The sequence below is a fragment of the Salmo trutta genome, chromosome 17 (genome assembly GCF_901001165.1).
Source record: "Salmo trutta chromosome 17, fSalTru1.1, whole genome shotgun sequence".
Lineage (NCBI taxonomy): Eukaryota > Metazoa > Chordata > Actinopteri > Salmoniformes > Salmonidae > Salmo > Salmo trutta.
This window is the reverse complement of record NC_042973.1, coordinates 39451279-39668512: the sequence shown is the minus strand read 5'-3', so window position 1 is coordinate 39668512 and position 217234 is coordinate 39451279. Positions and strand designations below refer to the sequence as shown.

Below are 217234 nucleotides of genomic sequence, written 5' to 3'. Positions count from 1 at the left end.
AGAACGCAGTGTATATGTTTTTAACTAACGTTCTCAGAATGTTCTCTGAATATTGCAAAAATGTTCTTAACGTTTTTAGGAAACGTTCTGTCATAGTAATAAAATACCAAGAAAAAAACAATTTTTGGTCATGTTCCTTAAATGTGCTGAGAATGTTCGAAAGTCAAGAAACGATCCGACACCATTCCCAGAAAGTTGTGGGAAGGTTCTATTCAAAATAACCATAGGACAACCATGCTCTCACCAAACTCTAAGACAGGGTTCCCCAAACTCGGTCCTGGGTTAGGGTTCCCTCATTAAAATGCAAATCAATTTATAACATTTCTGACATGTGTTTTTCTGTATATTTTTGTTGTTATTCTGTCTCTCACTGTTCAAATAAACCTACCATTAAAATTATAAACGGATCATTTCTTTGTCAGTGGGCAAACGTACAAAAACAGCAGGGGATCAAATACTTTTTCCCCTCACTGTATATGTACATACACTATATATACAAAAGTATGTGGACACCCCTTCAAATGAGTGGATTTGGCTATTTGTGAAGTGGAAACTTCTAGGAGCAACAACGGCAGAGCCACGAAGTGGTGGGCCACACAAGCTCACAGAACGGGACCGTTGAGTGCTGAAGCCCGTAGCTGTAAAAATCGTCTGTCCTCGGTTGCAACACTCACTACCGAGTTCCAAACTGCCTCTGGAAGCAACGTTCGTCGGGAGCTTCATGAAATGTGTTTCCATGGCCGAGCAGCCGCCCACAAGCCATAGATCACCATATGCAATGCCGAGTGTCGGCTGGAGTGGTGTAAAGCTCGCCGCCATTGGACACTGGAGCAGTGGAAACGCGCTCTCTGGAGTGATGAATCACGCTTCACCATCTGGCAGTCCGACGGACAAATCTGGTTTGGCGGATGCCAGGAGAACGCTACCTGCCCGAATGCATGGTGCCAACTGTAAAGTTTGGTGGAGGAAGAATAATGGTCTGTAGCTGTTTTTCATGGTTCGGGCTAGGCCCCTTTAGTCCCAGTGTAGGGAAATCTTAATGATACAGCATACAATGACATTCTAGACAATTCTGTGCTTCCAACTTTGTGGCAACAGTTTGGGGAACGCCCTTTCCTGTTTCAGCATGACAATGCCCCAAGAGCACAAAGCGAGGTCCATAAAGAAATGGTTTGTCGAGATTGGTGTGGAAGAACTTGACTGGCCTGCACAACCCTGACCGCAACCCCATCGAAAACCTTTGGGATGAATTGGAACTAATCGCCCAACATCAGTGTCTGACTTCACTAATACTTTTTGTCTGAATGGAAGCAAGTCCCCGCAGCAATGTTCCAACATCTAGTAGAAAGCATTCCCAGAAGAGTGGAATCTGTTATAGCAGCAAAGGGGGGACCAACTCTATATTAATGCCCATGATTTTGGAATGAGATTTTCGATGAGCAGGTGTCCACATATTTTTGGTCATGTAGTATATCTACCTCAATTAGCTCGTAACCCTGCACATCGACTCGGTTTGGTGCCCCGTGTATATAGCCAAGTTATCGTTACTCATTGTGTATTTTTTCCTTTTTTTAAATTCTACTATAAAAAAGAATCTCACTGCATTGTTGGGAAGGGCCTAAGTAAGCATTTCAATGTTAGTCTACACATGTGACAAATAACACTTGATTTGATGTACTAACTGGGTGAGTGCAGGCAACTGTGTCATGAGCACTGAGCAGCAACCAAATGGAGCAGTTACTATGGCTACTCACATGCAGAGCGGGAGACAGGTAGATGAGCAGCTAACGGAGAAATTATATCTGATTTCTGCTTGTAAAAATGAGCAAGGGACAGGACGGGAGTCATTTATTTTTCAAAGTTTCGGGCTTATAGAATTGTTTGCGGGATCAGGACAGTACCGGGAACAAATTTGACAGGACAAAACAGGGCAGGAATACATTTTCACTCCTGTGTCAACCTCTACTGCTCTGTGTTGTGATGAGTGAGTGTGTTGTAGAAATGTTGACATTTTGGCTACAGAGGCAGTTGGTATGTTTTGAGTTTTTAGTTATGAAAGGGTGGGAGGCTGCCCTTTTTTATTTTGAGCACCTGACCACCCCCCCCCAAGTGTGTGTGTGTGTGTGTGTGTGTGTGTGTGTGTGTGAGTGAGCGAGAGAGTGTGAAAAAGACCGAAAAAAAGAAAGAGAATCAGAATCACTTTTACAAGTACATTTATTTACACATATCCAGAATTTGACTTAGTGAATAAGTGCTACCAACAATAGACAATGTACAGACAGAATACAGATACAAAGTCAACATAGTCAACATACAGGATATCCAATATAAATACAGTATACATAGAAAAAGAAAGAAAGAACCACACACCAGAATAGATTTCCCTGCTGTAGCTTCAAGATGATCTATCCTATGGACTATGGTGCATAGTCATTAATTCATTGATTCATTCATAACTGTAATCCAGGCCTGTATACTATACTGACCCTGCTTCACTAGCAGATGATTGTTATAACCTGCGAACACTAGATGGTAATGTAGGCTAGATTATATCACCATGTCACCGCTGGCTGTGTGGTTGTAAAATGATCAGTGATGCCCCCATGGCGTCCCCTGGTGTCAGTATTGGCATCCTCTGGTTTCAGTATTTGTCATGCACTCACCACTGTTCTGAAGAATAATCATCATCATCATTATAATTATCCGCAGCAGCATCATCATCTTTCTACATAGTTGTGAGAACAGAGTGGTGAAGAGAATTGTATTCAGTTACATGAGATAGACATTTAATGAACAGAGTGGGCACAATTCCTTCCTACACTTACCTCGGAAACCCATACTACAATTTTGCGTAATTGCATCAGATACTCGATACCATCCTATGTTACCTGCATCTGTCCACTTGAGATTAGTTCTACACAACTAATTTATATCTGGAGGTTCTGTAACATTGCACCCTCCTGAACATGCCTGCTGATTACTCTTTAATGAGAAAAGAGAGTTACACAACACATTCCATCTCCAAAATGTGCAAGCTGTCCAATAGACCGCAGACTCACTGGAGAATACCAGGGGTCACCAAGAGGTTAAAGGTTAAATAGTCAAGGGCAAATATCCTTCAGAGAATTTGACTTTTACGACATATACCTTTATCTTTATGGATCATGTGATGCAGTACACACACACACACACACACACACACACACACACACACACACACACACACACACACACACACCTTGAAGCAAAATCCATGGAAGCAGGATATCTTTAATTCTGTCAGGGATTTCATTTTTGATTTAGCTTTGCAGTCATTTACAGGCCTATTCAGAATGTAACTCTCCACTCATTAATGCATGACCATCCTCTCCCCATGAGTAGGGTATGTTGGGGGAAAACACCCCCTTAAGGAAAATGTATATTTTCTGACACAAAAAAAGCTACGTTTTCAAAGATTTAGATATGTGCATACTGGCTATCCTTAGGCAAACAAATTTAGAATGGAAATAAGTCGGCATAATGAATCGTTTTTTTGTTATTTGATAAAAACAGAAACTTTGAAACAGGGTGTTTTCGCCCCTTTACTGGGCAAAATTCTTCCTGAAGATTAATGTCTTAAAATCCAATTTATACCCTTTATTGACATTTTTTGTAATTGACTCTTAAAAGCTAAAGTCTAGGTATCTAATTTTTTATTAAATAAAGCAAATATTGAAACAAATGGCATTGCACATCTCACTATTAATACCCTCACTATGATGAGGTTTTGATGTAAAGGTCCCTCTTTTCATTTTTGCTCTTCCAGTCCAAATCATCCTAAAGTTTCTAAAAATGTATTGTGTTCTCAGTAAAGTTACTTATTGTGGCATTTTGCCCCAAACATGCATTTACATTTACATTTAATTCATTTAGCAGACACTCTTATCCAGAGCGACTTACAAATTTGTGCATTTACCTTATGATATCCAGTGGAACAACCACTTTACAATAGTGCATCTAAATCTTTTAAGGGGGGGGGGGTTAGAAGGATTACTTTATCCTATCCTAGGTATTCCTTAAAGAGGTGGGGTTTCAGGTGTCTCCGGAAGGTGGTGATTGACTCTGCTGTCCTGGCGTCGTGAGGGAGCTTGTTCCACCATTGGGGTGCCAGAGCAGCGAACAGTTTTGACTGGGCTGAGCGGGAACTGTGCTTCCTCAGAGGTAGGGAGGCGAGCAGGCCAGAGGGGGATGAACGCAGTGCCCTTGTTTGGGTGTAGGGCCTGATCAGAGCCTGAAGGTACGGAGGTGCCGTTCCCCTCACAGCTCCGTAGGCAAGCACCATGGTCTCTTAGCGGATGCGAGCTTCAATTGGAAGCCAGTGGAGAGAGCGGAGGAGCGGGGTGACGAGAGAACTTGGGAAGGTTGAACACCAGACGGGCTGCGGCGTTCTGGATGAGTTGTAAGGGTTTAATGGCACAGGCAGGGAGCCCAGCCAACAGCGAGTTGCAGTAATCCAGACGGGAGATGACAAATGCCTGGATTAGGACCTGCGCCGCTTCCTGTGTGAGGCAGGGTCGTACTCTGCGAATGTTGTAGAGCATGAACCTACAGGATCGGGTCACCGCCTTGATGTTAGTGGAGAACGACAGGGTGTTGTCCAGGGTCACGCCAAGGTTCTTAGCACTCTGGGAGGAGGACACAAGGGAGTTGTCAACCATGATGGCGAGATCATGGAACGGGCAGTCCTTCCCCGGGAGGAAGAGCAGCTCCGTCTTGCCGAGGTTCAGCTTGAGGTGGTGATCCGTCATCCACACTGATATGTCTGCCAGACATGCAGAGATGCGATTCGCCACCTGGTTATCAGAAGGGGGAAAGGAGAAGATTAATTGTGTGTCGTCTGCATAGCAATGATAGGAGAGACCATGTGAGGATATGACAGAGCCAAGTGACTTGGTGTATAGCGAGAATAGGAGATGGCCTAGAACAGAGCCCTGGGGGACACCAGTGGTGAGAGCACGTGGTGCGGAGACAGATTCTCGCCACGCCACCTGGTAGGAGCGACCTGTCAGGTAGGACGCAATCCAAGCGTGGGCCGCGCCGGAGATGCCCAACTCGGAGAGGGTGGAGAGGAGGATCTGATGGTTCACAGTATCAAAGGCAGCAGATAGGTCTAGGAGGATGAGAGCAGAGGAGAGAGAGTTAGCTTTAGCAGTGCGGAGAGCCTCCGTGACACAGAGAAGAGCAGTCTCAGTTGAATGACCAGTCTTGAAACCTGACTGATTTGGATCAAGATGGTCATTCTGAGAGAGATAGCAGGAGAGCTGGCCAAGGACGGCACGTTCAAGAGTTTTGGAGAGAAAAGAAAGAAGGGATACTGGTCTGTAGTTGCTCACCTTAAATAGTACTATTTCATTAAAGGTTCACGCCAGCTGTTTTAGAGCCACTTGATTTCGATAAAAAATGATCTCTAAGTATCATCAAGCTGTTACTTGTCAATTTCTTCAATCATACTGATCAATAGGTATTTTAAAAACAGCTTGTACTGAAGCCAGAATTTCTCCTGGAAAAACACTAGCCATGGGGATAACATTATAAATATGAATGCTTTTTAGTTATGATTGGCTGATGCAAACCAAAACAAACTCACCACATGGCTACTTAATCAGAAAAGCTACTGTAACATTAGCCCAGCAATGGTGCAAGGTAGTATACAGCCAGCCTTACATACATGAAAGCCACTTTTCGGCATTTGCTATATGATCGATGAGAATCTCCATATTGCAAATGTACGGTCCCTTACTAGACGTCTGAATGTTTCTAAAATTCGCCGATGGCTGCGGGACGTGCACCGAGGCCAGATCTTCCGGGAAGTCATCGAACGAAGTCTCTCTGACATTCGGTTTCCGTTTTATAAAATGTTCATATTTTGGTCATTTTTCCGCTGTCCCGGTAAATTCCACCAGATGTCGAATGGAATCTTATTGCAAATGTACAAAACATCCCCAATCACGACATGGCCATTTCTCCTAAACGGAAAAGACTTTGAAGACGGAACTTGGTGAGCATAGGTTTGGACTAATGGGCTGTTAGCCCAGAAACAAGATGGCATCGAGGCCTCACCGCTTTTTGAGTTAAGGCCATTTTTCTGGGATTAAAGGTCAAAAACGAAAATAGAGAGCTAATTTGAAAAATAACCAGCCATTTATCTATCGTAATTTACGAGAAATCGTACAATGTACAATTGGTGATGGTCAAAGAAATGTGTTTCTTTCTTCCAAAAAGTTACAGATCCAGTTGCAGCGTGTTCAGATGAAGCCGTTAAGGTGGGTATCGGAGCTCTGTGAGATTTCTGTGATTTTTCTGAAATCACACACATTCATTCAACCCTCTGTAAATCAGTCAGTTCTTACCGTAAAGACTTAACCTGTTGGGGGTAGGGGGCAGTATTTACACGGCCGGATGAAAAACGTACCCGATTTAATCTGGTTATTACTACTGCCCAGAAACTAGAATATGCATATAATTATTGGCTTTGGATAGAAAACACCCTAAAGTTTCTAAAACTGTTTGAATGGTGTCTGTGAGTATAACAGAACTCATATGGCAGGCAAAAACCTGAGCAGATTCCTTACAGGAAGGGACCTGTCTGACAAGTTCTTGTTCTTCTTGGCTCTCTTTAATGAAAACTGAGGATCTTTGCTGTAACGTGACACTTCCTACGGCTCCCATAGGCTCTCAGAAGGCGGGAAAAAGCTGAATGATGTCATTCCAGCCCCAGGCTGAAACACATTTGTGCTTTTGGCAAGTGGCCGATCAGAGGACAATGGGCTTAGGCGCGTACACGAGTCGACCCTGTGCTTTATTTTCTTTCGTCTTTTTACCTAAACGCAAATTCCCGGTCGGAATATTATCGCTTTTTTACGAGAAAAATGGCATAAAAATAGATTTTAAACAGCGGTTGACATGCTTCGAAGTACGGTAATGGAATATTTAGACATTTTTTGTCACGAAATGCGTCGTGCTTGTCACCCTTCTTTACCCTTTCGGATAGTATCTTGAACGCACGAACAAAACGCAGCTGTTTGGATATAACTATGGATTATTTGGGACCAAACCAACATTTGTTATTGAAGTAGAAGCCCTGGGAGTGCATTCTGACGAAGAACACCAAAGGTAATCAAACTTTTCTAATAGTAAATCGGAGTTTGGTGAAGGCTAAACTTGCTGGGTGTCTAAATAGCTAGCCCTGTGATGCCGGGCTATCTACTTAGAATATTGCAAAATGTGCTTTCACTGAAAAGCTATTTTAAAATCGGACATATCGAGTGCATAGAGGAGTTCTGTATCTATAATTCTTAAAATAATTGTTATGCTTTTTGTGAACGTTTATCGTGAGTAATTTAGTAAATTTTTTGTAAATTCACCGGAAGTTTGCGGGGGGGTATGCTAGTTCTGAACGTCACATGCTAATGTAAAAAGCTGGTTTTTGATATAAATATGAACTTGATTGAACAAAACATGCATGTATTGTATAACATAATGTCCTAGGGTTGTCATCTGATGAAGATCATCAAAGGTTAGTGCTGCATTTAGCTGTGGTTTGCGTCGATGTGACATTATATGCTAGCTTGAAAAATGGGTGTCTGATTATTTCTGGCTGGGTACTCTGCTGACATAATCTAATGTTTTGCTTTCGTTGTAAAGCCTTTTTGAAATAGGACAGTGTGGTTAGATTAACGAGAGTCTTGTCTTTAAAATGCTGTAAAATAGTCATATGTTTGAGAAATTGAAGTAATAGCATTTCTAAGGTATTTGAATAACGCGCCACAGGATTCCACTGGCTGTTACGTAGGTGGGACGAAATCGTCCCACTGGCCCTAGAGAAGTTAACTGAATATTCTGTAAAAGCCTACGCCAAGGAGGATATGTATTCACTTTCAGCTTCCTGTGTCAACCAGAAGTGCCTTAAATTGGGGTCATAGGGGCTGTTTCGAAGGGTTAAAAAGGTCAGATCTTTCCAAAACTTCATGTGTGAGATTAGGCAACCCTCATGAACTGTAAATCAGTAATTTCTCCCAACAGATGTCAAAGAAAAAAACTCTCTCACACACACACACACACACACACACACACACACACACACACACACACACACACACACACACACACACACACACACACACACACACACACACACACACACACACACACACACACACACACACAGCAAGGATGGAGTGACACAGTGCGAGGCTTAAAGACACACAGAGCCTGCAATGGCATTACCATAATCTCTAGGCTGTGCCGAGTTCAACGAGATGCCCCGCTTCACCGTAGCTTGCTCGGTCTGAGCGCAGCGACCGTGAAAAAGGTAGGCCCATAATGAAGCCTGGCCCTAAATTTCAGGTGCTTTGGGTGACAGCGGGAGAACCGTTAGGGTTAGAAGCACAATTCAACCTCAGGAACATTCCTGAGGTCCTCCCGATCTGTGCAAGCCGATCTGTGCAAGCCTGTGCAAGCCTTGACCGTGTGGCATTAACCCTTAACAGTGAAAAGAAGGTGTTTACATCAAACAGCTTGCAATGACTTCTCTCCCCATAGGAATACATTGCCTGCTCCGATTTCGTCCCACCGACCCTAGAGAGGTTAATCCAGCCGCAGTGTCAGATTTCAAAACGGCTTTACGGCGAAAGCAGACCATGCGATTATCTGAGGACAGCACCCCGCATACAAACACATGAAAATCATATTTCAACCAGCCAGGTGCGACACAAAAGTCAGAAATAACGATATAATTCATGCCTTACCTTTGAAGATCTTCTTCTGTTGGCACTCCAAAATGTCCCAGAAACATCACAAATGGTCCTTTTGTTTGATAAATTCCTTCTTTATATCCCCAAAATGTCCATTTATTTGCCGCGTTTGATACAGGAATACACCGGTTCCAACTCGCCCAACATGACTACAAAGTATCTAATAAGTTACCTGTAAACTTGGTCCAAACATTTCAAAGAACGTTCCAAATCCAAACTTAGGTATCCTAAAACGTAAATAATCAATAAAATTTAAGACAGGATATACTGTGCTCAATACCAGATGAAAACAAAGTGAAGTGCGTTCCAGGTCGCGCGCAACAAAAGACTTGAGTCAATCTGAGTGACACAAGGAAAGGAATACTTATTAATTTCTCAAAAGAAAAACATCAACCAATTTCTAAAGACTGTTGACATCTAGTGGAAGCCATAGGAACTGCAAGCATATTTCTATTAAAAAGGGCTTACCGTAGAAACCTAATGGAAAACACATTGAGCTCAAAAAAAAATTCCCTGGATGGATTGTGCACGGGGTTTTGCCTGCCAAATCAGTTCTGTTATACTCACAGACATTATTCAAACAGTTTTAGAAACTTCAGAGTGTTTTCTATCAAAATCTACTAATAATATACATATCCTAGCTTCTGGGCCTGAGTAGCAGGCAGTTTACTTTGGGCATGCTTTTTAACCCGGACGTGAAAATAGCCCAAATAGGTTTTTAAGGGGGTGATGAGTTTAGATTATTTTTTCAAATGTTCAAAATTTGACCCTTGGGTCTTGACTTGATGTGCATTTGCAATATGAAAATGTACTGTCGAGCGCACTTGCCATCTATTGGATTTTTGCTGTGTGACACTTGGCATTTGCCATATGACACTTGCCATATGACAGTTGCCATAAGCTTTGAATGAAATGCCATCCATTTGAGTGGTATTGTACATCGTGTATATGTTTCGTATGGTGCCAATATGTTCCCATTCATTTTTGTCCATTTCAGGGGGGTCTTCCCTTACATACATGAGTCAGAGTCTGACACTGAAATTAATGAGGAAGATGATGATGAGCCAGTGCAAATCCCAAGAGGTATGCAGTACGTAACACAGTGGTAAGTCTATTTGGAAATCGTTGCAACCTGTAACATTAATGTGGCTATAGCTAGCTAACTAGCTTTGCTTGATCCCAGTGCATGCTACATTTTACATCGCCTGAAAGTTCAAGTGGACAATAAAATATCCCAAATATCTCAAATCCTTTATGAAAATGTGTTGCTATGCTATAATTGTGAAAGCTGATACAGCATGCATGCCTATTAGCTTGTTAGATGACTAATTGTTAGATTTGGCATTATACTCAACAAATAAGCTATTCTAGATTTAACGTTATTGCAAGCTAACTAGCATCTTGGCTAGATATGATGTTGCCTGAATATGCTTTCCATAGCAAACTATATGTGATTAGAATTGAGCATTTGGTGGACAGCAGTGTTATAGGACGATATTGCGTGGAATGTTTGTGTCCTTACTGGAAATTGTGGACAGTGAGCAACAGACATGCTGTATTTTGTCTGATGTTAGTTTTCTTTATGTACGGTAGGTGTACCTGTGGGCATTGTCAGACAATGCCAACCGAGGTGAGGAACATCTGCTGCCAGGAGATTCCACAGTTTTGTGTAGTATACTTTGTAGTTCATTGTAAGAGATACTTTATCAGCGTTACCATTCAATATTACAGTAGAACTTATTTCAATAGTTTATCAGATGTCCGCAGGTCCCTCCAGAAGAACCATGCCATTGTATGGTAGATCACCCTGCTCTTGGTCACCCTGGTCCCTGGTGACATTCTGTGTCAATGGGTATGCATTACATCATGTCATGAACCTACAGAGTGTACAAAACATTAAGAAAACCTTCCTAATATTGAGTTGCACCCCCTTTTGCCCTCAGAACAGCCTCAATTCGTCAGGGCATGGACTCTACAAGGTGTCAAACGTTCCACAGGGATGCTGGCCCATGTTGACTCCAATGCTTCCCACAGTTGTCAAGTTAGCTGGATGTCCTTTGGGTGGTGGACCATTCTTGATACACACGAGAAACTGATGTGTGAAAAACCCAGCAGCGTTGCAGTTCTTGACACACTCAAACCAGTGCTCCTGACACCTACTACCATACCCCATTTAAATGCACTTAAATATTTTGTCTTGCCCATTCACCCTCTGAATGGCAGACATACACAATCCATGTCTCAAGGTGTAAAAATCCTTCTTTAACCTGTCTTCTCTTCATCTACACTGATTGAAGTGGATTTAACAGGTGACATCAATAAGGGATCAGAACTTTCACCTGGTTAGTCTATGTCATGGAAAGAGCAGGTGTTCCTAGTATTTTGTGTATACAGGTAAGATTATGGAGAACTGAGTCTGAGAGTGTCACGTCCTGACCAGCAGAGGGAATAATTGTATAATATTTGGTCAGGAGGTGGCAGAGGGGTATTTGTTTGATATGGTTCGGGTTGTGTGTGTTATTTAAGGGGTGTTTGGTTTATGTAGTCTGGGGTTTGAGTAATTGTTCTAGTGTTGGTTTTCTATGGTTTATCTAGTTGTTCTGTTTCTTTGTTAGTCTGTGTGGCTCCCGATCAGGAACAGCTGTATGTCGTTGTTCCTGATTGGGAGTCATATATTAGGAGTGTGTTTTTCACCTGGGTTTTGTGGGTTGTTGTCTTTAGCACTGCTGCTTTATGCTAGCCTGCTAAACTGTACCTGTCGTTTCTGATTTTTTCGTGTTCACATTGTTTAATAAATTAATGATGAGCACTCAACCCGCTGCGTATTGGTCCACCTTTTCCGACAGCGATTTCTCTATATCTTCAGACGAAGAGGAGCGTTACAGAGAGGACTGATTTCATAAGTATAATGAATGTATTGAATGGAATAAGATTATGGTAAAAAAAAAATTGCATCCATGATCCTCATGTAACTAAATTAACAACTTCTTCACAACTGCATCTGAGAGGACTGTATAAGCAAGTATAATGAATGTATTAAATCTCAAATAAACTATTGTTGTAAAAGTAATAATTTGTAGTGTCTGTTGCATCCTCATGTAACCAAACAGTAATGAACAGGTTATTCACATAATGAGTATCATGTTCATAGAAACACAGAAAACAAGGTACAATGGGTCTTTATTTTTCACAAGTTTGCATGTATGGACAGATGCTGGGGGATCAGGCTGTCCAAGTTGACCATGGAAGCTGCTGCCAGGTACAGGATATCGTTTGGTGTCTCACCAGTCCGAGTGCTGCGAGACTTGATGTGTTCAGTGGCTTGACTTCAGGACATGACAGGCTCATCATGGATAGAGGGTGTTGGAGAAGAGCTCAACTCTTCTGCTGAGGGCAGGAAAATATTTGTCTGGGAACACAAAAACAGTACACAACAGTTAGACAAAAGGGTTATGAATGACAGTCTAAGCAGGGTGTGAAGTTGAATTGAAGTGTAATAACGTGATTGTGTTAGTGAATTTAAGTAATAAAAAAATGCATAGGGATAATCATAGTGCTTGGAGAGGAAATATTAAATGCTCCAGTGGATGATGGGACATGGCATCAGTTCATATCAGGAGAGAGTTGACACTGGTAGTGGAGTGGTCATCACCTCATATTTGGGGAACATGAGGGGTCTTAGCCGTAAACACAAATAGCAAATACATGGAGTTACAAAGCTTTGCACACTTGGCATTCTCTCCACCAGCTTCATAAGGAATGCTTTTCCAACAGTCTTGAAGGAGTTCCCACATATGCTGAGTGCTTGTTGGCTGCTTTTCCATCACTGCGGTCCAACTCATCCCAAACCATCTCAATTGGGTTGAGGTCGGGTGATTGTGGAGGCCAGGTAATCTTATGCAGCACTCTATCACTCTCCTTCTTGGTCAAATAGCCCTTACACAGCCTGGAGGTGTGTTTTGGGTCATTGTCCTGTTGAAAAACAAATGATAGTCCCACTAAGCCCAAACCAGACCAGATGGGATGGCGTATTGCTGCAGAATGCTATGGTAGCCATACTGGTTTCCCTTGAATTCTAAATAAATCACAGACAGTGTCACCAGCAAAGCATCCCCACGAAACCACCTCCTCCATGCTTCATGGAGGGAACCACACATGCAGAGATTATCCGCGTCTCAAAGACATGGCTGTTGGAACCAAAAATCTCATTTGGACTCATCAGACCAAGGGACAGATTTCCACCAGGACTGTTTTGCTGTCTTTGGTTTATTTTTGTATAGTGTTCTCCTTTTTTCATTAAATATCAAGATGAACACACATCCTCCGCTGCACCTTGGTTTTATTACTACGACAGCCGTTACAGAATCACCCACCAAAAAAACGGACCAAGCAGCGGAGGAAGGAGAAGCACCAGGAGAGGGGCAGTATGGACTCGTGGAGATGGGAGGAATTGCTGGACGGTAAAGGACCATGGGCTCAAGCTGGGGAGTATCGCCACCCGCAGTGGGAGATCGAGGCAGCGATAGCTGAGAGGCGCTGGTATGAGGCAAGGGAGCGCAACAGGCACGAGAGGCAGCCCCCAATTTTTTTGGGGGGGGGCACACGGGGAGTGTGGCAGAGTCAGGTTGGAGACCTGAGCCAACCCTCCGTGCTTACAGGAGGCAGCGCAGTACTAGTCAGGCACCGTGTTATGCGGTAAAGCGCATGGTGTCCCCAGTACGCGTTGATAGCCCGGAGCGCTACATGCCAGCCCCCCGCAAGTGCCATGCGAGAGTGGGCATCGAGCCAGGTCGGAGTGTTCCAGCTCAGCGCATCTGGTCTCCAGTGCGCTGTCTCGGTCCAGGCTATCCTGCACCGGCACTGCGCACTGTGTCTCCGGGGCGCTGGGAGGGCTCAGTTCGGGCTATGCCAGGCAAAAGTGGGCATTCAGCCTGGAGTTTGGGTGGCAAGCCTACGCACCAGAACTCCAGTGCTCCCCCACAGCCCGGTTTATCCTGTGCCTCCTCCTCGGACCAGGCCTCCAGTGGGTCGCTCCAGCCTGGTTTATCCTGTGCCTCCTCCCAGGACCAGGCCTCCAGTGGGTCGCTCCAGCCTGGTTTATCCTGTGCCTCCTACCAGGACCAGGCCTCCTGTGGGTCTGCCCAGCCTGGTCTATCCTGTGCCTCCTCCCAGGACCAGGCCTCCTGTGGGTCTCCCCAGCCTGGTGAGTCCTGTGCCTGCGCCCAGAGCCAGGCCTCCTTCATGTCTCCCCAGCCTGGTGAATCCTGGGCCAGAGCCGCCAGAGCCGCCCGCCAGTCCGGAGCCGCCAGAGCCGCCCGCCTGTCCGGAGCCGTCAGAGCCGCCCGCCAGTCCGGAGCCGCCAGAGCCGCCCGCCTGTCCGGAGCCGCCAGAGCCGCCCGCCTGTCCGGAGCCGCCAGAGCCGCCCGCCGGCCAGGAGCAGCCAGAGCCGCCCGCCGGCCTGGTGAGTCCTGTGCCTGCGCCCAGGGCCAGGCCTCCTTCATGTCTCCCCAGCCTGGTGAGTCCTGTGACTGCGCCCAGGGCCAGGCCTCCTTCATGTCTCCCCAGCCTGGTGAGTCCTGTGCCTGCGCCCAGGGCCAGGCCTCCTTCATGTCTCCCCAGCCTGGTGAATCCTGGGCCAGAGGCGCCAGAGCCGCCCGCATGCCCGGAGCCGCCGGGGCCGCCCGCCAGCCCGGAGCCGCCGGGGCCGCCCGCCAGCCCAGGGCCGCCGGGGATGCCCGCCAGCCGGGCGCAGCCGGGGTCGCCCCCCAGCCGGGCGCAGCCGGGGTCGCCCGCCAGTCCTCCGGCGCAGCCAGGGGCGCCGCCTAAGTGGGCGAAGCCGAGGGTGGAGTGGAGTCCACGTCCCGCACCTGAGCCGCCACCGTAGGAAGGCCCACCCGGACCCTCCCCTTCAAAGTCAGGTTTTGCGGCCAGAGTCCGCACCTTTGGGGGGGTACTGTTACATTGGGTGGGCGTTCTATGTTCTATGCAAACGGGTTTTCTTGTCACAGGTTCCAACGAGAGTGGCGCCCCTCCTCGGTCGGGCGGCGCTCGGCGGTCGTCGTCGCCGGCCTATTAGCTGCCACCGATCGTTGTTTCTGTGTCGTTTAGTTTTGTCTGTCTGTTCCGCACCTGTTTTGTGTATGTCATTAGTGGGGACTTATTTAATGTGTGTTTTCAGTTGGGATTTTGTGCGGGATTGTTTATTGTCCACGTCGTGTTAGCGTCAATTATACGGGAAGGATTTACCGGGCTGCGCTCCTTGCCTTTGAATTATATTTTGTGTTTTATGGGAAGGTGTTTCTCCCAGGCGCACTTTGTATAGCGCCCTGTGCTTTTCGGCGTTTGTGTGTGTCCGTTTTTATTAAAAGACACTCACCTCCAGCACCTCTGTCTCCTGCATTTGATTCCGCCTATCCGCCAGTCCAAATCAGACGTGACATTTCTAATGCTCAATTAGCCTTTTAAAATGATAAAGTTAGATTAGCTAACACAACGTGCCTTTGGAACACAGGAGTGATGGTTGCTGATAATGGGCCTCTGTACGCCTATATAGATATTCCATAAAAGTGTCTGCCGTTTCCAGCTACAATAGTCATTTACAACATTAACAATGTCTACACTGTATTTCTGATCAACTAGATGTTATTTTAATGGACAAAAAAAATGCCTTTCTTTCAAAAACAAGGACATTTCTAAGTGACCCAAAACTTTTGAACGGTTATGTGTATGTACGGTGGTAGGCCTGATCACTGACGGTGATGAGACTGCCTACAGGGAGAAGGCCAGAGATTTGGCCCATGTGGTGCCGGGACAACAATCTCTCCCTCAATGTCAGAAAGACCAAGGAGCTGATCGTGGACTACAGGAGAAAGAGGGGAGAGCACACCCCCATCCACATCAACGGGGCTGGTCGAGAGCTTCAAATTCCATGGTGTCCACATCACTAAGGACTTAACATAGTCCACTCACACCTGCAGAGTTGTGAAGAGGGGACGACATCCCCTCTTCCCTCTCAGGAGGTTATGGGCCCTCGGATCCTCAAAACGTTCTACAGATGCAACACTGAAAGCATCTTTACTGGCTTTATCACCACTTGGTATGGGCAAATGCACGATACTCAACCGCAAAGCACTACAGAGGGCAGTGTGGACAGCCCAGTACTTCACTGGGGCTGAGCTCCCTGCCATACAGGACCTCTTGCACTGACTATAAACACACTCACTACACCCTCACACAAAACCCACACACAGACAGTTGAAGTCAGAAGTTTACATACACTTAGGTTGGAGTCATTAAAACTCGTTTTTCAACCATTCCACAAATTTCTTGTTAACAAACTATAGTTTTGGCAAGTCAGTTAGGACATATACTTTGTGCATGACACAAGTAATTTTTACAACAATTGTTTACAGAGAGATTATTTCACATGTAATTCACTGTATCACAATTCCATTGGGTCAGAAGTTTACATACACTAAGTTGACTGTGCCTTTAATCAGCTTGGAAAATTCCAGAAAATTATGTCATGGCTTTAGAAGGTTCTGATAGGCTAATTGACATCATTTGAGTCAACTGGAGGTGTACCTGTGGATGTATTTCAAGGCCTACCTTCAAACTCAGTGCCTCTTTGCTTGACATCATGGGAATATCTAAAGAAATCAGCCAAGACCTCAGAAAAGAATTGTAGACCTCCACAAAGCTGATTCACCCTTGGGAGCAATTTTCAAACGCCTGAAGGTACCACGTTCATCTGGACACACAATAGTATGTAACCAATGTGAAATGGCTAGTTAGTTAGCGGTGGTGCGCGCTAATAGCGTTTCAATCAGGTGACGTCACTCGCTCTGAGACCTGAAGTAGTTGTTCCCCTTGCTCTGCAAAGGCCGTGGCTTTTGTGGCGCGATGGGTAACGATGCTTCATGGGTGTCAGTTCTTGATGTGTGCAGAGGGTCCCTGGTTCAAGCCCAGGTTGGGGCGAGGAGAGGGACGGAAGCTATACTGTTACAAGTACGCAAGTATAAACACCATGGGAAGACACAGCTGTCATACCGCTCAGGAAGGAGATGCGTTCTGTGTCCTAGAGATGAATGTGCTTTGGTGCGAAAAGTGCCAATCAATCCCAGAACAACAGCAAAGGACCCTGTGAAGATGCTGGAGGAAACAGGTACAGAAGTATCTATATCACAGTAAAACGAGTCCTATATCGACATAACTTGAAAGGCCGCTCAGCAAGGAAGAAGCCACTGCTCCAAAACTGCCATAAAAAAGCCAGACAACGGTTTGCAACTGCACATGGATCGTACTTTTTGGAGAAATGTCCTCTGGTCTGATGAAACAAAAATAGAACTGTTTGGCCACAATGACCATCGTTATGTTTGGAGGTAAAAGGGGGAGGCTTGCAAGCCAAAGAACACCATCCCAACTGTGAAGCACGGGGTTGGCAGCATCATGTTGTGGGGGTCCTTTGCTGCAGTAGGGTCTGGTGCACTTCGCAAAATAGATGGCATCATAAGGAAGGAAAATGATGTGGATATATTGAAGCCACATCTCAAGACATCAGTCAGGAAGATAAAGCTTGGTTGCAAATGGGTCTTCCAAATTGACAATGACCCCAAGCATACTTCCAAAGTTGTGGCAAAATGGCTTAAGGACAACAAAGGGTATTGGAGTGGCCATCACAAAGCCACAATCCTATAGAACATTTGTGGGCAGAACTGAAAAAGCATGTGCGAGCACGGAGGCCTTCAAACCTGACTCGGTTACACCAGCTCTGTCAGGAGGAATGGGCCAAAATTCACCCAACTTATTGTGAGAAGCTTGTGGAAGGCTACCTGAAACGTTTGACCCAAGTTAAACAATTTAAAGGCAATGCTACCAAATACAAATTGAGTGTATGTAAACTTCTGACACATTGGGAATGTGATGAAAGAAATAAAAGCTGAAATAAATAATGCTCTCTACTATTATTCTGACATTTCACATTCTTAAAATAAAGTGGTGATCCTAACTGACCTAAGACGGAATTTTTACTAGAATTAAATGTCAGGGATTGTGAAAAACTGAGTTTAAATGTATTTGGCTAAAGTGTATGTACACTTCCGACTTCAACTGTATATGTCTGTATGTGTGTATATATATATATATGGCGATTTTTGCATGTAAATCTTGGTAGGACAAAAAAACAAACAAAGTGGGATGCATGCTAGCAAAGCCACAACACTAAACAATACATTGATTGCACAGTAACGGTGACAAACAGTTATATATATTTAATAGACACACATACAACACTTTGTAAATAGCAAATATTACATCAATTTCCCTCAATCGTTTTGTTGGGGGGATTTGAAAATTAAAGATAAGACATATTAATAAATGTTTTGTTGAGTACAAAAAGAGTAGTGAAAATTACAGGCAGGGGGCGTTTCACCTCAAGACACCCTATCCAAAGCTACTTTAGACGGGTCGTCACTAGGTACCACAGCCACAAAGTCTTAAACACCATTTCTACAATTTATCTTGTTAAAATGTGCTTTTAAACCTAACCACAATACCAATCTTATACCCAACCGTACATTAAGACCAAAAGCACATTTTGTTTTCATAAATGTTTGAGATGTAGCCAATTTGACTTTGTGACTGTGGTAACCCTTTTGACGGGATAGGCAGGCTGCTCTCTATCTGCAGCTCTGACAGAACCAGTCTCCTCCCTCAAAGTTGATACGAAAAAAAGAACTTTATGCTGTCTGTCACACGGGAAGAAGTTGGATTCATGAACTAAAACGATTTTTTATATACTAACTCAAAAGTTTTTGCATTGTCGTCTTTTTCAAATTTGGACTGGAGAAAACATGTCTCGTTTTTGGGCGTTAGTCTTTTCAATTTGACGAGTGAAACGCAGGTTTGTCGCCAAGGTACACTGTAACGTGTCAGCAGACCACTTCATCAAAGCAAGACTACTGCATGTCCTGCTTACCTGGAAAGCCAACTTTTGGACAGAATTAAGCGAAAATGTCAGACAACAGATCTAGTTTTCTTCATATTGGAGACATTGTGTCGCTTTACGCGGAAGGCACTGTCAATGGCTTCATCAGTACATTGGGGTATGTTCCCTCTAATTAAATATTATGTAAATATAAACCATGTTTTATTCAAATGTGACAACCATGGCATGTAAGCGTACACGTTCGTTTGTTGGCCAATACATGAACTGAGTCAATGTCGGTAACACATGGCGATGTCAAAGGTTCAAACATCGGAAGTTGAAGAAAAGGCCTAACAAGCGATTCCATCAAGGAGGAAATGCCGCCTATGAACCTCACACATTTATGCAAATATAACAGGAATGCAAAGCATTATAATGAAGTAAACTGCATAAGGCCTGTGCCTCTCCAGTGTAGCCAATGCGTGTGCAATGTCCAGTCACACATGCTTTCAGACACATTATTACTCTTTGGACGCCAAATGGTTTCCTGGGAAAATATCGCGCTGTGAACCATTACGTACTCAAAATAGTATTCAGCTTTTTCACTGAAGGTCGTGGCTCTCTTGTCAGAGCAGCACGCACTGTGAGACAGCTGAGGAATTTCACTTTATTGCTCACACCTGTTTGATCAACATGTCTTCCTTGACCTGTAATGTAGTGCATTTGTATATGTTCACCAGGGTGTCCCCAATGCAACTTGAATAATGGTTAGGTCGTTGAATGTACTCTTGTGGCCAATGCTTTATTCTGCACAGTCATGGATAGGAAACGTTTTAAGAACTTTTCCTATTTGTTTTGCTCATCACATTTTTGACTTTGGGGTAATGAACACATTTCCAAATGTACAGAGAATTGAGAGGTACTTTAATGTGTTTTACCAAACAGTGAAGGGTCAAATAAGGTCTGCCTACAGGTGCACTCTAGTTTAGAGTAAATGTATGGCTTTCTGTTAGTACAGAAGATAATTGACTAGCCTACTCTGAGTGTGGGAGTACTGGTTGCTGAACCAGAGCAGGCCCAAAACTGACTTGGTGAAATGGTGTACTCTTGTACTTTTTTTTAAGCCATTGAAAGTTCACTATCAGTAATAACAGCTAATTCCAAGGACCATCAGAGATTTTCTACAAGTATTGACTCTCAGAAGATAATTGACTAATGGTTGTCAGCTTTGATATTATCCTGAACTTACAATGTACCACAAAGACATGAGTTTCTTGTAAACACTATAGTACTTAGTTGAAATGTGGCTCCAGTGCATTAGAGAATTTCTATGCTCTGCAGTCTAGGCCCCAGAACAGGCAGGTGTGAATACACTCGTTCTGTGGAAAGAGTATGCCCTACCCACCTCTCCCTCACATTCTCTCTCGCTCTCTCTCTGTGTCTGTGCTTATAAACAGCCACGCCAAAAGCATAGCAGGCATTTGCCTAACCATCACTGTTACCATAGTTACTCCATGGATAGCAGTCTGAAAGAAGTCTCTGTAAAAATGACACAATCGTCTCTACAAGGCAGAATGTTGAATAAAGTGATATTTAGACTTTACCGGTTGTACATGCTGTTGGTCCTTTTGGTGGTACGAGGTGGAGATGGGGTATCCACAGGAAAGTGTTTATCTGACTTTTTGCTGCGCCGGTAGTTTCTGTCGCTTGTATTTTCAATCTGTTGACACATTGCACGTGATGCACAATATGTAAACAATAGCCGAATGTAGTCGACCGACGCGTTTACTCACAATCAGCTGGAAGTGTGTGCGGTCCGGTTAGGCTTGGCCATGTTGTGCAAGTGTTGGCCAAGTGCGAATTGCATCAGTATTGAAAATTAAAAACCCGAAATACAGACCAGTGTACTGAGGGTCGGGTTGATAAAATATTCCTGTGGCTATTTTGTATCAGATTTCCTCTGACATAGGGACAAATTGGAGGACAACAGTTAAAGTAAGTTGAAATGAAGTTTGGGAATGCTGAGCCTACATGTTAGAGAGGTGTAAGTATTTACCTCTCGGATTCTAAAGCGGCTCAGCAGGCATGAGCCTGGAAACCCGATGTTGAATTGTACATCAGGCATAAATTAGCGTTTGGATCAGGAAAGTTTCATTTCATGAGCTCTACAAACCAGAAAGATGAATAAAATTATATTTGAACTAACTTGACCTGTTGTCTCACAAGGACCAACCACATGGACAATCTATCCTCAGGAATGTATAATTATGTTAACTTTTCAAAGAACTGGTTGTGCGTTCAGATTTCTATCAACTGGAGCATGCAAGATGAAAATGCATGCATGAGATGCATGCTTCAGGTGATAGAAATCTGTTATTTGGAAAGTAGCTGTAATAAGTGAAAACTAGCTGTTATTGGCAGAGGTTTGAAACTCTCTTATTGGACTATTAACTAACTTACCACCTGGTCATGTCGCCAGGCAGGCCAAAGCTCCATCCCACTAAAACAGGCTGAAATTTCAGGTGGTCTATTCAAAAAGCGTATACATTAAAAGGGCATTATCATAATTTTCACAGTATTATTCCAACTTCAATGTGGAAATGTATATAAAACACAGGAAAGTCACGTTTTTGACCTCACACGGCCTTTAAAATAGAATTTGATTCAACATTCTGGTTTGTAGAGGTCGTGAGAGGAACATTTCCTGATCCAAACGCTCATTTCTGCCTAACGTTGAATCCAATGCAATTCAACATGGGGTTTCCTGGCTAACGTGAGCAGGGGATCACTCCTGAACTCCTCTCTTGATGTCTACGATCATGTTGGTAACTCGGAACCCCATTGTGTTTATGAGACACAACAGCCTCCTTCCAGTAACTTCAAAATGCCTCCTTGTTTCCATGTGATAATCACTGATGTGTAAAGTGAGTGGATAAATCAATCTCATTGCTTTCACCAATCATACTATGCCAGATTAGCAATGCCAAGCAGGAAGGAATGGAAATGGAGCCAGTGTTTAGATGGGGACAGACTGACTTGTAACCTGGGTGGATGAAGCCTATAAAGGCCACATTTGGACTTGTGCCAACAATATGAATCATGACTGACATTGTGTTACTGAAAAGTTGATGCAGTCAGGTAACTTGTCAAGGCCCATCTCAATGCAAATGTCAGGGCCATAAAATGTCAATGCAAAGTGCGTAGTAGAGAGCTCTGCTGTTTTGAACGAAAGGCATAAAGTCAGTAATGAATCAGTGATTCATTAACTAATGCAGTCTGATGTAGCCAGGTCTGTATGGTGTGCTTTATCAACACTACACACACCTAAAAATAAGCCTCATTCATGGCCCAGACAGTCATTGGTAGAGTTCCTGCCCGACTACATTGCAGGTGCATGCTCGATCTTACAAAGCCTGGACAGGTATGCAACATATCAGCTAGCCACATACCATACGTAAGGCCATGCTTTTTGGTATGGAAATGGAGGCACTGTGCTTCGACTGTTTCAGTATTATCCACATGTGTTGCTGCAGGTAGGACATCCTAGGAAATGTTCTGTAATTGACACAACCTGAACCCAGGTTCGATACCCGATCATGAATTCACTAGAATATACTTCCATAGCTGGTTTCGTTGACTCTCTCCATTAACTGCCCCTATTTGACAAATTTTTAGCTACAACTTCAACAAGTCCATTGGAGAGTATCAGCTTGAGCAAAGTGAGGTGTAGAATCACTGATCTACAAATAGCATTCCCTGCCAAATAATAGATTTGTGCAATTTTAAGATTTCCAGAGCAATGCCTCCCCTGGCAAACACAGGCACAACCAGACAGTAATTGATTGATTGGAGACAGCTTGTGTCAATTACAGAACATTTCCTAGGATTTTCTACCAGCAGCAACACTAGTGGATAGGGCTGGAAATGCTGGCTTCTGCACTAAAATCATGGCCCTAATCATATGATTTAGGTTGTTCTCCTGTTTAGATGATGCAGATGCATTCCAGATCTTACATAACATACCTATCCAGGCATACTGTCAGCTAATCACATCATGGTCGCATCCCCTGCTCAGACATTGCATGCATCAACCAATGGTTGCGTGCCACATCGTTGACTGTGCAGTCGGGCACAAGATTGCTACAACGTGGTTAGCTGATACGTAAAATACCTATCCAGGTGCTGTAAGATCTGGCAGGTGTCAGCAACATCTGAGCAGATGAACGCGCCCCATATCTTATAGCAATCTGGTGCCCGCCTGCACAGTCTGACTTGGCATGCAACCATTAGTTGATGTATGCAGCGTCTGTGCATCTATTTGGGCAGAAACTCAATTGTCTGTCCCTAATGGCACCCCATATAGTGTACCCTCCCACTGCTCACCTCTCCCTCAAAGCACATTGCAGGACAGGATCCAAGATCCTTCCCCCGGACCTCCTCCTCCAATTAGATTTGAGAATTATGTAAGGCGAGGAATTGAGGAAACCAATGGTTTGACGGCTAGTAATGTTTTCAGACATGCATGGTATCATGAATGTTGGCTGGCATTGCCATTACTATATGCGTCACTTGCAACCTCAGCTCAACTGGCTTTGATAAGTCTATAAATCCATATTGACATATGATAGTAACGTATAACCTCTTACTTCAAATAAGTTCCTCAGCTCACACCTTCTTTTACAAACACTCAGAGTTCCCCTCAGGCTGATACTTTGCCTAAGTCCAATCCTCTTCTGCTGTGCGTATCTTGCTGACATAATCAAGCAAACAGACCAAACAAGTCCACACATTCTAGTTTAGTAGCACTAGATAATTTGGATGCATAAGGTAGCCTGAACTGTGCATAAACTGTTCATGGACCACTATTTCAGCTACATAGCCTAAATGACTGCGGTTAACTTCATCCATGCTCTAAATGTTATCTGGTTCGTAGTGTAAATGTAATGTCAGTCTTATATTGGCAGGTTACACATCATTAGGTTAAAGGAGAGCTGTGCATCACCAGCAAGTTGAAGCGTGTCCAGAGATCTGTTGATTTAACAAAACTCATTGACCAGTAATTTGGCCATTCTACAGCTTTTTACTATCAGATCTCAGTGTGGTCACACATTGTGTATTTTCTCAGCCTTGTCACGGTCTGGCGTCCTTTGTCTTGCCATAATGTGTAATGGAGCGATAATTTGCCTACCTTGTCCGTATCCTGTCAGCTGGATGTGCTGCTGGTTCTTTTTTAACTGAGTTCCAGGACCAGGGTCGCATTCATTAGGTCATGCAATGGAAAGTGTTTCTTATTGGAGTCCAAGTAGTCCTTCCCTGTTTACGTCAGTCTTCCATTTTGGTTCCTAATGAATATGACCCAGTTATTTGAAATGCGCTGGCTGTCATGGCACTGGTTAAAGCCTGACTGTTTCAACTGAGCAAAGTTATAGGCCTATTCATTAGGGCACACTGTAGCAAAACATTTTGCAATGTAAAATGTAAATGTGTTTCTTATATTCGACAAGGTTCAGGCAGTCCCTCCCTATTTCAGTCCGTTATTCTTCCGTTTGGTGCCTAATTGAATGCGACCTCAGGCTCTCGGCACTTGAGGTTACTCATTAATGCGCTAAACAGACTGAGGAGTCTTTAGTTTATCTCGAGTCTTCCTGTTTTGCTGTGTAGCACATGATTTGACATCCTATTGTTTCTCATTTAGATGAGACTTTGATATGGGAGCTGAGGAATAGGAAATATGCACAGCAACAGCCAGCCAGTTAGGATTGAATGATCAAGAGCCATGGCAGCAAGAGGAACTACCTGACTGACTCACTGCACAGGACTGCTAGCTTTGTCTGAACCAGAGGGCCGTGCGTTTTCCCCTTAGCCATTCATCTACTCGACTATGTCCTTGTAATCCAGTAAAGTGTCTAAGATAAATTAGGGATGTGACAAATGAAACAATTTCTTAATGTTTAAACATACATTTTTCTTTTAAATCTGTTTCCCGTTAAAATACGAAATTCCTAGAATTCCATGTGACTTCACAATGCAGCTGCACTGCTGCCAGCAAAGGTTTGGGTCTAAAGATGTGTCTCTTTAAGGTGGTTAAGCATTGCACCTGTTCTACCATTACTGTACCTCAATTCCACCTGGAAAAGTTTGCTTTTCACCACCTTCTCATTTAACAAACATTTCCAGAATTTTTCCATGGGAAGTTAAGCCCAGGGAATTTTGGGAATTTTGCTTATATTCATCAAAAAAGTTAGCTTGTAACAGTGAACCTTTTTTGTGGGATACGCATAAGGCAATTCTAGGTCCTGTGGCATATTTTGGTTAAACTATCCCCAATTCAATGGAATTGCAACCCTCTGGATGCACAGTTCATTCTTCCATCACACGTGCAGCTGATCTTGCACACTAATGAGATGCTATTGATCCCACACTACTACACTGTCTGAGCCAAGGCCTACATGATTTATGGTACGTTTTGATTGCAATACTGGGTGGGGTGAATATATTTTCTGACACATTCAACTGTCAATGTTTGTCTATGGAGATTGCATGGCAGCGTGCTCAATTTTATAGACCTGTCAGCAACAGGTGTGGCTGAAATAGCCGAATCTACTCATTTATAGGGTTGTCATGGCCGTGTGTGTGTGTGTGTGTGTGTATGTACTGTGCCTTCGGAAAGTATTCAGACCCCTTGACTTTTTCCATATTTTGTTACGTTACAGCCTTATTCTAAAATGGATTGAACAATTTTATGGGCTTTCCTCTGACACCGCTTATTATATACAGCTGAATTCGGAAGTTTACATACACTTAGGTTGGAGTCATTAAAACTCATTTTTCAACCATTCCACAAATTTGTTGTTAACAAACTAGTTTTGGCAAGTCAGTTAGGACATCTACTTTGTGCATGACACAAGTAATTTTTCCAACAATTGTTTACAGAGAGATTATTGAAATTATATTTCACTGTTTCACAATTCCATTGTGTCAGAAGTTTACATGCACTAAGTTGACTGTGCCTTTAATCAGCTTGGAAAATTCCAGAAAATGATGTCATGGCTTTAGAAGGTTCTGGTAGGCTAATTTACATAATTTGAATCACTTGGAGGTGTACCTGTGGATGTATTTCAAGGCCTACCTTCAAACTCAGTGCCTCTTTGCTTGACATCATGGGAAAATCAAAAGAAATCAGCCAAGACCTCAGAAAAAAAATTGTAGACCTCCACAAATCTGGTTCATCCTTGGGAGCAATTTCCAAACGCCTGAAGGTACCACGTTCATCTGGACACACAATAATACGCAAGTATAAACACCATGGGAAGACACAGCTGTCATACCGTTCAGGAAGGAGATGTGTTCTGTCTCCTAGAGATTAATGTACTTTGGTGCGAAAAGTGCCAATCAATCCCAGAACAACAGCAAAGGACCCTGTGAAGATGCTGGAGGAAACAGGTACAGAAGTATCTATATCCACATTAAAACGAGTCCTATATCGACATAACCTGAAAGGCCGTTCAGCAAGGAAGAAGCCACTGCTCCAAAACCGCCATAAAAAAAGCCAGACTACGGTTTGCGACTGCACATGGGGACAAAGATCGTACTTTTTGGAGAAATGTCCTCTGGTCTGATGAAACAAAAATAGAACTGTTTGACCATCGTTATGTTTGGAGGACACCATCCCAACTGTGAAGCACGGGGGTGGCAGCATCATGTTGTGGGGGTGCTTTGCTGCAGGAGGGCCTGGTGCACTTCACAAAATAGATGGCATCATAAGGAAGGAAAATATGTGGATATATTGAAGCAGCATCTCAAGACATCAGTCAGGAAGTTAAAGCTTGGTTGCAAATGGGCCTTCCAAATGGACAATGACCCCAAGCATACTTCCAAAGTTGTGGCAAAATGGCTTAAGGACAACAAAGTCTAGGTATTGGAGTGGCCATCACAAAGCCCTGACCTCAATCCTATAGAAAAATTGTGGGCAGAACTGAAAAAGCGTGTTCAAGCAAGGAGGCCTACAAACCTGACTCGGTTACACCAGCTCTGTCAGGAGGAATGGGCCAAAACTCAACCATCTTATTGTGGGAAGCTTGTGGAATTCTACCCAAAACGTTTGACCCAAGTTAAACAATTTAAAGGCAATGCTACCAAATACTAGTTGAGTGTATGTAAACTTCTGACCCACTGGGAATGTGATGAAAGAAATAAAAGCTGAAATAATTCATTCTCTCTACTATTATTCTGACATTTCACATTCTTAACATAAAGTGGTGATCCTAACTGACCTAAGACAGGGACTTTTTACTAGGATTAAATGTCAGGGATTGTGAAAAACAGTTTAAATGTATTTGGCTAAGGTGTATGTAAACTTCCGACTTAAACTGTAGGTCCTGGATTGAGGAAGCTTGGCCCCAGTGATGTGCTGGGCCATACGCACTACCCTCTGTAGCGCCTTATTGTCAGAGTCCGAGCAGTTCCCTTTCCAGGCGGTGATGCAACCGGTCAGGATGCTCTTGATGGTGCAGCTGTAGAACCTTTTGACGATCTGAGGACCCATGCCAAATCTTTTCAGTCTCCTGAGGGGGAAAAGGTGTCGTTGTGCCCTCTTCACGACTGTCTTGGGGTGTTTGGACCATGATAGCTCATTGATTTGGACACCAAGGAACTTGAAACTCTCGACCCTCTCCACTACAGCCCCGTTGATGTTAATGAGGCCTGTTCGGCCCGGCTTTTCCTGTAGTCCACAATCGGCTCCATTGTGTTGTTCACGTTGAGGGAGAGGTTGTTGTCCTAGTACCACACTGCAAGTTCTCTGACCACCTCCCTATAGGCTGTCTCATCGTTGTCGGTGACGAAGTACACACCCGACGGGCCCCAGTGTTGAGGATCAGCGTGGCAGACGTGTTGTTGCCTACCCTTACCACCTGGGGTCTGCCAGTCAGGAAGTCCAGGATCCAGTTGCAGAGGGATGTGTTTAGTCCCAGGGTCCTTAGTGCCCATCACTAAGCTATGGTGTTGAATGCTGAGATGTAGTCAATGAACAGAGTTCTCACATAGGGTTTCCTTTTATCCAGGTGGGAAAGGGCAGTGTGGAGTGCGATTGCATTAGCTGTGGATCTGTTGGGGCGGTATGCGAATTTGAGTGGGTCTAGGGTATCCGGGAGGATTCTGTTGATGTGATGGTGCCAGGTTTCCTCCACTGTAGTGGTAGTGGCCAGACGGAAGCCACTCCTCAGTAAAAGGCACATGACAGCCCATGTTGTGTTTGCCAAAAGGCACCTAAAGACTCTGACTATGACAAACAAGATTCTCTGTTCTGATGAAAGCAAGATTGAACTCTTTGGCCTGAATGCCACGCGTCATGTCTGGAGGAAACCTGGCACCATCCCTACGGTGAAGCATGGTGGTGGCAGCATCATGCTGTGGCATGTTTTTCACCGGCAGGGACTGGGAGACTAGTCAGGATCGAGGTAAAGATGAACAGAGCAAGGTACAGAGAGATCCTTGATGAAAACCTGCTCCAGAGCGCTCAGGACCTTAGACTGGGGTGATGGGGCACCTTCCAACAGGACAACGACCCTAAGCACACAGCCAAGCCAATGAGGAGTGGCTTCAGAACAAGTCTCTGAATGTCCTTGAGTGGTGCAGACAGATGATTCCATATGTGTTATTTCATAGTTTTGATGTCTTCACTATTATTTTACAATGTAGAAAATAGTAAAAATAAAGAAAAAACCTTGAATGAGTAGGTGTCCAAACTTTTGACTGTATATGTATGTGATGGATTTAAATTATAAAGATGGATTTAAAACGCACAAATGTTTGGTCTCCCTCCCTTCACATTTCTCACTGTCAATCGTGAATAATAATTTTGTTGGTGAAAATGTCCATGTAGTGTCTGCATAACAACCATTTGATCTCAGTTTCATGTGGATATGTATTTAGATCTTGTGTTGTACTTTGTTTTGAAGTAGACTACAGTGTTTTGAGTTATACGTTCAGTGGACAGTTTTTTTTCTTCTTTTAGGTACATCTAGTACCTGGTCGTACTCCCCTTTGCCTCAAGAAGGGGCATGGAAACCAGTATCAAGGGACCTAACGTGTGCTAGAAAAACATTCCCCACACCCTTACATCATCTCCACCAGCTTGTACAGTTGACACCAGGTAGGATGGGGCCATGGACTCATGCGGTTTACGCCAAATCCTGACTCTGCCATCAGCATGATGCAACATGATCCGGGTTTCGTTGGACCAGGCAATATTTTTCTATTCCTCAGTTGTCCTGTGTTGGTGATTGCGTGCCCACTGGAGCTGCTTCTTCTTGTTTTTAGCTGATAGGAGTGGAACCCCGTGTGGTCGTCTGCTGCAATAGCCCATCCGTGACGAGGACCGACGATGCCTTTCTGCACACCACTGTTTAATCCTTAGAGTCTAAGCCGGGGTTGAGGGTTCTACTAATCTAACGTGGAATTGTTTTAAGATGGTCATACTAAGGATTGTTTTGATTTAGAATTTTTTAACCCCTTAAGGCAGCGTTTCCCAAACCTCAGTCCTCGTGAACCAAAGGGGTGCATGTTTTGGTCTTTGCCTTAACACTACACAGCTGATTCAAATTATCAGATCTTGATGATTAGTTGATTCTTTGAATCTGCTGTGTCGTGCACCCTTGGAGTACCGAGAACCAAGTTTGGGAAACCCTGCCTTAAGGTATTATTTGATGGATCATTGAATTTGGCCTAGAGGGGTATAATAGTTTCTAGGCCAAAGTGTTACAGACTTTTTAAAGTGAGAAGACAGTTTTTCAGCCCACGGGACTGCCGCTGACTGGATGTTTTTTTCTTCTTTTTTTCGCACCATTCTCGGTAAACTCTAGGCACGGTCCTGCGTGAAAAGCACAGGAGGCCAGCCGTTTCCGAGATACTGGAACAGGTGCGCTTGGCACTGAATATCATACCATACTCAGTCGCTTGGGTCACTTTCTTTTGCCCATTCTAACGTAAAATCAAACAGGAACTGGATGCCTGTCTGCCTGCTTTATATAGCAAGCCACGGCCATGTGACTCACTTTGTAGGAGCGAACCATTTTCGTGAACGGGGTGGTGTACCTAATAAACTGGCCACTGAGTGTATACAGTGAGCACATTTTGGAGCAGAGGGTGTTAACTGTAGCATAGCCTACTTGTGTTTAGTTTCAATCAAAGCACATATTTTGCCTAGTGGCGCTCTGAGTTTTGGCCACGTGGCAGAAATATGCGACCAATCATCCTGAAATCTCATAAGAAATTAGGTGCTGTTTTTTGCCTTCCAGTAATGTTATACTATGCTGTTATATTCGGGTCTGTTATGTAGAATGCTGTAATGTGGTCTTGCAGACCATTGAATCAGCTTTGATCTAACTTTATTAAACAAGCCCATTCGCCAGAGTAGCCTGTTCTTTATGAGTAGAGTAGAGTGCGAAAAGTAGAGAATATTGCAGATGCGCAGAAGCTACGGGACCTTTAGCTGTCGGGAAGAGGGGTCCAGAAATTCTCCACAGCCACAGTTTTAACTTTAGTAGTGTATGTAAGAAGAATGCAGTTAGCTACCTAGCAATTTTCCCCTCCCATGTTAGCTAGTGATAGCTACTGTTGATGATGCATAAGCTAGGCCTATTTGCAACATCTCCATCTCCTGGCTGCATTTACCCGCCAGATTCAGTAGCATGAACATCTGAACATAATTCATTTTAGGTAAATTTAGAGTCAAATATAATAGTTTCAGTATAGTTTGTTTTTCAAACTTGTTTTTACATTTTCATTTTTTTTCTCATTTTAATATACCGTAATACCCTTGATGTCTTGTTTTGCACGTCTCGCAAATTTACCAAAGTAGCCTAAAGTTCGCCTCTTCTCTGGTTTTATTTAAATTACACAACTTTTCCCAGGCCTTTACAGCCTGATTGTTTAGTTACTATAACACAGCAAAGAATAGGTTTAGCGATAACTGCACTGTGATTTACATTTTATGGGGGGGACAGTTTTAAAAAACATATTTTTTTATTTTTTTAAACACCACTGCTATTTAAATCGGGCTGAGCTTAAATCTATGAATGTGTTCAAATCTGGAGTCAAATGAGGATATGGATATCACAAAGGAGGAGCGATACAAAAGTTACTGAATATGCTAGAAGTAACGTGCGGAAAATGAAAACACCCAAGACTAAGCTATTTGTAAATATTTTTCGATTGTAGGGCAAGGGCATGGAACTGCATTGGATAGTTTCGTTGGAGGGCTCTTCCCCCTCAGGAGGCTGAAAAGATTTGTCATGGGCCCTCACATCCTCAAAGTTCTAAAGCCGCACCATTGAGAGCATCTTGACTGGCTGCATCACCGCTTAGTATGGCAACTGCAAGGCACCCAACAGCAAGGTAGTACAGGGGGTGGTTAGTACGGCGGTACACAACTGGGGCCGAGCTCCCTGCAATCCAGGACCTCTATACCAGGCTGGTCGGACTCCAGCCACCCTACCGCATGGCAAGCGGTATCAGTGCACCAAGTCTGTAACCAACAGGACCCTGAACAGCTTCTACAACGCATACCATGACTGCTAAACAAGACTACTAAATAGCTAATCGAATGGCTACCTGGACTACCTGCATTGACCCTTCTTTGCACTAACTCTCTTGCACTAACTCTATGCACACACACTGGACTCAATCCATACATACTTACGCTGACACTCCAACACACACACACACACACACACACACACACACACACACACACACACACACACACACACACACATGCATACTGACGCCACACACACCTTCACCACATACGCTGCTGTTAGTGTCTTATCTATCCTGTTGCCTAGTCACTTTATCCCTACCTATACTGTATGTAAATAGCTAGTTCAATTACCTCGTAACCCCGCACATCGACTTGGTACTGGTACTCCCTGTATATAGCCATGTTATTTTTATTTTTAACTCTGAATTGTTGAAAAAGGACCCTTAAGTAAGCTTTTCACTGGTAGTCTACACCTGTTTATGAATCATGTGAGAAATGTGATTTGAGACAACAATCTGCTAGTGATTTTTGTAGCAGTGCAGACTCCCAGAGATGATTGATTGACACACACACACACACCAAGGATGAAACTTGGACCACGAGGAGAAGCTTGAGTCAACACAGTAAGAGGATGCCTCACTGGGCTTCCTTTCACATACTGGGCTTCCTTTTCACAACTTATCTTCAAGTTGCCAGATGGTTCTGTTTTTGTTTAAGGCTGGCAGAAGATTAGCCTGGTCCCAGATCTTTGTGCTGCCATGCCAACTACAGTGCCTTCAGAAAGCATTCATACTTGACTAGGCCACTCAGGAACATTCAATGTCGTCTTGGTAGGCAACTCCAGTCTGTATTTGGCCTTGTGCTTTAGGTTATTGTCTTGCTGAAAGGTGAATTAATCTCTGTTTGTTGGAAAGCAGACTATACCAGGTTTTCAGGTTTTAGCTTTATTCTGTTTATTTTTATCCTAAAAAAAACTGCCTATTGCTTGCCAAAGACAAGCATACCCATAACATGATGCAGCCACGACCATGCTTGAAAATATGAAGTGGTACTGTGATGTTGTGTTGGATTTGCCCCAAATGTTATTTGCCACATTTTTTGCAATTTTACTTTAGTGCCTTATTGCAAGCAGGATGCATGTTTTGGAATATTTACATTTTTTTTACAGGCTTTTTTTTTTCACATTTCGATTAGTATTGTGGAGTAACTACAATGTTGATCCATCCTCTGTTTTCTCCTATCATAGCCATTAAACTCTGTAACTGTTTTAAAGTCACCATTGGTATCATGGTGAAATCCCTGAGAGGTTTCCTTTCTCTCCAGCAACTGAGTTAGGAAGGACACCTGTAACTTTGTAGTGACTGGATGCCTTGTATCACTGTCCAAAGTGTAATTAATTACTTCACCATGCTCAAAGGGATAGTCAATCTCTGCTTTAAAAAAAAAATGTTTTGACCCATCTACCAATGTGTCCTTTGCAAGGCATTGGAAAACCTCCCCTGTAATTTGTGGTTTACTCGGTTTGAAATTCACTGCTCGACTGAGGGACCTTACAATTATCTGTATGTGTGGGGTACAGAGATTAGGTAGTCATTCAAAAATCATGTTTAAACTATTACTGCCATTATTAGTCCATGCAACTTATTATGTGACTTGTTAAGCACATTTTTACTCCTGAACTTATTTAGGCTTGTCATAACAAAGTGGTTGGATACTTATTGACTCAAGACATTTCAGCTTTTCATTTGTAAACATTTCTGAAAACAATTCCAAATGATGGGGTATTGTGTGGAGACCAGTGACACAATCTCAATTTAATCTATTATCAATTCAGTCTGTAATACAACACAATGTGGAAAAGGTCAAGGCGTGTGTATACTTTCTAAAGGCATTGTATATGGTCAATTGGGCATTACAATGACCACCAAAGGAGTTGGCAAGAGAGTACAAACAGATCTGTGACGAGGCTAGCATGACATGTGACACGTTTTAGAATAACACAGTGTCTTTCACAGGATGTAGCCAGGTCATATTTTAAAACCTTTTATTTAACTAGGCAAGTCAGTTAAGAACAAATTCTTATTTACATTAACGGCCTACCCCGGCCAAACCCTACCCTAATCCGGACGACACTGGGCCAATTGTGCGCCGCCCTATAAAAGCTAGAAGTGAAGAACAGCGGCACATTCTCTGCCAACAGAATCATGTTTAGTTGATCTTGTGGTTTCAAAGCCTGGGGAATTTAGTAAACACGGACACATAGCTGTGTTAAGTGTGGATGGAGAGTGTGTAGTTATACAGTCAAAGATAATTTTTCTGAAGATGTTTTTTTTGTAAATTGTCAGAAAAACAATTTCTGTGGCAGGCTGGTGGCCTAGTCGCATAGCAAATTCAGACATTGACTACAACAGCCAGGCATGCGGTGCGGAAACAAGGCGGTTAGCTGTTAACCCATCAACATCTAGGCCTTATCAGTCACACACAGAAGCCATGCGCTTTTCCTGTGGCCGCACCAGCCTGTGCCCCACCACAGCATTTACACAATCGACAGTTTCCTTTTCAACTTGACCAGGGCCTGTATTCACTAAGCATCTTAGAGTGTTAGTGCTGATCTAAGATCAGTTTTTGTATTTTAGATCTGAATTAATATGATTACATAGATAGGGGTCAACCTGATACTAGATCAGCACACATGCTCTAGCGCTTTTTGAATACTGGCCCAGTTATCATTGTAGAACACAGTAACCATCTGTTATAGTTAGTTACACAATAATGAAACCTGGAAATGCTCTGAATTCAACATGACATCCAATAAAGTTCATCACATGCGATGCGTGCCGATATCTTCCTTACATGCTACAGGTAACTGACAAAATAAAGGAAACCCCAACATAGTGTCCTAATCTAATTAAGGCGTTGGGCCACCACGAGCCACCAGAACAGTTTCAACAAGTGCCTGGAACTCTATTGGAGGGATGCAACACTATTTATCCACGAGAAATTAAATAATTTGGTGTTTTAACGCCGCTCCTGAATCTCCCATAAGTGTTCAATTGGGTTGAGATCTGGTGGCTGAAATAGCCATGGCATATCGTGAAACAGCAAGTTGAGCAGTCTTCGTCACTGATGCTCCCGTCAAATGTGCCCCAACAATTACCCCTCTTTCAAAGTCACGGAGATCTCTTCTAGCCATGGTAGCCAAAATAATGAGCAACTGGGCCTGCCCTGCACTTTTATACATGACCCTAAGCATGATGGGATGTTAATTGCTTAATTACCTCAGGAACCACACCTGTGCGGAGCGCCAGCTTTCAATATACTTTATCTCATTTACTCAACTGTTAACTTTATTTTGGCATTTCCCTGTATGCTGGTAGTGTGAAAATCCATTTGAAATCAATCAGTTCTTGACAGCATGTCTTTTGAATTAAACAAATTCCATACATGTTTGCCCATGGAAGAAGTGGCCAGAAAGGGACCTTTTGGACCTAGATATTACACAACATTCAGGAGATAATGGTGCTCAAAGTAGACCCCTTTTTACATATCTGGTACCCCATTGAAATTAAATTGTAACTTCTAATTACTACCACAAAGATGGCTGCCAGTCCACCCTCCGCGTTGAATGTCAACTTAAATGGTCATGTCTATTCTGTTATCTATATTTCTATGATTTCAATAGGCTTTCTGTGGAGGGTTGACATTATTATTTAGAACAGATCTTCCCATTCAAGTCAACATTCTCTGACGTCTGGACCTCCAACCATCTTTGTGATACCATTTGAAAGTTGACATTTCTATTTTATTCCAATGTTAGTATATTTATCAGCCAAAACATGACACAAAAATAATAAATGTCTCAACCGAGGGCGGGCACAACACGAAAACCTCAGAAGTAAAATAGGGTCTAAGCCTTACAGGTTTTCCCAAACTCTCCTGGGGCCCCCTGGGTGCATGTTTTTAGTTTTTTGCCCTAGCACAACACTACTGATGTTCAAATAATCAAAGCTTGATGAGTTGGTTATTTGAATCAGCTGTGTAATGCTAGGGCAAAATCCAAAACGTTGCACCTGGGGGGAGGCCCAAGGACCGAGTTTGGGAAAACCTGGTCGAAGCTACAACATGCGAATATGAAAAGAGTTTAAACATTTTTATGTAATTGACATAAAAGATTAAATGAAATTTGTATAAAAAAAACTAAAATGGTGTGTGATGTAGGATGTTTTTGTGTTCTTCCCAGGCTTGTTGATGACAGGTGTGTGGTGCAGCCGGACGCAGGAGACCTGGCCATTCCGCCCAAAAAGTTCAGAGGTGAGTGGGAGGAGTCAATGACTAGCTGGCCAACCACAGAGGACTGCGTTGTAACTCATATAGTTGTATTCTAATGAATTAACTCACCGCTTTTCTGCCAAGTTAGCAGTGATGGGCAGTTTAGTAGTGCAGCGTGCCAAGGTTACTGCAGTCCACACACACACACAGACACCCTCCCAAGGCTGAGCAGGCCACTATAGCCCCATGTTGTTTTAATAGTGTGGTTTATAGGATGAGGTTTAAGTGTTTAACTGACTTTACAGAATCCCATTGAGTAAACAGCCACTAACCACAAACATGCTATATACCCCCACCCAGTCACACACTCAAGTCAGTTAGTGACACACTGCCATGCAAATTTCACAGAAAAAATATATAAGTGCAACATGTAAAGTGTTGGTCCCATGTTTTATGAGCTGAAATAAAGATCCCAGAAATGTTCCATACGCACAAAAAGCTTATTTCAAAGAAATGTTTACATCCCTGTTAGTGAGCATTTATCTTTTGCCAAGATAATCCATCCATCTGACAGGTGTGGCATATCAAGAAGCTGATTAAACAGCATGATCATTTCACAGGTGCACCTTGTGATGGGGACAATAAAAGGCCACTCTAAAATGTACAGGATCTTCTGAGAACAGCCACCCGGACAGCTGATGAAACTGGGTTTGCACAACCGAAGAAGTTCTGCACAAACTGTCAGAAACCATCTCAGGGAAGCTCATCTGCGTGCTCGCCGTCCTCACCAGGGTCTTGACCTGACTGCAGTTCGGTGTCGTTAACCGACTTTGACTTTGATGGCCACTGGCACGCTGGAGAAGTGTTCTCTTCACCGATGAACCCCAGTTTCAGCTGTACTGGGCAGATGGCGTTGTGTGGGAGAGAGGTTTGGTGATGTCAATGTTGTGAACAGAGTGCCCCACGGTGGCAGTGGGGTTATGGTATGGGCTGGCATAAGCTACGGGCAACAAACACAATTTCATTTTATCAATGGCAGTTTGAATGCGCGGAGATACCGTGAAGAGATCCTGAGGGACATTATCATGCCATTCATCCGCAGCCATCACCTCATGTTTCAGCATAAAGCACGGCCACATGTCACAAGGATCTGTACACAATTCCTGGAACCTGAAAATGTCCAAGTTCGTCCATGGCCTGTATACTCACCAGACATGTCACCCATTGAGCATGTTTGGGATGCTCTGTATTGGCTTGTACGACAGCATGTTCCAGTTCCCGCCAATATCCAGCAACTTTGTACAGCCAATGAAGAGGAGTGGGACAACATTCCACAGTCCACAATAAACAGCCTGATCATCTCTATGCAAACGAGATGTTGCGTGAGGCAAATGGTGCCTACACCAGAAACTGACTGGTTTTTTGATCCACACCCCTACCTTTACATTTAAAAACAATAAAAAATCTGTGACCAAAAGATGCATATCTGTATCCCCAGTCATGTGAAATCTATAGATTATTTATTATTATATATTTTTTGACCTTTTAACTAAATTCTTTGTTTCAATGACGGCCTAGGAACAGTGGGTTAACTGCCTTGTTCAGGGGCAGAACGACAGATTTTTACCTTGTCAGCTCAGGGATTCGATCTTGCAACCTTTCGGTTACTAGTCCAATGCTCTAACCACAAGGCTACCTGCCGCCCCAACATATAATTCATAAACACTTAAAATACAATACGAATCTGTTTTTTACCTCATTAAGCCATGATTAGGGCCTAATGAATGTATTTCCTTATATGAACTGGAACTCATTAAAATCTTTGAAATTGTTTCGTGCCGCGTTTATATTTATATTCAGTGTACATTATGTGTAATATGTTTGTCTGTGTGATTCATGTATATGTATTCCTCACTCGCCTCCCTTTCTGTTTCTTTGTGTCTTTCTTCCTCTTTTTCTCCCAATTTCTTTCCCCCATCCATCTCTCTTTTTGTCTCTTTCTCCAGACTGCCTGTTCAAGGTATGTCCGATGAACAGGTACTCAGCTCAGAAGCAGTTCTGGAAGGCCAAACAGGGCAAACAAGGCAACAATGACACAGAAGCAGACCTATTCAAGAAGTTACAGGTATGACCTTTCTCCAAGTCCTAGTGTAATTCATTCATGGTCCTGGGCACGACACCCACAGGGTGTACAGGATTTAGATCCATCCCAGTACTAACACAACTGATTCACCTTATCAAGGGCCTGATCATTACTATCGTTGATTCGTCTAATCAAGTATGTTAGTAGTGGGCTAGAACAATAGTCTGCAAACCCTGTGGGTCCCCAGGACCTGGATGGACAAGCACTGCTTTAAGGCAACCAGGATCAGTTTGAGCAAGGCGAGGCACACATTCGCTGATGGTGACACATAAGAAGTAGTAATTTGGGATGCAACGTGATTTGTAGATCGGGGATTCTGCACAATCTGGCTACAGTGTAGTTAGCCTCAAGCATGTTTTTCTTAATTTCCCAGCATGCAGCAGAACTGGAACAGAAGCAAAACGACACCGAGAATAAGAAGCTGCTTGGAGAAGTGGTCAAGTACAGTAACGTCATCCAGGTAACGGCCAACTATAGCCAACTCCCCTTTCTTATCAGAGACGATATATTGGTTTGCTTTGTGCCCGTAACCTTGTGTATGTTTTCACTTTGTTACCAAGGCTGCCTTTCTGTCTGTAGTCTGGCTTCTAGTGCCTCACATTGCCAATGAGGTGATTTAACAGACAACATTTTGTATGGCACATAGCAAATTAAACTTGTATCATTTTCAATTTTCAGTCAACTGCGGGTTTGTTCCATGTGGTTTCACGAGGTTCGTGGCCTCCAACTTTGCTTAAAACTGTCGTATTAAAGCATTCCAAAGGAATTGGTTTGGTCAGGTCCAGTCTCTTGCCACATGATTTGGCTGTTAAAAGATGAGGCTTTTTCATTTAGTGCTCTGTGTGCTTTTTTAAAGCTAAAGCCAATTTGAATGATCTATTCAGAAAACAGAATATTTTATGTGATAAATAGAATTTGGGTAATGTTCTGATCCCGCATACCAAGCAGAAACTGAATTGAAAGGCTTTTGTGGTCAATTCCAAATAAAGTATTGACAAATTCTGAGCTCATAACAAATGGAAATGATTAATTAGCCCTACATCTCACTTTGATAAAGAGTACCAATTTCATACGGTAACTGTTTCCTAGCAATAAATGTGTTTGGTAAAGATTAGAGTTAGGTGTTGCGGTGGGATTCAAACCAGGGACCTTGTGTATGACCTTGTGTTGTGAATGATGTGTCCTAGTGAATTGGCCCCATTTTTCTTTTCCCCCTCAGCTTCTGCATATAAAAAGTAACAAGTACCTGACGGTGAACAAGCGTCTGCCGGCGCTGCTGGAGAAGAACGCCATGCGTGTGTCTCTGGACCCATCCGGCAATGAGGGCTCCTGGTTCTACATCCAGCCCTTCTGGAAGCTCCGCAGCGAGGGTGATAACGTAGGTACCTTTTAGTGCTGATCTTGGATCAAGTTCCCCTTACCTATACAATCGTAATAATTTGTGATCTGAAAAGCAAAACTGATCTTAGATCTGCACTCTTACTCTGAGACAATTTATGAAAAGGGGTCCTGACCTAACTGTAACTATAGGCCACTGCAATCCCGAACATGTGACCAAACGTGGAACAACTCCTAGCCCTACTTACCATAGATATGTTATGGCAAACCAAAGCTCAAGATGAACCTCAGTATTGTTGAGATGTTTAAGTTGTGAGACAATCTTTAAAAAAAAAATTTTTTAGGGGCTGTCTTAATATTGCAATTGTCCTGTTTTAATTAGATTGGTATTATGTCCATGTCAACGTAATGTCTTCATCCTGCTGAAATAACTAGACTGGTTGTCTCCTCTCCTTTTGCTTTAGCATCCTATGGTGGAAGGTATTCTTCTTGTTTGAAGTGCATGGTGGGCGTTTAGGCCATGAGACTTGCTGTGAAAGCATGGTAGCACTAGCTTTGCATGAGCATTGGAAAAACTTAAGTACGTGTTTGCATTTCCACGACTCTTCTACAATTTTTTTCCCCCCTTAACTGCTATTGACTAACAAGATCTGGGCAATTTAGATTACAGCAACGCTATAGATACTTAGTCTGTTTATTATGATATGTAAGTGGTTTGAATGTAGATGTTTGAGACTATGGTACACTGGTACTATGGTACACTATGGTACACTGCGTTCAGCGATTCCCGCTACCACACACATTACTGTATGAATGAATGTCAATGCGCTGTGTACACCCCACAGGGTACACTTCCTTCCTTTTACCATGGTTTGTGCTCATCTGCTATTGTTGTGGGGAATACTTATCTCTAGATAGATGGGTAACCCTTTGCATGGGACAGGGAGTGACTGTGGACCTTTGCTGTTTGATGTGTGTCAGGTCATCTCATTCCTCTGTCCTGTGATCTGCCTCATATGTGTATTATGTTTTATTCTACTTTGCTCTATTCGTTATAATGTGTATGCTAGTGTCTGACCTGTGTGCTTGGTCCCTAGGTGGTGGTGGGAGACAAGGTTGTCCTGATGCCTGTGAATGCAGGACAGCCTCTCCACGCCAGCAACATTGAGCTGCTAGACAACCCCGGCTGCAAGGAGGTAAGATCCATTGAACTGTTTTATTTAGAGCTATAGTACTGAGTGACTATGTAAAACATTTACTGGATACTATGCATGGCAAAAGGGTGCGGAAGGATGACAGCCATGTTATCTGTCCCAGCATGCAATCTCCCAACAATTCCTGTACTGTCGTGTTTTTGACTCCAAAAAAGCTGCTGGTCAGCAGGTTTGCCTTTGAAGCACATAGGATGAGCGAGTGGCATTGTTTCAAGTCCAGGCGGCAATTTGAATCTTGGCATGTTTTTGTTTAGGCGTGTCTTCGTTTTCTAACCTTATCCTAACCCTTACCTTAACTACTTGCTAGTATACCTAAACTTATGCTAACCCCAACCTTTACCCTAACCACTCGCGTCTAACCCTAACCATTCGCTAAATCAACTGTATCATAACATGCGTTTGGAAAGCTGCCTGGTTATAGGTATTAAGAACATTAAGTCTAGTGGTAGCACCGCAGACTCTAGTCCACACATAGGCGCTGGTAACAGGGTTACGAATGCCACCTCTGCCCCTACTCTGTCTTTCCCTCTACCTTCTAACTATCACTGTCCATAAAAAAATACTTTCTGGTTGCAGACCTGGCAAAGTTGCAGGTATGGCATACCTGCTGACCAGCAGCTACACTACATAACAAAGCGTTGCTGCTATAACAGCCTCCACTCTTCTGAGAAGGCTTTCCACTAGATGTTGGAACATTTCTGCAGGGACTTGCTTCCTTTCAACCACGATCATTAGTATGGTCAGGCGCTGATGTTAGGCCTGGCTCGCAGCCGACGTTCTAATTCATCACAAAGGTGTTCGATGGGGTTGAGGTCAGGGTTCTGTGCAGGCCGGTCAAGATCTTAACAAACCATTTCTGTATGGACCTTGCTTTGTGCACTGGGGCATTGTCATGCTGAAACAGCAACTCTGTTGCCACAAAGTTGGAAGCACAGAATCGTTTAGAATGTCATTGTGTGCTGAAGCGTTAACATTTCCCTTCACTGGAATTAAGGGGCCTAGCCCGACCCATGAAAAATAGCCGTAGACTATTTTCTCCTCCACCAAACTTTACAGTTGGCACTATGCATTCGAGCAGGTAGCGTTCTCCTGGCATCCGCCAAATCCAGATTCGTCCGTCAGACTGCCAGATGGTGAAGCGTGATTAATCAATCCAGAACGCGTTTCCACTGAGTCCAATGATGGCATTGCTCATGGTGATCTTAAGCTTGTGTGCGGCTGCTCGACCATGGAAACCCATTTCATGAAACTCCCGACTAACAGTTGTGCTGACGTTGCTTCCAGAAGCAGTTTGGAACTCGGTATTGAGTGTTGCAACCGAGGACAGGAGATTTTTACGCTCTATGCGCTTCAGGACTCGGCGGTCTCGTTCTGTGAGCTTGCGTGGCCTACCACTTTGCGGCTGAGCCGTTGTTGCTCCAAGACGTTTCCACTTCACAATAACAGCACTTACAGTTGACCGAAGGAGCTCTAGCAGGGCAGAAATTTGATGAACTGACTTGTTGGAAAGGTGGCATCCTATGACGGTGCCACATTGAAAGTCACTGAGCTCTTCGGTAAGGCCATTCCACTGCCAATGTTTGTCTATGGAGATTGCATGGCGGTGTGCTCTTTTATACACCTGTAGACAACGGGTGTGGCTGATACAGCGGAATCCACTAATTTGAAGGGATGTCCACATACTTTTGTATATATAGTGTGTCTGAGGCTCTGCAAAGATGTGTATAGTCATGACAGTCTGTTGGTCTTCCCTGCTCCTCTGCTTGGTTGAACTGTAGGTGAACGCTGTGAACTGCAACACCAGCTGGAAGGTCACTCTGTTCATGAAGTTCAGTGACTACAGAGAGGACGTCCTCAAAGGAGTGAGTACTATATCTTACCTAAATGCTTCCCATCTATGCCTACCTTTTTATGCAGAGGGTTGTATACACAGTGTGTTGATGGGGGCTCTCTGCTTGCACACTCACATTTAGGCTACAAATGTTTGATTTACAAATAAATAAAAACACTCAGCAATCTACACACAATAACCCATAATGACAAAGTGAAAACAGGTTTTTAGAATGTTTGCAAATGTATTAAAAATTTAAAACAGATACCTTATTTACATAAGTAATCAGACCCTTTGAGACTCGAAATTGAGCTCAGGTGCATCCTGTTTCCATTGATCATCCTTGAGATGTTTCTACAACTTGATTGGGGTCCACCTGTGGTAAATTCAATTGATTGGACATGATTTGGAAAGGCACACACCTGTCCTATATAAAGTCCCACAGTTGACAGTGTATGTCAGAGCAAAAACCAAGCCATAAGGTTGAAGGAATTGTCCGTAGAGCTCCGAGACAGTATTGTGTCAAGGCACAGATCTGGGGAAGAGTACCAAAAAATGTATCCAGCATTGAAGGTCTCCAAGAACACTGTGTCCATCATTCTTAAATGGAAGAAGTTTGGAACCACCAAAACTCTTCCTAGAGCTGGCCGCCCGGCCAAACTGAGCAATCGGGGGTAGAAGAGCCTTGGGTCAGGGAGGTGACCAAGAACCCAATGATCACTCTGACAGAGCTCAAGAGTTCCTCTGTGGAGATGGGAGAACCTTCCAGAAGGACAACCATCTCTGCAACACTCCACCAATCAGGCCTTTGTGGTAGAGTGGCCAGAGGGAAGCCACTCCTCAGTAAAAGGCACAAGACAGCCCTCTTGGAGTTTGCCAAAAGGCACCTAAAGGACTCTCATGCCATGAGAAACAAGATTCACTGGTCTGATAAAACCAAGATTGAACTCATTGGTCAGGATAGAAGCAAAGATGAACGGGGCAGAGTACACAGAGATCCTTGATGAAAACCTGCTCCAGAGCACTCAGGACCTTAGACTGGGGCAAACGTTCACCTTCCAACAGGACAACGACCCTAAGCACACAGCTAAGACAATGCAGTAGTGGCTTAAGGACAAGTCTCTGAATGTCCTTGAGTGGCCCAGCCAGAGCCCGGACTTGAACTCGATCTAACATATCTGGAGAGACCTGAAAATAGCTGTGCAGTGACACTCCCCATCCAACCTGACAGAGCTTGAGAGGATCTGCAGAGATGAATGAGAGAAACTCCCCAAATACAGGTGTGCCAAGCTTGTAGTGTCATACCCAAGAAGACTCGAGACTGAAATCGCTGCCAAATGTGATTTAACTGAGCAAAGGGTCTGAATACTTATGTAAATGTGATACATTTTTTGGGGGGGGATTAATTAGCAAAAATGTCTAAACCTGTTTTTGCTTTGTCATTATGGGGTATTGAGTGTAGATTGATGAGGAAAACGATACATTTAATACATTTTAGAATAAGGCTGTAACGTAACAATGTGGAAAATTCAAGTGGTCTGAATACTTTCCAAAGTATGTGCGGATGTATTGTGATGGAAGGTGGGTTTTTGTGTTTGGAAAAGTGTGGAGTTTAGTGAGTGAAAAAGGATAATGGTTGCAAATCCCGGAGCCCAGGTGTGTTTGTGAGCAGGGGTTGTGAGAGCTTTTAATTTTGTGCAGATATGGCATATACATTATAAAATAAACTATATTTATAATTGTATTTATTTATTGCCATATCATGATGGAACGGTCCCCAAACCTATACCCTAGGCACCCACCTGAGCGACCCATACACTGAGGAGTCCTTATATGTTTTATGGGCCTACTGTAAGTAGCCTGTATGCAGCCAAATCAGAAAGATGAATGTGGTCAGAGACTTTCTAAAGCAGCACCGCCCCCTCACTATTCTGAGCCTGCCTGGCAGGGTTGGTCCTACAAAGCCAAAGCCCCCTGATGAGAGAGCATAATATACAAGGACATTCTCAAAGCTGCTAATGAGAACCTTGACAACCTTGTATCTAGCCGGTGGGGATTCCCGGTGGGGTGCCCCCACCCACGTAGTGGCAATGCTGGCAACACTAGCTGCAGTAACGCATGGGGAGGGGGTCACGCTCTGACAATCAGAGAAGGGGCATATTATTGTGGCCCTGGTGGCACAAAATAATCAAAGGTCTGACTGCACAGAGATGCTTGGGAAAATGGTCACAGCGGGGGACCAGCATGTGTGTTTCAGGGGAAGGGGGTGTATCTGATCTCCTTCACCTAGTACTTGGCAATGGTTAATCAAATCTCCCTGTTTTTGCTCTATTTTGCATACCTTCTCAAACAGCTGCAACTGTATATGCCGTCGTAAATCAAGTCCTTTCTTGAGTTGGTCTCAGAGATGGGGAACTGATGATCTGAGTTTGTGGGGGAAAGGGATAGTGTGTATGTGTCCCACAACTGTTGCTATGGAGTAAGGAAATGCTATCAAATTCTAATTGAGTGTATGTAAACTTCTGATCCACTGGGAGTGTGATGAAAGACATTGAAGCTGAAATAAATCACTCTACTATTATTCTGACATTTCACATTCTTAAAATGAAAGGGGTGATCCTAACTGACGTAAGACTGTGAATTCTTACTAGGATTAAATGTCAGGAATTGTTAAACTGAGTTTAAATGTTTTTGGCTAAGGTATATGTAAACTTCCGACTTCAACTGTATGTATATAATTTATTTATTTACATATTTCGGGGATTGGAAATGATGCAGAAATGACATTGATGGAAGGTTCAATCTATCTGCAATATTAAATCTTATCTGCCCCCTAAAGAAAGAGAAGAAATGTTGTTATAGTATCATTTATAACAATTTTTTCTCAGTTTATAAGAACTCACTCAAATAAAGTGTTCATTTAATCGAAGTGTTTCTTTTCTGTTTCTTAGCCCAAACAGCTAAACCATGTTGTCGTCTCTCTATTGGTCAGGGTGATGTGGTGCGTCTGTTCCACGCCGAGCAGGAGAAGTTCCTGACATGTGACGAGTACAGGAATCAGCAGCACATCTTCCTCAGGACCACCCTGCGACAGTCTGCCACCTCCGCCACCAGTTCCAAAGCACTCTGGGAAATAGAGGTACCTACTGCACTGTGTGTTCGCATCACAATGATTGCGTTCCATTTCTCCAAAAGTGCCCTCCTCCCCACACGTGTGGGTTAGAGGGAGTTTCCACCATATTTCTTACACCATTTATTTTCTTTTTAAATCAACAAAGACAATTGAACAAGTGCATACTTAGGACATGGAATTGAGATGGAGGAAGAAGTACTTTGTCTGCTCTGAATGTAGCTCTTGATATGATTTGACGAGTAGAAACACCTATTTTGAATGGGGCGTTCCACAGAGGTAGATTTGAAATGAGTATCTACCTTGTGAACAAATACATTAAGTCCTACATCATAGTGTTATGAATTGGCTGACCAGTGAAGACCTTAAGGGCCATTGTGAGTGGCTTTGTGGGATCTTTCTGGTATGATTTGTGTGTTTTTTTAAAAATGTGTTTCTCCATTGTAGGTTGTGCACTACGACCCCTGCAGAGGGGGTGCCGGCCAGTGGAACAGCCTGTTTCGCTTCAAACACCTGGCCACTGGGAGCTACCTGGCTGCAGAGGTAGGCTGTTCATTTCTCTTTGCTCACTCACACACATGCACGCACAGGCTTAGGCGGTATCAAGGTTGTCACCTTCATGCCAACCTTGTGCCATCCTGAACACCAGGGTTGCTGTTTTTTTTCAAACCCCACTGAGCCTCTGTAATCCGAAGGTTAGCAGTACTAACAAGTACATCTCAAATCCCATAGAGAACGCATTGTGAAATTGTTTATACAGTCTGACCTGAACTATTTGCAGGACAGACATCCCAGCTCATAAAGTTATACAATTAACTCAAAAATGCTACTCACAGTTTGCTGCACGCTCAATACAAATATTAGACAGTAAGGCTAGATCCAGGAGGGGATTCTCTGCTGTTACCAAGCGAAGTTTGATTTTGGAAGAAGCTAACCACTTGGCTAACTAGCTACTAAGTTATCAAGCCAAATGTGCAACTGTAGAGCGTTTAGCACATTTTAGACATATAACTTAATAGTTATAAGATATCTAGCTGACAAACATTTAGTTGTGAATTCCGTACTGTAACTAGATCACCTGACGTGTGTTGCACAGCAGTGAGTGGCTCACAAGGATCCGGTCTCTCGTCGTTGTGTGCTTGTAAACAAACATCACTTGACTGCGGACTGACTACCTGTAAGCTTCAGAATGCAAAATTATGTGACAGGTGAAATTAACAAGGCAATATTTTTTATCTCATGTATTGCACAAGTTGACTGTAGGTATTTCATTTAAAAGTAGCTACAAATATTACAATTTTTTTTTTTTTTTAAACATGAAAGAAATTGTTTTGACGGTATTGACAAGTCATCCCGTGGCTATTTCCAAGTACCCCGGTATAAGGTATACTGCCCAAGCCCCCCCCCCCACACACACACACACACACACACACACAATTGACAGTCAGACGGTTATCGTTTTTGTTTAAATGTCTTGCGGTATCAGTTCAGCTGTGTTGTCTATTCAGTGTGTTTTGACTTTGCTGTTCGGTCAGTGGTTGAATACCGATCATTTAAAGACTATCCATGAATGACTCATCGGTATTACAGGGTGTTGTTCACGTACATTACTTTCCTTATCACATGTACATTGCTTTCCTTATCACATCACAAGACATTTGACTAAATACTTGGAATTATTCAAATGACCGACACTACCCAACCCTTATTGAATCATTTTTTCTGACGTGACTGATTGCCAGTGTATGAGTGTTTTCAACTCGGGTTAACATCCTGTCCCTACTGGTTTATAATGCCTACCTCACATCGAACTGAGAGATACTGACACACCACAATGCAGCTCTCTGTCTAGACTACTGTCTCTGTACTGTCTCTTATGTCAGTCCTCTCAGTGGTCAGGCTGTGAGGCTGCGGATCTAATTCGTTATGATCTGAAAGTCAACACTGATCCTATATCAGCACTTCTACTCTCCTATATCAGACTCTTTCTGAATACTGTGTGTACTTTGTGTGCTCTACTGATGTACTCATGTGTGGCATGAAAAATGTAGTCAGAGGAGTTGTGATTTGGCTAGGCCTCTAGCTACCGACTGTTTAGTCTCATTATACATCTGGGATAAGGCTAGTAGTGAGACGTGAGCAGATGTTGAGGTTCCAGATGTGCTGTTGATGGCAGTGTTCCCATTGTTATGGTCCTCTCTCTGCAATGTTCTGTGTTGTGTTGTACAGGTGCAGCACTGCAATAAGAATTTCCCCAAGGGGATAATAAAGTGGATCAAATCGGTCAACTTAATCAACAATATGTTCTTGTAGAATAGTTTGTCAGACAATGGTGTGCAGTGTGTGGGACTGAAATCCTTCTCTTCCTATAGACAAATCCTGATTTCCGGGATGAGAGTGTGGAATCTAAAGCAGAGGTGAGTCAGGTCAGTGATGCACTATTCATGTTTTCATAGTCCTGTCTGATGGACCTTAGTCTGGACATCAGGTCCACTGATTTTAACAAAATGGTGTACGATGCAATCAGAAAGTATTCAGACCCCTTGACTTTTTTCACATTTTGTTACGTTACAGCCTTGCTCTAAAATGTATTAAATTATTTTTTTTCTCATCAATCTACACACAATACCCCATAATGACAAACTAAAAACAGGTTTTAGGAAATGTTGCAAATGTATTACAAATATTTACGTAAGTATTCAGACCCTTTGATATCATACTTGAAATTGATCTCAGGTGCATCCTGTTTCCATTGATCATCCTTGAGATGTTTCTACAACTTGATTGGAGTCCACCTGTGGTAAATTCAATTGATTGGACATGATTTGGAATGACACCCCCCTGTCTATATAAGGTCCCACAGTTGACAGTGCATGTCAGAGCAAAAACCAAGCTATGAAGTCAAAGGAATTGTCTGTAGAGCTCCGAGACAGGATTGTGTTGAGGCACAGATCTGGTGAAGAGTACCAAAAAATGTCTGCAGCATTGAAGGTCCCCAAGAACACAGTGGCCTCCATCATTCTTTAAATGGAAGAAGTTTGGAACCACCAAGACTCTTCCTAGAGATGGCCGCCCGGCCAAACTGAGCAATCGGGGGAGAAGGTCCTTTGTCAAGGAGGTGACCAAGAACCCGATGGTCACTCTGACAGAGCTCCAGAAGGACAACCATCTCTGCAGCACTCCACCATTCAGGCCTTTATGGTAGAGTGCCCAGACAGAAGCCACTCCTCAGTAAAAGGCACATGACAGCCCGCTTGGAGTTTACCAAAAGGCACCTAAAGGACTCTCAGACAATGAGAAACAAAATTCTCTGGTCTGATAAAACCAAGATTGAACTCTTTGGCCTGAATGCCAAGCGTCACATCTGGAGGAAAACAGGCACCGCTCATCACATGGCCAATACCATCCCTACGGTGAAGCATGGTGGTTGCAGCATCATGCTGTGGGGATGTTTTTCAGTGGCAGGGACTGGGAGACTCGTCATGATTGAGGGAAAGATGAATGGAGCGAAGTACAGAAAGATCTTTGATGAAAACCTGCTCCATAGTGCTCTGGACCTCAGACTGGGGAGAAGGTTCACCTTCCAACAGGACAACAACCCTAAGCACACAGCCAAGACAACGCAGGAGTGGCTTCGGGACAAATCAAATTCAAATCAAATGTATTTATTTAGCCCTTCGTACATCAGCTGATATCTCAAAGCGCTGTACAGAAACCCAGCCTAAAATCCCAAACAGCAAGCAATGCATGTGAAAGAAGCACGGTGGCTAGGAAAAACTCCCTAGGAAAAACTCCCTAGAAAGGCCAAAACCTAGGAAGAAACCTAGAGAGGAACCAGGCTATGAGGGGTGGCTAGTCCTCTTCTGGCTGTGCTGGGTGGATATTATAACAGAACATGGTCAAGATGTTAAAATGTTCATAAATGACCAGCATGGTCAAATAATAATAATCATAGTAGTTGTCGAGGGTGCAACAAGTCAGCAACTCAAGAGTAAGTGTCAGTTGGCTTTTTCATAGCCGATCTTTGAGAGTATCTCTTCCGCTCCTGCTGTCTCTAGAGAGTTGAGAACAGCAGGTCGGGGACATGTAGCACGTCCGTTGAACAGGTCAGGGTTCCATAGCCGCAGGCAGAACAGTTGAAACTGGAGCAGCAGCACAGCCAGATGGACTGGGGCAGCAAGGAGTCATCATGCCAGGTAGTCCTGAGGCATGGTCCTAGGGCTCAGGTCCTCCGAGAGAAAGAAAGAGAGAAAGAGGGAATTAGAGAGAGCATATTTAAATTCACACAGGACACCGGATAAGACAAGAGAAATACTCCAGATGTAACAGACTGACCCTAGCCCACCGACACAAACTACTGCAGCATAAATACTGGAGGCTGAGACAGGAGGGATCAGAAGACACTGTGGCCCCATCCAATGATAGCCCCGGACAGGGCTAAACAGGCAGGATATAACCCCACCCACTTTGCCAAAGCACAGCCCCCACACCACAATTGGTGTGGGGGCTGGACTCAAGTCTCTGAATGTCCTTGAGTGACCCTGCCAGAGCCTGGACTTGAACCTGATCAAACATCTCTGTAGAGACCTGAAAATTGCTCTGCAGCAACACTCCCTGTCCAACCTGACAGAGCTTGAGAGGACCTGCAGAGAAGAATGGGAGAAACTCCCCAAATACAGGTGTGCCAAGCTTGTAGCGTCATACCCAAGAAGACTCGAGGCTCTAATCGCTGCCAAAGGTGCTTCAACATAGTACTGAGTAAATGGTCAGAATACCTGTTTTTGCTTTGTGATTATGGGCTATTGTGTGCAGATGTATATTTTTTTGTATCCAATTTTTAGAATGTAATGTAATAAAATGCAAAAAGTGAACGGTCTGAATACCTTCCGAATGCGCTGTATCTGAGTATTCTGCTATGTGTGATGTTTACTTAATGATAAATGAAGGTAATTCAATAGATATGTTTGAGCAGTTGAAGAACACATGACAATGGTCTCTCCTAGAAAATTGAATGCAAACCATGATAAGATAATACAAACAGTACTGCATAAAGGGTAGATCAAAAGCTTAGAGACCTGTGAATCCTCTACAAACAGTGTGTTACTGCTAAGAGAGCGACTTTTCGTGTGCGTTTCTCTCAAGTGGAAGAGGGATTTTGCCTGTCAAACACTGGGCCACCTTGTTCTCTCACATCACCTCCAAGTCCTATTACACAATCCTCTCTCACACTCACCAGCAAGAACAGATGCTTCTGCTTGCATCCAAACGCTCTCTCCTCCTCCTCCTCTCTCTCTAGACCTTTTCTCACTCACTCGGTCACTCACTTTCACATGCGTGCCCACACACAATGTACCACGTTTATTTCCAGACAGCTTTTTTTCTGCACTTTTTGTCTGCACCTTCTGCATTTGTATTCTGCCTCCGCAAGCAGCAGCACACACACCGTGTCGGCTCAGACACTCAGGGGGCTCCTTACATAACGTCGGTGTGGGGGTGCCCGGTGAGGGAGGGGAGAGACGTGCTGTCTGCTCTGCTCTGCTGTTATATGCTGCTGGATGGAGTGAGACACCAGAGGGAAGGAGAGGTGCGGAGGCACGGGGGGGCGGTTCAGAGGAGCTACTTCCCATTGACATGCGCAGCGCGCTGCAGCGGTTAACTCTCTCAGTGCTGTCCTATTATCTGTCTGCAGCATCCACACAGTGCAGTCCAAACCTCATGCACTGTCTCATTGTTATTACGTGAGCTGCCATTGTTTATGGATCTGTGGCACAGGCTTGTTGATATTAGCATTGAGAATGCTAGTTGTAAGAACTTTGGTATCCACCTCCTTGTGTGTGTCTGTGCTGTGCTATCTGTCTGTCTGTCTGCAGACGGAGACGGATACAGTGTACTCCCAGAGGAAGCGTCAGGCTGCAGAGAAGATCGCCTACACCCTGGTGTCTGTGCCCCATGGCAACGACATCGCCTCTCTGTTTGAGCTGGACGCCACCACGCTGCAGAGGGCTGACTGTCTGGTGCCCAGGTCAGACTGTCCCCTGAAACTCTTGAAACACTTTTAAAGGACTCTTGGAAGAGATTTCAGTTACAGCCTAATAAACTTTAAACGCTATTTTGCTTTCCCGACAGGAACTCGTACGTACGGCTGAGGCACCTGTGTACCAACACCTGGGTGACTAGCACCAACTTTCCCATCGACACTGAGGAGGAGCGTCCCGTCATGCTCAAGGTCCCACATTACCCCCCCCCTGCTGTTTCAGTTCTGCGATTGTTGCTTTTTTGTGCATCAAAGCTCACTTATCACAATGTAGTCACAAACCCCCCCCAACCTTTCCCCATTGTAAGTTACTATTAGAAATAGTGTTTGTTGTGGAGTTTGGAAGGATTGTGGTTGAGTCTATAGGCTGATAATGAATGCCCTCTACCCACAGATTGGCACGTGTCGTACGAAGGAGGACAAGGAGGCATTTGCAATTGTCTCTGTGCCCCTGTCTGAGGTCCGAGACCTTGACTTTGCTAACGATGCCAACAAGGTCCTGGAGTTGACCGTGAGACAGCTGCAGTGTGGCAACATTGCTCAGAACGATAGGAGGTACAGAACAGTCTAGCCCTATATAGGACTCTGCTCAGAACGATAGGAGGTACAGAACAGTCTAGCCCTATATAGGAGTCTGTTCAGAACGATAGGAGGTACAGAATAGTCTAGCCCTATATAGGAGTCTGCTCAGAACGATAGGAGGTACAGAACAGTCTAGCCCTATATAGGACTCTGTTCAGAACGATAGGAGGTACAGAACAGTCTAGCCTTATATAGGACTCTGTTCAGAACGATAGGAGGTACAGAACAGTCTAGCCCTATATAGGAGTCTGTTCAGAACGATAGGAGGTACAGAACAGTCTAGCCCTATATAGGACTCTGTTCAGAATGATAGGAGGTACAGAACAGTCTAGCCCTATATAGGAGTCTGCTCAGAACGATAGGAGGTACAGAACAGTCTAGCCTTATATAGGACTCTGTTCAGAACGATAGGAGGTACAGAACAGTCTAGCCCTATATAGGACTCTGTTCAGAACGATAGGAGGTACAGAACAGTCTAGCCCTATATAGGACTCTGTTCAGAACGATAGGAGGTACAGAACAGTCTAGCCCTATATAGGACTCTGTTCAGAACGATAGGAGGTACAGAACAGTCTAGCCTTATATAGGACTCTGTTCAGAACGATAGGAGGTACAGAACAGTCTAGCCCTATATAGGACTCTGTTCAGAACGATAGGAGGTACAGAACAGTCTAGCCCTATATAGGACTCTGTTCAGAACGATAGGAGGTACAGAACAGTCTAGCCCTATATAGGACTCTGTTCAGAACGATAGGAGGTACAGAACAGTCTAGCCCTATATAGGACTCTGTTCAGAACTATAGGAGGTACAGAACAGTCTAGCCTTATATAGGACTCTGTTCAGAACGATAGGAGGTACAGAACAGTCTAGCCCTATATAGGACTCTGTTCAGAACGATAGGAGGTACAGAACAGTCTAGCCCTATATAGGACTCTGTTCAGAACGATAGGAGGTACAGAACAGTCTAGCCCTATATAGGAGTCTGTTCAGAACGATAGGAGGTACAGAACAGTCTAGCCCTATATAGGAGTCTGTTCAGAACGATAGGAGGTACAGAACAGTCTAGCCCTATATAGGACTCTGCTCAGAACGATAGGAGGTACAGAACAGTCTAGCCCTATATAGGACTCTGTTCAGAACGATAGGAGGTACAGAACAGTCTAGCCCTATATAGGACTCTGTTCAGAACGATAGGAGGTACAGAACAGTCTAGCCCTATATAGGAGTCTGTTCAGAACGATAGGAGGTACAGAACAGTCTAGCCCTATATAGGAGTCTGTTCAGAACGATAGGAGGTACAGAACAGTCTAGCCCTATATAGGACGCTGTGCTTCCGCACATGGGTGTCATAGAAGGCTACAACGCGGAGCCTGGTAAATAACTGGCTACATTTTTTTTAGGGGCTACTTGTTTCCGAAAATCCTCTCACTGAAGGCATATCTATAATCCGTATCTCCTTGTCTGTCCATCCGGATTGTATAATGTGTGAATATCTGTAAAGAAACCTAACTTTTCTCCAAACCGGCACCTATAACTCAACTGTGGTAGACAGCTTGAAAAACGCTCTTCCGCGAAGCCTGCCACTGTCTTCCCCAGCCGAGTTATACTGCAGGTGCTGGTTCGGAGAAAAGTTAGGCTCCACATTGTAGCCTTCTGGGACACCCATGATTGAATGTGCGGCATCCTATATAGGGCTCAGTACAGTCCTGCTGACACAACCAAGACTGGCTGTGTCTGAAAAAGTTTCTAGCCGTCAAATCCTCGCTTCCTCTTTTATTGTTTCTGCCAATCGCCTTAAAGCGCATTGGAGGTCGGAGGGAAGGGACTTTGGATCGTCTCCTTTCTTTCTTTCAGACGGAGCAGAATCTGAGAGTGAAAGAATCTGAGAGTGAAGAAAATGCGGAAGGAGAAAGCAAGGATTTGACTGCTAGTAACGTTTTTAGACAGAGCAATGTAATTGAAAATAGCTCCTGAGGACAACACAACATGTGATAGGCCTACAGTCAGTTTAGGAGGGACAGTATGCCCCCTAGTGACACATCCAAAAGGGTTACTTACGCTGTGTCTTTGGATTACAAAGTATTCTTAACAAACCAATCAGGTTTATTCATTTCCTCATTCCCTGTGGCTGCTCTATGTCTGCAACAACCGTGGCTCTCTGACAGACAACGTGTTCTGTGTACTACTGTCAGATCCACCAATGTTCTTCTCCTACTACCATAAAACATACTTTCAGACTGCTGAAGCAAGTGTACCAATGCTCTTTTGCGGGCCCATGTTTCCCAGGTTTGTGACCAAGCTGTTGGAGGACCTGATCTTCTTTGTGTGCGAGGTCCCCAACAACGGACAGGACGTACTGTCTGTGGTCATCTCCAACCCGAACAGAGAGCGGCAGAAACTAATGAGGGAACAGAACATTCTAGCCCAGGTCAGCTCAGTTATACTCTCACTCACTCACTCACTCACTCACTCACTCACTCACTCACTCACTCACTCACTCACTCACTCACTCACTCACTCACAGAATATCACCTAAACATGTATCCTCTAGCTTTGGTCTTGCTTCTGCTTTGGCCAGTTCCTGTGTCGTGTGTCATTGTCTTAACAAATATATTGGGTAATGATGACAGCGATGCATGCAGACCTTTATCACTTTTTCTTCATCGACCGTTTCAGATTTACATCATCAGCAGCTGTTAAATTGAACAACAACTGCAGATTTCTTTTGACGTCACAGACATGTAGGCTAGCGCAGAAGCAGACTGGCACGCATAGCTAGAGGAAGGTGAATTTCACTGTCTCTTCCCTCATGGTCATTACACTGTGACTTATGGGGATTAGAGTGCAGGGAGTAGGCGGTCCATCTGATAGCAGTAATTCAAGGGAGCAATAACTCCAGTCCATTATGCCAAAGGCCACGCTAATAGCATTGTTAGCGCTAATGATGCTGGCAGTGGTCATTATCAGGATTCGGAAGGATGCGGACAACATCAACAACATCTCCTTTTGAAGTGTGTTTGCTTTGGCATTAGAAAGTTATCATGTCATAATCTTGTATCCTCTGAAATGTCTGTCTCCAGATTTTTGGTATTCTGAAGGCCCCGTTCACAGACCAGGGGGAGGGTCCCATGCTGAAGCTGGAGGACTTGGGGGACCAGCGCTACGCTCCCTTTAAGTACATGCTGCGGCTGTGCTACCGGGTGCTGCGCCACTCCCAACAGGACTACCGCAAGAACCAGGCTAGTAGTCCTCCCTACTGTAGTTGTCCTCAAAACCTACCTTACTTGGTCAATACGTTCAGTGACTATAGCACCATACTAGTATATGGATTTGTTTTAGCACATCTCACATCTCATCATTAGTTAATGCAGTCACATGAATGTGAGAGATGAAAATCCATTGTTGTGTTTTGGTTAATGTAGAAATAGAATACCATGTCTGTCATTTAGAGGATACCCATGAGAGTGAAGTCAAATTGTTGTGGTCTGAGGGGCTTTCCCATTCTAGCAGTTCCATTGCTATGTTCTTCACTCTGCTATCCCACTAGAACGTATGTTTTCCTCTGACGGTATCGATTGGGATTAACTGGTCTCATTCTGCCCTCCAGGAGTACATAGCCAAGAAGTTCTCCATCATGCAGTCTCAGATCGGTTATGAGATCCTGGCGGAGGACACCATCACTGCCCTGCTCCACAACAACCGCAAGCTGCTGGAGAAACACATCACAGCCAAGGAGATCGAGACCTTCGTCAATCTGCTGCGTCGCAACCGAGAGCCCAGGTCAGGGCAGAGGAGGGATGTACTATACATAACACACATTATAACGTGCATATGACACAAACCCACATTTGATCCACAATGATCCCAATGTTTGGGTTAGATATACAAACTGGGGCTATAACGCACAATGTGCAAAAAAATAAAAGCCTAATACTGTATGTTTGTGTTGCCTATGGTTGTGAGATTTTTTTAAAGCCACTACTGGGTTCATAGTGTTTCAGCAGATTAAGTTTAGTTGTCCTCTGTCTTCCTATCAGGTTTCTGGACTACCTGTCAGACCTGTGCGTGTCCAATAAGACGGCCATCCCAGTGACACAGGAGCTCATCTGTAAATTCATTCTGAACCCCGCCAACGCTGAAATCCTCATCCAGACCAAGTGAGTCACGCACACATCCTGTGCTCTCTACCTAACACTGTAGTGCAGGTAAAGTCCGTTCAGAATCAGCTTCTCAGATTGGGAACTGTTACCTGTCTTTTTACCGTGCAATGGGGCAGCGCTGATGTTGGGCATGACTCTGTTATACACTAATTCACATTCCATCATGCTGGTACATCTATATAAAAAATACAGCTTGGATGAATATCAGTTAGCTGGTGTATGAAGAATTGTACACAGTTCAAATATACTAAAGTATACTAGTAGGCACTATGTATCCGAATGCTCTTCTCCTCTGGCCATCTTCCACCCCTTTCCCCCCAGGCTCATCCCCAGCATGGAGACTACCCTGCAGTCGTCCATGCTGCAGGAGGACACCGAGGAGGACGAGGAGGTGTGGCTCTACTGGATTGACAGCCACAAGGAGCCACACGGCAAGTCCATCCGCCACCTGGCCCAGGACGCCAAGGGCAACCACAAGCTGGACAACGACGTCATCACCTACTACAGGTACTAGACAGCTACTGCAGCAGGGCGTTCTGGGAATCTATATTAGACACTGAGTGCCGAAACATTGGTTCTCCCCAATTTATTTATGTATCAAGTATTCATGGTCCTTTAATCTACACCTTGTCAACCATTTGGGTGTGTGTTTTCAGCTCCTACTTTGTGAATAAATAATGAATCCCACTTTTTTCTTTCCATTGATTGACACGTTTACTGTCAGGGTTCACCAACTGGCAGGCTGTATTTGTCCCGGGGTTCATTTATTCGGCCTCCCACGTTCTCTGAGCAAATAAAAATGTTTTCATTGTTGGACAAGCAAATCAGCTCCTAGTGATTTTATAATTTTGGAAATCTGTTCCAAAGTATTCCCACGCATAACAGAGTGATGTGATCGTAAACAAATGTAAGCAAGGTTTGAAAGGATTGTTTTAGTCAAATATTATATCTGTTTCGGCTTTTTGTGGTCAATTTGCAGTCTACAAATTATTTGTGATTTATGTTCCGGCCACCTGACAATCCGCTCCAGAAAAAATAGGCCCACTGCTGAATCTAGCTGATGATCCTTATACTACAGCATGGCATATTTCTCTGGGGCTTTGAGTGTGCAGGCGCTATTTCTTCTACATTTCTATGACACCTCTTCTCCATGTATTTCCTCTCCATCTTCCCCATCCACCTTCCAGATACCAGCTCAACCTGTTTGCCAAGATGTGTCTGGACCGCCAGTACCTGGCCATCAACCAGGTGTCCAGCCAGCTGCCCGTGGACCTGATCCTGCGCTGCATGTTTGACGACTGCCTGCCCTACAACCTGCGCGCCTCCTTCTGCCGCCTCATGCTGCACATGCACGTGGACCGCGAGCCCCAGGAGGCAGTGGTGGCCGTGCGCTACGCCCGCCTCTGGACCGAGATCCCCTCCAAGATCACCATCCACGAGTGAGTGTGTGTGTGTTGGGGGGGGGCGTTGATGTGTGGCTTTGGGATCTGTGGATCTGGCAATAACGGATCTGTAACTGGCACACCACCTGAAAGAAAATGACCTCTGGATGGAGAATCATTGCAGGTGGATTGCATCTTCGATTTGCTACATTTCTTTAATGCATCTAGGTAGCGACAGCACTTTATTTTCTCTACAGAATCATGTAAGTCAGATGTTCTAGGCTGAAGGTCTCTTTCACAGTTTTAAACAACTTCATTTCTCTGTTAATTCGTTTCTCATGTACAGACTGGAGTTTCTATACCGTAACTATACTCTATAACTGTCGCCCAAGGTATGAGTATGAGTTCACTGACACCTCCAGAGAGGAGATGAAGAGGAAGTTTGCCCCCACCATGGAGTTTGTAGAGGAATACCTCAAAGACGTGGTCAGCCAGCCCTTTCCCTTTGGAGACGAAGAGAAGAATGAACTGACTCTGGAGGTAAAATAAAGTACACAATGATTTGTGTGGAAGGCCAGCAGGGTGCGTGTGATTGGTTGTAATCCAAACTATGGATGTAGACATGCTCACTTTCTTTTTGTTGTATTTTCGCAAAGACACAATAATACAACTCTAAGAACAGTCGTTCTCCCACCCCACCCAGTGGTGACCAAAGATGGTAATAGACATGATTACTTTCTGATGTTCAAGTTGTGTCTAACTCTGGCCTCTGTGGGGGGAAATCCACGTCCCTCTCCTGTCTTGTAGGTGGTGCACCTGGCCCGTAACCTGGTTTATTTTGGCTTCTACAGCTTCAGTGAGCTGCTGCGTCTCACACGCACCCTGCTGGCCATCCTGGACTTTGTCCAGCACCCGCTTACCGACATGGCCGAGCTCAGCAAGAGCCCCGAGGCAGGTCAGTCACACAGAGAATTCATTCATTAAATAACGGGTTAAAACATTTCATTACAAAACGATTTATTTGTTTATTAAGCATGCACATTTCATATTGAATAATGCAATATAGATAGGTAGATGAAATGGAACATGAGTAGATATGTTATGAGTATACAAAACAAAAATATATATGCAACAATTTCAAAGATTTTACTGAGTTATAGTTCATAGAAGGACATCAGTCAATTTAAATAAATTCATTAGGTCCTAATCTATGGATTTCACATGACTGGGCAGGGGAGCAACCATGGGTGGGCCTTGGAGGGCATACGTCCACTCACTTGACAACCAGGCCCAGGCAATTATAATGAGTTTTCCTCCACAAAAGGGCTTTATCACAGAAAGAAATACTTCTCAGGACCCAGATGTTGAGCGACATAAGCTTTTTGTGAGTTTGGAAAATATCTGTGATTTTTTAAATTTAATTTAATGTATTTTTTTTCAGCTCATGAAACAGGGGACCAACACTGTTGCGTTAATATTTTTGTTCACTGTAGATGACAGTGTCCAGATCACAATCAGAAACAACTTTAAGAGACGTTTTCTGATCCCCATCTCATTGTTAAACCTACTGTTGTATGTCCTGGATCGTGTTCATTAGGACACACAACAGAAAATGTTGCCATGTAGAGTCCCTCTCTTTTTCAGTCTGTTTCCTTATGTTTGGTGCCCAATGAACACCTCCATGGTCTCTCTGCCTTCCAGGGAACAACGTGTTTCGTACCATCCACGGTGTGGGAGAGATGATGACTCAGATGGTGCTGAGTCGAGGGCACGTCCAGCCTCACCACCTCCCGAACACGCCCCCGTCCCTTCAGGACAGAAAACAACCACTCTGTCTGACAGACAACGAGGATGTCATGGTCATGGACACCAAGCTCAAAATCATCGAGATTTTACAGGTGAGTGGAGCTCCACCATGTGGTCTGGAGGGCCAGTTACCCGTAACTGTTGTAAAGTTGTAGCTTGAGGCTGACTGTGGTCAAATTCTCTATACCGGTCTCCAATGCGTTTTAAATTCTTGAGGGGAAGTGATTGATTGTATACTTTTGGTACAATATTGTACTATAAATTGTGCATTCCTTTATTAGAAAAAAGGTGCTAAAATGTTTTCTATTCTACCGGACCATTTACATTGTACTTGTGTTATTTCTTATTGTTGTTGCATTGTTGAGAAGGAACCTGCAAGTAAGCATTTGGTTGGACGGTGTGTACCTTGGGTCGGCAACAGGCGAACCTAAACCGTCCCACAAGTGATTTATTTTTATTTTGCCCACCAAAGTTTTTAGAAAAAAAAATATCCAGGAATTCAGCTGAAAATGAGTTTAATTTAAGAAGTCTGTTCCCAAGTATTCCCACGAATACAAAAAAGAGACGTGATTGTGACTCAATACAATCAAAGTATGAAATTATTTTCAAATGCAATTTGTTATTGGGCTTAGTTGTGGTCAATTTGCAGTGTACAAATGTATTATAATTTTGTTCCTGCTCCCGACCATCCGCTTCGACAAAAATCGTCCCGCGCCTGAATCTAGTTGCCTGAATCTAGTTGCCTATCTACCCCTGATGTATATCATGTTGGTAAACACTGTTTAAGGTCTCTGATTTCACTATTTTAACTTTGTGTACATTTAAGGTATTTAACATTGTGATCCTTTTATCTGCTTCCATTTTGTTCTCCCATCAGTTTATTCTGAGTGTGCGACTGGACTATAGGATCACCTACCTGCTGTCCATCTATAAGAAAGAGTTTGGGGACAGTAATCTACCGGACAGCTCTATGTCATTGTCTGAATTTCCCTCCATGTCAGGTAAAGCTCTACCATTACATAGGGACATCTTGGGCTGGTCCCAGATCTATTTGTACTGTCTTGCCAACTCCTATGCTCGAATGAGGACCAGGCTGAGGGAATCTTGAGTGTTTCAGTTAATATCTGAGGGGAATCCTGCTGGTTTGTTGATTGCTGTTGTAATCAATTGTTTGCGTTGTGCTGTCACAGCCACTAATTACTTTCTGTAATTGGGCTTTCTATTACTGGGTTCAGTGATTCACAATATTTTGCACAGTTTCAGATCCAGACATTGACGAGATTGCAGCCAAAGCAGAGACAATGTTTGCTGGAAGGTAAATCAACTGTGTATGCCTGTATCTGTCTGTTGGTCTACATACATGTGTTACGTTTGTGTGTGTGTGAGAAAAAGGATGCACTATGGTTTTAGCTCAGAGAAAAGTGGTGTGTGTGTGTGCCTATATGTCTGTGTGTCCCCGTGTCTGTCTAAAACCCTGTGTGTGCCTCCAGTTCAGAACATTGTGTTGTGTCTGTAACAAGAACTCCAAGGTAGCCTGCCTAAATGACTATTGCCTTGTTGCACTCACATCTGTAATTATGAAGTGCTTTGGAAGGCTTCTCATAACACACATCAGTAACATCATCTCAGGCACCCTGGACTCACTCCAATTCACATACCGTCCACAGATGACGCAATCTCAATTGCACTTCACACTGCCCTCTCCCACCTGGACAGGAGGGGAAATAACTAGTGAGAATGCTGTTCATAGACTTCAGGTCAGTGTTCAACACCATATTCCCCTCCAAGCTCATCACCAAACTGGAGACCCTGGGACTGAACCCTTCCCTCTGCAACTGGATCCTGGACTTCCTGACGGGACGGCCCACCGGTGGTGAGGGTAGGCAACAGCACCTCTGCCACGCTGACCCTCAACACGGGGGCCCCTCAGGGGTGTGTGTACTCCCTGTTCAACCATGACTGCATGGCCACGCACGACTCCAATAACATCAAGTTTACTGACAACATGGCGGTGGTAGGCCTGATCACTGACGGTGATGAGACTGCCTACAGGGAGAAGGCCAGAGATTTGGCCCGTGTGGTGCCGGGACAACAATCTCTCCCTCAATGTCAGAAAGACCAAGGAGCTGATCGTGCACTACAGGAGAAAGAGGGGAGAGCACACCCCCATCCACATCAACGGGGCTGTTCGAGAGCTTCAAATTCCATGGTGTCCACATCACTAAGGACTTAACATAGTCCACTCACACCTGCAGAGTCGTGAAGAGGGGACGACATCCCCTCTTCCCTCTCAGGAGGTTATGGGCCCTTGGATCCTCAAAAAGGTCTACAGATGCAACACTGAAAGCATCTTTACTGGCTTTATCACCACTTGGTATAAACAAATGCACGATCCTCAACCGCAAAGCGCTACAGAGGGCAGTGTGGACAGCCCAGTACTTCACTGGGGCTGAGCTCCCTGCCATACAGGACCTCTTGCACTGACTATAAACACACTCACTACACCCTCACACAAAACCCACACACAGACAGTTGAAGTCAGAAGTTTACATACACTTAGGTTGGAGTCATTAAAACTCGTTTTTCAACCACTCTACAAATTTCTTGTTAACAAACTATAGTTTTGGCAAGACGGTTAGGACATCTACTTTGTGCATGAAACAAGTAATTTTTCCAACAATTGTTTACAGACATATGTTTTCACTTATAGTTCACTATCACAATTCTAGTGGGTCAGAAGTTTACATACACTAAGTTGACTGTGCCTTTAAACAGCTTGGAAAATTCCAGAAAATTATGTCATGGCTTTAGAAGGTTCTGATAGGCTAATTGACATAATTTGAGTCAATTGGAGGTGTACCTGTGGATGTATTTCAAGGCCTACCTTCAAACTCAGTGCCTCTGCTTGACATGGGAAAATCAAAAGAAATCAGCCAAAACATTGTAGACCTCCACAAGTCTGATTCATCCTTGGGAGCAATTTCCAAATGCCTGAAGGTACCACGTTCATCTGTACAAACAATAGTACGCAAGTATAAACACCATGGAACCACGCAGCCGGCATACCGCTCAGGAAGGAGACGCGTTCTGTCTCTTAGAGATGAACGTACTTTGGTGCGAAAAGTGCAAATCAATCCCAGAACAACAGCAAAGGAGCTTATGAAGATGCTGGAGGAAACGGGTACAAAATTATCTATATCCACAGTAAAACAAGTCATATATTGACATAACCTGAAAGGCCGCTCAGCAAGGAAGAAGCCACTGCTCCAAAACCGGCATAAAAAAGCCAGACTACGGTTTGCGTCTGTACATGGGGACAAAGATCATACTTTTTGGAGAAATGTCCTCTGGTCTGATGAAACAAAAAAAGAACTGTTTGGCCATTATTACCATTGTTATGTTTGGAGGAAAAAGGGGGAGGCTTGCAAGCCGAAGAACACCATCCCAACCGTGAATCACGGGGGTGGCAGCATCATGTTGTGGGGGTGCTTTGCTGCAGGAGGGCCTGGTGTACTTCACCAAATAGATGGCACCATGAGGTAGGAGAATTATGTGGATATGTTGAAGCAACATCTCAAGACATCAGTCAGGAAGTTAAAGCTTGGTCGCAAATGGGTCTTCCAAATGGACCATGACCCCGAGCATACTTCCAAAGTTGTGGCAAAATGGCTTAAGGACAACAAAGTCAAGGTATTGGAATGGCTATCACAAAGCCCTGACCTGAATCCTATAGAAAATGTGTGGGAAGAACTGAAAAAGTGTGTGCGAGCAAGGAGGCCTACAAACCTGACTGTTACACCAGCTCTGTCAGGAGGAATGGGCCAAAATTCACCCAACGTATTGTGGGAAGCTTGTGGAAGGCTACCTGAAACGTTTGACCCAAGTTAAACAATTTAAAAGCAATGCTACCAAATACTAATTGAGTGTATGTAAACTTCTGACCCACTGGGAATGTGATGAAAGTAATTAAAGCTGAAATAAATCATTCTCTCTACTATTATTCTGACATTTCACATTCTTAAATGTGTCATGCACAAAGTAGATGTCCTAACCGACTTGCCAAAACTATAGTTTTTAACAAGAAATTTGTGGAGTAGTTGAAAAACGAGTTTTATTAATGACTCCAATCTAAGTGTAAATTTACCCTGCCTTCATGTAAATATATACCTAAATTACCTCATACCCCTGTTTCTATTCCAAATTTTATTATGACATTTTTTTTTTTTTTACTCTGCTTCATTGGGAGCCAACTCACTGTTGGCTGGGCTCCCTGCCTGTGCCATTAAACACCTACAACTCATCCAGAACGCCGCAGCCCGTCTGGTGTTCAACCTTCTCAAGTTCTCTCACGTCACCCCGCTCCTCCGCACACTCCACTGGCTTCCAGTTGAAGCTCGCATCCGCTACAAGACCATGGTGCTTGCCTACGGAGCTGTGAGGGGAACGGCACCTCCGTACCTTCAGGCTCTGATCAGTCCCTACACCCAAACAAGGGCACTGCGTTCATCCACCTCTGGCCTGCTGGCCCCCCTACCTCTGCGGAAGCACAGTTCCCGCTCAGCCCAGTCAAAACTGTTCGCTGCTCTGGCACCCCAATGGTGGAACAAGCTCCCTCACGACGCCAGGACAGCGGAGTCAATCACTACCTTCCGGAGACACCTGAAACCCCACCTCTTTAAGGAATACCTGGGATAGGATAAAGTAATCCTTCTACCCCCCCCCCCCCCACTATTGTAAAGTGGTTGTTCCACTGGATATCATAAGGTGAATGCACCAATTTGTATGTCGCTCTGATTAAGAACGTCTGCTAAATGACGTAAATGTAAGGGCTCGTAAGCAATCATTTCACGTTAAATCTACACCCGTTGTATTCGTCACGTGAAAAATACTATTTTATTTTAACCCTGTGTCTGGTGCTTCCAATTCAGTGCGTCGTGCCGTGCCTGTAACAATTTCTCTCTCTACCCCTGTGTCTGGTGCTTCTAGTTCAGAGTGTAGTGCTGTGGAGCTGGATGATGAGGGAGGCAGGACCTTCCTGAGGGTTCTGATCCATCTCATCATGCAGGACTACACCCCGCTGGTGTCCGGCTCACTGCAGCTCATGTTCAAACACTTCAGCCAGAGAGCCGAGGTCCTACAGGCCTTCAAACAGGTAAAGGCACAGTTGGTGGTTCGTGAGTGTGCTCCTGATCTGTTTTTATGTGTGAGTCTGATTTCACTGTGTGTTCCTGTGGTCTCCTGCAGGTGCAGTTGCTGGTGTCGGAGCAGGATGTGGAGAACTACAAGCAGATCAAGACCAACCTGGACCAGCTCAGGCTGGCGGTGGAGAAATCTGAACTGTGGGTGGAGAAGAGTGGAGGCTACGGCAATGAGGACATAGGAGACAGCCAGGTCAAGGAGCAGACCATGGAGGTACAACACTATACTTTACAGTATGCTACAGTATTCTTCAGTACACTATCGTATAGTATGCCCCCTATAGGCCACACAGCGTAGAGGATTAATGGCTAAGGGAGGGCTGAATCCTAACTTCCAAATATTTTTGTGTTGTGTGTGAATGACAGGAGGCGGGCATCCTGAGTCCAGTACAGGATGGGGATGTGAAGCCCCATATAGACAGCAACAAAGCCAACAACTACAACATCGTCAAAGAGGTGGCCTGCCATTCTGTCCCCTTATAGTGTGTGTGATATTGGCAGCGTAATCAATTAGTCAGTGAAAATACATCATGACGCTGGGGTTATTGATTGCACACTAACAATTTACAGACCTCACATCACTGGCCAATGTGTGGTCAACATGAGCTGGACTTGCCTGCCTTGTAACCTGCCTTGCCTTTCTTAAATGCTCCAGAGGGGATACAATAACATTGAATTGAATGCGCTTAAGTAACATTAAATTAAAGCCGCTGAAAAAGTGTTGTTTAGACTTATTTCTATGTAGCCATTAAATGCATGTACAATCCATTCAGAAAGTATTCAGACCCCTTGACTTTTTCCAACTTTTGTTACGTTACAGCCTTATTCTAAAATGCATCTACACACAATACCCCATAATGACAAGGGGAAAACTGTTTTGCAAATGTATTAAAAATAAAAAAACATTTACATAAGTATTCAGACCCTTTGCTATGAGACTCAATTGAGCTCAGGTGCATCCTGTTTCCATTGATTATCCTTGAGATGTTTCTACAACTTGATTGGAGTCCACCTGTGGTAAACTCAATTGATTGGACATGATTTGGAAAGGCACACACCTGTCTATATCAGGTCCCACAGTTGACAGTGCATGTTTGCGCAAAAACAAGCCATGAGGTCCAAGGGACTGTCCGCAGAGACAGGATTGTGTCGATGCACAGATCTGGGAAAGGGTACCAAAAATGTCTGCAGTATATGGTCCTTCCAGAACACAGTGGCCTCCATCATTCTTAAATGGAAGAAGTTTGGACCACCAAGACTCCGAGAACTGGCCGCCCAGCCAAACTGAGCAACCGGTTGAGAAGGGCCTTGGGTCAGGGAGGTGACTGAGAACCCGATGGTCACTCTGACAGAGCTCTAGAGTTCCTCTGTGGAGATGGGAGAACCTTCCAGAAGGACAATCATCTCTGCAGCACTCCACCAATCAGGCCTTTATGGTAGAGTGGCCAGAAAGAAGCCACTCCTCAGTAAAAGGCACCTAAAGGACTCTCAGACCATGAGAAACAAGATTCTCTGGTCTGATGAAACCAACATTGAACTCTTTGGCCTGAATGCCAAGCGTCACTTCTGGAGGAAACATGGTACCATCCCTACGGTGAAGCATGGTGGTGGCAGAATCATGCTGTGGGGATGTTTTTCAGCTGTAGGGACTGGGAGTCTAGTCAGGATCGAGGTAAAGATGAACAGAGAAAAGTACAGAGAGATCCTTGACGAAAACGTGCTCCAGAGCGTTCAGGACCTCAGACTGGGGAGAAGGTTCACCTTCCAACAGGACAACAACCCTAAGCACACGGCCAAGACAATGCAGGAGTGGCTTCGGGACAAGTCTCTGAATGTCCTTGAGTGGCCCAGCCAGAGCCCGGACTTGATCGAACATCTCCGGAGAGTCCTGAAAATAGCTGTGCAGCGACGCTCCCCATCCAACCTGACAGAGCTTGAGAGGATCTGCAGAGAAGAATGTGAGAAACTCCCCAAATACAGGTGTGCCAAGTTTGTAGCGTCATACCCAAGAAGACTCGAGGCTGTAATTGCTGCTAAAGGTGCTTCAACAAAGTATTGAGTACAAGGTCTGAATACTTATGCAAATGTGATATTTCATTTGTATTTTTTTTTCTTCTAAAAAACTGTTTTTGCTTTGTCATTATGGGGTATTGTTTGTAGATTGATGAGAGGGGGAAAAAAACAATTCCATCCATTTTAGAATAAGGCTGTAATGTGATTAAGTGGAAAAAGGGGTCTGAATACTTTCTGAATGTGCTGTATGTTTGTCTGATCTGTGTGTATGTGTGGTCTGTAGATCCTGCTGCGGCTCAGTAAGCTGTGTTACCCCAGTAAGAAGAGTTGTGTGCAGCAGCAGAGGCTGCTGAAGAACATGGGGGCTCACTCTGTGGTGCTGGACCTGCTCCAGATACCTTATGAGAAGGTGAGCACGTCATCACGTTTAGAGATTTCAGTAATTACAGTAAGTGTCAAACACACATAGGCACCCAGTCCATTTGGGTTTAAAATAAATGCTTCAGATGAGGCCCCTCAAAGCCTTACATGGATATTGTTATGCTCAATAACCAGACTTTACCTGAATAAAGCTTGACTAGATATATAAACGCCGCCCTGGTAGCTTTGTTGGACCATCTGTAGGGATTGATTTTGTGGTGATGCAATTGTGAAAATGTGTTGTGACTCCTGTCTGTCTGTGTCCCCAGAGTGATGCGAAGATGAATGAGATCATGACCCTGGCCCATGTTTTCCTGCAGTACTTCTGTAGAGGGAACAGTCAGAACCAGGCTCTGCTCCACAAATACCTCAACCTGTTCCTTACACCAGGGGTACGCTCACACAAACATGCATGCACGCATTCATTCACGCCCACTGTGCGTGCACACACACACACACACACACGCACACACTGTATGCATGCATGGACACACACTCACAAACACATACACGGGACATACAGTACCAGTCAAACGTTTGGACACACCTACTAATTCGAGGATTTTTCTTTATTTTGACTATTATCTACATTGTAGAATAATAGTGAAGACATCAAAACTATGAAATAACATATATGGAATCATGTTGTAACCAAAAATTGTTATGTTAAACAAATCAAAATATATTTTATATTTGAGATTCTTCAAAGGAGCCACCCTTTGCCTTGATGACAGCTTTGCACACTCTTGGTATTCTCTCAACCAGCTTCATGAGGTAGTCACCTGGAATGCATTTCAATTAAATGGTGTGCCTTGTTAAAACTTTCCTTCTGAATGCGTTTGAGCCAATCAGTTGTGTTGTGACAAGGTAGGGGGTATACAGAAGATAGCCCTATTTGATAAAAGACCAAGTCCATATTATGGCAAGAACAGCTCAAATAAGCAAAGAGAAATGACAGTCCATCATTACTTTAAGACATGAAGGTCAGTCAATCCGGAAAATTTCAAGAACTTTGAATGTTTCTTCAAGTGCAGTCGCAAAAACCATCAAGCGCTATGATGAAACTGTCTCTCATGAGGACCGCCACAGGAAAGGAAGACCCAGAGTTACCTCTGCTGCAGAGGATGAGTTCATTAGTGTCCAGCCTCAGAAATTGCAATCCAAATAAATGCTTCACAGAGGTGACACATCTCAACATCAACTGTTCAGAGGAGACTGCATGAATCAGGCCTTCATGGTTCAATTGCTGCAAAGAAACCACTACCAAAGGACACCAATAAGAAGAAGACACTTGCTTGGGCCAAGAAACACGAGCAATGGACATTAGACCGGTGGAAATCTGTCCGTTGGTCTGATGAGTCCAAATTTGAGATTTTTGGTTCCAACAGCTGTGTCTGTGAGACGCAAAGTAGGTGAACGGATGATCTCCACATGTGTGGTTCCCACCGTGAAGCATGGAGGAGGAGGTGTGATGGTGTGGGGGTGCTTTGCTGGTGACACTGTGTGTGATTTATTCAGAATTCAAGGAAAACTTAGCCAGAATGGCTACCACAGCATTCTGCAGTGACACGCCATCCCATCTGGTTTGGGCTTAGTGGGACGATCATTTGTTTTTCAAAAGGACAATGACACAACACACCTACAGGCTATTTGACCAAGAAGGAGAGTGATGGAGTGCTGCATCAGATGACCTGGCCTCCACAATCACCTCACCTCAACCAAATTGAGAAGGTTTGGGATGAGTTGGAACGCAGAGTGAAGGAAAAGTAGCCAACAAGTGCTCCGCATATGTGAAAACTCCTTCAAGACTGTTGGAAAAGCATTCCAGGTGAAGCTGATTGAGAGAATGCCAAGAGTGTGCAAAGCTATCAAGGCAAAGGGTGGCTTTTTGAAGGATCTCAAATATAAAATATATTTTCATTTGTTTAACACTTTTTGGTTACTACATGATTCCATATGTGTTATTTCATAGTTTAGATGTCTTCACTATTATTCTACAATGTAGAAAATAGTTAAAATAAAGAAAAACCCTTGAATGAGTAGGTGTGTCCAAACTTTTGACTGGTACTGTACATGTTCGTTCACTTCTTACTATTTTTCAACTCAATAAATGCGTTCCATTACTGGATATCCGTATGTCAATGAATGTGAATCACTGTGCACATCTTCTCCCTCTCTCCAGCTCCTGGAGGCTGAGACCATGCGCCACATCTTCATGAACAACTTCCACCTGTGCAATGAGATCAGCGACCGCGTGGTCCACCATTTTGTCCACTGCATTGAGACGCACGGCCGACACGTCCAGTACCTCAAGTTCCTCCTGACCATCGTCAAGGCCGACGGGAAGTACGTGAAAAAGTGCCAGGACAAGGTCATGACCGAGGTGGGCGAGGGATGATGATGATGCTCTCTTTGTAAGGCTGTGGAGACACCACAATATCATGGTTTCCAGTACCACTATCTCCAAACTTGCCAGGGCTTGCTAGAGATGTTTGAAACACGAGAGATGAATTTATTTATTTGCCCATAGACGTTGGTTGGAATCTTGGTTGAGGGTGTTACAGGAAGTCATTGCATGTTGAGTCTCAGTTTAGTTTAACTGGAAGAATTAACCACTATCACACTTTGTCTTGCTCATTTTAATATCATATTGAATTATCAATATTGGTTATCCCCACTAGTGATAAGGTATTCCCTGTCTAACCTCCACTCGTCTGTCTGCTTTTCTGTCCATCCCACCCCCAGCTGGTGAACGGTGGCGAAGACGTGCTGGTGTTCTACAATGACCGCTCCTCCTTCCCGGTGCTGTTCCAGATGATGTGCTGCGAGCTGGAGCGTAGGGACGAGGACGGCGCCCTGGCCTACCACAACACCCTGGTAGAGCTCCTCGCCGTCTGCACCGAGGGCAAGAACGTCTACACCGAGCTGAAATGTAACTCCCTGCTGCCCCTCGACGACATCGTCAAAGTGGTCACCCACGAAGACTGCATCCCTGAGGTACAGGGGAAGGGATGGGGTCATATTGAGAGGCTTTGTCATTTGGTGCTGGGGTGTGATTCAGTAGTCTAATGTGATTTTCTACCCTTGTATTCAACTTCATCTGCACTAATCTGAGGGTACAGAGGATAGGTAAGGGTGTCATGACGCTTGGTAAATGCGTACTGGAATTAATCTGTTCAGCTGTTTTGCATCAGTGCAGATGAGGGAAAGTAAAGCAAGATAGTATTCCATTATAGACAATTGGCATGCACCCATTGTTTGCATACAGATGCATAACATTTGATACCAGAACAGCCAGCCTTGATATAGCCTAGCATTCATTCACCTCAGTGTAATCTTTCACACCTGTCAATCATCTGAATGCATGGTTTCTATTGGCCCTCTCTCCCCAGGTGAAGACGGCCTACGTGAACTTTGTGAACCACTGCTACGTGGACACGGAGGTGGAGATGAAGGAGATCTACACCAGCCACCACATCTGGAAGCTCTTTGAGAACTTCCTGGTGGACATGGCACGGGTAACGTCCTCACTAAGGTCTTCCTCATAGCACTACCCCTCTCAGAATAGCCTCAGGGCATGGACTTTATAAGGTGGCGAAAGCGTTTGCCTGGCACCTACTACTGCTACCACCACCACCATACCCCATTAAAAGGCACTTAAATCTTTTGTTTTATCCATTTATCCTCTGAGTGGCACAACATACTGTTGACAATCCATGTCTCAGTTGTCTCGAGGCTTAAAAATCCATCTTTAACTTGTCTTCATCTACACTGATTTGAAGTAGATTTAACAAGTGACATCACTAAGGGGTTTTAGCTTTCACCTGTATTCACCTGGTTAGTCTGTGTCATGGAAACAGCAGTTGTCCTTAATGTTTTGTAGTGTCGGTGTAAGTGAAAGCAACATGGTGGGTCCCTTCAGGGCCTTTCCCCAGTTCAGTGTAGATGAGGGAAAGGAAAAGAGAAGTTCTTTAGACTGTTATTGAGATATACACCAGGCTAAAAATGGAAATCACCCAAAAAGAAATGTTACACTTTTAAAAATCTTCACCCAGAGAAAAGCACCAGGGATCGATGGCTTTCTTATATAATTTTATTTGATATTCTGGGACAAAGTACCGCCCTTATTTACTCAAATGACAACACGCGTCACTCAATTTAGGAATTCCAAGTTCCATGTATCGAACTGTTATTTCAATTATATTAAAACCAGAAAAATTTGTAGAGTCCTCTGCAGATATTACAAACCCATAAATGTAATGTATTACGACAATAAAATAGCAAAACTCATAAGCAGCAGAATGGCAAAAGTCTTACCAGACTTGATAAATATTAATCAAACGGGGTTTATTTAACATGGACACTTACAAACAAATACAAGAACATGTTTCAGTATAATACAATATGTTAAAAACAAGATGTCAATTTATCCTTATACCATGGCATTGTTGAATAGTTGTTTCTGATTGGCTTGAAGGGCATTCTAGAGTGTGCGTTATTTATCTTTATAATCTGGGTGGTTTGAGCCCTGAATGCTGATTGGCTGACAGCCATGGTATATCAGACCATATACCACAGGTATGACAAAATATAATTTTTTACTGCTCTGAGGACATTGGTAACCAGTTTATAATAGCAATAAGGCCCCCTCAGGCCTTATTGCTTAAATAACGCATGGTATATTTGCAAGGTAGAATTTAATGGCTATAGTTCATTCTTACATGTTCTATGTTTGTGCTGCTTTTGAAAGCAAAAGTCAAATTGAAAACATTATTGGCATTGTTGAATTCGATTTTCATAATGGCAAGCTAGTACTGATGGTTTGGTTAGGTAAAACTAGCAAGTCTGTTTGTTTGGTTACCATGGCACCTACTGTAGCTGGCTAGTAAACTTGCTAGCTACTTCAGAGGATGTTGAACACATTTCTACCGGGGCTCTCGCTAGCGTGTCGTGGAATACACCTTCCACCTAGTTCATTATTTTCCATAGAACGCATGGCCCCTCGTTGATTATCCCATAATGGCTGTTGATGCCTTTATTGACCTTCAAGAATGGCCTTTGCTATTCAAAACTTTGAACGCGTTCAACTTTCCAGCTGAAATAATACATTTCATAAAAATATTATATAAATGTCCTAAATCAAAAATATACACAAATACATTATCAGCGATGTCCTCTCCCCCCTCCTGAACCGCTTGCAGAACTAATTAGACAGGACCCAAACGTAACAGGTATTGGTCAACTAAACTTATTTGCAGACGATCTCCTTTTACCTGACCTAGATGGAAAACTTAACCCTTGTTAAAAATATTTTCGGAGTACTCTAAAATCTCAGGATATTAAAATAACGTGGAAAAAAACTGAAATTATGGCAATATGAAACAGAATTACTCATGATCTACAGCAATCCTTTAAGTCAGGGTTCACCAACTGGCGGCCAGCGGGCCAATCTTGCCAACCAGCAATATTATTTGGCCCCCCAAATTAATTATGAATATATATATATATATATATATATATATATATATATATATATATATATATATATATATATATATATATATATATATATATACTGCTCAAAAAAATAAAGGGAACACTTAAACAACACAATGTAACTCCAAGTCAATCACACTTCTGTGAAATCAAACTGTCCACTTAGGAAGCAACACTGATTGACAATAAATTTCACATGCTGTTGTGCAAATGGAATAGACAACAGGTGGAAATTATAGGCAATTAGCAAGACACCCCCAATAAAGGAGTGGTTTTGCAGGTGGTGACCACAGACCACTTCTCAGTTCCTGTGCTTCCTGGCTGATGTTTTGGTCACTTTTGAATGCTGGCGGTGCTTTCACTCTAGTGGTAGCATGAGACGGAGTCTACAACCCACACAAGTGGCTCAGGTAGTGCAGCTCATCCAGGATGGCACATCAATGCGAGCTGTGGCAAGAAGGTTTGCTGTGTTTGTCAGCGTAGTGTCCAGAGCATGGAGGCGCTACCAAGAGACAGGCCAGTACATCAGGAGACGTGGAGGAGGCCGTAGGAGGGCAACAACCCAGCAGCAGGACCGCTACCTCCGTGCGAGGAGGAGCAGGAGGAGCACTGCCAGAGCCCTGATAAATGACCTCCAGCAGGCCACAAATGTGCATGTGTCTGCTCAAACAGTCAGAAACAGACTCCATGAGGGTGGTATGAGGGCCCGACGTCCACAGGTGGGGGTTGTGCTTACAGCCCAACACCGTGTAGGACGTTTGGCATTTGCCAGAGAACACCAAGATTGGCAAATTCGCCACTGGCGCCCTGTGCTCTTCACAGATGAAAGCAGGTTCACACTGAGCACATGTGACAGACGTGACAGAGTCTGGAGACGCCGTGGAGAACGTTCTGCTGCCTGCAACATCCTCCAGCATGACCGTTTTGGCGGTGGGTCAGTCATGGTGTGGGGTGGCATTTCTTTGGGGGGCTGCACAGCCCTCCATGTGCTCGCCAGAGGTAGCCTGACTGCCATTAGGTACCGAGATGAGATCCTCAGACCCCTTGTGAGACCATATGCTGGTGCGGTTAGCCCTGGGTTCCTCCTAATGCAAGACAATGCTAGACCTCATGTGGCTGGAGTGTGTCAGCAGTTCCTGCAAGAGGAAGGCATTGATGCTATGGACTGGCCCGCCCGTTCCCCAGACCTGAATCCAATTGAGCACATCTGGGACATCATGTCTTGCTCCATCCACCAACGCCACGTTTCACCACAGACTGTCCGGGAGTTGGCGGATGCTTTAGTCCAGGTCTGGGAGGAGATCCCTCAGGAGACCATCCGCCACCTCATCAGGAGCATGCCCAGGCATTGTAGGGAGGTCATACAGGCACGTGGAGGCCACACACACTACTGAGCCTCATTTTGACTTGTTTTAAGGACATTACATCAAAGTTGGATCAGCCTGTAGTGTGGTTTTCCACTTTCATTTTGAGTGTGACTCCAAATCCAGACTTCCATGGGTTGATAAATTGGATTTCCATTGATTATTTTTGTGTGATTTTGTTGTCAGCACATTCAACTATGTAAAGAAAAAAGTATTTAATAAGATTATTTCATTCATTCAGATCTAGGATGTGTTATTTTAGTGTTCCCTTAATTTTTTTGAGCAGTGTATATTTGGACACCTACTCATTCAAGGCTTTTCTTTTTACTATTTTATGCATTGTAGAATAATAGTGAAGACATTACATCTATGAAATAACACATTGAATCATGTAGCAATCAAAAAAGTGTTAAACAAATGAAAATATATTTTAGATTCTTCAAAGTAGCCACCCTTTGCCTTGATGACAGCTTTGCACACTCTTGGCATTCTCTCAACCAGCTTCACCTGGAATGCTTTTCCAACCGTCTTGAAGGAGTATGCTGAGCACTTGTTGGCTGCTTTTCCTTCACTCTGCGATCCAACTCATCCCAAACCATCTCAATTGGGTTGATGTCGGGTGATTGTGGAGGCCAGATCATCTGATGCAACACTCCATCACTCTTCTTCTTGGTCAAATAGATAGATCGAATATAAAATACATTTTGATATGTTAAAAACAAATTGGTTACTACAGGATTCCATATGTATTATTTCATAGTTTTGATGTCTTCACTATTATTCTACAATGTTGACAATTGTCAAGATAAATAAACAACCTCGGAATGAGTAGGTGTATCCACATTTCTGACTGGTACTGTATATAATAAAAAAATCTCGGACCCGAGATGCAAAAACTCCCAAATGCTATGTCCTAAGAAGGAAGTTACCCTACCTAAATAATGCAAAAGTAACATTTTAACTTCATTCATGAGGAGAGAGAATGCAGGACACAGTCAACTAATGAAGCAGGCAGCAAACTATTTTGTGGTGGTGAAATGTAAAGCTGCAACCACACCGCAGTCAATCGGAGGTCAACACCAACTGGTGCTGAAAATATATGTAACTTGTTATGCAAGTGTTGCACAGCAACAGATGGAGAAAACCTACACCAGTCGAGTAATTCATTTCACCAATAATATTCATTTTAATTTGACTTTACAAAAAACAAGAGGGCTTAATTGGAGAATATTTCTTCAGAGCCTAGGCCTATATAAAATAACTTAGCCTACCTCAGCCATTTATGAGGCTTAACAGCATCTTTTACAAAAAATAATTATATGTGACCTAATAGAAGTGGGATGTTTGTATTTGTAAGGCCTACCTACTATTGCGACTGGCCAAAAATGTAGCATCCTACATAAAACAATAATTTTAAAGAAGAAAAATGTGGTGTCTGTATCGGGATGGTCTGCTCCTTTAACAACAGAACAAACAGAAAATACTGTCCGCTTGAGACCTAAATATCCATGCATAAGCACTCACAATAATGTTAGTATTTACTAAATATAGTCATATAGGCCAACAAGTGACTTACTCAATGGGAAAAGTTGCATTTCCCCTCAGACACGATCTTGTGGATGTCACGTGACATTGGTGTGAATTTGATGCGCAGGCACTTCTCGATTTGACTTATTTGACAAAAAGACACACACCCCCACCCATCGTCTTAAGACGTAGCTTCTCTGTTCTGTCGGTGCATTGAAAATCCCTCCAGCTCTATATTATCCGTGCCGTCGTTCAGCCACGACTCGGTGAAACATAAGATATTACAGTTCTTAATGTCCCGTTGGGAGGATAATCTTAATCGTATGTCATCAATTTTATTTATTGCATGTTAGCAAGTAGGACAGATGGACGTGGGATTTTACTTGCTCGCCTACGGATTCTCAGAAGGCAGCCCGATCTGCATCCTATTTTGCTCTGTCTTTTCTTCGCGCTAATGACAGGGAATTGGGCCTGTTCCCGGGAGAGCAGTATATCCTTCTCGTCAGACTCGTTAAAGGAATAAGCTTCTTCCAGTTCGTGGTGAGTAATCGCTTTCTGATGTCCAGAAGTTATTTTCGGTTATAAGAGACGGTAGCAGCAACATTTTGTACAAAATAAGTAAACAAATAAGTTACAAACAACACAATAAACTAACAAAATAGCACAATTGGAGCATGTAAAACGTCAGCCATCCTCTTCGGCACCATCTTTACGGAGACATGGGGATTTTATGAGCGTAATCAGATTGAAATTATGTTATTGTCACTGAATTTATTATGTAGCCTACTAATTGGATGTGTTAAACATATTGTTCAATTTGTAGTGTTGGCCAATTATTTGTGCTAATATTATATACTAATTATGTTCTGGCCCGACGACTATTAGCTCAATAAAAATTTGGCCCGATGCCAAACCTAGTTGACAAACCCTGCTTTAAGTGGACCACAAAACATATAATGTACTTAGGATGCTTAATAAGTGACGACAAATAACTTTATCCCATTACTCAACAACATGAAAGCAGTTCTAATTAAATGGAACAATCTCCCCATAAGCCTTACAGGTAGAATTACCCCACCGAAGACGTTCTTAAAAAACGTGTACTCGGCCATAAGACAAATAAAACTCCTAAAGCAAAGTATTCATCTGAGGGTGGTTTTAACCTTCCAGATTTGGAATTGTATCAACACGCCACCCAAGGCTTTTACTTGCGATATATAGTTAAATGCAGTAAAGAGGAACAACGGGTACACAATGAAGAGGTGCAATCTTTTCATGTGTCTGTTTTCAAACGATGGAGCTAAGAACATTAACAACTAACATTAGAACAACATGGAAGACAATGAAACTAAAGGCATAGAAACCGGAAATGACGTGGGTAATAGGAAATAAAATCATTTCCATGACCGAATTAAAAAGCAATGACCAATGTAGATATTTTCAAATATAGGTTTTCTATCACAAAATGTTGCCCTGAAAGCTTTTGGACATCAGAGCGATGTTGAGGGAATCCCATTTGAGTCGGAAAAAGATAGTCAGTCATATGATAGGTAAGATGTATACAAAACCTTGCAGAGAGCCTATCCAACTGACAAACTATTGGAACCAAGACTTCAAAAAAAACTGATATTGGCAAAAGATGGAGGGAGTGTTGGAACATAATGAACCAAATTACAAATAACGAAAATGTACGTTTAATCCTCTATAAACTAATGTATAGATGTTATTATACAAGAGACAAATTTCACACATTCTACAGCACAATGGCAGAGTCATGTCTTAAGTGTAAAACTAACAATGACTCAAGAACTCATGCCTTCTTGGAGTACTATAAATTCCAAAAGTTATGGGCAGCGTTAGAAAGCTGTCTGTCAGAAGTTTTACAATGCAAATATTTCGAGACATTGGATGTGCGGTAGGCTAGCCAATGGGTTAGACAATATTCTTTCCATCACTTTATATTGAAGAAGCTATTACTTAAATACTGGAAGTGAAACGATACTACAACGTTAAGAGAATGGAAGAATCAAATGCTTTATTTAAATATGGGGAAAAATCTGTCTACAGACAAAAACAACATAACACATTTTGAAGTCATATGGGGCAGAGTCTTACAAGCAGTATAAACAACATTGGGTGTGGATACTGTGGGAACATGTGGGTCTGAGCAAGTGTCATGTCCTTAATGTTTGTGGAGATGTAGAGTATGTATGCAAATGTTAAGTTGTCCATTGTTTTTGTCTATGTATGTTTTTGTTTATTGTCATATAAAATATTACAACAGAAAAACGAGAGAGACCCCAGGTCAGTCTCTTCCCCCCTCACTCCTGAGTGACAGACAGACTTCACATCCCACTCTCCTCCTCTATGGTTTTAGGTGTGCAACAGCACCACGGACCGTAACCATGCCAACGTTCCACTGGAGAGGTACGTGACGGAGACGGTGATGGCCGTCGTCAAGGGCTTCTTTAGCTCCCAGTTCCCTGTGAACAACTCCAACCTGCAGGTATTCCTGGGAGAGAGGCTAACCTTGTACATGGGCATTTAAATACCTTCCCCAGGCCATTCACGTTTCAATTCAGTCCGTTCAGGCACTTGAGGCAAATGCTTATCCATCTGCACAAAATTTTTGAGTGCTATTGAAGTGTTTGTTTATGGAGTGTTTTAGTGACTGTTTATCCTCCCTCTCTCCTATGTCAGACCCACCAGCCCATCTTCATCCAGCTGCTCCAGTCCTCCTTCAGGATCTATAACTGCACCTGGATCAGCTCAGCCCAGAAGAACAACATCGAGGGCTGCATCAAAACACTGGCTGACGTGGGTGAGTCTCGCAGCCCAGTGATTGCACTTTGACAGGCCTTGACTAAGGTTTGTAGACTGGAAACGTCAATGATTTCTATAATGACAGGGAGACATTGCAAATATTTTAAATCTCACCCCATAAGCCCTGTTCTTGTTAGTCTGCCACCACTGTGTATGCAGACAATACAGAAAGTAGGCCTATATGCCTTTCTCTGTTGGTTAATTGGGTGTCATGGCAGCTTGTGTGAATGTGTGTGTCTGAGAGCGATACGGGCCCATCTTCAGAAAGCGATTCAGAGTATTCGACATGGTCTACAAGGCTAAACCGATCCGATATCAGCACTCCTACTTTGACGCTCCTTCAGTTCCTAGTTATAAGGTCTCGGCCCTGTCTCCTCTCCAGCCAAGGCGCGTGCCATAGCCATCCCGGTGGATCTGGACAGCCAGGTGAACACTCTGTCTCTGAAGGCCCACACCTACAGGGTGGAGCGTGCTGTCAAGGACTGGAGGACCTCGGCACGCACACGGCTCCGCAAGGAGGTCCTGGGAGTGCCTGACTACAAGAGCATCATCGAGAAGCTGCAGGTGATCTCTCTCTCTCACACACACACACACACACACACACACAAATATGCACTCGCACAAATATACATGAATACGCCACTGGCGGTTCTTGCCGTTCAAGATTAGCGGGGGGCAGTTTTGTATATTTATGACAATGGCCTAATTTCTATTACAGCATATTGCATGACTGTCATTCATATTCCATTCACCCAGCTCAATATAACATCGATAGGTTTAGGCTACTACATCATTCTAGAATTTGCCCTATACCCATCATGATGTTGCTACAACCTAGCCTACAAATTAAAGTTTATAATGTAGGTGCACAGGTTGAGAGACAAATTGGAGTAATCAAGGTGACAGTGAAATATTCAATACCGCCTTGCACACTCTTGCCATGTGTACAGTCACGCAGTACAGTGTACAGCAAAAATTGTAGCAGTTACACCGGCAGGTCCGTTGCCAATACATCTATAAAATGAATGCTTACCTTGACTTCGAAGAGTTGCAGTGTTGGTTATACTTAGCCAGCAAGCTAACATACAGTGCCTTCGAAAAGTATTCAGACCCCTTGACTTTTTCCACATTTTATGTTACAGCCTTATAAAAAAAAAGGTCCTCAGCAATCTACACGCAATACCCCATAATGACAAAGCGAAAACAGGTTTATAGACATTTTTGCTAATTTATTCATATTTTATTCATATTTTTCTTGTTTAAATAGGTATTCAGACCCTTTGCTATGATACTTGAAATTAAGCTCAGGTGCATCCTGTTTCCATTGATCATCCTTGAGATGTTTCTACAACTTGATTGGAGTCCACCTCTGGTACGTTTTATTGATTGGACATGATTTGGAAAGGCACACACCTGTCTATATAAGGTCCCACAGTTGACAGTGCATGTCAGAGCAGAATCCAAGCCATGAAGTCGAAGGAATTGTCCGTAGAGCTCCGAGACAGGATTGTGTCAAGGCACAGATCTGGAAGGGTACCAAAATATGACTGCAGCATTGAAGGTCACCAAGAACACTGGCCTCCATCATTCTTAAATGGAAGACGTTTTGAACCACTAAGACTCTTCCTGGAGCTGGCCGCCCGGCCAAACTGAGCAATCGGATAGAAGGTCTTTGTTCAGGGAGGTGACCAAGAACACGATGGTTGCACTGACAGAGCTCTAGAGTTCCTCTGTGGAGATGGGAGAACCTTCCAGATGGTCAACCATCTCTGCAGCATCCACCAGTCAGGTCTTTATGGTAGAGTGGCCAGACAGAAGCCACTCCTCAGTAAAAGACACATGACAGCCCGCTTGGAGTTTGCCAAAAGGCACCAAAAGACTGACTATGACAAACAAGATTAACTGGTCTGATGAAACCAAGATTAAACTCTTCGGCCTAAACGCAAAGTGTCACGTCTGGAGGAAACCTGGCACCATCCCTACGGTGGAGCATGGTGGTGGCAGCATCATGCTGTGGGGATGTTTTTCAGCGGCAGGGACTGGGAGACTAGTCATGATTGAGGTAAAGATGAACAGAGCAAAGTACAGAGTGATCCTTGATGAAAACCTGATCCAGAGCGCTCAGGACCTCAGATTTATGTAAATGTAATATTTCAGTTCTTTATTTTTAATAAATTAGCAACAATTTGTAAACTCTTTTTGGGGTATTGTGTGTAGGTTGAAAAAAACAATTGAATACATTTTAGAACAAGGCTGTAATCTACCAAAATGTGGAAAAAGTCAAAGGGTCTGAATACTTTCCGAAGGCACAGTAAGTAGCATTCCTCTGTTTGAGTCAGGTTGTTGAGTAGGCAAAATGAACTGCATTAGCTAAGTAAGTAAAAGGTAAACTAAGGTAAAAAAAAAAAAATATATATATATATAGCTAGCTCTCTCACTGCTTCTCCTTAATTTTTGAAGAAAATAGTTTAAAATCCAAACTGTTCAACTACTGTATTTCTCTCTCTCTCTCTCTTTAAGTCAACTACTCACCACACTTTAAGCACTGCTGTGCTAGCTAGCTGTAGCCTATGCTTTCAGTTCTAGATTCATTCTCTGATCCTTTGATTGGATGGACAACATGTTACTTCATACTGCAAGAGCTCCTATAGGTTGGAGGACATCCTCTAGATGTCCTCCAACCACACACACACTGCACTGCAGAGGAATTGTTTCCATTGTGTCATGTGTCCAGGGTGTGGTGGCGTGTCTAGAGGAGCAGTTCAGTCCTATGGTGCAGGCTGAGTTCTCTGTGTTGGTGGATGTACTACACAGCCCTGAGCTGCTGTTCCCAGAGGCTGCCAGACTGCGCTGTGAGAGCGGGGCCTTCATGTCCAAGTGAGTGTGGCAGAGGTACAGATGCAGTCACGAACTCTGATCAGACACACCATCACAAACACGATCTATGGGCTGCGTTCACTGAGCATTTACACCAGTGACAAGTTTGCATTTGGCCGTCCATTGCTCTGGTTCGCGTTTTACTTTCGACTTCTGACTTTTCCAAAATGTTTCCAAAAATAAAGTGTCTCGTTTATTATTTTCTGTCCTCACGATCTTCCAGTCATAGGTCACACGTCTGTTGGTGTGCTTAGAATAAATAAAGCCATGGTACTGATGTTCCGTTTGTACTCTTCCCTTCGTCATTCAGACTGATCAAACACACCAAGAAGCTGATGGACAAGGAGGAAAAGCTGTGCATTAAGATCCTGCAGACACTCCGAGAGATGCTGGTCAAGAAGGAGGCCTTTGATGAGCCTGTGAGTACTGAACCGGACATGATGTCAAGGGTGTGTTACGTACAGGGTGTTTAGGGATGTACAGGACATGATGTCAAGGGTGTGTTACATACAAGGTGTTAGGGATGTACAGGACAACAAGAGGAGGGTATATTACTGGAAACTTTCTAAGTTAATCAGTAAACTTAACTGAATTTTGGTAACTTTCACATCTTTTGGGGGAATTTTATAATATGACATCTAGGGGCCTTTTTGGGTATTTCAGATTGTCACAGGCGTCTGTAATTCTTTCTGTTCCCTCAAATTTGTTGGGGTACTGAGCAAATGTTAGGTCTCGTGAGTGGAAAATTGAACATTGTGAGAATTCTGTGCAACTTCCGGCGTGCATTTACAGTGAACACTGAGGCTGTACCCTTACAGTTTAAGACAGTAGCTAATAGGCTATTGTGGCTTTTGGAGCATAATGTAGGCCTACCAACGAAACCAATGGAGCAAATAGTTTTATCTAAAAAGGATAACTTACATTTAAGTATTTCACTGCATAGGATTATTGTCCTCCCCTTCCTCTGAGGAGCCTCCACTGGAACACACACACACACACACACACACACACACACACACACACACACACACACACACACACACACACACTGTACTGCACTGCAGAGGTATTGTATCCATTGTGTCATGTGTCCAGGGTGTGGTGGCGTGTCTAGAGAGCCAATCCCATAATATTTTCACATGGAAATAGCTTTTCATTTCTGTGATATAGCCTACAGTAGCCTATATGTGTTGTTCAATGCAGACTTAAAAAAATAAATAATAATAATAACATTATGAAGGACTTGACATTAAAACATTTGTTTTACTTGTATTGTGTTTTGATGCAAGAAACCACTTTACATATTAAAATATTATTATTATTATTATTATTACCATACAGATAATTAGACAATGCAGGCTACCTGTCTGGCTATAGGTTTGAATATGAAAATAAGCCAGTCTCAGAATACAACACTGCCCCTTTAAGACATAAGCTTTTTACCTGACTGGCTTTTCAAAGACAGTTTGACATATGTGCTCTTGTAGGAAGCATTAACTTCTCATTGCTGACCTATACTTATCTATCACTGGGCTAATAAGTCGCTAACTAGCAAAGAATATCAACAAATGTGCAGACGCGAGGCTCTGCGCTCTTATCTGCTCTCGAGTGGCGCAGCGGTCTAAGGCACTGCATCGCAGTGCAAGAGGCGTCACTACAGACCCGGGTTCGATCACAACCGGCCATGATCGGGAGTCCCATAGGGCGGCGCACCATTGGCCCAGCGTCGTCTGGATTAGGGGAGGGTTTGGCCGGGAGGGCTTTACGAGTAGGCCCTCATTGTAAATAAGAATTTGTTCTTAACTGACTTGCCTAGTTAAATAAAAGTAAACAAAAAATCTGAACTGATGTGAAACACACACGCATACCCACCAATAGAATTCTACTCCATTGTGCTCAATCTTGCAAAGTTAGGTTTGTTTATGTTTGTTGCGTTGAAATGGGCCTGATATAATGTTGATTTCATCACAGAAAAAACATTGATCTATATAGTGCAAACTAATGGGGCGAACTCCGTGAAGTTCAGTCTCTTGTGTCTCTGCGCAGCATGCCATTTCTTCTGTGCAGCACTCCTGGAAGAAGTGCACGAACGTGCATGAAATTTAGACCGAACATTGCTTATCACATGTACAATATATCAAATAAATCAAACTTTTACAATACAATGTTTTATGACAAAGCTATAAACATTATACTAAATACAGTATAAACCATCAACTTAGTGAATAACGTTGGTGTTTTAATGAGGGTTTTAACATGAAATATCCTTTTTTTTTTTTACACACTTAGTCAAATAAATATGTAAACAAAAAAAGTAAAAACTGGTGGCAGTTGTGAAAAAAGTAAAGAGTTGAGTTGGAGGAACAATGCCATTGTTGATTAGATGTTTTTTTCATTAGTTCGGCCATTTTCTCTTGAACCATATGGTCTATCCACTAGAAACTCCTGGACAATATGGTCACAGATATAGAAAATGTATACTTTAGGGCCTTCAGAAAGTATTCATACCCCTTGAATTATTCCACATTTTACAGCTTGAATTCAACATGGATTAAATTGATATCCCATAATGGCATTGAAAACATGTTTTTAAAATTGTTGAAAATGTATTGAAAATGAAATACAGAGAATTATCTAGATTACATAGGTATTAACACCCCTGAGTCAATACATGTTAGAATCACCTTTGGCAGCAATTACAGCTGTGAGTCTTTCTGGGTAAGTCTTAAGAGCTTTGCACACCTGGATTGTACAAAAGTGGCCCATTATTCTTTTCAAAATTTTTCATGCTCTGTCAAATTGGTAGTTGATCATTGTAAGACAACTATTTTCAGGTCTTGCCATAGATTTTCAAGCAGATTTAAGTCAAAACTGTAACTCGGCCACAAAAAACTGTAACTCGGCCACTCGGGAACATTCACCGTCTTCTTGGTAAGCAACTCCAGTGTAGATTTGGCCTTGTGTTTAAGGTTATTGTCCTGCTGAAAGGTGAATTAATCTCCCAGTGTGTGGTCGAACGCAAACTGAACTAGATTTTCTTCTAGGATTTTGCCTGTGCTTAGCTCCATTCCGTTTCTTTTTTATCCTCTAAAACCTCCCATTTCTTAATGATTACAAGCGTACCCATAACATGATGCAGCCACCACTATGCTTGAAAATATGAGGAGTGGTACCTAGTAATATATTTTTGGGGATTTGACCCAAACATAACACTTTGTATTCAAGGCAAAAAGTGAATTGCTTTGCCACATTACTTTAGTGCTTTGTTACAAACAGGATGCATGTTTTGGAAAATTGTAATTTTGTTCAGGCTTCCTTTTCACTCTGTCAATTAGGTTAGTATTGTTGAGTAACTACAATGTTGTTGATCCATCCTCAGTTTTCTCCTATCACAGCTGTTAAACTATGTAACTGTTTTAAAGTGACCATTGGCCTCATGGGGAAATCCCTGTACTGTACATGTAAGTAGGGTATGGTGACTAGGCAAAGGGATAGATAATGAATAGTATCAGCAGCGTATGTGATGAATCAGAAGAGTTGGTGCCAAAGGGGGTATATGCAGATAGTTCACCAAATAGCTACCCAGACTATTTAGCAGTCTTGTGGTAGAAGCTTTTCACGGTCCTGTTGGTTCCAGACTTGGTGCATCGGTACCACTTGCAGTGTGGTAGCAGAGAGAACAGTCTGACTTGGGGGGCTGGAGTCTTTGACAATTATTTTGGCCTTCCTCCGACAACGCCTGGTATAGAGGTCCTGGATGGCAGGGATCTCACCCCCAGTGTACTGGGCTGTACGCACTACCCTCTGTAACCAATACCAACGTCCTGGATAAAAAGTACTGTATACTGATACTTTCATGAATGGATGGTATTGTCACAGACTTAGGTGTCACAGTAACGGCTTTGGTTGTGTGTTCATCTTTGGGTGTTGCTGTCATTACCTTTTTTAGAAGGATAACCACTCCCCCAGTTAGCAGCAATGTGAATATACCGTGTTGTATCAACCACACTATTTGGCTGCAGTTACAGATGAAAGCAAATGAAGATGAAGATTGGTTGGTTCATATTGCGCTCTCATGATGGACCGGGTGGGCTGCACTCAGATCAGTTGTTGCCCACAGTGCTGTAGGATCTGTCTATCTGTGTCTCGCGCTCTCTCTCTCTGTGTCTCGCGCTCTCTCTCTCTGTGTCTCGCGCTCTCTGTCTCTGTGTCTCGCGCGCTCTCTCTCTGTGTCTCGCGCTCTCTCTCTCTGTGTCTCGCGCTCTCTCTCTCTGTCTCGCGCTCTCTCTCTCTCTGTGTCTCGCGCTCTCTCTCTGTGTCTCGCGCTCTCTCTCTGTGTCTCGCGCTCTCTCTCTGTGTCTCGCGCTCTCTCTCTCTGTGTCTCGCGCTCTGTCTCTGTGTCTCGCGCTCTCTGTCTCTGTGTCTCGCGCTCTCTGTCTCTGTGTCTCGCGCGCTCTGTCTCTGTGTCTCGCGCTCTCTCTCTCTCTGTGTCTCGCGCTCTCTCTCTGTGTCTCGCGCTCTCTCTCTGTGTCTCGCGCTCTCTCTCTCTGTGTCTCGCGCTCTCTCTCTCTGTGTCTCGCGCTCTCTTTCTCTGTGTCTCGCGCTCTCTCTCTCTGTGTCTCGCGCTCTCTCTCTCTGTGTCTCGCGCGCTCTCTCTCTGTGTCTCGCGCGCTCTCTCTCTGTGTCTCGCGCGCTCTCTCTCTGTGTCACGTGCTCTCTCTCTCTGTGTCACGCGCTCTCTCTCTCTGTCTCGCGCTCTCTCTCTCTGTGTCTCGCGCTCTCTCTCTCTGTGTCTCGCGCTCTCTCTCTCTGTGTCTCGCGCTCTCTCTCTGTGTCTCGCGCTCTGTCTCTGTCTCGCGCTCTCTGTCTCTGTGTCTCGGGCTCTCTGTCTCTGTGTCTCGCGCTCTCTCTCTCTGTGTCTCGCGCTCTCTCTCTCTCTCTGTGTCTCGCGCTCTCTCTGTGTCTCGCGCTCTCTCTGTGTCTCGCGCGCTCTCTCTCTGTGTCTCGCGCTCTGTCTCTGTGTCTCGCGCTCTCTCTCTCTGTGTCTCGCGCTCTCTCTCTCTGTGTCTCGCGCTCTCTTTCTCTGTGTCTCGCGCTCTCTCTCTCTGTGTCTCGCGCTCTCTCTCTCTGTGTCTCGCGCGCTCTCTCTCTGTGTCTCGCGCGCTCTCTCTCTGTGTCTCGCGCGCTCTCTCTCTGTGTCACGCGCTCTCTCTCTCTGTGTCACGCGCTCTCTCTCTCTGTCTCGCGCTCTCTCTCTCTGTGTCTCGCGCTCTCTCTCTCTGTGTCTCGCGCTCTCTCTCTCTGTGTCTCGCGCTCTCTCTCTGTGTCTCGCGCTCTCTCTCTGTCTCGCGCTCTCTGTCTCTGTGTCTCGGGCTCTCTGTCTCTGTGTCTCGCGCTCTCTCTCTCTGTGTCTCGCGCTCTCTCTCTCTCTCTGTGTCTCGCGCTCTCTCTGTGTCTCGCGCTCTCTCTGTGTCTCGCGCTCTCTCTCTCTGTGTCTCGCGCGCTCTCTCTCTGTGTCTCGCGCTCTCTCTCTGTGTCTCGCGCTCTGTCTCTGTGTCTCGCGCTCTGTCTCTGTGTCTCGCGCTCTGTCTCTGTGTCTCGCGCTCTCTGTCTCTGTGTCTCGCGCTCTCTGTCTCTGTGTCTCGCGCTCTGTCTCTGTGTCTCGCGCTCTGTCTCTGTGTCTCGCGCTCTCTGTCTCTGTGTCTCGCGCTCTCTGTCTCTGTGTCTCGCGCTCTCTGTCTCTGTGTCTCGCGCTCTCTCTCTCTGTGTCTCGCGCTCTCTCTCCTGTGTCTCGCGTCTCCTCTCTTCTGTGTCTCGCGCGCTCTTCTCTCTGTGTCTCGCGCTCTCTCTCTGTGTCTCGCGCTCTCTCTCTGTGTCTCGCGCTCTCTCTCTGTGTCTCGCGCTCGCTCTGTCTCTGTGTCTCGCGCTCTGTCTCTCTGTGTCTCGCGCTCTCTGTCTCTGTGTCTCGCGCTCTCTGTCTCTGTGTCTCGCGCTCTCTGTCTCTGTGTCTCGCGCTCTCTGTCTCTGTGTCTCGCGCTCTCTCTCTCTCTGTGTCTCGCGCTCTCTCTCTCTGTGTCTCGCGCTCTCTCTCTCTGTGTCTCGCGCTCTCTGTCTCTGTGTCTCGCGCTCTCTGTCTCTGTGTCTCGCGCTCTCTTCTGTGTCTCGCGCTCTCTCTGTGTCTCGCGCTCTCTCTCTCTGTGTCTCGCGCTCTCTCTCTCTGTGTCTCGCGCTCTCTCTCTGTGTCTCGCGCTCTGTCTCTGTGTCTCGTGCTCTGTCTCTGTGTCTCGCGCGCTCTCTGTCTAGCGCTCTCTCTCTCTTGCGCTCTCTCTGTGGTCCCTGAGCCCAGACTCCTCATCATCAGTAGTCTGTGGGCCTCTACATGCTTTTATATAAGGCAGGGTGGCACTCGAGGACAAGCTCACACTGTGAGGGAGAAAGGGTTGAATAGATAGAAGGGGGGGCAGCAAACGCTGAACAAACAAATCAATACTGCAGTGAGCGTGGGTGCACCTCTCCCCTCCCTCTCTCTTTCTCTCTCCTTTATCTCATCTCTCTCTCTTCACCATGGGCCTGTGAATTGGGGAAGGGAGTGTGGAAAAGAGTGGAGGAGGCAACGGGGGAGTGATATGAGGGGGAGGGTTGTTGGAAAACTAGACAAAGTTCCAGGGTTGGTGATCAACTCTGGAGGGTAAAGTGAAGCTTGTCTGCTGCAGGTCTTAGTGGAGGAGGATAGGGAGATGAGATGTTGAAGAGTTTACATACAGTAAAAGTAGCGCTGCCTTGATATGCCATTGCCTTTTGAAGAATAGCTAGTATTGAGATCATGTCCTGTTGCTAAATGTCAATCAGTATCATACTCAAATAGGTTGTACTCTGATATGATAGAATTCACAGGCTAAATGATAGTCAACAGCACTGACATTTACGTATTGTGCCAAAACATGTTGGCATGTTTTAAAAAGCCTAAGAATGATATGTGCGTGTGTGTCCTTTCACGTATTCCGTGAGTGTTTGAGTGTGTATTTGTCATTCTTTGTGTGTGTGTGTCATATCCCTGTTGCCCTGAGCGTGGAGCTGCTGCCTCACTCCACAGAAGTGAGCGAGGAAATAGAAAGAGCGAGAGAAAGAGAAAAGCGACAGCAGAGGTTGGTGGCTCTCCTGGGGCACAGTGAGTGGGAGGAGGGAGAGAGAGGGGGAGAGAGAGGGGGAACGAGCAGGCGAGGGAGAGAGGGAGAGCGCGAGAACGAGTAAGAGGGAGAGGGAGCATGTGAGGAGCCATGTGAGCCGAGGGGAAAAAAGCGGGCCGCGGATGCAGAGTGAGGGATTGGAGGAGAGCGGCGTCTGCTCAGTCCATGAGGAGACGGGGCAGGGGGTGCACTTACGTAACCGCCTGCAGTGTCTGAGCCAGCGTCACGCGGACCGTCACGTTCCCTCCCTCTCTCTTTCTCTCTCACTCGAACAAGTGTGAGCCTCTCCCTCCCTTGCTTTGTCTCTCTCTTTCTATCACAATGCCCGTCTGCCTCAATTATTTCTCTCTGGGTCTCTCTCTCTCTCTCTGGGTCTCTCTCTCTCTCTCTGGGTCTCTCTCTCTCTGGGTCTCTCTCTCTCTGGGTCTCTCTCTCTCTCTCTGGGTCTCTCTCTCTCTCTCTCTGGGTCTCTCTCTCTCTCTATGGGTCTCTCTCTCTCTCTATGGGTCTCTCTCTCTCTCTCTGCGTCGCTCTCTCTCTCTGCGTCGCTCTCTCTCTCTCTGTCGCTCTCTCTCTCGGTCTCTCTCTCTCTCTCTCTCTGGGTCTCTCTCTCTCTCTCTCTCTCTCTCTCTCTCTCTCTCTCTCTCTCTCTCTCTCTCTGGGTCGCTCTCTCTCTCTCTCTCTCTCTGGGTCGCTCTCTCTCTCTCTCTCTCTGGGTCGCGCTCTCTCTCTCTCTCTCTGGGTCGCGCTCTCTCTCTCTCTCTCTGGGTCTGTCTCTCTCTCTCTCTGCGTCTGTCTCTCTCTCTCTCTGGTCTGTCTCTCTCTCTCTCTGCGTCTGTCTTTCTCTCTCTCTGCGTCTGTCTCTCTCTCTCTCTGCGTCTGTCTCTCTCTCTCTCTGCGTCTGTCTCTCTCTCTCTCTGGGTCTGTCTCTCTCTCTCTCTGGGTCTCTCTCTCTCTCTCTCTGGGTCTCTCTCTCTCTCTCTCTCTGGGTCTCTCTCTCTCTCTCTCTGGGTCTCTCTCTCTCTCTCTCTGGGTCTCTCTCTCTCTCTCTCTGGGTCTCTCTCTCTCCCTCTCTGGGTCTCTCTCTCTCTCTCTCTCTCTGGGTCGCTCTCTCTCTCTCTCTCTCTCTGGGTCGCTCTCTCTCTCTCTCTCTCGCTTTCTCTCTCTCTCTCTCTCTCTCTCTGGGTCGCTCTCTCTCTCTCTCTCTGGGTCTCTCTCTCTCTCTCTGGGTCGCTCTCTCTCTCTCTCTCTGGGTCGCTCTCTCTCTCTCTCTCTGGGTCGCTCTCTCTCTCTCTGGGTCGCTCTCTCTCTCTCTCTCTCTCTCTCTGGGTCACTCTCTCTCTCTCTCTCTGGGTCGCTCTCTCTCTCTCTCTCTCTCTCTCTCTCTCTCTCTCTCTCTCTCTCTGGGTCGCTCTCTCTCTCTCTCTCGGGTCGCTCTCTCTCTCTCTCTCTGGGTCGCTCTCTCTCTCTCTCTCTGGGTCGCTCTCTCTCTCTCTCTCTGGGTCGCTCTCTCTCTCTCTCTCTCTCTCTCTGGGTCGCTCTCTCTCTCTCTCTCTCTGGGTCGCTCTCTCTCTCTCTCTCTCTCTCTCTCTGGGTCGCTCTCTCTCTCTCTCTCTCTCTCTCTCTCTCTGGGTCGCTCTCTCTCTCTCTCTCTCTCTCTCTCTCTCTGGGTCGCTCTCTCTCTCTGGGTCGCTCTGGGTCGCTCTCTCTCTCTCTCTCTCTCTGGGTCGCTCTCTCTCTCTCTCTCTCTGGGTCGCTCTCTCTCTCTCTCTCTCTCTGGGTCGCTCTCTCTCTCTCTCTCTCTGGGTCGCTCTCTCTGGGTCGCTCTCTCTCTCTCTCTCTCTGGGTCGCTCTCTCTCTCTCTCTGGGTCGCTCTCTCTCTCTCTTTCTCTCTCTCTGGGTCGCTCTCTCTCTCTCTTTCTCTCTCTCTGGGTCGCTCTCTCTCTGGGTCTCTCTTTCTCTCTCTCTCTCTCTCTCTCTGGGTCGCTCTCTCTCTCTCTCTCTCTCTCTCTCTCTCTCTCTCTCTCTGGGTCGCTCTCTCTCGCTCTCTCTCTGGGTTGCTCTCTCTCTCGCTCTCTCTCTCTCTGGGTCGCTCTTTTTCTTTCTCTCTCTCTCTCTCGCTCTATCTCTCTCTCTCTGGGTCGTGGCAGGGGCAGACAGTAAACTGACTGTGGGATCTGCAGTAAGCTAAGGAGGATTGCTGTTGCTTGGCATTTTGGAGTGCAGCGTAATGTGTTTTGGTTAGGAATAAGGAGGACAGTGTTCATGTTTAGAGCCTGCTCCCTGTGAGTAAGGCACTGCATGGGGCAGGGATGAGTTTGGGACTAGTTCTGTGCACAGGGATGAGTAGTAGCGACGACAATGCTATTGAATTATATCATTTAATTTAGAAATAATTTAGAGCCAGTCAATCAATTTAGTTAAAAATGTGTTGAAATGTTTTGTAGTCAGGTGAAACTGACAATTGGATAATATGATAGTACCGGTGTCTTACTCTTTAGATACCATTTTAACGATATCACAGTATCTAATCTGGGGTAGAAGTCATTACCCGGGAAAACACCTGTCTGCTGTGCAATCTGGCCATTGGCAATAAACGTGAGACTACGGTTTTTAGGTTAGGACAACCAGGACATTATCTCACGTTCCCCCGTGTGTCTGTGTGCATGCACGTGTGTGCATGTGTGTCCTGTGTGTGCGTAAACATGGCTACTATGTTTGTTGACAAAGGAAAGTAAAAAGCTTCTTATGTAATCTCTCTCACAACCTATCTCTTTCCCTCCCTCTCTCACACTCCTCCTTTCCCTCCTTCTGCTCTCTCTCCGTCACTCTTGGCAAGTTTCACACCAGCCGCCCTAGGCAAAGCAGCTTTACAGATTACCAGCCTCTCTCACCGCTAAGCTAGTCGCACGCACGCACGCACACACACCCACACACACCACACGTACGCTGCCCCACGCTGGCTCAGCTCATCCTGTGGGGTTTTCCCAGTGTGAGAGAGTGGAATATGGCTTAGCTACATCCCTGCACTCATCCTCTCATCCTGTCATTCACATGCAGCCAACCAGGCCAGCGGGAGCTCAGCTCACTGATACCAGACAGGCCTTAACCCCTGACTGCCCCAAGTCTGTATCCAGACAATGTGTAAAATACACTTTAAAACTCAAAACTAGTCCTGATGTCTCAAGTGTTCCATCATGAAACCTGCAACCTAACATCAACTACATATACCCACACTACATATTTTTATTTGAAGTTTCTAGAGGCGATGGACTGAGATGTTTATTTCAAGGGGGATCAGAGATGAGTGTGTGGGTTTTTTGTGTACTTGTGTGTTTAGGCTGCGGTCCTATTCCGCCTACTCTTCCTCATGTGACTGGAGGTGTGTGGTCTCCATGGTGATGGACTAGCACGTGTTTACCTGTTTCCCCCGTTACTCAGCGGGCCTTATATGTACCCTCGGAGTAGGAGCGCTGATCTACAGTCGCATTAGGTCCATGTACTCTTATTCACTCTTATCCATGTACTCCAATTCCCTTTACACTTGTGGGAATTGGCTTACAGTGCCTTCAGAAAGTATTCACATCCCTTGACTTTAAAAAAAAAAAAAAAATTGTGTTACAGCCTGAATTTCAAATTGATTCAATTTAGTGTTTTTATCACTGGCCTACACAAAATACCCCATCATGTCAGTGGATTTGTTTATTTTTATAATTATGTATTAATTAAAATGTAAAAGCTGAGATGTCTTGAGTCATGAAGTATTCAACTCCTTTTGTTATGGCAAGCCTAAATAAGTAACATTAATACTCTGTGTTGAATGTCTCTGTACCCCACACATACAATTATCTGTAAGGTCCCTCAGTTGAGCAGTGAATTTCAAACACAGATTCAAACACACAGACCAGGGAGGTTTTCCAATGCCTCGCAATGAAGGGCACCTATTGGTAGATGGGTAAAAATGAAAAAGCAGACATTGAATATAACTTTGAGCATGGTGAAGTTATTAATTACACTTTGGACGGTGCATCAATATACCAAGTCACTACAAAGATACAGGCGTCCTTCTTAACTCCGTTGCAGGAGAGGAAGAAAACAGCGTTTTTTTTAGATTTCACCATGAGGCCAATCAAATCAAATTGCATTTGTCACATGCGCCGAATACAACAGGTGTAGGCCCTAAAGTGAAATGCTGACTTAAAAACCCTTAACCAACAATGCAGTTTTAAGAAAAATATGTGTTAAGTAACAAATAAGAAATAAAAGTAACAAACAATTTAAAGAGCAGCAGTAAAATAACAATAGCGAGGCTATATACAGGGGGTACCGGTACAGAGTCAATGTGCGGGGGCACCGGTTAGTCGAGGTAATTGAGGTAATATGTATATACATGTAGGTAGAGTTAAAGTGACTATGCATAGATGATAAACAGAGAATAGCAGCAGCGTAAGGGGTGGGGGTGGGGGGGGCAATGCAAATACTCTGGGTGGCCATTTGATTAGCTGTTCAGGAGTCTTATTGCTTGGGAGTAGAAGCTGTTGAGAAGCCTTTTTGACCTGGACTTGGCACTCCGGTACCGCTTGCCGTGCGGATGCAGAGAGCACAGTCTATGACTAGGGTGGTTGGAGTCTTTGACAATTTTTAGGGCCTTTCTCTGACACTGCTTGGCATAGAGGTCCTGGATGGCAGGAAGCTTGGCCCCAGTGATGTACTGGGCCGTACGCACTACCCTCTAGTGCCTTGCGGTCGGAGGCCAAGCAGTTGCCATACCAGGCAGTGATGCAACCAGTCAGGATGCTGTCGATGGTGCAGCTGTAGAACCTTTTGAGGATCTGAGGACCCATGCCAAATCTTTTCCGTCCCCTGAGGGGGAATAGGTTTTGTCGTGCCCTCTTCACAGCTGTCTTTGTGTGCTTGGACCATGATAGTTTGTTGGTGATGTGGACACTAAGGAGCTTGAAGCTCTCAACCTGCTGTACTACAGCCCTGTCAATGAGAATGGGGGCGTGCTTGGTCCTCCTTTTCCTGTAGTCCACAATCATCTTTGTCTTGATCACGTTGAGGGAGAGGTTGTTGTCCTGGCACCACACGGCCAGGTCTCTGACCTCTTCCCTATAGGCTGGCTTGTTGTTGTCGGTGATCAGGCCTACCACTGTTGTGTCATCAGAAAACTTAATGATGGTGTTGGAGTCGTGCCTGGCAATGCAATCATGAGTTAACAGGGAGTACAGGAGGGGACTGAGCACCCACCCCTGAGGGGCCCCTGTGATGAGGATCAGCGTGGAGGATGTGTGTTACCTACCCTTACCACCTGGGTGCGACCCGTCAGGAAGTCCAGGATCCAGTTGCAGAGGGAGGTGTTTAGTCCCAGGGTCCTTAGCTTAGTGATGAGCTTTGAGGGCACTATGGTGTTTAACGCTGAGCTGTAGTCAATTAATAGCATTCTCACATAGGTGTTCCTTTTGTCCTGGTGGGAAAGGGCAGTGTGGAGTGCAATAGAGACTGCGTCATCTGTGGTTCTGATGGGGCGGTATGCAAATTGGAGTGGGTCTAGGGTTTCTGGGATAATGGTGTTGATGTGGGCCATGACCAGCCTTTCAATTTTTATTTTTATTTTTTCATTTAATTTTACCTTTATTTAACTAGGCAGGTCAGTTAAGAACAAATTCTTATTTTCAATGACGACCTAGGAACAGTGGGTTAACTGCCTTATTCAGGGGTAGAACGTCAGATTTGTACCTTGTCAGCTCGGAGATTTGATCTTGCAACCTTTCGGTTACTAGTCCAACGCTCAAACCACTAGGCTACGCTGCCGCCCCAAAGCACTTCATGGCTACAGACGCGAGTGCTACGGGTCGGTAGTCATTTAGGCAGGTTACCTTAGTGTTCTTGGGCACAGGGACAATGGTGGTCTGCTTAAAACATATTGGTATTATAGACTCGGACAGTGAGAGGTTGAAAATGTCAGTGAAGACAATTGCCAGTTGGTCAGCGCATGCTCGGAGTACACGTCCTGGTAATCTGTCTGGCCCTGCGGCCTTGTGAATGTTGACCTGTTTAAAGGTCTTACTCACATCTTCTACGGAGAGCATGATCATACAATCGTCCGGAACAGCTGATGCTCTCATGATTGTTTCAGTGCTACTTGCCTCAAAGCGAGCATAGAAGTAATTTAGCTTGTCTGGTGTGTCACTGGGCAGCTCGCGGCTGTGCTTCCCTTTGTAGTCTGTAGTAGTTTGCAAGCCCTGTCACATCCGACGAGCGTCGGAGCCGGTGTAGTACGATTTGATCTTAGTCCTGTATTGAGGCTTTGCCTGTTTGATGGTTAGTCGGAGGGCATAGCGGGATTTCTTATAAGCTTCCAGGTTAGAGTCTCGCTCCTTGAAAGTGGCAGCTCTGCCCTTTAGCTCAGTGTGGATGTTGCCTGTAATCCGTGGTTGGGGTATGTACGTACAGTTACTGTGGGGGCTTTAAACAGTTACATGGTTTAATGGCTGTGATAGGAGAAAACTGAGGGATTGTAGTTACTCCACAATACTAACCTAATTGACAAGAGTAAAAAGAAAGAAGCCTGTACAGAATACAATTATTCCAAAACGTGTATCCTGTTTGTAACAAGGCACAAAAGTAATACTGCAAAAAATGTGGCAAAGCAATTCAGGGTTTTTTTCCTGAATACAAAGTGTTATGTTTGGGGCAAATCCAATACAACACATTACTGAGTACCATTCTCTATATTTTCAAGCATAGTGGTTGCTGCATCATGTTATGGGTATGCTTGTAAAGGTTAACGACTGGGGAGTTTTTCAGGATAAAAAAAGAGACAGAATTAATCTAAGCACAGGCAAAATCCTAGAGGAAAACCCGGTTGTCTGCTTTCCACAGACACTGGGAGATGAATTCACCTTTCAGCAGGACAATAACCAAAACACAAGGCCACACTGCAATTGTTTACAAAGAAGGCCGTGAATGTTTCTAAGTGGCTGAGTGACAGTTTTGACTTGAATGTTCTTGAAAATCTTTGGCAAGACCTGAAAATGGTTGTCTATAAATGATCAACAACCAATTTGACAGAGCTTGATGAATTTGAAAAGAATAATGGGCAAATGTTGCACAATCCAGGTATGGAAAGCTCTTCGAGATCTGCCCATAAAGACTACTCAGCTGTGATCACTGCCAATGGTGCTTCTACAAAGTATTGACTCAGGGGTGTGAATACTTATGTAAATGAGATATTTCTGTCTTTAATGTTCATTACTTTTGCAAACATATCTAAACATGTCATTGTCATTATGGGGTATTGAATTCAGGCTGTAATAAGTCAAGCGGTATGAATACTTTCTGAAGGCTTTGTATGTGGGCTAAATTGAAATGTTTCTTACAGAAAAAATATTGAATGCATTAGCACAGTAGCAATTAAAAGGAAACAGTTTGGAGATTATGGGACAATTATTAGACCAACGTTGTGGACAGAACCATACACCTGACGAGGCTGAATCCATTACACTGGTTCTATGTGTAGTTTACATTTTATTGTACTTTTCGCCGCATTTGTTGATAAAAATCTAGTGAGAGGACTAACTGGTGTCTTGGTGGCCACACGTCTCCAGAGTGTGCACAGTTCCGGAGTAATTTCAATGCACTTTTATGACTCGTAGAAGAGTCTTCAACTTTAAGGTGCTGTTTTTGAGCTCTCTAGATGTGCCTTTTAAGGAACTAGAGCAGCCACACTTGTAGTTGTTTTGTTTGGAACACAACCCTGCGTCCCCGCCATCACACAATTACTGTTGTTTACGCAATCCAAAAACGTCCCATTATAAATCCCAATCTGGATCAGGTGGGAATCATTTGAAAGCTTGTTCTATCGCCAACATGACTAGCTGAGTTATAAAATATGATCTTAGTGTTAGGCTTTCACAAGGCAATTCAGAGAAACGGATTGTAATTTTCAATGTGCATAAAAAGGAGTTATAATTGCATTCAGGTGCGTATTCCACGCCAAATGTTCTTCACAATTGACCAACAGGCTTATTCTGTTCAGAACAACCCAGGGTACGACGCCATGTCATCTTGTGACTGTACGTCCAACATAGTGATCATAAACATTGACACTATATGACATGGAAATATGAAGTGCACATTTGGACTCCAACAGCCTACAAGCCACTGATGCTGACCTTTGGAACCTCTACATTTTTAAAAGTCTAATAAATCCATGTAATATAGCCTACACCTTTACAACAAATCAATTTATTATAGACAGGTCTAAAGAAACATGATAGGAAGGAAATGTAGTGTATTTCAGAAGAACAGGAGAGTATATTCAGACATTATGTTAGGACCTGATCTGGCTATGCCATATGGCTGAGGGATACACTAGTTCATTTAGCAGACAAGATTTGTGTACAATTCCGTGGCATTATTTTATAGTATGAAGAATACAATTGAACATAGCTGAATAAATAGAAAGGATATTTTATCCATATTATTTCAGAGGGAGTGCACACATGTGGCTATTCTGTGTTGAGTGGTTAACAAAGAAACAGGTCCTCCTTAGGGCTGTTGTGGTGACCATATTAATGCCACATCTGCGGTCATGAGGGCAGTCAAATTCCATGAGGGCAGCCAAATGACCGTTTAGTCACTGTAATTAGGCTTCTCCAAGCTCTGATGCTGCTGATGGTCATTAGTAGCCTACCAAACTTGCTAACTGTCTGGTACTCAGCACTCTATTGTCCCTCTTATCACTCTGACATCAATGCAAATGTAATGGAAAATCTAATCAAACACTTCATGAGAGCTCATGTTGCGCAACATTTCTATAGGCTATGCAATTGCGTGAGAAAACAGAGTGGTGGCCTTTACAAAATAGGAGGATCAGCTTTCTATAGACTAGGCCTACTATATTTATTTCTCAACTTTCCTAATATTAAGCACATTGCTTATATTTACAACAGGAGTATAGCCTACCTGGCTGGCATGAAAATAAACCACAGTAAAAGCATCTTCCATTCACTGTTTAAGTGCATAGAGGACATGTATTTTTTCCCCTACCCCTGTTTCGAAACAGGTGCATGATAATGGTCCATTCTAAATCAAAACAAATTTGACAGATATATTATTTAGTATATGTAAAGACAAGATTAAATCAAGAATAGTCTGATGGGTGACAATATTAGCCTATCACTTGTGAATGATATATTATGACTTGTGAATGATGCCCAGCATAAGGCAAGTAACAATGCTTTTTTTGCGTCTTTTTCTAATCATAGTCGCACACCTCATGTAGCCTAGCCCATAGGCCTATATGTTTTGAAAGGTTTGTATGACAACTAAAGTGGCCAAATAACTTCTTAAAATGAAGCACATGAATCTGCTTTCCAACGGGTGTAGAGCCTAACTGTCATACATAAGCAGCGCGTGAGTTTCAAGTTTGGGGAAGATAATTTTCACTTTAAAAATGCACTTTTTATAATAAAAGCATTACATGCATAATTGCATCCCGCTAATGGAACATTTGTGCTTATAGCCTACTGCAATGTGCCCATTGATGTGCTTATAAGCTAGAAATAGCTTAATAGCTGATCAACATTTTAAGCTTAACGTTCTGATCTGTTGCATCAGCCACATTGCGTAAAAACGTTTTTGGGATGCTAGTGGTTGTATTAATTTGGGATCCATTGCATCCCACAACTGTCCCAGACGGTTTGGAATATTTATTTCTCGCACAGAATAGAGTAGGTTGACCTTGGTACTGCGGGGGATAGTAGATTGACATATGCTAGTGCTTTTGCTGTTTGTTAGGCCTACTCATCTTGTTGGATTTTCTTTAGGGTGCATTACGGCTACACAAAGGGGATGCCGCCGTGAAATTCGAGGCATTATCAAGTGCTTGTCAAAGTGGCTGATGTAGTGTGTACAGCCTGCACAAAGAAACAAAGCAGAGCTCATGCCTTTCAAGCTACTTTTTTCAAATCATCATTAGTCGCATCATGCATCCTTACAATGTATAAAAAAATCTAAACATATAGCCCAACGTTTGTAGAACAACTAAAGTTACATTAATAACTTTAAATTAAGCATAGTGGAAAAATTATTTCTTTGTTAACCGCTCAACACAGAATAGCCAAGTGTGTATTGCCTCAAATCGTTTGGAGAAAATATCCTGTCTATTTTATTCAGCTTTGTTAAATTGTATTCTTCATACTATAAAATAATACCACGGAATTCTAAGCAAATCTTGTCTGCTAATGAACTAGTGTAGCCCACAGCCATTTGGCATAGCCAGATCAGGACCTAACATAAGGACAACTCAGAGTATGCTATTCTGTTCTTCTGAAATAGACTACATTTTCTTCACATCATGCTTCTTTAGACCTGTCTAAAATAAAACAATGGATTTATTGTGAATGTGTAGGCTATATTACATGGATTTATTAGACTTTTTTTTAAAATGTAGATGTTCCAAAGGTCTGCATCAATAGGCTATGTGTTGAAGCCAGGAGATGCTAAATGTGTTTATGTTAAGTAACGGTCAATTTACCGTGAGACCGACAGTTATTTCCGTCTGACGAATTTCGTGGCCGCCACAGCCCTAGTCCTCCTATATGCTTAGTTAATTGTGCAACTTTAGTTGTGATCCAAATGTTGGGATATTAGTTTTGATTTTTAATACATCCTAAGGCTGCATGATGCTCTAATGATTTGAAAAAAGTTTTTCTGCTTTGTTTCTTGTGCAGGCTGCACACTTCATCAGTCTCTCATTCACAATTTGACAAGCACTTGTTAATATTCTCACCAGGACTCGAATTTCCTGCCAGCATCCCCCTTGTGTGGCTGTTGTGCCCTTGGGCTGAATATAATAATTAGAATTCTCTTCTCCCGGCTGCCAATTGCCGTGCCCCGAAGCACCTCTCACTCGCTTGGCTCTCTCAGATTTCTCAGTTCTTATTAGCCAATGAACGTCACGTGATCGGTCCTTCTCACAGGCATCTCCGCTCCGAAGTATGCTACAAGTGGAGACAGACACATCAGGGATGCAACTGCGCGTATCCTTCTTATCGAATTCTGAGGTGCATATTGAAATAAATATTACAAACATACTCTGGGACAGTTGTGGGATGCGATAGATCTCAAATTAATACAACCACTTGCGTCAAAGAAACGTTTAAAAGCAATGAGGCTGATGCAACAGGCAATTTTTTTCACATTGTAATCGCAGCAATGCGCACACGGCAGTAGGCTACAAGCGTGAATATTCCAAAATGCAATCAATTAGCGGGGGAAAAAATGTTCTCAAAAGTGACCGCAAATGTGATTATGCATGTAATGCTTTATTATAAAGGTGCATTTTTATGGTGAAAATGATCTTCCCCAAACTTGAAACTCACGCGCTGCCTATGTATGCCAGTTAGGCTCGACACCTCTTGTAAAGGGGATTAATGTGCTTAATTTTCATAAGTTATTTGGCCACTTTAGTTGTGATACAAACCGTATCAAAACGTATAGGCCTATGGGCTAGGTGTGCAACTATGCTTTTCTCGTGGTTCATTTTCATGCCAGCCAGGTTAGCTATACTCCTGTTGTGAAGCGATGTGCATAATATTAGTAAAGTTGAGACATAATTACAGTAGGCCTAGCCTATAGAAAGCTGATGGGCACCTCATCTTTTTAATAGAGGCCATCTAACCTCTATTTTCTTGCATAGCCAATAGAAATGTTGCACAACATGAGCTCATGGGCTCTCATGAAGTGATTTGATTTTCAAATACATTAGCATTGATGTCGGAGTGATTAGAGGGACAAAAGAGTGCTGAGTACCAGGCAGTTAGCAAGTTTGGTAGGCTACTAATGACCATCAGCAGCATCAGAGCTTGGAGAAGCCTAGTTACTCTGACTAAACGGTCCTGTGGAATTTGACTACAGTCATGACTTATTATTTGGCGGTAATACGGTCACTGTAACAGCCCCAATAGCTCATCCTGCTATTTGTCTTCTATTTGCCTGAAAATCACCAATCTCACCAATTGCTCTCACATGCAGCTGTTAAGTTGTTTTGCTAATGCACCTCTTTACAGGGGAAAGCATTTACAACGGTGCTAGAGGAGCATGGCAATGGGGTTTGAGGAAAAGTAAGGAAAAGTGTGTGTGTGTGTGTGTGGTGGGGTTGTTTATCAGAAAACGGCGTGGGTGAGAGCGGGGGCGAGTCATCTGCCACGTGTAGGGAGTGGAGGAGCGCTGTAGGACTGCAGCTATTGAACGAGGTGCAGGTAGGGTACACTGAGGGAGAGCGAGACGGAAAGAAAAGAGATAACAGCTGCTATAGCATTGCTGTAGTGTTCATGCTTAGACGACATGAAGAGATTTTAGGTGCGTCGATTTTTCTCCCATGTAATCATTTTCCCTTCCTTTGAAAAGAAGCGTCTCACAACTAGGTGATATGGATGGGCATGATGCGCTCTCTTGTGTCTGTCTGGGTTTGGGCTTAGAGAGTGGCTGTTAACTCTTTCACTGGCCAGAAAATAACGGACATTGGCAACAATTGGTATATGAAATGTTTATTTATTTATTTAACCCTTATTTTACCAGGTAAGTTGACTGAGAACACATTCTCATTTACAGCAACCACCTGGGGAACAGTTACAGGGGAGAGGAATGAGCCAGTTGTAAGATAGGCATTGGGAATTTAGCCAGGACACTAGGGTTAACACCCCTACTCTTACAATAAGTGCCATGGGATCTTTAGTGACCACAGAGAGTCAGGACACCTGTTTAACGTCCCATCTGAAAGACGGAACCCTAAACCAGGGCAATGTCCCCAATCACTGCCCTGGGATATTTTTTTAAGACCAAAGGAAAGGATGCCTCTTACTGGCCCTCCAACACCACTTCAAGCAGCATCTGGTCTCTCATCCAGGGACCAACCAGAACCAACCCTACTTAGCTTCAGAAGCAAGCCAGCAGTGGGATGCAGGGTGCTGCTGGTTAATGTGATGGATCACATTCCATCTTACCAGTTTCATATGCATGTACGTATAGGCCTACAGTATGTTGAATTGGATTTTCGTTTTTTAAACTTCCTATGAGATAATGCTCTGTCGAACTTTCTCTGACATTGACATCCTCTGATCTGCTTTTCGTTTCAGTCTTTTTCATGGTTGTATTGTATTGTTAGCCTATGCTTCAGTAACCTGTTGAATAGTGCTATGATACAGTACACCATAGGGCTAGTTACACACAGACTTCCCTCCAACCATAGTTCATTAGATTCACCCTGCTTCCGGTCTCTGCTTCTGCGCAGCCATGGGAGCACAAGTGGAAACATTGTATTCTAGTGTAATGCTAGACCGTTGTTCCCACTCCGCTATCAGATTCCCCCATGAAATTGTATTCATTAGGATGTAATCAACAAAATGGATTTTATATTAGTTGGGTCCATATTCATAAAGCATCTCGCAGTAGGAGTGCTTATCTATACTGAACAAAAATATAAACGCAACATGCAACGATTTCAACAATTTTACTGAGTTGCAGTTCATATAAGGAAACCGATTAATTGAAATGAATGAATTAGGCCCAAATCTATGGAGTTCACATGACTGGGCAGGGGTGTAGCCATGGGTGGGCCTGGGAGGGCATAGGCCCACCCCCTGCGGAGCCAGGCCCACCCAATCAGAATACGTTTTTCCTCACAAAAGGGCTTTATTACAGATAGAAATACTCCTCAGTTTCATCAGCTGTCCAGGTGGCTGGTCTCAGACGATCCCGCAGGTGAAGAAGCTGGATGTGGAGGTCCTGGGCTGCCGTGGTTACCTGTGGTCTGCGAGTCCGGTTGGACGTACTGCCAAATTCTCAAAAATGACGTTGAAGGTGGCTTATGTTAGAGAAATGAACATTACATTATCTAGCAACAGCGAGACAACATGCCAATCCCTCAAAACTTGCGACATCTGTGGCATTTTGTTGTGTGACAAAACTGCACATTTTAGTGGCCTTTTGTCATCAGCGCAAGCTAATGATCATGCTGTTTAATCAGCTTCTTGATATGCCACACCTGTCAGGTGGATGGATTATCTTGGCAAAGGAGTAATGCTCACTTAGAGGGTTGTTAACAGATTTGTTCACAAAATTTGAGAGAAATAAGCTTTTTGTGCTTATGGACATTTTCTGTGATCGTTTTATTTCAGCTCATGAAACATGTGACCAACATTTTACATGCTGTGTTTTTGTTCAGTATAGGATCAGGTCCCACATCTAATTCATTATTATTTAATAAAAGGCAAAACTCTCTCTCTCTCGCTCGCCCTCTCTCTCGCTCGCCCTCTCTCTCTCTCGCCCTCTCTCTCTCTCGCTCGCCCTCTCTCTCGCTCGCCCTCTCTCGCTCCCTCTCGCTCCCTCTCTAGCCCTCTCTCTCTCTCGCCCTCTCTCTCTCGCTCTCTCTCTCTCTCTCTCTCTCTCTCTCTCTCGCTCGCCCTCTCTCTCTCGCTCGCCCTCTCTCTCTCGCTCGCCCTCTCTCTCTCGCCCTCTCTCTCTCGCTCTCTCTCTCGCCCCCTCTCTCTCTCGCCCGCTCTCTCGCGCTCGCTCGCCCTCTCTCTCTCGCTCGCCCTCTCTCTCTCGCTCGCCCTCTCTCTCTCGCTCGCCCGCTCTCTCGCGCTCGCTCGCCCTCTCTCTCTCTCGCGCTCGCTCGCCCTCTCTCTCTCTCGCGCTCGCTCGCCCTCTCTCTCTCTCGCGCTCGCTCGCCCTCTCTCTCTCGCTCGCCCTCTCTCTCTCGCTCGCCCGCTCTCTCGCGCTCGCTCGCCCTCTCTCTCTCTCGCGCTCGCTCGCCCTCTCTCTCTCTCGCGCTCGCTCGCCCTCTCTCTCTCTCGCGCTCGCTCGCCCTCTCTCTCTCTCGCGCTCGCTCGCCCTCTCTCTCTCGCTCGCCCTCTCTCGCTCTCCCTCTCGCTCCCTCTCGCTCGCCCTCTCGCTCGCCCTCTCGCTCGCCCTCTCGCTCGCCCTCTCGCTCGCCCTCTCTCACTCGCTCGCCCTCTCTCTCGCCCCTCTCTCTCGCTCACCCTCTCTCGCCCCCCCCTCCCTCTCGCTCGCCTTCCCTCTCGCGCTCTCTCCCTCTACTCGCTCCCTCTGTCTCTCTCGCTCCCTCTCGCTCTTTCTCTCGCTCCCTTTCGCTCTCCCTCCCGCTCTCTCGTGCTCCCACCCGCTCTCTCGCGCTCCCTCCCGCTCTCTCGCGCTCTCTCACGCTCCCTCCTCTCTCGTTCCCTCGCTCCCGATCTCGCTCTCACTCCCCCTCTCTCGCTCTCTCGCCCTCTCTCTCTCTCGCCCTCTCTCTCACTCGCCCTCTCTCTCACTCGCCCTCTCGCTCTCTCGCCCTCTCTCGCTCGCCCTCTCGCTTGCCCCTCGCTCGCTCTCTCGCCCTCTCTCTCTCGCTCGCCCTCTCTCTCTCGCTCGCCCTCTCTCTCTCGCTCGCCCTCTCTCTCTCGCTCGCCCTCTCGCGCTCGCTCGCCCTCTCTTTCTCGCTCGCCCGCTCTCTCGCTCTCTCGCTCCCTCTCCCTCTCGCTCCCTCTCGCGCCCTCTCGCTCGCCCCTCTCTCTCTCGCTCGCCCTCTCTCTCTCGCTCGCCCTCTCTCTCGCCCTCTCTCTCGCTCACCCTCTCTCGCCCCCCCTCCCTCTCGCCTTCCCTCTCGCGCTCTCTCCCTCTACTCGCTCCCTCTGTCTCTCTCGCTCCCTCTCGCTCTTTCTCTCGCTCCCTTTCGCTCTCTCATGCTCCCACCCGCTCTCTCACGCTCCCTCCTCTCGTTCCCTCGCTCCCGATCTCGCTCTCACTCCCCCTCTCTCTCTCTCTCGCCCTCTCTCTCTCTCGCCCTCTCTCTCGCTCGCCCTCTCTCTCTCGCTCGCCCTCTCTCTCTCGCTCGCCCTCTCTCTCTCTCGCTCGCCCTCTCTCTCTCTCTCGCTCGCCCTCTCTCTCTCTCTCGCTCGCCCCTCTCGATCCCTCCCGATCCCTCCCTCTCTCTTGCTCCCAATCTCTCTCGCGCTTGCCCGCTTTCGCTCTCGATCCCTCCCTCCCTCGCTCTCGATCCCTCCCTCCCTCGCTCTCGATCGCTCCCGATCCCTCACTAGCGCTCGCTCCCAATCTCTCTCGCCATCTCTCTCTCTCGCCATCTCTCTCTCTCGCCATCTCTCTCTCTCGCCATCTCTCTCTCTCGCCATCTCTCTCTCTCGCCATCTCTCTCTCTCGCCATCTCTCTCGCTCGCCATCTCTCTCGCTCGCCCTCTCGCTCTCTCGCCCTCTCTCGCTCGCTTTCCCTCGCTCGCTTGCCCTCGCTCGCTTGCCCTCGCTCGCTTGCCCTCGTTCTCTCGCTCCCGATCCCTCCCTCTCGTTCTCTCGCTCCCGATCCCTCCCTATCTCTCGCTCCCGATCCCTCCCTCTCTCTCGCTCGCTCTCGATCACTCCCTCGCTCCTGATCCCTTCCTCGCTCCCTCGCGCTCGCTCCCGATCTCTCCCTCTCTCTCGCGCTCGCTCCCGATCCCTCCCTCCCGATCTCTCTGGCTTGCTCCCTCTCTCGCTCACTCCCTTCCTCGATCCCTCTCTCGCGCTCGCCCTCTCTCTCGCTCCGATCCCTCTCTCGCTCCGATCCCTCTCTCTCTCGCTCCCTCCCTCTCCCTCCCGCTCCCTCCCTCTCTATCGCACTCCTTCCCTCCCCATCTCTTGCACTCCTTCCCTTGCGCTCCTTCCGCGCTCCCTCTCGTTCTCTCGCTCCCTCTCGTTCTTTCGCTCCCTCTCGTTCTCTCGCTCCCTCCCGATCCCTCTCTCGCTCCGATCCCTCTCTCGCTCCGATCCCTCTCTCTCGCTCCCTCCATCTCTCTCGCTCCCTCACTCTCACTCCCGCTCCCTCACTCTCCCTCCCGCTCCCTCCCTCTCTCTCGCACTCCTTCTCTTGCACTACCTCCCTTCCTCTCGCGCTCCCTCCCTTCCTCTCGCGCTCCCTCCCTTCCTCTCGCGCTCCCGCCCTCTCTCTCGCTCTCCCTCCCGCTCCCACCCGCTCCCTCCCTCTCTCTCTAACTCCTTCCCTCCCTCTCTCTCGCACTCCTTCTCTTGCACTCCTGCGCTCCCTCCCTTCCTCTCTCGCGCGCTCCCGCCCTTCCTCTCTCGCGCGCTCCCGCCCTTCCTCTCTCGCGCGCTCCCGCCCTCTCTCGCGCGCTCCCGCCCTCTCTCGCGCGCTCCCGCCCTCTCTCGCGCGCTCCCGCCCTCTCTCGCGCGCTCCAGCCCTCTCTCGCGCGCTCCAGCCCTCTCTCGCGCGCTCCCGCCCTCTCTCGCGCGCTCCCTCCCTCTCTCGCGCGCTCCCTCCCTCCCTCTCCCTTGCTCCCTCCCTCCCTCCCGCCCTCCCCCGCCCTCCCCCTCGCTCCCGCCCGCTAGCTCGCTCCCGCCCTCTCGCTCGCTCGCTCCCGCCCTCTCGCTCGCTCGCTCCCGCCCTCTCGCTCGCGCGCTCCCGCCATTGCTCCCGCGCTCCCGCCCTCTCTCGCGCGCTCCCGCCCTCTCTCGCGCGCTCCCGCCATCGCTCGCGCGCTCCCGCCATCGCTCGCGCGCTCCCGCCCTCTCTCGCGCGCTCCCGCCCTCTCTCGCGCGCTCCCTCCCTCCCTCTCCCTTGCTCCCTCCCGCCCTCCCGCCCTCCCCCGCCCTCCCCCTCCCTCGCTCCCGCCCGCTAGCTCGCTCCCGCCCTCTCTCGCGCGCTCCCGCCCTCTCTCGCGCGCTCCCGCCCTCTCTCGCGCGCTCCCGCCCTCTCTCGCGCGCTCCCGCCCTCTCTCGCGCGCTCCCGCCCTCTCTCGCGCGCTCCCGCCCTCTCTCGCGCGCTCCCGCCCTCTCTCGCGCGCTCCCGCCCTCTCTCGCGCGCTCCCGCCCTCTCTCGCGCGCTCCCGCCCTCTCTCGCGCGCTCCCGCCCTCTCTCGCGCGCTCCCTCGCTCCGCCCTCTCTCGCGCGCTCCGCCCTCCGCTCCCCTGCTCCCTCCCTCCCTCCCGCCCCCCCCGCCCCTCCCTCGCTCCCGCCCGCCGCCGCTCCCCCTCCTCTCTCCGTCCCTCCCTCCCTCGCCTCCCTCCCTTCCCCGCCTCCCCCGCCCCCCCTCCCCGCTCCGCCTCCCCTCCCCGCTCCGCCCGCCCTCGCCGCTCCGCCCTCCCCCCCTCGCTCCCGCCCTCTCGCTCGCTCGCTCCCGCCCTCTCGCTCACTCGCTCCCGCCCTCTCGCTCGCTCGCTCCCGCCCTCTCGCTCGCTCGCTCCCGCCCTCTCTCTCTCCCACCCGCTCCCTCACTCTCCCTCCCGCTCCCTCTCTCTCTCCCACCCGCTCTCTCACTCTCCCGCCCGCTCCCTCTCTCTCTCCCACCCCGCTCCCTCACTCTCCCTCCCGCTCCCTCTCTCTCTCCCACCCGCTCCCTTACTCTCCCCCCCGCTCCCTCCCTCTCGCACTCCTTCCCTCCCTCTCTCCCTTCTGCGCACGCTCGCGCTCCCTCCCTTCCTCTTGCGCTTCCTCCCGCTCCCTCACTCTCCCTCCCGCTCCCTCCCTCTCTCTCGCACTCCTTCCCTCCCTCTCTCTCTCGCGCTAGCTCGCTCACGCTCCCTCCCTTCCTCTCGCGCTCCCTCCCTTCCTCTCGCGCTCCCGCCCTTCCTCTCGCGCTCCCGCCCTTCCTCTCGCGCTCCCTCCCTATCTCTCGCGCTCCCGCCCTCTCTCTCGCGCTCCCGCCCTCTCCCTCGCTCTCCCTCCCTCTCCCTCCCGCTCCCTCCCGCTCCCACCCGCTCCCTCCCTCTCTCTAACTCCTTCCCTCCCTCTCTCTCGCACTCCTTCTCTTGCACTCCTGCGCTCCCTCCCTTCCTCTCGCGCTCCCTCCCTTCCTCTCGCGCTCCCTCCCTTCCTCTCTCGCGCGCTCCCGCCCTCTCTCGCGCGCTCCCGCCCTCTCTCGCGCGCTCCCGCCCTCTCTCGCGCGCTCCCGCCCTCTCTCGCGCGCTCACGCCCTCTCGCTCGCGCGCTCCCGCCATCTCTCGCGCGCTCCCTCCCTTCCTCTCGCGCACGCTTCCTCTCTCGCGCGCGCGCTCCCTCCCGCTCCCGTCCTCTCTCTCGCTCCCTCTCTCTCGCTCCCTCCCTCCCTCTCGTTCTCTCGCTCCCTCTCTCTCGCTCCCTCCCTCCCTCTCGTTCTCTCGCTCCCTCTCTCTCGCTCCCGATCCCTCCCTCTCTCGCTCCCGATCCCTCGCTCCCATCCCTCCCTCTCTCTCGCTCTCGATCCCTCGCTCCCATCCCTCCCGATCCCACGCTCCCATCCCTCCCTCTCTCTCACTCCCGATCTCGCTCTCGCTCTCTCTTGCTCTCCCTCCCCCCTCGCGCTCCCTCCCCCTCGCGCTCCCTCCCCTCGCCCCTCCCTCCCCCTCGCGCTCCCTCCCCTCCCTCCCCCTCGCGCTCCCTCCCTCCCTCTCTCTCGCGCTCCCTCTCTCTCGCGCTCCCTCTCTCGCGCTTTCTCTCTCTCGCGCTCCCTCTCCCCCTCTCTCACTCCCCCTCTCTCGCTCCCCCTCTCTCGCTCCCTCGCTCCCACCCTCGCTCGCTCCCTCTCGCTCCCTTCCTCTCTCCCTCTCCCTCTCGCTCTCTCGCTCTCTCGCTCCCTCTCTCTCTCGCTCTCTCGCTCCCTCTCTCTCTCGCTCCCTCTCTCTCGCTCTCTCTCTTGCTCCCTCCCTCTCGCTCCCTCCCTCTCACTCGCTCGCTCCCTCTCTCGCTCCCTCTATCCTCACATCACCTTACTGGATTTTTTATGACTACATGCAGCAGCAGACCAATAAGTCAGGCTGGCACAACTCTTTCGCTCTCTCTCCTCGTCCCTCTGCAGAGATGGCCAGCAGACCACATCATCCGAGGGGGAGGCAGCTAGGGGAAGAGACATGGGGAGCCCGGCTGCACTATCCCTCTCTTTTAGGATGTGAGAAAGAGTGGAAAGAGACCGACATCTCCTTTTTTAGAAGAAGGGGAATCAATCAATCAAAAATAAGCTCATTGCTGTTGAGTTACCTTAAAAGATAGCTTAGAGTATATATGTCTGATTAAGTGGGAATGAGGCGAGTTGGCTCACTGAATCATCACCTGCAGTCCATGAAGGGTGTGTTTGCGCGTATGTGTGTGAGAGCCTGTGTGCTCACGGGTGCGTGTGTGTGTGCGTGCCTGCACTAGTGCACAAGCCTGTATGTGTGCATGTGTGTGAGGGCTCAGCTCTTCGCCAGACGGTGCAGGCAGACTGCTGTCTCTGCTGACTGCAGATGAGTTAGTGTTTACTGAGACAGGGAACATCAGCTGCACGTGCTCCCTCTCCACCAGAATGCGGCTCCTTTCCTCTCCGTGCCTCTCCTCAGTGTGCTTATTTGAAGGGCCTCAGCTCAAATTTGATTTGGAACTCTTCCAGTGGATCCTTTTGTGTGTTTGGTGTGCACTATGTCTGTTTTCCCGTCTGTGGGAAGAAAGGATCTGTCGTTTGTCTTGACGCGGCCCTCTGTGGTGGTTGCCATGTGTCCGTTCATCGCTCGCTCCCTCCATCAATCCCTCTCTCCATTAATGCCTTATTTGCTGTGCTCTTACACAATACATATTGGTGGTAAAAAAAAGGGAGCCTCTGGAGCTTACAAGTTTTCTACCTGCAGGACTGGTTTATACTTCAGTCACACACATGCTGTATTGCGCAATCAGAGAGAGGGGGTGGTTATTTCAGTGGCTCTCTCTAGGGAGGGCAAAGGTCGCGAGTGTTTGCCTTCCCTTGTCATTTCCAAGCCAGCAACCACTAGGCATTATGTAACACATTCTCCCACAGGAAACACAGGATCAGTAGCTAGTGTACCGTACCTTCAGCTCTGCTCCAGTTTCCTTCTTCCCCCTCTTCCTCTCTGTCGGTCTCTCTCTCGGTCGGTCGGTCTCTCGGTCGGTCGGTCTCTCTCTCTCTCGGTCGGTCTCTCTCTCGGTCGGTCTCTCTCTCTTGGTCGGTCTCTCTCTCGGTCTCTCTCTCGGTCGGTCTCTCTCTCTCTCGGTCGGTCTCTCTCTCTCTCGGTCGGTCTCTCTCGGTCGGTCTCTCTCTCTCTCTCGGTCGGTCGGTCTCTCTCGGTCGGTCTCTCTCGGTCGCTCTCGGTCGGTCGCTCTCGGTCGGTTTCTCTCGCTCTCGGTCGGTCTCTCTCGCTCTCGGTCGGTCTCTCTCGCTCTCGGTCGGTCTCTCTCGCTCTCGGTCGGTCTCTCTCGCTCTCGGTCGGTCTCTCTCGCTCTCGGTCGTTCTCTCTCTCTCTCGGTCGGTAGATCTCTCTCGGTCGGTCGGTCTCGGTCTCTCTCTGTCTCTCGGTCTCGCTCTCTCTCTCACGGTTGGTCTCTCGGGTCGGTCTCTCTCGGTCGGTCTCTCTCTCGTTCGGTCGGTCTCTCTCTCGGTCGGTCTCTCTCTCGGTCGGTCGGTCTCTCGGTCGGTCTCTCTCGGTCGGTCTCTCTCGGTCGGTTGGGCTCTCGCTCTCGGTCGTTCTCTCAAGCGGTCTCTCTCTCTCGGTCGGTCGGGGTCTCTCTCGGTCGGTCTCTCTCTCGGTCGGTCTCTCTCTCTCTCGGTCGGTCGGTCTCTCTCTCGGTCGGTCTCTCGCTCTCTCTCTCGGTCGGTCTCTCTCTCTCGGTCGGTCGGGCTCTCGGTCGTTCTCTCAGGCGGTCACTCTCTCTCGGGCGGTCTCTCTCTGTCAATTCAATTCAATTCGCTTTATTGGCATGACGTAACAATGTACATATTGCCAAAGCTTACTTTGGATATTTACAATATAAAAAATAAATAAAAATGAGAATCAAAAATTGTCAACGGGACAACAGTAACAACAATAACCAACGGTCAATATAACCATACATTCAACAATAACAATAATCATACAGTTGAGGACATGTGCAGGTTTATTGGTCTGTCAGACACTGTCCCTCAACTTATGGCAGGCAGCAATGTAGTGCGCTGCCAACCCACAGCTCTCTGCGTCCTCCCCCAACAGGACGGGTAGCCTATCCTCATCAGAGAGGTCTTTAAAACCTTGAATAAGGGTTTCAAATTTGGGGAAATGACACTCTCTAATTGTTTTATATTTTTGACATTTTGTCAGGAAATGCAGCTCCGTCTCAGGTTCTGCTGTTGTGCAGTGGTTGCACAGCCTTTCCTCTACAGGGAGCCAGGTTTTCCTGTGTCTACCCTTCTCAATGGCAAGGCTGTGCTCACTGAGCCTGTACTTTGTCAAGGTTTTTCTAAGGTTTTGATCAGTAACCATGGTCAAATATTTAGCCATAGTGTACTGTCGATTTAGGGCCAGATAGCACTGCATTTTGCTTTGTGTTTGTGCTTGTGTTTCCCAATAAGCAATGTAGTTTTGTTTTGACTGTGTTGTAATTTGGTTTATTCTGATTGATTGGATGTTCTAGTCCTGAGGCTTCAGTGTGTTAGTAGAACAGGTTTGTGAACTCAGCCCCAGGACCAGCTGGATGAGGGGACTCTTTTCTTTGCTCAGCTCTTGGCATTGCAGGGCTTGGTAATGATATGAGAGGGGGTCACTGTATTTTAGATGTTTCCAAAACTTAATTGCTCTTTTTTGAGTTTTTATTATTAGTGGATATTGGCCTAATTCTGCCCTGCATGCATTGTTTGTAGTTTTCCTCTGGACACGTAGGAGAATCTTACAGAACTCTGCATGTAGGGTTTCAATGGGGTGTTTGTCCCATTTGATGAAATCTTGTTTTGCAAGTGGACCCCACACCTGCCATAAAGTGCAATTGGTTCAATGACATATTCAATTAGTTTTAGCCAAATTTTAATAGGTATTTCAATTTGAATTTGCTTTTTAATGGCGTAGAATGCCCTGCGTGCTTTCTCTCTCAGTTCATTCACTGCCTCATTAAGGTGTCCAGTTGAGCTTATTTTTAAACCTAAGTAATTGTAGTGTGTACAGTACTCTATATATTTTGTACCAATTGAGAACTTTGGTCTAATTCCCTGAGATCTGGATCTTCTCTGGAAAATCATTATTTTAGTCTTTTTGGGGTTTACTGCCAGGGCCCAGGTCTGGCAGTACTGCTCTAGCAGGTCCAGGCTCTGCTGTAGGCCAGGTGCTGTGGGTGACAGCAGGCATAGGTCATCTGCGAAGAGTAGGCATTTAACTTCTGAATTGTGGAGACTAACACCAGGGGCTGAGGATTTTTCTAGAATAGTGGCCAATTCGTTAATGTAAATATTGAAGAGTGCAGGGCTCAGATTGCAACCCTGACGAAGGCCCCGCCCCTGGTTAAAGAATTCTGTCCTTTTCTTACCAATTTTAATGCTGCACGTATTGCCAGTATACATTGATTTAATTATGTCATATGTTTTACCCCCTACACCACTTTCAATAACTTTGTAGAACAGTCCTGTATGCCAAATAGAATCAAATGCTTTTTGGAAGTCGATAAAGCAAGTGTATATTTTGGTATTATTTTGGTGGACATGTTTATCTATCAGGGTGTGTAAGGTGTAAATATGATCAGTTGTGCGATGTTTTGGTATAAATCCAATTTGGCTTTTACTCAAGACATTGTGCTTATTAAGGAAGTTTAGAACTCTTACATTGATGATACTACAGAAAACCTTCCCCAGGTTACTGTTCACACAAATGCCTCTGTAATTGTTAGGGTCAAATTTGTCTCCATTCTTAAAGATTGGGGTTATGAGTCCTTGATTCCAGATGTCAGGGAAATAACCTACACTCAGGATCAAATTAAACAATTTTAATATAGCCAATTGAAATTTTGCACTAAGTGAGTTTGAGCATCTCATTTAGGATGCCATCAGGTCCGCAGGCTTTTTTAAATTTGAGAGCCTGAAGTTTCTTATAGAGCTCCTGGTCAGTAATTGGGGAGTCCAATGGGTTTTGATTGTCCTTTATAGCTTTTTCTAATCCATTCAACTTCTCATGGATTTGGCGTTGTTCTGCGTTTGTGTCAATTTGAACGGTGTTGTAGAGTGTTTTGAAATGGGTTGTCCATATGTCACCATTTTGTATTGCTAATTCCTCTTGTTTAGATTTTTTTAGTTTTTTCCAATTTTGCCAAAAGTTGTTTGTGTTTATGGACTCCTCAATTAGTGTCAGCTGCTTGCTGTTGTACTGTGCTTTTTTGGTTCTGAGTGTACGTTTATAGAGTTTTAAAGTCTCACAGTAATGAAGGCGTAATTCACCATTATTTGGGTCTCTGTGCTTTTGGTTGGATAGGTTTCTAAGTTTTTTCCTTATAATTTTACAATCTGCATCAAACCAGTTGTCATCTGTGATTTTTTTAGTTTTGTTTTTTATCAATTTCAATTGTGCTTCTTTTGCCGTTTGCCTGAATATATAGTTGATGTTTCGTACTGCTAGATTGATGCCTTCTTTACTGTGAGTGAATGTGGTATCCAGAAAGTTATCTAAGAGTGTTTGGATATTTTGGTTCCAGGTTGCTTTCTGGTATTCTTCTGTGCTGTTTTGGGCCCATCTGTATGAATTTCTGATGTTGTACAGCTTACTGGGCTGTGAATGTGTGGTTGTTTCCAGGTCTGTTCTTTTGAGGAACAACGTAATTTGGCTGTGATCAGACAGAGGTGTTAGTGGCTTGACAGTGAATGAGCTGAGAGAGAAAGGGTCCATGTCTGTGATCATATAGTCTACTGTACTGTGGCCAAGAGGTGAGCAATAGGTGAATCTCCCCAAAGAGTCCCCCCGTAACCTACCATTGACAAAGTACAGACCCAGGCTTCTACAGAGCTGCAAAAGATCCCTTCCGTTTTTGTTGACGGTGCTGTCACTGTTGTTTCTATGGGGGAGATTAAGATAGTTAGAAACAGTATGGCCTGTAATAAAGCTGTCCCCTCGTGTGCTCGTTAGATCAGGTAGTGTTCCTGTGCGCGCATTTGTGTCCTCTGTCTCTCTCTCTTGGTCGGTCGGGGTCGGTCTCTCTCTCGGTCAGTCTCTCTGTCTCTCGGTCGGTCTCTCTGTCTCTCGGTCGGTCTCTCTCTCTCGGTCGGTCTCTCTCTCTCGGTCGATCTCTCTCTCGGTCGGGCTCTCGCTCTCGGTCGTTCTCTCGGGCGGTCTCTCTCGGTCTCTCTCTCGGTCAGTCGGGGTCTCTCTCTCTCGGTCGGGGTCTCTCTCTCTCTCTCGGTCGGGGTCTCTCTCTCGGTCGGGGTCTCTCTCTCTCTCGGTCGGGGTCTCTCTCTCGGTCGGGGTCTCTCTCTCTCTCTCGGTCGCTCTCTCTCTCTCTCGCTCTCTCTCTCGGTCGCTCTCTCTCGCTCTCTCTCTCGGTCGCTCTCTCGCGCTCTCTCTCTCGCTCTCTCGCTCTCTCTCTCGGTCGCTCTCTCTCTCGGTCGGTCTCTCGCTCTCGCTCTCTCTCGGTCGGTCTCTCGCTCTCTCTCTCGGTCGGTCTCTTTCTCGGTCGGTCGGTCGGTCTCTCTCTCTCTCTCTCTGTCGGTCTCTCTCTCTGTCGGTCTCTCTCTCGGTCGGTCTCTCGCTCTCGCTCTCTCTGTCGGTCTCTCTCTCTCTCTGTCTCGGTTGGTCTCTCTCTCGCTCTCTCTCGGTCTCTCTCTCGGTCTCTCTCTCTCGGTCTCTCTCTGTCTCTTGCTCTCTCGGTCTCTGTGGAAGGAGTCGCTTCTTCTCAGAATGTAATTTTAACAATTCCATCCATCCATGTTGCTAATGTAACGATCTCCCTCGTGACGTTGTCTTTATTATATGACCCCATCAACTGAGTATTGGCACCATATAGCCACAGTGTACTGGATATGTGTTGGATGTACCACAGAGTTGTGTAACGTGAAAAGTCCAACTACAGGTGACATCTCATCTCACCGGATGTAAAAGCCATAGAAATAGAATTACGAGAATGGCCAAGGCCCCTCGAACCACGCCAATTGGACTGCACCCTCATGGACACACTCAATATGGTCTATATGGTATTATAATTCTATATCTTTTGCAAAAGTTTCAATTAATAAAAATGATAAGACTGAATATGTATGACTGTGTCCCAAATGGCACCCTATTTCCTTATGGGCCCTGGTAAACAGGTGTCATTTTGAGATGCAACCTTTGTCGTGATTGAAAAAAAATGCATGGAAAATGTGTTTTTCTTCGGTGTCTCCGAGTGTTGATGGGAAGCAAAAACAATGTTACCTGAGTGAACCCTGCCGTGTGGGGAATTTAGTTTTTCTCTGTTACACACAGATAGTGCGAGAGAAAGAGTGTGTGTGTTTCTGTCTGGCGTACAACAGACACTTTCAGAGTCAGGTCTGGATTTAATCTTTTCATTTCTCTCCTCCCATAGGGAAACGTGTTAAGGAAGATTCTCCTCACTCGCTACTTTGGAAAGAAAAGGCTTCACTCCAAATCAGAGTTTGGGAGCGGGAATAGCTCAGCTGGAGGTACTGAACATAACCCCGAAAAACCTCAACTATACCTTAAAGGGATACTTCGGGATTTTGCCAATGAGGCCTACTTTTATCTACTACCCCATAGTCCGATGAACTCGTGGATACCATTTTTATGTCTCTGCATGCAGTTTGAAGGAAGTTGCTAACTAGAGCTTGCACAATTGCTAACTAATGTTAGCACAATGACTGGTATTCTATGGGTATCTGCTAGCAGGCTAGTAGATACCCATATACTTTGATAACAGTAATTAGCATTGGCTCAAGAAACCACCTCTAACTTCCTTAGTAGATAAAGGACATCATTGCCAAAATCCCGAGGTATCCCTTTAACAATAATCCCTGTTACTCAGAGGGAGCGAGCAGATAACATGATGTATTGGCTCAAACCACTGTTATTTATTCTTGATAGTTATAAGAGGATATAAGACATACACATACAAACCCTTGGTTCCAAATTAGGCCTGGGTTCAAATACGATTTGAATTCTTTCAATTACATTTAGCATTTGCTATAGTTTCATGGTTCTGGTCTGGAAGCACGCTTTCCACTGTAGTTTAGCTGAAGCCGAGCCAAAAAGGACTGTTACCAAATACGGTCACAAAGAGAAGTCCAATAAAAAAATTCCTTAAGACACTTTTGTAAAAGAATTAATACAAAAAAGAGCCATCACTCACAGCCGACAGTATTAACATTTAATGTTCATCCAATGTCTGCCATGCTTCTGGATGATGTTGTCTCTGCTCTCGCTCCAGTGCGCGTTAAGTGCTAGTATGTAGACGTTATCGGCTCTGTAAGCACATGGCAGCGACCACCAAATGGCAAATGTGATCGATTACGTTGAAAACAATGGCCATCCATATTGGAAGCAGTCTCCAGTCTTTTTACACCTCAGTGTTGAGACTGCCTGGTGTGCCGGGGGTTGACACTTTTGCTACTATTCCATTGGTCTATTAAGCCAGACAAGCTCAATCGACTTGACTTTACTCAACGTTTTTTTGCAGTATCATGTACACATTTTAAATTGGCATTTAAGAAAAGGACAAGAACAATACAAATGAACAATAAAATAACAAATAGTATTTGAACCCAGGTCTGTTCCAAATCATGTCCTGCCATTTTCCCCAATCCAATCAGTCTAATATCTGTCTGTTTGCAGGTGGCTCTTTGGTGCAGGACTCTGACAAGTTGAGCAGCAGCATGGTAGATATCCAGTGTCTACTGGACAGTGAGGGAGCCTCAGAGCTGGTCATAGACCTTATCGTCAGCACCAAGAACGACTGCATGTTCGAGGAGAGCATCCTGCTAGGCAACGCCCTGCTCCAGGGGGGAAACACTCAGATACAGGTGAGTGGGGAGGAGGTGGGCTCACACAGATACGCAGGTGCCGGCACGCATGTATGTGCAGATACAGAGAAACAAAATCTATGGGTTAAAAAACGTTAGTTGACATGGGCTAGTTGATCTGAACATTTCTGAGAAGCTCTCTAAGGTATGCAAACTGATGATGCACTACCTAATTTCTGAAATTGCACTTTGTGCATTCTACTAGTACAACTTTCAAGAGTAAGTTGAAAGCCCCACGGTTTGGGAATCACTGCGATATCTGATGGGTCGATTACACTTCTCCCCCCTTTCAGAACTCATTCTACCACCAGCTGCACAAGCAGAAGAAGTCGGAGCACTTCTTCAAGGTGTTCTACGACCGCATGCGTCTGGCCCAGCAGGAGATCCGGGCCACTGTGTCCGTCAACATGTTCGAGGTCAGCACCTGCAGGAAGAGAGACGAGGACGTCGACGTCAGTTACAGTGGCATCCGTCTCAGGAAAACACGTATGTTTTTTTTTTTTTTTTTGTCTCAATAGAAATAGAATGACTAGAACTGCCATTCTCTTTTAAGTCGTTGTTACATGATGGGTGGGACGGCGGCCATATTGAGTGTCCCCATGAGTGTAATTTCAAATTGCTCTGTTCTGGCCTAGTGTTGCACGGCATACCAAAACATTTGTACTTTTTCGATACTAGAACACGAAAAACGGTATGGTAGTTGAATTTGTTACTTTCGGTACTTCTGTCAAATGTGTTAGGTTTTAAAGAGACATTGCGCACTTATATAAAAGAAGAGATTGCTTCTTCTATGCAAATATTTTTGACTGCTACAATAAAATTCATCTATAGCCCATTAAATCAGCCAAAACCAGCTAAATAACTCAATGCATGCATTCACTTGTATTGTGAATCGGCCTGGGCTGGGCTACATCTTGATTTACCCAGATTATCAATAGAGATTTACCATTCAAATAAATTAGCGTTATGTAGTTTGGTAAAAACTAAGTCAAATTGATTATATAGTTGATTCATTAATGTATATATGGCTGTCTCTGAAAAATGTAATGATATTGATCTCATAAGATTGTCTGGATAAAACACCATTCGGTGACATTGGCTAATACGGCTTTATTTTTTTGTTTTGGTATCATTTTTGTATCAAGTATCGTGATGGCATCTAGTATTGTGATACTAAACCTGGTGTCTATATCGAAGTAAAAACTTCTGGTGTCATGACAACACTCTGGCTGTACTAGTCGATTCCAATGGTGGTCCTCTCCTCCATACCCCATACTTGGTTCCATTAAGCATCTGTACTTATGTCTGTGTTGTGGTGTATACCTCAGTGTCTGGAATGTTTTGTCTGTATCTGCTGTTGGTGGAAAACTATTTTTCCCCACTTGGGGTCAGTAACATTTATTAGATTCCAATACTTGTTCTCTATTACCTGTTGTCCATTTAGTTCCTCAACTGCAGTCTTTCCTTACTGGCCATCTCCGTGTTTCATGGGAGAACAAGTCCAGGCATGTTGTCTGTGAAGCAGCAGATATTGTAAAATGTCCAGTGCTCCACAGACTTAAGGATCAGAGAGGTGTGGAAGGTTGAGAGTGAATTAAATAGCAAGGGTCCAGGGAGGAGTGTGGGCGTATGAGAGGTGGAGTGGTGGAGAGGGAGCCAAGTTTCAAAGCTGCTGAGTCATATGGTCATGCCCTGAACATGACCCTAGAAGTCTCCCTGGAGATGATGGGGCTTAGGCCACTGAGATCCGAAAAGGGCTCTCAATGCAGACATACAGATAATAGGCCTTGAGTAGTATGTAATATTATTTAATACTGTAATATACAGTAAGAGTAATACTATGTAGTATATGCATTGTTCTTCAAAGGTTTACAACTCCAGCCAGACCTACATAGTAATAATAAGGGACTCATTCAAAGGTCGCCTCCATTTCTCTCTTTGCTGACATTATCAGACTCCCAGTGCTCAGTTTATCCTTTTGGCAGGGTCATTTACCCATTTAATCAGCAGTGTGACTACAGTAAATGTAATATGTGTGATCTCCCCTGTAGTATCACTGACCCAGTAGTTTGGAGTGATTGCGGTTCTGTTGTTCCTGTTTCGCCCCCATGCCTGTGGTCACAAGTCAGGGGCCATGTGAGAGGTCACATCCACTAGTCTATCAAAGGGCCATTCTACCCAGATGGGTTGTTTTGACCAGAAAACCCAACTACACAGTTAACCCTTTGTCAGAGGGGGTCACGGTAATTTCAGAATTATTACAAAAAAGGGTGACTGAGAGGGAAGCATTGACAAACACTCATGACATTCGATTGGCTCACAGTAAGCTCCAGGGTTGGGGTCAATTTTATTTCAATATAGCCATATTAGGTCAGGAAGTGTATTGCAATTCAAGTGATGACATAATCAAAAAAGTGATGCTATGTTTTCAAATCATTCATTTTAATTCCACTGCAAAATTGTCTGACTTGAAAGGAAATCAACCTTTAACCCTGGTCAGCAGAAATCCTCAACATTTCTGGAAAACCTGTGAATGTTTAGGAATGTTTCCAGAATTGTCATACCCTTCAGTGACCCACCCCGTCTCCTCCTCTAGCAAAAGACTCTTCCCTGCACATGGTAGACAACATGCGTGGCCAGTTGAAGGAGGCGTCCTCGGCCACCTCCAAGGCCTTTGTCTCCTTCCGGAAGGAGCGGGACACGGACCTGGAGGTCCTGGAGGGCCAGGCCGGTGAGGGGCCCGGGGGAGGGGCAGAGGAGAGGGAGGAGGAGGCCCAGATGAGCCGGGCCATCACCATCATGAAGCCTATCCTACGCTACCTGCAGCTGCTCTGTGAGAACCACAACAGGGACCTGCAGGTATTGAATTGGATAAACCTTATTGAGGATTTGTCACCAGCATAGGCACTGTATGGAGAGATCATAGTTCCTCTGACCACAAGCTGAGTTTACTGGTGTTTACCATGCTCACCCGATGAGTGAATCATAAGTGAATAATCTCAACAGGGATTAGCAGGTAGGCCCACTGCATTTGAGGAAACAGATTCGATTTTGAGCTGAGTTGAGCATGATAATTTTTCTTCTCATCTCCATTATGAGTCAGAATCTCCACAGAGATCTAACAGCAGCCCATCATAGCACCACCTCTATTTAGGAATCCAGCGTTTATGTAACCATCTGGGTTTTATATCCGGTGTAACAGGGTATTATTGTCAATATACACAGAGTATACAAAACATTTGGAACACCTGCTCTTGCCATGACATAGACTGACCAGGTGAATCCAGGTGAAAGCAATGATCCCTTATTGATGTCACTTGTTTAATCCACTTCAATCAGTGTAGATGAAGGTGAGGAGACGGTGTAAAGAAGGATTGTTAAGCCTCGTGACAATTGAGACATGGTTTGTGTATGTGTGCCATTTTGAGGGTGAATGTGCAAGACAAAAGATTTAAGTGCCTTTTGAACGGGGTATGGTAGTAGGTGCCAGGATCACCGGTTTGAGTGTGTCAAGAACTGCAACGCTGCTGGGTTTTTCCACACAACAGTTTCCCGTGTGTATCAAGAATGGTCCACCACCCAGACATCCAGCCAACTTGACAACAGTGGGAAGCATTGGAGTCAACATGGGCCAGCATCCCTGTAGAAAACGCTTTCGACACCATGTAGATTCCATGCCCCGATGAATTGAGGCTGTTCTGAGGGCAACTCAATATTAGGAAGGTGTTCTTAATGTTTTGTACACTCAGTGTATGTCTCACGCTTTTATTCTGAAATGTTGACACACCCTGCTTTAAACACAGATCAGATGTGCTCACACTCCGATAGGATGTCATGCAAGTGTCCTATTAATATGAACCATATTTCTTCCCCTCTTGGTTCGTCCCTGAATCCAGAACTTCCTGCGGAACCAGAACAACAAGACCAACTACAACCTGGTGTGTGAGACGCTGCAGTTCCTGGACATCATGTGTGGCAGCACCACTGGAGGCCTGGGCCTCCTGGGCCTCTACATCAACGAGAGCAACGTGGACTTAGTCCGGCAGACCCTGGAGACCATCACAGAGTACTGCCAAGGACCCTGCCACGAGAACCAGGTAGGGGACCAAAAACTGTGCCAGTGTAGAGGTTATTTGGAATCACACTCTTGTGATGTGGTGTGCCTGCCTGAAACTTGTAAACCCAAGTTATATAATGTACAACAAGGATTTCCTCTTTGTCTAATAGCTCAGTTGGTAGAGCATGGTGTTTGCAACACCAGGGTTGTGGGTTCGATTCCCACGGGGGGCCAGCACAGGAAAAAAAATTAAAATGTATGAAATTGTATGAAATGTATGCATTCACTACTGTAAGTCGCTCTGGATAAGAGCGTCTGCTAAATTACTAAAATGTAAATGTAAAAATGGTTAAGACATTGAACAGCAGTCCTGGGCCCCCAAAATATGCATGTGCAAGTTTTCATGCAACAATTAGCATTTATAAAAACTGAACTGAACTTGACTTGGGAATGTGCTTATCCTCCCGCAAACTTTAGACCATGCATACGCACAGTTTCTACTGGTTGAATTATTGCATTGCATGAAGACAAAAGTAGCCTTGTGCAAATGTGGTAAATACAGTGCATTCGGAAAGTATTCAGACCCCTTCCCTTTTTCCACATTTGTTATGTTATAGCCTTATTCTAAAATGTATTAAATCAATCTACACACAATACACCATAATGACAAAACAAAAACATGTTTTTAGATTTTTTTGTGCATTTTTTCCCTTAAGTATTCAGACACTTTACTATGACACACTAAATTGAGCTCAGGTGCATCCTGTTTCCATTGGTCATCCTTGTGATGTTTCTACAACTTGATTGGAATCCACCTGTCGTAAATTCAATTGATTGGACATGATTTGGAAAGGCACATATAAACTCAGCAAAAAAAGAAACGTCCTTTCACTGTCAACTTTGTTTATTTTCAGCAAACTTAACGTGTAGATATTTGTATGAACATAACAACATTCAACAACTGAGACATGAACTGAACAAGTTCCACAGACACGTGACTAACAGAAATTGAATAATGTGTCCCTGAACAAAGGCACCTGCAAGTTCCCTGACATTTCTGGGGGAAATGGCCCTAGCCCTCACCCTCCGATCCAACAGGTCCCAGACGTGCTCAATGGGATTGAGATCCGGGCTCTTCGCCGGCCATGGCAGAACACTGACATTCCTGTCTTGCAGGAAATCACGCACAGAACGAGCAGTATGGCTGGTGGCATTGTCATGCTGGAGGGTCATGTCAGGATGAGCCTGCAGGAAGGGTGCCACATGAGGAAGGAGGATGTCTTCCCTGTAACGCACAGCGTTGAGATTGCCTGCAATGACAACAAGCTCAGTCTGATGATGCTGTGACACACCGCCCCAGACCATGACAGACCCTCCACCTCCAAATCGATCCCGCTCCAGAGTACAGGCCTTGGTGTATCGCTCATTCCTTCGACGATAAACGCAAATCCAACCATCACCGCTGGTGAGACAAAAGGTCCTACACATCAGCGAAGAGCACTTTTTGCCAGGTCCTGTCTGGTCCAGCGATGGTGGGTTTGTACCCGTAGGCGACGTTGTTGCCGGTGATGTCTGGTGAGGACCTGCCTTACAACAGGCCTACATGCCCTCAGTCCAGCCTCTCGCGGACAGTCTGAGCACTGATGGAGGGATTGGGCATTCCTGGTGTAACTCGAGCAGTTGTTGTTGCAATCCTGTACCTGTCCTGCAGGTGTAATGTTCAGATGTACCGATCCTGTGCAGGTGTTGTTACACGTGGTCTGCCACTGCGAGGACGATCAGCTGTCCATCCTGTCTCCCTGTAGCGCTGTCTTAGGCGGCTCACAGTACGGACATTGCAATTTATTGCCCTGGCCACATCTGCAGTCCTCATGCCTCCTTGCAGCATGCCTAAGGCACGTTCACACAGATGAGCAGGGACTCTGGGCATCTTTCTTTTGGTGTTTTTCAGAGTCTGTAGAAAGGCCTCTCTAGTGGCCTAAGTTTTTATAACTGTGATCTTAATTGCCTACCGTCTGTAAACTGTTACTGTCTTAACGACCGTTCCACAGGTGCATGTTCATTAATTGTTTATGGTTCATTGAACAATCATGGGAAACAGTGTTTAAACCCTTTGCAATGAAGATTTGTGAAGTTATTTGGATTTTTACGTATTGTCTTTGAAAGACAGGGTCCTGAAAAAGGGACATTTCTGTTTTTGCTGAGTTTATAAGGTCCTACTGTTGAAAGTGCATGTCAGAGCAAAAACCTAGCCATGAGGTCGAAGGAATTGTCCGTAGACCTCCGAGACATGATTGTGTCGGCACAGATCTGGGGAAGGGTACCAAAACATTTCTGCAGCATTGAAGGTCCCCAAGAACACAGTGGCCTCCAACATTCTTAAATGGAAGAAGTTTGGAACCACCAAGACTCTTCCAAGAGCTGGCCGCCCAGCCAAACTGAGCAATCGGGGGAGAAAGGCCTTGTTCAGGGAGGTGACCAAGAACCCAATGGTCACTTTGACCGAGCTCCAGAGTTCCTCTATGGAGATGGGAGAACTTTCCAGAAGGACAGCCATCTCTGCAGCACTCTACCAATCAGGCCTTTATGGTAGAGTGGCCAGATGGAAGCCACTCCTCAGTAAAAGGCACATGACAGGAGTTTGCCAAAAGGCACCTTTTTTTTGGAATCACAGTTTTGAGGTAAATATTCTTTAAAGTCAGAGAGGACTATTGCAAGAAACTACATACGATCCTTTTTCAGTTAATATTCATTATTGCCAGTTTTTAGAATTTTAAACAGTTATTTGGAGAGTTTGAAATTGGGAACTGTCATGACGTTGCCCTCTGGGTTTTCTATGCACCATCCCCCGACCTCTATACTTCTGACACAAGGCTGTGTGAAGGCGGTCGTAAATTCCAAAGGGAATGTCCTGCCACAGTAAAGAGACAGTGTTTTCATGGAGAGAACAAAGGATTCTTCCACCTCACAGAATTGGAGAACCGAAAGACATTTATGTTCTGGAGAAGGTTGTCACAGGTTATGTCGTGGTGTTGCAGGGAAGACCAAAATGCAGCGGAATTGTGGATACTCATATTTTAATTACCAAAAAAGGAGTAAAGCATCCACTTGACAAAACAATAAATGATACACACGACACGAAACAGTTTTGCAGGCTCACCAACGCAGTGCAAAAACAACTACCCACAAAACCAAGTGACAAACATACTCCTACATATATGACTCCCAATCAGGAACAACGATCCCCAGCTGTTCCTGATCAGGAGTCACAACACCAACACAGAACATTCACACACACACAAGACTGCCACGTCCTGACCCCAAAACTACTACAACAGCTCCATCTGCGGGTCAGGACGTGACAAAGGTATTAAAGATCGGTGAAGAATCCAGCTACGAACTGGTCCTCTTGGTACAATTTTATGAAACCCATGAGAGACAATATTGCCATATTACCATAATAATGTTTATATAATAGCCTCAGCTATTATAAATGGTTGTATCAAATGTATTAATAAGGATAAAGCTATTTGGAATATGTTGAGATGCTATGTTAATGTGAGAGAATTGTATTTCTGTTCAAAAGCTTAACTAAGTCATCGGCACGCCCCCAGGGACACAGACAGGACAAGGCGTCATGTGACAGGCTTTTCTATGTTCAATATAAAACCCCCACCCAGAATTTCTTTCTTCAGACCAGCTTACCTCAGAAGAGAGAGCCAAGGTTTGACCATGCATTCCTCTACTGAAGTTTAACCATACCACGTGGTTAAACTTTTAGACTATCGATACCGACAGAATAATAACAAGTCTTTGATATTAATTAATAGTCTGCAGCTAGAAATTTGGTATCATTGAACGCGAAGACCGACGAAACATCCATTCTATAACGACATGAACGAATGTCACTTTGAAAGATCCATTCTAAGAGAGAGAACGCGGACAAAAACTCTCCATCAGGACAAAAACTCTCCAACAAGGATCCCGACGACACACTGAGCGTAAATATATATTGATTGCAATTGTTCCCGAATGAGTGAGCGTTCATGTGCAAAGGATTAGCATATCAATTGTTAATATTAATGAACTCTGTTGTGCCTCATCAGCTGCTCTTTATCACCCTTTGTTTAACAAGCCGCCATGCCGGTTTAGCCCACTAGGGCACATTACTCTACCATTTCTTTGTGACGATAACTAAATCAAAATCAAATCAAATCAAATTTATTTATATAGCCCTTCGTATATCAGCTGAAATCTCAAAGTGCTGTACAGAAACCCAGCCTAAAACCCCAAACAGCAAGCAATGCATGTGAAAGAGGCACGGTGGCTAGGAAAAACTCCCTAGGAAAAACTCCCTAGAAAGGCCAAAAACCTAGGAAGAAACCTAGAGAGGAACCAGGCTATGAGGGGTGGCCAGTCCTCTTCTGGCTGTGCCGGGTGGATATTATAACAGAACATGGTCAAGATGTTAAAATGTTCATAAATGACCAGCATGGTCAAATAATAATAATCATTGTAGTTGTCGAGGGTGCAACAAGCACGTCCGGTGAACAGGTCAGGGTTCCGTAGCCGCAGGCAGAACAGTTGAAACTGGAGCAGCAGCATGGCCAGGTGGACTGGGGACAGCAAGGAGTCATCATGCCAGGTAGTCCCGAGGCATGGTCCTAGGGCTCAGGTCCTCCGAGAGAAAGAAAGAAAGGGAGAAAGAGAGAATTAGAGAGAGCATATTTAAATTCACACAGGACACCGGATAAGACAAGAGAATACTCCAGATGAAACAGACTGACCCTAGCCCCCCAGCACATAAATTACTGCAGCATAAATACTGGAGGCTGAGACAGGAGGGATCAGAAGACACTGTGGCCCCATCCAATGATACCCCCGGACAGGGCCAAACAGGCAGGATATAACCCCTACTAACCCCCCCCAAACTACTGTTTGTATTCTTTCTGTGAATTACTTAGTTTAGTAAATAAATGATTTTAAGACAATTGATGTATGGATGACTTAGTGAAGACTGGGTTCGTGCAGATAACAACAATTTACAACGTTTGGAATGAGACTGGACGAGGTAAAGAATACACCATTTAAACCAGAAGATAATCGGTCAGATACTATAATATAATATATATTGTTATAATATAGGAAAGTTATATTAGGAAAATTATGACTTTAGGGTTAACCCGTAATAATAATAATAACAGGGAGTTATTTGATAAACATGTCTTCAGTTTAATGGTGCCCCAAAGACACGACAGAACCTTGCTTCGTACAAGTCCATTTCCGGTCAAAGAGCCGACATGGAAATGTATAAATGTAAAATATTTGGAACGTTCTAAACACAACTCTTTCCCCTTTATAAAATTGCACGAAATCTAACTGTTTAGCTCAAATGATGCCACAAAATACAAAATGTCCCCTGACGTACAAAGATTGTCCCGATATTCAAGAATCCCTAAGGTTATTGTCGAGTTATTGTACCTGGGGTTTTGTCATTTAAACAATCTCTTTAGATCAATGATGGTTGTTCTCATTTAAAGTTAACCTTTCACTCACTCACTCACTCACTAACTAACCTATTGTTGTCCCAGTCCTGTATAGCCAAGCACGAGTCCAACGGCATCGACATCATCATAGCTCTAATAGTCAACCCCGTCAACCCATTAGGGAAGCATCGACTGGACCTGGTACTGGAACTCAAGGTTAGCATGCCTCTATATCAGACCCCTTCTCATGTTCAGTGGAAGTCAATGGCTGGATAAGCAGCAGAGAAGTAGCCCATTATACCTACATGAATATTGTATAGGTATACCATCCAGCCCTATACACACATTCATACTTGACGCACAAAGTTATCACAATCAATGACAATCATTTGAGAGTACATTTGTTGTTAATAGTCCCAATTGTCCTGTGTAGTTATGGCCTTACAGTGTGATATCCGCTGAGATGTTAGTGAGGGAGGAATGCACGATTTCTTTCTTCCTTTCTTTCAGAAATGTCTTTCCTCAGTGTAATCTCGGCTATCCATCAGTTCATTCATTACTTTAGAACTGATTTGAAGTCTGTTTCCTCCCGGTAACGTAGATGATTGTGTAGTGGGTTAGGATGTGATCGTATTGTGACATGCTCTCTGTGTGCTAGAGCAACGCCTCCAAGCTGCTGCTGGCAATCATGGAGAGTCGCCATGACAGCGAGAATGCCGAGAAGATCCTTTACAAGATGAGACCCATGGAGCTGGTGAGTGGCTCTCTACATACACACACACACACACACACACACACACACACACACACCGTACTGACAATGTGTGTTCCAGGTGGATGTGATGAAGGAGGCATATGCCCAGGGGCTGGAAAGTGAGGCTGAGGAGAACGCTATAGGAGACCAGATCAAACCTAAAGACGTAGGACACAACATCTACATCCTGGCCCACCAGGTAACACCATGACGTGTGTGTGTGTGTTTTTAGCATGCATAATTGAGTGTGTGGGAGAGATTTTGTGCACCATGTATATTCGTGCTTTAAAAAGGGCCCAATAAGTACATCAGTGTCACACTCTTACTGTCCCGCCAGGTAAGTCTACTTATTCTTGTCTGTAGTTGTGGTTATATAGTCTAGTTCTATGTAATTTCAGTAGGTGATCATGGATGTGACTTTCAATGGAATAGATGGTTCAGTTCCTGTGTTGAGTCATAGTGAAAACCCACACAGAGACGTGTGTCTGTCTCTGTAGAAAGGGCAGACAGGGTCAAACGCGTTTTTCACTTCTGTCTTTTACTCACAATCGAACCGAGTGTCAGACAGACAGACAGAGGGTATTTCTGCCCCACCAACTGACTGGTTTCATCATGACCACCGAGGTCTCCTGGGCTGGCTATTTGTACTTCTGAAATAACACGTACACACATGAGCGCGGACAGAAGTTCACACACACACTCCACCCCATTGTATAACCCCACATATGCAAATGAACATACCATAGATACCACACTCCTGCCTCAAGCATTTCTATATACACACAACCCAAGAATGTCTTTGTTCCTGTTTATCAGTAAAAGCCACCACACTTCTGAACATCTGCTGTGTCTGACATAGTCAGCTGAGAATCACCCGCATCACAGCTGACAACTGTATCATTTGTCTCCCTCACTGATGTCTATATCACCACAGAAGGAGCAGTAGACAGGCAGCCTGATCCATCATTGGATAGAGTGGATAAGTAGTACAGTGTCAACAACAGAGACTTGGAATTGAGCAGATTGGGGAATGATGTCTCCACTTGGTGATTTAATGCCGAATGCCTCACTGAATGGCATTGATCTCTCACTGGTCTGTTTCACTGTAAGGACTGTATCCCTTTACATCTCATGTTTCTCCTTGACAATTAGACCATCTGTGTTACTCTCCCACATTGGCACGCATGGACGTGCGCACGCACACACACACACACACACACACACACACACACACACACAGACATATCCTCTCAATATACGCTGAGTATACAAAACATTAAGAACACCTGCTCTTTCCATGACATAGATTGACCAGGTGAAGCTATGATCCCTTATTGATGTCACTTGTTAAATCCACTTCAATCATTGTAGATGAAGAGGGGAGACATGCTGAAGAAGGATTTTTAAGCCTTGAGACAATTGAGTCATCAATTTTATATGCGTACCATCCAGAGGGTGAATGGGCAAGACAAAAGATTTGTGTCTTTGATTGGGGTATGGTAGTAGGTGCCAGGCGCACCGGTTTGTGTCAAGAACTGCAAAGCTGCTGGCTTTTTTACACTCAACAGTTTCTCGTGTGTGTCAAGAATGGTCCACCACCCAAAGGACATCCAGCCAACTTGACACAACTGTGAGAAGCATTGGAATCATCCCTGTGGAATGCTTTCGAGACCTTGAAGAGAGTCCATGCCCTGATGAATTGAAGCTGTTTTGAGGGGGGAAAGGTGTTCCTAATATTTGGTATACTCTGTGCGTGTTTTACATTGCTAGACATTTGTTACGAAGTTACAAACAAATCAGATGATCAAATGGATGGGGTAACTCAGAGCTGTAATACATAGTGAAAGTACTGTGTTGACTGAGTGGCTGTACTGTGTGTTCCAGCTGGCCAGACACAGTAAGTTCCTGCAGCAGAGCTTGAGGCCGCCAGCGACGGGGCTATTGCTGAGCCATAAAATAGAGGGAGAAGACGCCCTCAGTTACTATGCCAACCACACCGCTCAGATAGAGGTAGGCCTCATCCAGACAGTGTTCATCGCATCCCATTGTCCCAACCCAGCAGGGAATACTGGTTGAAATTACACCATAATGACTTTCTTTTAACCAGTTTTTGCCCTCTGGAAAGCTACAGGCCTCTTTTGCCCTTTTTTAAAATATATATTTGTTAATGCTATAACAGGCTATTAGATCAAATATATATATAGATATGAAAATCTGGATACCGCTCAACCCTACTTTCAGGGGTATATCTAATAGCATGTTCTAGCAACAAATCGGACAAACAGCAGACTTTGACCACAATCACTCAATCATAGACAGACCACTAGTTATCTGCTGGCATCATCTCAATGAATGCTTGTTACCATTGCATAATAACCCCTTTGGATTCATTGTTGATTAAGTGTATATGTGTATATACACACCAGAGTATCATATTTTGTTAACTCTTGCGTGGCTTAATCAACAATGAATCCAAAGGGGTTATTATGCAATGGTAACAAGCATTCATTGAGATGATGCCAGCAGATAACTAGTGGTCTATCTTTGATTGAGTGATTGTGGTCAAAGTCTGCTGTTTATCTAATAGCATGTTCTAGCAACAAATCGGACATACACCCAAGAGTATCATATTTTGTTGACTCTTGCGTGGCTTAATCAACAATGAATCCAAAGGGGTTATTATGCAATGGTAACAAGCATTCATTGAGATGATGCCAGCAGATAACTAGTGGTCTGTCTTTGATTGAGTGATTGTGGTCAAAGTCTGCTGTTTGTCCGATTTGTTGCTAAAACATGCTATTAGATATACCCCTGAAAGTAGGGTTGAGCGGTATCCAGATTTTCATACCTTCATACACTTCCTCATCATAACGAGGCATACGGTATAACCAGCAGTCGTTTTTGTTTGTTTTTATGCACAAAACAAATGTAGGCTAGCTAGTCACATAGCTAGCAAGTTAGCAAACCAAATGCATACAGTAACTGGAGCCTTGAGCTGGAGATGATATATTTAGCACATCTTAGATAGTTAACTTACACCAATGCTTATAACTGTATCACGCAAGCACCCCAAATTATACCGTCGGCATAATACCTTGATATACGGTATACCGCCCAAGCCTACCTGAAAGTACAGCTAATTTTTGTTCTTAGTCTTAGAGTTATCATCATATCATGTTGTTTCTTCAGATTGTGCGTCACGACCGCACAATGGAGCAAATAGTGTTCCCAGTGCCCAACATCTGTGAGTACCTGACAGAGGAGTCCAAAACGCGAGTGTTTACCACCACCGAGAGGGACGACCAAGGCAGCAAGGTCAATGACTTCTTCACGCAGTTCGACGACCTCTACAACGAGATGCGCTGGCAGAAGAAGATACGCAGTAAGAGACTGAGATTTACACTGACAAAACATTCTGGAATCTCTTTCTAAGGTGACATTTCCATGCTTATTGTGATATACGGGTATTAACCAGATGTCCCCTGTGTCTGTTCAGATAACCTTGCTCTGTTCTGGTTCTCTCGGCACATCTCTCTGTGGGGAAGCATCTCTTTCTACCTGGCAGTGCTGGTCAACGTGGCCGTGGCTCTCTTCTACCCCTTCGGTGATGGCGAAGATGAAGGTGAGATTTTCTACTGGCGTACAGCAGGGTCTTATTCATTAGGGAACATGGTTACCAGTGTTTCCCCTATATTAATTTAGCAGCGACATACAGTTGAAGTTGCAAGTTCACATACACTTAGGTTGGAGTCATTAAAACTCGTTTTTCAACCACTCCACAAATGTCTTGTTAACAAGCTATAGTTTTGACATCTACTCTGTGCATGACAAGTAATTCTTCCAACAATTGTTTACAGACAGATTATTTCAATTATAATTCACTGTATCACAATTCCAGTGGGTCAGAAGTTTACCTACACTAAGTTGACTGTGCCTTTAAACAGTTTGGAAAATTCCAGAAAATGATGTCATGGCTTCAGAAGCTTCTGATAGGCTAATTGACGTCAATTGGAGGTGTACCTGTGGATGTATTTCAAGGCCTATCTTCAAACTCAGTGCCTCTTTGCTTGACATCATGGGAAAATCAAAAGAAACCAGCCAAAACCTCAGAAATAAATTGTAGACCTCCACAAGTCTGGTTCATCATTGGGAGCAATTTCCAAACGCCTGAAGGTACCACGTTCATCTGTACAAACAATAGTACGCAAGTATAAACACCATGGGACCACGCAGTCGTTATACCGCTCAGGAAGGAGACGAGTTCTATCTCCTAGAAATTAACGTACTTTGGTGCGAAAAGTGCAAATCCATCCCAGAACAACAGCAAAGGACCTTGTGAAGATGCTGGAGGGAACAGGTACAAAAGTAAATATATCCACAGTAAAACGAGTCCTATATCGACATAACCTGAAAGGCCACTCCGCAAGGAAGAAGCCACTGCTCCAAAACTGGGGTTTGCAACTGCACATCGGGACAAAGATCGTACTTTTTGGAGAAATGTCCTTTGGTCTGATAATACAAAAATAGAACGGTTTGGCCATAATGACCATCGTTAAGTTTATAGAAAAAGGGGATGGCTTGCAAGCCGAAGAACACCATCCCAACTGTGAAGCACGGGGGTGGCAGCATCATGTTGTGGGGGTGCTTTGCTGCAGGAGGGCCTGGTGCACTTCACAAAATAGATGGCATCATGAGGTAGGAAATTGATGTGGATATTTTGAAGCAACATCTCAAGACATCAGTCAGGAAGTTAAAGCTTGGTCGCAAATGGGTCGTCTAAATAGACATTGACACCAAGCATACTTCCAAAGTTGTGGCAAAAGGCTTAAGGACAACAACGTCAAGGTATTGGAGTGGCCATCACAAAGCCCTGACCTCAATCCTATAGAAACATTGTGTGCAGAACTGAAAAAGCGTGTGCGAGCAAGGAGGCCTAAAAACCTGACTCAGTTACACCAGCTCTGTCAGGAGGAATGGGCCAAAATTCACCCAACTTATTGTGGGGAGCTTGTGGAAGGCTACCCAAAACATTTGACCCAAGTTAAACAATTTATAGGCAATGCTACCAAATACTAATTGAGTGTATGTAAACTTCTGACCCTCTGGGAATGTGATGAAAGAAATAAAAGCTGAAATAAATAATTCTCTCCTATTATTCTGACATTTCACATTCTTAACCCTTTCACACGTACCATCACACGGGGTGTGATCATTCTACAGTGGTCCCTGAAGCGTACGATCACACCCCGTGTGATTAGAACACTCATTTAGAATGCTTATTTAGAACGGCCAGTTTCGAATGACACAACAATCAGCATTTGAGCTGGACACACTATTTACACAAACACAGTCCTTACAAAGTTATATCCAGAATGTGAGCAGTTTATTTTTGGATGCAATGTTCAGATATTCACAGAAGTGTATATATAGCACAACACAATCATCTTAACCGGAAAAATGTAGGCTACATTTGTCCTAGCGCTAACTGAGGAAAGATTGACCCAACACAAGCAGTCATATTTTGTAACTCTCGGCTGACATAAACTACAATATGAATTAGCTAATAGCAATTACTATGTATAATTAATCACATCACGGGTGAGCTCACCATTGATTGAAATAATTAGGTAAAACACTTTCTAGAAATCGAAAGTAATCCGTCGATTAGTTTCAGCGCGCAGCCATGCATTTTTTTCTCACAGAAACCGAAGATAATAAGAGAAGACAAGATGAGTTTGGTCTGTTTATAGTATGCATATTGAAGGGGTGTGTCATCTACCGTTGTTCACATCCCACCATTCATTTCCAGAAGTCCTCAAAAAATGAGTGAACTCTTACTCACCTCATTTTGTTATAACATTTTTGGTCAAACAGACGATTACGTGAAACCCAGAATGCATTGTTAGCCCATTGTATGTCAACAAACATGGCTCCATACACATAGCTGGAATTAGCTTAGCTCATCATAATCAGTACAACCTTAAAAACATTATTTTACACACATACTATGCGCCCATTACAATTATGCAAAAATCGGAACACATGATTTATCACCGGTAATTGAAAAACGTGAATAAAATAGTAAATATACCAATAATACCACACAAAACATTTTCTGATAGTGATTTATTGATACAAATGGCGCGTGCAGGCAGTCAATCACAGTAACCTCTCACTCCCACTCTGAGCCATTCAGTGTTGTTGTTTATGTAACAATCACATTCCGGAATGGAGAGAACGTTCTAACATCACGTGCATAAAAAAACTTGCGCTGGGGCAACCGTTAGAGATATTTGGAACTCATGCATGAAAGGGCTAAAATGAAGTGGTGATCCTAACTGACCTAAAACAGGGAATTATTACTTGGATTAAATGTCAGGAACTGTGGAAAAACTGAGTTTAAATGTATTTGGTTAAGGTGTATGTAAACTTCCGACTTCAACTGTGTGTGTGTGTGTGTGTGTGTGTATTATTTATATATATATATATATATACTGCTCAAAAAAATAAAGGGAACACTTAAACAACACAATGAAACTCCAAGTCAATCACACTTCTGTGAAATCAAACTGTCCACTTAGGAAGCAACACTGATTGACAATAAATTTCACATGCTGTTGTGCAAATGGAATAGACAACAGGTGGAAATTATAGGCAGTTAGCAAGACACCCCCAATAAAGGAGTGGTTCTGCAGTGGTGACCACAGACCACTTCTCAGTTCCTATGCTTCCTGGCTGATGTTTTGGTCACTTTTGAATGCTGGCGGTGCTTTCACTCTAGTGGTAGCATGAGACGGAGTCTACAACCCACACAAGTGGCTCAGGTAGTGCAGCTCATCCAGGATGGCACATCAATGCGAGCTGTGGCAAGAAGGTTTGCTGTGTCTGTCAGCGTAGTGTCCAGAGCATGGAGGCGCTACCAAGAGACAGGCCAGTACATCAGGAGGCGTGGAGGAGGCCGTAGGAGGGCAACAACCCAGCAGCAGGACCACTACCTCCGCCTTTGTGCAAGGATGATCAGGAGGAGCACTGCCAGAGCCCTTCAAAATGACCTCCAGCAGGCCACAAATGTGCATGTGTCTGCTCAAACGGTCAGAAACAGACTCCATGAGGGTGGTATGAGGGCCCGACGTCCACAGGTGGGGGTTGTGCTTACAGCCCAACACCCTGCAGGACGTTTGGCATTTGCCAGAGAACACCAAGATTGGCAAATTCGCCACTGGCGCCCTGTGCTCTTCACAGATGAAGCAGGTTCACACTGAGCACATGTGACAGACGTGACAGAGTCTGGAGACGCCGTGGAGAACGTTCTGCTGCCTGCAACATCCTCCAGCATGACCGGTTTGGCGGTGGGTAAATCAAGGTGTGGGGTGGCATTTCTTTGGGGGGCCGCACAGCCCTCCATGTGCTCGCCAGAGGTAGCCTGACTGCCATTAGGTACTGAGATGAGATCCTCAGACCCCTTGTGAGACCATATGCTGGTGCGGTTGGCCCTGGGTTCCTCCTAATGCAAGACAATGCTAGACCTCATGTAGCTGGAGTGTGTCAGCAGTTCCTGCAAGAGGAAGGCATTGATGCTATGGACTGGCCCGCCCGTTCCCCAGACCTGAATCCAATTGAGCACATCTGGGACATCATGTCTCGCTCCATCCACCAACACCACGTTGCACCACAGACTGTCCGGGAGTTGGCGGGTGCTTTAGTCCAGGTCTGGGAGGAGATCCCTCAGGAGACCATCGGCCACCTCATCAGGAGCATGCCCAGGCGTTGTAGGGAGGTTATACAGGCACGTGGAGGCCACACACACTACTGAGCCTCATTTTGACTTGTTTTAAGGACATTACATCAAAGTTGGATCAGCCTGTAGTGTGGTTTTCCACTTTAATTTTGAGTGTGACTCCAAATCCAGACCGCCATGGGTTGATAAATTGGATTTCCATTGATTTATTTTTGTGTGATTTTGTTGTCAGCACATTCAACTATGTAAAAAAAAAGTATTTAATATTAACCTCACTGGGGTAGGGGGCAGCATTCGGAATTTTGGATGAAAAGCGTGCCCAAAGTAAACTGCCCGCTACTCAGGTCCAGAAGATAGGATATGCATATAATTGGTAGATTTGGATAGAAAACACTGTAAAGTTTCCAAAACTGTTAAAATAATGTCTGTGAGTATAACAGAACTGATATGGCAGGCGAAAACCTGAGGAAAATCCATCCAGGATGTGCTATTATTTAGAAATGCCTGTTTTCCATTGAAAGCCTATCCACCATACAAAGACTTATGACCTAGTTCACGATCCCTATGGCTTCCACTACATGTGGCCAGTCTTTAGGCATTGTTTCAGGCTTTTACTCTGAAAAATGAGGGAGAAACACCACTTTCAATGAGATGACAGAGGAAAATTCCAGACATGAGTCCTGCGCGTGACCGGGAGCGTGCCTTTCTTGTTTTTCCTTTTCTATTGACGACGCTATTGTCCGGTTGAAATATGATCGATTATTTATGACAAAAACAACCTGATTGATTATAAACATCGTTTGACATGTTTCTATGAACTTTTATGGTACTTTTTATATTTTTCGTCTGTCTGTTGTGACCGCGCTTTGTTCCAATGGATTACTGAAAACGCACCAGGTTTTTGTTTGAAGATAAAGAGGGAATTTATCGAACAAAACAAACATTTATTGTGTAACATGGAGTCTTGGGAGTGCAACCATATGAAGATCATCAAAGGTAAGTGATACATTTTATCACTATTTCTGACTTTTGTTACTCCTCTTGGCTGCTAACTGTTTGTAATGAATTGTCTGCTGGGCGCTGTTCTCAGATAATCGCATGGTTTGCTTTCGCCGTAAAGCCTTTTTGAAATCTGACACAGCGATTGGATTAACAAGAAGTTTATCTTTAAGCTGGTGTATAACATTTGTATCTTTTTATGTATGTTTATTATGAGAATTTCTGTTATGTTGAGTTTCACGCTCTGCAATTTCACCGGATGTTGTTTGAGACAGTGGATTACTGAACAAAACGCGCTAACAAAACGGAGGTTTTTGGATATAAAGAGGAACTTTATCGAACAAAACAAACATTTATTGGGTAACCGGGAGTCTTGTGAGTGTAACCATATGAAGATCATCAAAGGTAAGTGATACATTTTATCGCTATTTCTGACTTTTGTTACTCGTCTACTTGGCTGGTTACTGTTTGTAATGATTTGTCTGCCGGGCGCTGTTCTCAAATAATCGCATGGTTTGCTTTCGGCCGTAAAGTATTTTTGAAATCTGACACCGTGGTTGGATTAACAAGAAGTTAATCTTTAAACCGATGTATAACACTTGTATGTTTCATGAATTTTTATAATGAGTATTTCTGTTTTTGAATTTGGCACTCTGCAATTTCACTGGATGTTGGCCAGGTGGGACGGCAGCGTCCCACACCCCCTAGAGAGGTTAATGCTTTTGAGCAAATCAGTTGTGTTGTGAAAAGGTAGGGGTGGTATACAGAAGATAGCCCTATTTGGTAAAATACCAAGTCCATATTATGGCAATAACAGCTCAAATAAGCAAAGAGAAACAACAGACCATCATTACTTTAAGGAGGAAAGAAATTCCACAAATGAACTTTTAATAAGGCACACCTGTTAATTGAAATGCATTCCAGATGACTACCTCATGGAGCTGGTTGAGAGAATGCCAAGAGCGTGCAAAGCTGTCATCAAGGCAAAGGGTGGCTTATTTGAAGAATCTCAAATATTAAATATATTCTGATCTTTTTAACACTTTTTTGGTTACTACATGTTTCCATATGTTATTTGATAGTTTTATAGAAAATAGTCAAAATAAAGAAAAACCCTTGAATGAGCAGGTGTTCTAAAACTTTTGACTGGTAGGGAGTGGGAGTGTGTGTGTGTGTGTGTGTGTGTGTGTGTGTGTGTGTGTGTGTGTGTGTGTGTGTGTGTGTGTGGCAAAGAAGGGGGCAGAGTGATAAATGGCAGATATGTGAGGGCAGAACTAATAAACGTTCTCTGCCCTCTCACTAAAATGGCCACCCCGACCAGAACTACAGATCACAAATTGGCCGACCGCCAAAACCTACAATCCCAAGAAGCAAGGGGAACGCTCGGAAGGTGGACCCGACCCACAGATAAAGGAATAAAGGACCAAGATAAACCAGGAAGAGAGAGAAGGGGCTGGGGGATCTGTGAACCATAGAGAAAGAGACATATATATATATATACACTGCTCAAAAAAATAAAGGGAACACTAAAATAACACATCCTAGATCTGAATGAATGAAATAATCTTGGAATACTCTGTCCCCAGCACAAGCACCAGAAGACCCTGATCCAGAAAAACAGAGATGTGCTTTCAGGGATACCAGGCCGAATGAAGGTTATGGCTCATGATATTGTTTCCCTACCAGGGAGAAAAGTGAGCATGAGGCTATATCGGGTACCCGATGCTTGACAAGCTGTGATTAGAGCAGAAACTGAGAAAATGTTGGCACATGGAGTGGTTGAAGAGTCACATATTGAGTGGTTTAGCCCAATTGTGATGGTCTCCTAGCGGTTGTGTAATAAATTTCGGAAGGTAAATGAAATCTCCAAGTTTGATGCCTACCCCATGCCCCAAGTAGATGAACTATTGGAGAAAATTGGTAAAGCTCGGTACATTACGACCCTGGACCTAGCCAAAGGTTACTGGCAAATTCCTCTGACCCCCAGAGCCAAAGAAAAGACAGCCTTTGCAACCCCTGATGGTTTCAATACACTGTCATGCCATTTGGCTTACACGGGGCCCCAGCCACCTTTCAACGGCTAATGGACCAAGTCCTAAAACCGCACCGAGCTTACGCCGCAGCCTAGTTAGATGACGTGAGGATTTACAGCCCAGATTGGGAATGCCACGTACCCCGGGTAGAGGCATAGCTAGATGCCCTTAGGAAGGCAGGGCTCACGGCGAACCCTGCCAAGTGTTACTTGGGGTTAGAGGAAACCGAGTATCTGGGATACACCATGGGAAGAGGGTTAATCAAACCCCAACTTAAGAAGGTCTAGGCAATTCGAGGATGGCCGAAACCAGTAAATAAGAAGCAGGTTCGAGCTTTGCTAGGGTTTACCGGTTACTACCGGAAGTTCATCCCAAGTTATGCCACAGTGGTCGCCCCACTCACCGACATGACTAGAGCCAGAGGGCCAAACATGGGATGAAAAGGCCACCAAAGCATTTAGAACATTACAGGAGGCTCTCTGCTGTAATCCAGTGCTGGTGGTACCAGACTTTGAGGCATCCATCTGAACAACGAACTTGCGCTCAGAGGTCGGCTTGGGAGCCGCGCTCTCCCAAGAGGTAGAACACACCCCATGCTGTTATAAAGCAGGAAGCTGGAACCACGGGAGACCAACTATTCAGTCGTTGAGAAAGAAGCGCTGGCAGTAAAGTGGGCTCTAGAAAGCCTGAAATACTACCTGCTAAGGCGACACTTCACCCTCATTAGTGACCATGCTCCACTCACCCATATGCATAGGGCTAAGGAGAAGAATGCTCGGGTCACCAAAAAGCACCCCTGAATGAGAGTTCTTTCAAACAGGACAGTACCTGTATGGTGGATTCTCCACCCAGGCTGCAGGTGTGGTCAAGGATAGCAGGGTTCGGGACACGAATTGGATTCTCAGTAGGTCCAGGTCTAAACGCCAACAGGTAAGTCCAAACAGTCCAGGTCATACACGGTAAATCCAGCCGATATAAAATGTCTCTTTCTCTATGGTTCACAGATCCCCAGCTCCTTGGTCTCTCTCTTCCTGGTTTGTCTTAACCCCTTATCTGCGGGTGTGGGGGCTATGCTTTGGCATAGTGGGTGGGGTTATATCTTGTCTGTTTGGCCTCGTCCGGGGTATCATCGGATGGGGCCACAGTGTCTCCTGACCCCTCCTGTCTCAGCCTCCAGTATTTATGCTGCAGTAGTTTATGTGTCGGGGGGCTAGGGTCAGTCTGTTATACATGGAGTATTTCTCCTGTCTTATCCGGTGTCCTGTGTGAACTTAAGTATGCTCTCTCTAATTCTCTCTTTCCTAGGACCTAGGTCCTAGGACCTGAGCCCTAGGACCATGCCTCAGGACTACCTGGCATGATGACTCCTTGCTGGCTCCAGTCCACCTGGCCGTGCTGCTGCTCCAGTTTCAACTGTTCTGCCTATGGAACCTTGACCTGTTCACCGGACGTGCTACCTGTCCCAGACCTGCTGTTTTCAACTCTCTAGAGACAGTAGGAGCGGTAGAGATACTCTCAATGATACTCTTTACTCCTGAGGTGCTGACTTGTTGCACCCTCGACAACTACTGTGATAATTATTATTTGACCATGCTGGTCATTTATGAACATTTGAACATCTTGGCAATGTTCTGTTATAATCTCCACCCGGCACAGTCAGACGAGGAATGGCCACCCCTCATAGCCTGGTTCCTCTCTAGGTTTCTTCCTAGGTTTTGGCCTTTCTAGGGAGTTTTTCCTAGCCATTGTGCTTCTACACCTGCATTGCTTGCTGTTTGGGGTTTTAGGCTGGGTTTCTGTACAGCACTTTGATATATCAGCTGATGTAAGAAGGGCAATATAAATAAATTTGATTTGGGTCGGCCCCACCTTCCGAGCGTTCCCCTTGCTTATGGGGATTGTAGTTTTTGGCAGTCAGACATTTTGTGATCTGTAGTTCTGGTCGGGGTGGCCATTTTAGTGAGGGCAGAGCCCTTTTATTAGTTCTCCCCTCACATATCTGCCATTTATCACTCACCCCCCCTTCTTTGCCACACATCTCCCCTGTACCTTCGACCCCCCTAGGACGGGCTGCCTTAGCAAAATAGGCATGCATGCGGGATAACACATCCACATTTCCCATTTTCTTCCGTGATCTGTGTTTTTAGTCAAAGTGAAACGATTGGAGATTCAAAAACTCCCGCATCACTAGAGCGTTCATCTCTTTAGCCCTATGCATCTAGGTGGAGTGGAGCATGTGGAGTGGAGCATGGTCACTGATGAGGGTGAAGTGGCGCCGCAGGCTTTCTGCAGCCCACTTTACTGCCAGCACCTCTTTCTCAGCGCCTCTTTCTCATTCTCATTGGTATGACGTTACAAGCTTGGAAAACATGTATTTGGGGAGTTTCTCCCATTCTTCTCTGCAGATCATCTCAAACTCTGTCAGGTTGGATGGGGAGCATTGCTGCACAGCTATTTTCAGGTCGATCCAGAGGTGTTCAATTGGGTTCAAGTCCGGGCTCTGGTTGGCCACTCAAGGACATTCAGAGACTTGTCCCGAAGCCACTCCTGCGTTGTCTTGGCTGTGTTCTTAGGTTCTTTGTCCTGTTGGAAGGTGAACCATCTCCCCAGTCTGTGGTCCAGAGCAGTCTGTAGCAGGTTTTCATCAAAGATATGTCTTCACTTTGCTCCATTCAGCTTTTCCTCAATCCCGAATCGTCTCCTATTCCCTGCCGCTGAAAAACAGACATGACACTTGGCATTCAGGCCTAGGAGCTCAATCTTGGTTTCATCAGATCAGAGAATCTTGTTTCTCATGGTCAGAGTCCTTTAGGTCCCTTTTGGCAAACTCCTGTCATGTGCCTTTTACTGAGGAGTGGCTTCCATCTGGCCACTCTACCATAAAGGCCTGATTGGTGGAGTGCTGCAGAGATGGTTGTCCTTCTGGAAGGTTATATCATCTCCACAGAGGAACTCTGGGGTGTCAGAGTTCTTGGGGACCTTCAATGCTGCAGAAATGTTTTGGTATCCTTCCCCAGGTCTGTGCTGACACAATCCTGTCTCGGAGCACTACGGACAATTCCTTCGACCTCATTTCTTGGTTTTTGCTCTGTGGGACCTCAAACTGAGCAAAAAAAGAAATGCCCCTTTTTCAGGACCCTGTCTTTCAAAGATAATTTGGAAAAATCCAAATAACTTCACAGATCTTCATTGTAAAGGGTTTAAACACTGTTTCCCTTGCTTGTTCAATGAACCATAAACAATTAATGAACATGCACCTGTGGAACGGTCATTAAGTCACTAACAGTTTACAGACGGTAGGCAATTAAGGTCACAGTTATGAAAACTTAGGCCACTAGAGAGGCCTTTCTACAGACTTTGAAAAACACCAAAAGAAAGATGCCCAGGGTCCCTGCTCATCTGCATGAACGTGCCTTAGGCATGCTGCAAGGAGGCATGAGGACTGCATATGTGGCAAGGGCAATACATTTCAATGTCCGTACTGTGAGACGCCTAAGACAGCGCTACAGGGAGACAGGACGGACAGCTGATGTAGCAACACTTGCACAGGATCGGTACATCCGAACATTACACCTGCGGGACAGGTACAGGATGGCAACAACAACTGCCCGAGTTACACCAGGAATGCACAATCCCTCCATCAGTGCTCAGATTGTCCACAATAGGCTGAGAGAGGCTGGACTGAGGGCTTGTAGGCCTGTTGTAAGGCAGGCCTACAAGACAACCAGACATCATATATATATATATATACATACACACACACTGCTCAAAAAAATAAAGGGAACACTAAAATAACACATCCTAGATCTGAATGAATGAAATAATCTTATTAAAACCTGTTGAGGATCTTATCCCGATCTTATCCCGGTATTGGGATTCATTGTCATGTGACCATGGCGGGGAATTCAAAACTGCAAGAGTAATCATTTCAAAAAATCAAATAATCAACTATTTTCCTCCATTTGAAAGATATATCTCCTAAATCTAACCACGCTGTCCGATTTTCAGAGGCATTACGGAGAATGCATAAAGTTAGGTTATGTGAGGAGAGTACATTGACAATAGCTGCGTGTAATGTTTAGCCAATTCAAAGAAGGGCATCAACAGACAGAAAACTAGCTAGAATTATGCACTTACCTTTGACAATCTGCATCAGATGACACTCATAGGACATTATGTTATACAATACATGCATTTTTAGTTCCATCAAGTTCATATTTATATCCAAAAACAGCATTTACAGTCGCGGTGAAATTCAGAATTTTTTTCGGCTCGAATGCACCCAGTGAATCCAGCATTACAAATCACGGAATTACTATTCGAAAACATTGGTAAATTATAATATTGTCATTCAAAGAATAATATATTATCATCTCGTAATTGCTACCGAATGGCCAGATCTCAAAATAACTTTACTGGGAAATCACATTTTGCATAAACTGGGTACTATGCTAACAACAATAAGCTATATGCTAAGCTAAGCTAAGCTATACCGTTAGCATTAGCATCATCTAATATCGATAATAACATTCTAAATATCCCCTTACCTTTGATTATCTCCATCAGAAGGCGCTGCCAGAGATCCCAGGTCCAGAACAAATGTGGTTTCTTTTGACAAAGTTCATAATTTATGTCCAAATAGTTAGCGTTCAGTAGGCTCCCACAAAATGAGGTGGGCAGTGTAAAGTCACGTCGAAAAGCTAAAGAAAACCTAGTAAATAATCTATTTACGTTTGTTTAAACATGTCAAACGTTGTTTAGCATTAATCTTTTGGTCCATTTTTAACGTGAAACATCAGTAAACATCAGTAATATTTTCACACAACCTATCAAGTGTCTAGAATAAACGATAATGACAAAGGCACTCTTCTCAGATTCATGCGCAAGCGCAAAAAATGAAGTGATGACGTGTCAACTTGTAAGCTTTCTAATTCGGTCTGTATTCATGACAGATGCTTCCAACAACTTTCTAAAGATCGTTGACATCTAGTGGAAGCAGTAGGAGTTGCGAACTGAATCCTTTCTCACTGTGGTATCTTTAAAACAATGACACTAAATAGTACAGTCACAAAATTCTCATTTTTTTTAATCTATTTTTCACAGGTTTTTGCCTGCAATATGAGTTTTGTTATACTTACAGACACCATTCAAACTGTTTTAGAAAATTCAGAGTGTTTTCTATCCAAACCTAAACAATAATATGCATATTCTAGCTTCTGAGTTGGTGTAGGAGGCAGTTAAAAATGCGCACATATTTTTTTCCAAAATTCTCAATACTGCCCCTGGCCTCAACAGGATATAACCTCTACGGGATCGGTGTCCCTATACTGGGATGGTTGATGCTAACGTGCGCTAACTTACGCTAATGTGACTAGCATGACATAGGTAACAGCAAGCTTTCCAGGACATAGACATGTCTTATATGGGCAAAAAGCTTAAATTCGTGTTATTCTAACTGCACTGTCCAATTTACAGTAGCTATAGCAGTGAAAAAATACCATGCAATTGTTTGAGGAGAGTGCTCAACAACAAAAAACGTATCACCGCAACTGGTTTGATACATTCACCTTTGATGGTAAATAATGTACTTACATTCAGTAATCTTGCTCTGATTTGTCATCCTGAGGGTCCCAGAGATAAAATGTAGCATATTTTTGTTTGATAAAATCAATTTTTTATATTCAAATGTAGGACCTGGGTTCTACAGCTTGAACCCCTGTTGTCTCTGAGACCCATGAGGCGGTGCACAATTGGCCCAACGTCGTCCAGGTTAGGGGAGAGTTTGGCCGGACAGGATGTCCTTGTCCCATCGCGTTCTAGTGATTCCTGTTGCTTCCGGGTTAGGCAAGCAGTGTGTCAAGAAGCAGTGCGGCTTGGCGGGGTCGTGTTTCAAAGGAGACATGGCTCTCGGCCTTCGTCTCTCCCGAGTCCATACGGGAGTTGCAGCGATGGGACAAAGCTGTAACTACCTATTGGCTATCACGAAATTGGGGTATCGTTTTTTTTATTTTCAAGCAGAACATGAAAACAAGCGTTTCTCATTGGACAATTTCAGGTAATCCCTACCTGTTGGTTAGTCTTTCTTCCATGTGGTGCCTAATGAGCATGATCCAGTAGTTCCCAAAGGGTCTCAAGTGGCTCTGGTACCCACTAGTGAGTTGCAGCCAGTTCCTCTTGGGGAAAGGCTAAAGCGTGCTTGTGACATGATTGTGTATGTCATGATAGTAGTCCCGTGTGGCTCAGTTGGTAGAGCATGGTGTTTGCAACGCCAGGGTTGTGGGTTCGAATCCCACGGTGGACCAGTACGGGGAGAAAAATGTATGAAAAATGTATGAAATGTATGCATTCACTACTGTAAGTAGCTCTGGATAAGAGCGTCTGCTAAATGACTAAAATGTAAAATGCACTAGGTAGGTCACGATGCGAGAAAGTCCCGATCTTGTATGGCGTTTGCTGCATGACCACGTGTGTGATACTCATACTGAACGTTGGTTTGCGTGGTAAGTAGAAGACAGAATTTAACAGGGGCACGAGGGTCACTGGGACATGCCCATTGTGAGAGAGCGAGGCAGAGCCTAAAGAGAACATAGTGTTGCGCCAAGTGTAGCTAAGTGCTATCCTGGTCCCAGATCTGCTTGTGTTGTCTAGCCAGTTGGCAGTTGCATCTTAGCTATAGCCTTGTCCCCAACTGGCAAGACGGCACAAACAGGTCTGGGACCAGGCTATAATGAAGCACTCAGCTCTGTTGCATAATACATGAATCCAAATGCCACCTCTTTGAACAGCGCTAATGTCTTAATCTGTCTTTGTTGTTGTTGACATTTGCTTGTATACCTCATCCCCAGGCATCCTGCCCCCCTTTGTATCCATCCTGCTGTGGGTGGCGTTGGTGGTGTGTACCACCATGCTCTTCATCCTTCCCAAACCAGGGAGTGTCCGGCCCTTCCTGGTCTCTGTCATACTGCGCTCCATCTACACACTGGGCCTGGACCCCACCCTTTTGTTACTGGGCGCCGCCAACGTAAGTACAGTAGAGTTACCGAGGGTGATGATATCCTTGATGTTAGAGAGGCGGGCAGTGTATTAGGTTCGAATCTCAGGGCAGATGGGGTAAATCTGGTGGGAGTTAGCCGGCAGCCGGAGGTTTGCTAGCATCAATATCCCATGTGCTACCTACTGTCGGTGTGCCTATGAGCAAGACACTTTACGCCATCCTGACAGGCACCTTGTTAAGTTCGCTGATCAAGGCAGTGTCGCTGATGACACTGTTGCATGATGACGAGGAACATCATGGCCCGGTCCTAAATTACTTTGTAGAGTGGTGTGACGAATCACACTTGGTCCTCAATTCCAATAAGACCAAAGAGATGTGCATAGACTTCAGGAAGCGTACAACACCTACCTCTGCAACATCTATCAGAGGTCAGAACATAGAGATTGTAGAGGAATACAAAAACCTGGGTGTCCTCTTGGACAATAAGCTTCAGTGGTGTAAATGTACAGACCTGATCTACAAAAAGAGCCAACAGAGACTGTACTTTATGAAAAAGCTGGGATCTTTTAATGTTAATTGTACTATACTGACTCTGTTTTATACATCTTTAATTGAGAGTATTTCAACTGTTATTGTTTGTTGGTTTTGCAATTCCACTGTCAGCCAGAGAAATTTGGTGAGAAGGATTATCACCACAGCAAGCAAGGTACTTGGAGTCAAACAGACAGGTCTGGATGAGATCTTTAAGGTCAGGGCCCTCCGCAAGGCTCACAAAATCATTTTAGACCCAAGCCACCCCCTGTACCCGGACTTTGAACTGCTCCCCTGTGGGCGCAGGTATAGGGCACCCCCTCGGCAGGAAAAACACAACTAGACAATCATTTGTGCCAGGTGTGATATCCCTCCTAAATAGCTCTGGCTAATGTTCCTATCGACCCAGTAAGGCCAGCAGGCTAATGTTCCTATCCACCCAGTAAGGCCAGCAGGCTAGTCTCTTTTTATTGGTATGTAACTGTTATGAAAGTTGTATTGTCAATTTGTTTTGTTATTTAAATGACACTTTAAACGTACATGACACTGCAACTAATTTTCCCCATGGGGACAATAAAGTCAGTAAAGTAAACCCCTTAACCCCAACCCCTCTACGGCTGGGATGCTCCCGGTTTTGGTAGTGTACGGCAGGAAATAAGAATTACTGTTATTAATGAATTCTATTATAGAGGTTTTATTATTGCCAAGAGGCAATTTGTTTGCAAAAAGTACAGAAAAGTAAAATACGGACAAGATATTTTTAAGTAAATGTACAGTGTACTAGGATTGGGCGGTATCCAGATTATCATGCCTTCATACCGACCTTGTGTTCATTACCGAATATCCCAGTTTGGCACAAGGGGCGCTGTTTTCAAACCCCACTGATACTCTGTAATCCGAAGGTTAGCAATGCTAACAAGTACATTTAAGATCCCATTGAGAATGCTAACTAAATGCTAATGAGCGCATTGCGAGCATTTTGTAAAGATTCTGACCTAAACTATACAAGTAACTCCAAAATGCTACTCGCAGTTTGCGGCACAAAACAAATATTAGCCAGCAAGGCTCTTGATCCAGGAGGGAATTCTTTGCTGTTACCAAGCGAATGCTTAGCTAGATAGCTAACTAGCTACTAAATTAGCAAACCAAATGCACAACTACAAAGCATTCAGCACATTTTAGACAGTTAACTTAATAGTTATAAGTCATCTAGCTGGCAAACATTTAGTTGTGAATTCCATACTGTAATTAGATCACAAGGCTCCGGTCTCTCGTTGTTGTGCTTGTAAACAAACACCATGTGACTGGGGACTACTGTAAGCTTCATAATAATGTGAGGTGAAATGAAGAACGCAATGTTCTTTATCTCCTAACATATTGCGCAAGTTGACTGCAGGTACTTACTTAAAAAGAAGCTACAAATATTCACATAAACATCAAATAAAGTTTTAATGATATTGAAAACCCATAGCTTTGCTTTTTCCAAATACCCCGGTTTACGATATTCTGCCCATGCCTATAGTGTACAACTATTTTCTTGTGATTTCAGCATCGTCTTCTATTGAAGCCATTGCTCAGTCCTCTCCTCTCTCATCTCTCCAGCTCCTCAATAAGATTGTGTTCCTGGTGAGCTTCGTGGGCAACCAGGGGACGTTCACACGGGGCTACAAGCCGGTGGTCATGGACATGCCCTTCCTCTACCACGTGGGCTATGTCATCGTCTGTATGCTGGGCCTCTTCGTCCACGAGTTCTTCTACAGCTTCCTGGTTAGTCGAAACAATCTCTCTGTCTGGTCTTCTCTGCAGCACTTCACCATTAAACTTAAAAAAGACCAGGCTTGACATTATTACTCATTTATAAAAATGTTATCCATTCAATTCAATAAAGTGGATTCATTGAACTTCAAAGTACTTGATTATTATTCGGGAAACCTAAAATTGACGTTTGACAATGATCTTGATTTAAGTCTGGACCTTTCTTGGTGCCATGTGATGATGGCAGGTGGTTGTTGTGTGGTTATGTCGTTTAGCTTTGTGGTTTCCTTGTTCCTCCTTGTACCAGGTTTTTCAGACACAGTTTCAGAAAGACACATCCTCTCCTACTTTTGCTATTGCTGCCAATCGGAAGCTTTGTGATGTCTGGTTCCTCTACAGCTCTCCTACAGCTGTGTGTTCATGTGTGTCTGTATCTGTCTGACTGTGTCTGTGCCCCTCAGCTCTTTGACCTGCTGAACCGCGAGGAGACCCTGCTGAATGTGGTCAAGAGTGTGACGCGTAATGGGCGCTCCATCGTCCTCACAGCTGTGCTGGCCCTCATCCTGGTCTACCTCTTCTCCATCGTGGGCTTCCTCTTCCTCAAGGACGACTTCCGCATGGACGTGCAACGTCTGCCAGGTCGGTGCACATAGACGCCCTCTCCTCTCCTCTTCATCCCAGAACCCTGTACTCTATCCTGGTCTCTGCCCTATTACCCCCCCCCCCCCCTTTCATTCAGTACACACAATCACCCCCTACTCACTACCTTCGCCTCTATACTCTACCCTAGGTCTCTGCACTTTTGCCCCTAGTTCAGTTAGCACACACTGTTCCTCAGCCCCTATACTACCCTAGGTCTCAAATCAAATGTTATTTGTCACTTGCTTTGTAAACAACAGTGAAATGCTTACTTACGGGTCTTTTCCAACAACGCAGGGTTAAGGAGATATATATAATTATTATTTATTTGTATTTTTACATTTGAAATAGTGACACAAGGATTAAATACACAGTAAATGACAATAACAAGTAAAAATAACATGGAGTACCAGTACCGAGTCTGTTGACGTAGCTATGTACTGTAGGTAGGGGTAATGTGACTAGGCAACATGATAGATAAACAGTAGTAGCAGCGTATGTGTGAAAGTGTATGGCGTCGGTATGCATGTGTGTGTTGGGTTGTCAGTTTGTTAAAGTATGTGTGAGTGTGTGGGTCGAGTCTTTTAATTTTACCTTTATTTAACTAGGCAAGTTAGTTAAGAACAAATTCTTATTTACAATGACGGCCTACTGGGGGACTGTGGGTTAACTGTCTTGTTCAGGGGCAGAACGACTGATTTTTACCTTGTCAGCTCAGGGATTCGATCCAGCAACCTTTTGGTTACTGGCCCAACGCTCTAACCACTAGACTACCTGCCGCCCCGTATGTGATGAGTGTGAAATTGTGTGTGGCCGAGGGACACAGAGTCCAGTGAGTGTGCATAGTCATTGCAAGAGTTCAAAAAAGGGTCAATGCAGGTAGTCCATGTTGATGGTCAGCATGGTGGATGTGTTGTTGTCAACCCTCACCGCCTAGGGGCGGCCTGTCAGGAAGGCCAGGATCCAGGTGCAGAGGGAGGTGTTCAGTTCCAGGGTCCTGAGCTTGGTGATGAGCTTGGAGGGGACTATGGCATTGAATGCTGAGCTGTAGTCAATGAACAGCATTCTTACAGAGGTTTTTCTTTCGTCCAGGTGGGTGAGGGCAGTGTGGAGTGCAATAGAGATTGGTCATCTGTAGATTTGTTGGGCGGTATGTGAATTGGAGTGGGATCAGGGTGTCTGGGATGAGGGTGTTAATGTGAGCTATGACCAGCCTTTCAAAGCATTACATGGCTATAGATGTGTGCTACGTGGTGATAGTCATTTGGGCAGGTTACCTTAGCATGTCTGCCCATTTACTCTGTTCCCCCACCTTCCTTAGCCTGTCCTGCTGATCACTGATCTAGTCACTGCTCACTTAGAAGGTCCATGATCTCTGATGATTTGAGGTGTCTGCACTCCTTTTGCACTGGACTGAGGCCCCATAGTCTTCCCATTAGGCCTACCCTGCCCCCATCCACACCTAACTGGCCCCCTTCAATACCCACACCTGACTGGCCTCAGTCATTTTCAGGTAAATTCTGTGTCCCACGGTCGTGAGAACTTCCTTAAACAGCCAGTATACAACCTGTCCACAAATTAATCAAATACATTCTAATGACATCAGTACAATCCTTTTTGCCCACTGTGTAGTTATCACCCGGTGGTAGTCATCACCCGGTGGTAGTCATCACCCGGTGGTAGTCATCACCCGGTGGTAGTTATCACCATCACCCGGTGGTAGTTATCACCGGGCAGTACAGCATGAGACGGATGGTTCATTTTATCATTACCCGCTATTCTCTCTTCAGACACTCTGCTTATAAATAGTGAAATATGGCTGGAGAGTAAACAGAATAGATTTTAGTGTTGTCAGTTGGAACTGACAGGAATATAGACTTTGAGTAGTAGGATGGACTTTTTGCTTTGTGTCATAACAGCTATGTGTAATTACTAGTAAACACAATTTTACTAAACATAGTTTACAAGACTATGGATTTAAGATTAACCTCTGCCAGCACATATGCACCTGTTGCATAATCTGGCGCGGTGGCCGTGCAGCGCAGAACAGAGCGGCGCTCTTATGTAACCGGCTGGTCTGGGGTGTGTGTTTATTGTACTATCTGTCTGTGGGCTGAGCTGTCTGAGTGCACAGCGGGAGCTCCAGGCCTGGACTTTACTTGCCACGGGGTTTCCGTTAGACGGTAATAGCCGGCTTTTGGTCGATATAATTTTTTATTGGTGCCAACCAATTGTCTGGGAGAGAGAGAGAAAAAAATCCCTTTGCGAAATAATGCATTTTATCCTTCATTGATTGAAATACCAGTCGATGTAGCGTGGGAGTTGCTGATACAGCTCAAACAGCTGTCTGTTGCTGCTGGAGTAAAACATGTGCTTTAGTAAGACCAGTCATTGCACAACAATTCTAAAGCCAATCGCATTTAAAAAAAACTATGGCCACGATTAAAAATACATTTTTATTTCTCAACTGGTAATTAAAGCTTGCTTCCCATTTGCCATTCAAGTGTATAGGCAACTAGGCCGGCTTCAGCGTATCACACACCACTTTGCAATGAACTGGAGGCAGTATCCGTTTTGAAGACATATCCTTATTTGTTTGAAACTTGAGCGTTTTACTACATATTGTGAGGCATGTCTTACCTTGACTAGACTAGGCAAAATCCAACCAAACGTGCAGGCAATTATTTTCTAAAGACTTCCATATGCCATTGAAACCAATAGCCTTTTTCTCTCGTGTTCTATTGGTTTTCAAATCAACTTTATTTAATTTGTCCAGTAGCCAATGCCACAATCCTTATCATTAGCAACCCATGCTAGTTGTTGCATATTTAAATCTCCCCTCTTTCTGAGTTTCTAACCAATATTTTCATTCGCATGTAGCCTACTGCCTTGTGTGCATTGCTGCGCTTATACTTGGATGTAGCTAGGCCTACTGGTTGTATGAATTTGGAATCTATCATCCAAAAACTGTCCCAGAGTCTGTTTGGAATAGGCTATATCTTTCTTGCACCAAACGACAAGATGACTAATAGAATAGGGCAACTTTTCTACTATGGGGGATAGTAGATTGACATAGGCTATTGATTTTGCTGTTTGTCTTGTTGGCTGAGGAAAAGTATATGTGGGCAGTTATTCTAACATAGGCGGCGTGTGAGTTTCAAGTTTGGAAAAGCACATTTTCACCATAAAAATACACATTTTATAGTGGCAGGCATTCCATGCATCCTCACATTTGCAGACTTATGGAAGATAGTCTGCTATTCCTATTGTGAAGATTGGATAGTCGTAGTGGCTTAGGGTAGGCCTAGGCTATATCAGATAGCAGGCTATATCCTACATTTATTCTCCTTTTTTTGCACTGGAAAACGTTGGCCTCTTTTTTTATAAACACATTTCAAGCAATTCTACTACACTATATATGACTGGAGACATTAGCAGAAACGTTTTTAATACGACATATTACAGGGTAGGCTACTCTGCTGACACTGACAAACAGATCCATGAAAACAACGTTGTCTGATCCATATACTAGGCCTACGGAAAGGAGCGACACAAACACGACGTCTATATAACCTGGAGGAGGAAATGATTGTCCAAATACAAACAAAAGTGGCACTGACCCATTGATAAAGACAGTGAATATGGCCGATGTTCTCCACTGGTGCCAGTCAATAAGAGTACTACTTTTCGCTCAATTAAGATGAGAATCTTGATAATTAAAAGACAAATTGGAGTCTTTTCATTGTCTTCTCGTTACAGCAATAGCCATTTGTTTTCCAAACTGTTTTTTTTTTTAGATTGTATTTTTAAATATTGCGATATGCCTGGCTGGGAGTCTCTGCTTTTCACTGACAGTCGCAACTCAACAATCATCTATTTCGTATTTGCCGCATGCTCTGCTCAAATTGCAGGCCCTTCTGACTATAGTCTATGCGAGTATCATTTTTTTCCTAATGATCCTCTGTGGCCAAATCATGCTTTCTGGTGTAGTAGCCTATTTTGACTGATTTGAATTTATTTCTGTGTAGACAGGAGTAAACTGACTAGGCTATATAATTTTGGTCAATCTAATTCGATGTACTTTAGGGAAAGCTTCTCTAGCGTTATGGAGTTGCTGCCTATGTATTCTAACATCTTCAAATTGCTCATCGAAATTCATTAAGAATGATGCGTGCTGTTGCATACGAGTTGCATGTCCTGTTAAGACATGTCATTTTGAGAATCGTGCGTGGACGCCCTAATCCGGTTACGCAACAGATGGATGTGGGTCCGGCCGGTTAAATGTCCACCGCCACATTTTCCTAATGGAAACACTGCGCTGCCAGTATTTGTTTGAATCCGGTCCACTGCTCTTTCAGCACTTTCAGACCATAGCTAGTTCAGTAATCGTGGAGAGGGAGAAGCAGAGGCATATAGGGGATGACTCATCGTCCTCATCTATGTTCTCTAGTCCAGTGTGCGTCTATGGATCACCTGCACTACAGGGGCCTCGACACGTGACCTCACCGGCTCCTCTCTATTTCTATCCCTCCTTCTCTGACAATGTTCTCACCCTCTCAATCTCTCTCTCGCTGTTTTCTTTACAACCCTCCTCCCCTCTTTTCAAATCTGTCACATAGAGGGGTCACATCCTCTCACGTTTCAGTGTTCAAACTCTTTCATCCAGTGTTGTGAGCACAAGCTTTTGTTGAAGTCTACTATTGTACGGGAATTTCAACCTGAATCTGATATAGACATGTATAGCTTTTTGAATTGTGAACTTGTCACTCGTTGTCAGGTAGATTTAAGATACTACCAACTTTTGATGTGTACATCTATCATTAGTTACCTAACACACAGTGATGAGTAGCAGGAGGGGGAAATGGCCTGCCCTGCTGCGTTGCGCTCACACACACAGACACACTCCTCATGGCTGTATGTTTTTATGTGTGTGTCCAGTGATGGCGGGGGAGGACGATGGGACGGAGCGTGTGTGTGACACTCTGCTGATGTGTATCGTGACGGTGCTGAACCAGGGCCTGAGGAACGGAGGGGGAGTGGGAGACGTGCTGAGGAAACCTTCCAAAGACGTGAGTGAACTTGTCCAATCAGTCAATCCATCAATCAGTTGATCAATGAACCAGTCGGTAAGAAAATGTACTAAAAATATAGAAAACAAAGGGCCAACTCTTTTTCATGATGATGCTGATGGTGATGATTACAATTCTATTGATGGTATTAATCGGGATGATGATTATGATTATGAGGATGTGGATAGCAGGGGTGGAAAAAGTACTCCGTTTTCATACTTGAGGAAAGGTAAAGATACATTAATAGAAAATGACAAAAGTAAAAGTAAGTCACCCAGTTAAATACTACTTGAGTAAAAGTATTTGGTTTTAAATATACTTAAGTATCAAAAGTGAAAAAATTGCTTAAATATACTTAAGTATCAAAAGTAAAAGTAAAATAATATCAACTTCCTTATTTTAAGCAAACGGCACAATTCTTTAAAAAAAAAATATTGACGGATAGCCAGGGCATACTCCAACACTCGGACATAATTTACAAACAAAGCATTTTTTTAGTGAGTCCGCCATATCAGAGGCAGTAGGGATGACCAGGGATGTTCTCTTGAAAAGTGTGTGAATTGGACCATTTTCCTGTCCAAATTGTGGGTGTCAGGGAAAATGTATGGAGTAAAAAGTACATTATTTTCTTTAGGAATGTAGTGAAGTAAAAGTTGCCCAAAATATATATAGTAAAGTACAGATACACCAAAGAAAATACTTAAGGAAAAAATACTTTCAACTACTACTTAAGTACTTTACACTAGGTGGATAATGATGATACTTTGATGCTGAAGATCACTCTCTCGTTGTTTCTCACCGGTCCACTCGTTACCCAGGATCCTCTGTTTGTGGCCCGTGTGGTGTATGACCTGCTGTTCTTCTTCATCGTCATCATCATCGTCCTCAACCTCATCTTCGGCGTCATCATCGATACGTTCGCTGACCTGAGGAGCGAGAAGCAGAGGAAGGAGGAGATACTGAAGACCACCTGCTTCATCTGTGGTGGGTTCACAGCCCTACATAGCACTACATAACTCAATGTAGCACTACATAGAAGACTACAGAGCATCACATAACACTACACAGCACTACATAACAGTACACAGAACTACATAGCAGGAAAATACATATTGTACAGTTATGTGTGGGTTTTTGTATCGTCCTGATGCAACGTTCTACGGTAAATTTCTTGCGTTTTGCCACTTTAATAGCAATACTCCCTCTACTGTCTTGCAATGTTAGAATAAAATCTGACTTCCTTTTGTGCTTGCTGCCTGTACATATCGAACATTACTATGAAGTATGTGCTGTAGATATACAACAAGACCGTATAGAGAGTAGGGGTGTGAGGATCTCGTCATACTTGTATTCAGAATTGTATCTGTATCGTCACACTTAATACTCTCAATCGGATTTACTCGTGATCGGAAAACCCGGAAGTGCGTTTTAAATGCCAGTAAAGCTTATACCTCAAGTGTGCATTATAGCGCTATCAGTCAGAACACATCTCAGAGCGCATTGTTATATTCATTCACTCATTCACACACATTATTAAACGACCCCGACCAGTGACAATGCACATGATTAACTTAGTCCTATTCAATGATCAATGAAATAGGATAATATACTGTACTATTGTCTACATTGTAGAATAATAGTGAAGACATCAAAGCTATGAGATAACACATATGGAATCATGTAGTAACCAAAAAAGTGTTAAACTAATCAAAATATATGATCTATTTGAGATTCTTCAAATAGCCACCCTTTGCCTTCATGACAGCTTGGCACACTCTTGGCATTCTCTCAACCAGCTTCATCTGGAATGCTTTTCCAACAGTCTTGAAGGAGTTCCCACATATTCTGAGCACTTGTTGGCTGCTTTTCCTTCACTATGTGGTCAGACTCATCCCACACCATCTCAATTTGGTTGAGGTTGGGGGATTGTGGAGGCCGGGTCATCTGATGCAGCACTACATCACTCTCATTCTTGGTCAAATAGCTCTTACACGGTTGATTACCCTTACACCTTTAGTAGTGGTTTCTTTGCAGCCATTCGACCATGAAGGCCTGATTCACACAGTTGATGTTGATATGTCTGTTACTTGAACTCTGAAGCATTTATTTGGGCTGCAATTTCTGAGGCTGGTAACTCTAATGAACTTATCCTCTGCAGCAGAGGTAACTCTGGTTCTTCCATTCCTGTGGCAGTCCTCATGAGAGCCAATTTCATCATAGCGCTTGACGGTTATTGCGACTGCAAAAACCATCTTTCAAAATTCTTGAAAATTTCGTATTGACTGACCTTCATGTTTTAAAGTAATGATGTTTTGCCGTTTCTCTTTGCTTATTTGAGCTGTTATTGCCATAATATGGACTTAGTCTTTTACCAAATTGATCTATCTTCTGTATACCCCCCTACCTTGTCACAACACAACTGATTGGCTCAAATGCATTAAGAAGGAAAGAAATTCCACAAATTAACTTTTAAGAAGGCACACCAGTTAATGGAAATGCATTCCAGGTGACTACTTTATGAAGCTGGTTGAGAGACTGTCAAGAGTGTGTACAGCTGTCATCAAGGCAATGGGTGGCTATTTGAAGAATCTGAAATATAAAATACATTTTGATTTTGTTTAACTTTGTTGGTTACTACATGATTCCATATGTTATTTCATAGTTTTGATGTCTTCACTATTATTCTATAATGTATAAAATAGTAAAAATAAAGAAAAACCCTTGAATGAGTAGGTGTTCTAAAACTTTTGACAGGTAGTGTGTATGTATGTACAGTTGAAGTCGGAAGTTTACATACACTTAGGTTCGAGTCATTAAAACTCGTTTTTCAACCACTCCACAAGTTTTGGCATGTTGGTTAGGACATCTACTTTTGTGCATGACACAAGTAATTTTTCCAACAATTGTTTACAGACAGATTATTTCACTTATAATTCACTGTATCACAATTCCAGTGGGTCAGACGTTTACATACACTAAGTTGACTGTACCTTTTAAACAGCTTGGAAAATTCCAGAAAATTATGTTATGGCTTTAGAAGCTTCTGATAGGCTAATTAACATCATTTGAGTCAAATGGGTCAATTGGAGGTGTACCTGTGGATGTCTAGATGTCTGGTGTAGCTGTGGAAGTCTGGTTCATCCTTGGGAGCAATTTCCAAATGCCTGAAGGTACCATGTTCATCTGAAACAAACAATAGTAAGTAAGTATAAACACCATGGGACCACGCAGCCGTCATACCACTCAGGAAGGAGACGCCACTGCTCCAAAACCGCCATTAAAAAGCCAGACTACGGTTTGCAACTGCAGATGGGGACAAAGATGGTACTTTTTGGAGAAATGTCCTCTGGTCTGATGAAACAAAAATAGAACTGTTTGGCAATAATGACCATTGTTATGTTTGGAGGAAAAGGGGGGAGGCTTGCAAGCCAAAGAACACCAGCACGAGGGTGGCAGCATCATGTTGTGGGGGTGCTTTGCTGCAGGAGGGACTGGTGCACTTCACACAGTCGATGGCATCATAAAGAGGGGAAATTATGTGGATATATTGAAGCAGCATCTCAAGACATCAGTCAGGAAGTGTTGGCTTGGTCGCAAATGGGTCTTCCAAATGGACAATGACCCCAAGCACACTTCCAAAGTTGTGGCAAAATGGCTTAAGGACAACAAAGTCAAGGTATTGGAGTGGGCATCACAAAGCCCCGACCTCAATCCTATAGAAAATGTGTGGGCAGAACTGAAAAGGTGTGTGCGAGCAAGGAGGCCTACAAACCTGACTCAGTTACATCAGCTCTGTCAGGAGGAATGGGCCAAAATTCACCCAACTTATTGTGGGAAGCTTGTGGAAGGCTACCCGAAACATTTGACCCAAGTTAAACAATTTTACGGCAATGCTACCAAATACTAATTGAGTGCATGTAAACTTCTGACCCACTGGGAATGTGATGAAAGAAATAAAATATGAAAGAAATCATTCTCTCTACTATTATTCTGACATTTCACAGTCTTAAAATAAAGTGGTGATCTTAGGATCTAACCTGACCAAACCTAACCTGACCTAAGGCAATTTTTACTTGGATTAAATTTCAGGAATTGTGAAAAACTGAGTTTAAATTTATTTGGCTATGGTATATGTAAACTTCCGACTTAGTGTGTGTGTGGCTGGCTGGCTGGCTTTTCAACAACAACAAATGATAATATTGCCTGCATTTATTCCAGGCACAGATTTAGATGAACGTAGGCTAACTCCCATATATTGTTCAACTTTTGTGAGGAGCAAAACTTTTCTCTCCCGACACTTATGCCACAACATTTGTGCAATCAAAATAAACTATCTCCGTTTGTCATTTTATTTTCTATTGAGCTGTCGCTCGGTAAACATGCCTCGGCGAGAATAAATAATAGCAATCGTTGCCGCCCGTTTGTTTACAGACCGAAGAGCTAGCCTTTAGTTGTTTAGAGCACAGAGTGCTTCACACTGTTTGAGTGAAAGAGAGATGTGTGCTGTCAGCTGACAATTACATTTTTCCAATCACAGATAATTACAAAAATACTTGTCAATTGTATGTGGAAAGTTCTCCATATCCGTTCCGATACTCGTTTTGTCAGAGTACTCAGCACAACCCTAATAGAGAGGCTCTAAAATATAATTAAGAATGGCAACGAAACTGCAAGATCTGACAAAGGTAAAGTGAATTGGTGTATCAGTGAATTGGTATATCAGTGAGTAAGTACTGTTTTTCCTCACTTAGGGTTGGAGAGGGATAAGTTTGACAACAAGACAGTGTCCTTTGAGGAGCACATCACGTCGGAACACAACATGTGGCACTATCTGTACTTCCTGGTTCTGGTGAGGGTGAAGGACCCCACAGAGTACACCGGCCCAGAAAGCTACGTGGCCCAGATGATCAAGGTGGGTAGTTAGTGAGCTACCTCTTCCATGATCTACACAGGTATTCACCTCAACACCTCTGTGTTGCATGATAGGACGGTGTGTCTATTTTAGCACCAAGGTACTGGTGATGCAATGATGAGTCAGGATTTTATATTTCAACCTCATCTGTGTTGAATGTGAAAACAGTGTTGGAACGTTGAATTCGGACTCCTTGTTGTCACTGCCATTTGAAAGGTATTGGCTGTTTTTACATGTGTAGCATGTCTGTTATGAGTACACACACTCGCGCAAACACACAGTTTGTCCTTTAAATATATGCAGTAGCCGTAGCGTCTCAAGGTGTCCTCAGCAGCCAGAGGCAGTGACAAATCTGCCGACGTGCCCTTGAGCAAGATACTTAACCCTAATTGCTCCTGTAAATTGCTCTGGATAAGAGCGTCTGCTAAATGAGTAAAATGTAAATGATAAATGTGTTCCGGTCTGACTTTGAATCATCAGCCTCTGCAGCAGACTCACCCCCCCCCCGCCCCCAAAGAGCGAAAAACACCACAAAACATGACTGAGCCCAGCATCACAACCTCTTTCTCTTCCTTTCTCTTAGACTTGGTTATAAAGCTACAGTGCACTTCTCAGAAACTAGGGACTGCCACTCAGATCTTTCTCCCTCCTAGGGTTTTACTACTGACATGCAGTAAGGGTGGCAACGTCCTGTCTGGAAACGTTCCATAACCTGTCTGGGGGAAAAAAGCAATACAGAGGCATTTATGTATGGGGTGTTATGATGCAGTTCTAATGCATTGTTAGAGTTGTCATACCCATGTCTTAAACCCCTTATAATCAACTCATAATGAACCTGACTAATACCGGCGATTTCAATCTGTTGAAGTGTTGAAACAAACCGATGCATAACATATTATTTGTCTTGTTATAAGACATTACAAAAGCTCATACATGATTGTAACATGTTATAAAGCATTATAGCTGGATGCTTTAAGTAAAGATTTATCAGAAGGGGTTTTTGTTGGTTGCCAAGAGGTTAATGTGTTCAAACATCATTGCAGTTGGTTCAAACAACTATTTGCATAACAAATAGTTGACGACTGAATGTAATCAACACGTTTTAAAGAAGGGATGGCCAGTCAGACTGAGGTACTGGTGCATGGTGACGTCATGGTGAGTCAGGAGTTGTAGATGTACACCTCTTTAGATGTTGGCCCAATAAACACTGCGATTGGCAGAAAGCAACCTGGATTTATAGACAATAGTCAGTCCCAGATCTGTATCTCTTCTGAACAATATAAGATCAAGATCTGTGTACGTTCAGCTCTGAGAAATATATAGTCTATCCTGTTGACATGTCATTAGTTGCTGTATTAGACAGCACTAAAGTACATTGCGGAGCTCAGGTTGTGTTCTCTGCAGTCTGCTTTAGGTGAACACGCACACCGCAGTCCTTACTCAGTCTGAGGGGTGGACTAGCTAATTAACGCAGTCTTTCCACCGCTCTCCCTCCCTGTCTGTACGCAGTGCACTGACACCTGAGGAGAGTATCACATATGCACGTACGCGTACAAACACAAAACACAGTTTCCAAGACTCTGAGAATGAGTGTGTCCGTCTGGCAAATACAGAATTACAGTGCATTTGTAAAGTGTTCAGACCCCTTGACTTTTTCTACATTTTGATAAGTTACAGCCTTATTCTAAAATTGATTAAATCGTTTTTTCCCCCTCAATCTACACACAATGCCGCATAATGACAAAGCAAAAACATGTTTTTAGAAATGTTTGCAAATGTATTAAATAAAAAACTGATAACATTTACATACGTATTCAGACCCTTTACTCAGTACTTCATTGAAGCACCTTTGGCAGCGATTATAGCCTCGAGTCTTCTTGGGTATGACGCTACAAGCTTGGCACACCTTCATTTTGTGAGTTTCTCCACTTCTTCTCTGCAGATTCTCTCAAGCTCTGTCAGGTTCTATGGGGAGTGTCGCTGCTCAGCTATTTTCAGGTCTCTCCAGAGATGTTTGATCGTGTTTAAGTCCGGGCTCTGGCTGGGCCACTCAAGGACATTCACAGACTTGTCCCGAAGCCTCTCCTGCGTTGTCTTGGCTGTACGCTTAGGGCCGTTATCCTATTGGAAGGTGAATCGTCGCCCCAGTCTGAGGTCCTGAGCACTCTGGAGCAGGTTTTCATCAGGGATCTCTCTGTACTTTGCTCTGTTCATCTTTCCCTCGATCCCAATCCCTGCCGCTGGAAAACATTCCCACAGCATGATGCTGCCACCATTGTTCACCGTAGGGATGGTGCCAGGCTTCCTCCAGACGTGACACTTTGCGTTTAGGCCGAAGAGTTTAATCTTGGTTTCATCAGACCAGATAATCTTGTTTCTCATGGTCTAAGAGTCCTTCAGGTGCCTTTTGGCAAACTCAAAGCGGACTGTCATGTGCCTTTTACTGAGGAGTTGCTTCCGTCTGGCCACTATCATAAAGGCCTGATTGGTGGAGTGCTGTAGAGATGGTTGTCATTCTGGAAGGTTCTCCTGTTCATGTTGCAGTTTTAATTCAGCACTGTTCAAACTGTTTTTATTCAACGCTATTACAAAACATAAAATGCCTACTCCCACTTGCTCTGTAATGAATGAGTAGCCCTGTGTTTTTATTATTATTAGCAGCTCATCATGTCTTTCGAGGAATATTTCACTTTCACTGGTCATAGGAACAACAATTTGTGCTTGAGGCAGATGCGGTGTGGCTCGAGGTTCGCCGTCAGATCGAAGACTGCGTCCCCTGTCTCTGGTCAGTCTCACCGGAGGAAAGGAAGGAGAGAGCAGACTGTGAGAGGCTGACCCTTTGCTGCGCCCTCCCTCCGCTGAGACTAATGCCATGTTCAAGACAACTGGAAACTCAGACATGTCCGACTTTAGTGCGTTCAAGACATTTGTGAACTCTGGGAAAAAATGAGATCTGACTGGGAAAAATTGTTTTGAAGGGTCATCCAACTCGGAATTCCAAGTCGTAAACCTGGGCATCTTTCTAGAGCCCCGACTTTCCGACTTGAACATCGCTGACGTCGTGATTTTACTTAATTTGTTTTAGCTTGCATGGCTGAGTGCTCGATTTTATACACCTGTCAGCAACGAGCATGACTGAAATAGTAGAATCCAATCATTTGAGGTGGTGTCAACATGTAGTTTAGCATCAGTCCAGTGAAGTATAAAAGGGAATTATTTCAATTTATACTCAGCTGTGCCTCGCAAGTGCAACACCAACTGATCTATTTTATCAAAGCTTGAGTTTTGAAATATAATATGGTCTGAGAAGAACAATATTGACAGGCCAGGCATATAGCCAATATGCTGTGATGATAATGTATCAGGCCTACTGCACAAACCTCATTCCTACATTACTGTTTTATTAGGTTACATTTTTTTAAGACATGTTTTTAAAAAAAAAATCTGAGCGGTAGATCTCTGCTTGCTTTTTGACTGTGAAAGTGATCTTTACACAGAAAAGGTTGGTGACTGCTGTTCAGGCTTCCTCTTTTTCACTCTTGTCATTTAGGTTAGTATTGTGGTGTAAACTACAGTCTATCCTCAGTTTTCTCCTATCACAGCCATTAAACTCTGTAACTGTTTCAAAGTCACCATTGGCCTCATGGTGAAATGCCTGAGTGGTTTCCTTGCTCTCCGGCAACTGAGTTAGGAATGACGGCTGTAACTTTGTAGTGACTGGGTGTATTGATACACCATCCAAAGTGCAATTAATAACTTCACCGTGCTCCATGATATTCAATGTCTGCTTTTTATTTTTACCCATCTACCTATAGGTGCCCTTCTTTGCGAGGCATTGGAAAACCTCTCTGTTTTTTTAAATTTGAATCTGGGTTTGAAATTCACTGCTCAACTGAGGGACCTTACAGATAATTGTATATGTGAGGTACAGAGATGAGGTAGTCATAAAAAAATCATGTTAAACACTATTACTGCACACAGAGTGAGTCCATGCAACTTATTATGTGACGTGTTAAGCATATTTTTACTCCTGAACTTTTTTAGGCTTGCCATAACAAATGGGATGAATACTTCAGCTTTTCATTTTGTATTAATTTGTATAAAAACAAATGGAAAACTTAATTCTACTTTGATGTTATTGTGTGTAGGCCAGTGACAACATGTTTCTATTTAATACAAAGTCGAGGGATGTGAATACTTTCTGAAGGCACTGCAGCCACAGCTCTGTTACATAACCCATCTCAAGTGGCCCGCTAATAGCTCAGCCCTGCCTGGCACGTGTTCTCCTGTCCCGCTCGCTCGCTCTCTCTCGCTCGCTTTGTCACTCACTCACTCTCATACACACGCATTATCACGCCACGAGTCAATTATTCCTTAGCAACGTGGCTGTCACTTGTCGGTTGTCGGCGGCAACAGGAGAGGGGAAGACGGGCGGAGAGGGGGCCTCTGAACTTGTGATCTAGAGAGGCCAAAGGTCAAAATGTCCTGGTGGAGGGCACACACAAATGCGTGCACACACGCCGCACACAGTCTCTCTCTCTCTCTCTCACACACACACACACACACACACACACACACACACTCCTCTCTTTGTATCTGTTTACCTAGGTGAGTCAAGCAGAAGGCAGCACATCCTGTTGTACAGTCTCTAGCAGGGATGCGTTTATTGAACAACGTTGGTGCTCTTTCTTAAGAGGCTAGATAACACAATCACGTGCTGCTTGGTTTTCTACCGTTGTAGTGTTTGATAGCAGTGTAGTGTACTACAGGCCATTAGGGTTGGTTATGGAAGCTGATGGGTCATGTGATGTAAAATGTGCGCTAGGGGTAACCGTAACAAATGTTAAACAAAATTTGGATTGTTAACTGAAAATTCCTAACAGCAATTTTTTTTTTCTTCTCCACAATGTTAATAGCAATGCAGTCATCACAAAACTACCTGGTCCCGGTAATCATCACAAAGGGTCAAATTCAAATGAAACAAATACCTAATGCATCAATGCTGTAACTTTCGTAGGAGAAGCTACTTCATTAACTGGTCCTTTAATGTACGAGTGAGAGGGAAGCAGAGCAGCAGCTCAAGCAGCGAGCAGGGGAGGGGCATGCGGTGTGCGTCTGAGTGACGGGTAGCAGGGGAGGGGGAGATGGCAACCAAGTCGACTCGCTCTGGTAGACTAATTTATTGCTAGTATTTTATAATCTCATCTGATTACCTAGTATCTGTCTTGACTGCATCAAACCGAGAGAAGCTAGTTAAGCTAGCTAACGTAAGGATAATTGAGTCTATGTAACTTTTGAATTCCATCTTCCATTGATTAGCCTAAATATCTCTTAATATATTGCCACATGGAGGCTCTAGCTCTGACTGTAGTCTAGTTTGATGACTTGTGATTGGATGACAATAACAAGCTACATGCGCCACTCTCGTGAAAAGCCAGAGTAGCAGCAGCATAAATAATAAAATGTTCTCTCTCTCTCTCTCTCTGCAGTAAGCGCAATGTAGACCATCTGCATTGTGAATATGCGTGGAATTTTATGAATCTTTCATATTTTTTATGGAAAACCAACACAAAAATGTAAGTTTAAACAGTAAGAGAATGTTTCCATTTGTTACATCCATAATGCGTACGCTAGGGGTGGTGCTATGTCAGAGAGTGACTAGCCAAATAAGCAAGGGCCATACAGAGGACACTTGACCTGACTATACTCCAAACATACTCTGGAGTTTAGTCATGGATCATTAACTTGTCATCCCTTTGAGCAGGTCTTAAGAGTGTGCCTCTGACTCTCACACACTCATACAGTCTATCTCGTTCTGTTTTTCTCTCTGTGTTACAACAGTTTAGATTGCTCCGCTAGACTGCAGGCACAAAAATGTAAGCCTAAAATGGTTATTTCCCTAGGCACTATCATGCTGAGTCGTCTCCTTTGTCCATGTTCTGTTGTGTGCCTGGTGAAAGGCTTCACAGCAATATTGCAACAGGCAACCACTGGAGAGCCACAGAGTGATGCAGTGTGTAGTATGAGACTTAGTGAGGTGACAGAATGGTTTAGTGAAGAAGTACTGAACCCCTGACAACGTCGTGCAGTACACTGTTGTTATTGTTTTGGCAGGCGATGGTGCCTAAGTGAATGTTTACGCTGTGGGGTTATTTTGGGAAAGATTTATTACGTCAGAGGTTGGCTGTGATTGTTTAAAGTAGTCCATACACACAGCTCAAATGTTAGTCTGGGGACTGTTCATGTTTTGTAAATGTTAGATTACATTTACTCATGTTATTCTAGATTACTCACGTCATGTTTAAGTTAAACGGATGAAGACAACAAGACGTCATACTCTTTTGTCGTGTCTTTGGCTATGCCGCATTAAGTGATATGACATGCTATTCTATATAATCATTTCTCTGTAATTAATATTACCTGATTAAGCTAATCGGGTAGATAATTAACTAGAAAGTCGGGGTACCACGAAAGAGTGTTTTATAGAGCTGTTATCTTCCGAATAAACTCTTAAAGACCTAGTAATATTTTACATCAATAGCAGTCAATATTAATCGGCACCTTATTTCAGTCTCATCTGAAAGTTGTAAATTCTTGATTATCTTCACGAACCCTGGCTAACAAGTTGAATCAGCAATACAAACTTTGGTTTAATTATTTATTTACTAAATACCTAAATAATCACACAAAATTACATATACACAGAATGCAAATTATGTCATACAGAAAACGTCCCTGGTGTACGGAGCCGACATGACGGCTGTTTACACAAAGGAAAGGGGGTTGGGTTTGAGTGAAAGAGCGGGAAGACTGAGGAACAAAGGGAGAAGCTACTCTATCGTAAATACAGTATCTTATGCATTCTAAATTACTGCCCATTTGGAAAAGGAAAATGCAATAAATATTTACTCTGAGCTGCGCTTCGGTAGGTTGGTCGTAGATGCTGGCCGTGTTGCCCAACAGAGATCTTCCTGTCCTCGGAAGAATGTCTCTGGTGGTAAATTGGATACGTTGTAGTATTGTCATTGTGCGTTAGACTGGATCCGTCGTCCGTCCTTTCCTAGCCCACGTTTACAGCGGCCGTTGCTAACTCAACGGCTAGGAGGTATCACTTCTGTAGTGAATAAGAGTTCAACATTCATACCATTCGCAACCAAAGCTCACGCTGAGGTTGGCTTAGTTCTGTAGTTGACATGTTAGTCCTTTTAACGTGGAACCGTCGTCCTCACGTCCTCGGAACAGCTTATTATCTGAATCCTTCTGACATCGGACCGTCGCACTAATGAACCCGGAACAGCTTATTTTCTAAGTCCTTTTAACGTGAGGCTGCAGGCCTCGCGTACTCGGAACAGAAAGTTATATTTTCGTAAAGGGCTTATATAGTGGAGGGAGAGAAGGATGTGTTTCATAGTTTATAACCAATGTCTCTTCACAGGGGCGGGCCACTGAGTGAGCAGAGCTCTAACCTTATGAAAACCCAATTCTCTCATTTGGAAGCTAAAATTCCATTTCATTTTTCACAAATAGTTTAATATTTAAACATTTAAATTGCACAACAATTTCGTGAGAATCTGATAACTATAATGTGTAGACATTCCACGATACAGTTTGTCATCCTATCATTAATAAGAATGTCTCAGATGACAACCGAACTGACATCATATTCATTAAGTACCAACGCATATTTTCAACTGGTTGGATTACCGAAATATGGTTCCTTTCCCCCCAACTTTTGATGTTCCCCGACTCTCTATGTATAACAAAGGCTTTTCAAGAGTCCTTCAGTAGAGTCAAGAGAGGAAAGGGAGAAAGGTATTTATGGGGGATCATAAACCTTACTCACAGGCCAACGTCATGACATCTTTTACTCAATTTCAGTGACGAGGAGGGAAGTGTAACGTATCTTTTTATCGTTATTGAGGTCTGGGCTATGTTAGTCATCAGATGACTAGACCAGTGATTCCCAACCTTTTTCTCTTACTGTACCACCAACTGAATTTTGCTCTGCTCGGAGTACCCCTGGTTTGGAACCACTGGACTAGACTACACACAAGTTAAGTTCACTTCAACCCCCATTAATATATTTGAGTTTAAATAATCTCCCGTCATACATGGTTTTCCACAAAGTCTGATTGCACCGAAGGCTAAGATGGTATCCACTCACTATGAATAATTAGATATACTAGCCTAATTGTGTGTTATCAACAGTCGTGTGTTATCAAGAGTCCCATTAAGACATCTAAGTTGTAAATATTAGGGGTATACAGTTGAAGTCGGAAGTTTACATACACATTAGCAAAATACATCTAGACTCAGTTTTTCACAATTCCTGACATTTAATCCTATAAAAACTCCCTGTCTTAGGTCAGTTAGGATGACCACTTTATTTTAAGAATGTGAAATGTCAGAATAATTGTAGAGGGAATGATTTATTTCAGCTTTTATTTCTGTCATCACATTCCCAGTGGTTCAGAAGTTTACATACACTCAATTAGTATTTGGTAGCATTGCCTTTAAATTGTTTAACTTGGGTCAAACGTTTCGGATAGCCTTCCACAAGCTTCCCACAATAAGTTGGGTGAATATTGGCCCATTCCTCCTGACAGAGCTGATGTAACTGAGTCAGGTTTGTAGGCTTCCTTGCCTGCAAACACTTTTTCAGTTCTGCCCACAATTCTTCTATAGGATTGAGGTCAGGGCTTTGTGATGGCCACTCCAATACCTTGACTTTGTTGTCCTTAAGCCATTTTGCCACAACGTTGGAAGTGTACTTGGGGTTATTGTCCCTTTGGAAGACCCATTTGCAACCAAGCTTTAACTTCCTGACTGATGTCTTGAGATGTTGCTTCAATATATCCACATAATTTTCCTTTCTCTTGATGCCATCTATTTTGTGAGGTGCACCAGTTCCTCGTGCAACAAAGCACCCCCACAACATGTGCTGCCACAACAGGTGCTGCCACCCCTGTGCTTCACGGTTGGGATGGTGTTCTTCGGTTTGCAAGCCTCCCCCTTTTTCCTCCAAACATAACGAAGGTCATTATGGCCAAACAGTTATAATTTTGTTTCATCAGACCAGAGGACATTTCTCCAAAAAGTACAATCTTTGTCCCCATGTGCAGTTGCAAACTGTAGTCTGACCTTTTTATGGGGGTTTTGGAGCAGTGGCTTCTTCCTTGCTGAGCGGCCTTTCAGGTTATGACGATATAGAACTCGTTTTACTGTGGATATAGATACTATTGTACCCGTTTCCTCCAGCATCTTCACAAGGTCCTTTGCTGTTGTTCTGGGATTGATTTGAACTTTTCGCACCAAAGTACGTTCATCTCTAGGAGACAGAACACGTCTCCTTCCTGAGTGGTATGATGGCTGCGTGGTCCCATGGTGTTTATACTTGTGTACTATTGTTTGTACAGATAAACGTGGTACCTTCAGGCGTTTGGAAATTGCTCCCAAGGATGAACCAGACTTGTGGAGGTCTACAATTTATTTTCTGAGGTCTTGGCTGATTTCTTTAGATTTTTCCATGATGTCAAGCAAAGAGGCACTGAGTTTGAAGGTAAGCCTTGAAATACATCCACAGGTACACCTCCAATTGACTCGAATGATGTCAATTAGCCTAACAGAAGCTTCTAAAGCCATGACATAATTTTCTGGAATTTTCCAAGCTGTTTAAAGGCACAGTCAACTTTGTGTATGTAAACTTCTGACCCAATGGAATTGTGATTCAGTGAAATAATCTGTAAACAAATGTTTGGAAAAATTACTTGTCTCATGCACAAAGTAGATGTCCTAACCGACTTGCTAAAACTATAGTTTGTTAACAAGAAATTTGTGGAGTTGTGGAAAAACGAGTTTCAATGACTCCAACCTAAGTGTATGTAAATTCCGACTTCAACTGTATATACAGTAGTTGTGCCACTAAAAGTTTTTCAATTTTGCTGCGGGACTTAGAGGTAATTTGTGGTTTAGTATCGTACCCTGCGTCACTACTTAATTGTTCCAGACCAGCGCAAGGGTGAGGTAGAGCAGTGATTATGCTTTTGGGTCCCACGGCTCTGACAATGAATGGGCGACATAAACCTAAATAGAAACTGATAACTGTGCACGACTTCAGTATTACTTCCTAAAACTGTTGTTACACTAAGGTTTTTATTCTAAGAGAAACTTAGACTACAATTAGGGTGTGGAAATGTTAGGGTTATTTTTCCCTTGCTGTAGTACTGTAGCCTACTCCAAACTGGTCACGTTGTACAGCGCCTGAGTGGTGCAGCAGTCTATGACACTGCATTGCAGTGCTAGCTGTGTTGCTACAGATGCTGGTTCAATACCTGTGCCGGCCTCGACTGGGAGACCCATGAGATGACTGTAGGTTTTTGGTTTCTCTCCTTCTGAAAACATAAATAAATAATTTTGAATAACAAACTGGCTTTTTTACAAATTATCAACAATGTCTCACCCCATGTTCAAGAAATGGCCTTTTTCTTGTTAATTTTGCATTATTTGAAAACAAAAGCATTTCCAAAATATTGTTCTTTTTAAACAAAGCGATTTATTATTATTAATTTTGAATTATATAAAAGCCCCTTGGATATTCTCACAGATATATTATTAACCCTGTTATTAGCAGGACAATATATATTGGTCATATTGGTCATGGTCCCCAAATGGTGCACAATGGGATTGCCTTGCAGTTCTCCAGCTAAATCTTCTGAAATAGCGGTGGGCGTGCGAGGTTCAAGGCACAAGGGCAGGGGGCACCCCGCCCCACTGGGTAGCACAGAGCAACACTTTAAGGGGCATTGCACTAATAATGGCGCTGACAAGGGAAACGTTCCCGCTGTTCTTAGTTCCCGCCACTCTCACTAAAGGCATTAGTCAAAAGTTATACTTAAATCCGAACCGGAATTCAACGAAAAATGACATGTAAAGCACACATTTTTAAATCCCAAACTCTGAAAGTAATTGGAAAGGTAGATAGAAATGATTTGTGACATTGTGGTTACAATAAAGAATGTAAATAAGATGCTGTGTTTTATTTACAGTAGTGATGGACAGCTGGTTGCATTTTGAAAACAGGTATTCAAACACGATTTAGCAGGACAATACTCTTTATAGCCCGGCTTCTGTAGGCGTGAACATCCCCCTACTTGCAATGTATTCGATGCTTAAGTACGCGAATATGTAACGGATTGGCAGTCGTGGTGAAGGAATGAGGCACAGGAAGCAGTGAGCACAGGGTAGTGGCGTATTTAATGTACACTCACTACTGAAACAAAATATTCCCAAACACAGGGGAGAAAGTACACACGGCGTAAAATAGCGCCGACACGAACATGAACCGTCAACATAGAAATAATCCCGCACAACACGGAAACGGACCAGCTAACATAAATAGCCCTGCTAATTAATCACACTAAACACAGGTGCACAAAACCAAAAAAAGGGAAAACCAAAAAAGGGAATCAGTGGTAGCTAATAGGCCGGTGACGACGACCGCCGAGCGCCACCCGAGCAGGAGGGGGCGCCACCGTCGGTGGGAATCGTGACAGAATAGCACTGTCCGTGACCAAAATCCCCAAGTCTACCCTTTTTTTTTATGTCTCAAGTAGATTTTCCGTTCCTCCTGAAAGCCCCTAATCTGCTCACTTAAATGAATAGAGATCCTGGTCATGGTGCTACATTATGTTGTTACAGCATAATCAAAGTGAGGACAATCGGCGATCTGCTGTATACTTATGGCCTATTGTAAGCTGAAAGTCACACCTTTCCTCACCCCGCCCCAAACTACACCCTTAAACAGCTTGTTTTTGAATGGTAACTGTGTTATCTAAAAAAAAATATGACATTGCGACCAAAGAGAACAGACAAAATGGCCATTGTTTTCATCAAGCCAGCTTCTTTCTATGGTACTACCTGTTCCAGGGTTAGGACCGTAACCATGACAGGACTTGAAAATGAGCCGGAGCTGAGAGGATCACCAAAACTAAAGGTATTTTGGTTTCAGTGCATTTTCTTGAAAATAAATGTATATACTGTAGCCTATCAATGTGTAGGCATACTGTGTAATAAAATCGATAATTTAAATAAAGGTTAAATAAAAATAACAAATACAGTTATTATGTACTAAAAACGTGTTTTTGCAGAGCATACAACCAAGCTGACAACCATCCATGGAGATCAGTGGACAAAGGGCTGGGCAACGGGCCGCACCGAAAAAACACGTAGTTGCCAAGAAAGCGGTTAGTTTTGCTAGATTCTTAAAATGTTTACACAGCATTTGTTTGTTGGAGTCACTTTTAATTATTAATTGAGCTACCGTTTCTATCATAGGCCACTGTAATCGATGGGGGCTCAGGGCGATACCATTCTGCTCATCTGATGAAGGTGCACATCGATCAGATTCAAACTTTGAAGACCAAGATCGAGTCATTGAAGGCAGACCAGCAGAAAGAGAAACATTATCTTAGGGCAGAGATATGGGCAACAGCTGATGCATTGGTCCAGAACCAGGCGGCATTGGCGGAGAGACAGGCGGAGAATGACACGTTAACGAGGGCGAGGAACGAGATGGAGTCACAATCCATGCCAGGCACACTTGTGAGCTCTGGAGCTCCACCTTTGACAGGCGGAGTCGACATACCTGGCGGGTTCGTCAGGTTGTCAGTTCACCCTGATATTTCCATTCCTCTTCTGACAACAGAACTTGACCAACTGCTCACCAGGCACAGCAAGGGCCTTCCGGACCGTAATGCTGTTCTGCTATTCCAAGGATGGAATGTTTACTTGTCAGACTGCACAGTAGCCTAATAAACAAATGCAGGTGGCTTATATCTTCAAAATGCTTTATTATCCAAATGTAAAAGCATATACTGTACAGTACTGTATTTCTTCATCAGCATCTTTATGCTTCGTTAATAAAATAATGATAAAAAATACTCTTTCAAAATGCAGATGTTTATTTAGTTATGGATCCATAACAAATTACTATGGGAATAAATATCATTGAATTGGAACAAAGTTGTCTAATGAAGGTATTGTTGCTTACTGGAAAATACTTTTTCAAACACACACTGTCACGTTGTACAGCTCCATTATGGCTATTAGCAGGTAGCTGGATAATAGACTTGCCTAGAAGGAGGGTAGGGGGAGAATTCTATCGTCAAATGTATTTCTTAGTTAGGTTGGCTGTAACACAACCGGCCATGTTTGGTTGCAATTTCAGTTTAATCCACCAGAAAAGACAAAACAAATAATACAACAAAAAGTATTATTGTTATTATGTATCGCATCCGACCATGATTGGGAGTCCCATAGGTCGGTGCACAATTGGCCCAGCGTTTCTCTCCCTCTAAAAACAGAAATAAATGTTTTGGCCTTTCCAAATATTATTTTGGGCTTTATTCAGATTACAATCACTCACTTTCGTGTTTTTTTTTTTTAACGAAATGATCTCCAAAATATCATCATATATAATCAAATTGATGGCACAGTCCTATTAGCCCCGGCACCTACATAAAGTTGAGTGACTCACTCATTCATGGCTTTGTATCAAAATACATATGTACCAACATTCTTTCTGATAGTCTTTAATAAATAAATGTTTTGGTTATCTTGACCTGGACACCATGTACAGTATTATAATAGCCCTCCCGATTGCTGCAGCGGTCGAAGACACTTCAGCGCAGTACAAAATGTGTTGCTACAGATGCAGGTTCGATACTCGTGCCGGTCGCCACCGGGAGACACATATGCAATTATTGGCGGTCACTTACTTTTCGAAATACTGTAGGCCTACCGTAGGTGACATGAGTCTCAGTAGTGTTGAGTAATGTGCTGTTAAAAAGCATATTGAAGTTAGAAGCAATAGGATTTGAAGCAATAGCCTACCCGCTGTGGTCAACTATTTTAGCACCATTTCGCGCTGCTCTGAGACAAGCATGGGGACTGGTCTTGATAAATCAATGACATTTTTATTTTCACTGAATCTCCATTTGGATATTGGTTAGACAACAATTAGAGTGTGGAATTGTTATGCTCTTAGTACTGTAGCCTACTCCCGACCGTCACGTTGTACAGTGCCATATTTTCCGTTCCATCCTAACGGAAACCCTGAGTTTTTAGTTTTTCTTGGAATAGAAACACCATAATATTAATAAAATTAATTAAGCAAAATGTCTTAATCAGTCCCATATACTATGTTTTTACAAAAAAAGGTTTTAAATTCTCTAGTACAACCACTATTGAAGGCTATCAAATGCTTCTCAAAGATGCCCTCTGGTGGTCAAACTACCGCTAACTAGCTTTAATGGTTACAATGGCTGACACTTAAATAAAGTGCCATGGAATTTTGTGGCACCATGCAAGCTGTGCTGCAGTATGCTGCAACTTTTAAAGGACGAACCTCTGTATGTATGATATTTGCTTCGCACATTTAATTGTAGACATCTTGTTTGTGATGTAATTATGATAATGTACGGATGTCATTTTGTGTGATTATTATTATTATATTTATGAAACATTGGTTATGTATTTCTTTCCTTTTGTTTCCATTAAAGTCCATCTAGTGAAGGCTGTTAAATTAACGTGAGCTAGAAATACTATACTGCAGTGCATTGGACGATTGTTTGTTCAATGTGTTTGTACTTTGTCTCTCTCCAAATAAACTAAACTGTAGTTAAAGGGTACATTATATCCCTTCTCGTTCATTTCTAATTGGATTTATTGGGCGTGCTTAATCAATCGGTCACATTTGAGTCTGGGTTAAACAGGACCTGTTGTTCCTAGTTGTTTTTGCATACGTTCATGAGAAAATGTCTTTGTGCCCCACAGTGGCCCTGTTTTCCCTCTGTATGTTGAGAGAAGGGGCTGTTGTTTTGAAGTTATTTTTGCCCCACCTCAGGGCTAACTGAATTAGCTTGTCGTGTCAGGCTTCTGCGGTCTGTCGGCCAGTCTGTCCTCACTTCACCTGTTGCTCAATGCCTCTGCCCTCTCTCGCTCTCTTTCTCTCCCCTTTTCACACTCAGTGACTAAACAAACTTCTACAGTGGGGTCTGAAATAAAAATGACTGTATAAAAGAAATAATTCAAATACTGAGCTATAATGTATGCAAAAGCAAATGAAAGGAGTATGCATTTGAGATTTTCCCAATACCTCACCTTGCGTGGATAACGGCACTGAGCGTTTTTCTAAAATATTTTGTGAGTTGGAGAACACCATTGGGAGGGATCTTAGACCATTCCTCCATACAGAATCTTTCGATTCTTATGGACTGTCCGCTTCAATTCAAACCACAGGTTTTCAATGGTTTTCTAGTCTGGAGACCAAGAGCTTACTGGAATTCAACTAGAACGTCATGACCCGGGTCCGGTGACTTTCTTACTTCGCAGCTCAAATGTATCGTAAATGTCACAGCAGCCACTAGACTAGCCAGTAGGCTAAGCACAAAGATAGCTACTGGTAACATGCAACGTTAGCTAACATAATTTGCTTCATAAAGTAACTTCAACAAACAAAAATGAATGTTTAGCCCTCTCATACAAGTATGAAAGTACAATAACATTCTCATTTATATTATCCAGAGCTAGGTAGCAAGCTAAGCAAAAATGTATGTATACTCCTCACATACTAACTTAATAGCCAAGTTAGCTAGAATGCCAATGTTAGCTAAACAATGGCATTCAACCTACTTTATAACAAACCTTGCTTCATTTCATCAATATCATGCGCAAACCATTACATAAAGTTGTTAATTCACTAGGCAGTTGATTCTTGCGTTCCTGCTGACTTTAGCATTGAAATAAATGACGGTGTTCTGAGATTCCCTTAAAACGCTAAGGCGTCAATGTTAGAGTAACCGGCTTTTTAATGCTATTTCAGATTAAAACGGAATGAAACACGATATAAAGAATATAATATAATGAAAATGCCTATACATTTAAGCTGTTTCAAAATAAATTGCTCTGCCATTACGATTTGTACTGTAGGATTATTGGGCTGAACAAGACAATTCTGTTTATTGCCCTTCCTGGAGTGGGACAATTGTCGTCCGAGTGTCGTGCGCAACCTCCGGAGGTAGCATTCGAGACTTGCGAAATTAGAAAGTTTACATTACAGTAATGTCTCTCGAGAATCGATACCATTTGAGAATCTCATAAATCTCCTTAACGCTCGTCAATGTGCAAAGCCCTCTGAGATGGCCATTGCAAAATGTTGATTTTGTGGCCAATTAACAATTTTTTGGTGCATTTTGGTGCATTTTGTGTGTGCTTGGGGTTATTGTCAGCTTTCATAAAAATAGAGATCTTTGGCCACGCACACCAGTGGTGGGTTTGGGGTCGAAATGAGAGAGCAGAAAATAACCCCATACCTACTGGTGGTGGATCTTTTGATGTTACATTACATTTACATTTACGTCATTTAGCAGACGCTCTTATCCAGAGCGACTTACAAATTGGTGCGTTCACCTTATGATATCCAGTGGAACATCACTTTTCAATAGTACATCTATATATTTTTTTTGGGGGGGGGGGTTAGAAGGATTACTTTATCCTATCCCAGGTATTCCTTAGAGGTGGGGTTTCAGGTGTCTCCGGAAGGTGGTGATTGAGTATGTTATGGGGCTATTTTGCTTCCACTGGTTCTGGGGCTCTTTTTAAGGTCAACAGCATAATGAACTTTACCCAGTATCAGGACATTTTAGACAAAAACCTGGTTGCCTCTGCCAGGAGGCTAAAATGTGGCCGCAAGTGGATCTTCCAGCAAGACAATAACCCCAAGCACACATCAAAATCCACAAAGAAATGGTTAATTGGCCACAAAATCAACATTTTGCAATGGCCATCTCCGTCCCGGGCTTAAAACCCATTTGAATTGAAGAGAAGTCCATAATCGCAGACAAACGATATCACGGATCTGGAAGGATTCTGTATGGAGGAACAGTCTTAACATAGCTTTCAATTTGTTCGCCATCTCATAAAATGTTTGAGAAAAAGGCTAAGTGCTGTTATCCTCGCAACGTGAAATATTGAAGTGTTGAAAGATATTGAAAAAAGGGATGTCAATATTTTTGACCCCTACCTTGAGGAAAAAAATATTACTTGTTAAACAAAATCTCTTCCTCTGTGCAATTGTGTTAGTATACTTAAGAAATAAGGCACAAGGGGGTGTGGTATATGGCCAATATACCACAGCCAAGGGACGTTCTTAGGCACAAGGTACCTTATTGCTATTATAAACTGGTTACCAACGTAATTAGAGAAGTAAAAATACATGTTTTGTCATACGCGTGGTATACGGTCTGATATACCACGGCTGTCAGCCAATCAGCATTCAGGGCTCGAACTACCCAGTTAATAAAAACAATATAATTCACCATTTTTTTTGCATACATTATAGCTCAGTATTATATTAATTTGAAGGTCATTTTTTCCCATCTTTTTCAAGGGTATTGCGGACCCCACTGTATATCCATGCTAGCTGAGTAGCCTAATTGACACTGGTGAATAGGCTTTTATATGGATGCGTGATGCAATTACTCCCCTGCCTCTTCCTACTTACACTTCTACTTAACCCGGTCTGCTAACTTTTTAAACGCCGTGTCTCCCGCGTGCTGGCATAGTAACTACTACCCCGAGGCTTCCCTGTTCCATCTATTGCTGTTCACTGGACCCTATGATCACTTGGCTACATAGCTGATGCCTGCTGGACTGTCCATTAATCACGGTACAGCATTTAGTTTGTTTACTGTTTATCTGTCGGCCCCAGCCTCGAACTCAGGCCCTGTTTGTAGTTAACCGACCCTCTCTGCCCATTCATCGCCATTTTACCTGTTGTTGTTGTCGTAGCTGATTAGCTGCTGTTGTCTTACCCGTTGTTGTCTTAACTAGCTCTCTCAATCAACACCTGTGATTGCTTTATGCCTCGCTTTCTGTCTCTCTCAAATGGCAATATGCCTTGTACACTGTTGTTTAGGATAGTTATCATTGTTTTAGTTTACTGCGGAGCCCCTAGTCCCACTCAACATGCCTCAGATACCTCCTTTGTCCCACCTCTCACACATGCGGTGACCTCACCCAGCATAACTAGCCCATCCAGAGATTCAACCTCTCTTATCATCACTCGGTGCCTGGGCTCACCTCAACTGTACCCGCATCCCACCATACCCCTGTCTGTACATTATGCCCTGAATCTATTCTACCACACCCAGAAATCTGCTCCTTTTATTCTCTGTCCCCAACGCACTAGACGACCAGTTTTGATAGCCTTTAGCCGTACCCTCATCCTCCTCTGTTCCCCGGGTGATGTGGAGGTTAACCCAGGCCCTGCCTGCCCTAGGCACTCTCATTTGTTGACTTCTGTATCCAAAAAAGCCTTGGTTTCATGCATGTTAACATCAGAAGCCTCCTCCCTAAGTTTGTTTTACTCACTGCTTTAGCACACTACGCCAACCCTGATGTCCTTCCATGTCTGAATCCTGGTTTAGGAAGGCCACCAAAAATTCTGAGATTTCCATACCCAACTACAACATTTTCTGTTAAGATAGAACTGCCAAAGGGGGGGGGTTAGCCTGCAAAGTTCTGTCATACTTTCCAGGTCTATGCCCAAGCAGTTCAAGCTTCTAATTTTAAAAATGAATCTCTCCAGAAATAAGTCTCTCACTGTTGCCGCCAGTTATAGACCCCCCTCAGCTCCCAGCTGTGCCCTGGACACCATATGTGAATTGATTGCCCCCCATCTATCTTCAGAGTTCGTTCTGTTAGGTGACCTAAACTGGGATATGCTTAACACCCCGGCAGTCCTACAATCTAAGATAGCCCTCAATCTCACACAAATTATCAAGGAACCCACCAGGTACAACTCTAAATCCGTGAACATGGGCACCCTCATAGATATTATTCTGACCAACTTGCCCTCTAAATACACCTCTGCTGTTTTCAATCAGGATCTCAGCGATCACTGCCTCATTGTCTGCATCCGCTATGGGTCCATGGTCAAACAACCACCCCTCATCACTGTCAAACACTCCCTAAAACACTTCTGCGAGCAGGCCTTTCTAATCGACCTGGCCCGGGTATCCTGGAAGGATATTGACCTCATCCCATCAGTCGAGGATGCCTGGTCGTTCTTTCCCTGTAGCTCAGTTGGTAGAGCATGGTGTTTGCAACACCAGGGTTGTGGGTTCGATTCCCACGGGGGGCCAGCACAGGAAAAAAAAAAAAAAATGTATGAAATGTATGCATTCACTACTGTAAGTCGCTCTGGATAAGAGCGTCTGCTAAATGACTAAATGTAAATGTAAATGTTTAAAAGTAATTTCCTCACCATCTTAAATAAGCATGCCCCTTTCAAAAAAAATTTGAACTAAGAACAGATATAGCCCTTGGTTTACTCCAGACCTGACTGACCAGCACAAAAATATCCTGCGGCGGACTGCACTAGCCACGAATAGTCCCCGCGGAAAGTCAGGAACCAATACATGCAGTCAGTCAGGAAAGCAAAGGCTAGCTTTTTCAAACAGAAATTTGCATCCTGTAGCTCTAACTCCAAAAAGTTTTGGGACACTGTAAAGTCCATGGAGAATAAGAGCACCTCCTCCCAGCTGCCCACTGCACTGACACTAGGTAACACTGTCACCACCGATAAATCCAGGATAATCAAGAATTTCAATAAGCATTTCTCTATGGCTGGCCATGGTTTTCTCCTGGCTACCCCAACCCCTGCCAACAGCTCCGCACCCCCCGCAGCTACTTGCCCAAGCCTCCCCAGCTTCTCCTTCACCCAAATCCAGATTGCAGATGTTCTGAAAGAGCTACAAAACCTGGACCCATACAAATCAGCTGGGCTAGACAATCTGGACCCTCTCTTTCTAAAATGATCTGCCGCCATTGTTGCAACCCCTATTACCAATCTGTTCAACTTCTTTTGTATCGTCTGGGATCCCTAAAGATTGGAAAGCTGCTGCGGTCATCCCCATGTTCAAAGGGGGTGACACTCTAGACCCAAACTGTTATAGACCTATATCCATCCTGCCCTGCCTTTCTAAAGTCATCGAAAGCCAAGTTAATAAACAGATCACTAACCATTTCGAATTGCACCGTACCTTCTCTGCTGTGCAATCCGGTTTTTGAGCTGGTCACGGGTGCACCTCTGCCACGCTCAAAAAAGACAGTACTGTGCAGCCGTCTTCATCGACCTGGCTAAGGCTTTCGACTCTGTCAATCACCGTATTCTTATCGTCAGGCTCAACAGCCTTGGTTTCTCAAATGACTGCCTCGCCTGGTTCACCAACTACTTCTCAGACAGAGTTCAGTGTGTCAAATCGGAGGGCCTGTTGTCCGGACCTCTGGCAGTCTCTATGGGGTACCACAGGGTTCAATTCTCGGGTCGACTCTTTTCTCTTGCTGTGGGTGATTCCCTTATCCACCTCTACGCAGACGACACCATTCTGTATACATCTGGCCCTTCTTTGGACACTGTGTTAACTAACCTCCAAACGAGCTTCAATGCCATACAACACTCCTTCCGTGGCCTCCAACTGCTCCTAAACGCTAGTAAAACCAAATGCATGCTCGTCAACCGTTCGCTGCCCGCACCCGCCCACCCGACTAGCATCATTACTCTGGACAGTTCTGACTTAGAACATGTGGACAACTACAAATACCTAGGTGTCTGGCTAGACTGTATACTCTCCTTCCAGACTCCGTTTTGTCACCAAAGCCCCTTATACCACCCACCACTGCGACCTGTATGCTCTAGTCGGCTGGCCCTCGCTACATATTCGCCGCCAGACCCGCTGGCTCCAGGTTATCTATAAGTCTATGCTAGGTAAAGCTCAGCCTTACCCCCCGTAGCACGCGCTCCAGCAGGTATATCTCACTGTTCATCCCCAAAGCCAACACCTGCTTTGGCCGCCTTTCCTTCCAGTTCTCTGCTGCCAATGACTGGAACGAATTGCACGAATTGCAAAAATTGCTGAAGCTTATATTTCCCTCATTAACTTTAAACATCAGCTATCTGAGCAGCTAACCGATTGCTGCAGCTGTACATAGCTCATCTGTAAATAGCCCACCCAATCTACCTACCTCATCCCCATATTGTTTTTATTTACTTTCTGCCCTTTTGCACACCAGTATTTCTACTTGCACATCACCATCTGCTCATCTATCACTCCAGTGTTAATTTGCTAAATTGTAATAACTTCGCTACTATGGCCTATTTATTGCCTTACCTCCTCACGCCATTTGCACACACTGTATATAGACTTTCATTTTTTCTTCTGTTGTGTTATTGACTGTACGCTTGTTTATTCCATGTGAAACTCTGTGCAGTTGTAAATGAGAACTTGATCTCAACTAGCATACCTGGTTAAATAAAGGTGAAATAAAAAATAAAAATGGTTACTCAGTGACTGTCAAGACTGAACAAAGTTTCAACAGCATTTCCTTTGACCAAGTCAACTGTGTTGACCACTGTGCTGACCACTGTTGGCAAATACATCCTAGTTAGACTTGCACCTACTATTAAGTATGGCCTTGTTATAAAACAGAGAAACTAGTTTATATACTCAACTTTATGCTGCTAAAACTGTCAAATAAATTATACGCCTACATACCGTATGTTTCAATTGCTCAAACATATCTATAAACGCTATTTGAGGAATGGAGGGAAGCTGGATATGGGGTGAAAATGCTCTGTTTAGTTTATTAATTCAACCATTTTAAAAAACAAGCACACACAAAACTTGAAAAAGCTATACACGCACATGAATAAAATCATTCAGGATAACGCACAATAAAGTCTGGGACTTATTTCCATTGTGGTCCCGTTATTTACATATTACATTTTAGTCATTTAGCAGACGGTCTTATCCCGGGCGACTTACAGAAGAAATTAGGTTTAAGTGCCTTGTGCAAGGGCACGTCGACAGATTTTCCACCCAGTCGACTCAGGGATTTGAACCAGCGACATTTCGTTTACTGGCCCAACGTGCTTAACCTCTAGGCTACCTGCCATCATGAGAGATGAGCTCACTGAAAAGTGCTGTTTAAAGAAACACTGCCGCTCCCTCTCTCTTCACGATCTCCTCTTTTTCCTGTACAGTATCTTTGTTTTTACAATAAAATCCTCCTGTTCCTACCTCTACGTTGTGCCAGCCATATCTATCAGCACCTTTTAAACCGTGTTTTTCAGCCAAACTGGCAACAACAGCTTACATAACATCAGCTGACTGCGATCTATCTGTCTCATGGCAAACCGACACGTGCACACAGATATTGGCACAGACACATCTTAAGCCCATTATATAAGGCTGCTATAGGTGCATGTTTTTCTGTCTATATTTTCCTCTGTATTTTGTCCTTTATGGCCACTTGAGGTAGTAATCTCTGTTGCAGGTAGTGCTCTCTCTCTGTTGCAGTTCAGCATAGTAAATATGTCTAGTGTGTCTACTAAAGACTAACACGTGAGCTCCCCCCCATTGGCCTACTCATTTTATTCACTGCTTCACTAGAAACACAATGTTTCTGTGTTTGAGCTCCTGGAGGCTGATCTGGAGTCAGTTCCTTTGAGGAGATATACTGTACTGCTTACTGCAGTACTCAGCCAGTTTATGGAGCAGATCTTTGTACAGCTTACTGCAGTGTCTGGCTGGGAGAAAACAGGCCTGGTTAAAAGTAATCACACTCCTCTAAAGTGAGGAACTTGGACCAATTCCCTCAGATGTACTGCTTAATATACCCATCCTGGAATTCTCTCTCTCTCATTCACTCACTCACTCACTCACTCACTCACTCACTCACACATACATGCATTCTTTTCCTGGCTCCCTCACTCTGTCTGTCAGCCTGTCTGTCTTCATCTTTCCTTCTTTTCCTCCCCCTCCCTCCCACACACTTTTCCTCTCCTCTTTGTCTTTCTACCATCCCATTCGCTTTCACTTTTCCCTCCCTTTTTCAGTGTTTCTCAACTTCTCTCTTACCCTCTCGTACCCTCTCTCTCCCTCTGGTTTTAGCTCAGTAAACACTGCTGTGCAGTGTTGAACTTCTGAATTGAATAGGCATTGAATCTGCTATGTAAATACATTTAATTTGTGCCAATAAATGTTATTTTGAAATCAAATCTCTCACGCGCTCTCTCGCTCTCACTTCCTCCCACTCTCACTTCCTCCCGCTGTCTCGCTTCCTCTCTCACCCTCTCTTTCTCTCTCTCACTTCCTCCCTCCCTCTCTCTCCAGGAGAAGAACCTGGACTGGTTCCCCCGGATGCGGGCCATGTCTCTGGTGAGCAGCGAGGGGGAGAGTGAGCAGAACGAGATGCGCTCCCTACAGGAGAAACTGGATGGCACCGTCAAACTAGTGTCCCTGCTGTCTTCCCAGCTGTTTGAGCTAAAGGAGAAGGTATGGCACTGTCGTTGAGCAAGGCATTAGTTCATACACTTAAGACAAGGCCGCGCAACTCAAATGTCGTGTTCATTGTGGCACTCAACGTTTAATGAGCGCTTCTTATTGGAAAAGTCACGGGTCGGTATTTGAGGGCCGCCGTCCTAGGGGTCTCCCTAACACTTAACTGATCTTTGGATGTCATTGATTGGTCAGAGTGTAGTCCACACAGTATGGACTTTCTTCATTGGTAACCCATAAGAGGCTATTCGAGGGGAGGGGGGCTACTACTAAGCTATTTGTTTTAAGTTCATGCTATTTGATTTTGAATTTTAAGACCCCTTGAAGTATAAAAAAATATACATACCAAATGTATTTTCTGATTTAATTTATTTTTTATTTTTTTTACATGTATTTAACCCCTTATTTTTGTCACTAAACAGTCTCCGTATATACTTCCATTATATATATTTTTACTTGCACCGGGAACCTTCAGACGAGTCTTGTGAGGCCTGTGGGAGTCCTAGAGCAAAACAACCATGTGTGTGTTTGTGAGAGTCTCACCTTTCCACAGAGGGGTCATATTAGTGTGTAGCCCAAACTGTTCGGACGCTACAGACAGAAGTTGGCAGATCGGCTGAACCGACTTCAGTCGAGTCCCAAGACGCTTGTGGGGGTTGTAGAGCAAAACGGAGAACACCGTTGTGTTCGTGAGATTCATCTTCTCATAGAGGGGTCATAATAGTTTGTCAGGTCACTGACTTCTCTATAGGCGGTGTCATCGTCGTCGGTGATCAGTCCTACCTCCGTTGTGTCGTCAGCAAACATAATGATGGTGTTGGAGTCATGCATGGCCACGCAAAATTTGGTGGAACAGGGAGTACAGGAGGGGACTAAGCACGCACCCCTGAGGGGCCCCCATGTTGATGGTCAGCGTTGCGGATGTGTTGTTGCGTACTCTTACCACCAGGGGGCGTCCCGTCAGGAAGTCCAGGACCCAGTTGCCCAGGGTACTGACCTTAGGGATGACTTTGGAGGGCACTATGGTGTTGAACGCTGAGCTGTAATCAATGAAAAGCATTCTCACCATCATGAGTCGTCATGGGTCTCCTCACTTGCATCACAATGGGGAATCATTCCTATCAGTTCACATGCACTTGTCCTTTTCCTTCAGGTTATCATGCCTTGCTGTACAATGCCATATCCCTCCCTGACCTTCCAGACAGCCTGTGGCTGTTGGGCTGACTAGTCATGATGCAGCAAGTAGTTTGACCGATCGTCATCACTCCACCATCACCTGATCATTACAACACCATCACCTGCCTCTCTTGCATGTGATCTCCGTGCAGTCACAGGCCTCTCCTTGTTTGTTCCTGTTCTGCTGCCCAGATGTCTGTGTGAACAACACCCCATGTTGACTTATTTACGTTTGAGTAATTTAGCAGACGCTCCTATCCAGAGCGATTTTACAATTAGTGCATTCATCTTAAGATAGATAAGTGGGACAACCGAATAGAGGGTCACACTTCAGATAGTGCAAATAACAGCCGTGGTAAAAACAGAGCTGCAACATTGACCTCCTGCATGTTGTTTTGTGAACTTAGCCCTCTTATAGTCCAATAGAGAAAATAACTTCACAGTAAAAACAGAGCTGAAACAGGAGTCATGGGCTGTGATTGATTCCTCATAGGTTGGCAAATCAATCAGAGTGCTGGTGTTCATGGTATCGCAGACTATACTGTGTTTACCTAGGAAGATTGTTAAGGACTTGTCTCAAGTCAGACAATTGTTTCTGGAACATTACATTGTGCAGGGAATATCTAAGACAGGAAATCGAGGCTAATTAAGGACACAGGCCTTTTCCGGCCATGTGTGAACACCGAGAGCTGAGCCAGGTCTTCAGAACGGAGATTACAGATACTGACCGGTACATTGTTTCTCTTCTCACTAATGGTGAATATCAGGAACCGTGTTTTGAAGTGTAAACTAAAGACGGTGAAAAGCTATCCTGGAAAGATGGACATCTCAAATGGACTCCTTTGGACATTACCACATTTCAGTTTAGGAACTATCCCACAAATTGCCTAAAATGTACACGAATTAGTAAAGCCGAGATTGGATTCTGCGTTCTGAGATTACTGTCGGTGTAACCCGGGCTGACTCTTGACTATTTGTAGGCTACATTGCCAGATTCCATTGACACTGCCCAAACTGGCAATGCTGTGTGTAGCTTATATTGAACAAGTTCTTCTTTCCTTATCTTCTCCACAGATGACAGAGCAAAGGAAGAATAAACAGAGGCTGGGCTTCCTGGGGACTCATGGAGTCAACAACCACCATATCCCAGCACACTGAGGGGCCCGGGGCCCCCTTATCACAGAGAACTCTGCTGGAGGTACACACAGTAACCGCACTAACAAACACACACATACAATGTTATCCGTTTTATGGAGCCTTTACACAAACAGTGCCTTGTATTCAAAGCAATCAGTGCCTCGTTCTTAGACTGAGTCCTCAGACGACTCACCCAGCATCACCCTCCCACATAGAACAGTACAGTGATTTGTGCCTTTAGAACAACACAAGCTGCACAGTCATTCTGATCATCCCATATAAGTCCTTCTGCTCTATGAGTGAGACTGAATGAGATGCCAGGCATGCGTCACTATGCCAGGCTGCAGCAGACTGACTGCAGCCTGGAGGTCAAGGAAGAGGGTTAAAGGTTAAGTACTGTGGCCCTGTGGGCAGCCACACTCTTCCTTCAGTATTCTCAGTGCACTGTGTCTGTCTGACAGATGAAGACAGAGACTGGGCTATAACCAGGTCAGGTATTGGTACATTGGGGTGGTTTGTGTTGTTCAGCTCTGTTTAGACTTTGGAGGGGTTGCTCCTTGTATTATTGAATAGCCCTTTTGGGAAAGGGTATACGTGTAATTTTAAGGTAAAGTATTTCCTTCCTAGCCTGGTCCCAGATCTGTTTGTGCGGTCTTGCCAACTCCTATGACAATGATAATAGGAGTTGGCAAGACCGCACAAACAGATCTGGGACCAGGCTATCTATTCTCTTTTTTTTTGTTTTAATATGACCTGTTAACTCATGAATGTAACTGGAGAATAATTTTTTTTTTTTTTTTTTTTTTTACTGTGGAATAGAAATTGATAAACTTACTGCTTGGCTGCCTTATGTGGTAGCATTGCTTCATCATCTTAATCATAATGACCGGGATAGTCAATGTTCTCAGTGGCCTGCACTTTTTTTTTAATGATTATTATTAAAAACAAAATGTTAACATACAACTGGAGAAACGGATTGCCTGTGACAATACTTTTTGGTGACACTTTACTTGAACTAGCCGCAATAATGCTTCATAGCTGTGTCATAAACATGTTGTAAAGATTCATTGCATATGTCATTTCTAAAGGATATACTATGACAATGTTATGACACATATATTTACATATTGCAGTAGTTAGCCTCCGAATGTGAAGCTTCAAGACATGTTAAAGACGTTACGGCGCTGAGTTCAAGTAAAGTATTACTGCCTTTCCTCTCAAAGAAGTGTCATCCATGATAATGCAATCACTGCACTTCATCACGTGCCTTTCTACAAATGTTGTACATAGTCTAGAAACAACACAATGAAAAAAAATGTATATGAAGATAATCTGATTATCTGTGTGGAATTTACTTGAAAGTCCTTGTGATTCAAAGTCTTATATTGGTACAGAATGTATTCACCACTGTCTAAAATAATGTGCTTGTGTCCAATACAGGAAATAGGTCGTTCCATGAAATTAGTCCCTTTTGGGTAGTATAATTTGCTGAAAAAAATACATTCTGTCATGAAGAGTACATGTTCAACTTAATTAAAAAACATGTTTTCCCATTTCAAGAGGTTAAATTAAAAAATGAATGTGGTAAGTGCCTATTAAGTACCAAATAAAATAGCAGGGTTGGCCGTAACAGGGTGATTTCGTCTTAAATCAGGCATAACTCCCTTTGTTACAGGGGGAATGGAAGCTTGTTGTATGCTACAGGGAGTGGCAATTGAATGCAAGCTTCACAAATCTTTTTTAATTGTTGAAACATTTCTATCCTGTCTATCTCTGGGTAACAGGGTTGATGTGTTATGCACAACCCACTCGGTTTTCCACCACAAAACACCAGAAAATGATGGAAAGAGTAGAACCAGCTCAACTGCTTTTACACTATGATTTGACTAGTAGATGTTGAAAGTTTCTTTTGAAAAAATAATGCAAATCATATTGCCATATTAAAATGAGAGTTCGGTTCACGTAACGGGGTTGACCTTTAAAATGAGGGACAGGGTTGACCTTTAAAATGAGGGACAGGGTTTTTTACCTTTAAAATGAACCACGAATCTCCTGAAATAAACTATTTTCAGAAAGGACTGTGAAAGCAACAAAATATCTAGGGCTTTAGAATGATGGAGACAACTTGGAGACATTTTGGGATCAAGTGGGTTAAAATCCTTCTAGAGGTCACAGAGGGGACATGTCAAAATGCTGAATTTATTCATATAAAAAATCTGATTTATTGAATTGTCCATGTGGTCTATATTAAATGACACTTCATTTAATATAGAATTTAAATTCAAAATTGGTTCACAATTTCTATTAAGGGACAAAAAAGGGACTCATTTCATGGAATGACCCAGAAACAGTCACTCATGTTGATAAATATGTTGCATAATACTGTACTCATGGGCGTGTTTCCCAAATGGCCCCCTATTCCCTATGGCCCAGGACATAACCATGGGACTCAATCTCATACTGTATTCATTCTCAGTTTTTTTGTACTCAGCCATGTAAAGTCATCTCACTCAGTCAAATGGAATGCAATTCAATATATGTGTAGAAGTTTTAATCTCGCACAATCACATAACAGTATGTATGGACTCCAGAGGTGAATGCCTTTCACATTTTTCTCTAAACAGATTGTGTATTTAATGTTGTTGAGGTGTTATAATGTAATAAATCTGTGATAAGAATGGATGTTTTTGCCTTGAGTTAATCACTGTCTCTGTGTATTTAGTCAGCAGTCTTTGGGTTGAATTCATGTCCTACCGTTGTGGCTCACTTGCGCACGTACACAGTACACACACCACAATAAACATCATGCTTTAACTATCACACTGCAACCGTTCTGCTCAGTGCATCTGCTTAACACTCATAAGAAGCCTGATGTGGACTTTGGATCAGCTTTATCTTTTGTAATTTTTGACTTTAGCATGTTTGGAAAGATCAAGATCAATGACTCTGGAAATATGTCTGTGTGACTCAAATTCACCTTAATTCCAAATGAGCTCATTTTCTCTGATTGAAATATATCAAATGAAATGGTTTACAGTGATAGGACAGACAAGGAATCTGTGTACAGTTGGATAACGCAACACGTGCGAGGTCATTAATGAATGTAAGGCTTGAATTGTTTCCAAGTTGTTTTATAATCCAGACATGTGATTTCCCCCCCCCCCCCCGTTTGATCTAAATGGAGGGCGCCCCCCTCCTCCCGCTTGGACAGGGCTCACGTCCAGAGATGGTTCTGTTCTTGTTGACGCTGGCGGGGCTGCATTCTCTCACGCCGCCTCTGTGACACAGCCATTAAAATTAGCTGCACGCGGTACCATAATAGCCCACAGCTGTCACCGAGCAAGACAGGAAGGGGAAAGTCCAGCAGATCTGGAATGTTCTGACTAGGAGGGGAGGGAAGGAGAGAGGGGGCGATGGGACATGCCTACCCTGGCTCTGTCGGTACTGTATGGTGCATTCATACACAAACATCCACTGCTTTGTTTTTTTATATAACAATGACCTGGACAATTTCAGCCATATATTCCTCAAACAATCATTTCTCTCATACAATTGAAATGGCATGGCAGATGCCGCCGTAGTTAATCTACTGCTTCTGTTGGACGTGTCCTAACTGCCATTGGACTAATGTATTTTTTAGTAGCTAGTAGTGGTGTAAGGCTCTGTGTCAGGATCAGAAAGAGAATAACTACAGTCTTTCCACTTGTGCTGCTCGGAGTCTGAAAACATACTGCTGTAATGTAATGGGTTATCACCCCCAGGTCGATATGTGTTACTGTACCCTTATGACTCACTGTTATTCTGAGAAACTGTGCACGTTTTGTGCATGTGAACAACACGTTGCGTGCACTTGAGCTGGGTGTGTCGCTAATGTACACAACCTTAGACAAAATTGGACACCGGAGTCTCTCGACACTGGCAGCCCCCGACCAAAGTCACGTGTTGTTTAGTCAGCGTGAACTCAGACCCACCCAATAGTAGTAGGACAATAAACAGGATATTATGCCACAGACACCTCTGGGACTGAGCCACGGTTATGATTTGGATGTTGTGTTTATTGTGTTTGGAGGCAGGTGTTGTAGCGTGACAAAAATACGTTTTTGTGTTGTAGTGTGACAAAAGAAAAACAAGTATTTTCAAATGCTATGTTGAGCAACTGATAGGTGATTTTGTTCTGCTCAAATGCCAATTTCTGTTTCCAAAGTAATTTGGGCACATTTTTTTTTTCTCCAGTTTGAGTTATGCCAGTTGCAGGTGGCCATCATTGAAGTGAAACTGCTCTAACATAATCCTGTTAGTCACGCCTCTGGTAATGTCACTTTTTTTCATTGAATTTGAGTTACTTGAAAGTGTTCTGCTCCCACTAAGTGAAGGTTGATCCAATAAAGAGCCAATACAGAAATTGATCACCTCATTTATCTCCCACATTCATCTCCCCTTTCAAAGGGTCAGAAGAAATGCACAGGACAACAGATCAGATACCTTTCTGTTTTTCACCCCTCGCAAATCTATGGCAATTTCAAGCAGGTGTTTGCCGTTTCAAGGGAAGGATAACAGATTTTGTGGGAGGAAAATAACTCTTAACTGTAATTTGTTTAAATACATCCCCCTCGTGATGGGCTGCATATGACTTCCTATGTCATGCTGTCATGAGTAATGATGTGGTGTGGTCACATGATAGTTCATAACACCCTCAGGCCTATCAACAAAAATCTGGGATATATTCACCATAGCAAAATAGTGTTTAGCGTTTTACAACAGAAAATGAAAAACAAGCTGTTCTTGTTATTGTTTTCTTCCGTTTGGTGCCTAATGAACACGGCCCAGGCCCTCTAACTTTCTCACTGAATCTGATAACATGCTGCTGTAAGTGTACCTTTGTACAGCCGTATCCCTTCCAGTGATTGAATAAAAAGACTCCGGCTCAGATAGTTATGTTTCCCTCGCAAGCTGTCCGTCTTCAGCGATAGCTGGTGTGATACTGTAGCTCGCAGGCAAAACGCATTCACTCACATACTTTTCATCAACAGTATTTCAGGATTGGGTTAAGAATAGTTGAGGTAGGATTGCATGCAACACAAATAATACAACTGCTATTTAAGGACTTAAAAGTCAACACCATTTATTAAAAGTAAAACTGAGACCATGCTAAAAGGCTTAGAAAATGTACACGGACATCGGCAGTAGTTCTTTCTCTAATGTACATGTAAATGACGCGAAATGCTCAAGCACCAGTAATAAGGTGTCTATTGAAGATAAAACACAGATTTTGCTATTCTCAAACACTTCTCTTCGTGTATTATGTACAAAGACTCGACTACAGTATCTCTAATGCACAGTAATTACCATGTTACCACCCACCACTCATTAGCTCAAATTCTCCTCTCCTTTTCTGCTTCTGTTTTTCATGCTGCTCTAGTCTCTAGATGTGTCATAGGCAAATGCTGTCCACTACCAGCACCTAAAATGTGATTTACAATCCACCTAAGTTAATTTAGCATAAGACAACGTACACCAAACCTTTAGACAACTGATTTAACGTCTTCGCTATTGGAGAGACACTATCCAGCTAAAATAGCCATATAAACTTAGTTTCCCTCTTGGGGTGGCACTGTTCAGTTGTCTGTCTGAGTACCCCTTTACCTACCCCTCCCCAGCCCAGCCCTCCCCCAGCGGTTGCAGCAGTTTTGGTTTTGCCTGGCTGCTTGAGTCATGACTGGAGGCCACTGGTATTGTTGATAGCCTCCACATGCCTCCTCTCAGCACCAGTATGTCTCCACTCTGAGTGGTTAGTAAATGCAATAACACACCAGGCTCTACTGCTGTATTCAGTCAGGGGTTTTCCCTGATTCATACAATGATGGCATTATGTCAACAGCCCCAAATGCTACAGACACATCTATTGGCTGAAAGGAAAGATGAAATGAGTAGTCTCTTTTGCCTAAAAATACTGTATTTTGTGTAATTATAGGCTATTACAAAATATGTACCACTGTTTGTGTGATAGTCCATCATAATCAAAGGCAAGTGCTAAATATGCAATTGCAAAAAGAGAGCATAATTCCCTCACTTATGTTCCACCCTGCTCCTCACCCTCTACCGATGCAGTTAAACCATTGACTGTATATGAATGTACAAAGCCATAGATGACGTCACACCATTTATTCCTATGTGAAGACTCAACCAACGGTGCATTTGAAGCTCGGGAAATCTGTTTTAGCTTGCTAAAATGGAATCTCTTGGGGGGGATTCTCAAGACATAACATCGCAGTTCCTAATCCCAGAGGCGCAACTTCGCGTGACTTCCGGGAACGCTTGCGAAACAGACCAAGCAGACCTGTCCGGGGTTTGAGATGTCGATGAGAGAAGTGAAATTCTTCCTTAATTACTAACTTTCTCAATCTAAATCCACAACCTAGATTCGAGCAAATGTCTTATTAAGTAGTTGAACATGTTATTACTCCAACCTTGTGAAAGTGACACATTTTTGTCAAAAGCAACTTGATATCGAAGGAGTCCCTTTTGAATTGACGGCCTGCAACTGCGCAGTTCGGCCCGAGACAACCGTTAGACCCGATGAAGTCTTTCTGTGCATGAACTTCGCCATGACATCGCCTACAATGTGATCGGGGATTTTTATTGGCGAAGCAGTTTCTGCATATCTTCATACTGCGCTGTCTTTTGATAACATGCACAGTTTGAGCTACTCCAGGAAGTGATGTTGCCGGCTAGCTCAGTGCTGCCCACTCTCATTGAGTAACTCTAGTTGAAGGCCGATTGAGGTTGAAAACAATAGCATTCCCCACAGTCCTAAACAGCAGTATGATAGAAGATTATAGAGATGAATACTTGCACAGCAAGAATCGTTTTTACGACCACAGTATGAGAAAAGTGTCTTGAGTTTGCTTTAATTGTAACATAATCAACACTATTATAGATTGTATACATTCAATTGTAGTGGCATAATAAAGATTTTTGCTGAATTATTTTGAAATCTCTGACAAAAATACATTGAACATCATGGTAGATCATTCCAAAACTGACAGTTTGGTAGTTTTGAATATTTTCTTCATCTATTAGAAATACAGTATCTCATGTAGCATTGGCAACTGCGAAAAAGTTCTCCACACAGTATATAAAAGTTGTGCGAAAAGCCATTATAGAAGAAGTCAACCACCCCAAAATGTAAATATGATTGAGAACAACCAAAACACACACACTTACGCACACACCAAAGTGTTTTGTGTAATACATCTCTGTCCATTCAAGTAGAATGAGCCGAAATGTTGATTGGCTGCTCTCCGCCTTACTCTACCATCAATAGTGGTATCAGCACCATCATGGGCCTCTTTTTTTTCTACATTTCCCATCAGACCTTCTGCCAGTGCTGGAAGGAGGGTGAGCCCATCTGTAGCCCCACAAAGAACACCTGGTAGCGGTGCTTCCACATGACGAAGGCCCCCAGGGCGCACACCAGGGCCTGGGTCAGGTTCAGGGCAATCTGAAGCAGGAAGTACAACTTCAGGGTGCCTGTGACCTCTCCGCAGTCGCTGACTCCCGCGTAGGTGAAGGTCCTGGCGATTGGGTCGTGGGGGTCCAGGGTGCACACACAGTCGTCTCCCACCTCCAGGCAGCTGAAGCCGTTGGTCTGAGCATAATGGTGGCCAGAGAAGGCCATGACCAGGACAGAGAGGACCAGGCCCACTGTGCACAGGATGAAGTACAGCAGCTGGAGGAGGAGAGGAGAGGAAGTGAGCTCGTGTGTTGTAGTGTAGTAAATCATAGCATAGCTAAGCATAGTGGGGGATAAATACTTAGAGGTCATCCTTAAGGACCACTGCAGGGTCCTGTTTAGCACCAAATTATATACATTATTTGAAATAGAGGGCAGACTACCAATAACAACGATATTTCAAAGCTTTTTCTGTGTTGGAGCCTGAACATGACCCTGGTTGTCTACACTAGGGCTAAGATGACTGGAGCTCTATGTCTTTACTCAGCTTACTGTAGCACATTCAATGACTGATTGAAGTGGCTTAAGTGTTAGCAGGCCATAGTGAACCAGGTATGCCCACTCTCTAGCCATATCAGTTTCCAATCCAAATAGGTTTCTGTCTGCTAACGATTATCTCCCCTCAAAGCAGCCAATAAATACCTGCAGATCCTGGCTACCGGCCAGAGGTAGAACCTGACAGAGCAAGACTGTCTTAAAGGGGAACTTCACTTTTTAACCTCATATTCATTATGTCCAGCACAGCAGCACCATACCAGTGTTTCCGTATTTGAAAACCTAAATGTTGTCAATTAGCTTATATAAGAAAATCACCCCCTATGATGTCATCAGGGGTCATTTTCAAAAGAATTCAGTTATTTTCACACAAAAAAAACATTCTAGTTGAAAAGGACTGACTGCATTAAGTAGACAGTGTTCCTGTGAGAATCCCCTGCAGCCTCCCACTGTACCTTTATCCACATGCTGTGTACAGTCGTGGCCAAAAGTTTTGAGAATGACGCAAATATTAATTTTCACAAAGTCTGCTGCCTCAGTTTGTATGATGGCAATTTGCATATATAAAAGGTACAGGGATTGGACTGCTGGGGACTGGGGTAAAGTAATTTTCTCTGATGAATCCCCTTTCCGATTGTTTGGGGCATCCGGAAAAAAGCTTGTCCGGAGAAGACAAGGTGAGCGCTACCATCAGTCCTGTGTCAAGCCAACAGTAAAGCATCCTGAGACCATTCCTGTGTGGGGTTGCTTCTCAGCCAAGGGAGTGGGCTCACTCACAGTTTTGCCTAAGAACACAGCCATGAATAAAGAATGGTACCAACACCACATCCTCCGAGAGCAACTTCTCCCAACCATCCAGGAACAGTTTGGTGACGAACAATGCCTTTTCCAGCATGATGGAGCACCTTGTCATAAGGCAAAAGTGATACTAAGTGGCTTGGGGAACAACACATCGATATTTTGGATCCATGGCCAGGAAACTCCCCAGACCTTAATCCCATTGAGAACTTGTGGTCAATCCTCAAGAGGCGGGTGGACAAACAAAAACCCACAAATTCTGACAAACTCCACGCACTGATTATGCAAGAATGGGCTGCCATCAGTCAGGATGTGGCCCAGAAGTTAATTGACAGCATGCCAGGGCGGATTTCAGAGGTCTTGAAAAAGAAGAGTCAACACTGCAAATATTGACTCTTTGCATCAACTTCATGTAATTGTCAATAAAAGCCTTTGACACTTATGAAATGCTTGTAATTATACTTCAGTATTCCATAGTAACATCTGACAAAAATATCTAAAGACACTGAAGCAGCAAACTTTGTGAAAATTAATATTTGTCATTCTCAAAGCTTTTGGCCACGACTGTATTTGTCTTTGTACAGGTAAATGCCAAAATAAAGGAAACACTTGAGTAAATGAGGGATACAATGTCTGGTTCCTGAGTTAATTAAGCAATTAACATCCCAGCTTGCTTAAGGTCATGTATAAAAATGCCCAGTTGCCCATATTTTGCTAGAAGAAATTATCTCGGGGACTTTGAAAGAGGGCTGTCAAAGGAGTGTGTGTGTGTGTCACCAGATCTCAACCCATTTGAACACTTATGGGAGATTCTGGAGAGGCACATGAGACAGTGTTTTCCAGTACCATAAAAAAAAACACCAATGACGTAATTTCTTGTGGAAGAATAGTGTCGCATCCCTCCAATAGAGTTCCAGGCACTTGTAGAATCTATGCCAAGGCGCATTGAAACTGTTTTGGTGGCCCAACGCCTTATTAAGACACTGTTGGTGTTTCCTTTATTTTGGTAGGTGCCTGTATGTCCACATTGAGTAAACGGGGTCTAAAATACAGCTTGATAATGTGCAAGAGTGGCTTTGTGTGGTTTATGTAATTCCATTGTACAATCAAAATAACACTAGCCCTTCATCTAAATCCACAGGTTATGTAACAGAGCCCTGATTCGCACTGTATTTACACTCCGTTACATGCTGCTTATGGCATTATGTAATGTTTGATGCTTGCTTGATTTGAAATGGTGTTAAAAAAAATGTAAACAGCTGTGAAAAATGGAGAACTGAAGTACGTCATGAGATGTATTGTACTGCCAACTGCTGTACATAAATTACATAAAAAGAAGAGCATCACAGAGTCTTTCATATATCGCTGTACTCCATGTTATGTTGTTCTATGAACTTTAGGAAGACATAAAGATAATAAAAATAGGGAGAATATTTGGTTGCATACATTTACACCACTGATTGTATTACTTTTTAAATGTATTGTTCAGTTCACGTTATGTCTACTTCACATACATTTTGAGTGGAGGAAGTCGCCTTTGAAAATATTGTATTTGTACGCAGCTCAGTCACGATGGGCAAACAGTGGTATTCCTACTCTAACTGATTTGACATTCAAACTGCCTACATTGTCTGGCCAATTAAATGAGACAAGTCATGTCCAATAACTGTGCTCATCTACACATAGGCCTCCTACAGGGCCTTGCTAGTAGGCATGCTGTGCTCTGCATTTCTCTCTATACTGTACATACAGTGTCACATTCAAGGTGCAACCATACAACCCTAGTCACACCTGGGTTCAAATTGTATTTTAAATCATTTAAAATATTTTATTGAGGTTGCCTGTTGCAATGGAACTATACTGAACCAAAATATAAACACAATATGTAAAATGTCGGTCCCATGTTTCATGAGCTAAAATAAAAGATGCCAGACATTGTCCATACGCACAAAAAGCTTATTTCTCTCAAATTTTGAACACAAATGTATTTAAATCCCTGTTAGTGAGCATTTCTCCTTTGCCAAGATAATCTATCCACCTGACAGGTGTGACATATCAAGAAGCTAATTAAACAGCATGATCATTACACAGGTGCACCTTGTGCTGGGGACAATAAAAAGCCAGTTTTGTCAAACAATGCCACAGATGTCTCAAGTTTTGAGGGAGCGTGCAATTGGCATGCTGACTGCAGGAATATCCACCAGAGAATTGAATGTTAATTTCTATACCATAAGCCGCCTCTAACATCGTTTTAGAGAATTTGGCAGTACGTCCAACCGGCCTCACAATCACAGACCACGTGTAACCATGCCAGGCCTCCACATCTGGCTTCTTCACCTGCGGGATCATCTGAGACCAGCCACCCGGGGAGCTGATAAAACTGTGGGTTTGCACAACCAAATAATTTCTGCACAAACTGTCAGAAACAATCAGAAACCGTCTCAGGGAAGCTCCTCACCAGGGTCTTGACCTGACTGCAGTTCGGTGTCGTAACCGACTTCAGTGGGCAAATGCTCACTTTCGATGGCCACTGGCACGCTGGAGAAGTGTGCTCTTCACGGATGAATCCCGGTGTCCACTGTACCGAACAAATGGCAGACAGCGTGTATGGGGTTGTGTGGCTGAATGGTTTGCTGATGTCAACCTTGTGAACAGAGTACCCAATGGTGGTGGTGGGGTTGGGGTTATGGTACGGGCAGGCATAAGCTATGAACAACGAACACAATTGCATTTAGTGATGGCAATGTGAATGCACAGAGATACCGTGACCAGATCCTAAAGCCCATTGTCATGCCATTCATCCTCCGCCATCACCTCATGTTTCAGCATGATAATGCATGGCCCCAATGTCGCTAGGATCTGTACACAATTCCTGGAAGCTGAAAATGTTCCTACATACTCACCAGACATGTTACCCATTGAGCATGTTTGGAATGCTCTGGATCGACGTGTACGACAGCGTATTCCAATTCCCACCAATTTCCAGCAACTTCGCACAGCCATTGAAGAGGAGTGGGACAACATTCCACAGGCCTCAGTCAACTGCCTGATCAACTCCATGCGAAGGAGATGTGTCGCACTGCTTGAGGCAAATGGTGGCCACACCAGATACTGACTGGTTTTCTGATCCACGCCCCACTTTTTTTTTTAAGGTGTCTGTGACTCACAGATTCATATCTGTATTCCCAGTCATGTGAAATCCATAGATTAGGGCCTAATTCATTGACTGATTTCCTTATATTAAATGCTTATTAAAATCACTTAAGACAAACAATTTAGGTCACTGACGATCACGTTAACAAGAAACTGGTTGAGGGGCAGTACTCAATATCCCACTCGACAGACATCCTGCCGTTTGTCCCCTTGGTGCAACATGAACTACAGTTCCAGTTTTAAAATAATAAAATCACTTAAGTTAGTCTCTACAATGGTTAGTGGAAGGACAACAAACGTGGTCTTCCTCAAAGGGAACTTTTGAACCTTGTAAAGAGTGCCTAAGCTACTTTTTAATGTTGTCCCATTTTGTATTTTTTTTTATAGTTTGTATCTCAGTAAAATCTTTGAAATTGTTGCATGATGCATTTATATTTCTGTTCAGTGTAATAGAATAGTCACAAAGTGCAAACCTCGCCTATCTGGCACTACAGCTATTCTAAAACAAGTATTTTAAAGATTTTAAATAGTATTTGAACCCAGGTCTGCCTACAGCATGTCAATGTGGCAATCAATGTTCTCTGTGTTGTAGTATATTGGCCCTACACATTAGTCTAAATCAGATGAATTGACTCTAACTACAACCTGGTTGATTTGAATGACGGGCATGTGTTTGATAATGAATGGCATTCTCCTGTATAAACATGACTAATTGTCCCATTAGAGAGAGTTTGCCTTGGTCTCCGCTCAGTTGGACAGGAAATTTTGTCAGAGGGCATGTGGGTCTCACTTTGGCGATGAATTGCATGGAGGTCCTCTCATCTGGTACGTAAGTGATGCAGTAGAGGAGGAAGCCCAGCAAAGAGACCACACACAGCTAGAGAAACATAGAACACAGAGGAAAATGGATTTAGTGGGGGTTATTCTCTGACTTCAATGCTTTGCAAAATATACTTGTATGCTTGGTAAGTACATCATTCTCCAATGTGTACTCCAATGTGTATTTTTACAAAGGCTGCTTTGAAAAGGTGTATATACTGGTATTTAGTCCAGATCATTATGAGATGATTTTAAGACCGTAGGTGTCTTGCATGCTCATGAAAGTCTTACGGTGCATTATAACTGCATCATAATGCATTATATCTGCATGCTTTTTATTTTCTGAATGGCATATGTGTTATTGAGAAACTGAATCCATTCGGATCTGAAAAACAGATATTCATCACAGGATTTGATCTGCTGATACCAAGTGTTGCCATGGTTTTCTAACACACACACACAACACATACAAGCAAACCTCTTATCTTATTTGCAGCTGAGGGGCCTTTTCAACCCTCTTCAAGCTGTTTATCCCAAGTTCGCTATTGATATTGTGCACTTTTAGCATCATATTGTCCAAGTTGTCATCTGATAACATTATCAATGCTATGGCAAATTAAGTAGTTTTCCTCCTTTTTTTGCGATAACACACTATTGCAGTCTTGTGACTAACATGCAGCATCTAACTTAATTGTTTTCCCCAGGTTCTTAAGCAGTCAGGAATCAGAATCCTCTAGAAGGATCTTGGTGACCTCCGTGTTTGTCACCGGGTCGTGAGTCACGTGAGGACAGAATCCGAGATGGATGTACCCTGTGTGAGCTGAGATGCTTCCGATTGCACACATCTGTACACACTGTAATTAGGGCATACTGGAAGCTGAGAGAAAACAACATGTTTTTTTTCCTCTACAGAAATGCAAACATGAAGTATCTCACATAGATTACATGATTATGTTAAAGAAATGCTCACTACCATACATTGCCCTAGAAAAACAATACTAGATTAGACGGTATGGGAACCTAGTCAGGCCCCTGTGCTATCATTAGTAGGCCTCTATAGCCTTGAGGCTTAAAGGGTTCATCATTGTACTTCCTATAGATTCTATATGGAAATGCTGTGTGTTATGTAAGTTGTATTACTTCTAACCCTGTGAGACCCAAGCATAGATCCAAATTAGGAAAATGTTTTTATTACCCTTCAGAAATACACTACGTAACCAAATGTATGTGGACACCTGCTCGTCAAACATCTCATTCCAAAATCATGAGCATTAATATGGAGTTGGTCCCCCCTTTGCTGCTTTAACAGCCTCCACTCTTCTGGAAAGGCTTTCCACTAGATGTTGGAACATTGCTGCGGGGATTTTAGGCCTGGCTCGCAGTCGGGGTTCCAATTCATCCCAAAGGTGTTTGATGGGGTTGAGGTCAGGGCTCTGTGCAGGCCAGTAAAGTTCTTCCACACTGATCTCGACAAACCATCTCTGTATGGATCTCGCTTCGTGCACAGGGGCATTGCAAATTTGGAAGCACAGAATCGTCTGTAGCGTTAAGATTTCCCTTCACTGTAACTAAGGGGCTTAGCCCGAAATATGAAAAACAGCCCCAGACCATTATTCCTCCTCCACTAAACTTTACAGTTGGCATTGAGGCAGGTAGCATTCTCCTGGCATCCGCCAAACGCCGATTCGTCCGTCAGACTGCCTGTTGGTGAAGCGTGATTCATCACTCCAGAGAACCCGTTTCCAATGGCGGCAATCTTTACACCACCCCAGCTGACGTTTGGCATTGCGCATGGCTATTCTAGGCTTGTGTGCGGCTGCTCGGCCATGGAAAGCCATTTCATGAAGCTCCTGACAAACAGCTCTTGCGCTGACTAGCTTCCTGAGGTATTTTGGAACTTGATAGTGAGTGTTGCAACCGAGGACAGACGATTTTTACACGCTTCAGCACTCAGCAGTCCCATTCTGTGACCTTGTGTGGCCTACCATGTCGCAGCTGAGCCTTTGTTGCTCCTAGATGTTTCCAGTTAACAATAACAGCACTTACAGTTGACTGGGGCAGCTCTAACAGGGCAGGAATTTGATGAACTGACTTGTTGGAAAGGTGGCATCCTAGGACGGTGCCACATTGTCACATTGACCTGAGAGAGCCGTTTTTCTCTGTTTGGTTAGGTCAGGGTGTGATATGGGGTGGGCATTCTATGTCATTGTATTTATTTGTTTTGGCTGAGTATGGTTTCAATCAGAGGCAGCTGTCTATCGTTGTCTCTGATTGGGAATCATACTTAGGCAGCCCTTTTTTCCTCCTTCAGTGTGGGATCTTCTTTTTGTACAGCTCAGTATAGCCTGCAGAACGTGATGTTCGTTTTCCGTTGTTTGTTGTTTTGATTTAGTGTTCTGAGTTATAATACATATTGAACATGAGCACTTACCACGCTGCACATTGGTCTCCTTCACCTTACGAAAACCGTCACAAAAGATCCCACCACAATAAGACCAAGCAGCGTGGTATGGACCAGTGGACATGGGAGGAGATTCTGGACGGGAAAGGACCCTGGAGTCAGGCTGGGGAGTATCGCCGTCCGAGGGAGGAGATTGAGGCAGCGAGAGAGGAGGGGCAATATTACGAGGCACTATACCAACCACGGGGCAAGCACGAGAGGCAGCCCCCCAAAAAAATTGGGGGGGGGGGGCGGGGCACACGGGGAGATTGGCTAAGTCAGGGTGGAGACCTGAGCCAACTCCCTGTGCTTACCGTGGGGAGCGAGTGACTGAGCAAGCACCGTGTTATGCGGTCATGCACAATGTGTCGCCAGTGAGCATTCACAGCCCGGTGCGCTGTGTGCCAGCGCCCCGCATTTGCCGGGCTAGAGGAAGCATTCAGCCAGGAAGGGTGGTGCCAGCTCAGCGCTCCTGGTCTCCAGTACGCCTCCTCGGTCCAGGATATCCTGCGCCGGCTCCGCGCACTGTGTCGCCAGTGCGCATTCACAGCCCTGTGCCAGCGCCCCGCATTTGCCGGGCGAAAGTAAGCATCCAGCCAGGACGGGTTGTGCCAACTCTACGCTCGAGACCTCCAGTGTGCCTCCATGGCCAAGTATATCCTGTGCCTGCCCCACGTACCCGGCCTCCAGTGGGTCTATCCAGCCTGGTACGCCCTGTGCCTGCCCCACGCATCTGGCCTCTAGTGCGCCTGCCCAGTCCGGTGTGTCTTGTTCCTGCTCTCTGCACTCGCCCTGAGGTGCGTGTTACCAGTCTGGTGCCACCTGTGCCAGCCCCACGCATCAGGCCTCCAGTGCGCCTTCCCAGTCCAGAGCTTCCGGCGACAGTCCCCAGTCCGGTGAGACCTGTCCCGGCTCCACGTAAGAAGCCTCCAGTGATGATCCATGGTCCGAAGCCTCCAGTGATGATCCATGGCATGAAGCATCCAGTGATGATCCATGGCCCGGAGCCTGTAGTGATGATCCATGACACTAAGCCTCCAGTGATAATCCATGGCCGGAGCCTCCAGTGATAATCCATGGCACGAAGCCTGTAGGGATGATCCATGGCCCGGAGCCTGTAGGGATGATCCATGGCCCGGAGCCTGTAGGGATGATCCATGGCATGAAGCCTCCAGTGATAATCCATGGCCCGGAGCCTCCAGTGATGATCCATGGCACAAAGCCTCCAGTGATGATCCATGGCGCGGAGCCTGCAGTAATGATCCATGGCACGGAGCCTGCAGCGACGGCCTACAGTCCGGAACCTCCTGAAAAGGCCCACATTCCAGAACCTCCAGCGACGTTCCCCAGTCCGGAGCCTCCAGCGACGGTCTGCAGTCCAGAGCCTCCAGCGACGGTCTGCAGTCCAGAGTCTCCAGCGGCGGTCTGCAGTCCAGAGTCTCCAGCGGCGGTCTGCAGTCCAGTCTCCAGCGGCGGTCTGCAGTCCAGAGTCTCCAGCGGCGGTCTGCAGTCCAGAGTCTCCAGCGGCGGTCTGCAGTCCAGTCTCCAGCGGCGGTCTGCAGTCCAGAGCCTCTGGCAATAATCCACGGTCCGGTTCCTTCGACGACGATCCACTGTCCGGTGTTACAAAAGTGGAGGGATCAGCGGGCGGAGCGGGGGCTACGCCCCGAACCGGAGCCGCCACCATGAGTAGATGCCCACCCGGACCCTCCCCTATAGGTTCAGGTTTGCGGCCGGGAGTCCGCACCTTTGGGCGGGGGGGTCACGCCCTGACCTGAGAGAGACGTTTTTCTCTGTTTGGTTAGGTCAGGGTGTGATATGGGGTGGGCATTCTATGTCATTGTATTTCTTTGTTTTGGCTGAGTATGGTTTCCAATCAGACGCAGCTGTCTATCGTTGTCTCTGATTGGGAATCATACTTAGGCAGCCCTTTTTTCCTCCTTCAGTGTGGGATCTTGTTTTTGTACAGCTCAGTATAGCCTGCAGAACGTGATGTTCGTTTTCCGTTGTTTTGATTTAGTGTTCTGAGTTATAATAAATATTGAACATGAGCACTTACCGTGCTGCACCTTGGTCTCCTTCACCTTACGAAAACCGTCACACACATTGAAAGTTACTGAGCTCTTCAGTAAGCCATTCTACTGCCAATGTTTGTCTATGGAGAATGCATGGCCGTGTGTTCAATTTTATATACCTGTCAGCAACGGGTGTGGCTGAAATAGCCGAATCCACTCATTTAAGGGGGGAACACACTTTTGTATATATAGTGTAATTGTTTTGTATATATAGTGTAATTGTAATAGGCCTGAAAATAATCTGTTTTTTAAATTTCAAGTTTGTTAAAAAAATGCAACATTAGGCTTCAATGGTAGGAAAATGTGTGTTAATAAAAAAAGGAGAAATTCTGTTAAAATCACATCAAAATGGATGAAAAGCATTGACATATAACGAAGAAATGAAGTCCTATTTTGTCTGAAATAGCCAAATTGATCAATTCGATCATCCACATTTTTGTATTTTGCTATCAAAAACATAGATATTTTCAATATATATCAACTATTTGTTGGGTTTTGTATGCATGGAGAACATCTACTGTAGTGGAGACTTGTCATAATATTTGGTTGTCCATTCTGGATTAATGTAGAGAGAGAACCTTCTATCTTACTTCTTTACCATAAAACGAATGGTCGTCAAAGGCAGTATTCTTACCTCGTATACTACACACAAAAAAACAAACAAAAAAAGTTTTTTTGTTCTTTTGATGTGCAGAGGGGACATCAAAGTTACTCTTGAAGTATTTTGTTGTCCATATTTGCAGAATTTTGAAGGAGAACAATCTCTCTAATTTGTCTATCAATATATGAATGTGGCCCAATGGCTCAGTTTGGCGACCCTTTAATCCCAATGTTGTGTTTTTGCAACACTTACACAACTACCTCTAGCTCTGACACAGAATGTTTGTTTATCAATTCTGATTTTTTTTACATAATCACTTTATCTTAGAGAAGACAGGAACAAATATTTCTAGTCATTTACTTGCATGGATAGCCTACAACATATGCTTGCGTAGGGGGCCAGTATGGTCTTATACGAGTCGGAGGGTTTCTAATGTTTCAGAGGCTACTGATGCCACAATAATCACACAACAAATACTACTAAGAGATACATCTGGGTCTAAGGAGATGCGCTATGTAGTGTTTGACATGATTTTTGCGTTTAGGACCTGTACCGGATGCAAGTTAGGAAATATTGCATTTTTACATTGGGTCTCATACAATGTTGTTTCAACTGTTACTACTGTGCAGTAATAACAGTAGGGTATAAGGGCAATGTAAAGTAAAGTGCTACCTTCAGTTTCTTTCAGTATTATTTGCTTTATTTATCTGTAGACATTAGCAAACTAAAGGATCAGGGTAAGAGGCTACTGCCCCACACCTCAGACTGGCATTCTAGAGTTGTTGTTGTCTTGCCATGACTACAGTTGCCATGACTACAGTTGGGGGAAAGTTTGAAACTTATAGAAGGGCATGCCACGAAATGAGTGCCTTTTGCGTCCCTTTGATATTTTAAGTAGAAATTGTGCACCAATATGGAAATTTCAAATGAAGACCACACAGAGAATTCAATAAATCTGATTTTTAATATGAATAAAGGCTTGCTGAAGTGCTCAAATTCAGCATTTTGACATGTCCCTCCGTCAACCCTCTGTCAGTTCTAGGAAGGTTTTTACCCACTTAATTACAAAACCTCTCCAAGTTTCCCCATCATTGTAAAGCCCTAGTTATTTTGTTGCTTTAACAAATTCATTTCTGAAGATTAACCCTGCTACGTGAACTCTCGTCTTAATAGGGTGAAACTATTCATTTTTAAATATTTATTTCAAAAGAAACATTGAACATCTAATTGTCAAATCATAGAATAAAAGTGTGAGCTGTTCCAACTCTTTTTGGCCATTTTCTGGTGTTTTGTGGTGTAAAACTGAGTGGGTTGAGCATAAGACGCCAATCCTGTTATCAATCGCTAGACAGTCTGGAAATGTTTTAACAATAAATAAAAAATTGTGAAGCTTGCATTCAATTGCCACTCCCTGTTGCACACAACAATCTTCCATTCCCCCTGTCACAATGGGATTTATGGCTGATTTAAGAAGAAATCGTCAACCCTTTATTTGGCAATTAATATGCACTTACTATAAAAAAAAATATTTAATGGGAAAATATGTTTTTATGAATGTCATCTTTATGACAGAAAGTTAAAATGAGATGAAATCAAACGTTTCTTTTGACCAAGTTACACTCCTTAAAAGGCACCGAAGTGGTAGAATGACCTAGAAACTCTTTAAGCCAGTTAACTATTTCTAGAGGGGATCGATCTAATCAACAGTAAGAGAGTGAGGGAGCTAATGTGAAAATAACATCAAGCTAATTGGTAGCAGTCAACATGTTGACATTTAGAATGTCACCCAATTTGTTGGATGAGACTGAGGGAGGTTAACGTGGGTCATCCATCAGGAAAACAAGGCAAACAAGGCAACTTTTAACCTGAAACGGGATCATAATTGTTATTTATGGTATCATTAGTTATTCTTTTGCCTGGCCAGAAATAAAATAACGGTATATGGAAAACTACAGCCACTGTATGTCCCTGCACGGCACACTACGCTCCATATTGAATAGGGAGTACATCTGAAATCATTTCCTATGTAAAACCACATGGCACTAGTAAATGACTATGAGTCATCCTATCCATGTGTCATGTTTATCTCTGTGTCATATGAGGCGGGGAACTTTCCCAGTAAAACACAAGTTGAAACAGCTATAGAAAAGGCAGTAAAGCATGATAAACAACCCTTATTTTGAGTTTAGATGTAACTAATGTAAGATAATGTGTGAATAGAGAGATAAGACTCGGCTGATAAGTAGGTATTTGTAGATGCAGTGAGGGCAAGGTTGATGTACAGTAGGGACAAAGTCTGAGTAGAATGACGTATGGCGTACAAATTGAAGAGGTATCTTTGTGTTGAGACAAAGATGGCAATGAGGAGACAAGATGGTGATGAGGAGTACAAACGTCTGTGTGGCCATGCCATAGACATACAGTTGAAGTCGGAAGTTTACATATACCTTAGCCAAATACATTTAAACTCAGTTTTTCACAATTCCTGACATTTAATCCTGTTAAACATTCCCGGTCTTAGGTCAGTTAGGATCACCACTTTATTTTAAGAATGTGAAATGTCAGAATGATAGTAGAGAGAATAATTTATTTCAGCTTTAATTTCTTTCATCTCATTCCCAGTGGGTCAGAAGTTTACATACACTCAATTAGTATTTGGTAGCATTGCCTTTAAATTGTTTAACTTTCGGGTAGCCTTCCACAAGCTTCCCACAATAAGTTGAGTGAATTTTGGCCCATTCCTTCTGACAGAGCTGGTGTAACTGAGTCCGGTTTGTAGGCCTCCTTGCTCGCACACGCTTTTTCAGTTCTGCCCAGGGCTTTGTGATGGCCACTCAAACACCTTGACTTTGTTATCCTTAAGCCATTTTGCCACAACTTTGGAAGTATGCTTGGGGTCATTGTCCATTTGGAAGACCCATTTGCGACCAAGCTTTAACTTCCTGACTGATGTCTTGAGATGTTGCTTCAATATGTCCATATAATTTTCCTTTCTCATGATGCCATCTATTTTCTGAAGTGCACCAGTCCCTCCTGCAGCAAAGCACCCCCACAACATGATGCCGCCACTCCCGTGCTTCACGGTTGGGATGGTGTTCTTTGGCTTGCAAGCCTCCCCCTTTTTCCTCCAAACATAACGTAACGATGGGCATTATGGCCAAACAGTTCTATTTTTGTTTCATCAGACCAGAGGACATTTCTCCAAAAAGTACGATCTTTGTCCCCATGTGCAGTTGCAAACCGTAATCTGGCTTTTTTTATGGCGGTTTTGGAGCAGTGGCTTCTTCCTTGCTGAGCGGCCTTTCAGGTTATGTCGATATAGGACTCGTTTTAATGTGGATATAGATACTTTGTACCTGTTTCCTCCAGCATCTTCACAAGGTTCTTTGCTGTTGTTCTGGGATTGATTTGAACTTTTTGCACCAAAGTATGTTCATCTCTAGGAGACAGAACGCGTCTCCTTCCTGAGCGGTATGACGGCTGCGTGGTCCCATGGTGTTTATCCTTACGCACTATTGTTTGTACAGATGAACGTGGTACCTTCAAACCAACTTGCCAAAAGTATAGTTTGTAAACAAGAAATTTGTGGAGTGGTTGAAAAACGAGTTCTAATGACTCCAACCTAAGTGTATGTAAACTTCCGACTTCAACTGTACATACTGTATGTGTTTATACACATCATTAGGCCATGCATGCAGTGAAGGTAAAAGATAGGTCCATTCAGCTGCATTCTGGGGGATGAGGCAGTACAACCCAGTGTGCATTGTAGGTGAAGTGCATGGGAGACACGGTAGATAGAGTATCAGGACAACAATAGTGGCCATATTGAGAGTGCATGCATGTAGATACACAAGGTTGCATTGGGTTGTTAGACAATGAGGACGAGGATCCATGCAGTCACGTAGTGAGGTGAGTTGAAGATGGACATAGGGACCTAAGTCACTTAAGGCAAAGGCCCATGCAGCTACAACAGTGGCACAAGGCCATATTAAGTGTCCATGCATACAGAAAGACGAGGTGGGTCCATGCTTACAATGATGCCGGCCCAGTGTGGTGTCTCCCTGGCCAGAAGCGAGGGGCTGATGGTGACCATGAGGAAGGCCACGGCTGTGATGGCCACCCCCAGCAGCAGCTGCAGCAGGGCAATGAGCAGGGGGAAGCGACAGCCACAGCACTTGTGGGCATCCTCGGGCGCTGGGCCTCCCTCGTCTGCTTTCCCCCCTTTCTTCTCCTGGATGGGGGGCGCTCCTCCGATCTTCTCCCCTCCTCCAGATCCCTTCTTTCCTTCTCCCATTCTTCACCTTCTGCCTTGAGATGAGACTAGGGTGTATTCTTCAGCTCCTTGGGAGGTTGTTTTCTCTTTCTCTATTCTCTTTCCTTTCCCGTTTCTTTGTCAGTGTCTTACCGTTGTGCTGTCTGTCAGTGTGCTACCCTGCTCCCTGCCACGCCCTCCGTTCCCTTCCCCTCTCTGCTCAGGGTTCCTCTCAGTATTATCCCTGCTCGGCTGCTAGGCTATTTGGAACCAGAGAAGGCTCTGAACTAATATGGAAAACATTTAGGGCAGATTCCTGGAGCGGCTCCGGGCGCCACATATAGCAGAGCAGCAGCACACTGTGAAGTAAAAGAGGAGGAAAGTGGGGGGCAGAGAAGACACAAGGGGGGACTCCAACACACGATCAGAAGCACCACTGTGAACAGACAATTGCATAGAAAATGAAGAAAGCTTGTTTTAATATGAAATAAAAAAGCAAGTTCAGTAGCAGTTGGGCCTATGGGTTAAAGGAAGATTGGCACAGAGGACGTCACCAACGTCATTCTCGAATGAGAGTGGTTGGATCACTGTTGTCTACACCATTTCACGGCCAAGTGCTGGAAGTCAAAGTCACATGATTTAGTGGAAGAAGTAATGTGATCGGGAGACATGTGAAGGCATTACTATAGCTCTGATCCTCTATTAAAATGATCAAAACATGGATTAATTGGTCCAATTACAGTTCAGCCTCTAGGGTATATAAGGAATTTGGGGGGTATTTTATTAAATAGCTATGCCAAAGTAATGGAATAAGTCATTACATATTATTATATGGTTTCAGAGAAACCAGGGCCAGAAGATTTTCCCAGACGTCATGTGACTTGACCAGGAAAAACTCTTGGGATTATACCCTATGGAATCCAGCATTTTTATCTGGTCAGGTCACATGGTTAAGGAAAACTCATATGGCCCTAAGATATTGGTTACCTATCCCAGAAAGTTAATACACAGCTAGCACATAACTTTCTGAGAACCATGTGTTTCTTAGCTGGGAATTTCAGTAGTTATGTATCTAATTAGCATAATAAAGAAATCCCCATGAAAATTGATCAGTTTAAGCTAGAGATATCAGTTTGCATTGGATGTGTCTCAATCCACCGCATTCGCCTAAGTCGCCCTTCCGCATCTGCGGTAAAAGGTGACAGAGCTAGAGCAGTGCTTGTCAGACCATGAGACATCCCGAAAATCGGTCTTCTCACAAAATCGTTTGAATGGTTTGTGAAAAGAGGACTCTCACGAACACAATGGTGTTCTCCGATTTGCTCTACAACCCCTACAAGTGTCTTGGGACTCGTCTGAAGTCGGTTCAGCCGATCTGTCAAATTCTGTCTGTAGCGTCCAAACAGTTTGGGCTACACACTAATATGACCCCTCTGTGGAAAGATGAGAATCTCCTATTTGTCAGTTGTTTTGCTCTAGGATTCCCACAGATTCCTCACAAGATTCATCTGAAGGTCCCCTGGTACCAGTTGAAAAAATGAATGGAAGTATACAGTGCATTTGGAAAGTATTCAGACCCCTTCACTTTTTCCACATTTTGTTACGTTACAGCCTTATTATAAAATTGATTAAATCATGTTTTCCCCTCATCAATCTACATACAATACCCCATGCTGACAAATCAAAAACAGGTTTGTATAGATTTTTACAAATGTATTCAAAATAAAAAACTGAAATAATACATTTACATAAGTATTCCGACCCTTTACTCAGCACTTTGTTGAAGCACCTTTGGCAGCAAATACAGCCTTGAGTCTTCTTGGGTATGACGCTACAGGCTTGGCACACCTGTATTTGAGGAGTTTCCCCCATTCTTCTCTGCATATCCTCTCAAGCTCTGTCAGGTTGGATGGGGAGCGTCGCTGCACAGCTATTTTCAGGTTATCTCCACAGATGTTCGATCGGGTTCAAGTCCGGGCTCTGGCTGGGCCACTCAAGGACATTCAGAGACTTGTCCCGAAGTCACTCCTATGTTGTCTTGGCTGTGTACTTAGGGTCGTTGTCCTGTTGGAAGGTGAACCTTCTCCCCAGTCTGTGGTCCTGATTGCTCTGGAGCAAGTTTTCATCAAGGATCTCTCTGTACTTTGCTCTGTTCATCTTTCCCTCGATCCTGACTAGTCTCCTAGTCCCTGCCATTTAAAAGAAATCCCCACAGCATGATGCTGCCACCGCCATGCTTCATCTTAGGGATGGTGCCAGGTTTCCTCCAGACGTGATGCTTGGCATTCAGGCCAAAGAGTTCAATCTTGGTTTCATCAGACCAGAGAATATTGTTTCTAATGTTCTGAGAGTCCTTTAAATTCCTTTTGGCAAACTCTAAGTGGGCTGTCATGTGCCTTTTACTGAGGAGTGGCTTCTGTCTGGTCACTCAACCATAAAGGCCTGATTGGTGCAGTGCTGCAGAGATGGTTGTCCTTCTGGAAGGTTCTCCCATCTCAACAGAGGAACTCAGGAGCTCTTTCAGAGTGACCATCGGGGGCCTCCCGGGTGGCGCAGCGGTCTAAGGCACTGCATCGCAGTGTTAGAGGCGTCGCTACCGACCCGGATTCGATCCCAGGCTGTATCGCAGCCAGCCGCGACCGGGAGACCCATGAGGCGGTGCACACTGGCCCAGTGTCGTCCGGGTTAAGGGAGGGTTTGGCTGGCTGGGATGTCCTTGTCCCATCGCGCTCTAGTGACTCCTTGTGTCGGGCTGGGTGCATGCACACTGACTTCGGTCAACAGCTGTACGGTGTTTCCTCCGACACATTGGTGCGGCTGGAATCCGGGTTTTGCGAGCAGTGCGTCAAGAAGCAGTGTGGCTAGGCAGGGTCGTGTTTCGGAGGACGCATGGCTCTCGACCTTTGCCTCTCCCCAGACCATAGGAAGTTGCAGCGATGAGACAAGACTATAACTACCAATTGGATATCATTAAAAAGTAAAAAAAAAAATATATATATATATATATATATATATATACATATATCAATATATTCATTTTTAAATAAAACATAAAAAGGGTGACCATCGGGTTCTTGGTCACCTCCCTGACTAAGGCCCTTCTCCCCTGATTGCTCAGTTTGGCCGGGTGGCCAGCTCTAGGAAGAGTCTTGGTGGTTCCAAACTTCTTCCATTTAAGAATGATGGAGGCCACTGTGTTCTTGGGAACCTTCAATGTTGCAGAAATGTTTTGGTACCCTTCCCCAGATCTGTGCCTCGACATGATCTTTTTGCTCTGATATGCACTGTCAACTGTGGGACCTTATATAGACAAGTGTGTGCCTTTCCAAATCATGTCCAATCAATTGAATTTACCACAGGTGAACTCCATTCAAGTTGTAGAAACACCTCAAAGATGATCAATGGAAACAGGATGCACCTGAGCTCAACTTGGAGTCTCATAGCAAAGGGTCTGAATACTTATGTATATAAGGTATTTCTGTTTTAGTTTTTTAATATAAATTTGCTAAAATGTATAAAAACATGTTTTTGCTTTGTCATCATGGGGTATTGTGTGTAAATGTATGAACATTTAAAAGAATATATATATTTTAGATGAAGGTTGTAACGTACCAAAATGTGAAAAAAGTTTTAAAAAGTATCTGTTGTTCCATGTTGTAAATATGTTATGCAGGTGTTTGTGTGGGCTAATAGCAATAAGCCCTGGGTGTTGCTTTGGGTTTACCACTGTCATCGTAGTTTTGCCACTAGCTCGGTTTCCATCCCGCTGCCGACAGATTTTCATGCAAATAATCTAAAATCCGCATAAGAACAATATGGGCATTTTCCCACCAGAGATGTTTCCATAAAATTAACCTGTTGCGGATAACAGGCTGTGCGCGATGACGTAGTGCACATAAAAATAACTTTTGTGTTTAAATTCCCATTTACCAAATAAAGAATGCAAGTTAAATGGTTTTGCATTGCATTTTCAACTCTACTGATGGTTTTGTCCCCACCAAAAATTGCGTTACATTGCTAATGTGCCCACTCTGGTCTTGGCACTTGCACTTTAGCCAACAGCTCGCAGATAGAGTGCGGGTAGGATAGCCTTCATGACTAGATTATTATGGACAAAAAGAGCGAGATTATTTGTATTTGTCAAACCGGAGCCAAGCATCGATGATCAAGCAGCATCGATGATCAAGCAGCATCAATGATATGTTGTGCGGTCCTTCCACTCTGACTCGGGAAAGCATGCAGTTTATTTGGCTACAGATAATATAAATGTATGAACATCACAAGGTGGTGAAAGTGCACGCGGTGATTGATGCTCCCTTCCAATAAATATCGTGAGAGACATTATGATCGATGCTTGGCTGACGTTTGACAAATAAAAATAATCTTGCTCTTTTCTTTTGTCCATAATTATTTAATCATGTACGCTATCCTTCCTGCACTGTAGGCTATCTGCCAGTTGTTGGTTAAAGCATGCCAACACCAGAGTGGGCACATTCGCTATAAAACGCAGATGGAAACTTGTTTTTTTGTTACTGAAGTTTATATTAAAGAGAGAGTTCACCCAAATTACACAATTACACTGGTTTCCTTACCCTTAATGCGTTATGTGTGACAGCAATCCATGCTTTGGTTTAGTTTCCCTGGCAGTGGCTGACACTGTGTTTCCAAATGTTAACGTTTTCGCATTCAATTGTGGCACAAATCCCATTCAAGTCATGGGACCGATATTAGCATTTTTCGCGCATCGTGTTCAAATCATCCATAAATGAGTTTGGTGACCTTCACAATATAGTTTAGATACTTTCGGATGATTTGGATATGATGTGTAAAAATAATGACTTGAATGGGATTTGTGCCGCAAATGCTAAAATGTTAGCATTTGGAACCAGTGCCAGGGACACTAAACATGGCCAGTGTAAGTATACTGAAGCTGCTTGGTTATATGGTGAAACCTGTTTTAAGTTAGTGTCAAGTCTTGGCAGTAGGCTACACTATTTGCCTATGTATTACTAACAACATAACATATTTATTACATATTTATAATAGTGGAAGTTTATTTCTTCCAATGATCTCCAAAGTATCAATATTGGATCTTAATAAAATGGCATGTCTACTTAGTAAAACATGTTTCAATAGCCAAGCATGCATAAATTAACACATATAATTGTTTCTCTTCTCACATGGGCCATGTTCACATTAACTTCCTGTGCTCAACAATAATGTAGCCTAATTGTAATGCCTTGCGCATAGCACAATGACACGATTGCATACATTGTTACGAATTTGTTCATTGGAAGATGTCAACACGGTTGAATAAGGAAGTGCTGCGCACGTTTTAGTGTAGCCTACTCAGACAGTGCCATGGTTACTGAAAACGCACCTCAGGGCGGCTGGCGGGCTGAGCAGCATACCTCGCCCCCGGGATGCATGTGTGTGCGTGAGCGCCTTATGCACACTCTCCTTACACGCACGCACGCACGCGAAAACAGTCCCGTATGCGCGTCGCATTCACATACATGGTCAAAGCGGAGCTCAATTGGATGAGGATGTGCACCGGCAGAACGGACATGATATAATAAACAATTATTTCAGTCGTTTGACTATGAATTTGAACTCCAATAGAATACCATACATGAATAGATATGTCTTAGTTTGCATTGCCATAGAAACGGGCTGTGACGTAGCCTACTAGACCGGGTCTTGCAAAGGTCTTAATTACCGGACGTTGTGCTGGTGCAGTTTACACGTGAGTTGGAGCTGTTCCGACTCCAGGCGCGCGTGCGCTGTGCACTCTCGCACAAACTGCTCGCGAAGTGGCAGTTGAGGAAAATAGACAGCATTCTAAAGCGCAGCACTATCGAGAACAGTCGCGGTGCAACATCTTCCCAAACCTCTGTCTGCTGGTTTTGGAATAACAAACATTGTAAAGACAAAGTGGAACAGCCTACCGACAAGTTATGGATGAAAGAATACCGCGTCTGCAAGACAGACAATTTACTGATCATGAAAACATTTTTGGGTAATTATTTCATTTTTAGGACAGTATGGGCTCTGTTCATAAACTATTAGATGATCACCCTTGGTACCTTTATAACTATGTGACTATACTGCCCTCTTTATTTATTTCAGGTTGGAATACTCCTCACTTTACATGTGTAAATCGAAAAGAGGACTGAAGCGCGAAGATGGCAAGGTATGCGCTCATTTGGTCTTGTTTGTATCTCAATACAATGTCTGATAGCTAACAAGTCATTGTAGGATAACACAACTGTCTTGACTATGTGGCACTTGATGTAGAATGGATCTAACACTGTCATTCGTTTCTGTGTTCCTAATCGAATAAATCTATCTTATTGTTCCTAGGACGCGTACAAGTTACCACACCGATTGATAGAGAAGAAGAGGAGGGACAGAATCAATGAATGTATCGGACAGCTGAAGGATTTGTTACCCGAACATCTCAAATTGACGGTAAGCTTTTGCAATTATGAAGGATGATGTATAGCCTAATAATGTGTGTTTTTATTTAACTGTTTTGTTCAATGATTGTTGAGTAATTGGATATCATGTTTTTCCCTTTCAGACGCTCGGGCATTTGGAGAAAGCGGTTGTTCTCGAGTTAACTTTGAAGCATTTAAACGCTTTGACTGCAGTCACTGAGCAACAACACCAGAAGATTATTGCTTTGCAGAATGGTAAATTGTTACATAACCTCCAATGATTTCAATGTTTTACTTTTAGGTTTCTCTACATAGACTACTTTGGGTTTAGAGTTGGGCTTGGATAGGCTATGCGTAAAAGTTATTGTAGCCTAACTCAAATTCGATAGGCCTATTGGTTGTGTTCTCACAGTTGATTACGATTAAATCATGTACTGTAAATTGTGTCGTTTCTAACTCTTTCAGGGGATCGATCGATGAAGACGTCCATTCACGCTGATTTGGATGCGTTTCACTCCGGGTTCCAAGCATGTGCCAAAGAGGTCCTGCAGTACCTCAACAAGTTCGAGAACTGGAATACGCGCGAGCAGCGGTGCGCGCAGCTCATCAACCACTTGCACAAAGTATCTGCGCAATTTCAGCCCAGTGCGCCACTGCTCCATGCCCAGCAACCTGCCGGAGACGTGCTGGAGCGCGATGGCCAGAAAGTTGAAAGCCAAGCCGGACATGACCGCGTATCGGTCATACAGAGGAGCCACGGGGAGCTTAACGAGAATGACACAGACACAGACAGTGGATATGGGGGTGAGGCGGAAAAGACCGATGGGAATAAAGGATGTGACCTTAGCAAAGCAGTAAAGATAAAGCAGGAGTTCGGGGATGACCGCGCAGCAAAAAAAACGAAGATGAGCTGGCCTGGAAACGGTACGACGGGCGCAGACACGACCACCAGACCTGATCTGGCCTTTATGAACTCTTTGATGGGAATAACTGGCGTGGGACAGCAGACTCCATTTTGCATGCCTTTTTACTTCATCAATCCCTCTGCAGCAGCGACCTACATGCCGCTATTCGACAAAAGTAACCTAGAGAAGTTTGTGTATCCTGCTGCGGCAGCAGCAGCAGCTCTCTCATCCCCGTTTCCATGGTTATACCCCGGCCTTAACTCACACGCTTCGGCAACTGCAGCGGCTGCTGCTGCCGCAGGTGCTTTCTCCGGCATGTCGACAGAGAAGAGCTCTGGATTCGGTTCCAACTCCAAGCACTCTCTCTCTGACGACAGTGACATGTCAAACGTGGAGCCGGGCTCACCCGAGGAGAGAGAGGACAACCCTGAGAATGATGATGATTATGATGATGATGATGATGATGATGGTATTAGGGAACGACTCCCCAGACAATGAAAATGACTGTACATAATGAAGATAACATTAGATTTTATTTCTTGTAAAAACAGTCTAATTTACCTGTGTAGCCTATATCCTAATTGGATCTACATTCTGCATATTATTTTGTTTAGGATTTTCTGATAGCTGTCTGTTTTTACCTTATTTTCGTATTTTCAATTATTTTAATTGATAGTAGGAGTTTCGAGACAAGATTCACAGTTGAATTTCTCCTGTATTTTGGCCAGGCAGGGGGAAGTTGTGACAGTCTGTGCCTTTTGCACTTAATGCAAGAGTAATCTGAATGATAATCGACAATGATTGACACTAACAACATGCACACGTCTGTTATTACTACAGTCCTAGGGTATATTGAGCTGGAGTTAGTTTTTCCATTGACACAACTTTTAAAACTGGCAATATCAGTGCCAAAACATCAAGATAAACAATCTGCTTCTATGCGCAGTATTGTCCTCAGATCCCCAATTAGATACTAGTCACACTGGATGTATGGAGTTGCAAATGACCTCCACCAAGGTTAGAATCAACATTGCTGACTCTGACTACAGTATGACTAATGGTGATAGATGTGTTTTGATCCATTTCCTTGTACATATGCACTAAATTGACCCCCCCCTCATACACACACAAATTACTAACTAACTGGATAAATGACTACGTATTATGTAACTCCCTATCCATGCCAACACATTTTGATTTGTCTATTTAGTCTTCTGGAATTTTCAATCACCTCAAATAAGTTTTTCTGACTGCGACTGCTGATATTTGGCATATTGAAAAGAAGCACTGCATTGGAAGATGCTGTTTGATGACAATTGACAATTATGTCCCTGATTGGTTGGCATCTCTTGCACACATAATGAGACACCGCGCGACCTGTCGGCTACCTCCAGCAAAATGATACTAGGTATGATAGCACCTTATACAACTTTGATATTGAATGTAACAACCTGTGTATTTCTTAGCTCTGGAAGTTTGTATGTATAGGATTAACGCCTAGTTCTTTACTATTTGAGAGATAAAGTGCACTTGTTTCTGCCTTTGGAAAAATCCCCCCTGTTCCCTCCCAACACTCACTTTCCAACTATTCTAGTCTATCACTGTATCTATTTTTAGAAAATCACTAAACTAGAGGGCAGACATTTTACTCCAGACTGTACAGACTGTGAATGTGTTTGAAGAACCAGATACTAGGCTACTACAGATATTGAAGCTTTTTAGTGATTTTGTGCAGACCTTATAAGCCACTAATCATAGCTCATTTTTGGGTAATAAGTCTTATTGTACTTATAAAGCTACATTATACATCTGATACTCAGCCTCAGAATGTAGGATGTAGAAGTAGCTGTAGTATCACATTCTAACACAAACACATACAGGATAGGTGTATGTAGATGGAGAGGTAACTTTGGTCAGGGACCGATAGTTCTGATAAATGTCCTTTTAAAATGTACAATCCTTGTTTTTTTTCCCCGAAGAGATTCATTCCTGCAAATGTGGTGTTTATTGTGTGTTTTGAGTTCCTTGTGTAACTACATTTAATTTGCATACCCAGTATTGCTTATTTTTAGCTTATGTTCATCAGCTCTTGCCTCATATCCGCTATGTTTTAAACCAGGGCTCTCCAACCCTATTCCTGGAGAGCTACTCTCCTGTAGGTTTTTGCTCCAACCACAGTTTTAATTGACCTGATTCAGCCTATCAACCCGCACATTATTAGAATCAGGTGCACTAGATTAGGGTTGGAGCAAAAACCTACGGGATGATGGCTCTCCAGGAACAGGGTTGGAGAGTTTAAACTGTCATCAAAAGTGGCACGTGTGTAAATAATTTTGTGAATATACTATGGAATATATGTCTGATGTCAATGTCCAAAAATATTTAACCGAGCAACTGTTGCACATTTCGTTAATGCTTTACACATATGGTGTTCTAAATTATTGCTGACATGTAAAATAAATATCAGACCAAAAACTATTTGGATGTCTTATTGTTATTTATTTTTTACCACAAAATGGATAGTTTGCTTCATCAACACACTATATATACAAAAGTCTGTGGACACCCCTTCAAATTTGTGGATTCGGCTATTTCAGCCACACCTGTTGCTGACGTGTATAAAATCAAGTGCACAGCCATGCAATCTCCATAGACAAACATTGGCAGTATAATGGCCTTACTGAAGAGCTCAGTGACTTACAACGTGGCAGCTCATAGGATGCCACCTTTCCAACAAGTCAGTTAGTCAAATTTCTGCCCTGCTAGAGCTGCCCCGGTCAACTGTAGGTGCTGTTATTGTGAAGTGGAAACATCTAGGCGCAACAACGGACCAGCCGCGAAGTGGGAGGCCACACAAGCTCACAGAACGGGACCAACGATTACTGAAGCGCGTAGCGTGTAAAAATCTTCTGTCCTCAGTTGCAACACTCACAGAGTTCCAAACTGTATCAGGAAGCAACGTCAGCACAAGAACTGTTTGTCTGGAAATGGGTTTCCATGGCCAAGCAGCCTCATAAAAGCCTAAGATCACCATAAGCAATGCCAAGCGTCGGCTGGAGTGGTGTAAAGCTTGCCATCATTGGACTCTGGAGCAGTGGAAACGCATTCTCTAGAGTGATGAATCACGCTTCACCATCTGGAAGTCTGATCGACAAATCTGTGTTCGGCGGATGCCAAGAGTTTGGTGGCTGCCAAGAGTTTGGTGGCGGAAGAATAATGGTCTGGGGCTGTTTTTCATGGTTCGGGCTAGTCCCCTTAGTTACAGTGAAGGGATATCTTAACACTAAAGCATACAGTGACATTCTAGACGATTCTGTGCTTCCAAATCTGTGGCAACAATTTGGGGAAGGCCCTTTCCTGTTTCAGCATGACAATGCATCCGTGCACAAAGCGAGGTCCATACAGAAATGGTTTGTCGAGATCGGTGTGGAAGAACTTGACTGGCCTGCACAGAGCCCTGACCTCAACCCCATTGAACACCTTTGGGATGAATTGGAACGCCAACGGCGAGTCAGGCCTAATCGCCCAACATCAGTGCCGACTTCCCTAATGCTCTTGTGGCTGAATGGAAGTCCCAGCAGCAGTGTTCCAACATCTAGTGGAAAGGCTTCCCAGAAGAGTGGAGGCTGTTATAGTAACTCCATATTAATGCCCATGGTTTTGGAATGAGATGTTCGACCAGCAGGTGTCCACATACTTTTGGTCATGTAGTGTAGCTATAACATATGCTTTCATTGATAGAAGACACGCTAGAGATGATCACAAACATTACAATGATCTACTTAACATTGACACATTCACTTATAGTGTATTAAAGTAGTCAAAAGTTTAGTATTTGGTCCCATATTCCTAGCATTCAATGACTACGTCAAGCTTTTGACTTTACAAACTTGTTGGATTCATTTGCAGTTTGTTTTGGTTGTGTTTAAAATTATGTTTTGCCTAACTGAATGGGGAATAATACATTTTGTCATTTTTGAGTCACTTTTTTATTGTAAATAAGAATAGAAGATGTTTCTGAAAACGTCTACATCCACTATCACAGTAGCATCCATATTTAATTGGATCTCCAACAACAAGTGGTGTGAACACCAAGTCATACTGTACACCCTGATACTGTTAAGTCCTCAGGTTGATCTGTATTGTTACTAGCTCTCTAATCAGCTGACATCAAGCCAGCTGTGTGATGTATAGTACGCTAAGGCTTAGAGCTAGTGTCATCCCACTGGGCACAGATGTCAATTCAACGTCTATTCCATCATTGAAATGATGTGGAAACAACGTCGATTCAACCAGTGTGTGCCCAGTGGGATGTGATAAGAGAATGATGAAGTGTGTTTACACTTACACACACTGACTGCGCTGGCTGGTGCAAAACAATAATGTTTTTTCACTACTTTTGTGCTGTTTGGAAAGGTCAACTCCAGTGAAAAGGACAAAAGGGCTTATGTTCCTAATAACACCTTTGAGAAGGCCTAATGACAAAGACCACCCCCAGTACCTTAGGTCTATGTTATCACAATTAGTTGAATACCTTGATTTCTTATTAGGTTGATATTTCTGAACACAGCCATCACTGCAAATGCCACCAATTGTCACTATTGTACATTTTGGTATCGACCAAACACAGGTGGTTGATGCCTTGGAAAATAGTGCAGACGGATAGGGCTGCCGTGCTTCAAGGTCTTAGGAAACTGTGCAGTATTACATGTTTTTTCTTACATTAAAATCACATGCATTTCGCTACACCTGCAATTACATTGCTAAACACGTGTATGTGACAAATAAAATTCAATTTGATCTCTAGTTTTTAACATGACATTTATGTTTCTCTGTTTGGATTGTTAGGTAATATTTCAAAAACTATTGTCTGACTTGTAAGACTAGCTGATAAGTCAAAGTTGTGTCAGCTATTTGAATCAGAGAGCAATAAGCTGATTTCCAGTCACTTCTTACTTCTGTTTTAGTCAAGGTCAGTGAAGGACAGACACAGCCTTGGGGGGTTCCCTGTATCAGTAATGCTCTGCATAGTAATGGATAAGCAGTCTCGTAGTTAAATATTCCAAACTGCAACATTTCCACCCTCACTGGCGAAGCACAATACTTTCTATCTGACTAAATATTTACACAGTTGTCACCAGAATTCAGGACACTGGTGAAAGTATCTAATAGGCTAAAAGATAAGGAGGGTAACTAGTATGTATATCAAGTCAACTTATTCTAACCCTTACGAAAAAAG

At 44.2% G+C, this 217234-nt stretch overlaps 3 protein-coding genes and 1 long non-coding RNA gene across 7 annotated transcripts; 2 read left to right on the top strand and 2 right to left on the bottom strand.

Moving 5' to 3' along the window:
• Nucleotides 1–11955: 11955 nt before the first annotated feature.
• Nucleotides 11956–20691, bottom strand: LOC115152169 (uncharacterized). Its single transcript, XR_003867434.1, has 2 exons — nt 20322–20691; nt 11956–12201 (listed from the first exon to the last, which is right to left on the bottom strand). It is a non-coding gene; the product is annotated as an uncharacterized LOC115152169 (long non-coding RNA).
• LOC115152168 (inositol 1,4,5-trisphosphate receptor type 2) lies at nt 18434–185186 on the top strand. Of its 4 annotated transcripts, none has more exons than XM_029696739.1 (56): nt 18434–18895; nt 35499–35569; nt 37534–37652; nt 38044–38130; nt 38890–39048; nt 40106–40204; nt 42001–42084; nt 45046–45192; nt 45631–45726; nt 47556–47600; nt 51054–51205; nt 51310–51409; nt 51612–51772; nt 54087–54228; nt 54881–55039; nt 55408–55580; nt 55838–55957; nt 56282–56467; nt 57148–57399; nt 57735–57882; nt 58150–58297; nt 59044–59240; nt 60026–60149; nt 60406–60463; nt 64135–64300; nt 64393–64560; nt 64713–64802; nt 66643–66768; nt 67049–67171; nt 68962–69162; nt 69525–69776; nt 70172–70297; nt 77544–77672; nt 77867–77987; nt 78372–78553; nt 80724–80866; nt 81177–81285; nt 114376–114472; nt 115638–115825; nt 116119–116311; nt 118422–118684; nt 119722–119922; nt 125474–125584; nt 126027–126122; nt 126202–126321; nt 128007–128132; nt 129312–129504; nt 129619–129744; nt 143738–143913; nt 146020–146184; nt 146634–146811; nt 151750–151880; nt 152699–152864; nt 156632–156792; nt 180027–180188; nt 182442–185186. In XM_029696739.1, the coding sequence occupies exons 1-56, from the start codon at nt 18804–18806 to the stop codon at nt 182523–182525; spliced, it is 7992 nt and encodes a 2663-aa protein (XP_029552599.1). In that variant the 5' UTR covers nt 18434–18803; the 3' UTR covers nt 182526–185186. The 4 variants fall into 4 exon arrangements, with proteins under 4 accessions (XP_029552599.1, XP_029552597.1, XP_029552600.1 ...); XM_029696737.1 differs by having other exon boundaries at nt 47556–47609; XM_029696740.1 differs by lacking the exons at nt 180027–180188; nt 182442–185186 and adding an exon at nt 168718–168861 and having other exon boundaries at nt 47556–47609.
• A 2418-nt stretch (nt 185187–187604) lies between these two features.
• On the bottom strand, nt 187605–205015 carry sspn (sarcospan (Kras oncogene-associated gene)). The gene is made up of 3 exons (XM_029696736.1): nt 204432–205015; nt 195254–195340; nt 187605–190233 (listed from the first exon to the last, which is right to left on the bottom strand). The coding sequence occupies exons 1-3, from the start codon at nt 204690–204692 to the stop codon at nt 189874–189876; spliced, it is 708 nt and encodes a 235-aa protein (XP_029552596.1). The 5' UTR covers nt 204693–205015; the 3' UTR covers nt 187605–189873.
• A 5443-nt stretch (nt 205016–210458) lies between these two features.
• LOC115152166 (class E basic helix-loop-helix protein 41) lies at nt 210459–214473 on the top strand. Its single transcript, XM_029696735.1, has 5 exons — nt 210459–210669; nt 210780–210843; nt 211014–211121; nt 211234–211345; nt 211556–214473. The coding sequence occupies exons 1-5, from the start codon at nt 210608–210610 to the stop codon at nt 212491–212493; spliced, it is 1284 nt and encodes a 427-aa protein (XP_029552595.1). The 5' UTR covers nt 210459–210607; the 3' UTR covers nt 212494–214473.
• The last annotated feature ends 2761 nt before the right edge of the window (nt 214474–217234 follow it).

Bases quoted from the DNA above. Each gene is read 5' to 3' on its own strand.
- LOC115152168 (XM_029696737.1), top strand. From the start codon at position 18,804: ATGTCAGACAACAGATCTAGTTTTCTTCATATTGGAGACATTGTGTCG. The intron at 35,570-37,533 runs GTGAGTGGGAGG...CTCTTTCTCCAG, and splicing joins TCCGCCCAAAAAGTTCAGAG to ACTGCCTGTTCAAGGTATGT. The intron at 143,914-146,019 runs GTAAGTACAGTA...TCATCTCTCCAG, and splicing joins TGTTACTGGGCGCCGCCAAC to CTCCTCAATAAGATTGTGTT.
- sspn (XM_029696736.1), bottom strand. From the start codon at position 204,692: ATGGGAGAAGGAAAGAAGGGATCTGGAGGAGGGGAGAAGATCGGAGGA. The intron at 195,341-204,431 runs GTAAGCATGGAC...ATGTTTCTCTAG, and splicing joins CACACTGGGCCGGCATCATT to CTGTGTGTGGTCTCTTTGCT. The intron at 190,234-195,253 runs GTGAGACCCACA...CTCCTCCTCCAG, and splicing joins CCATGCAATTCATCGCCAAA to CTGCTGTACTTCATCCTGTG.
- LOC115152166 (XM_029696735.1), top strand. From the start codon at position 210,608: ATGGATGAAAGAATACCGCGTCTGCAAGACAGACAATTTACTGATCAT. The intron at 210,670-210,779 runs GTAATTATTTCA...TATTTATTTCAG, and splicing joins GATCATGAAAACATTTTTGG to GTTGGAATACTCCTCACTTT. The intron at 211,122-211,233 runs GTAAGCTTTTGC...TTTCCCTTTCAG, and splicing joins CCGAACATCTCAAATTGACG to ACGCTCGGGCATTTGGAGAA.